The 288,358-nt window shown below is 41.6% G+C and overlaps 6 protein-coding genes and 2 long non-coding RNA genes across 11 annotated transcripts; 3 read left to right on the top strand and 5 right to left on the bottom strand.

Moving 5' to 3' along the window:
- Positions 1 to 8,806: 8,806 nt before the first annotated feature.
- LOC135574007 (uncharacterized) lies at positions 8,807 to 21,417 on the bottom strand. Its single transcript, XR_010465116.1, has 2 exons — positions 18,487 to 21,417; positions 8,807 to 9,236 (listed from the first exon to the last, which is right to left on the bottom strand). It is a non-coding gene; the product is annotated as an uncharacterized LOC135574007 (long non-coding RNA).
- An 8,679-nt stretch (positions 21,418 to 30,096) lies between these two features.
- On the bottom strand, positions 30,097 to 38,084 carry spcs2 (signal peptidase complex subunit 2). The gene is made up of 5 exons (XM_065024681.1): positions 37,979 to 38,084; positions 33,117 to 33,200; positions 32,846 to 33,005; positions 32,363 to 32,498; positions 30,097 to 32,215 (listed from the first exon to the last, which is right to left on the bottom strand). The coding sequence occupies exons 1-5, from the start codon at positions 38,015 to 38,017 to the stop codon at positions 32,029 to 32,031; spliced, it is 606 nt and encodes a 201-aa protein (XP_064880753.1). The 5' UTR covers positions 38,018 to 38,084; the 3' UTR covers positions 30,097 to 32,028.
- Positions 38,085 to 49,546: 11,462 nt separating this feature from the next.
- rnf169 (ring finger protein 169) lies at positions 49,547 to 60,487 on the bottom strand. Its single transcript, XM_029673341.2, has 6 exons — positions 60,067 to 60,487; positions 59,266 to 59,333; positions 58,860 to 58,946; positions 58,628 to 58,722; positions 58,308 to 58,410; positions 49,547 to 52,880 (listed from the first exon to the last, which is right to left on the bottom strand). Exons 1-6 carry the CDS (start codon positions 60,452 to 60,454, stop codon positions 51,645 to 51,647), a joined length of 1,977 nt encoding a protein of 658 aa, XP_029529201.1. The 5' UTR covers positions 60,455 to 60,487; the 3' UTR covers positions 49,547 to 51,644.
- A 23,856-nt stretch (positions 60,488 to 84,343) lies between these two features.
- lipt2 (lipoyl(octanoyl) transferase 2) lies at positions 84,344 to 85,508 on the top strand. The gene is made up of 2 exons (XM_029673340.2): positions 84,344 to 85,149; positions 85,258 to 85,508. The coding sequence occupies exons 1-2, from the start codon at positions 84,705 to 84,707 to the stop codon at positions 85,491 to 85,493; spliced, it is 681 nt and encodes a 226-aa protein (XP_029529200.1). The 5' UTR covers positions 84,344 to 84,704; the 3' UTR covers positions 85,494 to 85,508.
- A 418-nt stretch (positions 85,509 to 85,926) lies between these two features.
- On the top strand, positions 85,927 to 99,101 carry LOC115137519 (glucose 1,6-bisphosphate synthase-like). The gene is made up of 5 exons (XM_065024680.1): positions 85,927 to 86,673; positions 87,661 to 87,828; positions 94,841 to 94,924; positions 95,199 to 95,291; positions 95,456 to 99,101. Exons 2-5 carry the CDS (start codon positions 87,742 to 87,744, stop codon positions 95,537 to 95,539), a joined length of 348 nt encoding a protein of 115 aa, XP_064880752.1. The 5' UTR covers positions 85,927 to 86,673; positions 87,661 to 87,741; the 3' UTR covers positions 95,540 to 99,101.
- Positions 99,102 to 108,442: 9,341 nt separating this feature from the next.
- Positions 108,443 to 117,897, bottom strand: LOC115137192 (uncharacterized). Of its 2 annotated transcripts, XR_010465114.1 has the most exons (6): positions 117,812 to 117,897; positions 117,310 to 117,547; positions 116,815 to 116,900; positions 116,552 to 116,575; positions 109,613 to 116,431; positions 108,443 to 108,959 (listed from the first exon to the last, which is right to left on the bottom strand). It is a non-coding gene; the product is annotated as an uncharacterized LOC115137192 (long non-coding RNA). The 2 variants fall into 2 exon arrangements; XR_003864774.2 differs by lacking the exon at positions 117,812 to 117,897 and having other exon boundaries at positions 117,310 to 117,805.
- rhbdd1 (rhomboid domain containing 1) lies at positions 116,226 to 136,557 on the top strand. Of its 2 annotated transcripts, none has more exons than XM_029673339.2 (7): positions 116,226 to 116,315; positions 127,948 to 128,411; positions 128,690 to 128,822; positions 130,620 to 130,708; positions 133,307 to 133,360; positions 134,459 to 134,578; positions 135,613 to 136,557. In XM_029673339.2, exons 2-7 carry the CDS (start codon positions 127,976 to 127,978, stop codon positions 135,720 to 135,722), a joined length of 942 nt encoding a protein of 313 aa, XP_029529199.1. In that variant the 5' UTR covers positions 116,226 to 116,315; positions 127,948 to 127,975; the 3' UTR covers positions 135,723 to 136,557. The 2 variants fall into 2 exon arrangements, with proteins under 2 accessions (XP_029529199.1, XP_029529198.1); XM_029673338.2 differs by lacking the exon at positions 116,226 to 116,315 and adding an exon at positions 124,444 to 124,667.
- A 103-nt stretch (positions 136,558 to 136,660) lies between these two features.
- On the bottom strand, positions 136,661 to 281,829 carry col4a4 (collagen, type IV, alpha 4). 2 transcript variants are annotated; one of them, XM_065024678.1, is made up of 48 exons: positions 281,726 to 281,829; positions 281,193 to 281,283; positions 279,889 to 280,036; positions 268,494 to 268,536; positions 256,358 to 256,432; positions 239,253 to 239,387; positions 238,933 to 238,977; positions 235,846 to 235,962; positions 235,468 to 235,536; positions 235,033 to 235,068; positions 233,424 to 233,486; positions 229,814 to 229,849; positions 229,494 to 229,535; positions 226,736 to 226,816; positions 222,713 to 222,757; positions 214,278 to 214,340; positions 211,739 to 211,783; positions 211,596 to 211,649; positions 211,238 to 211,298; positions 209,134 to 209,238; positions 208,816 to 208,971; positions 206,566 to 206,655; positions 199,086 to 199,246; positions 197,044 to 197,113; positions 193,936 to 194,042; positions 192,057 to 192,240; positions 191,687 to 191,755; positions 190,339 to 190,446; positions 178,682 to 178,900; positions 178,266 to 178,427; positions 177,980 to 178,147; positions 177,627 to 177,770; positions 177,252 to 177,359; positions 166,806 to 166,987; positions 166,643 to 166,706; positions 166,388 to 166,462; positions 165,545 to 165,652; positions 165,216 to 165,323; positions 165,030 to 165,101; positions 164,756 to 164,884; positions 164,110 to 164,217; positions 154,500 to 154,655; positions 147,141 to 147,248; positions 146,720 to 146,857; positions 146,022 to 146,138; positions 143,788 to 143,976; positions 143,391 to 143,674; positions 136,661 to 139,604 (listed from the first exon to the last, which is right to left on the bottom strand). In XM_065024678.1, the coding sequence occupies exons 3-48, from the start codon at positions 279,933 to 279,935 to the stop codon at positions 139,344 to 139,346; spliced, it is 5,007 nt and encodes a 1,668-aa protein (XP_064880750.1). In that variant the 5' UTR covers positions 279,936 to 280,036; positions 281,193 to 281,283; positions 281,726 to 281,829; the 3' UTR covers positions 136,661 to 139,343. The 2 variants fall into 2 exon arrangements, with proteins under 2 accessions (XP_064880750.1, XP_064880751.1); XM_065024679.1 differs by lacking the exon at positions 281,193 to 281,283 and having other exon boundaries at positions 281,726 to 281,821.
- Positions 281,830 to 288,358: the final 6,529 nt, after the last annotated feature.

Raw genomic sequence — 288,358 nt, 5'->3', positions numbered from 1 at the left:
TGAATCCTACTACACCGGCTCTGACACTTGTCCGATAAGGCATGGCTTGCAAACTATTACGGACTACAAAGGTAAACCCAGCCGTGAGATGCCCAGTGACGCAAGCCTACCAGACGAGCTAAATGCCTTTTATGCTCGCTTCAAGGCAAGCAACATTCACAAGGCTGAGGGCCAGAAAGATTACCAGGACCAACTGGCAAGTGTTTTCACTGACATGTTCAACCTCTACCTGATCGAGTCTGTAATACCTACATGTTTCAAGCAGTTCACCATAGTCTGTGTGCCCAAGAAAGCAAGGTAACCTGCCTAAATGACTACCGCCCTGTAGCACTCAAGTCGGCAGCCGTGAAGTGCTTTGAAAGGCTCACATCAACACCATCATCCCGGAAACCCTAGACCCACAATTCGCATACCACCCCAAAAGATCCACAGATGATGCAACCTCAATCGCACTCCACACTTTACCACCTGGACAAAAATAACACTTATGTGAGAATGCGGTTCATTGACTACAGCTCAGCGTTCAACACCATAGTGCCCAAAAAGCTCATCAATAAGTTAAGGACCCTGGGATTAAACACCTCCCTCTGCAACTGGATCGTGGACTTCCTGATGGTCCGCCCCCATGTGGTAAGGGTAGGCAACAACACGTCTGTCACACTGATCCTCAACACGGGGGAACCTCAGGGGAACCTTTGCTGATGACACAATAGTGGTAGGCTTACTCACCAACAACGATGAGACAGCCTATAGGGAGGAGGTCAGAGACCTGGCAGTGTGGTGCCAGGACACCAACCTCTCCCTCAACGTGAGCAAGACAAAGGAGGTGATCGTTAGCCCCCTCCTGTACTCCTTGTTCACATACGACTGCGTGGCCAAGCACGACTTCAACACCCTCATTAAGTTTGGTGATGACACAATAGTGGTAGGCATAATCACCAACAACGATGAGACAGCCTATAGGGAGGAGGTCAGAGACCTGGCTGTGTGGTTTGAGGACAACAACCTCTCCCTCAATGTGAGCAAGACAAAGGAGGTGATCATGGACATCAGGAAAAGTAGGGCCGAACACGCCCCCATTCACATTGAAGGGCCGTAGTGCAGCTGGTCAAAACTTTCAAGTTCCTTGGTGTCCATATCACCAATGAACTATCATGGTCTAAACACACAAAGACAGTCGTGAAGAGACCGAAAAGATTTGGCATGGGTCCCCAGATCCTCAAAAAGTTCTACAACTGCACCATCGAGAGCATCTTGACCAGTTGCATCACCGCCTGGCATGGCAACTGCTCAGCATCCAACCTTTAGGGTAGTGCGTACGGCCCAGTACATCACTGGGGCTAAGCTTCCTGCCATCCAGGACCAACAGTACCAGTCAAAAGTTTGGACACACCTACTCATTCAAGGTTTTTTTTTTTTTTAAACCATCATAGGGTTTGGACCTCATGGACCTCTGTGTGGGGATATTCCAGAGATGTTATTGTGGGCTGTGTTTGAAAGCTTTACTAGCTGTCAAATCCTTGCTTCCTCCATACTCATCTCCTCAATTCCTCTCACAGTGCATTGGAGGACAGGAACCGACGTTCCTCCCTTGGAACGCCTCCTCCAATGAGCTTTGAGAGGAATTGAGAAAACAAGGATGGAGGAAGCAAGGATTTGACCGCTAGTAATGTTTTCAGACACAGCTGTGATGTCAGAGACAAAGCCCATGCAAACAGATTTGTGAGGGTTTACTCCATTGTTGTAGTGTCACGCTGTGCTGACTGAATAGCAGAGGTATGGAGAGATAACCCAGACAATGCAGCAGGCAGCTATATTTACAAATGGCAATCCACGAATGCCTTTAACCTCTCCCATACCAGAATGCATTGTGTTTTTCATTCAGGCCATGTAGAACAGGAGCAAATTATGTTCACCAGACCTGGGGTCAAATACTATTCAAAATATTTCAAATACTTTGAGTGTTTGCTTTGACCTGCACTTTTGGGACATCTCCATTGGGTCCATTGCGGCAGGGTAGCCTAGTGGTTAGAGTGTTGGACTACACCTGTTAAATTAAATGCATTCCATGAAGCTGGTTGAGAGAATGTCAAGAGTGTGCAATGCTGTCATCAAGAAAAAGGGTGGCTACTTTGAAGAATCTCAAATAGAAAATCATTTTTTTTGGTAACTACATGACTATGTGTAACTGTGTTATTTCATAGTTTTGATGTCTTCACTATTATTCTACAATGTAGAAAATAGTAAAAATGAAGAAAAACCCTTGAATGAGTAGGTGTGTCCAAACTTTTGACCGGTACTGTATATACTATTTTGTTTTATATTTTTCATTTATTTATAACCTTCATTTAACTAGGCAAGTCAGTTAAGAACAAATTCTTATTCATAATGACGGCCTACAACGGCCAAACCGGGACGACACTGGGCAAATTGTGCGCCACCCTATGGGACCCCCGGCCAGTTGTGATACTAGGCGGTGTCAGAAACTCCAGTCACCCAAGTCGTAGATTTTTTTCTCTGCTACCGCACAGCAAGCGGTAACAGAGCACCAAGTCTAGGTCCAAACGGCTCCTTAACAGCTTCGACCCCCAAGCCATTATACTGTTGAACAATTAATCAAATGGCCACATTGATTAATACGTTGACACCCCCCCTGATTAATACATTGACACCCCCCCATTTTGTTTTTACACTTCTGCTACTCGCTGTTTATTATCTATGCGTTGTCACTTTACCCCTACCTACATGTACAAATTACCTCTACTAACCTGTACCCTCTGTATGTAGCCTATATGTAGCCTCGTTATTGTTAATTTATTGTGTTTGTATTTTATTTAGTAAATATTTTCTATTTCTTGAACTGCATTGTTGGTTAAGGGCTTGTAAGTAAGCATTTCACGGTATTCGACACATGTGATTTGATTATCTTGGCAAATGAGATTTGCTCACTAACCGGAATGTCAACAAATTTGATAGAAATCAGCTTTTTGTGCATATAGAACATCTCTGGGATCTTTCATTTCAGCTTATGAAAAATGGGACCAACACTTTACATGTTGCGTTTTACATTTGTGTTCAGGGCTGGAACAAAGACTGTTCATAATGTCAAATCAAATATTAGGAGAAACCACAATGTCAGGCATGTGTAGGTTGTAAAAGGCAACGCAGTAGCCTATTTTGTAGTGCTCTACCCCTCACTGGGCGGGCTGTGCATGTGGAAGAGGGAGCCAGTCATGTGCCTCTCCTGCTGATGCTGTTGCTACTGCTGCCTGGGAGGGGTTGTGAATACTACATTTCTGCTGACAAGGCTGTGCATAGTTCTCCACAGATATGTTTATCATAATGTTGAAATCTGAAATCCGGTATTTTGGCTCAAATGTTTAACAGAAAAAGAGGTGTGGTAATCATCAGCAAACATGGGATCTACAAAAGACAAAACTAACCCTGTATAATTTTCCCCTATTTGGTATAGTGATTTAATTTTCTCAGGGAAAACAAAAATGCTTAATCACAAAATAGCATGCAGTACAAGTTAGATTGATCACAGCAGTCTTGATCAAATTGATAACACAGTATTTAGCTCCTCCTCTTCACAGCCATAGTAGCCTGTGTCTTTTGTCAGGTCTAGAGTCTCATTCAAGATGATGAAGAAAATGAAGAATGAAAAAAAGGATGGATTTCTGATATTGATCACAAGAGCAGCTGCTCATTGATTTCACCACTCCAACACAGTTCCGACACCGCCAAAACATCCACTATGCGTGTGTCTGCTATCACCGGTTAACACTTGTTCTGATTGAATTCAGGCCCTAGACAGATAATTAAAACGGTGTTTATTGCTTTCATTTTAATGTTTGCACTAACATAATGATTCACAGCACCAGATACCAGTAACGGTCTATCATTCTGTCATACAGTACACGCTTGTATTTTTCATACAGCCTTCTACATCTAGCTACTGTACATATTGAACATCCTCTCAGGCTAGGGGCACAACAATGTATGAATTAATGATTGGATCAGAATCTCCATTATAATCATTGGCCAGTACAGAGAATTAAGTAAAACCAAGTCCAAATCCCTATCTCCATCCGTGGCTAATTTAAGAAAAGGGACCGTTTTAGCTAGCTAGCTAGCCACCGGAGGACAACAACACAACTACAGTCGTGGCCAAAAGTTTTGAGAATGACACAAATATTTAATTTTCACAAAGGCTGCTGCCTCAGTTTGTATGATGGCAATTTGCATATACTCCAGAATGTTATGAAGAGTGATCAAATGAATTGCAATTAATTGCAACGTCCCTCTTTGCCATGCAAATGAACTGAATCCACAAAAAACATTTCCTCTGCATTTCAGCCTTACCACAAAAGGACCAGCTGACATCATGTCAGCGATTCTCTTGTTAACACAGGAGTGAGTGTTGACGAGGACAAGGCTGGAGATCACTCTGTCATGCTGATTGAGTTCGAATAACAGACTGGAAGCTTCAAAAGGAGGGTGGTGCTTGGAATCATTGTTCTTCCTCTGTCAACCATGGTTACCTGCAGGGAAATACGTGCCGTCATCATTGCTTTGCACAAAAAGGGCTTAACAGGCAACGATATTGCTGCCAGGAAGATTGCACCTAAATCAACCATTTATCAGATCATCAAGAACTTCAAGGAGAGCGGTTCAATTGTTGTGAAGAAGGCTTCAGGGCGCCCAATAAAGTCCAGCAAGCTCCAGGACCGTCTCCTAAAGTTGATTAATTTGCGGGATCGGGGCACCACCAGTACAGAGCTTGCTCAGGAACGGCAGCAGACAGGTGTGAGTTCATCTGCACTCACAGTGAGGCGAAGACTTTTGGAGGATTGCCTGGTGTCAAGAGGGGCAGCAAAGAAGCCACTTCTCTCCAGGAAAAACATCGGGGACAGATTGATATTCTGCAAAAGGTACAGGGATTGAACTGCTGAGGACTGGGGTAAAGTCATTTTCACTGATGAATCACCTTTCTGATTGTTTGGAGCATCCGGAACAAAGCTTGCCCGGAGAAGACGTGGTGAGTGCTACCATCAGTCCTGTGTCATGCCAACAGTAAAGCATCCTGAGACCATTCATGTGTGGGGTTGCTTCTCAGCCAAGGGGGTGGGCTCACTCACAAGAACACAGCCATGAATAAAGAATGGTACCAACACATCCTCCGAGAGCAACTTCTCCCAACCATCCAGGAACAGTTTGGTGACGAAAAATGACTTTTCCAGCATGATGGAGCACCTTGCCATAAGGCAAAAGTGATAACTTATCGGCTCGAGGAACAAAACATTGATATTTTGGGTCCATGGCCAGGAAACTCCCCAGACCTGAATCCCATTGAGAGCTTGTGGTCAATCCTCAAGAGGCGGGTGGACAAACAAAAACACACAAATTCTGACAAACTCCAAGCATTGATTAAGCAAGAATGGGCTGCCATCAGTTAGGATGTGGCACAGAAGTTAATTGACAGCATGCCAGGGTGTATTGCAGAGGTCTTGAAAAAGAAGGGTCAACACTGCAAATATGGACTCTTTGCATCAACTTCATGTAATTATCAATAAAAGCCTTTGACACTTGAAATGCTGAAATGCTTGTAATTATACTTCAGTATTACATAGTAACATCTGACAACAATATTTAAAGACACTGAAGCAGCAAACTTTGTGGAAATTAATATTTGTGTCATTCTCAACTTTTGGCCATGACTGTAGATGCAACAATTCAAGTTGTTTCTGTTGATGAGGTATGCTCTCAAAGCGATTTGATAGGTGACACGTGAAATCCAAGCTGGATTCCCTTGACACTTTTTTTCCCGCCAGGACCATTCACAGTTGAGCTCGCTCAGTTTAGCTAAAAACGCTGATTGGCAATTTTTTATACTTTTTTTGTCAAGAGAGGCCAAATGCTCGCTGGCTTCCCTTGCACTCAATGCTACGGGAGGCAACAATGTCATACTCATTTCAGACCTGACAGTATCAGATAGATGGCCTACACGTAGAGAGACAGAGGGGTGATGTTTTGCTCGCTCAGATGCTTTCTCCTGTGAGATACATTCAGCCTTTTGCGAATTGAAGGAAAATTATGAAACAGAGACAATTGTTACTTTAAAAAAATATACATATATATTTTGGGGTACATTTCTGGGGGAAACCTGGCTTGCCTTGGTGTCCATGAATACACGCCACTGCCGGATACCAGACCGTCAATGACAATTAAGTTAAAACCTTTTACTGTAGAGTGTTTCATGGCAGTCTAAAACAAATCTATGGGCTTGAAAAAAAGACACCTGTACCAAGTCAGATATACAGTTGAAATTCATTCAATTTTGAGTTTGCATCCCAATATTAAACTTTTTTTATAAGCATCACATTAGTCTGAATATAACAAAACCGTTTGACATATACTGAACAAAAATAGAAATGCAACATGTAAAGTGTTGGTCCCATGTTTCATGAGCTGAAATAAAAAAAACAATAAATGTTGCGCACACATTTATTTACATCCCTGTTGGTGAGCATTTCATCCAACCAGCCTCAACTGCAGACCACGGGTAGCCATGCAAGCCCAGGACCTCCACATCTGGCTTCTTCACCTGTCGGGATCGTCTGAGACCAGCCACCCGGACAACTGATAAAACTGAGGAGTATTTCTATCTGTAATAAAGCCCTTTTGGGGGAAAACTCATTCTGATTTTCAGGGCCTGGCTCCCCAGTGGGTGGGCCTATGCCCTTCCAGGCCCACCCATGGTTGTTCCCCTGCAAACTCATGTGAAATCCATAGATTAGGGACTCATTTATTTTTTTCAATTCACTGGTTTCCTATGAACTGTAACTCAGTAAAATGGTTGAAATTGTTGCATGTTGCGTTTATGTTTGGTCAGTATAGAAACACTGGATTTTCAGTGTAAAATAAAGAAAGAAAAAAATCATTAACTGTGAAATAATGAAAACTATTAATAACATTCCACCCATGAGGCCACTAGGTCATTTGACTGCAGGAAATGGCTACTGGATGCCCTTGAAACTATTTTCCCCAGCTCCACTGCTCAGAGTACATGCAACAGTAGGTCACCCCCCCAGATGTCAGTGGGCCTGGCTCTCTCTCTCGCTGAGTGTTATTGGTGATTATTGTTGATTCCGTAAACTCCCACAACTCCTCCCCCTTGGGGGGTGGAATTTGGTATATAACAGCCTCAACAGAGGCAGGCACAGTGCCTGGTGAGTCAGGGGTTTATTGAAGAAACAAAATGAGGAGACTGGGTTTGGTCATGCTAGTTCTGCTGCTGACAGCAGTGCAAGGTACACTTCAAGATTAACAGAGTGGCATTAGTCACAAGACAAGAACTCAACATGTTGGTCATGAAGGGGTACTTTCATTCATCCCAGTCAAGTTTTGTTCTATTTTTCTTCCAGCTGATGACACAAAGGTTCAGGGCTGGACCTGTGGCTACAGAGGGGCTTGCCGCAAGTACTGCTATGCCCAGGAGTACATGGTTGGCTACCATGGCTGCCCACGCAGATTAAGGTACTATTAGTGTGTGTCATGATGCAGACTTATATCAAGCATATTTCTAAAATACTTTCTAAAACTTGGTGTGTTTGATTTAGGAGTTTGCACCTTTGGGACTACTCCATTGGTTCCATTGTACCAGTTGAGCCAAATCAAGCACACCAAGTATTTCATATATATTTTTAGCCCAGGTCTGGAATAATGCAATAAAATGGATAAAGCATCACATTAAAGGATTGAAAATTCAAGTATAACATGTGACTCGAACCACTCATTATTCCTATACAGATGCTGTGCTTTGCGTTTCTAACCTGGCATGATGCATGACTGCAGGAGATCAACACAAACAATCTGGAGCCAAATTCTGTGACCTTTTTTTCTATCAGAATGCATTTGGGAACTAGAAATATTAACCTATACTATAACTGCTATGAGGATCCCGTTTCATATCAAAATAGTGCATTAGTGCTTCCTAACAAGGGACTAGTCTCTGAGGCAAGCACACATTCAGTATGAACATGTAATGCATCTCTGCTTAGTATTGGCTTTAATTGGATTAGAGAAGTCAAAGCAGCTCTAGTTTTATGCTTGTCACGCCATGCCCGGCATTGTGAAGTTCCAGGACAATAACAATTCACTTACCCAAATTCTGTCTGTTAGCACTATGCATACCATTAAAATAATTTTAAAGTTTGTTGTTCATAGATATTACTAGTGTGAAGAAAATGTTGGAAGCGTTTTCCTTGTGAACTCTTATATTTGTGACAAGACATCTGATTCATTGTATTCCATTCATTATCTAACTGTATTAGTTAAAATACAATAAAATACTTTTTACTGTTCATACAGTTTGTTTCATAGTGTGATTGTAATATAATTTCATTGTAACAGAAAACTTCAGGTTGTTGTGGTGTGGAAATACAAATGCATGATGCAGCTGCTGAGCAAGAATTGTCACAAGGACAAATGAAAACACTGATGCAACAATTGTTGGGCTCTATATTCTTTTCAACTTGGTAGTGTAGTAACACAATTATTTTAGTCAAAAGAATGAGCACTACTGTATATTGAGTAGCTTTCCTCAAATAAATATAAACACAGAATATATTGGTTTTTCTATCTTCAGTGCAAAAAATATGCAGCTGGGGGTTATGCTGAGGATAAGACAACTATTCCTGCACTTGCAGCAAAGCCAGGCAGTTATAAATCAGAATGAAACAGGGATCTGGTCAGACTTGGGTTCAAATACTATTTGAAATAATTTCACGTACAGTATCCTTCAAAAGTTTGAACACACCTACTTTATTTTGACTATTTTCTACATTGTAGAATAATAGTGAAGACATCAAAACTATGAACATATAACGCATATGGTATCATGTAGTAACCCAAAAAGTGTTCAACAAATCAAAATAGATTTTAGATTCTTCAAAGTAGCCACCCTTTGCCTTGATGACAGTTTTGCACACTCTTGGCATTCTCTCAACCAGGTTCATGAGAAATGCTTTTCCAACAGTTTTGAAGGAGTTCCCACATATGCTGAGCACTTGTTGGCTGATTTTACTTCACTCTGCGCTCCAACTCATCCCAAACCATCTCAATTGGGTTGAGGTTGGGTGATTGTGGAGGCCAGGTAATCTGATGCAGCACTCCATCGCGCTCCTTGGTCAAATAATCTTACACAGCCTGAAGGTATGTTTTGGGTCATTGTCCTGTTGAAAAAAACAAATGATAGTCAGGGAATTACATAGAAAAATAAGTTTCAGTTCTTAGGGGTGATAAATTACTGTAGATAAGGTATTCCACACTTTGCAACTTATATTAAATTCATGTTATTGTCAGATAGAATACTGAGGGTCCCTGAAGGAAAGAGCTTGTTAGTGTAGGAAGGATTTTGATATGATTAGCTTTTGTTTTGAATTTGTTTGACTATTAGGAGTTTTTTAAAATAGTATTACATTTAACAGGAATATAGGACATCTGTGATGATTTAGGATTATTGTTAGGATTAAGATAGATTGATTAAGGAAATGTAAGGACTTTAGAGATTGCCACTCATAGACAGACATGCTTTTTCTAAAATCAATGATTTTAGATAAAGTCAAACAGTTAGCAGCTTAGTGGTATTTGAGAGATATGAGAGAAAAGGGTTATCGGTAAATATATATATTTAAGAAAATATATAAGTAGCACAGATAGTTCTTAAAGTAAATAAGAAACTTAACAGAGTATTGGTACAGGATTGACATGAATGGACGCCCAAGGGAGAATTGGACATGTGGAAAATTAAAAGGGGATCCTACATGAGGATGTCAGACATAAGGATAATTTACTAATCTTACCTAAGTCATTGTTTAAGAGTAGGCAAGGGCAGAGCCAGGTAACACAGGGGGGATGGGTAAATTGTGTTCTAGGATAGGATGTGACCTACGGGATAATTAACTGATAAAAAAATGATTAGCTAATAATAGAACAAATGAGAAACTGTTTGTTAACCAAACCTGTATGTCCAAGATTGTATGCACTACAGGTGAATTAGAGGTGAAGTCACTCAATCCAGTCCCCGAGGCCTGTTGGGGGGACCATACCAAGGACTCCTGGTGACAGCTAGCAGAAAGAACTACCCGGATTCATATCACACTGCGGGAGGGTAAGACACACTAGCACTGTCCAACAATAACAGAGTTCGAGAGGAGAACTGGAATTAACAGAATTCTGGGGACAATCTCTCGAATTAAAAATACCTTACCTGTCCTTTCCTCACTGTTCTTGTTCATAGAAGTGAAAATGTGTCTGACTCTTGCTAATGATGTGTTTTCTGGAAGAGGGTGGGGCTTTATAGGTGAGCTGTCCATCCAAAGCTGTATGGTTGGAGATCTTATTCCTACAACATGAACCTGAGAAGGCCAGAGGGTAATATTGACATAGTTAAACAAGGATAAATTAGTATTAACCCAGCATGGAAGGAGATGGAGTGTAGTGAAAGTAAGGGTTTCAGTTGATAACCTAGTGCATTCCAGGTAGAAAAAGTTAGAGCAGCTGGTTGCTCTATAGGCAGCAGAATACAAGCATAGTCCCTGACAAAGTAGATACTGACTGTGGAGTTGTCCAGAGCCAAGAGCCGGTGTGGATAGTTCAGAAATGGAATTATTCACCTAAGGGAACAGCCTGTATGGTAAAGCTATTCATGGAAGCAGGAAAGCCAGATAATAAGTTGTATGGATTTGCACTATTTATATCCACATGTTCCTCTGAAATCTGAGCTTCCTCCTTTCACAGAGGCAACGGGATACTGTTTATTGTTTGATTCAGTATAGTACTTCTGAGAAATATGTGAGGTAAAATCAGTACTGCAATAGGACAGATAATGTTACTTCTGATGCGACCAATGAGTGATTTGGCAGACTGGTTGAGATCTGGGGATTTCAGTAAGATAAGGAGGCTCAGGGCTCACATCTGTTGAATGTGTGGGAGAATGACATGATGGCTGAGTATAACTGGCTAATTGAATAGAGGTATGTGTACTGGTACATTTTGAGAATGCCTTTTACGCTCATTCAACACATGACATGGTGTTGACTAAACGGGAGAAAAGAAGTACTCCGACTGGGTCTTTTGATGATAGGGTTTGTATTAATAACATTGTGGATCCAAGGGTGGCAGATGAGATCAAAGCTATAAATTAGATCCTGGCAGGATTAGAGTCAAGTATTTTTTGGTGGTCCACTCTCAATGAGAATGTGGATTGGATCGATTATATCTATTAAAAATCCACAGCGCTTCACCAATTATTTTAGAAGTGTAATGAATGACTTGGCAGAATAGAATAGTCTTGGATGTTTGCTGGCTGAAGAGGGTGGGGGTGTATAGGTAATTTGACTCCGGGATATACAGTTAGGATGGATCAGTGACCAAGGCCTTGTCTGGTTTACACACCCTAGTTCACGAGTTGAAAATAAACTCAGGGGTGGATACTTCTTTGGCTAATTGGGTTGACAGTGTGTTTGGAAGATGGAAAAATGTTATGATTACTGTGTTATGGGCTACCTGTGTGACTGTGTTAGTTTTGTACGGACGTGGTTGATTGCGTGTATGTATGAAAGTTATCATTTCCAGGACTCTGGAGAAATCGATGACACTTCAGATGGAGATATATGGACAAATCCTAAACTCTGACCAGTGGAATACAAAATACATGGCTTGGACGTAATAGAAGAATCCGGATCCTTTCACTCACGAGGAGACCATATTTGATGTTTAGGAAATTTAGATGTTTTCTTATTTCAATGTATAGACTGTTTTTTCATGAAGATTAACAGAAAATCCTGATAAGTAGAATTAAGATTCTGATGTAGGATAGAACAGTCATGTATGTACATAATCAACTTAGGTATATCATTGATATTTCCAAATATTGCCAAATCACTCATTGGTCGCATCAGAAGTAACATTATCTGTCCTATTGCAGTACTGATTTTACCTCACATATTTCTCAGAAGTACTATACTGAATCAAACAATAAACAGTATCCCGTTGCCTCTGTGAAAGGAGGAAGCTCAGATTTCAGAGGAACATGTGGATATAAATAGTGCAAATCCATACAACTTATTATCTGGCTTTCCTGCTTCCATGAATAGCTTTACCATACAGGCTGTTCCCTTAGGTGAATAATTCCATTTCTGAACTATCCACACCGGCTCTTGGCTCTGGACAACTCCACAGTCAGTATCTACTTTGTCAGGGACTATGCTTGTATTCTGCTGCCTATAGAGCAACCAGCTGCTCTAACTTTTTCTACCTGGAATGCACTAGGTTATCAACTGAAACCCTTACTTTCACTACACTCCATCTCCTTCCATGCTGGGTTAATACTAATTTATCCTTGTTTAACTATGTCAATATTACCCTCTGGCCTTCTCAGGTTCATGTTGTAGGAATAAGATCTCCAACCATACAGCTTTGGATGGACAGCTCACCTATAAAGCCCCACCCTCTTCCAGAAAACACATCATTAGCAAGAGTCAGACACATTTTCACTTCTATGAACAAGAACAGTGAGGAAAGGACAGGTAAGGTATTTTTAATTCGAGAGATTGTCCCCAGAATTCTGTTAATTCCAGTTCTCCTCTCGAACTCTGTTATTGTTGGACAGTGCTAGTGTGTCTTACCCTCCCGCAGTGTGATATGAATCCGGGTAGTTCTTTCTGCTAGCTGTCACCAGGAGTCCTTGGTATGGTCCCCCCAACAGGCCTCGGGGACTGGATTGAGTGACTTCACCTCTAATTCACCTGTAGTGCATACAATCTTGGACATACAGGTTTGGTTAACAAACAGTTTCTCATTTGTTCTATTATTAGCTAATCATTTTTTTTATCAGTTAATTATCCCGTAGGTCACATCCTATCCTAGAACACAATTTACCCATCCCCCCTGTGTTACCTGGCTCTGCCCTTGCCTACTCTTAAACAATGACTTAGGTAAGATTAGTAAATTATCCTTATGTCTGACATCCTCATGTAGGATCCCCTTTTAATTTTCCACATGTCCAATTCTCCCTTGGGCGTCCATTCATGTCAATCCTGTACCAATACTCTGTTAAGTTTCTTATTTACTTTAAGAACTATCTGTGCTACTTATATATTTTCTTAAATATATATATTTACCGATAACCCTTTTCTCTCATATCTCTCAAATACCACTAAGCTGCTAACTGTTTGACTTTATCTAAAATCATTGATTTTAGAAAAAGCATGTCTGTCTATGAGTGGCAATCTCTAAAGTCCTTACATTTCCTTAATCAATCTATCTTAATCCTAACAATAATCCTAAATCATCACAGATGTCCTATATTCCTGTTAAATGTAATACTATTTTAAAAAACTCCTAATAGTCAAACAAATTCAAAACAAAAGCTAATCATATCAAAATCCTTCCTACACTAACAAGCTCTTTCCTTCAGGGACCCTCAGTATTCTATCTGACAATAACATGAATTTAATATAAGTTGCAAAGTGTGGAATACCTTATCTACAGTAATTTATCACCCCTAAGAACTGAAACTTATTTTTCTATGTAATTCCCTGCCATATTGGCTTAATATATCTCCTATCCAAACCTCAATGTATCTTATCTTCCCCTATTTATTCTCAATGATAAATAGGATTTTTTTTTCTCTGTTACAATACCAAATCATTAATAGCCCATTCAACAACTTCACAGCTAATGTTGTAAAACATAATCCTGAACCACTTTCTCTTCAGTGATTCAAACAATAATTCCAAACCCCTAACCAAAACTCCATTATAATGAATTTACCTTAAAACTAGTAACTCAATATGACCACATTCATTATACCAATGACTCTCCCCTGAGGCTGATCAGACCTCAGAAGACAGTCATGATAAGGTCAATAAGTCAACCCACCCTTTTATAGTCAAGTTCTATACTACATTAGACATATTAAAGAACCCTTTATCCTTAAAATCAAAATTCACTTGTGTAATTTAAAACTCGTAAAATAAAAACTCATAAAGTTCCATATTTGAGCGTGCCTCTTTAAAATACCTTTGCACCAAAACAAATAGTCCTAACAAATGTTTTATGTGTATATATTTGCAAACCTTAATGATTAATCAAAACTTCCAGGCCTTTTTCAATTTGGTCGTTTATGGCCTCATTCTCCCCAAGATCATAATCCCAGATATTTAATAAAAATGTAACGTATTTTCCCTTGGCTCCTTCAACTCACATATTTTAGATAACTTCCATCCGTCCCAGTATGAAGAATTCTACTTAAACACACCAGAACAAATGCTTAATTAAGTTAAATCAACTCCTAGAATAACCAATCTTCAGTACTCAAATAAACCACTTTTATCAGCAAAAAACAAACTGTACAAAAACTCACTACTATAACGCTTCAGATGACAAAATTACTCAAACTCACGTTTACATCTCAATAAAACAAAACACCATCTGCGTGTTCCTCCAGAAAAACAACTTGCCCCTGTTACATATGTCTACGTATCAAGGGAAAAGCTCAAATAACCAAATTCAACCTAGCTAGTTTCCCGAAACATATACAATTGTGTTTTACTATAGAGGTTGCTTTTCAACATTAATACCCTAACATTGTTTCACATAATGGAAACAGTGCTCAAATTCACTGGTGTTACATAAATAATCAAACCAGGAATCAATAACCATCAGAATCCATTATCACGATGTTTTACGATTCAGACATTCAATCTCCCTTTCTCATGGCCTAATTACAGTCCAGATAAACGACACAAATCAATGATACCCACCTAGCGAATCAGCTGCTAGTTTTTAGCATCTTTCCTGACGACTTACATACTCCTTTTAAAAATGTATTTCGACATTTATATCAACTTCTGAAAAGTGACTCAACAATAATGCACGCATTTTCCTTCTAAAAGACACAAACCATTTTCTCCGTTACCCCCAGACACAACATAATTTCCTTGGCGACGAAAGCCTCGCGAGTGATGTCATCAACAAGCGCTCAACCTCGACTCATTTCGCAACGTTTTTCAACTAATTGTAAATAATGGTTGGCTGTCTGCAACAACAGTATTTCGGGTTCGATAAACCAAACCTAATTTATCACATCTGTTGAATCCTGATTTAGAGTTTACAACATCAATCAACATCTCTCAATTCGCTAATTTAATAAAAACATTTCGATGGGCACAAATCTATCGTAATTGTTTCCCCGTTATTATTCAGAATTCATTTGATTTAAGTTACTGTCTCGTCTTTGATTTAGCATTTTAATTACGACTCTATTCCCAATTTATTATTCCCAACAGATCATTTAGTGAACAGACATCGTCTTGCATCAAAATTCGCTTCGTTCTTATTTTAAGTTGAATGAATTGGTCTTTCAATTTGAACCAAACAAACTATTTAAAACGTTCAGTTTATATCTTATACCAATACTAGTGACTTTAACTTTCTCTGCAAAACAATTAGTTTAATTACAACCAAAAACTCAGATATATATATTATAATTTTTTACGCCTCAGCTGGGAACCGAACCCTGGACTGCAGGTTGTGAGACTGCTACGCTCACCACTATACCACCATTGCTATGGAACTGAGATTCTCTGCAAATAGACCCAATTTACAGTTATCTGTATTTGTTACTCCGGCATCTGAACAACAGAAAATAGCACTAATTTAAACGCCCAAAGTTTTCCCTCAGTTAGGATTCTCATTAATCTCGCTCCCTTTGTATCTGACCCTTTTTCTTTTTCTTTACCCGATTGCCGCCTCTGACCTTTCCCTCAGTTAAACTACAATATTGGTGTAGTCTTTTGCAGGGAGTGTTACACTCCCGGGCGAAATGTCCAATTTCGTTACAATTAAAACATTCTCTTTTTCTCGACTTTATTCCTTTTTCTACCTCTATTATACCTCCCTCGGCTTCAGCAGCATTCACATATATGGGTGATAGTCCCGCAGCTCCTGCAGCCGTATTCTCACCACCACTATTTCATCGACTAGATTACCTCTGCATTTTTGGCTTATTCGAGAAGGACATAGTTTGATACCCTCACCTACACCCAATTTGTTAACCTTTTTTTTAAATCTGCGGGAGCGGAGAGCAGCCCATATTTGCTCCTTTTAGGCTCAGTCATATAACGCTCGTCTCCCGTTAGTTCCGGCACCTTCTTTGAGGAATTTATACCCATCTTTAATCCTTACCGTTATGTAGCTATGGTATTTAATCACTTACCTATGTGCGTGTTTTCTATGAATCTGCTATTTAACGTTACTTAGTTACTTTTGTTGCTTTTCTGTCTGACTATGTGTGTGACTTTAATGATAATCAGTATGTATTCTCCTTCCTGGAAACCTCATCTATAGATGACTTTTGATTTGGACATTACATTTCACCCATATACAATTATAAGCTCATTATAAACTATTGTTCCTTGGGACTTTCAACGTTAATATCTCATATCTCACTACTCTAGAATTAGCTTCCCTCTCCTCCCTGGATATTAATCTCTTTCAGTATTGAATGGGTTCAGTGATTATGTTCGCCTAGAATTGCCCTGCCTCCTCACCATGCCTAATTTATCCTCACCTGTTTTAATATATCTATCTGCTACTTTTCATAGTCAGACTACTTCCCATATACAGATAGACTATTAGGTAAAAACTTAATTTAGGTATGTTTATTGAATTAATGGCTATCCTATTTGTACAGAATGACCGTCCCATCTAACAATACTTACTATATCCCATCCTTAACAAATATTTTGGTTTGCAAGGCCAAGATTGATTAAGTCCTAGTTTACTTTCGGGAGTGCACCTTACCACGAGTCATTTCAGACTCGCTTCCTTCCTATCAATTTTGGTTACCCACAAAGTAGAAACCCATTGCATTTGTTCAAAAATATTCAAGCAACTATCATTGATTAAATCCAAACTCCTTTAGCACCTTCAAGCAAAAATATCTTAAATAATTCCTCCCAAATTCGAGAATAAAGACTATTTACCTTCGTCCTGTAGACTGGGAAAAGCAATGCCGGTTCGATTCCGTCACGTTCTCTGTCGACCTAAGATATATATACCGGCCTGTTATTAAAACCTCTGCTGGAGGCCAGGACTTTTAAATTACGAGTCCAGCCTCGTCCGTGCGCACGGTTTTCGGCTTTTCCCTTCGGACGACAGAGAAGTTTGTGGAATCCACTCGAAGGACCAATTGTTAGTATAATTTAATTATGCCGATGTGCTTTCATCAATTGAAAGCCCTTCATCTATTTTATGAGAATTTGTAAGATTTCTTGTTTGCATAAAATAGACGCAGACCAGTCTTTAAATAATAGGTAATAGAATTTATTCTCGGAGCGCGCTACCACTCAAACACATGCATCAGTTTATATACAGATCATGACTTCATTTCACTGCCTTAACCGAACCCCCTTTTCTCAACCGGGACAAAGTAAGGTGAAAAGTTCATTCTAACTTACTAACACACTCCCAGATAACTTTTGACCCCTCAACATTATCGATCACCACTGAACTGACAGTTTTAATTAACAGAAACCCTAGGAATGCACTCACTGCCTTATCTAAAAACCCCAGAGCTAAGTTTCAGTTGGGTCAACCATAGGCTAACGACCTTATGTGTTTACACAGTCCACAACCCATTTGTTCCTGCCCAGTTGGAATGGTGTTCTTTAACATTTTATTACTCCTTGTCCTGTCACACAATTTCTTCTTATGAACTCATATTGTTAATCAGATATAATATAACAGAGTATAAGTTTACTTACAGTTCCATTTAAAATGATTTGTTCAGTCATAGTAATCATAATTTCCTAACACCTCCTATTCAGTCAGCACAGCGTGACACTACTACAATGGAGTAAACCCTCACAAATCTGTTTGCATGGGTTTTGTCTCCGACATCACAGCTGTGTCTGAAAACATTACTAGCGGTCAAATGCTTGCTTCCTCCGTCCTTGTTTTCTCAATTCCTCTCAAAGCTCATCAAAAAGAAAGGAGGACCAATGCACTCTTCATATAATTGATTAAAATGCCTTTATTAGTATGGCATGTTCAATAGAAACAACGTTTGTTTTTAACCGACGCGTTTCGTCTGCATGGCCTTCGTCAGGGAGTACAAAACAAACAAAAAAATAAAAAAAGAGGAATACAAGGTCCTATTTTAAACAGCTTATCAATTAGCCTAATTGGAAGAGGGAGTGGTTACACAATTGATTGGACACACCTAGTAAGCAATACTATACACATTGAAATACTGTAGCTATGTTATCCTAAAAATACAACTCCAAACTAGAAGTATCAGAACACTAAAAGGTAGTTCTAACCTGAAATATGACTGGGAGAAGTGTCAAGAATAAGAAAGCTAAATTTACCATAGTACACGAGAACACAGCAAAACATGAGCAACAACAGTCTTACCATAGCTGAGGGCAATAAAGCAAAATGTCCACTAGATGACAGCAAATGGACCCATCACGACCCCAGATGGTATTCCCATCTGTAGGCTTCCTAAAGATAGATGTGTGCAAACAACCTTTGTCATTTTTACTCATGTCGAGGTCCAAAAAATGAATGTTATCTTTGCTGTACTTGTTGGAGCGAACCATTGAGGAAAGCTCAGCATTGCATGTAGATAGGTTTGGCTGCTAGGCTGAAGTAGCGAGGACATGCACATTAAGAGAAGATGATATCCAGGCCATATGACACCCAGACCATACTCTATTTTTGAAAGAATACATTAACCAAGACCATACGTGCATTCATGACAGCTGAACGTGCTATGGTCAGCAGGATACAGGAAGAAAGATGTAGGCAAGATAGCTGATGACTAACACGTAAAACATAAGCATGCAATACATACATTATTTTTAGAACATGGAAAGAGTTCTGCCATCGTTGTAACCAAAAGAAGATACTAAGGGGGAGTAACTTTATTTACATATGTGATGTACAAAAATACTATGTATGTATAAAAGCAGAGCCCGTGCTAAGAAGGGGCTATTCCGCGGACCAGCACGGCTCTTAATAACTTGTATTAAAGTCTACATTGAATTCACAAAGTTCTTCTGAGAGTATTATATTTCTGAAACAATTCTCCACAACATACTCCATAGTTAGTTTGATGTTAGGGTTAATGTTGTTAAGGTATTGGTGGAAGGAAATAAGTTCATCTTCTGAGCCAGACCAAAACAGGCAAACAAAGAAATGGTTATTAGAAGGATCCAAAATGAAGTCATTTTCCCATTTACCCAAGTACAAACCAGCATAGGAAGGGCTGTATAGCAAGCTCCCATGGCATACCCTTTGACTTGTTTAGAAATACGGTCCTGAAAGATAAAGATGTTGTGATTAAGAGTCCATTCAGTCAGTGAGTCAATGAATTCTGTAGGAGGCATCTCAGTTTCAGGTCGGGTACTCAAGAAATGGTGCATAGCTGCCAAAACTTGTTCATGCTCAATGGTGGTGTATAGAGACTCCACACCCATGTTGACTAAAAAGGAAGCTGTACCTATATTGTTCAATTCCTTAATTTTGTTCAACACATCTGTGTTATCTTGAAGATAGGCTGGGAGTGACGTCAGAAAAGGCTTAATAAAGTAATCAATGTACTTAGAGATGGGTTCTGTCAGACTTTCATTACCACTGGTCTGCCTGGGGGGATTTTCAAGATTTTTGTAGACCTTTGGAAGAAGGTAAAAAGAAGACATACTGCCATTGAAAAGAACGTTGAACTCCTTGTCTGAAATGTAGCCAAGGAGATTAGCTTCTGTGAGGATCCCTTTCAATTCAGTTTTATCCAGATGTTGTCTTTAGGAAATAGACATATGAGTGCTGCCAGCATTGCTGCAGAGGTTGAAGGGGTGGGGGGTCAGCCTGTCAGTGCTCAGACCATACGCCGTACACTGCATCAAATTGGTCTGCATGGCTGTCGTCCCAGAAGGAAGCCTCTTCTAAAGATGATGCACAAGAAAGCCCGCAAACAGTTTGCTGAAGACAAGCAGACTAAGGACATGGATTACTGGAACCATGTCCTGTGGTCTGTTAAGACCAAGAAACTTATTTGGTTCAGATGGTGTCAAGCGTGTGTGGCGGCAACCAGGTGAGGAGTACAAAGACAAGTGTGTCATGCCTACAGTCAAGCATGGTGGTGGGAGTGTCATGGTCTGGGGCTTCATGAGTGCTGCCGGCACTGGGGAGCTACAGTTCATTGAGGGAACCATGAATGCCAACATGTACTGTGACATACTGAAGCAGAGCATGATCCCCTCCCTTCGGAGACTGGGCCGCAGGGCAGTATTCCAACATGATAATGACCCCAAACACACCTCCAAGACGACCACTGCCTTGCTAAAGAAGCTGAGGGTAAAGGTGATGGACTGGCCAAGCATGTCTCCAGACCTAAACCCTATTGAGCATCTGTGGGGCATCCTCAAATGGAAGGTGGAGGAGTGCAAGGCCTCTAACATCCACCAGCTCCGTGATGTCGTCATGGAGGAGTGGAAGAGGACTCCAGTGGCAACCTGTGAAGCTCTGGTGAACTCCATGCCCAAGAGGGTTAAGGCAGTGCTGGAAAATGATGGTGGCCACACAAAATATTGACACTTTGGGCCCAATTTGGACATTTTCAGTTAGGGGTGTACTTACTTTTGTTGCCAGCGGTTTAGACATTAATTGCTGTGTGTTGAGTTATTTTGAGGGGACAGCAAATTTACACTGTTATACAAGCTGTACACTCACTACTTTACATTGTAGCAAAGTGTCATTTCTTCAGTGTTGTCACATGAAAAGATATACTCAAATATTTACAAAAATGTGAGGGGTGTACTCACTTTTGTGATATACTGTACATCAATGATGTCGCTCTTGCTGCTGGTGAGTCTCTGATCCACGTCTACGCAGACGACACAATTCTGTATAGTTCTGGCCCTTCTTTGGACATTGTGTTAACAACCCTCCAGGCGAGCTTCACAACTCTCCTTCCGTGGCCTCCAATTGCTCTTAAATACAAGTTCGAGTTTGGGATGCTCTTCAACCGATCGCTGCCTGCACCTGCCCGCCTGTCCAACATCACTACTCTGGACGGTTCTGACTTAGAATATATGGACAACTTCAAACACCTAGGTGTCTGGTTAGACTGTAAACATCACTATTGGGTCTTTTTTTTTCTCGATTAAATCGGTCCATATATACCCAAAATATCCATCTCTGAAAACTGTGATCCAGAAAAAAACACTGTTTCAAAACGCAACGTCATTTTTAAAAATAATAATAATCTATCAAATTGATCACGGGGCGATGTGTATTCAATAGCTCCACGTCTTCAAATCATGGTCGGAAATCTCTCTTCCAAAACATCCTGTCGGAGACCGGATGGAATGGGGTCTCTCTTCTTCGTTTGACCAAGGAACAACTCCCAGGCAATTGCCAAGACTGGCGACATCGTGTGGAAGCTGTAGGACTTGCAATCTCTGCGCCATCTAATTTGCTGTGCCATAGACAATACATGCAAGTGGCGCATAAACTCTCCTTCCAGACTCACATCAAACATCTCCAATCCAAAGTTAAATCTAGAATTTGCTTCCTATTTCGCATCAAAGCATCCTTCACTCATGCTGCCAAACATACCCTTGTAAAAATGACCATCCTACCGATCCTCGACTTCGGCGATGTCATTTACAAAATAGCTTCCAATACCCTACTCAATAAATTGGATGCAGTCTATCACAATGCCATCCATTTTGTCGCCAAAGCCCCATATACTACCCACCACTGCAACCTGTACGCTCTCGTTGGCTGGCCCTCGCTTCATACTCGTCGCCAAACCCACTGGCTCCAGGTCATCTACAAGACCCTGCTAGGTAAAGTCCCCCCTTATCTCAGCTCGCTGGTCACCATAGCAGCACCCACCTGTAGCACGCGCTCCAGCAGGTATATCTCTCTGGTCACCCCCAAAACCAATTCTTCCTTTGGCCGCCTCTCCTTCCTCTCCGCCTCTGCTGCCAATGACGGGAATGAACTACAAAAATCTCTGAAACTGGAAACACTTATCTCCCTCACTAGATTTAAGCACCAGCTGTCAGAGCAGCTCACAGATTACTGCACCTGTACATAGCCCATCTATAATTTAGGCCAAACAACTACCTCTTCCCCTACTGTATTTATGTATTTTGCTCCTTTGCACCCCATTATTTCAATCTCTACCTTGCACATTCTTCCACTGCAAATCTACCATTCCAGTGTTTTACTTGCCCTTTAAAAAAAAAAAATTAAATGTCCAACACGCAGGTACAAGTAAGACTTAAATTGAAGATGCTATTTTAACCCTTGCTACTTCACTCACGCCTGCTCTACAAATTGAATCTGCCACTGAATGTGCTGCTAAAATAGGTGAAATACAAGCTTAACCCACAACAAGTGCTAGCATTGGGGAGCAATCAGTGCAGTAGCTACATACTAGTTATTAAGTGTGTGACACAGACTCAATCATCGCAATACAGCTAGCACTGCCTCACCGGTTCCAGCAGAAGCGCTGTGGAAATGGTGGATCTACCCGTCATGTTTCAAGGGCTCCAGATTACCCAGCCAAGGACCAGACATGCAGACATTGTCAAAAGTTTAACCATTTTGCAAAGTAGTGCCGTTCCACACCCGCCAACGCATCAGTATAACCACGTGCCTACGACAGTCAAAACACACAGGCAGTGATTCATACAGTGGGGCCCCAATCAGTGAACTTTACTACTCTCCTTGACACCAGTTTCATGGTGTCTTTGCTAAATGTCATAACATACAACCAGTTCTTCCAGCACGTACCGCTGCAGCCTCCGTCCACCACACTCGTGCTACGGTCAGAGCGAGGTAGATATCGTCGGCCTTCTCCAACTCCCAGTACGTTATGGTTCGAGGGGCTTAGACTCTTTCCCGTTTCACATCACATGCCAGGGTGCAAACATCATGGGCCTGGACCTTTTTGTCAGTCATGGATTCTCTCTACAGCACAACAGTGGGGCCAAGATAATTCATGTGTCTTCTCCATGGTATCAACAGTATCCAGAGCTGTTCAGTGGTTTGGGATGTCTGACTGCATTCACACACAAACCGCTCTTTGACCCCAAGGTTCCTCCTGTAATTCAACAGCTGCATCGGATTCCCCTGGCCTTCTGCTAAGGCGTCAAGGGGGATCTCCAATGTCTCGTGGCTGAGGATCTAATCGAACCCATCTATGCCTCTCCCTGGGTGTCAAACCTGGTGATCGTTCAGAAGAAATCAGGGGGCATCAGAACCTGCGTTTACATGTGAGCAGCCAACAAAGCAGTGGTGCCTGACAAATATCTACTACCCACAATGGAGGAGCTCACAACACACTTCCATGGCTCCCATATCTTTTCCAAGCTCGACCTCATCCAGAGAGCAGGAACTTAACGGCCTTCATCACTCACACTGGACGGTATTGTTTGTGGTGCATGGGTCAGACGTTGCCACTCATGATGAGCGCCTACAACAGGTGTTCACCAGCCTCAACTGCCATCACCTCAACCACCATCAGCTATAGACTTTGTGGGGTCCCGGGTGTCATCCCAGGGCATCTCTCCGCTGCAGTCAAATGTGGATGCCATCCTCAAAGTGTCGCACCCACATCAGCTTCACAGTTGGCATCCTTCCTAGGTATGACCGCCTACTACATGTGATTTCTACCAGAATACTTGTTCATCACGTCACTGCTCTGACAGCTTCTTAAGCAGGATACTCCTTGGAATTGGACTCAGGCAGCGCTCAAGGAGCTAAAATGTCTGCTCACCACGTCTACAACCCTGGCTCATTTCCACTTGAACCGCCCCACGCTGGTGACTTGCGACGCCTCAGCAGTGGTTATGGGGCCTGTCCTGTCTCAGCTGCATGATGTTCTCTCGCACTATCAGTCTGACAGAGCACAAGTACACAGTAGGGGAACACGAGGCTCTCGCTTGCATCTGGGCTTGCATCTGGGCTTGCATCTCTACCTTTATGGTCGCTTCTTCACCCTCAGAACAGACCATCAAGCCCTGAAAGCCCTGATGTCCACCACTGACAGGAGACACAGGTCTCTCCGTCTCCATAGGTGGTCAGATTGGTTACAACAGTACGATTTCCAAGTACAGCTCCCTCCAGAACTGACAGTGTTGTAGCAGACTTCCTGTCCCGCCCCATCAACACACAAAGCTCATCTACTCAGATGGTGACAGATGGTGAAGAGGTTTTGGTGCATCTTGTCTACTCTCCTCTACAGAACACTGTGTCCCTGCATGAACTCGAGGACACGTTGACTGCAGAACCAACATTTGGCACAACTCATTCTTCAGGAAAGGATGGCCTTCCCATGTCCCATCAGAACTGGAGTCATTCTCACAAGTGAAAAACAAACTGAGCTGGGGTGATGCCTGCATTGCACGCGGCCAGTGATCCCTTCGGCTATCAGGAGTCGTGTAATAGCGATGGCGCACAAAGGTCATCTCGGCATCATCAAACTGAAACAGAGGTATCGTGACATGGTGTGGTGGCCTGGCATAGATTGTGAACTTGAAGAGCTTGTCAGGTCCTCACCTGCTCCTCCCCCTCTTCATCCCCTGGACTGGCCATTTGGGCCTTGAGTGCACCTACAGCTCGACGTTTGTGGGGAGATACACAACGTACCACACTATCAAAAGTTCCTCATTGTGCTGTATGATCTTCACTCTAAATGGCCCAAAGTCATTTCGATGGGCACAGGCACAGCGGAGACCATATTCAACTTTCTGGATCAGGTCTTCGCTCGCTGGGGCCTGCCTTGGCCATTAACATGGACAATGGACCCCAGTTCCTATCAAACCACTTCACCTCTTACCTCGCAGCCAAAGGTGTCACCCACACTGCTTTCTATCACCCGCTGGCTAACTGTGGGGGGTAGAAAAGATTTAATCAGTCCTTAGAAAATGACTGCGCATGCACATGGTCGAAGGTTGCTCTCTGGGGATTTCACTCTCCCAGCACCTTCTCCACTGTCTACACAGGTTTCTGCTCCTGTGAACATACCGAACGTGGCCACTGCTCCAGTGGTCAGGCAGGACTTTTCTGTTGCCATGCCACCTGCCCAGCCTCCTGAACAACAGTCAGCTCTGGCCCCATACTTATTTCCCTCACTAAAATGCAAATAAATGTATAACATTTTTTACATCAGTTTTTCTGGATTTTTCGTTGTTGTTATTCTGTCTCTCATTGTTCAAATGAACCTACCATTAAATTATAGACTGATAATTTCTTTGTCAGTGGGCAAACGTACAAAATCAGCAGGGGATCAAATACTTTTTTCCCTCACTGTATGTGTTCCAAGGCTGCCATTTACACTGCTGGCTGGTGGCAATAATGTAATAACTTGTTCAGTAATTAAAGTTGGAAATTCAAACATTGCAGATTGCAAAATACATTTTTGATACAACAGCATACTAATCAGCATCAAATGGATAAAAAAATACAACTGTCCTGTACAACTGTCCTGTCCTACTTAAGGAAAGACCTACTGGGCACAGACATCAATGCATGGCCGGCTCCAGGCAAAAGTGATATAAGCATTTTTACTATTTCCTACATTGTAGAATAATAGTGAAGACATAACTATGAAACAACACATAGGGAATCATGTAGTAACTAAAAAAGTGCTAAACAAATGAAAATATATTTTAGATTTTAGTTTCTGAAAGGAGCCAACCATTGCCTTGGTAACAGCTTTGCACGCTGTTGGCACTCTCTCAACAAGCAGGTAATCACCTGGAATGCATTTCAATTAACAGGTGTGCCTTGTTAAGTTCATTTGTGGAATTTCTTTCCCTCTTAATGCGTTTCAGCCAATCAGTTGTGTTGTGACAAGGTAGGGGTGGTATACAGAAGATAGCCCTATTTGGTAAAAGACCAAGTCCATATTATGGCAAGAAATGCTCAAATAAGCAAAGAGAAATAACAGTCCATCACTACTTTAAGACATGAAGGTCAGTCAATACGGAAAATGTCAAGAACTTTGAACGTTTTTTCAAGTGCAGTTGCAAAAACCATCAACAGCTATGATGAAACTGGCTCTCATGAGGACCGCCACAGGAAAGGAAAAGCCAGAGTTACCTCTGCTGCAGAGGATAAGTTCATTAGAGTTAACAGCATTAGATTGTAGCCCAAATAAATGCTTCACAGAGTTCAAGTAACATACACATCTTAACATCAACTTTTCAGAGGAGACTGCGTGAATCAGGCCTTCATGGTCGAATTGCTGCAAAGAAACCACTACTAAAGGACACTAGTAAGAAGAAGAGACTTGATTGGGCCAAGAAACACAAGCAATAAACAATAGACCGGTGGAAATCTGTCCTTTGGTCTAATGAGTCCAAATTTTAGATTTTTGGTTCCAACCGCCGTGTCTTTGTGAGACGCAGAGTAGATGAACGGATGATCTCCGCATGTGTGGTTCCCAATGTGAAGCATGGAGGAGGAGGTGTGATGGTGCTTTCTGGTGACACTGTCAGTGATTTATTTAGAATTCAATGCACACTTAACCAGCATGGCTACCACAGCATTCTGCAGCGATACACCATCCAATCTGGCATGCGTTTAATGGGACTATCATTTGTCATCAACTTCCGGGGCCGACAGAGATGGCCGCCTCGCATCGCGTTCCTAGGAAACTATGCAGTTTTTTGTTTGTTTTACGTGTTATTTCTTACATTAGTACCCCAGGTCATCTTAGGTTTCATTACATACAGTCGAGAAGAACTACTGAATATAAGACATGTATCACTAGCCACTTTGTTTACATACTCATCTCATATGTATATACTGTACTCAATACCATCTACTGTATCTTGCCTATGCTGCTCTGTACCATCACTCATTCATATATCTTATGTACATATTCTTTATCCCCTTACACTGTGTATAAGACAGTAGTTTTGGAATTGTTAGTTAGATTACTTGTTGGTTATTACTGCATTGTCGGAACTAGAAGCACAAGCATTTCGCTACACTCGCATTAACATCTGCTAACCATGTGTATGTGACAAATAAATTTTGATTTGATTTGATTTGGAAAAGCATTCCTCATGAAGCTGGATGAGAGAATGCCAAGAGTACAAAGCTGTCATCAAAGCAAAGGGTGAATACTTTGAATTATCTAAAATCTAAAATATATTTTGATTTGTTTAAAACTTCTTATGCTGCCAGCAGGACACATGTCGACAACTTCTGGTGAAATTGGAGGGCGAGCAATTAAAATAAATAATCATAATTATGGACATTAAACATTTAGGCATGTACAAGTGTTTTATATTGGTTAAAAACGTAAAGTCTTGTTCATCTAACTGCATTGTCCGATTTACAATAGGCTTTACAGTGAAGCATGTCATGTGATTGTTTGAGGGCGGCGCCCCACATCAAAATATTTTTCAACCAGCATAGACTTCAAAAAATCACAAATTGCGATTAAATATTGACTTACTTTTTGAAAATCTTCCTCTGATTTGCAATTCAAAGGGTCCCAGCTACAACATGCATGGTCGTTTTGTTAGATAAAATCCTTCTTTATATCCCAAAAAGTCTGTTTAGTTAGAGCCATCAATTTGAGTAATCCACTCGTTCAACATGCAGAGAAAGGAATCCAAAAAGCTACCACTAAACTTTGTTAAAACAAGTCAAAATATACGTTTCTATTTAATCCTCAGGTGCCCTAAAATGTAATTAGACTATAATATTTCATACAGAAAGAAGTATGTTCAATAGGAAAGCAAAGTTAACATGTGCGTGTCCTTTTCTTTGCGAGTGATTTCCATCTCTGACTCCCAGTACTAAAACTCAAAATTCTTCCTCGTTTGGGAAGAAACAAGCCTGAAACCTTGAACAAAGACGGTTGACATCTAGTGGAAACCAAAGGAATTTCAATCTGGAAGCTGGATTTGGATATGACCCTATACGTTCCATTGGAAGAGCATGGGCTCTCAAAAAACCCCAATTCCGGTTAGTTTTTCTTTGGTTTTTCTCCTACCATATCTATTGTGTTATAGACATTTCTACAAACTTCGAAGTTTTCTATCCAATGGTACCGATTATATGCATATTCTGGCTTCTGGGCCTGAGTAACAGGCAGTTTACTTTGGGCACGTCAGTCAGACAGGAAGTGGAGAAAAATAGACCCTAGCCTGAAAAAAGTTTAAACACTTTTTGAGCTACTACATGATTCCATATGTGTTATTTCATAGTTGTCATGTCTTCACTATTATTGTACAATGTAGAAAATACTTAAAAAAGAAAAACCCTTCAATGAGTAGGTGTGTCCAAACTTTTGACTGGTACTGTATATATTTTATTTTTAGGAATTCAGTCGGGGTTTCAACTATTGAAAGCACGATTCATAAAATAAACCAGGTGCAATTTCAAAATGTGGTTGTGCATCAGCAGTTTTTCTCTTGTTATGTCAGTCATGGGCCTTGACCTCTAGGGGGCCCCAATTGATTTTGTTATTCTCACTCAAATATCATATTAACATGGCATATGACATGGCAAAATGTGTAGAATTGTAGGAATTTAGCTTAAAATGCCACCCCCAGAGGGCAATGCAGCCCCTATTTCAATATAATTGTGGAAATTCTCATTTAGGTTCCACTTCCAAAGAATGACGCAGGCTGCTAATACCTATTCAGAAATTGGGGTTGGGAACGTTGTGGCGATTTCTACGGGAAGTGGAGAAATAACAACAAGTAGAGTACTGACAAATGTCATTGTAGCTATCAAGCATGCTAACCTTATCTACATAGCTAGCTAATGTTATCTGTTGTTGCTACACCGTATTCAAAAGATTAGCCAGCTGGCTAGGCTATCCTGGTTCTGGAGCTGGATTTTCCAGAAGCATTTATGGAAAACTTTGCCACGGATTGATAGGGGAAAACCAGCATCTTTGACTTTGCCATCTATTGTTATCTCCAAAGTTTTGGCACGTTCCATAAATTGCGGCCACGAATCCACCATAGACAGAAAGAATAAGATGAAGCTCCTATTGAATGGTTTGGAGACACATTTTTCTACATTGTAATGGACATGGTGCAACATTTGAAAGGCTGCTGGAAGGCTATGCGGCTGTGCTACAGCAATACAAGGTCAGCCCATGCTCATGTCATGGTTCTCAAAGCTAGGGGAAGTAAAATAATAGGCTACAATGACTTTGCTCCAGTGGCATGGATGCCAAGGGAAAAAAGGCTTCCCCAAATATTTGACCAATATTTTTATTTATTTATTATAAAATCATTTCTCTTTCATCTCTCTGTGTTTTCATAATTATCTTTCAATTTGCAAGTGGCTGAAACTCACCAGAGAAATCATCAGAGCGAGGGAGGAAAACCGCACCCCTCTGTCTCAGTATCTGTAGCTCATAAGTTCAATATGTAGCCTAGATGTAGTCTACTAGACTCACGTTAACTATACTGAAAAAATATATAAACGCCACATGAAACAATTTCAAAGATTTTACTGAGTTACATTTCATATAAGGAAATCAGTCAATTGAAATAAATTCATAAGGCACTAATCTATGGATTTCACATTTATTACAGACATAAATACTCCTCAGCAGCCCCTCTGATGATCCCAAAGGTGAAGAAGCCAGATGTGGAGGTCCTGGCTGGCATGTTTACACGTGGTCTGCGGTTGTTGAGGCCTGTTGGACATACTGACAAATTCTCTAAAATGACATTAAGTTTTCTGGAATCAGCTCTGGTGGACTTTCCTGCAATCAGCATGCCATTTGCACGCTCCCTCAAAAATTGAGACATTTGTGGCATTGCGTTGCGTGACAAAACTGCACATTTTAGAGTGGCCTTTTATTGTCCACAGCACAAGATAAACCTGTGTAATGATCATGCTGTTTAAACAGCTTCTTGATATGCCACACCTGTCAGGTGGCTGGATTATCTTGACAAAGGATACAATTCTCACTAAACAAATTTGTGCACAACATTTTAGAGAAATAAGTTTCTTGTGCATATGGAACATTTCTGGAATCTTTTATTTCAGCTCATGAAACATTGGACCAGCACTTTACATGTTGCGTTTATATTTTGGTTCAGTGTAGCTAGCAAACTTAGCTGGTCCATTGTTGCCCAAGCAAGGATGTTTTTCTAGCTAGCAAGCATTTTAGCTGGGTAGATTATGACAACACAAACTAAAAACGTACTGTATGACAGAGCAATAGACCATTTTGGCAACATAAAAAAGTTGCAGGATGTCACAACTGCTCAGTGTTTATCAGTAATAACTTAATTTTGCAATACGTTTTGAAAAAACGTGCAATTTTTGGGGCAATATTTAGATTGGTCTTAATAGATATACCAATGCTGAGAAATCTACACTTAAGCGAAAAGTGTGACATGTCCCGGTCTCTCCTAAATTAGGCCTCAGGTGAAATCATTGTCAAAAGCATACTGTTGCATGTGGGTCAAGATGGGTTGATCATACAGAAATATCAAAACATTATTTCAACAACACCAAAGCAATTGCCTTTCTGTGCATTTTTCTATATCAAGACACCAGCTGGTAACTCTTAACTGTTTATGACAGCTCATGAGGTCTCATATATATCTGTCGACAAGGTGGGACTCGATTTATGAGGCTTCATGCATACACATAAGAGAAGGAGTAAAATATCTCTATTTCCAGCATTTAGGACAACTTTTCTACTCTGAGACACTGTGTGGACACAGGCCCAGATCAGCACTTCTATTCATTGAGACACATACCAAATAAGTAGACAATGTAAAAATGATTTCTAACTTCATTTTAAACTTATATGAAGAACAGGAACGTACAATAAGGTTGCTAAAGCCAAAAATCTACGGACAAAAACGGCAATGTCTCTGTACCACTCACTTTTAAAGTCATACTACAGAGAAATAAACTGAATCCAGGACTTTACCAATATAAGTCCAAAAAAAATGTGCTTGTGTATTCAATATTCTGTGAGACTGGAAATTGAAAACCAATGGTCATGCACTCCTACGTGAGGACAACTAATCACTACTATTTAATTTCCAAATCGTTGACAAAACATGTACATCAAAACAATTACCACTGCTTTAAAGCTGAGAGCCGCGAAAGGTGAAACAGCGCCACCGATCATATATATACCAGTGGCGCTGTTATATACAAATAAAATCGCAGTACATACTCTGCGGTTCTTCTCTGCGTGCAATGATGTTCAATATCTGGAGGGGGAAAACATTTTTTCAAAGTAACATATTTGTTGCTGTAATATCGCAGAAGGACTTGGCAGTTTCACCAAAACTTGAAAGAAACACTTCCAACAAACCATGTACTGAAGAGAGGAATGGTGCTGACACTACTTTTGCCCTTTAAAGCCTTATGGTAACTACATACTGTAGTAACAAAATCCATAAACAGAAAAATACATGTAGAATTGCAAAGCTTTTAAAATACACTAGTTACATTGAATAAGGCTTTCAGGACAAAAACTATACGTATTTTACATCATTTCCAACAATGATCTGGTCATTCACTGCACACATTATGTAAGGCAGCATAAAATGTGGGGAAGAGAAGTTAAACAATAAAATAAAAGGACTAATCTCTTCATTTTTAGAACGACCATTCAATGGTGAAGATAACTTGAGTGGTGCAAGAAATATTTTATTAATCTTTGTTTTGAGTTGTCTTAGGGGTTCTTAAAATCAATGTCTAGATGAGACTTGTATCAAGGTAAACATAGGAAGAAAAAAAATGTATGCACAACAGTCAAAATTTATTGGACAAATTAAATAATGGACAACAAATGCTGGCGTGCAGACTTTTATAACAACCAATAACTAATTCAAATGCACCCAGGACCGTACAATACCAGTGTGCTCTACTGCAGTTTCTGCCAGTGTGGTGCAGCATTGTAAAGAAGGCTATGTCTGATCATTATTATTTTGTCTTCTTTTCAGTGGCCAAGGTATCATGGAGTTTTGACACACACTTTTCAAACTGGTCCATGACCAGTGTTCCGTTCCCGTCAAAGAAAGCCCCCACAGACTTCGTGATCTCTTGCACCCGCGTGTGTTTCGACTTCCCATCTGAGAAGGACACTCTTAGTGTGTACTGGTCATCAAACCTGCAGAGAGTAGAAGTCACAATTTGCTAGGCAGGACTTTTCAAGATAGATGTCCAGATAAATTAAAAACATTACCAGGCATTACTCAGAAAATGTGGTAGTACCAAAAAAACTGCACAAAAAGTAAACCATAAAAAAAAAAAAAACCTTTTCAGACTAGATGAAAGCTGCCAAGTGTGGTCAGGGTCCATGCCAGCGGGGTCCTTCTGGACAGAAACAAGGAAGATGTTCTTTTCTTGGTAGGAGGTATATAAGGTTAGAATGCCCATCATTATGAAATAAGTAAGGATCAGTTAGGGAAAACTTGAATATATAAATTCCAGAATCCAATAATTAACATTTTTGGAAGGACAATGAAGTTACTAAGCCGTGAGTCTCAATTTGGGCAGTAAAAGACTTTGGGTGAGTAATAATAGCCAAAAACATGTTATCAGCATCAGTCTGTTAATCTAAAAAAAGAAATACAACTGTAGAGGACATTAAAGCAATATCCCCAGTTGGAATTGTTTTTATAAAAGCAATAAGGCATGTTAGGTTGTAGTACTAAATTACCTCAAACTGTAGGCCACCTTCATACATGTATATTGTGACAAAGCAGTAATTTAATTATTTTTCCATTAAAAGGATATGATATGACACAGATTGCCAGGACTGGCTTGGACTCGGGGAATGGATAAAGGAAGTCCCAAATTAAAGCTACGATGGCGAAGAGGCAGGAGATTGTGCAAATAAGGAGACGTCCATCTACGAGATTGAAGTTCTCTGCATAACCATACTTCTCCAAGAGGACCTGATGAATGTTGGAAAAATATGATCAAAACATATGTAAAATATCAAAACCATACACCTTTTTAACATACAAGAGAATGTTGAAACTCCCCTCAATGTACTGTATGCAAACCTTCTTTGCTGCATCATCAAGAGAATTCTTGACAGCTGCACCATCCCATTTGTCAATCTTCACAGGTTTCTCATCAATCCTCCACTGAAAGCAAATGACAATGGTCAATAGAATGAGCAACACAGTTCTTGACAGAGTTTCCTCCTGTACCAAACTCCTATTACAGATTACAATTAAGCCTTGTTCACACTGCAGGCCTTTAATGCTCAAATTCATTTTGGACTGCTGACTGTCCAAACAGCAAGTTATAAGTGACCATATCGGATGTGTGTGTGTGTGTTCAGACAGCAGTCATCTGCTGACAAGGCTATGCTAGTTGTCATAGCAACGAGGGGTGTGTGTGCAGTTGTGTAGGCTGATTTGTGGTGGTGCTCGTGCTTTCTATCCCTCAGAAGTTATGTAGCAAGCTAAGGTGACAATGCCTGCCATGGATGTTTCCTAGTTGCTTTGAATGTTCAAAATCACAAGGTAAGAACACTTAAAGCCACAAAGGATATAAGATGATCCAACTTTCAAAACATCCTAGCACATTCACTAATTTGTTTGTAAACAATTTACAAGCTAGTTAGCTACCACAAGTTCCTGAAGAACTGTCAACAGAGTAGCTAGAAAGCAATAAGATATGACAATAACAGTCTAAAATACACTTGAGCAAAGAATGTGATGTATGTATGCATGTATGTTTTGGCAAAATGGCTAAAGGACAACAAAGTCAAGGTATTGGAGTGGCCATCACAAAGCCCTGACCTCAATCCTATAGAAAATGTGTGGGCAGAACTAAAAAAGCGTGTGCAAGCAAGGAGGCCAACAAACCTGACTCAGTTACACCAGCTCTGTCAGGAGGAATGGGCCAAAATTCACCCAACTTATTGTGGGAAGATTGTGGAAGGCTACCCGAAACGTTTGACCCAAGTTAAACTATTTAAAGGCAATGCTACCAAATATTAATTGAGTGCATGTAAACTTCTGACCCACTGGGAATGTGATGAAAGAAAGAAAAGCTGAAATAAATCATTCTCTCTACTATTATTCTGACATTTCACATTCTTAAAATAATGTGGTGATCCTAACTGACCTAAAACAGGGAATTCTTACTTGGATTAAACGTTCAGGAATTGTGAAAAACTGAGTTTAAATGTAAACTTCCGACTTCAACTGTATCTACACACACATTACCGCTCTAAAGTTTGGGGTCACTTAGAAATGTCCTTGTTTTTGAAAGAAAAGCACATTTTGTCCATTAAAATAACATCAAATTGATCAGAAATATAGTGTAGACAATGTTGTAAATGACTAATGTAGCTGTAAACGGCTGATTTTTTAATGGAATATCTACAGAGGCCCATTATCAGCAACCATGACTCCTGTGTTCCAATGGCACGTTGTGTTAGCTATTTTAAATGGACAAAACATTTGCTTTTCTTTCAAAAACAAGAAATTTTCTAAGTCACCCCAAACTTTTGAACGGTAGTATGTGTGTGTACATCAGTGGTGGAAAAAGATCCAAAATGTCATAGAGTAAAAGTATATATATATATATATATATTAATAGAAAGTTACTCAAGTAAATCACCCAGTAAGATACTAGTTGAGTAAAAGTCTAAAAAGTATTTGATTCCAAATATACTGCAGTACCAAAAGTGTAATTGCTAAAATATACATAAGTATTAAAAGTAAAAGTATAAATTAATGATGCACCGATATTACTTTTTTGGCCGATACCGATATCCAATATTTTCCTTGACAAAAAAACTATACAGATAACCGATATTTAACATTTTAGCGGCCTTTTTAAGCATTCTAGTACAGTTAAACAATTAACACACAAATGGACGCAGTGGTCTAAGGCACTACAGTCCCTGGTTCGAATCCAAGCTGTATCACATCTGGCCACGATTGGGAGTCCCATAGGGCGGCGCACAATTGGCCCAGTGTCGTCCAGGCCGTCATTGTAAATAAGAATTTGTTCTTAACTGACTTGCCTAGTTAAATAAAGGTTACACACACACACCACACAGAGCAAAAAGTTATTTTGTTGGCATCTACTTTAGTCCCCATTACCAGTAAAACATAATCAAACCCTATTTCCTTCACTTACTTGCTGTGCAGTTTCGTTGTTCAGCCATTTCATTCTCAACCAGGATTTCTATGGAACGCCGTTTGGGCAAGGAGCGTTCTATGGAACGCTGTTTGCGTGTCAAAAAAGAGACGTCAAATAACACTATTTGTTGTGTCAAATAACACAACATAATCTGTTTCAGTAGCTATTAGTTAGCTAGCTAACAATATAGCTAGGTAACATCTAAAATAACCCTAATTTATAAAACAGTTCATACCCGTCTTATAAAGTGGACTTTGCGGTTAGCCTTCATGGCATAATTCTACTATTTGTATTAATTTGCATCATTGTCAATGGCACTTATTTTAAAGGCAAACCGCAAATTCCACTATTGTGCCTAATCGTTATTGTGGCTAGCTTCACAACACAACCCGGTCGAGCCTCACTAGCCAGATGAAGCTAGCTGGCTGCTTATAACATTAGCTTTGGGCAACAGGGTTAAGAAGCTGGCTAGCAATTTTTTTTCATGAATTGAAGTTACATTTCAATAGGCGAACCGAACCACAAGTGACAAACTAGCTAATACTTACAAGGATTCCTAAATCATTGCTAACAATAATGAAAATGACTGCAGATTCTACTGGTCATTGTTTTCAGGCTGGTTGCATTGGTGCTAGCTAGGTACCAAGCTAAAGCTACGCCAGAAGTTGCGATCAAACAAATTATTCTTTATTACCAACTGTGTATTGTAAACACATAATTTGTGGCCGGTGTTTGTTTGCAGACCTTTCTGTACTGCTTTGACAGTGCTACTGTATCTTTTTTGACACGCAAAAGACCCAAACTGCATTCCATTGTATGCATGTCGTGAAGCTACAGTAATAGCAGTGATGCTATTACTGTGTAACTCCGGTAGGGCAACGTCTGAAAAATAGCGTAGTGTGTACCAGTGCTCGACCAGCCGGCGAAAGCCAACATCACCCACGACGGAGAACGGTTGAATATCAAGGGCAATGAATCCATTATCTTGGCTTTAATGGTTTCGCCTTTATGATCTTGCTAAAATGGTCTTACTCTTTCAAATGACTGCTCGACCGGGCTAGGTTAGGAATGCTTTGTTGCACGTGTAGTAGCGCCAAATTTTATATGCCGTTATTACGTCATGTACCTACATAATATAGGTATGCACGGTAGCTTTGAAATCGGTTTTTAACATCGGTGTTAAACTAGACATCGGGCCAATAACGATGTTGACATTCTTAGCTAATATCAACCGATTCCGATATGTTCACCGATATATCATGCACCCCTAGTATAAATCATTTCAAATTCCTTATTTTAAGCAAAGCAGAAGGCACCATTTTCTTGTTTTTAAAATGTATGGATAGCCATGGGCACACAAAAACCCTCAGACATCATTTACAAAATATGATTTGTCTTTAGTGAGTCCGTCAAATCAGAGGCAGAAGGGATGACCATGTCTTGAGAAGTGCGTGAATTGGACCATTTCCTGTCCTGCTAAGCATTCAAAATGTAACGAGTACTTTTGGGTGTCAGGTAAAATGCATGTAGTAAAAAGTATATGATTTGATTTAGGAATGTAGTGAAGTAAAAGTAAAAGTGTCAAAAATATTAATAGAAAAGTACAGATACCCACAAAAAACTACTTAAGTAGTACTTTAAAGTATTTTTACTTGTCTGTCGGACTGCCAGATGGTGAAGATTCTTGCCACTCCAGCCGTCTTTTGACATTGTGCACGGTGATCTTAGGCTTGTGTGCGACTACTCAGCCAAGGAAACTAATTTCATGAAGCTTCCGATAAACAGTTCTTGTGCTGACATTGCTTCCAGAGGCCGTTTGGAACTCGGTAGTGAGTGTTGCAACCAAGACAGACGATTTTTTACGCGCAACAGCACCCGGCAGTCCATTTCTGTGAGCTAGTGTGGCCTACCACTTCACAGCTGAGCCGTTGTTGCTCTTAGACTGTTCCAGTTCACAATAACAGCACTTACAGTTGTTCGGGACAACTCTAGCAGGGCAGAAATGTTATGAATGGACTTGTTGGAAAAGTGGTATCCTATGACGGTGCCACGTTGAAAGGCCAAGCCCCTCCAATTCGTTCATGATGACCGTATCAAGCTAATATTTTTTTATGTTCAGAGCTTTCTCTGTGCACTACTGTATCAGTTCTGCCCCACATTTGGATGTAATTAAGACACACTGAGTTCTTCAGTAAGGTCATTTTTCTGCCTATTTTTGTCTATGGAGATTGCATGGCTGTGTGCTCGAATTTATACACCTGTCGGTAACGGGTGTGACTGAAATAGCCGAATCCACTAATTTGAAGGGATGTCTCCATACTTTTGGATATATAACGTTAGTGTATCTAGCGCGTCGTGTTAACATCGGACTAGCCAACATCAACCAGGAAGAATATTAGCTAGCATGGCTAGCAATAACTTAGCCAAGTTAGCTAGCTGGTCAAACAGCTTCCCTCACTTCAAATGAGATCTGCGTTCCTCTTGAAATTACAACATACAAATAACGTTACCACTAAAAGCCACGTTATTTGCATGGCCAATTCCTTTATTTCCTTCCAGCCTTATAAAATTACAGTAGCTTGCTAAAAACTAGTGTTTAACGTTAGCTTATGCTCAAAATGAACGGTCTGTCTGATAGACATGCTTGCCGTGGAGTAATACAATATCGGCTAGGCGGCCAACTATTGAAAAAGACCCAAGCACGACAGGTTTAATTACCGATCCCTGTGTCTCATAAATGATGGTGTAAAATAATTCTTACTTTCTCAAGTAGACCATTTTTCCCATTTCTGGCTGCCATCTTTCCTTCCTGTACATTTGCTGTGTGTGACCTGGGACAATGTGATTGGCTAAAATCGTAATTTTTAGCAGCCAACCAAATTAACTAGGAACGATGTACGTTTACGGAAGTCGTCCGGACGCTTTCATTTATTTTTTTATTAAAAAATACCAACAAACAAAAGAGGAATAGTCATATGCAAACAAGCATACATACAAACTATTTACATTGCCAGATATCCTAAACAAACAAATCATATTAATTAATAATACAACAGGTTTGAATTGCCTTTTTGTTTTTCATTTTAGTTAAAGCAGTGCCGTATTGTTTAAATTCATTTATAAAGTGAAAAAAGTTAGGTTTTGAATTAGACCATTTGCATTTGTGAATATGAAATGTACTTAATATCATTAGCAGTTGATGGATGCTTAAAACAAACGGTTAAAACAAATAATTACGATTCACAATGGGCCAAATCGATTATGCTGAACCGCAGGGAACCTGAACATGGCCCGCGCTGCTCGGTCATGTTGTCAACCAGAAACATACAATATCTTTCCATAAAATATACGTCAACATTTTCTTATCAAAAGCACTCACGTTTGCATGTGAAACACAGAATTCAAGTCATAACTCCACGTGCTTAATTACGTCACTTTTGTTTGACCCTACTTCGCCGTGGGCTTTGAACGGGGGGCCTGGCTCGCGCCCGGGAGGCCAAACAAATACAGCCACTGTCAACCAATGCAAAACTCGCATTACCAGGCGCCCGGGCCAGACTAATCGAATCCCCTTATTTTAGCTCACACTGCCTATAGGGTCGTCAACTAACAGGCATAAACCCCGCCCATTTCTACAATTGATCTTAATATCTGATTTGAAACATAACCCTAACCACACTGATAAACGTATGCCTAACCCTAACCTTAAATTAAGACCAAAAAGCTCATTTTAGTTTTCATTATGTAATCGAGGGGGACTATGGATCTTTCTCTGTCCTAGTATGTATGTATGTATGTATGTAGGTAGGTAGGTAGGTAGGTATGTATGTATCACAGGAGGTTGGTGGCAACTTAATTGGGGAGAACGGGCTTGTGGTAATGGCTGGAGCAGATGAGTGGAATGGTTGGCCCAAGGGGATTGAAGTGTACCTATGATGAAGGTTACAGGCCTCTCCCATATTTCTGGGTGTGAGAACTTGCACGGTTGGTGGCTGACTAAATGCTTTTTTTGCCCCACTGTAAGTGAGGGGAACACACACCCTTTTTTTTCCAGAGGGCTATTTTGTCACCCCCCCCATCATTTTCAATCAACCTAATGAGCCACTTAGTTCATAGAACCGCGATTACGATAGCTAAATGTGGTTGTGTCAAAATGTTTTCTTCCAACAAATTCGCATCTAATTTTTTAAAGATTGGAGCTATCAGCTATTCCCTTACAGTCACGACTCTCAGGAACACGTGCATATCTTCTCTTTCCCTCTATGACGCTCGCATGCCGCGCAGGACACGTTAGAAGGGACTGTGACAAAATCACATTTGATAGCAATACAGGGGCTGCATCCACAAAGAGTCTCCCAGTAGAAAATTGCTGGTAAGTGCTGAGTGTAGAGACATTTCACTCATACTCTCATATGTAAAAAATAAAAGCTATGCATGAAGCCTCTTAGTTGTAAGAGTTTCACCTAGTCGATCAATATTTAGGAGATCACATTTTGGACTCTTAGAGATCTCTTAGAGATCAAGTGCCCAAATGTACCAAGTTATGTTGACTGCCCTTACCTGAGGATACAGAATGGAGAGCTGATGTCCTTACCTGAAGATACAGAATGGAGAGCTGATGTCCTTACCTGAAGATACAGAATGGAGAGCTGATGTCCTTACCTGAAGATACAGAATGGAGAGCTGATGTCCTTACCTGAAGATACAGAATGGAGAGCTGATGTCCTTACCTGTAGATACAGAATGGAGAGCTGATGCCCTTACCTGAGGATACAGAATGGAGAGCTGATGTCCTTACCTGAAGATACAGAATGGAGAGCTGATGTCCTTACCTGAAGATACAGAATGGAGAGCTGATGTCCTTACCTGAAGATACAGAATGGAGAGCTGATGCCCTTACCTGAGGATACAGAATGGAGAGCTGATGTCCTTACCTGAAGATACAGAATGGAGAGCTGATGTCCTTACCTGAAGATACAGAATGGAGAGCTGATGTCCTTACCTGAAGATACAGAATGGAGAGCTGATGTCCTTACCTGAAGATACAGAATGGAGAGCTGATGTCCTTACCTGTAGATACAGAATGGAGAGCTGATGCCCTTACCTGAGGATACAGAATGGAGAGCTGATGTCCTTACCTGAAGATACAGAATGGAGAGCTGATGTTGAAGAGATCTCAGGTTTACTACTGGCAGGTGAAAGGTCAAATCCTTCTCACAGGTTGTAATCTCCCGTCTGGATTACTGCAACTCGCTGTTGGCTGGGCTCCCTGCCTGTGCCATTAAACCCCTACAACTCATCCAGAACGCCGCAGTCCGTCTGGTGTTCAACCTTCCCAAGTTCTCTCACGTCACCCCGCTCCTCCGCTCTCTCCACTGGCTTCCAGTTGAAGCTCGCATCCGCTACAAGACCATGGTGCTTGCCTACGGAGCTGTGAGGGGAACGGCACCTCAGTACCTCCAGGCTCTGATCAGGCCCTACACCCAAACAAGGGCACTGCGTTCATCCACCTCTGGCCTGCTCGCCTCCCTACCACTGAGGAAGTACAGTTCCCGCTCAGCCCAGTCAAAACTGTTCGCTGCTCTGGCCCCCCAATGGTGGAACAAACTCCCTCACGACGCCAGGACAGCGGAGTCAATCACCACCTTCCGGAGACACCTGAAACCCCACCTCTTTAAGGAATACCTAGGATAGGTTAAAGTAATCACCCCCCTTAAAAGATTTAGATGCACTACTGTTCCACTGGATGTCATAAGGTGAATGCACCAATTTGTAAGTCGCTCTGGATAAGAGCGTCTGCTAAATGACTTAAATGTAAATGTAAAATGGGGGCGATATAGTAATCAACTGAAATTCTAAACTTTGAGCAAGCATATCTCCTGTACCTTTTGAGCTACAGTCATATGTTTTTACATATATGCATCTCCTCATGAGCAACACGTTTCCCATAAGGACCTATAAGATCGGCCCATTATATACAGCGAGGGGGAAAACAATTGTAATATTCGCTGCATCATTTGTGGGGGACGTCATGTTTATTGTTGCCTTGTTTTAACTTTGGCGCTTGCCCATCTAATGGGAACCAGAACCGGGTGGGCTGAGTTTGCACTGGTTTAAAAGTGATTGCATTTGTTTTGTAACCAGGCTGCCTCCCGGCCATGAACCATATAGCATAAATAAAATAAAATGTTATTGGTCACATACACATGGTTAGCAGATGTTAATGCGAGTGTAGCGAAATGCTTGTGCTTCTGGTTCTGACAGTGCAGTAATATCTAACAAGTAATCTAACAATTCCAGTACAACTACCTAATGCACATAAATCTAAAGGGATGGAATAAGAATATGTACATATGAATATATGGATGAGCAATGACTAAGAGGCATAGGCAAGATGCAATAGATGGTATAAGATACAGTATATACATATGAGATGAGTAATGTAAGATATGTAAACATTACTAAAGTGGAATTATATAACCTCTTGAAGCTAGGGGGCACTATTTTTATGTTTGGAAAAATAACGTTCCCAAAGTAAACCACCTATTTCTCAGGACCAGATGCTAGAATATGCATATAATTGACAGATTAGGATAGAAAACACTCTAAAATTTTGTCTGTGAGTTAAACAGAACTGATATTGCAGGCTAAAACCTGAGGAAAATCCAATCAGGAAGTGCCCCTGTTTTTGAAACCTCTTTGTTGTTATGCATCCCTATTGCCCATTTAAAGGGATATCAACCAGATTCCTTTTTCTATGGCTTCCCTAAGGTGTCAACAGCCTGTAGACATAGTTTCAGGCTTTTATTTTGAAGAATGAGCGTGAGTGACCATATTGCGTAAGTGGATAGGTGGCTGGCTCTCAGAGTGAGTTGTGCGCAAAAGAGAAAGGCGGCCATTGTTACTCCCGGTCCTAGTGAAAAGCCAACTGTCCCGGTTGATATATTATCGAATAGATATTTGAAAAACACCCTGAGGATTGATTATAAAAAACATTTGACATTTTTCTGTGGACATTATGGATATAATTTGGAATTTTTGTCTGCGTTGTCGTGACCGCTCTTTCCGGTGGATTCCTTGACGCACCTGTACTGACCTCGTCTTCTGGATGGTAGCGGGGTGAACAGGCAGTGGCTCGGGTGGTTGTTGTCCTTGATTATATCTTTTGGCCTTCCTGTGACATCGGGTGCTGTAGGTGTCCTGGAGGGCATGTAGTTTGCCCCTGGTGATGTGTTGTGCAGACCGCACCACCCTCTGGAGTACCAGGCAGTGATACAGTCTGTCAGGATGCTCTCAATTGTGCATCTGTGAGGGTTTTAGGTGACAAGCCACATTTCTTCAGCCTCCTGAGGTTGAAGAGGCACTGTTGTGCCTTTTTCACCACAGGGAGTACAGGAGAGGGCTGAGCACACACCCTTGTGGGGTCCCAGTGTTGACGATGTGAAGATGTTGTTTCCTACCTTCACCACCTGGGGGCAGCCCATCAGAAAGTCCAGGACCCATTTGCACAAGGCGGTGTTGAGACCCAGGGCCTCAAGCGTAATGATGAGCTTGGAAGGTACTATGGTGTTAAATGCTGAGCTGTAGTCAATGAACAGCAGTCTCACATAGGTATTCCTCCTGTCCAGATGGGATAGGGCAGTGTGCAGGCGATTGCATTGTCTGTGGACCTGTTGGGGCAGTATGCAAACTGAAGTGGGTCTAGAGTGGCAGGTAAGGTGGAGGTGATATGATCCTTGACAAGTCTCTCAAAGCACTTCATGATGACAGAAGTGAGTGCTATGGGGCGATGGTCATTTAGTTCAGTTATCTTTGCCTTCTTGGATACATTGGTGGTCATCTTGAAGCATGTGGGGACAGTAGACTGGGATAGGGATTGGTTGAATATGTCCGTAAACACACCAGCCAGCTGGTCTGCGCATGTTCTGAGGATGAGGCTAGGGATGCCGTCTGGGCCTGCAGCCCTGCAAGGGTTAACACGTTTAAATGTCTTACTCACGTCGGCCACGGAGAAGGAGAGGGGGGCCCACAGTCCTTGGTAACGGGCCGCATCGGTGGCACTGTATTATCCTCAAAGCGGGCAAAGAAGGTATTTAGTTTGTCTGGAAGCAAGATGTAGGTGTCCGTGATGTGGCTGGTTGTCTTTTTGTAGTCCGTAATTGCCACTCCCTATACCGATATTTCGCTTGTTTGATTGCCTTGCTGAAGGAATAACTACACTGTTTATACTCTGCCATATTCCCTGTAATCTTTCCATGGTTAAATGTGGTGGTTCACGCTTTCAGTTTTGCGTGAATGCCACCATCTATCCACGGTTTCTGGTTAGGGTAGGTTTTAATAGTTACAATGGGTACAACATCTCCAATGCACCTTATAAACTCATTCACAGAGTCAGCTGAATTCTCTTGGGAGATAACATGATCGGCATTTGGTTGCAAGGAATTCTAGGTCAGGTGAACAGAAGGATTTGAGTTCCTGCATGTTGTTATCAAATCAAATCAAATGTATTTATATAGCCCTTCTTACATCAGCTGATATCTCAAAGTGCTGTACAGAAACCCAGCCTAAAACCCCAAACAGCAAGCAATGCAGGTGTAGAAGCACGGTGGCTAGGAACAACTCCCTAGAAAGGCCAAAACCTAGGAAGAAACCGAGAGAGGATTACACCATGAGTCGTTAATCATGAAGCATACACACAGAGATGCTTATTTCTGTCGGCGCAAAGCATGAAGAAACCCGGTGGCTGTACCGACTCCGACAACATATCCCGAGACAGCCATGTTTCTGTGAAACAGAGAATGTTACAATCTCTGATGTCTCTCTGGAAGGCAACCCTTGCCCTAATTTCATCCACCTTGTTGTCTAGAGACTGGACATTGGAGAGCAATATACTCGGAAGCAGCGGGTGGTGTGCACGTCTTCGAATTCTGACCAGGAGGACTCTTGTCTACTCTTCTGCGGCGATGTTGTTTTGGGCTCTGGGATTAGATTCAATGTCCTGGGTGGTGGTCCGAACAAAGAATCCACTTTGGGAAAGTCGCATTTATGGTCGTAATGTTGGTAAGATGACGTCGATTTTATATCCAATAGTTCTTCCCAGCTGTATGTAATAACACTTAAGATTTTCTGCGATAACAATGTAAGAAATCATACATTTAAAAAAAACTAAATACTGCATAGTTTCCTAAGGACTCGAAGCGAGGCGACCATCTCTGTCGGCACCATCTTTGTTCTCAAACCCTGTGCACCCAAGTTCATTCTAATTGTACATGCATTTTGAAACCTGCGACCGCACAACTTTTGCCTGGGTGGGCGCAGTGTTGCCAGATGGGCATTGGTGGGGAAAACATTTAATCCTAGTAAAAATTCCCTGTTTTAGGTCAATTAGGATTGCCACTTTATTTTAAGAATGTGAAATGTCAGAATAAAAGTAGAATGATATATTTCAGCTTTTATTTCTTTCATCACATTCCCAGTGGGTCATAAGTTTACATACAGTACACACATTTAGTATTTGGTAGCATTGCCTTTAAATTGTTTAACTTGGGTCAAACGTGTCGGGTAGCCTTCCACAATCTTCCCACAATAAGTTGGTTGAATTTTGACCCATTTCTCCTGACAGAGCTGGTGTAACTGGGTCAGGTTTGTAGGCCTCCTTGCTCGCACACGCTTTTTCAGTTCTGCCCACAAATTTTCTATAGAATTTAGGTTTTAGTCGGGACACTCCAGTACCTTGACTTTGTTGTCCTTAAGCCATTTTGCCACAACTTTGGAAGTATGCTTAGGGTCATTGTCCATTTGGAAGACCCATTTGCGACCAAGCTTTAACTTCCTGACTGATGTCTTGAGATGTTGCTTCAATATATCCACATAATTTTCCTGTCTCATAATGCCATCTATTTTGTGACGTGCACCAGTCCCTCCTGCAGCAAAGCACCCCCACAACATGATGCTGCCACCGCCATGCTTCACGGTTGAGATGGTGTTCTTCAGCTTGCAAGCCTCCCCTTTTTTCCTCTGAACATAACAATGGTCATTATGGCCAAACAGTTCTATTTTTGTTTCATCAGACCAGATGACATTTCTTCTAAAAGTACAATCTTTGTCCCCATGTGCAGTTGCAAACCGTAGTCTGTTGTTTTTATGGCGGTTTTGGAGCAGTGGCTTCTTCCGTGCAGAGCGCCCTTTCAGGTTATGACGATATAGGACTCATTTTTACTGTGGATATAGATACTTTCGTACCTGTTTCCTCCAGCATCTTCACAAGGTCCTTTGCTGTTGTTCTTGGATTGATTTGCACTTTTCGCACCAAAGTACATTTATCTCTAGGAGACAGAATGTGTCTCCTTCCAGAGCAGTATGGCGGCTGCGTGGTCCGATGGTGTTTATACTTGTGTACTATTGTTTGTACAGATGAACGTGGTACCTTCAGGCTTTTGGAAATTGCTCCCAAGGATGAACCTGACTTGTGGAGGTCTACAATTATTTTTCTGGGGTCTTGGCTGATTTCTTTTGATTTTACCATGTCAAGCAAAGAGGCATTGAGTTTGAAGGTAGGCCTTGAAATACATCCACAGGGACACCTTCAATTGACTCAAATGATGTCAATTAGCCTACCAGAAGCTTCTAAAGCCATGACATCATTTTCTGGAATTTTCCAAGCTGTTTAAAGGCACAGTCAACTTAGTGTATATAAACTTCTGTCCCACTGGAATTGTGATACAGTGAAATAATCTGTCTGTAAACAATTGTTGGAAAAATTACTTGTGTCATGCACAAAGTAGATGTCCTAACCGACTTCGCAAAACTATAGTTTGTTAACAAGAAATTTGTGGAGTGGTTGAAAAATGAGTTTTAATGACTCCAACCTAAGTGTATGTAAACTTCCGACTGCAACTGTACTTAAGTATCAAAGGTAAATGTAATTGCTAAAATATACTTAACTATTAAAAGTAAAAATTATAAAAAATTCCTTATATTACATAATTTACAAATGAAGCATTTGTGTTTCGTGAATCCGCCAGATCAGGGGCAGCACGGATGACCAGGGATATTATCTTGATAAGTGCGTGAATTTGACCATTTTCCTGTCCTGCTAAGCATAAAAAATGCAACAAGTACTTTTGGGTCTTAGGGAGAATGTATGGAGTAAAAAGTACATTGTTTTCTTCTGGAATATAGTGAAGTAAAAGTAGTCCAAAATATAAATTGTAAAGTACAGATATCCCCAAAAACAATTTAAGTAGTACTTTAAAGTATTTTTATCTCAGTACTTTACACCACTGCATCCATAACCCAACGTTCCCTTTAGTTTTCGCAATTCGTCGACAAATGACGTATGGGAGAGGCTGTACCAAAGAGGTTGTTCGGACAACAGAGTGGGATAACTCACCATTTAACTTAGTCCAGATGAGTCCCTGGGACGTCTTTCTATCCACCAAAGGATGCAACAGAATATAAATACCCAAATGGTAACACAGAATTCAACAAGCTGAAAACTAGAAATTTAACATGAGGTTTTAATTGGGGGCAACAGCACCAAGAGTAAAAGGCCTCTGTATAGAACATCCATCTCACTGATGATTGATAAGTATGTACAAGGTTCACAGTATGTTCACTTATCTGGGTTTAGAGAGCGTGCCGTGTCCAGAACCACAGGCCCCACTGATGATGTGGGCATAATATTGAGTCTGTACTACCTCATGAAAATCATGGGGGCTACCCAACTTGCAGCAGCACAGAGAGAGTCCAGGAAGGTCCCTCTGAACAGGGCCCATGAAGTGGCCATACCCCTGGTGGAGTGTGCTACCACACCGTCTGGAGAAGGTCTTCATGCTGCAGCGTATGATTTTGATACCGCATTGGTAATCCAATGTGATAGTCTCTAGTTATGCTAGTTATGATTAAGGGCTGGTTAGCATGTGATGATGAAAGCAATTTAGGTAAGAATGCAGGATTTAGCCAAAGCACTGCCTTAGATCCATCTTCTGCTAAAGTGAGACGTGAAGGATGGTTAGAAAGCACATGTAATTCTCCAACACGCTTGGCTGAAACAATAGCCAATAGAAAGGCAGTCTTTACTGAGAGCTCACATAGCTCAAGTAAAAATTGTCTCAAATGGTGAACTCATAGTTGATCGTAAGAAAACATCTTAACTCCCATGAGGGTATTGAAGGAGCCTTGGGGGACCATAGCCTACAGGCACCTTTCATTAATTACTAGACAAGAGGGTCTGCCCCTGGTGATGCACCTGCAATCTGGTCATTTACATTTTTACATTTAAGTCATTTAGCAGACGCTCTTATCCAGAGCGACTTACAAATTGGTGCGTTCACCTTAAGACATCCAGTGGAACAGCCACTTTACAATAGTGCATCTAAATCTTTTAAGGGGGTGAGAAGGATTACTTTATCCTATCCTAGGTATTCCTGAAAGAGGTGGGGTTTCAGGTGTCTCCGGAAGGTGGTGATTGACTCCGCTGTCCTGGCGTCGTGAGGGAGTTTGTTTCACCATTGGGGGGCCAGAGCAGCGAACAGTTTTGACTGGGCTGCGCGGGAACTGTACTTCCTCAGTGGTAGGGAGGCGAGCAGGCCAGAGGTGGATGAACGCAGTGCCCTTGTTTGGGTGTAGGGCCTGATCAGAGCCTGGAGGTACTGAGGTGTCGTTCCCCTCACAGCTCCGTAGGCAAGCACCATGGTCTTGTAGCGGATGCGAGCTTCAACTGGAAGCCAGTGGAGAGAGCGGAGGAGCGGGGTGACGTGAGAGAACTTGGGAAGGTTGAACACCAGACGGGCTGCGGCGTTCTGGATGAGTTGTAGGGGTTTAATGGCACAGGCAGGGAGCCCAGCCAACAGCGAGTTGCAGTAATCCAGACGGGAGATGACAAGTGCCTGGATTAGGACCTGCGCTGCTTCCTGTGTGAGGCAGGGTCGTACTCTGCGGATGTTGTAGAGCATGAACCTACAAGAACGGGCCACCGCCTTGATGTTAGTTGAGAACGACAGGGTGTTGTCCAGGATCACGCCAAGGTTCTTAGCGCTCTGGGAGGAGGACACAATGGAGTTGTCAACCGTGATGGCGAGATCATGGAACGGGCAGTCCTTCCCGGGAGGAAGAGCAGCTCCGTCTTGCCGAGGTTCAGCTTGAGGTGGTGATCCGTCATCCACACTGATATGTCTGCCAGACATGCAGAGATGCGATTCGCCACCTGGTCATCAGAAGGGGGAAAGGAGAAGATTAATTGTGTTTCGTCTGCATAGCAATGATAGGAGAGACCATGTGAGGTTATGACAGAGCCAAGTGACTTGGTGTATAGCGAGAATAGGAGAGGGCCTAGAACAGAGCCCTGGGGGACGCCAGTGGTGAGAGCGCGTGGTGAGGAGACAGATTCTCGCCACGCCACCTGGTAGGAGCGACCTGTCAGGTAGGACGCAATCCAAGCGTGGGCCGCGCCGGAGATGCCCAACTGGTCATGACCCATAGAGATGTCTTCCATATACATTTTCAATGTACTGTAGATGCGGACTTCCCTGCAGCCATACATTTCTGGAGGAATGTCAAAATGTCAGAAATTGGGCAGGAAAATGACGAATCTGCATGGTCAACACACCACTTCCTGAACATTTTAGTTGTAGGAATACAAGGTTTGCTTAGCGCAGGGCTTTCCAACCCTGTTCCTGGAGAACTACCGTCCTGTAGTTTTTCACTCCAACCCTAATCTAGCGCACCTGATTCCATTAAAATGAAATGTTATTGGTTACATTCGCCGAATACAACAGGTAGACCTTACTGTGAAATGCTTACTTACAAGCCCTTAACCAACAATGCAGTTCAAGAAACAGAGTTAATAAAATATTTACTAAATAAACATAGTAAAAAATTAATAAAATCAATCAACGGTACCGAGGCAATGTGCAGGGGTACAGGTTAGTCAAGGTAATTTGTAAAGTGACTATGCATATATAATAAACAGTGGGGGGGTATCTGGGTGGCCATTTGAATAGTTTAGTTGTAGAGCAGTCTTATGGTTTTGGGGTAGAAGCTGTTAAGGAGACTTTTGGTCCTAGACTTGGCGCTCCAGTACCTCTTGCCGTGCGGTAGCAGAGAGAACAGTCTATGACGTGGGTGACTGGAGTCTGACAATTTTTTGCGCCTTCCTCTGACACCACCTAGTATATAGGTCCTGGATGTCAGGAAGCTTGGCCCCAGTGATGTACTACTTCCCAACTTCAACTGTAGCTACACAAGGAAATTAGCTTGAGGAAGAAAAATTGAAGCTTAAAGACTGTAAGATTTGTGGAATTTTGCTAAAAACTCAAGTTCAAATGAATTATTTGAAGCGATAGTAACTGATGTTTATTTAAAGCATTTGTTTTGTTTCATGTATGACCTCCAATGAGTTGAAATATAACTGCAAACCAATGATTTTAATATTATGTGAGGGAGATTACAAGTCTTTGCTGTCATTGTGTTGAGTGGTCAAATCAATGTCTTGGAAAGCCATTCAGCATTCAAACGTTTCAATACCAGATACCGGAAAAAAACAGATACAGAATAACATAAATGCCAACTTCTTTACATACTTAAAGTGAAAGATAAAACAAGACAAGCACTTGAATGAAAAATAAAAAGTAATTCACCTCTAATTTGCATTTGAATGTGTTATTGTGTTTCACAGTTCCTTCAGAATTTGGATGTATATGATCAGAACAAGTTGTTTCCTTCAAAGTACAGTTCTGTCAATGAATCATGTAGGCTATACAAGTGGTACATTCTGATTACTATAAAGAATCAATAACCTAATCTTTAAAATCAGGAAAGTAAACAAAAAACTTCAGATGTATGAACAGTCGACAGAAATCTGCCATTTGGCACTAACCCATTTCTCCCCTCCAATACTAAAATATGCATCTGAGTATTTATACTGTATGTACAAAGGTAAGTATACAAGTATTTGTGTACATAATTATGTGCAAAATAAAATTGAAATATCTTATTCTTTAAAAATGTTAAGTAGTAATGGACATTAAAGCTCATATTTCTGGCATATGCCATTGGAAAAATATACATTTTTAGGAAAACAAGAAATCAAATAGAATATGAAAGACATTTATCAAATAAAATATAATAGCCCTTTGAATAAGCGTCTCAAACAATATAGTAACTACAACTCAAAGATGAGAAAAATAACAATGCTGATTAAATATATTAATGTGGAATCTCCAATAGACATATTGCATTAAACAATTATTCTAATTAATACCATACTATAGCAGTCAACCCATGATTAATATACATCAAAACTATAACGCTTAGGCAGTGCTAAAACTTTATAAAGCAGTGCCATACACATGCATAGAGGCATTTTGGTTTGTGGTTGTGAAAAAGAGGGCATAAATCATTGAAAAAAGCAACAATGCAACAGTGAGTGTAGAGGTAGAAGTGTGGGCATAAGATTGACAGAAAATACATACTGGAATTGAATTTGATCAGAAAATCACCATCCAAAAAGCATGGTAATATTGTGCCCCTTTCCAATATTACTGTAATAGTTTACAGCAAAGAGTTTACACATATTGCATATATTTAACCTGGCAACACTGATCCTTTAACTCAACAATATGACGTGACCAGAAGCTGCGTTGTAACTGAAGATTTTAGTGTGAGTGGCTAAAGACCTCAACACCCACACGTTTCAGGCTGCCTGCATTGTAGGTGTTCTGTGCAGATTTTCAGATCGTTAAATCTTATTGATGGGGTTTAATTATAACCATTTACTCTGGCAAAACCTGTCTAACATTGACAGAACCCAATCAATATGACTTGTGGATCATGAAATAATCAATAGGATGGCAGTGCAGCTCTGGGATCACCTTTAACTATTCAAATGTTCACAACACTAACACTGGATCAGCTTCTGAGGTCTGAGTTCAATTTGATGATAGGAATTAATGGTGATTTGCCCCATGGGAAACAGAATACGACCCAGGTGTTACTCCACCGGGTTAATGGGAATCTGAATAGAGGGTCTGACAAAGTAATAGTGCTATATCTTGTGTCCAGATCCTTGGCTGAGCTAGAATCAGAATCATACAGGAGCCTGAACACGGATTTTGAAGTGTCTGCACAGAATCTCAACACCTCATACTGTGAATCATTTTTGCTTTTTCTCACAGTGCATTAACTGCACGATGATTTAGTGTCTATTTTACAATTCTATGAGTAACTACAAACGAGAAGAAAATAAATAACGATAGTACCTAACGTTTCAGCAAAATGAAGATGAACAATTTATGACATAGGCTAGCTTGGGTTTAGTTTCTGTTTAAAAGCAATGGATTTGGAACCTGGGCAACAAAAGCAGTATAGTTCTTGTATGCAAGAAGTTGTCTGATTGAAATATAAATTTAAAAAACAAGAATAACCATTTAATAATAGCAATTAAAGTGCTCATTCTTTTTGGAAATTCTTCCTGATCTGCGTGGATTGCATTTGATTCTGTTTTCACTGGACATGCAGGACCGGAGAAAGTACTTGTCAGGACTGGTCTTTTGCTTGTCTTCTTGTTGCTGTTCCCTGTCAAACTGTCTTTGAAGATTAAACGCTAGCTCTCTGTCCTCTCTCTCTTGCTGAACCTGTTGAATGTACAGTTCAGCCTGCGCACACTCTATATTGCAACCATCTTGGCTCTGGGATCTTGGCCTCTTGAGTCCAGACTCTGTCTCTTCCAGGTGTTTGGTCTTCTGGCTCCTCTTCTTGCCCCTCCTTGAGGTAGGTTGGTTCTGGGCACAGTTTCTATTGTCAAACTCTTTTCTCTGATCCTGTGAGTCTTTTGATTTAAGTTTGCAACTCCTAACACTGGCATTTATATCATGTGGTACTACGGTTGGATTTTGATGAATTGAAGTTGGTCCACAATGTAATTCAGGTACCACCACAGACTTAAAAGAAACCCCACATTCTTTTACAGTCTCCTCACTGGTTAAGGCTACAAATGGAGTTTGAAACGTTGTGAATTGTTTTTGATGGAAGCCTGTCTCTCCAATGGCCTGATCAAATATCAGTCTTCGTTTATTATGTATACAAGTTCTTTCATTCTCTTGCCCAGAGAAATCAGTCTTGGCACACATAACCAAGTGTTCTTTTCCCTTATTTGCTGCTGGAGCGCAGCTACAGGGCTTGCCGTCCTTCTCCTCTATGGGGCTTGGTTTGAAGACAAGGTCCTCGTTCATGGGGTTGGTCAAGGTACCCTTCGAGGTCACTTTGACAGACTGACGGTCCACCTCTATCTGCTTCCATTTCTGGAGGATAGTAGGGCTCGCTTCATAGCTGGTGGGCCTTTCCAGGCTGCGGAATAAGTTCCGGGGGGTGGACTTCACAATTGTGGGTTCCATCACTCGCCCGTCAGGTAGTCGCTTTGGTGGGGTGCACGGCGAACACACTATTGGCTTGAAGTGATTCAGCTCCTCAGAAATACTGTCATTGCTCTCAGGGCTAATGGACCTCTCTTGTTTCGACTGGGGGACCATAAAAGGTGTTGATGATGCCATGATGACGCCTCGCCAGCTATGCCTCTTGTCTTGGACAATGATGGGTGCCGAAAGAGATCGGCTGTTCTCAGAGGACAGAAGGATTCCTGCATTGTAGCTGTGAGCAATACTTGCCTGTACAGAGACAACAGATCAACAAAAAAAGGAAGATCAATGTTTTAAAGGTCATGAACAGTCAGAATCATATTTTTCTTGAAATTTGAATGAAACCAGATGAAAGTATTACGACCAAAGCATGAAAAATTACTGTTGCTTCTACATTGATCAAGTTTGATCTTAAAGTTACTTGTCCCCTCCCCCATCTCAAACACTTAGATTCAAGAGGGGGGATTATTAAAGGGATATGGTGACATCACTAATGTTCCCTTAAATTCTAGGTCTTGTGAGCGTAAACTTGAACGTTGTGAGAATTTTGTGCATCTTCCAGCTTGCGTTTACAGTGAACACTAAGGCTGTACAACCTTACAGTTTTAGACAGTAGCCAAAAGGCTATTTGAGCATAATGTAGACCTACCAACAAAATCAATGGAGCAAATTCCATAACATTTTCACATGGAAATAGCTTTTATTTCTATGATATAGCCTACACAGTATGTGGTGTTCAATGCAGGCCTACATTGCATGAGACTTTAAAAAACGTTTTTACATTATGAAAGTCTTGACATTAATTACTTTTTACTTAGTCTGTAACACCATGGGCCAAATAGGTGACTGTAAATTGCATTGTATGATGCAAGAAACCACAGAAAATTAGACAATGTAGACTACGCCACTGCCTGTTGGCTGATTTGCATATTCAAGCCGGTCTCAAAATACAACACTGCCCATTTAATTAAGACATAAGCTATTTACCTGACTCGCTTTTCAAAGACAGCTTGAAATGTAGCCAACAGGTTTTATGCTCTTGTAGGAAGCAGTAACTCCCCATTGCTGACCTATCCTTATCTATAACTGGGCTAATAACTCGCTAACTGGCATAGAATATCAACACATGTTTACATGCATAACTTTGATCTGAAAAGCCCATTACCCTCTTGATTGTAGGGGGCAGTATTTTGATGTTTGGATGAAAAACATACCCAAATGAAACCGCCTATTTCTCAGGGCCAGAATTTAGAATATGCATATAATTGTCAGATTATGATAGAAAACACTTTAAAGTTTCCAAAAACTGTCAAAATATTGTCTGTGAGTATAACAGAACTGATATTGCAGGCGAAAACCTGAGGAAAATCCAACCCGGGAAGTGTTGTTTTCCTGAAAGCTCTCTGTTCCATAGCCTGCCTTCGCTCCATTTAATTCATTTGCAGGTGATTTAAAGACCCCTCATGGGCTACCCGCCTGAATTCTACTCCTTTGCGCTCTGGCTATCACTACAACAAAATCACAGACTCAATCTTGCAAAGTTAGATTTGTTTTGGTTTGTTGCATTGAAAAGGAACTGATATAATGTTGATTCGATCCCAGAAAAAACATTAATTTATATTGTGCAAACTAATGGGGTGAACTCAGTTAAATTCAATCTCTTGTGCCTCTGCGCGGCCTGGCATTTCTTCGCAAGCCAGTCAAGATCTTCCACACAGATCTCGACAAACCATTTCTGTATGGACCTCGCTTTGTGCAATGGGAAATTGTCATGCTGAAACAGGAAATGGCCTTCCCCAAACTGTTCCCACAAAGTTGGAAGCACAGAATCATCTAGAATGTCATTGTATGCTGTAATGTTAAGATTTCCCTTCACTGGAACTAAGGGGCCTAACCCGAACCATGAAAAACAGCCCCATACCATTATTCCTCCCCCACCAAACTTTACAGTAGGCACTATGCACTGGGGCAGGTAGCGTTCTCCTGGCATCCGCCAAACCCAGATTCGTCAGTCGGACTGCCAGAGGGTGAAGGGTGATTCATCACGCCAGAGAATGCGTTTCCACTGATCCAGAGTTCAATGGCGGCAAGTTTTACACCACATGGTTATCTTAGGTTTGTGTGCGGCTGCTAGGCCATGGAAACCTGTTTCATGAAGCTCCCAATGAACAGTTCTTGTGCTGACGTTGCGTCCAGAGGCAGTTTGGAACTCAGTAGTGAGTGTTGCAACCGAGGAAAGACGATTTCTACCCACTATGAGCTTCAGTACTCAGCGGTCCCGTTCAGTCAGCTTGTGTGGCCTACCACTTCACTGTTGTTGCTCCTAGACATTTACACTTCAAAATAACCACACTAACGGTTGACTGGGGCAGCACTAGCAGGGCAGAAATTTGACAAATTGACTTGTTGGAAAGATGGCATCCTATGCCATGTTGAAAGTCACTGAGCTCTTCAGTAAGGCCATTCTGCTGCCAATGTTTGTCTATGGAGATTGCATGGCTGTGTGCTTGATTTGAAACACCTGTCAGCAATGGGTGTGGCTGAAATAGCTGAATACACTCATTTGAAGGGGTGTCCACATACCAGAAGTCGGAAGTTTACATACACCTTAGCCAAATACATTTAAACTTAGTTTTTCACAATTCCTCACATTTAATCCTAGGTCAGTTAGGATCCCCACTTTATTTTAAGAATGTGAAATGTCAGAATAATAGTTGAGAAATTGATTTATTTCAGCTTGTATTTCTTTCATCACATTCCCAGTGGGTCAGAAGTTTACATACACTCAATTAGTATTTGGTAGCATTGCCTTTAAATTGTTTAACTTGGGTCAAATGTTTCAGATAGTCTTCCACAATAAGCTTCCTACAATACAATAAGATGGGTGAATTTTGGCTCATTCCTCCTGACAGAGCTGGTGTAACTGGGTCAGGTTTGTAGGCCTCCTTGCTCGCACACACCTTTTCAGTTCTGCCCACACATTTTCTATAGGATCGAGGTCAGGGTTTTGTGATGGACACTCCAGTACGTTGACTTTGTTGTCCTTAAGCCATTTTGCCACAACTTTGGAAGTATGCTTGGGGTCATTGTTCATTTGGAAGACCCATTTGCGACTAGCTTTAACTTCCTGACTGATGTCTTGAGATGTTGCTTCAATATATCCACATAATTTTCCTGGCTCATGATGCCATCTATTTTGTGAAGTGCAGTCCCTCCTGCAGCAAAGGACCTCCACAACACGATGCTGCCACCCCCGTGCTTCATAGATGCCCTATCCGACTTGCAAAAACTATATTTTGTTAACAAGACATTTGTGGAGTGGTTGAAAAACAAGTTTTAATGACTCGAACCTAAGTGTATGCAAACTTCCGACTTCAACTGTATATACAAAAGTATCTAATTTACAGTATTAAGTATTCATACCCCTGAGTCAATGCATGTTAGAATCACCGTCAGCAGCTATTATAGTTGTGAGTCTTTCTAGGTAAGTCTCTAAGAGCTTTGCAACACCTGGATTGTACAATATTTGCACATTATTATTTTTCAATTCTTCAAAATCTGTCAAGTTGGTTGTTGATCATTGCTAGACAGCCATTTTCAAGTCTTGCCACAGATTTTCAAGCTGATTTAAGTCAAAAAATGTAACTAATCTCATCAGGAACATTCAATGTCATCTTGTTAAGCAATTCCAGTGTATATTTGGCCTTGTATTTTAGGTTATTGTCCTGATGAAAGGTGAATTTGTCTCCCAGTGTCTGTTGGAAAGCAGACTGAACAAGGTTTTCCTCTAGGATTTTGTCTGTGCTTAGCTCTATTCCGTTTCCCTTTATCCTAAAAAAAACTACCTATTCTTTGCCGATGACAAGCATACTGATAACATGATGCAGCTACCACCATGTTTAAAAATATGAAGAGTGGCACTAAGTGATGTGTTGTTTTGGATTTGCCCCAAACATAACACTTTGTATTCAGGACAAAAAGTTAATTTCTTTGTCACATTTTTTAAAAACTTTAGTGCCTTATTGCAAACAGGAGGTATGTTTTGGAATATTTTTATTCTGCACAGGCTTCCTTCTTTACACTCTGTCATCCATCCTCAGTTTTCTCCTATCACAGCCATTAAACTCTCATTGTTTTAAAGTCACCATTGGCCTCATGGTGAAATCCCTGAGAGGTTTCCTTCCTCTCCGGCAACTGAATTAGGAAGGACGCCTGTATCTTTGTAGTGACTGAGTGTATAAATACACCATCCAAATTGTAAATAATAACGTCACCATGCTCAAAGGGATATTCAATGTCTGCTTTTATTTTTTATACCCATCTACCAATAGGAGCCCTTCGTTGCAAGGCATTGGAAAACCTCCCTTGTCTTTGTGATTGAATATGTGTTTGAAATTCACTGCTCGACTAAGGGACCAGTCACTGCTCGACTGTGGGGGTACAGAGAAGAGGTAGCCATTCAAAACTGGACAGAGTCCATTGCAACTTATGTAACTTGTTAAGCAAATGTTTACTCCTGAACTTATTTAGGCTTGCCATAACAAATACTTATTGACTCATTTTAAAGGAAAGAGATTGGAGAACCATCCAGAAGGACAACCATCTCCACAGAGCAACTCTGGCGCTCGGTCAGAGTGACCATCGGGTTCTTGGTCACCTCACTGACCAAGGCCCTTCTCCCCCGATTGCTAAGTTTGGCCGGACGGCCAGCTCTAGGAAGGGTCTTGGTGGTCCCAAATTTCTTCCATTTAAGAATGATGGAGGCCACTGTGTTCTTGGGGACCTTCAATGCTGCAGAAATGTTTTGGTACCCTTCTCCAGATCTGTGCCTCGACACAATTCTGTCTCGGAGCTCTACGGACAATTCCTTTGGCCTCATGGCTTGGTTTTTGCTCTGACATGCACTGTCAACTGTGGGACCTTATAATAGACGTATGTGCCTTTCCAAATCATGTCCAATCAATTGCATTTTCCACAGGTGGACTCCAATCAAGTTGTAGAAACATCTGAAGGATGATCAATGGAAACAGGAGGCACCTGAGCTCAATGTCGAGGCTCATAGCAAAGGGTCTGAATACTTATGTAAATAAGGTATTTCTGTTTTTGTATTTTTAATAAATGTGCAAAAACAATCTAAAAACTTGCTTTTGTTTTGTCATTATGGGGTGTAGTGTGTAGATAGAATAAGGCTGTAATGTAACAAAATGCACTCTATGTCTCCCCTTTCATCTGTGTCTGGTGTTAGCTAGTTACTGGCTAGCTAGGTCTTTAGCAAGCATGAAACAGAACGGGGAGGGGGTCGTTCAAAACTATGATGCCGTTGTCATGTAAACACATCCGTTAGTGAGGCTGCGAACCGATTCAAGAGCGACATGCCAATTCGAATGATGTTTGAGTTCCTTTGTGTAACACCAAATTTGTTTGAGAAGATTTTACTGCATCCAAGTTTCTTGACCTCTGTGTTTCAAAGAGCTATCAGTCAAGGGGAGCTTGTGAATATAAGCTCCCCGCCCACTCAGCCTCTTTTCAAACTTCCTGGTTGTTAGCCATGAGAGAAAAATAACTCTACAATTTTGAGCATTTCTATCCCCAAAATATATTAAGGGGTCTACAGTATCTTATTCACTCAAAAGGCTACTTTACATGGGAATCATAATTAAAAGCACAGCATCATACCTTGTCCAGTCCAGGAAGATGAGTAGATACCCTCATTTTTCGCCTTCCCTCTTCTGGATCAGTACAGCTCTGGCTTCTCTGCACCACATTGGTATGTAGACCACTGAGGGAAAAGGGGACTGAGTAAATAACTGAATTAAAAGCACAAAAAACATTCAAGGTAACATCAATTGTTCAATGGCTTTGAAAATGTATGTGTGCAAAAAATCTATATACGGCAGCATTAAGTTTTAAAAAATTGCAACATTATTATTCATTACTATTATATGAGGACATTATCACAGTTACAAGCAGCCCAAAATGTCAAATATAACACAAACGCTGAGATCTTTGTTCTTCTAACAAATGCAGACACATTTCTGGTTCTCTTCCCAATGGGTTCTTCATTCTCCGAGTCTGACAGCAACCCATAGAACTGGAAGAGAGGGTTGTAATATCTCAGCATCATATTTACACTTATTCATCAATGTGTTGGCATAGCATTCTGAGCAACAATCCATTCACAATCTATTCAACAATCTAGTCATAAGAGAGTTACAAGATAAAACTTACAGGATCTTGAAAGTGCTTGAGAGTTCCACATCCCTCTCTGTGGTGGACTTTCCTCCTCCCCTCTTCTTTCTCTTCATTGATTGGGACCTGAAAAAGAAAATCACTTCTTACTGATAGTAACTGAACCCAAGGGATCATTCACATAACCCGTGGTTGTTTAAAATCAATGTGTTGTGTGCCCATCTACAACAGTGGAATTTCTGATAGGAATAAGATGATGATATCAGTATATTTTTTCTCTAATCCAAGTCTCAAACACATAGGTCTTTCCTTTTGAGGGGTTTATGGGTATTGTACAATGTAAAAAAAATAATTTTAAAAGCACTACGGGACACAAAACCTCTACTAATTGTATTTAAATAATCAACAATTGTTGTAATAACCAATATTACAAGGTTGCCATTACTTTTTGCTTTCCATACTCCAGTCGGATCTCTCCAGATTTGGATACCTGAGCAGGCGAGCGGAAAATGTCTGAGGAAAAAAATGAAAATTATCAAAATCACTCAAAAAGATTCTGAAAACAAGAGCTGGGTCAAAAAAGTTTGGGAACCACTGTATGGAACATATATACACACACACACTATATATATATATATATATATATATATATATATAATATATATTACAGTTAAAAACACCCCAGACAGTACAGATGGTGTCAATAGAGTAGTACCTCCCACAAAAAGCGCCACAAGTCTGGGCAAGTCACAGTGAAACTTTCTATGCCTAGACAAGTCGGGTATATCAAAACTGACTGGTCTGGTTATTCAGTCTTGTACAAGAGCCTATTGGTTATATAGAATGGCCATCATTCCATATAATGAGAGACCGCACCGCGCCGAGTCGAATAGCATTTGTTACAATGTAACAGAACCGTTCTAATTCCAAATAATATCGTTGTAACAACAAAGTAACACACTATTGTAAATGTGAAGAAAAAAACAACATGAAACTGTATGCACTGCAGTGGTGTTGCCAACATGGAATGACCGCACCACTGTCAGTTACAATGTTTGCCGCGAATAAAAACAATAAGCCTATGTTTTCCTACTTTGTGTTCGTGGTCATAACCTATACTTGGAAACAAATTAAGAGGACTGAACAAAAACCTTACGACATACACAAATGTATGTACCCTAACCCAATACAACCCCAAACAGCCTAAAACTGAATTGTAATAACTGTTGTTATCAAAAAAGCATACCTTCTCCACCCGTCTCACAGTCTCTCTGCTCCATTCTCATCTTGCATCGTTGTGGGTAACTCTGTCGAACCATTTCCCAGAGTTCGATGTTAACTAGGCTTTTCTCCCGGGACTGTTTACGGGCCCAGCTGGATACTCGCAGCCGGCAGAGGGGACAGCACAAACTGGTGAATTCAACTGTCCGCTTGAAACAGTGCAGACACACCGAGTGGCTACATGGCATAGTTACGGGCTCTAATAAAATTTCCGAACAAACCGGACACATTGCCTCCTCCAAGGTTAGCAGCTGTGAATGTGTCCGAGTTTTCAGCATATCGGCGGGCCTGGCTTTGCATTTGTGCCCCAATCTACTGGTGGATCTGACAGACTCTGTCGCCGCCATTTTCATTGGTCTCTCCCTACCAAAGATGGTGGATAAATTAAGAGAGGTTACTCAGGCCGTTTACCATTGAAAACAATGAACAGTTCTGGTCTGCTTAAGGGGGTGGTTCCATAGACAACAGTGCGATAGCAGATGGTTCTGATCTAATTAGTTCATTGAGCCATGCACAGACCTTTTGGGGAGAATGTGCTCGATCTATAAAAAGGGCACCCAAATTCGCCCTACCCGCGATCACGGACTTGTTGAGAAATTATTACAAGAGAAAGCAGCACAAAATGATGAGTAAAGTATTTAGCAAAACTATGTTGAACTGTAATAAATGCTGCACTTATTAACAATGATCAACACAATTACAGTCAAAATATAAGCGTGTAAGAAATACTGTAGCCTATCATTACTATATCTAACCCAACATGTGTTGCCACTATCCTGTACTCAAACATTTAGACCAGCGACCACCAAAAGCAAGTCGTAAAAAAAATTGTGAGGAGCACAATCGCTGTCCAAATGTATAGCCTGGATGGAAAACATGTTATCTGCACCATGCCATCACTTTGGAGGGCAACCTGTCTGCATAGTGCAAGTTCGGCGTGCCAACCGTTAAACCCTGTTCTTTCTCACAAATAATGTAATAAAGTCGCCAGAATATGTTACATCTTCATCCCAAAATATTACAATTTTACAGCTGTTTATCGTTAGTTATATAGCCAGTAGCATTTACATTTACATTACATTTAAGTCATTTAGCAGACGCTCTTATCCAGAGCGACTTACAAATTGGTGCGTTCACCTTAAGACATCCAGTGGAACAGCCACTTTACAATAGTGCATCTAAATATTTTAAGGTGGGGGGGGTGAGAAGGATTACTTTATCCTATCCTAGGTATTCCTGAAAAAGGTGGGGTTTCAGGTGTCTCCGGAAGGTGGTGATTGACTCCGCTGTCCTGGCGTCGTGAGGGAGTTTGTTCCACCATTGGGGGGCCAGAGCAGCGAACAGTTTTGACTGGGCTGCGCAGGAACTGTACTTCCTCAGTGGTAGGGAGGCGAGCAGGCCAGAGGTGGATGAACGCAGTGCCCTTGTTTGGGTGTAGGGCCTGATCAGAGCCTGGAGGTACTGAGGTGCCGTTCCCCTCACAGCTCCGTAGGCAAGCACCATGGTCTTGTAGCGGATGCGAGCTTCAACTGGAAGCCAGTGGAGAGAGCGGAGGAGCGGGGTGACGTGAGAGAACTTGGGAAAGTTGAACACCAGACGGGCTGCGGCGTTCTGGATGAGTTGTAGGGGTTTAATGGCACAGGCAGGGAGCCCAGCCAACAGCGAGTTGCAGTAATCCAGACGGGAGATGACAAGTGCCTGGATTAGGACCTGCGGCTGCTTCCTGTGTGAGGCAGGGTCGTACTCTGCGGATGTTGTAGAGCATGAACCTACAAGAACGGGCCACCGCCTTGATGTTAGTTGAGAACGACAGGGTGTTGTCCAGGATCACGCCAAGGTTCATAGCGCTCTTGGGTAGCCACCCAAGCTATGTATATCTGAATATAAAAAAGTATCTATCAAATTGTCAGGTAGCCTATTGTTCTGGCTATGAGTGAGTAGTAGATTTCTCAAATGTATTTTATATTTATGATGAAGTAGGCCTACTCTGTTTTTGCCAGGAAAAACGGGAGGAAATAAAACAAGTTATTTTTGGTCGCTAATCTGGATACGAAAACCCGTTTTTGCGCGCCAATGATGAATAATCAAGATGTGCGTTTTGGTTCTCAAGTGTAGATGATAATTTAACGATGACTTGCTGCAGTGGGTTAAGAACAATAAGGACACAAAAATGTATAGCATTTGTTTTATACCACTACCGAAAAGGGCACTGGAAGGACAAAGGGGCATTTGCTTTGCACAGGTAGAGCCCTATCTATGGACGTGCCTGATGACTGTAATTTAACCAGAAAAATTAGGGAGTGGGTTGTCTCGCTTCCTCTTCAGTCTTTGTCCCATCTCTAGGTTTGAAAACAATCCCCGCCCAGTCACTCAATGCATCAACGGCAGCAAAGGCATACAAATTGGGTGTGCTTGATTTAGCTTGCCGGATCAGCGGAGTTCGCACCTTGGAATAGCCTATACGTGCCGAGCCCAAGTGCAGAGTTTCCCAAACTCACTCCAAGGGGTGCACGTTTTGGTTGTTGGCTTAGCGCTAACAGCTGATTCAAATAATCAACTAATCATGAAGCTTCGATCATTTGAACTAGCTGTGTAGTATTAGGACAGAAAAACAAAACATGCACCCCTTTAAGTTCCCAGGACCGAGCTTTGGAAATTCTGCCCATGTGCAAACTCCACCTACCGAGCAAGCTACAGGTAGGCTACTAAAAAAGCATATAGAGTACCACAGTATGAGTCACAGTACACAGAAAACCTAGCGGTCAAACAAGGAAATGGTTCCAATCGTTTCTCCACCATTAATTTTTCCCATTGGGATTGTAGTAACACTTAAAATAAGCACAGTGTTTTGTGTAGGTTTACCCTGGTGTGACATTTTGATACCGTGTAAATCTCTCTAGGACAACTTGACTTTTATCAATATATTCGCTGGTACCACACCCCCCCAAAAACAAATGGAAATGCTAATTATCTGCTAAAGTGACTATCATAAAGAACTACAAAAGCCATGATGATCTGGATGAGACTGCCAAATCGAGGCAATTGTAAGAATGTCTGGATGAACTATCTGTTACCTACATTTAGTAATGAATTGGAAAAAATATATAATCAATTAACAATTCTGTGAACTGTCTTGTGCAAGTTTTAAATCGGCACAATACCTGTTAGCAAAGGTGTCAGCTAGAGATGACTTGCAGGCAGTGGTGGAAAAAGAACACAATTGTCATACTTTGGTATAAGTAAAGATCCCTTAATAGAAAATGACCCAGGAAAAGTCACACAGTAAAATACTACTTGAGTAAAATTCTCAAAGTATTTGGTTTTAAATATACTCAAAAATAAAATGATTGCATAAATCGTGCATGCATTGGATTGCAATGCTGATGCGGTAAAATAATCCAGTCCAGTTTAATGAATTACAGTCTAGGCTAACCCAAGTGTAGGTTATGACACAATGTACATGAAGAAGAACGTGTCCAGCAGAGTTTAAAAATAGTGGCACGAAGTCTCCGGGTGACTGGAGAAGTTGTCCACAGTGCTGTCATTTAAGTTGCTTTTATATTTATTTTTATATGCAAATACAATAATTCTCAAAGTTTGTACAGACAGATGTAGCCTATTGAATAGCCTCTCATGGCTCCTCAGCCCTGTTCCTGGAGTTTTACCGTCATGTAGGGTTTCAGTCCAACCCCAGTTGTAACTAACCTGATTTATTTTATAAACCAACTAATTATTAGAATCAAGTGCGCTAGATTATGTTTTGGATGAAAACCTACATCATGGTAGTTCTCCAGGAACAGGGTTGGAGAGCCCTGTTATAAAATATGCATAAAAAGCATCCTACAATTGCAACATTTGCCTATGCCTACACATATTATCTCAAGAAAATGTTATATCTTTAATACCCTCAATTACCAAGTTAGGCATACCTAATTTCAAAATAGGCCATCACTCACTGTTAATCCTGAATGATAATTATTTACGTTTTACCGGTGGCATGCACATGTAGTTTCTGTCAGTTGATTGATCTCAATCAGTTTCATGGGAATAGCTTATGCATTTCAATCTTCTTGATTTATTGCCTCGTGAGTGAATTAGAGCAGATGATGTTAAAGCTATTAGCCTTTCTTGTATTTTGTTTCAATCAAAGCATATACTGTATCCTGCATAGTGGCTCAGAGTTTTGGTGTATGATATATATTTTTTGACTATTCAGCTTCAGTTAACCATCCTAAAATAGCATTATAAATTGGTTGTTTTTGGTGTAACAGTAATGTTATAGGCCTGCTATATTATTCAGTTTGGTTATATAAAATACTAATTAATCATAATGTGATCTCTCCAGACATTGATTCAGCTTTGATGTAACTTTACTAAACGAGCACCATTGTGAGAATCTTCTATTTGTAATAATAATGATCAGTGATGAGTTGGACTATTAGGCATAGGCAACAGATCTTGATGAGTTATCGATTGGAGCGCCCTTCCTGGTTCTAAAAGGACAGCGCTAAATAAACTTTGATTTGATTAGCTTGAACACATGGTTACAATATACCTATTACAGAATAAAAAGAGGGATGAACTAACAAATCATGTAATTTATTTGCATAGATTTAATCATCAAATCAATTGACCGAGTAGTGAACATAAATCATTACTACAAAGAATTGCAGGAAAACAAGCTTTTTGTGGGGTGTATTCATGCAGCTCAATAAACTATAACCTAAATGCAATTTACTGAAAAATAGGGGTTGTTTATGATTTCGAAGGACCAATAAAAAGGGATAAACAACTTAGGTGCTGAATTTTAGTCCGGTAGCAACCACCACAGGGTGTCCGTTCAGAATACGAGGAAGCAGTAGTTCAAGGGTTTAATGAGGATCCGCACAAGCATACAACATCACTCTCTCTGGTACTAATTGTAGTTCTGTAATGAAAAGAGAACTTAGGCTATAGCACAGTTTGGGGAAAAATATGTCAACATGACAACAACTAAACAGGCTATGTGGACCCAAACACATGCTAGATGCACAAAGAACAATAGAGCAATGTAGAAATATCTACACATTATAAAACATAATAAGCATGAGTGATCTACAACTGAATAGCCTAGCACCACAGACAAATGCTAATCGCTAAATAGTAATGTATTCCGGATGACAATGCTAATGCTAGCGGGAGTACGAAAGCTAGTTTAACACAAATGGAACATATTTACAACAGACACTATTTAGCTCCAAACAACAAGACATCAGGATTTTGGCACTTAGATTTTGCTGCACGCACAAACATATCAGAAAGAAAAGCCATTTCCTCTAACGAAGTAGGATAAGCAGGAGAGAAAAACATGTTGGACATCAGAATGGAAACTACAGACTGACTAAGGCCCTGCCTGGTCGGGTATTAACCTACTTAATCCCATCAGTCACAATAGTGACCGTAAAAAAATGTTTCCTTATAAGGCTCTAAAAGTTTTACTGAATGATATATCAATGCATTTCCAGCAAATATTGGAATAATAAAGGGTCTCAATGAAATATGTGCAGTCACATGTTTAGTGTAAATTGTCACATGATTAGAGCTGTTTACTTCCTGGTTGCACCATGAGAAGACTATGGCTGCATTATTAAAGCTCTCATACAAAAGTTTAGTAAAGTATGTTAACATTCAGATAGGACAAATATTTTTGGTACATGTCAACTTTTAAGGTGTCTAGTATTGATATATGCATTTGCAATTACTCAACTTTGTTCAGTGTGGTCATAGAATGAGTAAACATGTTGATGGCAACTATAGTGACCGGCGGGATAACACAGTGCATCTAGGTATACAAATACTTATACTAACACATACTGTAGTTCTTGTTCTACCTGACTTTCTACTCTGTTCTTTCTTTTAGTTACACTTTGAGTCAAGTTCTGGATATGTTGGATCTCGGTGACTGCTCAGACAAGGCGTGCAACATTGCAGTTATCCCTCAGAGATTGCGAGAGAGATGGGTCAGATATGGACTATGAGGGGGAGACAGGCCATTTGCCAGCCAGGCTGTTGAATGTATATGCTGAACTTATGCAAACTGATCATGACAGGAACAGTGTTATCAGTGATGATGACCTACCCCTCACCACCCCACACCCTCCTCCCTGAGACTGGGTTGGGTCATGGACCCAGTGTCGTTCTTGGTGTTGCAGAGCAATCTCAGGTGCCTCAAGGTTGCAAGTTCCTTCATGACAACCTCTTCACTTCGCTTGCACTCCTCGATGAAATGACAAAAAGAGGATATGGGAGCTCTAGAACGATGAGGCAATATCGTCTGTTTGATGTCCCATTCAAGCCACAGAAGAACTTCATGAAGTTACCCCGTGGAACCTCTGAGGTTCTGACCCAAGGAGACAAGTTGCCGGTCCATTAGAAAGACAATAACATTGTCACAGTGGCAAGAAACATGAAGGAGAAATACAGTGAGACCTCTGTCAAGAGATGGAACAAGGAGTGACGTGCCTTTGACAAAGTCCCACAACCAAAATGCATCAACCGATACAATGAGTACATGGGTGGAGTTGAACTTCACAACCTACAGGTTTCAAGATACCATATCTCCACCAGGTCTAAGAAGTGGTGGTGGCACATCTTTGCATGGTCTCGCAACAGTGCACTCGTAAACAGCCATTTATTTTACAGAGATGTTATGGGAGGGACCATCAATCTGCTCACCTTCTCATGGATCGTGGGCCAGTCTCTTATGCAAAAGTTTGTCACGAAACCTCCGAGCCACGGAAGGAAATCTCTACTGGCTGCTACTATTGAAGATCAGGCAAGATATGACAAACGCTTCTCACTGGCCATTCAACACGATGCACCGGTTCCATAGATGTCGTCATTGTGACAAACGCACTACATATGCATGTGAGAAATGCAAAGCGCCACTGCAGATTGAGTGCTTCAAGATATACCATGGACAGTAGAAAAGCAGATAAGAGCGAATGGGGAAAAAGGGCTGAAAAAGCCAATATAAGAAAAATAGAAAAGTCAATAAAGGGTAGAAGCAGTACAACGGACTCTAGAAAGAAAAGTCGGAAGAAAAATGGAAAAAGACAATCAAAATGACTGAAATGTTTTTGGAAAAGAGGATCAATTGATTCAAGACATACTGTATTACAGTATTTGACTGATCGTAGTTCAAAATAGTGATGCACAAACTAATCGTGCACTTGGTTCTGAAGCCTACTGTAATGCAAACATTTAAAAATATATATTGTACACATACATATATACACACATGTATGTGTATAATATATATATTTAATTTTTTATGTTATTTTGTTCAGTGTAGGCCTCTACTTGAATGCATGTTCTACAGGCTACCTCTATCCTAAATGTTATCTTTATGTTCAATGTGAATGAATGACACGACTGCTATACAGTTGTTAGTGGATGTTGCACTAAAATGTCACAATGACAATGTTACAATGAATATTGCACTAAAGTACAAGTTCAAATGTTACAATATTAATGTTTCAATACATGTTGCACTAAAGTAACAATGTTGATGGTTGTTGATTTTTGCTTTTGCTCTCAGTATTCATATCGGTGTCATAAAAGGGTTTTCGATATGTAAAATAGTCACACTAGAATGTGATGGGACATTCTAGTAGCAATGTTGGGGACTGCCAGTGACAGAGTTTTAAATGTGTTAATAAATTGGCTGGGATATATAAGCATTTTCATGACTGCATAGGAGAAATATGTTAATTCAGTATACATCACATTATCCCTCCGGTCACAATTGTGACCGACCATAAAACACACTTTTTTTTACCTACTTTTCCATCAAAACTATTTTAAAAAATGATGATTGATTCAAAGGCATACTCAAAGGCATACTAATGACACAAGATTTGGATATTGTCATGTCTGGGAAGAATTCGGGATTAAACGGGATTAAATGGGTTAAACTAAATCCCTGGAAAAAGGCTGCTAATCAGCCTAATAAAATAGTGATGATTGGCATGACTTTATTCCAGTAGGAAAACCAAAAGAAACTTGGGGCCTTGGAAAGGAAATGAGCTGGCTGTTTTTACAGCTGCATGGATTGTACATATTTGCTTCAACTGACAAGCCAGCTAAGGGTAAGTACCTTCTTGAGGAAGGGTGGGCAGCTGGATGAGTCGAGCAACAGGCTTGACAAAGGTTCTGTCCTAAGCTTGGATCTCTGCTGTCATTCACTTTCGCTTCTGCTCCAGGGATAACTGACTTGACATATCCAACTTGCCAGAGTGCCCTAGGATACTGATCATCACAACGGTCCCAACTACAAGGTCTTCCTTATCCTCAAATCAAATATATTTATAAAGCCCTTCATACATCAGCTGATGTCTCAAAGTGCTGTACAGAAACCCAGCCTAAAAATCAAATTTATTTGTTACATACACATGGTTAGCAGATGTTAATGCAAGTGTAGCGAAATGCTTACGCTTCTAGTTCCGACCATGCAGTAATATCTATATAAGTAATATAACCTAACAATTTCACAACAACTACCTTATACACACAAGTGTAAATGAATGACTATGAATGTGTACATAAAAATATATAAATGAGTGATGGCCGAATGGCATAGGCAAGATGCAGTAGATGTTATAGAGTACAGTTTATATATATGAGATGAGTAATGTAGGGTATGAAAACATTATATGAAGTGACATTGTTTAAAGTGGCTAGTGATACATTACAACAAGAGGCAAGATGCAGTAGATGGTATAGCGTACAGTATATACAGTGCCTTGCGAAAGTATTCGGCCCCCTTGAACTTTGCGACCTTTTGCCACATTTCAGGCTTCAAACATAAAGATATAAAACTGTATTTTTTTGTGAAGAATCAACAACAAGTGGGACACAATCATGAAGTGGAACGACATTTATTGGATATTTCAAACTTTTTTAACAAATCAAAAACTGAAAAATTGGCCGTGCAAAATTATTCAGCCCCCTTAAGTTAATACTTTGTAGTGCCACCTTTTGCTGCGATTACAGCTGTAAATCGCTTGGGGTATGTCTCTATCAGTTTTGCACTGACATTTTTTCCCATTCCTCCTTGCAAAACAGCTCGAGCTCAGTGAGGTTGGATGGAGAGCATTTGTGAACAGCAGTTTTCAGTTCTTTCCACAGATTCTCGATTGGATTCAGGTCTGGACTTTGACTTGGCCATTCTAACACCTGGATATGTTTATTTTTGAACCATTCCATTGTAGATTTTGCTTTATGTTTTGGATCATTGTCTTGTTGGAAGACAAATCTCCGTCCCAGTCTCAGGTCTTTTGCAGACTCCATCAGGTTTTCTTCCAGAATGGTCCTGTATTTGGCTCCATCCATCTTCCCATCAATTTTAACCATCTTCCCTGTCCCTGCTGAAGAAAAGCAGGCCCAAACCATGATGCTGCCACCACCATGTTTGACAGTGGGGATGGTGTGTTCAGGGTGATGAGCTGTGTTGCTTTTACGCCAAACATAACGTTTTGCATTGTTGCCAAAAAGTTCAATTTTGGTTTCATCTGACCAGAGCACCTTCTTCCACATGTTTGGTGTGTCTCCCAGGGGGCTTGTGGCAAACTTTAAACAACACTTTTTATGGATATCTTTAAGAAATGGCTTTCTTCTTGCCACTCTTCCATAAAGGCCAGATTTGTGCAATATATGACTGATTGTTGTCCTATGGACAGAGTCTCCCGCCTCAGCTGTAGATTTATGCAGTTCATCCAGAGTGATCATGGGCCTCTTGGCTGCATCTCTGATCAGTCTTCTCCTTGTATGAGCTGAAAGTTTAAAGGGACGGCCAGGTCTTGGTAGATTTGCAGTGGTCTGATACTCCTTCCATTTCAATATTATCGCTTGCACAGTGCTCCTTGGGATGTTTAAAGCTTGGGAAATCTTTTTGTATCCAAATCCGGCTTTAAACTTCTTCACAACAGTATCTCGGACCTGCCTGGTGTGTTCCTTGATCTTCATGATGCTCTCTGCGCTTTTAACGGACCTCTGAGACTATCACAGTGCAGGTGCATTTATACGGAGACTTGATTACACACAGGTGGATTGTATTTATCATCATTAGTCATTTAGGTCAACATTGGATCATTCAGAGATCTTCACTGAACTTCTGGAGAGAGTTTGCTGCACTGAAAGTAAAGGGGCTGAATAATTTTGCACGCCCAATTTTTTTGTTTTTGATTTGTTAAAAAAGTTTGAAATATCCAATAAATGTCGTTGCACTTCATGATTGTGTCCCACTTGTTGTTGATTCTTCACAAAAAAATACAGTTTTATATCTTTATGTTTGAAGCCTGAAATGTGGCAAAAGGTCGCAAAGTTCGAAGGGGCCGAATACTTTCGCAAGGCACTGTACATATGAGATGAGTAATGTAGGGTATGTAAACATATAAAGTGGCTAGTGATAAATTGATTACATACATTTTTCCATTATTAAAGTGGCTGGAGTTGAGTCAGTATGTTGGCAGCAGCCACTCAATGTTAGTGATGGCTGTTTAACAGTCTGATGGCCTTGAGATAGAAGCTGTTTTTCAGTCTCGTTCCCCGCTTTGATGCACCTGTACTGACCTCGCCTTCTGGATGATAGCAGGGTGTACAGGCAGTGGCTCGGGTGGTTGTTGTCCTTGATGATCTTTTTGGCCTTCCTGTGACATCGGGTGGTGTAGGTGTCCTGGAGGGCAGGTAGTTTGCACCCGGTGATGCGTTGTGCAGACCTCACTACCCTCTGGAGAGCCTTCCGGTTATGGGCGGCTCCCTCTGCTGTTTCCTGAAGTCCATGATCATCTCCTTTGTTTTGTTGACATTGAGTGTGAGGTTATCTTCCTGACACCACACTCCGAGGGCCCTTACCACCTCCCTGTAGGCCATCTCGTTGTTGTTTATGTGTAGCTCCGGTGCCGCCCCAAACAGCAAGCAATGCAGGTTTAGAAGACATTATGGCGGGCTTGAAGTGTGGGTAAGTATTTCCGTGTGAAGCAGTGCCAGAAATGGTTGGCTAGAACCTGGCTGTGTCTCCATCTTTCGTGACTAAGCAGTTCAGACTGGTTTCAGACTGGGTAGACCACCTGTGGTAGTGACTAGTCTGGCCGCCCCATGAGAAGAGTTAGGAGTGATTGGATCTGGATCTGCGATGTCTGACGACACATATCCCAAGGGCTTGGAGTTTAAGATCCCTTCTATATCAATTAGGACAGTCCTCAGCACCTCTTCGGAGATTGTCTGCGCACCAAAGGTAGTTTGCAGGGCAGTCTTGATGGATCTGATCTCCCTCTTCCAGCATCCTCCAAAGTGTGGTGCACTTTGTGGGTTGAAGGCGAAGTGAATCTTCTGACTGGCTAACTGCTCCTGAAGCTGTGGGTGGAGAGTCATGAAGGCCCCTTGTAGCTCTCTCCCCTCCCTTGAGATATGTTCCTTGATCAGACAGGATCTCAAAGGGTTTTCCTCTTCAAGCGATGAAGCGTCTCAATGCCATTAGCAACGAATCGGAATCCATGTTTGTCAGTAGATCCACGTGTACAGCGTGGGTGGTCATGCACTTAAAGATGATACCCAATCTCTTTTCATTACTTCCAAAGCAGTTCACGCCTGTAGAATAAAATGTGGGCTTGTGGAGCTGCAGTCGGGCTGTAGGCAGGTCAGTCATCCTAGGCACATCTGGCTGACCACTTCCTGCATTCGGTCCAGCCAAGCTGAAAACGGTGAATGGCTGCCCTCCCTCTCAGAAAACCAGAACATTCGACTTAACTCCTCAAACACCCTCTCTGGGCCCGGGTGCCTCAGCTGCTCATCATATTTCTTGATCAGCAACCTGTTGAGCGGATGACCTGGGTCCAGAACCACTGGGTGAAGATTGTCAGGGCCCAGCTGGTCACACCTCCAAAGCCGACCTCCAACACGAATCAGTCTGGTGTCGTTATCATACTCCGGGCCCAGCGTCACCAGATCAATCAATCAAATGTATTTATAAAGCCCTTCTTAAATCAGCTGATGATGTCACAAAGCGCTGTACAGGAACACAGCCTAAAACCCCAAACAGCAAGCAATACTAGAAGCATGGTGGCTCGGAAAAAGTCTCTAGAAAGGACAGAACCTAGGAAGAAACCTAGAGAGGAACCAGGCTATGAGACGTGGCCAGTCCTCTTCTGGCTGTGCCGGATGGAGATTATAACAGAACATGGCAAAGATGTTCAAATGTTCATAGATGACCAGCAGGGTCAAATAATAATAATCACGGTGGTTGTCGAGGGTGCAATAGGTCAGCACCTCAGGAGTAAATGTCAGTTGGCTTTTCATAGCTGATCATTCAGAGTATCTCTACCGCTCCTACTGTCTCTAGAGAGTTGAAAACAGCAGGTCTGGGACAGGTAGCATGTCCGGTGAACAGGTCAGGGTTCCATAGCCGCAGGCAGAACAGTTGAAACTGGAGCAGCAGCATGGCCAGGTGGACTGGGGACAGCAAGGAGTCATCAGGCCAGGTGGTCCTGGGGCATAGGGCTCAAGTCCTCCGAGAAAGAAAGAATAGCATACTTACATTCACACGGGTCACCGGATAAGACAGGAGAAATACTCCAGATATAACAGACTGACCCTAGCCCCCAACACATAAACTACTGCGGCATAAATACTGGAGGCTGAGACAGGAGGAGTCGGGAGACCCTGTAGCCCCATCTGACGATACCCCCGGACAGGGCCAAACAGGCTGGATATAACCCCACCCACTTTGCCAAATCACAGCCCCCCACACCACTAGAGGGATATCTTCAAACACCAACTTACCATCCTGAGACAAGGCCGAGTATAGCCCACAAAGATCTCCGCCACTGGACAACCCAAGGGGGGGTGCCAACCCGGACATAAAGATCACGTTAGTGACTCAACCCACTCAAGTGACGCAACCCTCCTAGGGACGGCATGGAAGAGCACCAGTAAGCCAGTGACCCAGCCCCTGTTATAGGGTTAGGCAGAGAATCCCAGTGGAGAGAGGGGAACCGGCCAGGCAGAGACAGCAAGGGCGGTTCCAGCCATTTATTATGTTCAACATAGGAGGGCCTAGCACAGGAAGCAGCTCTTTCAGTAGTTTAGTTGGAATAGGGTCCAGTATGCAGCTTGAAGGTTTAGAGACCATGATTATTTTCATCATTGTGTCAAGAGATGTAGTACTAAAATACATGAGTGTCTCCCTTGGTCCTAGGTCCTGGCAGAGTTGTGCAGACTCAGGACAACTGAGCTTTGGAGGAATACGCAGATTTAAAGAGGAGTCCGTAATTTGCTTTCAAATAATTATGATCTTTTCCTCAAAGAAGTTCATGAATTTATCACTGCTGAAGTGAAAGCCATCCTCTCTTGGGGAATGCTGCTTTTTAGTTAGCTTTGCGACAGTATCAAAAATACATTTGGGATTGTTCTTATTTTCCTCAATTAAGTTGGAAAAATAGGATGATCAAGCAGCAGTGAGGGCTCTTCGATACTGCACGGTACTGGCTTTCCAAGCTAGTCGGAAGACTTCCAGTTTGGTGTGGCGCCATTTCCGTTCCAATTTTCTGGAAGCTTGCCTCAGAGCTCGGGTATTTTGTTTTATACCAGGGAGCTAGTTTCTTATGATAAATGTTTTTGGTTTTTAGGGGTGCGACTGCAACTAGGATATTGCGCAAGGTTAAATTGAGTTCCTCAGTTAGGTGGTGAACTGATTTTTGTACTCTGATGTCCTTGGGTAGGCGGAGGGAGTCTGGAGGGGCATCTAGGAATCTTTGGGTTGGCCGAGAAGTTATAGCACGACTTTTGATAATCCTTAGTTGGGGTCTGATAAGATTATTTGTTGCGATTGTAAACGTAATAAAATGGTGGTCCGATAGTCCAGGATTATGAGGAAAAACATTAAGATCCACAACATTTATTCCACGGAACAAAACTAGGTCCAGAGAATGACTGTGGTAGTGAGTAGGTCCGGAGACATGTTGGACAAAACCCACTGAGTCGATGAGGGCTCTGAAAGCCTTTTGGAGTGGGTCTGTAAACTTTTTCATGTGAAAATATTAAAGTCACCAAAAATTATCTAATATTATCTGCCATGACTACAAGGTTGTCACGCCCTGACCATAGTTTGCTTTGTATGTTTATATGTTTTGTTTGGTCAGGGTGTGATCTGAGTGGGCATTCTATGTTGGATGTCTAGTTTGTCTGTTTCTGTGTTTGGCCTGATATGGTTCTCAATCAGAGGCAGGTGTTAGTCGTTGTCTCTGATTGGGAACCATATTTAGGTAGCCTGTTTTGTCGTGGTGGGTCTATGTTAGTTGCTTCTGTCAGCACAGTTCTTATTATAGCGTCACGGTCGTTTATTGTTTTGTATTCAGTGTTCAGCGCTTTCTTTAATTAAAGTATCATCATGAACATATACCACGCTACATTTTGGTCCGCTTCTTACGACGATCGTGTCAAAGGTCCGATAGGAATTCAGGGAACTCCGTGAGGAATGCTGTATATGGCCCAGGAGGCCTGTAAACAGTAGCTATACAAAGTGATTGAGTAGGCTACATAGATGCGGGGGATATGGTCACCAGTGTAACCAGGAGGTGAGGCCTCATTTAACACAGTAAATTCATCAGGCTTAAGCCTTGTTTCAGTCAGGCCAATCACATCAAGATTATGATCAGTGATTAGTTCATTGACTATAACTGCCTTGGAAGTGAGGGATCTAACATTAAGTAGCCCTATTTTGAGATGTGAGGTATCACAATCTCTTTCAATAATGTCAGGAATGGATGAGGTCTTCATTCCAGTGAGATTGCTAAGGCGGACACCGCCATGTTTAGTTTTGCCCAACTTAGGTCGAGGCACAGACACGATAGCTGAGCTCACTACACTGACTGTGCTAGTGGCAGACTTCACTAAGCTGGCAGACTGGCTAACATCCTGCTGCCTGGCCTGCATCCTATCTCATTGTGAAGCTAGGGAAGTTCGAGCCCTGTCAATGTTGGTAGATCGGATATTGTCAGCTGGATTTTTGGGCCTGTGGTCTGTGAGCTCCTGTGTTTCTGCAACTCTTGTGCCTACAAATACTTTGTACCTGCAGGAGTCTGACTGGAGCCAGGTTAAGGCTGTTGTAGAATCCGACCAGTACGTGACCTCATGGATTCCCAGGGTGAGTTATTTTCGGAGGATCACTGCCAGCTGGGCACCGGTGAGTGCAGCGCAGAGCTCAAGTCTTGGCATCGAATGTTGTCATTTCGGGTCCACTCTTCATCTTGATGCATGGAATGCCACTTAGATCCGTCCATTGGTGTCTTCAGTACGGAGGTACGCAACGGCACCATATGCACGTTCTGAGGCATCACTGAAGACGTGAACACTTGTTGTGCTGGTTGGAAGATCCATGTCAGGCTGACGTAACACCTTGTCAGTGTGTCCTGAGACAGCTGTGGAAGTTTGTTCTCCCAAATATGCCACACTTAGAGAAGATCTTCAGGTAGGTCAGGGTAATCCCACCCACTTTTCCAGAGCCTCGGGACCACAACCTTGGCCCGTGTGGTGTATGGGACGATGAAGCCGAGTGGATCCTACTGGCTGGCAAGGATCCGATTTATATGGTGGGTACAACTTTCTCCATGTGACCTTGCTTGTAGCCAATAGTGTCGGACAGACATTGCCATTGTAATCCAAGGGTGTGCTCTTGGGGTTCCACGCCATCCTGGATGAACCACAGCTCACTGCTCTCAGCCCTGGACTCTTGAGGTAGGTGTTCGATGGCTGCTGGAGATTGTTGGCTCACTGGCGTAGATCGAATCCTCCCCAGCAAGAAGGTGCTTCTGCTTGTCCACCAGTTCATTGGCTGCACCTGCAGAGGGGAGGCTTTGTAGACAGTTGTCTACATAGAAATAGCGTTCTACAGAAAAGCACAAATCTTCTTCAGGCTCACTGTGGTCGAACATATGCTTCTGGAAGGAAGCAGAGGATACATGTCGTCCCAAAGGGAAGAACCTGCCACTCATAGACATCAGGGCAATCATCATGGTTTAGGTCTCGCCACACAAACCGGAGAAGAGGCTGGTCTTCGGGTAGCAGGTGGACTTGATGTAAAATCCCCTTTGTCACTGCTGATTTCCAGTGTTCCCTGGAAACGGAGAAGGACTCCAAACAGAGTAGCTCCCAAGTTGGGTCCGGGAAAGAGTGGAATGGACCAACCCTGGTACTCTTCGACTGCTACTGGGGATACCTTCTTAACGTGGCTGGACTCCCCCAATTTGTGAACCTCTGCGTTGTATACTGCTGCTTTCTCTGGATCCTTGGACAGACGCTTCTCTGTCCCTCGCAGATGAGCCAGTACTTCTTCCACAAAAGGGGAGTGGCATACCTTTTTGAAACACATCCACTTCAACCCTGACTGTCTTCTCCAGTAGATGCATGGCTTCTACATCTTGTCTGGACTGTATGATGAGCTTGTCACTCCTGTACGGTAGCGTATCCAACTGCCAGAGCTTCTCTACGTGGCTTAAGAGGTCTGCAGATGGACAGAAAGGGGATGTTTGAAGGCACTGTTGTGGAGTAATAAAATGATTGGCGTGACCTTATTCCAATAGAAAAACCAAAAGAAAGTTGGGGTCTTGGAAAGGAGATGAGCTTGCCATTTCTACAATTACCTTCAATCTGTACCAATGCACATTTCCAATTTCCAACCCTGACATAGACTACACTAACGGGCCATGCGTCTCAACCAATATTCAATATAGGCTAAAGATCCCAAGCAAGGCTACAGCAACTTCCAGAGAGGGTCAGGCTCTCGGTCTTTATGGTGGCCACTCTGGTTTGGTTGTGCGCGGCAGAATTTTTGCTGTAACAAGTGGTCACATTATTGTTCTGGGTTCCAAGAGCAGGTCGGTGGAGTTTTCTGAACATCAAGGCAGACCGGTGACTTTCTTTTTTTAACGTTCTAAAGTTGTCAAGCCTCCAATGGGCCTCTGCAGTGCACACATGTAGCCTACAGATCTTCATTATTTGCCAGAGAGAAGACAGGGATAACACCATTTGCCTACCTCTAGGCTGCTGTAGCCTACATATTTATTTGGTTGGTCATTCTCTTGTTTTTCCATGGAACCTTTGTTGTAATTAAATATAATTTTATTTAGAATTGATCAGAATAAATTTCCCTTGTAATCTCAAATTGAAAAAAGTGAGGGATCACTGCTCCCTTGCACTCCCCCAGCACTACACACCTGATTACTTGAGAAGCTAAGGCAGCTGCACTGCGCTATAAAAAAATTGGTTTAAAACATTTGGGGTGGGATCATTCCCCCAGCTATGCTGTTAGGGAAGATAAGCAACGCAGATACGATCCTACTCTCAATCTCACAGGCATAAACATGACCACGGTAACCTCTTGGCCTTAAAGGGGCAGGTGAAAATATGTCTAATCTGTGACATTTTGGTTAAATGACTCAGGTCACAAAAAAATGAAATGAAACAATATACCACATCACTTCTTACTAGTAATATATTTATTGTTTTAGAAACATTACAGAGCATGCTCATCTGTTTTGTGTGTGTAATTTCAGCAAAAATTATATTTTGGCAGGTAAATCTGATTGGCTTGCAGATTTTTTTTTTTTTATGTTCCAAAAAGAGAAACTTTGGCCCTGGCCGTTAGCAAGTTGTGGTGCTCAAAAAGGTCAAGGCGACCATTCTTCAGTGACTGAAAAGGGAGGGTGAAGCAGAGACTGTGAAGGCTGGGGAACACACACACACGTTCTTTATTGTATATTGTTGTGTTATGTTTCATGGGGGTGCTGGACTGTAAATGTCTAACTAATGTTTATTCAGTAACCAATTTGAAATACCATTGTTCTCTCTTAGATATATTGTATACATGGGATTAACATGTTAAATTAATAAATTATTTTTAATAATGTCTGTTTTCATTAAGATGCTATTTTTTTTTAAACTAACTAATTAAGTGTATGCAATAGAGACTGTATCTGTCTCAGAAATACACCACTTACTTTAAAAGCACTGCGAATTACCTAGACCCACGTTGGCATATCAAAACATTTTTTTTTAAGTATTTTAATTTTGGGATGGTTCAGTTTTGGAAAGTTGAAATTACACTTCGGAACAGTACCGGGAGTGGAAAAGTGGAAAAAGTCGAGAGCCCTGGCCACAGCGGTCAACTAGCTAGCTAGGCAGCTGTTTAGCTTTCTAGCACATTCATTCATTTGTTTGTAAACAATTAACAAGCTAGTTAGCTACCACATGTTCTTGTCAAACTTCCAACAGCGTAGCTAGCAACAACAAGATACGCTGAATAACAGTCTAAAAACCACTTGAGGGCAAATAAATCAGATTTGACCATTCAGACACAAGTCACATGGCCAGGAATCAGATTTGTATCGGACTTCAAACCACCTTCAAAGGTGGTTTGAAATGTGGCTTGAAATATCTGATTCCATGTGCTTTTTGGCTGTTCAGACTGCACGAAAAAGAAAAGATTCAAATCAGATATGCAAATAAATAGGATTTGAGTCACTTCAAACTGCCAATGTGAACAAGGCTTTAGAGATCGGATTGCATTGTTGCCTCCGCTTCAGGCTTAGCTCAAGTTGCTCTCTAAACTGCACAACTACATCATAGCCAGTATTACTCAACAGCAATGTTATATTTTCCATTCTCATTTTATTCTGAAGTAGTGTTTTAAAATATCAAACCATTTAATTTCAAAACATGTGTGTGATAATCATGTCAGAGTAGTTGGTATTGAAGAAAAGTTGGAGGAACATCATTGCAGACCAAGGTAGTATCTGTGAATGCATGTCTTATAATCATTGTCTTCAATTGCAAGAGGATAAATGCCAAAGTGCATAGAAAAGTAACTGTTGCATTGATTTAGCTGGAAGTTTAGGCGCAGGACAAAAACTGAAGAGATTTAGAAGACGTGGGCGACACAGCATCTGAAAGAGAGACAGATGTTTTAATAGTAGTACTTTACACTGGCAGCCACTAAATCAATATTCAACACATTACAGCATTTTGAAAAGTACACAACGTAACGCTCAAACAGAGCCTATGCATCACATTTTATGTACACACTACTACAGTAATTTTATAACATTAATCAAGGTAACAATAAACATACACAAATCCTTTAGCACATCCAAAAGGTCCAAATGGTAGTTCTGCTGACAGACAGACAGCACGGCAGACCCCGCTGTAGTTTGAGCATCCCCATGGAATTGGAAATGCAGCTGCTTCATTTACATCACCTGTCATTTAAAAAACAGGATGTTTTATTTGCCTTTGTATAATTTTAAGTATCTTCATTTGATTAAATTACCTTTCACACGTTCATGAAATGCAGGTACAGTATTATAAATAGTTTCTTAGATGTTTATAGCAATTACGCATTTATCACCAGAGAAAATGTATCTGCTGAGCAGCAATTTTACAGTATGGTAACAGTTTAAAGACTTGCAAATTATGGTCTGTGGTAAAACTAAATAGCAAAATATCACTCAAACAGCTAGATGAGTCAATAATAATGTTAGTAATTCTGACCTTGTCTGTTTCACAAGAGGGTAGTTTAAGACTTACATGCAATGGCCAAGAAAGCGAGGAGCACCAAGAGCATCGTGCAGTGATATTTCATGATGATTTGCTGATGTTGACTGTTCTTTAGAAGAGTTGCAATGTGACAGTTTCTCTCATGATTTGTCTATTCTTTGCAATCAGTCCCAGTTAACTTAATAAGACTAGTAGTCATGAGTCAGAGCTTGTGCTTCAAATAAGGAGGGGGAAAAACTGACCTGGAACATGGGGACCAGTGGGAAGTACACCATTGAAATTGAATCAAATCATGTGTAATTACATTAGCCTACTCTTAGATCAGCCCTTCTTGCTCGTCTGAATAATGTTAGAGCTACTAGTGAAAGAAAAAATAGATTCCGCCCGATGTAAGACTTATGCCTCCCCACTTAATTTAAACACTCAAGGAACCAATCAGGGATGCATGACAATCATCTAAATTTACTCCCTCATTCCATTCCTTTCATCTGCACTGATTTAAAAATATTGGATAGGTGAAAGCAATGTGGTGTGGGCCCCTATCCTACCTGGCATATGCTTTTACCAGTCCTGTTTTTTCAGGTCAATGTAGAAGGAGGGAAATTGAAAAGAAGGTACAGTAGATACCTCTACCCCCAACACTCAGTCCTGGTTCAGGTACGGATGAAATCAATTACATTTACATTTACATTTAAGTCATTTAGCAGACGCTCTTATCCAGAGCGACTTACAAATTGGTGCGTTCACCTTAAGACATCCAGTGGAACAGCCACTTTACAATAGTGCATCTAAATCTTTTAAGGGGGGGTGAGAAGGATTACTTTATCCTATCCTAGGTATTCCTGAAAGAGGTGGGGTTTCAGGTGTCTCCGGAAGGTGGTGATTGACTCCGCTGTCCTGGCGTTGTGAGGGAGTTTGTTCCACCATTGGGGGGCCAGAGCAGCGAACAGTTTTGACTGGGCTGCGCGGGAACTGTACTTCCTCAGTGGTAGGGAGGCGAGCAGGCCAGAGGTGGATGAACGCAGTGCCCTTGTTTGGGTGTAGGGCCTGATCAGAGCCTGGAGGTACTGAGGTGCCGTTCCCTCACAGCTCCGTAGGCAAGCACCATGGTCTTGTAGCGGATGCGAGCTTCAACTGGAAGCCAGTGGAGAGAGCGGAGGAGCGGGGTGACGTGAGAGAACTTGGGAAGGTTGAACACCAGACGGGCAGCGGCGTTCTGGATGAGTTGTAGGGGTTTAATGGCACAGGCAGGGAGCCCAGCCAACAGCGAGTTGCAGTAATCCAGACGGGAGATGACAAGTGCCTGGATTAGGACCTGCGCTGCTTCCTGTGTGAGGCAGGGTCGTACTCTGCGGATGTTGTAGAGCATGAACCTACAAGAACGGGCCACCGCCTTGATGTTAGTTGAGAACGACAGGGTGTTGTCCAGGATCACGCCAAGGTTCTTAGCGCTCTGGGAGGAGGACACAATGGAGTTGTCAACCGTGATGGCGAGATCATGGAATGGGCAGTCCTTCCCGGGAGGAAGAGCAGCTCCGTCTTGCCGAGGTTCAGCTTGAGGTGGTGATCCGTCATCCACACTGATATGTCTGCCAGACATGCAGAGATGCGATTCGCCACCTGGTCATCAGAAGGGGAAAGGAGAAGATTAATTGTGTGTCGTCTGCATAGCAATGATAGGAGAGACCATGTGAGGTTATGACAGAGCCAAGTGACTTGGTGTATAGCGAGAATAGGAGAGGGCCTAGAACAGAGCCCTGGGGGACGCCAGTGGTGAGAGCGCGTGGTGAGGAGACAGATTCTCGCCACGCCACCTGGTAGGAGCGACCTGTCAGGTAGGACGCAATCCAAGCGTGGGCCGCGCCGGAGATGCCCAACTCGGAGAGGGTGGAGAGGAGGATCTGATGGTTCACAGTATCGAAGGCAGCCGATAGGTCTAGAAGGATGAGAGCAGAGGAGAGAGAGTTAGCTTTAGCAGTGCGGAGGGCCTCCGTGATACAGAGAAGAGCAGTCTCAGTTGAATGACTAGTCTTGAAACCTGACTGATTTGGATCAAGAAGGTCATTCTGAGAGAGATAGCGGGAGAGCTGGCCAAGGACGGCACGTTCAAGAGTTTTGGAGAGAAAAGAAAGAAGGGATACTGGTCTGTAGTTGTTGACATCGGAGGGATCGAGTGTAGGTTTTTTCAGAAGGGGTGCAACTCTCGCTCTCTTGAAGACAGAAGGGACGTAGCCAGCGGTCAGGGATGAGTTGATGAGCGAGGTGAGGTAAGGGAGAAGGTCTCCGGAAATGGTCTGGAGAAGAGAGGAGGGAATAGGGTCAAGCGGGCAGGTTGTTGGGCGGCCGGCCGTCACAAGACGCGAGATTTCATCTGGAGAGAGAGGGGAGAAAGAGGTCAGAGCACAGGGTAGGGCAGTGTGAGCAGAACCAGCGGTGTCGTTTGACTTAGCAAACGAGGATCGGATGTCGTCGACCTTCTTTTCAAAATGGTTGACGAAGTCATCTGCAGAGAGGGAGGGGGGAGGAGGATTCAGGAGGGAGGAGAAGGTGGCAAAGAGCTTCCTAGGGTTAGAGGCAGATGCTTGGAATTTAGAGTGGTAGAAAGTGGCTTTAGCAGCAGAGACAGAAGAGGAAAATGTAGAGAGGAGGGAGTGAAAGGATGCCAGGTCCGCAGGGAGGCGGAGTTTTCCTCCATTTCCGCTCGGCTGCCCGGAGCCCTGTTCTGTGAGCTCGCAATGAGTCGTCGAGCCACGGAGCAGGAGGGAGGACCGAGCCGGCCTGGAGGATAGGGGACATAGAGAATCAAGGGATGCAGAAAGGGAGGAGAGGAGGGTTGAGGAGGCAGAATCAGGAGATAGGTTGGAGAAGGTTTGAGCAGAGGGAAGAGATGATAGGATGGAAGAGGAGAGAGTAGCGGGGGAGAGAGAGCGAAGATTGGGACGGCGCGATACCATCCGAGTAGGGGCAGTGTGGGAAGTGTTGGATGAGAGCAAGAGGGAAAAGGATACAAGGTAGTGGTCGGAGACTTGGAGGGGAGTTGCAGTGAGGTTAGTGGAAGAACAGCATCTAGTAAAGATGAGGTCGGCGTATTGCCTGCCTTGTGAGTAGAGGGGAAGGTGAGAGGGTGAGGTCAAAAGAGGAGAGGAGTGGAAAGAAGGAGGCAGAGAGGAATGAGTCAAAGGTAGACGTGGGGAGGTTAAAGTCGCCCAGAACTGTGAGAGGTGAGCCGTCCTCAGGAAAGGAGCTTATCAAGGCATCAAGCTCATTGATGAACTCTCCGAGGGAACCTGGAGGGCGATAAATGATAAAGATGTTAAGCTTGAAAGGGCTGGTAACTGTGACAGCATGGAATTCAAAGGAGGCGATAGACAGATGGGTAAGGGGAGAAAGAGAGAATGACCACTTGGGAGAGATGAGGATCCCGGTGCCACCACCCCGCTGACCAGAAGCTCTCGGGGTGTGCGAGAACACGTGGGTGGACGAAGAGAGAGCAGTAGGAGTAGCAGTGTTATCTGTGGTGATCCATGTTTCCGTCAGTGCCAAGAAGTCGAGGGACTGGAGGAGGCATAGGCTGAGATGAATTCTGCCTTGTTGGCCGCAGATCGGCAGTTCCAGAGGCTACCGGAGACCTGGAACTCCACGTGGGTCGTGCGCGCTGGGACCACCAGATTAGAGTGGCCGCGGCCACGCGGTGTGGAGCGTTTGTATGGTCTGTGCAGAGAGGAGAGAACAGGGATAGACAGACACATAGTTGACAGGCTACAGAAGAGGCTACGCTAATGCAAAGGAGATTGGAATGACAAGTGGACTACACGTCTCGAATGTTCAGAAAGTTAAGCTTACGTAGCAGGAATCTTATTGACTAAAATAATTCAAATGATACAGTACTGCTGAAGTAGGCTAGCTGGCAGTGGCTGCGTTGTTGTTGTTCTATCTCTCTATAGTGCTGTTTCTTGTATTATGGTCTCTTGTTTCTTTAGAGGTTTCACTTTGTTGTCCTTTTTCTTTTCCTTTTTCTTCTGTCCTTATTTTGTCTTCCTTTCTTCTGTTAACTAGATATTTTTTTGTTGTTATTATTTGTAAGCTAGCTAGCTTCTTCCAGGAGAGTCCCTAGCAACTGCTTAGCAACAAGTAAACAATTCAGCTAGCAATTCAGCTAGCTAAGATAACTGTACAATTTTATGAAAAATAGTTACTTCTTCAAAAGCCTGTCTTTTTGGTTTGTTCCTTGTTTTGTCTTCTATTGAGTCTTGCAGTTTTCTCTTGATTTTTTCGATGTACTTCACTCTAAAAAAACATTTAAATCTCAATATATACAGGAGCTCATTTTTCAGCAGCTGCTCAATTTATCAATGTATCATTGTCTCCATATCCTGGATCTAACAGGACAGATGGGTGAAAGCAAGGGGTTGCATTAACTTTCACAAATCCACTATAAGCCTACCAGATTTTACCTTAGGGAAAGGAGCAAGGAAGTATGCATTTTCAAAGTATTCAGAGGGGGCCACATAAATATTTTGTCTCTGATGTTGTTCGAACACTAAAACGCTAGAGGGCGGTAAACGTAACACTCTGTGCCTCATATCAGAAAGCCTTGCGGTTACAACCCCGTCCAGTTGGTGGCGATAACGCACCACTCAGCTGGTTGAACCACTATTAAAGAATAAATAACGAATCTAATATGGCTGCGCCCATGGCATGGATGTCAAGTATGCACACTGTTGATTATGTCGCCATTGTTCAGTCATTTCAAACAGACTGCAAATGATGTAAATTTAACAATAGTCGACCAGCGACGTTCAACGTCTCTGCCCCCATCTACAAGTTCTCGACACTGGATAATCTGCATCATGGATCCAGGCATTATCAGACACAGTCAAATGATGCAACGTTCGTTGTGAGTGGCGAGCTGCATGGTCAACGTTACTGTACGTTATGTCCTTCACAATAGAAACTTGGGATTGTCTGTCTTCTGAAAACCTCGAATAAGGAGTTTACACTCAATTATCATCCAAAATGTACCCTTCAAAAGCAGCAGTTGAAGTGATCCAGTTGGGTCGTATTTCCTATGGGCGTGCATTACAGGTTCAGCAACTCTATGTTAGGAGACATCTGGATTCTAAAGACAAATTGCACAATGCTCTGCTACTATGTGAACACCCGCCAGTCTACACCATAGGAATCAGACAGGCACCATACCCATTCGAAGAGGAGCAAAGACTCAAACTCCTTGGTGCTGAATTCTTTCGTAGCAACCGTGGCGGACTCATAACTTTCCATGGTCCAGGGCAGTTGGTGTGCTACCCAATACTCAACTTGGGCTGCTTCAAGAAAAGCGTGCGATGGTACGTGTGTGAGCTGGAGGGGACTGTCATCAACCTTTGCAGAAAGTATGGGATAAAAGCATCCACCTCCCCAAACACTGGGGTCTGGGTTGGATCCAACAAGATATGTGCCATAGGTAGGTTAACCTTCTAAATTAAAGATGACCCAATTTTTGCAATGTTTACAACAACAAAGCTACAATATGTCATTATTGATATTATAGTAAAAATGTTTCCTCTTTCAGGAATCCATTGTGGGAGATACATAACATCTCATGGCTTGGCACTGAACTGCAACACAGATATGGGCTGGTTTGAAAACATTGTGCCTTGTGGGATTGTAGGGAAAGGTGTCACATCCCTTAGTCAAGAACTGGGAAGAGATGTCTCTATTGAAGAATCCATCCCACTACTGCTGGAAACTTTCAGTGATCAGTTTGACTGCACACTGCATGATGGAGAATATTCTAATAATGAATAAACACTGCTTGGTAAATTTAACATGTATATTTTCACAATCATTTAACATTTAACATTTAAGTCATTTAGCAGACGCTCTTATCCAGAGCGACTTACAAATTAATCATAACATTTTGTTCTCTCTCTGTCTCACCTGTCAGCTAAGAAACTGTTTCCCAGATTGTGCTATGAGGGCGTACGTCTGCTGTTCATGTTATGGTGGGGTAAATGTGGCTCCCGAGTGGCGCAGCAGTCTAAGGCACTGCGTCTCCGTGCTAGAGGCGTCACTACCGGCCGTGATTGGGAGCCCTATAGGGCTGCGCTCAGTTAGCCCAGCGTCGTCCGGGTTTGGCCGGTGTAGGCGTCATTGTAAATACGAATTTGTGAACTGACTTGCCTAGTTTAGTAAAGGTTAAAAATAATAATAATGTAGCTGCGCGACTGAATGCTACTAGTTGGTCGTCACTAGTTACCACAGTCACGCTGATGGCTAAACCCCGACTATTTCTCAAATGTAATAGATTTTAAAACGAACCTTAATCACACTGCTAACCTCATTCCTAACCTTAATTTAAGACCAAAAAGCTAAGTTTGATTTCACTAATTTTTTACGATATAGCCAATGTTGAATTTGTGGCTGTGGTAACCGAACCCCAGTCTACTAAACAAGGACTAAGTAAGGTAGCGAACTAACTAGTTTAACATGAATAAAGACAACTTGAGTGCCAATATAGGACAAGTGGGCCATTATGTTGCTACGCTGGGTAACTAATTATAACTACCTAGTTTACTGTTTTTTTAAGGGTGATTACCACAGCCAGATGACCACTGCAGATAAGATGGCATGGGGTCATCAACAACACCATCACTCTAGCGAGTCAAGCTTAGGTAGCGTCCTAACGGTTTGTTAGATAATACATTTCTTATCTTGGCTGATGAATATATTTTAGATAGGTAGCTAGCTCTATCTGTTTCGGTAGCCAAAGCAAACAGACGTCAAGACCGATAACTAGGGACGTTCTGCCCTGCCTGGCCTATTGCTAGCCTGCTAGTTTTGTAAACTAACTTTGGTTAACGTTATCTACGTAGCTAGCTAGCTTGATGTTTTGCTGCACAATATCCTGCTATGGAGAACTGGACCTAAATTGCCAATCAACTGGGGACGTGCGACTTGCCTTGAAGGCTATTTACCAGTGGATAAGGTCAGTGAGTCACCGGTCAGTGTCATTATCATAGCTAACACTTTTTATGGAAAGTGCACTGACTTGAGTTGTCAGGTGCAAAATCCTTATGTTCTTCTGCTCGGAGATCTTCTGAAATCCCTGCAGTGTGTGTTTCTTGCATATTCATGGCAGGTAGCCTAGCGGTTAAGAGCGTTAGAGCAGTAACCTTAAGGTTGCTGGTTCGAATCCCAAGCTGACTTGTTAAGAACATCTGCCAAACCCATATTGCTCTGCATAAATGACTAATATGTAAAAAAAGTTTTTAAAAAGTAAATGAGGGCAGGATCTGTTTGCTAACATTCCACTCCTTGTCATAATGCCAAACAGTTTGGCATATGATAAGGGGTGGAATATTGGCACAAACAAGTCTGGTACCCAGGCTACAATTGTACCTATTTTTCTTATTACTAACGAAAAAGTACAGAGCCTGGCTCATGCAGCCTCTACTCCACCCCAAACACTTGCACTGCTTCCCTAGTTGAGAAAGGGTGTAAAAGCAATGGATCTGTCTGACCCCTTAACTTGACTCGGACTGCCAGATGCAGCATGGAACTGTGAGAGCCCAGATCTACAGCACCAGTCAAAAGTTTGGTTACTACATGATTCCATGTGTGTTATTTGATAGTTTTGATGTCTTCACTATTATTCTACAATATAGAAAATAGTAAAATAAAGAAAAAAAAATGGGAGGAGGTGTTTCCAAACTTATGACTGGTACTGTATGTCTAGATTTAATAGAATATTTTGTATCAACAAATGCTTATTTATCAAACAAGATTATATTTTTGTTCAGTTCCAGTGTAGCTCAACCATAATGCTGAAGCAGTGGGTATTGTATATTTGACTCAATCAGCAAGCAAGTTAGTCTTAAATTCAGTTGTGTGTAACTGTGTTGACATGACGTTAACGAAGTCATTAAGAGAGTGCTGAATGTGTTGCTAATTTGTTTTGTTTTTTCCCATTCAGAATCGATGGACCAGAGCTCAGATAGAGGCCCTATTGCAGGATAGGCAAGTGGAGGAGCTGAGGCTTAGGCTGTGCTGCAGGATGGCATTTGGGACGGCAGGGCTGAGGGCAGCCATGGGCGTAGGCTTTGCCCTCATTAAGGATATGACAATCATCCAGTCCAAACAGGTTAATAATAGTTTCCTTCTCTGAGCAAGTTATGTTAAAGGTATAGACTCACTCAGCTATATGACATTGTGTACAGCGGAGCGACTTCCTGGTTACAGATCAACAACAACAAAATTGGAAGAGCTGAGGTCCTCTGTGGCAGTAAATCATCAACCTTGGGTTTATACAGTGCATTCGGAAAGTTTTCAGACCCCTTGACTTTTTCAACATTTTGTTAGTTTACAGCCTTATTCTAACATTGATTAAATTGCTTTTTCCCCCTCAATCTACACAATACCCTGTAATGAAAAGGAAAAAAATGAAATTTTAGCAAAAGTATAAAAATTAAATATCACATTTTTAATAAGTGTTCAGACCCTGTACTCAGTACTTTGTTGAAGCGCCTTTGGCAATGATTACAGCCTCAAATCTTCTTGGGTATGACGCTACAAGCTTGGCACACCTGTATTTGGGGAGTTTCTCTCATTCTCTGCAGATCCTCTCAAGCTCTGTCTGGTTGGATAGGGAGCGTCGGTGCACAGCTATTTTCACGTCTCTCCAGAGATGTTAAAGTCTGGGCTCTAGTTGGCCACCCAAGGACATTCAGAGACTTGTCCCGAAGCCACTCCTGCGTTGTCTTGACTGTGTGCTTAGGGTCGTTGTCTGACGGGTGTTGCAACTCAAAATTAACAAGGTGTTCCTAATGTTTGGTATACTCAGTGTGTATATGTTTTGAGTGTACAAAACATTAGGAACACCGTGTTAATATTGAGTTGCATCCCCTTTTGCCCTCAGAACAGCCTTAATTTCTTGGGGCATGGACTCTACAAGGTGTTGAAAGCGTTCCACGTGGATGTTGGCCAATGCTTCCCACAGTTGTCAAGTTGGCTGGATGTCCTTTGGGTGGTGGATCATTCTTGATACCTACGAGAGACTTGAGTGTGAAAATCCCAGCAGTGTTGCAGTTCTTGACACAAATCGGTGTGCCTGGCACCTACTACCATACCCCGTTTAAAGGTGCTTACAGTTGAAGTATGACATTTACATACACCTTAGCCAAAAACATTTAAACTCAGTTTTTCACATTTTCTGACATTTAATCCTAGTGAAAATTACCTGTTTTAGGTCGGTTAGGATCACCACTTTATTTTAAGAATGTGAAATGTCAGAATAATAGTAGAGAGAGAGATTTCTTTCAGGCTTTATTTCTTTCATCACATTCCCAGTGGGTCAGAAGTTTACATGCACTCAATTAGTATTTGGTAGCATTGCCTTTAAATTGTTTAACTTGGGACAAATGTTTCGGGTAGCCTTCCACAAGCTTCCCACAATAAGGTGGGTGAATTTTGGCCCATTCCTCCTGACAGAGCTGGTGTAACTGAGTCAGGTTTGTAAGCCCTCCTTGCTCGCACACGCTTTTTCAGTTCTGCCCACAAATATTCTATAGGATTGAGGTCGGGGCTTTGTGATGGCCACTCCAATTCCTTGACTTTGTTGTCCTTAAGCCATTTTGCCACAACTTTGGAAGTATGCTTGGGGTCATTGTCCATTTGGAAGACTCATTTGCGACCAAGCTTTAACTTCCTGACTGATGTTTTGAGATGTGGCTTCAATATATCCACATAATTTTCCTGCCTCATGACGCCATCTATTTTGTGTCGTGCACCAGTCCTTCCTGCAGCAGGGCACCCCCACAACATGATGCTGCTACCCCCGTACTTCACTGTTGGAATGGTGTTCTCCAGCTTGCAAGCCTCCCCTTTTTTCCCTTTATTATGGCCAAACAGTTCTATTTTTGTTTCATCAGACCAGCGGACATTTCTCCAAAAAGTACGATCTTTGTCCCCATGTGCAGTTGCAAACCGTAGTCTGGCTTTTTATGGCGGTTTTGGAGCAGCGGCTTCTTCCTTGTTGAGTGGCCTTTCAGGTTATGTCGATGTAGGGCTTGTTTTACTATAGATATAGATACTTTTGTACCTGTTTCCTCCAGCATATTCACACGGTCCTTTGCTGTTGTTCTGGGATTGATTTTCACTTTTCGCACCAAAGTACGTTCATCTCTAGGAGACAGAACGCGTCTCTTTCCTGAGCGGTATGACAGCTGCGTGGTCCCACTGTGTTTATACTTGAGTACTATTGTTTGTACAGATGAACGTGGTACCTTCAGGTGTTTGGAAATTGCGCCCAAGGATGAACCAGGCTTGTGGAGGTCTACAATTTGTTTTCTGGGGTCTTGGCTGATTTCTTTTGATTTTCCCATGATGTCAAGCAAAGAGGCACTGAGCTTGAAGGTAGGCCTTGAAATACATCCACAGGTACACCTCCAATTGACTCAAATGATGTCAATTAGCCTACCAGAAGCTTCTAAAGCCATGACATCATTTTCTGGAATTTTCCAAGCTGTTTAAAGGCACACTAAGTTGACTGAATGTAAACTTCTGACCCACTGGAATTGTGATACAGTGAAATAATCTGTCTGTAAACAATTGTTGAAAAAATTACTTGTCATGCACAAAGTAGATGTCCTAACCAACTTGCCAAAACTATAGTTTGTTAACAAGAAGTTTGTGGAGTGGTTGAAAAACAAGTTTTAATGACTCCAACCTAAGTGTATGTAAACATCTGACTTCAACTGTAAATATGTCTTGCCCATTCACCCTCTTAATGGCACACATGCACAATCATTGTCTCATGGCTTAACAATTCTTCTTTAACCTGTCTCCTCCCCTTCATCTACACTGACTGAAGTGGATTTAACAGGTGACATCAATAACGGATCATACAGGCTAGACCACTTTACAATGCAATACATTTCTTGTAGCTTCCAGCTTTGTAGGCTAACTTCCCTTGCTAGTTTACAGCTGAAGCTAACATCGATTCACTAGTACTTTGTTTGTGATTATATGCCGTAACGCAAAATAGGCTGATTGCCACTAAAAACATTTAATTCACTTAATGGGTCTCGTCACGTCGCGCCATCAGCCAATCTATTGCCTGAGCGAACTGAATGTCTGTGTGTGAAAAGGGTCGCCCCTCTCTTGCTTTCTGAATGACGTCATTACTGGTTCTATGCAAATGTTGTTGATCAGTACAATAAAATAAGGCCTAAATGGAAGGGAAACAGATATATTTTAAAAATTCCTGGAACTTTCAATAAATTCCTCGGTTTTCCAGAAATCCTGGTTGGAGGTATATGGATTTTTTGCTTATTCCCTCCTGGTTCTGGGAATCCTCCAACCGGGATTTAGGTAAAACTAGGGAATTTATTAAAAATTCCAGGAATTTTGCAACCCTATCTGTAGCCCCATGAAATTAGCCTAAACAAGCTCAAGAACTCAATGTATGCACACACACTCCTATTGAATATGCATTCACCAGTATTGTGAATAGGCCTAAGCCACATCTTGATTTACCCAGTTTATCAATAGAGATTTACATTAAGATAAAATATTACTCTTTTGTAATGTAGTTCGATTGGTAAAAACAAAGTCATTGATTGTATAATTGATTGATTAATGCATACATGGCTGTGTCTGAAAAATGTACGTACAAATGTAATTAAATAAATAGTATGAAATGATACCCAACGTTTGAACAGAGCAGTAGCTGAGTTTCTGTCTGGGTTGTCGGATTTGACATTTTGAACATCGAGATATTAAAGACATGATAGTTCAGATTCATAGTATATCAAGGAGTGAGATCTGTAGATCGACAGAGTGGCTGTGGAATGTGCTGGGTGGACGGGAGGAGCTCAAAGGATTGCTATAGGGAGACAGATGGACATCTGTGGACTAGGCGAAGGAGGGGTTGAGGCCAGGAGGTGAGGTCACATCCCCTGAAGGGAGTAATAAAAGGGTTTAGTATCCTGTTACTCTTTTCCTGTAGAACCATACGATGTACGGATTGGAGAGAAGGAGTGTCTTAAGTGTGATATATCTGTGATGGGAGAAATGTTGGGTTGTCTGAATTACAGCTGTACAGACCCTGTGGGCAGAATTAAACTTGGTTAAAGCTTCTCTAGAGTCTGCCTTATTTACTCTGAACAATAAGAACCTAACAGGATCAAGTGCCATTCTGTGACTTTGGCTAATATCGTTTTGGTATCGACTCGTGATCGTATCGAGTACAGTGATACAAAACCTGGTATCGAATGAAAACTTCTGGTATTGTGACAAGGGGAAGAGCACCCACAGTTTAACAACCCACCCACCTACCAGTCTTCCTTACCTCCTATACAAAGTGAAAACATGAAGGTTAATGGGAAAACATAATTTAAAAAAGCTATAGACATGGCATCATCATCCTTCCATTCCTCCTCACTGCAGGGTATGTACAAATACCTGGCCAGGTCTTTCCCAGACTTTGGTAGCCGTGGCATAGTGGTTGGATATGACACGTGAGCGCAGGAAGCAATTGGTTGCTACAGTGAACGGTACTTTACCTTTTTCTTCTTTCTCCTCCGCAGATCATACCACAACTTGCGAACACGTATAACTGGCTACATATTAGAAAGTCTGATTCATATAAATTAATAAAAAAATTGGCTGTAAATATCAGTGGGCCTTTAAGTTATCTAATAAATAACTCCTCACGTATTGCTGATAGTGGCTTTGGCTTACTCTGTGATAAAGTGTATAAAGAGGTCACATTCCTGCCTAAAGTTGTGTGATGGCAAAATAGTTGTGAATACAAATGGGCTGAGTGAGGACATTGATTAGATTCTTGGCCTACTTTTAACTACACACATTTCGAGAGCCAAAATAAAAACAGGACATTTATTTTTTTTTGGACGTGTATAGGCTGTTTATCAGTTGACAAGCAGGGAACCAAATGCTAGAGATTTAGAATACAAGAAATTTGAGTTTGGAGCGGCAGGTAGCCTAGAGGTTAGAGAGCTAGGAACAATAGAATAGGCTAACATGTTTCAATGCCCATAGCATTATGAAGGAAATGGAACAATAGTACAGCCGCTTTACAAAATTATGACTGCTCTAGAATGAGTGGCCTAAAGTAACTTTAACTCTGGCTTTTTTCACACACATTAGATCAGTGACCACAATGCTAGTACAGTACTCAACAACCCCCCCCCCCCCCCTTTAAATTCCATGTCCTGTTTGAATGGGAAACCCCCCTCACAATTTATTTTTATCTGGATTGAAAATTTGTAAATTCTCTATGAAAAATATTATTCCCGACCAATCCCTGTGAAGGGTATACTACAATGTGATGCTAGATCTACTCGGGATTTTCCGTTCACTTCAAATTCCAGCTCAGGCTTCATCCTTACTACAATGGTAGATATTGTTCGTCCACCTGCCGCTAACTCTAGCAGGCTTGTAACTGCATGCATGTGGCTAGTGGAACACCAAACTTTTCATTGGAACAATGCTGAAACATCAATCCATGGGCGAGTCAGTGCCACATTTTTCATTTGTGCCAAAATCAGTTATCTTGCAAATTCAGCAGGCTATGCTGTGAAATAGGCATGTTGAAGTGCCGTCTTTATTTTATTACTTATCATAATGCCATCTTTGGTGTGCTTATCAATGCATGAGTACCTTTTCCCCACTATCAATACAATCATTTGATTAAGGAACACATATTTTATTGTGCATGACGTTTCAAATGCATTCTGTCGTACATAAATGTGATAGGTATTTGAACATTTTTTTTTAACACACAACATTTGATTGATTAAATAGCAGGTTCGTTCTGAAGGATTCATTGCCATAGAAATTGACCTGGCTAAAAGGTCCAACAAAAGAAGAAGAGCCACTTTCGTGGTACCGTTTATACCGAGTTGAACTCAGTTGACCTAAGTTACCTCGCTAACGCCTCAAGCCACATACTGTACATAGTATAGGGCTCTGGTGTGTATCTCAAGCTGAACCTCGGCAAGACGGAGCTGCTCTTCCTCCCGGGGAAGGACTGCCCATTCCATGATCTCGCCATCACGGTTGACAACTCCATTGTGTCCTCCTCCCAGAGCGCTAAGAACCTTGGCGTGATCCTGGACAACACCCTGTCGTTCTCAACTAACATCAAGGCGGTGGCCCGTTCTTGTAGGTTCATGCTCTACAACATCCGCAGAGTACGACCCTGTCTCACACAGGAAGCAGCGCAGGTCCTAATCCAGGCACTTGTCATCTCCCGTCTGGATTACTGCAACTCGCTGTTGGCTGGGCTCCCTGCCTGTGCCATTAAACCCCTACAACTCATCCAGAACGCCGCAGCCCGTCTGGTGTTCAACCTTCCCAAGTTCTCTCACGTCACCCCGCTCCTCCGCTCTCTCCACTGGCTTCCAGTTGAAGCTCGCATCCGCTACAAGACCATGGTGCTTGCCTACGGAGCTGTGAGGGGAACGGCACCTCAGTACCTCCAGGCTCTGATCAGGCCCTACACCCAAACAAGGGCACTGCGTTCATCCACCTCTGGCCTGCTCGCCTCCCTACCACTGAGGAAGTACAGTTCCCGCTCAGCCCAGTCAAAACTGTTCGCTGCTCTGGCCCCCCAATGGTGGAACAAACTCCCTCACGACGCCAGGACAGCGGAGTCAATCACCACCTTCCGGAGACACCTGAAACCCCACCTCTTTCAGGAATACCTAGGATAGGATAAAGTAATCCTTCTCACCCCCTTAAAAGATTTAGATGCACTATTGTAAAGTGGCTGTTCCACTGGATGTCTTAAGGTGAACGCACCAATTTGTAAGTCTCTCTGGATAAGAGCATCTGCTAAATGACTTAAATGTAAATGTAAATGTATCTGTTTCTTGGGGGTGGCGGTTAAAGTAAAAAAAAATATTAATTTACAGACTTTCCCGATTGACTGCAGCTGGGATGCTTTGTAAAGATATTCCTGTGTCCCCACAGAGTTTTTTTTTAATGGTCAGATTGTGTCGTCAGGAAAAACCTCTGGACGTACTTGTATGGCTATACAGCTGGTAAAGTCATAGTCTTTAGAGCTTTCAGATTAGGCTTAGAATTACACAAATTCAGTTCCCAAATCCTTACTGTTTTGTGATTTATCCTAGCCATATGCTGTGAAGAGGCTGGGTGTTGCAGCGGATGTGATGGTCACTGCCTCTCACAACCCTAAAGAGGACAACGGATGCAAGGTATCAGACTTCTGCTTTTCATTTTACCAGGGTCACTTGAGTCAAGGCATGGAGCATACAGCATCTAGAATTCTTGTTGTACTAAAAGCTTTTAACACTGCATTTTGTAGGAGACAGTATGCTATTTAGAGAATGTTTTGGTGAGGAAATGTTACTATGGAAGCATAACATCTCTGAAGCATAAAATCTTTTTTTCTACAAATTGGTGTGCATCTCACTCCTGTGAATATAAAGTGGCCTCCGTGATTGTTGTTTGGATATTTTGGTTTTGCAGGAGCTCTCCCTTCGCCTTGCTAAGAGAGAGAGTGCCAAGATTGTCATGGCAACTGATCCTGATGCAGATGGTTTGGGTTTTGCAGAGCAAAAGGTGGTAGTATACCTGATACAAATGTAGCCTACTTGCTTAGAATATATAACTGCTATTACTGAAATGCGCAGATACATTTTTAAAATTGTATTTTTATTTATTGATCATTCGAAACATACAATATACTTGCAGTGAAGCCGCTCAACAACTAAATCATCCAACAGATTCCAATTCAGAGCGACACACAGAAGCATCCAGGGTCAATGCCCTGCTCAATGACCGATCTACCATCAGGCCAAAAAACATGAACCCAAACCCTCCAAGATCCCCCCCCACAGTTCCCCAATAGCTGTCCTTCAACCATTCGAGACACAGTCCCCCTCAAGAATAAAAAATACAATGAATTCCATTCCCCACCCGCAAGAACCCCCCAATGCACCAACAACCAAGAGAATGAACTAAAGAGAAAAAAATAAAATATAGAAGAAAACAGCAAACAACAATGCAAGAAAATAATCAAACAAAATAATACATTTAAAACAAAGGACATCAAGGACAACTAAAATCATAACAGCAATCCAACTGAATATCTTTGTGTGCATGTCTGGCACTATTACATGTATGTGTGTGTACATGCATGTGTTTATTTGAATGAGAGTGTGTGTATATGCATGTGCACAAACACCTGCACGGCATCAGCCTCAGGCAAACCGGCATTAGTGTCATTCAAATGTTATTTTTATTATGTTTTATTTTTACTTTTATCTTTGAACATCATTCTATCTCCCACACAGCAACTCCACTCACACTTGTCTCTATTTTCTCTATTTCTAGGGTCAATTTTAGATCAATGATATGCATTCCTTAACCTGAGACCAGAAACAGGCTACCTGAGGGCAATACCAAAATAAATGGTCTATTGATTCTGTATCCTCACAACAAAATCTGCAGAGCTTCGATGATTTTATGCCCCAAATATTCAACATTGTTGGTGGCAAGAATTCTATATTTTAGCTGAAAAGTACGAAGTCTTGAATCTTGCGTTGTTTTATACATCACCTCAAACACCCTGTACCATGGAATCGGTACATCCAAAATCTCTTCCCAACTATTTTGCAATCTGTATGGCACAGTTGTCAACATCCTGGTCCTCAAATGAAACTGGTATACTTTCCTATTTATGCTAATTTTATTCCTCCTCCAGTTTTGATTCTTTAAATAGGGCAGACAGTTCAGTTCCCTACCTCCTCCCGCTGTCACCTGCCTCCTCCATTTTTGGGGTAATGCTATAATCAATTGGTTGTACTCTTGGATTGAGCAGACCTTCCCATACAATTCTGATAACTCCATGAAGGACATAACTCTACCATTCCAATTTACAATATAATTTAAGAACAAAATACCCCTTTCAAACATATTTTCCATAAATACAGGTATTTTATCAAACAGCACATTTGAGTTCAGCCATAATATTTTTTGTAATATTTGTTCTATCTTTTCAGGGGGATGAAATTGAAATTGTAGCCAGCTCTGCAATGCTTGTTTGAAAAAGAGAGATACTTTGAAAAAAGTCTCATTTTCAATTAATCTGCACAAAGGCAAAAAGGTCATTTTTAAACAATGGATGAGCTTTTCTTAGTAATCTACTTGAGAACCATTTAGGGTTCAAATAAAACTTTTCAATGAGTGAACCTTTTAGAGAGAGGTTTAGTAGTGCTTTTATATTTAATCATCTCAACCCACCCAATTCATATTCATTATATAGATAGGCACGTTTTATTTTGTCTGGTTTAGCGTCCCAGATAAAGTTATTATTTTTTTTGCTCATATGATTTGAAAAACGAATCATCAGGAGTAGGCAGCTTTATCAAATGCCTTTTCAAAACCCGCTATAAATACCATTCCTGGCTTCTTATGTTTCATGATCTATTATTTCTAGTAGTTGTATATTATCTCCAATGTATCATCCATGTAAAAAAAAACTGTCTGATCAGGATGAACAATACCTGGTAAAAAAACCTTTTAATTCTAAGTGCTATGCATTTCGCTAGTATTTTTGCATCACAACATTGAAGTGTAAGGGGCCTCCAGTTTTTTAGATAGACCGGGTGTTTATATTTGCCATCTGGGTCTTGTTTTAATAATAGAGACATCAGACCTTCCTGCTCAGTACCTGACAGACTACCATTTCCATAGGAGTAGTTATACTAAAAGCTCCATTGTTAGATTGTTTCATCAAAAAATACTTGATATACCTCTACTGGTATGCCATCAAGCCCTGGGGATTTTCCAGACTGAAAGGATTTAATGGCCTCAAAGTTCTTCCTCTGTAATTTGGCCTTTCCATTTTTATATTATTTGGAAATAATTCCTTACCATATTCTTCATTCAGTGGGAGAGGATGAGACAGAAAAGAGAACAACAAATAATTAGCTTCCTCTTTTAAAATAACATTCGGAGAATCATTGATGACTCCGTCTTCAGTAACGAGTTTCTACAAATAATTTTTGTTAGCGTTCCTGTTTTTAAGATTCAGGAAGAAATTTGTGCATTTTTCTCCATATTCCATCCAGTTTGCTTTATTTTTGTAATAGATTACATTAGATCATTCTTGAATAAGTTCCTCAAGTTCTTTTTGTCTTTCCTCTAATTTATTTTGTATCTCTGTAGTATTGTTTTTATTGCTATCTACCTGTACTATTAGTTCATGGATTTCCCTTGTCAGTCTTGTCTCTTGCCAGAAATGGCTTTTTAATTATTGAATTGAATTGAATGAACCCTGGATGTACATTTAAAGGTATCCCAAACAATAAGGGGATTTGCTGAACCTATATTTTACTGTAAAAATTCAGTTATAAATTATTTTGTCATATTTTTAACTAAGTTGTCCTCCAGTAAACTTTGATAAAATTTCCATTATCCCCGTCCACATGGAAAATATATGAGTTATGTGAATATGCCAATTAGATGATGCTCCAATCACATTCTGTCTCCTATTAAAACTTTTTAAACCTTTGATGAAAGAGATAAAGTAGTCAAGACGACTAGCTTGATTAAGTCTCCTCCATGTATATCTCACCAAGTCAGGGTTTTTTAGTCTCCAAATATCCACTATTTCTAATGTACTTAACACTGTGTTATAGTCTCCTACCATAATGATTAGATCATTTGTTGCCTGTAAGTTCAATAAATTGGTATAAATATTTTTGAAGAAGTATGGATCATCCTGATTTGGACCATATAGATTAATGAGCCAAATCTCTTTTTCGTCCACTTTCATATTCAAAAGGATCCACCTTCTTTGTGAATCATTCCTGACTATTTGCACATTCAAATCGACATTTTTTGTTAATTAATATCATCACACCCTTTGTCCATGACAGAAAATTATTTCACCACCCCATTCCCTTTTCCACGCAACTTAATCTAAGGATGTAGAGTGAGTTTCCTGTAAACAGTGTTATATTCCTTTTATTTTAGCCATGTAAAGACTGATCTTTTTTTAATAATCTGCTGTACTTATTATTTCACCCCTTATTATAGCTAGATACTATTCTCAGTCTAAATTGACCATAATTAGAGCTTGTAAAGTTACTGCCATCAGAGATATTATGACGGTCAAAACTAGAGCTTTAAAATGTCTGATATTTAGATTTTAAAAAATAGGTTCTAGCAATATTTGCTTTATTCCCTTGCCTGTTTGCCTGTGAGCCAATGCCACAGATGTTAGAAAATTGAGACAAGATATGTGTGTAGTAAATCTGAGTAGGTTGATGTGTATGATTTTGGATGTGATATAGTGAGTGTGTACGATGTCTGTATAAGAGTAGGACTATAATGTGTGATGTCCAAATAAATAATAACTGCCAATTTGCATGGTTGAGTGTCTGTGTGTAGCATGCAGAGCCTATTCCCTTAATATTCATGATGATAATTGTAATCCATATCGTATCACCATCATAGTTGCATCATACTTACTTTTAACATAATTGAAAAACACATCCCAGCATTTCCATAGCGATTGACTTTTCACATGATCATGAAAGAGACCTTGCATTATTCTAGAGACGGCTTCACTACAGTAAATGTAAATGTACAGTACAAATGTATTCAGTACAATATGTTTTATTCCCCGAAGCCCCTATTCTGATATTGTCCCCTTGCTTGTTGTAAACATATATAAACTTGTAGACAAATACATGAAGATAGACAGACAAACAATAAATTATAAAACAACAATATTGGGTTAGAGCCTGTAAGTAAGCATTTCACGGTAAGGTCTACACCAGTTGTATTTGGCGCAAGTGACAAACAAACGTTGATTTGATTTGAACAGTTCTCGACAATAGAGAGAGGAAAGAGAGAGAGAGAAGAAAGCGAGATCAGGTGTATGTATAAGTCAGTATGTGTAAGCAAGCATGTAATTAAGTACGTGTGTGTTCATATCCACTTCATAATGTTCAGATATTTTTACAGTTCCCATACCTTATTTTATTTCGTAACCCGAAGTCCCTGTAGAATTCAGTACAGCCATGGTGTTATGGAGCTGTCTCGGAATAGCTGTCCATCTATAAAGAGTTTGTCCACAATGATAAAGGCATGCTTACCCTTCTCCCTTTGTTGTCTTTGTACCGGATATAGCCTCTTACGACGTTCATTTATCTCCCTTAGAAATTGGCAATTGAGGCTGAATTTGGTCCCTTTAAGTTCCCTTCCCCTGCTTTTGATCAGCTCCTTTTGTTGGTAGTGTTCAAATTTTGCGATGATTGGTCGGGGACCCTTGGTCTTGTCGCTCCAAGTCTGTGTACTCGGTGGAAAGCCACCTTGTTTACAGTCTCTATAGGAAGTTTCAAGGCGGATTGCATGAATGCTCTGATCGCGCCCTCTGGATTATTGGATGCTGCGTCCCCAGGAATCCCAGAAAAAAATTGATTTTCACGCGTGCTACGACTTTGTATGTCTAGTAGCGACTCTTTCATCACCCTGTTTTCCCTGAGTAGACAATCCATGTTGGAATCGTGGAATTTTACCTTGGCTGTGAGTGTCTTGTTTTCTCTTTGGAGCGTGAGATTTTCACTCTGGCTGAACTCTAAACTCTCCCTCAGCCCTGCTACCTCCTCACACAACTTTTCCAGTGTTGCATGGATTCCAGCCAGAGCACTAGCCTCTACTTCAATGGTAAGTAAATCGTCCATGTATGTAGATTAATCTATTTTTTTTTGTCAGGTTAAAGTTTTTTGTGAGGTAGTCGGATCTTTCCATGATGGAGTATGTTGTTCCTCCATAGCGTAAAGCTGTTGGTACTCGTCGATTTCCCTCAGGATCTCCTTTTTACTGCAACCAGTAAAAAGATAACAATGAAGTCTTTCCCATGACGATGACAGGTGTCTGTAGTACAGCCAGCTAGCACTCGCGGAATCCACGCAACAACAAAAAAGGAACATTTAAAATCGATTTCATGATTTTAAAAAATAAACAACAAACCGAGTGTAGACAGTACAATGTTCTGTTGCACGCTCTGATGATGTAGCTGGGGCCTGTAGATGACGTCTAGGAATATACAGATCGATTGTTAGCTACTCTTGACCTTGGCTTTGTCATCCTGTCCTGTCAAGGTGGGAAGTCTTCACTGGTAATGAGCTTGCAGCTCTGCTGGGCTGGTGGATGCTGTTCAATTGGAAGGAGACTCACTCAGACCTGGCTGCTACGGAGAGGGTGTACATGCTGGCCACCACCGCTTCCTCCAAGATCCTCAAGGCCTTTGCATGGATAGAGGGCTTCCATTTTGAAGTACGTAAAGTTGACCTCCTCCAGGTAAATGAAGGATGGTTGAAGGTCAAGCAATATACACCCTTAGCTGTATTCACTAGGAACCAAATGGAAGCAGAGAGAAAGAGACGAAGCGAGAGGGATAACTGGTCCCAATGTCTCCTCCAGCAGGTGCCGTTTTTTTTGTCTTTCTTCAGTCACCAAGCGAGGAGTTTAAATTTGTATAACAAAAAATGTAATGGCTTATTTGCTACGTGAGCATTATTTGATTGAATATAAGTTTCGTAATGCTTAGGTTAAGTGTACTGATATAAGTAAGGACACGTCAACTTTGAGAAAAAGCACTTTATATCGGCGTTGTGCCTGTTCTCACGTATCTGCCCTCTTTTTGACTTGAATAGTCCCACCTGATCTTGCCTCCTGATCTTGCCTCATTTAAAAAAAACATTATTTTCATTGTTAGAGCGACCACTTGAGCATCTGGTCAATATAATGGAGAATATGTGACGGATGGAAATGGGAACAGACCACCTGAATTTGTCTAATAAACACCGTGTGCACTAATGAATGCACCCCTGTTCACTCTGTTTCAGGAACCATTGCCTGGTTTCAAATGGATCGGAAACAAAATACACGAGTTGGCAAAAACTGGAAATTAAGTGATCTTTGCCTTTTGAGTGGTCTTTGTTCTTACAACATTTGATTTGTCCTTTATGGTGAAAGCAGTTTGAGGCGTAATATAAAGTCATAGTTGTGGTATGCACTAATGCAAACAATTAATGATCAATCCTGAACATAAGGTTTTATCAAATTATTTTGAGTTGATCCTCCTTTGGATCAACCTATTTGCATATGTTACATATTATAGAAAACATTTTAATTTAATTGAGAATATGATGTGAAATTGTTTAAATTTGCAGTTGTACCAAATGGGTTGATCAGTACACTGTTTACCTGGGGTACAGGCAGGAGGGAGAGTTGCAGTGACCATTGGACTAATATTTGATAAATATTCCCTGATATGTGTGTTTCAGGGTTCCTGTGTGGCAGCATGGTCCAAGATAAGGATGGAGTGAATGCAGCTGTGGTTGTGGCTGAGATGGCCTCTTATCTCTACAACAAGAATCTGACCCTCCATCAGCAGCTGGAAAACATCTTTGAAACGTAGGTGTCATTGCAGGTTCCTCCTATACCCCATGTTCTGGTTTACTGTTTATTTGGTGTCACTTTACATTAAGTGGCCTAAAATCCCTGTATCTACATGGTAGTTAGACAAGTACAGAGGAATAACTAGGGAGTAGGTACACATTGTTCCATAGCACTTACAACTGTGATACCATACCTGACTATTTAAATTAATGTTACACGGTATACCAAGACTGTCAATTGTAACTGGTAGGCCTACATTATAGCCACTGTTTATGCAATTTTTTGAGGGACATTAAAAAGTAATCATTATGTTTAGAGTTTGGGATCTAGCTAATGATTAGCCCAATGTGGTATGCATATGGGAACCCCATGCTTCAGCCTATTTATCATCAGTCTGTTCAGCATCAGTTGGGCAACAGATGATCATGCTTATTGCTAATAGCACAGCTGCCTGATAATATGGCCATGTATAGGCTATGGTAAAAGTGTCAGCCCTGATTTCTTTTTTTTTATTTTCTTTTTTTTAATCAATATGTTATTGTGTTTAGTTCTGTGGAAATGAGAACCGACCTCAGTCCTACAAAAAAAATCTCCCTGCTTACTACTTTTGCTGTGGTATTGTTTTGATAGCTAGTATCATGATACTTAACCTGGTATCAAAGTAAAAAATCTGGTATCGTGACAACATTAATTTAACTACCATAGAAATACAAATAGTTTCTGATAAATGAAAGTTTGTGGTGTACTGTATTTGCACCATAAAATTGGGCCGTTTTATTTCAGCTTCACTTTAATGATCTGCCATAAGTCTACATTGACTCCTCTCCAGTCAAATGCTAATATCCTTTATGGTTGTTGAGCTTCAGTTACTGTTATCACATTTCCAATACATCCTATGTCATCTGCCACGACCCCCCTATGGTCAATAAAATATTAACACGTCTCCGGAACTTAGAGGGAGAGAACACTTACTCCAAATTGGGTGGACATAGCATTGTAGAAGTGAGAGATGTAACTACAGGAAATGATAGTAGTCAACCTGACAAACTTTGCGTAAGTGTAATGTTGTGGTTAAATGTTTTATTTTATACATTAGTGTGCTTCAAATGGTTTGGTTCATAATGAGAGGTGTAGGTAAAATCTCCTCATCTTTCTCTGGTGCTACCTGTGACAAAGAGCAGCCAAATGATCACCTTCACTCTGCAGAATGGGATCGTGGCCACACTAAGGACCAGTGGAATAGAGCCAAACATTAAGTTCTACACAGAATTCTGTACACCGACCGGGAAAAGGTTTGTGTTGAGTGTAACGACGCCCCCTTCTACTATTAATGACACACACTGGAGGACCAGCCAGAGCTAGCTACAGTGTTAAGGAATAGCACCAGTATAATGTCTCAGTATTGTAGTGGCAGAGATGGTAGGAAACAGTACGTCGGACCTTGTTTAAACTATAGTGTAAGATGAATGGCTGTGCATTTGGGGCAATTAAGATAAAGCCATAGACCAGCTAGCATCGTAAAAATGTCTTGCATTTTAAAATGGTTTTTATTTTGGCTTTCAGTGACATCTCAAGTCTTGAGGAGGAGCTTAAGAAAGTAACAGATACTCTTGTCAAGGAGTTTCTGGAACCTGATAAAAACAACTTGATTTGCCAATCATTCTAGTTGGGCTTTTCATCTTAGTCTATACAGATGCATCGGATAGTATTGTTGTATTATCCTGCTTGTGTTCTGTGAATGTTTTTCCTAACTGTGAAACCAAAATGTATTTCAGACTATTTCTTGTCTGGGTTTTTTAATTTGTGTGCAAGGTGGGTTACGTGGATTAATATACAGGAGTAGAATTTGTAAACCCAGAATTTGCATATCTGTTTTTGTCATGAGGATTTTCCATATCTAAAATAAGTAGCCTAAGGTATACACCAGGACGGTCTGTGCCGTTCTATGAGAAGAAATCACAATGAGGTGAGATGACATGTCCCCAGCCAAGGTTTACTCATGAAAAGGCGTCTTCTCCATTGTAGTGCACATACTGATACCACTAGTGCTGTTGTTCCTAGTAGGCTGTGTGCTAATAGGTGTGTATGCTGTGTATGAACAGTACCTCTCACTTGTTGCATGCTGCTTCTAATCTATGTACAGTTGATAAACTGTACCCAAAGGCTGGTTGTTGTAAGGTATGACATTGCACATGTACGTAACGCAGATGGTACTCCTGCCTACCCATCTGTTACGTTGCATCAGTGAGCGTTACAGCTTCACTCATTTCATAGTCTTAACACCTGTACTCTGTAAGGACCCATACCAAAATGAAAATCCAGAAAGGAAGAAGTACACTACATGCCCAAAAGTAAGTGGACACCCCTTCAAATGAGTCGATTCGTCTATTTCCATCATACCCGTTACTGACGGGTGTATAAAATCGCACACAACCATGCAATCTCCATAGACAAACATTGCCAGTAGAATGGCCCATACTGAAGAGCTCAGTGACTTTCAACGTGACACTGTCATAGGAAATGTGTTCTCGGCAATGATGAATCATGCTTCACCATCTGGTAGTCCAACAGACAAATCTGGGTTTGGAAGATGGCGGGAGAATGCTACCTGCCTGAATGCATAGTGCCAACTGTAAAGTTTGGTGGAAGAGGAATAATGGTCTGGGGCTGTTTTTAATGGTTTCAAGGCCCTTCGTTCCAGTGAAGGGAAATCTTAACGCTACAGCATACAAGACGATTCTGTGCTTCCAACTTTGTGGCAACAGTTTGGGGAAGGCCCTTCCCTGTTTCAGCATGACAATGACCCCATGTTCAAAGAGAGGTCCATAGAGAAATGGTTTGTTGAGATTGGTGTGGAAGAACTTTACTGGCCAGCACAGAGCCCTGACCTCAACCCCATCGAACACCTTTGGGATAAATTGGAACGCCGACTACCCGACCTCACTAATGCTGTTGTGGCTGAATGGAAACAAGTCCCCGCAGTAATGTTCCAACATCTAGTGGAAAGCCTTCCCAGAAGAGTGGAGGCTGTTTTGGCAGCAAATGGGGGACCAACTCCATATTAATGCCCATGATTTTGGAATGAGATGTTTGACAAGCAGGTATCCACATACTTTTGGTCATGTGGTGTATCAATATTGTCCCATATACTCACTATATTAACTAGGCCTAGTATACCTATTTAAATTAGTGTTCTACAATTCATTGGATTACACAAAAAAAAACATGTGAGATATCTTTAGAGCTTTCTATTTGTTGCTTTCTATCACCTGTTTTGCACCTTTTTGTAAGTTCAGTTTTATGACTGTTTTCCTCATTTAGGAGGCTTTGTAGTCACAGCAATATGTTCTAACTTATAAAGTTTCATATTAGACCAAAAATTGTATCCTTGAAATGTAATAAATTAAGTTGCATGGAATTCCAAAGTGTTACTGCAACTGTCATTTTGAGGTTCAGGTTAAAAAAAATTATACATTGTAACGAAGTGTTACTGTGTGGACAATTTTAGCGCAGATGAGTAGGTGACTTCCTTGAATTTGAGTAGGTGACTTCCTTGAATTTGAGTAGGTGACTTCCTTGAATTTGAGTAGGTGACTTCCTTGAAGTATTAGCTTGTATGTATTGTCAACCTAAAAATTACTTAAAAGGAAAAATCCACCCCAAAACAATCTTTTGGTGTTTTTCATTAGTCCATTGTTGATATAGTCCAAAATATGTTTAGCATGTTTTATTTTTTATTTCACCAGGTAGGCCAGTTGGGATCAAGTTCTGATCAAAGATAAAGCAAAGCAGTGCGACACAAACAACAGAGTTACACATGGGATAAACAAACGAACAGTCAATAACACAATAGAATAATCTATATACAGTGTGTGCAAATGTAGTAAGATTAGAGAGGTAAGGCAATAAATAGGCCATAGTGGCAAAATAATTACAATTTACTGTTAACACTGGAGTGATAGATGTGTAGAAGATGATGTGCAAGTAGAGATATTGGTGTGCAAAAGAGCAAAAAAATATAACAATATGGGGATGAGGTAGTTGGGTGGGCTATTTACAGATGGGCTGTGTACAGGTGCAATGATCAGTAAGCTGATCTGACCGCTGATGCTTAAAGTTAGTGAGGGAGAAAAAGACTCCAGCTTCAGTGATTTTTGCAATTCGTTCCAGTCAGTGGCAGCAGAGAACTGGAAGGAAAGGCAGCCAATAATTTTAGAAAGAGAGGGTCCAGATTGTCTAGCCCAGCTGATTTGTAGGGGTCCAGATTTTGCAGCTCTTTCAGAACATCAGCTATCTGGATTTTGGTGAAGGAGAAGTGGGGGAGACTTGGGCAAGTTGCTGTGGGGGGTGCAGGGCTGTTGACTGGGGTAGGTGTAGCCAGGTGGAAAGCATGGCCAGCCGTAGGAAAATGCTTATTGTCAGAAGATACCAAAGATAATTTGAGTGGATTTTCCCTTTAAGCAAATGTGTGCAGTGGATTTTCCCTTTAAACAATTTGTGCAGTTTTTATTTATTTTTATGTAACTGTTTACTCTGTTCTCCATACACACCTAAACTTAAATTATTTAATTTGAGCACATATTTTTATGCAAAACATTTAGTCAATGCCTATAGTTAATATCAATAGTTCAATACCATACCCTGTAAGAATGAGTATTGTACATATTTAAGATATCGGATGGCAATCCCAAAGTAAAGACATTCTATTGAATTGTCAGATTGAATATAGAGCATATATTTTCAATTGTATCTAGGAGAAGAAAAATAGGACGTTTTTGAGATAAAATGTTTGTTCAATGTATGACTTCTGTTCATTATTTGTTTTTATGCAATTATATTAGTATACCAATCCAAATGTGTACATTCAACCACATATTCATATTGTACCAATAAACTCTGGTTTGCCTAAAAAACGTGGTTGTGATCAATTTATTCTGAGGAACACTAAAGAACCTTCTTGCTAACACTAAAAAAAGGGGCATAATGATGAGCACAAAGGGGAATGACTTACAGCTGTGTTTGTCACCGCTCAATAATCTTCAAAGCAATTTCCCCAGTACTATAACCACAATGTATTGATGAACACAATCAATTGTATTTTTCAAGCAGCTTTCATTTACAGAAAGAAATCACTGAAATTACTAATTGTAACTCACACACTAATCAAAAGAATGTACCTGGTCATCCCTACTACCTCTGATCTGGCGAACTCAGTAAACACGTGATTTGTTAGCCCCTGGCAATCCATATTTTGTTTTACAAGAAAATCGGGCTGTCTGGTGTGCTTGATATAAGGAATGTGAAGTGACATACTTTTGATACTTAAAACCAAACTTTACTCTATTTTACTGTGTGACTTTCACTTGAGTCATTCTCTATTAACACATCTTTACTTTTACTCAGGTATGACAATTGGGTACTTTTTCCACCACTGTGTATAACACTGGTGGATTAACACCACTACCAGCAACTACCTTAATTTTTCTGATACCACAAGGTAGAATCCCTTAGGAGGTTTATGAAGAAATCCTCTGAATTTTTGAAGCCTCCATGCCTGGGGCCTCATCAATAGCGTAGAAGCTATTCTAAAACACTGGTCAAAAAAGTATTGTGAATGGTTGAGACACGCTCTAAGCCAGTTTATTACAGAGGCCTATGGAACAGAAAACACAGTACCCATTTTTGCTTCATCTGAGAAATCACTGCACAGCCACTGTCTTATCAGCCCAGCCAGCCAATTCATTAACTTGATCTCCACTGTAAAAAGCACCTGGACCTTATGTCACCTTGCTTCTAGCATAAAATTTTGTTTTGCAACAGGGGTTTGTACAAACATTTGTCTGCCTTAACTTTTATAACATTGTTTCAAATTAGAATAGCCATCTCCACCTGTCCCATTTATGAAAACTATCATTGTGCAATACATTCAACGCTGCCCATATAAATCTATATTGAAGTATTGTCTATATACACTATGGTATTTTCTGTGGTGTTTTGCAGACATGGCAATGCAGTATTTTTGTTGGAAAAATACTGTAGTATACTGCAGTGTTTGTTGGGACATGACTAGAATATTGTAACACCTGCTGACCAGGCACAACTACAAGACTACCAGTACCCCAGGGGAACTCCTTACCCAGAACATGGACACAGGTTTGTGACCGATCACCTATTGAGTTGTGAAATATGCAACAGACCAAAAAAAATATATATATATATATAAATGTTATTACAATTGTAACATCTAAACGTTACATGTTCTAGGACCATTAAAGGGAAACCGTACAGAAGCAGACAAAGAACAAGAAAAGTTTATTAAAGCTTAGAGGATTAGGTTTGTGTGTGACAGAAATACACATCACATGATGACCAAAAACAGTGACAAACAATACTGTCAGTGGTGGGAAAAGTACACAATTGTCATACTTGAGTAAAAGTAAAGATACTTGGGCCTCCCTCGCAGTGGTCTAAGGCACTGTATCTCAGCTAGCTGTACCACTAGAGAGTCTGGGATCGAGTTAGAGTGCACAATTGGCCCAGCGTCATCTGGGTTAGGGGAGGGTTTGGCCGGCAGGGATGTCCTTGTCCCATCACGCACTAGCAACTCCTGTGGTGGGCCGGGCACAGTGCACGCTGACACGGTAGCCAGGTGTACGGCGTTTCCTTCGACACACTGGCTTCCGGGTTAAGTGGGCATTGTGTCAAGAAGCAGTGTGTCTTGGTTGGGTTGTGTTTCGGAGGACGCATGGCTCTCGACCTTCGCCTCTCCCGGGTCCGTGAGGGAGATGCAGCGATGAGACAAGATAGTAACTACCAATTGGATACCACAAAATTGGGGAGAAAAAGTGGTGTAAAAAAAAGTCAAATTGAAAGTCACACCATAAAATACTGCTTGAGTTAGGTTTTAAATGTACTTAGAATCAAACTTAAAATGTAATTGCTCAAATATACTTAAGTATCAATTGTAAAAGTATAAATAATTTAAAATTCCTTATATTAAGCAAACCACTTTCTTAAATATTTTTTAAATTTACGGATAGCCAGGGGCACACTCCAACGCTCAAGACTTTATAATTTATAAACTAAGCATGTGTTTAGTGAGTCCGCAAGATCAGAGACAGTAGGGATGACCAGGGATGTTCTCTTGATATGTGTATATGAATTGGACCATTTTTCTGTCCTGCTAAGTATTCAAAATGTAACGAATACTTTTGGGTGTATGAAAAAAGTATACTTTTGGAAAATGTATGGAGTAAAAAAGTTATTTTCTTTAGAAATGCAGTGAAGTAAAAGTTGTCAAAAATATAAATAGTAAAGTACAGATACCCCAAAACACTACTTAAGTAGTACTTTAAAGTATTTGAATGCCACTGAAATCTGTATTTCTGATGGTAGAAAAGAACAGTGCATTTACATAAACAGATATTTTAGAAATACAAATTACTTTACTTAAAGACAGTCACCTTATTGGAGGGCACTGCCAATAAACTGCCTGGATCTCAAACCAGCAAAGCATCTCCAAAGAAACAAACTGAAAAAAAACGGACATTATTGTGGTGGCTTTACATAATGAACATATTGAATGTCACATACTGTATGAATACACTCACTGAAAGTCAAACTGAATAACATTCAGAACAATCGGCCACACCGCAAACATTTCTTCAAGACAGCGTGGTTACAAAATTGTTTTTCACAGAACTAAACCAGTGACAGGACCTTCCAGGTGCAAAGCTCTTACCTGAACTACTACTTCAATGAGGTTTAACGGTGGTTGGCATCCAATAAATGTTGCATTGCCGCCACCTACTAAACTGTAGTACAACTCCCTTACACTATACTTGAAAACATTTATAAATAAACAAATACTATGCAATCTAACACTACACTCACAATAAAAAAATGAACACCACCCTACTCCATATTTAAATCTATTTAGTCCTACCTCAGGCCAACAACCTGAAAGGATAGGACACCACTTAACACACCCTGTTACTCTTCTGATGTAAAGTCTCGCACACCCAAATGCCTCTCTGCAGCTGCCACCACAACCTCAATTTTCTGCGACTTACGTTCCATCCCTGCAGTACAGTTTATAATAATTGCTATAAATCCAATATTACTGAAACATATCACTGGTTGGCCTATCCCTCTGTCCTCGTACAGATCTACTACTCTCAACACTCCTCTCAGGATCCCTCCCCCTTGACCCTTCTTCCTCTACTTTCTTCACTGCCTCAGCAAATGACAACTTCTGCGCTACTCTAACCCTGGAAACCTCAACCTGCCTCTCTCGCACGGGACATTTCTGATCCCCAGCCCCATGGCACCCCTACAATTAACACATACCACTACTTTCCCCAATGCTACACATTTCTTTGTGTCATGCCCTTCTGCACACATCACACCTAGGAACCTCCCTCCTGCTGCCACATGCCCATAATCCTGATACCTGTAACAACGTAATGTATTTGGCACAAAAGCTTGTACAGGATAACTTATATATCCTAACATCAAAGACTCAACATCAAAACTCAAAAGAACAAAATGACTCTTCTGTTTCACCACTCACACCACCTTGTCTGCGTCGCACCAAATGACGAGTATCACAAACACCAGGAATCTTCCCTCAGTTGGTCAACTTTTACATTTACTGCTACCCCAGTAACCACTCCTTTCAATGGCATCCTTTTCTCGATAGCAAAACAATTCACATTTCTTGCCCCCATTCGTTTAATGTGGAGCGCCTTCTCCCTCTGACCAGCAGAAATACAAACAATTATCACAAGACCACTTCTAATTACCCTCACCGATTCCACAGTACCCAACTCTGTTTTCACCCACACTGAAACCACAAATGGATCAGCCAAAAGGCAAGGGACACTTTTTCCAAAAACGTCACTCCTACTGTCAGACTCAGACTACTGTCCTGACCCTCGGTGCAAACCTCGGGCTCCTTCACCACACCACCTCTGATACTTCAACCTCATTCACTTCAATTTCTCCTCCTGTCTTCAGCTCACTCTGCTTACACTTTCTACCATTCTTCTAAAACAAACCATCTCCCCTTTTTCCGCCATTTTGAACCGACTCAAGCTCCCAATCTTCGTACAATCAGCACGAACCCCTCGGTACGTAGCGCTCAACAGTGCATCCCACTTATAAAGCAGCTGCTTCATCTTTGTTCTTCTTTATCAAAAGCTACCACAACGCTTTTCCATTTCAAACAAGCATGCTCTCACAACCGTCCTAAATTGTTCTTCCGCTCTGCTCTTACCTGAGCAGAGAGGAAGACCAAAGGCTGCTTTTATACATCCTACATACCTTTCACATTTCCACAAACTTCAGTGTTTCCTTTCAAATGGTACCAAGAATATGCATAAGGGCCTGAGCTACAGGCAGTTAGATTTGGGTATGTAATTTTAGGCAAAAAAACATTTTTAAAGGGGCGGATCCTTAAGAGGTAAAAAGTTGTGAGCTTACGCCGCGGGACTTAGAGGTACACGGCTTCATTGCTACAGACCACTACAACGGGGAGTTAGCACACTAATTATGCATTTGGGTCCCAAGGTTTTTATATGACCAATCATATCGAGTGGTTCCAATGTCGAATTTGACACGAGCCACCCATCGCTGGGGACTTTCTTCAGCAAAGATGGATGACACAACATTACGGTGGAAGCAAATGTAAGTAATTATAACTTCATAACGAGTCAAGCAAAAAAAAAAGTGCAATTGAGAGGAATATGTTAGATATTGTAGAGAAACGATTGTGCATAATTTAAGTTACAAAAATCATTATTTAACAAGTTAGCCAACTAGCTAGTGTTATGACATTAGTATGAAATTGTCATTCGTGTTTAATGTTTTAGGTACTGTCGTCTGTGAAACAGTGGATGTAAAGAATCTAGCTAGCTAAAGCATTTACTGCAAATGTAATGTACAATTGTGTAAGCTTGCCTTGGTTATTTTTCATGCAATGCAGCTGAAGTAACATAGCAAGCTAACTTAACTATTTGCTTGCTTATTGTGTAGTGGAGGATAAAAATAACTGTATGCCTATGGATGTGTAGCTAGCTACAGTATGTAGGCAATCTGTGTATGGACCCTAAAACGTTTGGTATGAATATTACTTCAGAACCTATGAACCACTGTTATCATAGTTGTATCAACTTCAAGTCTGAATGACATTAATGAAGCCTATGGATTCAGTAGAATGTAGTAACTTTGTGCCAAGGATGCAAGTCCTATATACATGTAGTTATTACCACGCATTAGATCCCCACATAGTAGCCTTGGCAAATAAAGGTGCGATGATTACACATTGTAACTATGCAATAGACTAGAAACATGATTTAAGTAAAGGCTGATTAGTAATTCATATATACAGAAGAAAAAACAGTACACTACACTTCCTATGCATATCTAACTCCCTTCATCTGCATTAATCTGAGGACACAAGGTAGGTGTAGTATTTCAATGAGATACTTAATTTCAACCAGTGGAGAAAGTTAAACGCTTTATTGAAAGAAGTTCATTATCCAGGTGTTATAAATAGATAATACATGCATTATAAATATTATAATTGTAATATTATAAATACAAGTTCAATCTGTACTTCAATGCACATATGGTGTGTATTATTAAAAAGAGGTGGGGTGAGAGATGTAGAAGACCGAAAGGGAAAGGAGGTAAGAACAGAGAATCAGGAAAGACCGCATATGATTAATGAATCACAGTGCTACCCTAATATTCTCTCAGTTCATCACAATCAGTGTCTCTAGCGGTGTCTCCTAACCAGCTGTTACGAATCCCATTGGCTCTGCAGTCTAGGGGGGTGGCAACGAGACCCGTAACATAACTCATGCAAATTATAACAGTGAGAACAAATAACTACAGACAACTAAATTTACCATCAAACTCTCATGGTTTATTTCTAAACACACGGTAAAGGGGGGGGGCAAATCTATCACTAATATCCAAAAACACCCCTAAGCTAGACTAGCCTACTTCAATACAGGTAACTAACTAACCAAAAATACAGCAGGTGGTCCGCCCAGTTCTAACTAGGGTATTTAGACAAAGTTTTCCTACGGGTAATGTATGCCCATGGGCGACTTGGCTTGGTACCCCCTTTTCCCACCATCAAACAAATAGTCAAAAACCATAATCAAAACAATACTCACAGGTGAGGACAAAGTGACATGTAGTTGCAAAAACAAAAGACGGCTCAATCCAAAGAGAGATAGATATAGCGAGAGATTGAGAGAGACACAGAGATATTGAACCACAGTGGGGTCGAGACAGAGATTGAGCTCCAGAGGAAACTGAATGGGAAGGGAAAGGGGATGTGATTGGGTAATGGAAACAGGAGGTATGTCTTCTGATTGATGACTGCATGGTGACTGATTGGGGAATGATGATTGCCACCTGTGAGGAGGGGGGAGAAGGAGAGAAAAGAAATACACACACACACACAGGATACACACACACAGGATACCTGTATCCGTAACACTCCCACCCTTAAAAGAGCAACCCATGGTGATTGCGACCACAGTATTTACAAAACATACCAAAAATCATCACATTTACACACGAGACAAAGCATCTGCTAATATATTTTCAGAACTTTTTTATGGCGGATCTCCAAATTATAATTTTGCACAATAAGTGCCCAACGCATAAGTCGCTGGTTCTGGTTGTACATCCGGTGGAGAAACACTACGGGGTTATGGTCAGTATATATGATTACTGGTAGGGCACTGGAACCAATATATACCGTAATTGCTGGACTATTAAGCGCACCTGAATATAAACCGCACCCACTGAATTATAAAAAAATATGTATTTTGTACATAAATACGCCGCACATGTCTATAAGCCGCAGGTGCCTACCGGTACATTGAAACAAATGAACTTGGTCACTATCTTCCTCCTCCTGTGCACTGAAACCACTGAAGTCATCTCCTTCGGTGTAGGAGATGAATAGCCTCAGAATTGCTTCATCCGATGTTGGATCGTTTTCATTGTCGCTCTCGTCACTTTCATCCGGAGGCAAATACCCCGCTGAGCTCATGCTGCCCCTTCAACACACAGCAGTCCAGCCTTTCGAAACCCGTTGATGATAGTGGATTTTTTGACAATGCTCCACGCTGTCAGGACCCACTGGCAGACCTGACCATAAGTTGCTCTTCGCATGCAGCCCATTTTAGTGAAGGATTTCTCCCCACTTGTCATCCAAGACTCCCACTGAACAAGGAGCGCCACCTTAAATGCACGATTTACACTGATGTCGAGTGGCTGCAAATACTTTGGGCCATCTGCTTTTCTTCCCTCTGAAAGCCTTTGTTGTCTTTTTGCACTGAGTCAGTTCCTCACGCTGCTGTTTCCAACATCTTATCATCGACTCATTAAGGCCAAGCTCCCGTGCAGCAGCTCTCCTTCCTTTTCCAACAGCCAGATCGATCGCCTTCAACTTGAAAGCTGCATCATATGCATTTCTCCGTGTCTTTGCCATGATGAGGGTGACAAAATTACTACCGTAATCAGAATGATGGGAAGTTTGAGCGTGCTCGATTTTACGTCACATTATGTGCTCAGTTTTTTGGCGGCATGAATCTTGTGAAAGCGGGAAAAATCCATAAATTAGCGTCATTGTATAAACCGCGAGGTTCAAAGCGTGGGAATAAACTAGCGGCTTATAGTCCAGCAATTACGGTACTTCAAAGTGTTGCAGAGATAACAACAAAGCAAGAGCTTCTTGTTCAACAGTTAGATAATTTGTCTGACATTTGTTACTTACGAGAAAAATAACAAACGGGATGATCCACTCCACTCTTGTCCTGCTGCAGTAGAACAGCACCAGCACCTCTGGCACTAGCATCTACCTCAAGTTTAAATGGTTGTTCAAAATCCGGAGCAGCAAGTACAGGGGTATTACATAAGAGTGTTTTAGCAGATTCAAAGCTACCTGACAATCAGGGGACCACTCAAACGATCTTGCCGGACTGAGCAAATCAGTCAATGGAGCAACTACTGCAGAGAAGTTCTTACAGAAAATACGGTAGTATCCAATCATCCCTAAAAAGCTCTCGTCTGGTGGTAGGTGTGGGAAATGCAGTTATAGCCAAAACCTTGGTATCAACAGGGCGCACCTGTCCATGGCCGACCTCTTTACCGAGATAGGTAACAGTAGCCTTCCCAAACTCGCACTTTGCCAAGTTCAGGGTTAGAGAAGCAGCTGCCAACCGTTCACATACTACCCTTAGAGAGTCAACATGATTTGACCACTCAGACAAATAAATCACTAGATCATCAAGATATGCACTACAATTGGGAACACCAGCTAATACAGGGTTAACCAGTCGTTGGAAAGTGGCTGGTGCATTCCGCATCCCAAAAGCCATGACTGAGTACTGTTGGAGGAAATTATAGTTGAAATGATTAATTATGTATACATTTTTAATTAGAACCATTTATTCTAATACTATTATAACAAATTAATTGTCTGTACCTTGCGGGTTTAAGGGAGAAGGATGATGTATCTTTTCAGACAGATAAGAATGTTTGTTTTGTGTTCCATTAGTGGAGAAAAGTATATCTTTTAGACAGATTGGAATGTTGTTTTATGAGGGGAGTAGAAGAAGATTTCCAGACCTGAAGACACTGCGCTATTGTGGGGATCGGAAAGAGTGTGTGAAACTGATGACGTCATTTTATGTTCTCTCTTTAAAATGTAATGTTCTTTGTATTTTGGGTCAGTACCCAAAAGAATCAAGAATCAAGAATAAACTGCGGTCGGGGACTGGGTCTTTCAAACAACAGTTACCCTGAGGCACCTGTTTCGTTTCAGACCTCACAACCGTACGAATTAGACCAACACCTGTTGGCGGCTTGGCACGAATAGGCATCCCTTGTTTGCGTTTAGCAGGAAGCAATCATTAATCATATGTCCCACCTTATGGCAATAGAAACAGAGACGCTCATTTTTCTGGCGTGCTTGATATACTGCTGGCCGACTAGGGCTAAAAGTAGCAACTCAGTGGCTCTACTCTCAGTTTGAGCCGAAAACACGCTCGTGCGTCAACACAAACTCATCTGCCAACACAGATGCTTCTGACAGGGAGGATACTTTCTGTTATTTTAGGTAAACTACAATGCGTTTGGGTAAGTAGTCTTTAAACTTGTTTACCCGACCAAGTGACATCTCACCTATGATCAGGCTGTGCCCGCTGTCTGCCAGTTCAGATGCGGGAGGGGTTCACCAACACAGCTGATATAACCTAGAGGATTTAGGAAGAAGGGGGAGAGGGATTAAAAGTGAAGGAGAGAGACTGTTACTGAGGAAATAATGTAGTTAAAGAGACTTTGTTCAACAGGAATCTGTGTGTGTGTAGTCTCACCTGGTGGCTACAGAGTACTTTGTGCTGAAAAACAGACATGAGGACAAACAATAGAAGATAATACCATTATTAGACTTTTACATGACCAGATAATTGTGAATTACTAAAGTATAATATCCCGTATAACAAATCATGTGTAGCATGTGACAATATCAGGATCAAATCAAGGACAGCGTCACAAATTGAATACATAAATACCACTTGAAGCTTGATGATTACTTGACCATTTGAATCAGCTATGTAGGCAAAAACAAAATGTGCACCTCTTTGAGTCCCCAGGACCAGGGCTGAGAACCGCTGCTCTTCATTGGGACCTCATCTGCAGACAGGCTTTCACAGCTCTCTGTATCTGATGACAGAAAAGCAAGAAATAGACTTCATTATACTCAAATTAGACAGCACTGAATATGATGTTCTCCGTCCTCACTTCTAAGGACTGGAGCTACACAAAAGTACTTGCTCTATCCAGAAAAGCCTACTCTCACTTAAGACAACTGGGCCTGCTATCCTTTCACACTCCTCCGTGGCTGTTAGCTAGCTACCTACACATGTATTTTACAGTGTTAAATATATCAACATAGCTATCTAATATGAAGTTAAGTAACTGGTCAAATGTAATTAACTTAGCTAGCTATCTATACAGTATGTAAACTAGCTAGATACGTTAGCAGCTCATTTGAGTTAAAATGCACTGTAGCAAGTTGCTGTAGCTAATAATACATCGTATTTTTACATTTTGTTGAAATGTATTTACTTACTTGAATAGGTTCTCCCAGCCATGTGGACGATTGAAAACAGGGCAGCAAAGTTTGTTTGCCACCAGAGTGGTTTAGAGCACATTACTATTTGCTTGTGAATAACCAGACCTTCAAACAAACTTGCTTTGCTGAATTCTTGATGCACAACGAATAGGCTGCCATATCCACAAGCGAGACACTCAGGCGGAGCACGACATTTTGAAGAGGGCGAGGAACGAGATGGGCGTAAAAATCCAGGCTATTTAACAAGTGGAAAAAGGAAAAAGTATTACTATTATTAACCCTGCATTTTAATAAATAAAAGCCTCTCAGATATTCTGTGTTTCGACAGCTGGAGACATTTTGTTTTTCACAAGTGTACTGTAGCAGGCTGTGTATTCTGCAAACGTTTCTAGGGTGGGCTATTAGCTGAACAATTCAACGTTTACTAAAGAATTGTCTAATAGCTGAGCTAGGAGTGAAAAAAAAACTCCCCAACTAACAACAAATAATTTGTTTAGACCTTTCTAAGGCGCTGCATCTCAGTCGAATACAGTCTGTATCACATCCGACCATTGGGCGGCGCACAATTTGCCCAGCGTCATCGGGATTTGGCCGGGGTAGGCCGTCATTGTAAATAAGAATTTGTTTTTTTTAAACAAAATAATCGCAACAATATCGTTATAAATAGCCTTCTGTATGTAGCCTTATGTGGACGTCTATTTCAGCACCGCTGCTCTGAGACAAGCATGGAGAAACTAAAATGTTCAATTATATTCCATTAAATTCTTAAGATTATTGTGTTGATTGAATATAAGCAAATTATGTCTGCTAAATAATCAAGTCAGGTTTCTGCAGAAATAAATCATTCAAAACAACAAACTGTCTTTATTTAAAAATTAGTGAGAATGTCTCACCCCATGTTCAAGAATGGCCTTTTTCTCTCTCACTCCAGACTAAATGAAAACGAAATCTCCAAAATATCATTACTTTTTAAACAAAGCCATTATTATTATTAATTCATTTCCAATTATATAAAAGCCCCTTAGATATTCTCAGGTATTCTCACATAATCCTAATGGAAAATGGCCCTTAGATATGAATTTAGAATAATTATTGGCAGAGAGTGATGTCATTGAAAAAAATATTTGTAGATATACTGTAGGCCTACGAATTTTTGCACCAACTTTGAGAGAAACTTTTTGTGCATATGGAACAGTGTTTTATTTCAGCTCATGAAACATGGGACCAACACTTTACTGTTGCATTTATATTTTAAAAATTGAAAAAAAATTGAAAATAATAAATATCCGAACAAGCAAGGTCAGAGTCTGGAATATAAATATATTGTGTGTGTATTGCTAGAAATTACTGCACTGTTGGACCTATAACATACAAGCATTTCGCTGCATCTGCGATATCTGTGTACGCAACCAATACACTTTGTGATTTGATTGAACTGCTTCAATGTACTTTGAAGATGGCCAATGTGCTGAGTTGTGTGTGTGTGTGTGTGTCCTATCCTAGCACAGTAAGGATGTGGTTGAGATTTTACTGTCCGTGTTTTGTATACTTATATAAGTCAATGGTGTGTACTGTAAAGTGAGAGTCCGTGTCATTACACATTGTGTCAGTTGTCTGGGTCAGTGGTGTCATGACGTTGGCCTCTTTGGGTATAGCAAGCCCCATCCCCCTCTCCCTGCCTCCCCCTTGCCTCCTTCAACTAGGTTGCTGTGGTCAGAGAGACGTCGTAAATTCCTGAGGATCTCCTCATGGACACACAGTATAGAGAGAGTAGATTTTCATGGAGAACAAAGGAATTCCTTCCACCTCACAGAACTTGAGGTATGAACAAATTTCATGTTCCGGAGAAAGTATAAAAGATCGGTGAAGAATCCAGCTACGAACTGGTCTGTTTGTCACAACTTGGGGAAGCTCATGGGAGACGGTGTGGCCACATTACCATAACACTGTTTATATAATAGCCTCAGATATGAGGTTTTACATCTAATTGTTGTATAAGATGAATGAGTGAGTATGATACTGTTTGTATAATTGTGTAATATGATTTTGGACTGTTTAATGAAGAAAAATACAATTCCCTTTTGATTTGAACTAAATCAGAGGACCGCCCCTGGGCCCAGTTTGGGTCAGACATCCTGGGACGGCCCTTTTCGGCCCTTACGAATAAAACCCCCACTCGGGTTTTCGATCAGCAGACCGAGCTTACCTCAATTACGAGATGGCTAAAGGTTGCAGACCATGTTCTTCTCCATTAGGAGGGACAAAGGTTGTAGACCATTGCTGAATCTTTTAACCATACCACGTGGTTAAACTCTTAGACTATCGATACCGACAGAATAAGAACAAGTCTTTGATATTAATTACTAGTCTGCAGCTAGGAATTCGGTATCATTGAACGCTAAGAACGACAACCGCCGAAACATCCATTCTATAATGAAACGAATGAATGTCACTCTGAACTATTCCCTCTAACCACAACCGAGAGAGAGAGGGAGAGAGATAGACAATTCTACAAAAGAAACAAACTTTTCACCAGCGATCAAGACGACACACTGAGCGTAAATATATATTGATTGCAATTGTTCCCGAATGAGTGAGCGTTCATGTATCAAGGATTAGCATTTCAATTGTTATAATTATCACTCTGTAGTGACTTCTTAGTCGACCCCTGAAGACATAGTTTTTATCAAAGATTCTCTGTAATTAGTATTACACGATCAACTGATTAATCACGTAACTAATTAACTAGGAAGTCGGGGCACCAAGGAAAAATATTCCGATTACAAAGTTATCATTTCCTAAAATAAATGTTCAGATATTTTATCTGATCAATTAATCTTCGAATTAATGAATTATTTACTTTACCTCACGTTAGTCTCATTCCAAACGTCGTAAATTGTTGGTTATCTGCACGAACCCAGTCTTCACTATGAGTCATCCATACATCAATTGTCTTAAATCATTTATTTATTACTAACTAAGTAATTCACAGAAATGCATAAACAAACAGTAAATATGGTTACATGAAATGATAGTTGAATGTGCCCTAGTGGGCTAAACCGGCATGGCGGCTCGCCTTTTGTCTAACGAGCCGCCATGCCGGTTTAGCCCACTAGGGCACATTCTCCTATCATTTTTCCTTGGTGCCCCGACTTCCTAGTTAATTAGTTACGTGATTAATCAGTTGATCGCGTAATACTAATTACAGAGAATCTTTGATAAAAACTATGTCTTCAGTTTAATGATAGTAAAGACACGACAGTGGTGTGTGTGTGCATTCACATGAGTGTGCTGGTGTGTGTGTGTGCATTAAATGTTATTGGTCGCATACACATATTTAGCAGACATTATTCATTCCCTTGCATGCATGCGTGTGCCAGTCTGTTTGTCCGTGTCCGTGCACATGAGTGTATGTGGTTGGGGACAGGGGAAGTGCTCACACATTGGCCATTGAGCGGTGATCTCATTGTTCCGGAATGATTATCCCTGGGCCTAAGGGGAGGGGTCTTGTCAGGACAGGTTCTGAATGAAGATTTTCACGTGTCGTAGTCCATCGCTATCCTCTCTGCTTTGAAAACAGTCTGACAGACAGCAAGACGGATGGACAGACATACACTGTTGGAACGAGGCCTACTGCCTCCTGTGCCAAATGGTCGTACTCACACACACACACATGCACACTCTTGTACATGCACACTCATGCTCTTTCTTTCAAATGCATGCAGGCATGTATACACACACATCATGAGAGTCAATAAAGAACATGTAGGTAGAAGGGGTTATGGTGATGTTTTTGTACACAATAGCTACGATGCATTCGAAAAGTATTCAGACCCCTTGTCTTTTTCCACATATTATGTCAGTCTTATTTTAAAATTTATTAAATATTGTTTCTCTCATCAATCTACACACAATACCTCAATGGCCAAGCAAAATCGGGTTTTTAGAAATTTTAGCAAATTTATAGAATGAAAAAATAAAAGTATTCAGACCCTTTACTCAGTACTTTGTTGAAGCACCTTTGTTTGCGATTACATCCTCAAAACGTCTTGGGTATGACGCTACAAGCTTGGCACACCTGTATTTGGGGAGTTTCTCCTCTTATTCTGTGCAGATCCTCTCAAGTTCTGTCAGATTAGTTGGGACGTGTCTGCTATTTTCAGGTCTCTCCAGAGATGTTCGATCAGGTTCAAGTCAGGGCTCTGGCTGGGCCACTCAAGGACCTTCAGAGACTTGTCCCAAAGCCACTCCTGCGTTGTCTTGAGTGTGTGCTTTGGGTCATTGTCCTGTTTGGAAGGTGAATCTTCGCCCCAGTCTGAGGTCCTGACCGCACTGGAGCAGGATTTCATCAAGGATCTCTTTCTGCACTTTGCTCTTTTCATCTTTCCCTCGATCCTGACTAGTCTCCCAGTCCCTGCCGCCAAAAAATATCCCCACATCATGATGCTGCCAACACCATGTTTCACCGTAGGGATGGGGTCAGGTTTCCTCCAGACATTACGCTTGGCATTCTGGCCAAAGTGTTCAATCTTGGTTTCATCAGACCAGAGAATCTTGTTTCTCATGGTCTGAGAGTCTTTTAGGTGCATTTTGGCAAACTCCAAGCAGGCTGTCATGTGCTTTTCAAATCAAATCAAATTGTATTTGTCACATACACATGGTTAGCAGATGTTAATGCGAGTGTAGTGAAATGCTTGTGCTTCTAGTTCCGACAATGCAGTAATAACCAATGAGTAATCTAACTAACAATTCCCAAACTACTACCTTATACACACAAGTGTAAAGGGATAAAGAATATGTACATAAAGATATATGAATGAGTGATGGTACAGAGCGGCATAGGCAAGATGCAGTAGATGGTATCGAGTACAGTATATATATATGAGATGAGTATGTAAACAAAGTGGCATAGTTTAAAGTGGCTAGTGATACATGTATTACATAAAGATGCAGTAGATGATATAGAGTACAGTATATACGTATACATATGAGATGAATAATCTAGGGTATGTAAACATTATATTAAGTAGCATTGTTTAAAGTGGCTAGTGATATATTTTACATCAATTCCCATCAATTCCCATTATTAAAGTGGCTGGAGTTGAGTCAGTGTGTTGGCAGCAGCCACTCAATATTAGTGGTGGTTGTTTAACAGTCTGATGGCCTTGAGATAGAAGTTGTTTTTCAGTCTCTCGGTCCCAGCTTTGATGCACCTGTACTGACCTCGCCTTCTGGATGATAGCGGGGTGAACAGGCAGTGGCTCGGTTGGTTGTTGTCCTTGATGATCTTTATGGCCTTCCTGTGACATCGGGTGGTGTAGGTGTCCTGGAGGGCAGGTAGTTTGCCCCCGGTGATGCATTGTGTAGACCTCACTACCCTCTGGAGAGCCTTACGGTTGTGGGCGGAGCAGTTGCCGTACCAGGCGGTGATACAGACAGGATGCTCTCGATTGTGCATCTGTAGAAGTTTGTGAGTGCTTTTGGTGACAAGCCGAATTTCTTCAGCCTCCTGAGGTTGAAGAGGCGCTGCTGCGCCTTCTTCACGATGCTGTCTGTGTGGGTGGACCAATTCAGTTTGTCTGTGATGTGTACGCCGAGGAACTTAAAACTTACTACCCTCTCCACTACTGTTCCATCGATGTGGATAGGGGGGTGTTCCCTCTGCTGTTTCCTGAAGTCCACAATCATCTCCTTAGTTTTGTTGATGTTGAGTGTGAGGTTATTTTCCTGACACCACACTCTGAGGGCCCTCACCTCCTCCCTGTAGGCCGTCTCGTCGTTGTTGGTCATCAAGCCTACCACTGTTGTGTCATCCGCAAATTTGATGATTGAGTTGGAGGCGTGCGTTGCCACGCAGTCGTGGGTGAACAGGGAGTACAGGAGAGGGCTCAGAACGCACCCTTGTGGGGCCCCAGTGTTGAGGATCAGCGGGGCGGAGATGTTGTTACCTACCCTCACCACCTGGGGGCGGCCCGTCAGGAAGTCCAGTACCCAGTTGCACAAGGCGGGGTCGAGACCCAGGGTCTCGAACTTGATGACGAGTTTGGAGGGTACTATGGTGTTAAATGCTGGGTACTATGGTGTTAAATGCTGAGCTGTAGTCGATGAACAGCATTCTCACATAGGTTTTCCTTTTTACTGAGGAGTGGCTTCCTTCTGGCCACTCTACCATAAAGGCCTGATTGGTGGAGTGCTGCAGAGTTGGAAGAACCTTCCAGAAGGACAACCATCTTCACAGAGGAACTCTGGAGCTCAGTCAGGGTGACCATCAGGTTCTTGTTCACCTCCCTGACCAAGGCCCTTCTCCCCGTTTGGCCGGGCGGCCAGCTCTAGGAAGAGTCTTGGTGGTTCCAAACTTCTTCCATTTAAGAATGATGGAGGCCACTGTGTTCTTGGGGACCTTCAATGCTGCAGAAATGTTTTGGTACCCTTCCCCAGATCTGTGCCTCGACACAATTCTACGGACAATTCCTTTGACCACATGGCCTGTTTTTTGCTCTGACATGCACTGTCAACTTTTATATAGACAGGTGTGACATGTCCAGTCAATTGAAATTACCACAGGTGGACTCCATATGCACATCTCAAGGATGATCAATGGAAACAGGATATACCTGAGCTCAATTTAGAGATGTCTCAATGTCTCATAGTCGAAGGGTCTGAATACTTATGTGAATAAGGTATTTCTGTATTTTTTTTTTATTTTTTATAAATGAACAAAAATGTCTAAAATATATTTAATAAATTTTAGAATAAGGCTATAACTATCAAAATGTGGAAAAATCAAGGGGTCTAAATACTTTGAACAACGAACACAAGATGATACAAAAAGCTATGCAAACACAACTTACTAATATATATATATATATATATATATATATTGTTTAAACATTTTCATCAGTACATAATTTTGTTTAACCTTTACTTTGACAGGGAAGTGAAACGCATAGAGATACAAAATAATGGGGGAAAAGTGAGTGCATATGTGGCGTGCTAATACACTGTGGTCATATGCTGCTGTTGTGGTGCGATATGGTAATGCAACTGAACTTTCACACACTGGAAACCAAACGGAAGAAAACGGGGAGGGACTAACGTCAACTTGTCCAATAAGAAACGGTCGTTTTCGTTACAAAAGGTTTATTATGATCTGTACAGTGTGCACCAAACGAATCTGTTATGATCACTTGGTCTATTCACCTGACATTTCATGAAAAGTTTACCGTGTATGATTAAGTGTAGGTAAACCCCAATATCCCTTAATCGTCTTTATAATAAGTGTTTTGTCGGCCAGAAGACAGAGAGACCAACAATACCAGCAATATATTCAAATACTGTCTGCGCGGTACCAGGAAGTAAGTTACAATTTTGGGGCAAAATCAACCAGCTATAAACCTAAACGTTATGTGTCTGTCATTTGAGATTGAATATCAAGGTCTGTTTTTTGTTGGCTCCAGTATGAAAGCTAGCGAACTATATTCTTTACATTTTGACATTTGTTTTGTGTTTATTGCTCTGCTTTCTGACAGTTTTAAGGCCTAATCTTAGCCTAGGAAGCCGATAGTGCAGATCTAGACCCCATCGTCTAAACTCGATGTGCATTCCAGGTAATAAATAGACTCATGTCCCCAGTGGACCGGCTCCTACATAAAGCATCCCCCATTCAGGCTGCAAAGGCATCGTTTTCCTCCTTAAACATGCACGTTGCAGAAATCGCGCTGCCATTTCCTGGTTGCTAAAATTCAAATAGTTTACATTTACTATATTTGCTTGTTTTGTCACATACTGAAATTAGTCAGAATCCTTGTGCCGTGTAAACCGCTGTGAAATATATTTAACCAAAACTATTGTATTTGAAGCTGGTGTACCAACCCGAAAGTAAGACGCAAAAAATAAACCTAAAAACGGAAGCATAAAAATAGCCCACATACAGTAGTAGGAAAATGTATGCACTCACTACTGTAAGTCGTTCTGGATAAGAGATTCTGCTAAATGTAAAATACAACAGGACTATCGTTTCTTAGACTTTGTTTCAATAAGATTGGCAAATCTATAACATGTGAATGTTGTCAGGTCAACCAAAAAGTTACATATTATAGCTTTAGTGGAGAAGGTGGGAAAATATTCCTCTCACTTTCAGATGTTGTGTAACTATCATTCCTAGGCATTACCAACTCTAGCATCATGGTACAAATTGTGATTTACAAAGAATGTACGCATATTTTACTCATTTTTTTTCTTTCTGCCTTCTCACCATTAAAGTTAAGGAGGAATTGCTACTTTTGCTGAGGAGTATTTTTGTAATAATGTATTCTTTTTTTTTTTCTCAATCTGATTTGGTGGGCCTGGCAGTATTTAGTTTGCATTTATAACCTGCCCATTCCAGTCCCTCTTAACCTAATATGTTCCACCCAGAGGTGAGAAGTCTATATGCCAAGTACAGACGATATAGTGTGTTCCCTACAGGTTACAGAAAGAGCAGCACTGAGCTATCTGTTCAGATACCTACCTACCTACAGGTTATAGAAAATGTGCTCTTTGAGTATTTTGTAGAGTAGGTTTCCTCAAGGAGAAATCCCACATTGCTATATCAAAGGTAATCAAACAATTGCACTATTGTAAATACTACAGTAATGTATACAAAAATACTAGTCTGCAGAAACACTACAGCAATACAACTGTATACTACAGACTGCAGGGAACTACAGTAACTACTATAGTATATAATAAAAACATTTACTACAGTATTTATACTACAGTAAACTATAAATACCACAGTATGCTACAGTCATGTCCGCAATACTACAGTATTCACTGTAGTGTTTTTGCAGACTTTGGTCCTGTTAATACTACAGTAAAGTCCCCTCAAAAACCGACAGTGAATATTATAGTATTTATACCATCGACAGGTTGGTTGTTTAGCAACAAAACAGACGCATGTGCAACTATGGGGCAAAACAGACTGAGTTGTCTTACATGTAAACTATATTTCATCTCCAATGTTTATTGAAAACATAAATACATTTGCACAATGAACAGTTGTTTTTTCTCAAATACATCGTTGCAGTTTTTGGTTAGCTAGTGAATTTTTACATATTAGAATAGACATGACATTAGTCAAAACACATCAAAACAAGACATGGTACAATACATGACTAAAAGTATGTGGACACCTGCTTGTCGAACATTCCAAAATCATGGGCATTAATATGGAGTTGCCCCCCTTTGCTGCTATAACAGCTTCAACTCTACTGGGAAGGCTTTCCACTAGATGTTGGAACATTGCTGCGGGGACTGGCTTCCATTCAGTCACAAGAGCATTAATGAGGTCGGGCACTGATGTTTGGCGATTAGGCATGGCTTGCAGTTGGTGTTCCAATTCATCCCAAAGATGTTGGATGGGGTTGAGGTCAGGGCTCTGTGCAGGCCAGTCAAGTTCTCCCACACCGATCACGACAAACCATTTCTGTACGGACCTCACTTTGTCCACAGGGGCATTGTTATACTGAAACAGGAAAGGGCCTTCCCCAAACTGTTGCCACAAAGTTGGAAGCGCAGTATCGCCTAGAATGTAGCGTTAAGATTTCCCTTGAAGGGGCCTAGCCCGAACCATGAAATACAGCCATAGACCATTGTTCCTGCTCCACCAAACTTTACAGTTGCCACTGCATTCAGGCAGGTAGTGTTCTCCTGGTATCCGCCAAACCCAGATTTGTCCGTCGGACTGCCAGACGGTGAACCGTGATTCATCACTCTAGAGAACATGTTTCCACTGCTCCAGAGTTCAATTGTGGCGAGCTTAACACCACTCCAGCCGAGCCGATGCTTAGCATTGTGCATGGTGAGCTTAGGCTTGTGTGCGGCTGCTCGGCCATGGAAACCCATTTCATGAAACTCCCGACAAACAGTTCTTGTGCTTTTGCATCCAGAGGCAGTTTGGAACTCTGTAGTGAGTGTTGCAACCGAGGACAGACAATTTTCACACGCTAAGCGCTTCAGTGCTCGGCGGTCCCATTCTGTGAGCATGTGTGGTCTACCACTTTGAGGCTGAGCCGTTGTTCCTCCTAGACAAAATTTGACAGAACTGACTTGTAAAGGTGGCATCCTATAACAGTGCCACATTAAAAGTCATTCAGTAAGGCCATTCTACTGCCAATGTTTGTCTATGGAGATTGCATGGCTGTGTGCTCGATTTTTGTACACCTGTCAGCAACGGGTGTAGCTGAAATAGCCGAATCCACTAATTTGAAGGGGTGTCTACATACTTTTGTGTATATATTGTGTATCAATAACAAGATAGTTTTATCTGAAAGGAGTCCCTTACGATTCCCCAGATGGCAGCTTTCTTGTCATTGTTTCCACCCAGAATCACAACAATTACAGACTTTTGTCCCGTTGAAGCATGCACATTTATTCCGTGATGTCAGCTAACCCATCTATAATATATATTTTTTATGTGGGTGCCCTTGTCTTGCTCTCTGTGTGTGGGTGTTTGTGGTATTGTCTGTGTGTGTGGAAACTGGGGGTGTTTAAAAATCCCCATAAGAATGCAAAAAATGACACATCTCTGTTTCAAAGGACAAAGAAAGTTGTATGATTTTGTATTTAATTGTACATGTTTGTGTGTCACTCCAGGCTGAGCTACCGCGGTTGAGTGAGGAGGATGAGTTACCGACAGAGGGGGGGAGGTCAGCTGGGTCTGATCCTCCTGGCCTCCCAGCTCTTCCATGTGGGGGTGGAGAACATTCCCCCTGTGACGCTGGCTGTATTGGGCCTTAACGTCTACCTCTTTCTGGTACCCAGCTTACCCCTCCTCCAGGCCTGCATCAGCGTCCAGCAGGCCTACTGGCGTGGTGACTGGCGCCGCCTCGTGCTGTCGCCGCTGCACCACCTAGACGACTGGCACCTGTACTTCAACATGGCATCCTTCCTGTGGAAGGGCGTCAAGTTGGAGCCCCGGCTTGGCAGCAGCTTCTACGCCTGGCTTCTGACTGTTTTCTCCCTGCTGACGGGCGTGATTTATCTGCTGCTGGAAATGGTGCTCTCGGAGATCACCCAGGACCCCTCTTACAGCTTAGAGTGTGCAGTCGGCTTCTCAGGTACTAGCTACAGTGTCAGTGTGTTTGCTGTTATGCTGCTGCGGAAGGTTTCTATCTATCCTCACAATAGTTTGGGTCATGGTAGTTTTTTTTTTACCAGGAAAACCCCCAGGTCCTAGTTATAAGCCTAAACATGAATGGGCCTTTGTTGGTCAGTAAAAAGGTCCACTCTGTTTTTCAACTCTGAATTTGCTTCCTGAATTGAAAACTGAATTGACCTCAATCATGCTGTGCTGTGAGTGGCATGGTGAGACTGAACTGTCTGTCCTGTGTTGTAGGAGTGCTTTTCGCCCTGAAAGTGCTGAGTAACCACTACCACCCGGGAGGTGTCTCCTACGTGATGGGCGTCCCAGTGGCCAATCGCTACGCCAGCTGGGTTGAGCTGGTGCTGATTCATGTAACGTCACCGGGGTGAGTTATTCTTTGTTGCAGGAGTAGTCAGATGCACAGTAAACACATGTTCTACACCTACAGACTTTTCCCCCAGCCCAGGTGTCACAAGTTTCCAATAAGAAATGCACATTTTAGTTAGATATTTTTATACTGTTGTGTGCCCGAATGAACATGACCCAAGGTTCATCGTAAGTTCACTAGACAGTCTCTTATCATCCACAATGTGTTAAATAGTTCTAAATGAAAGCTTACAGACATAACTAGGTTTGATAATAGGGGAGATTGGGGTAAGTTGAGCCTCCCTTGTTTCTAGAAAACTATACACAAAATGTGTAGTTTGACCAAATATTTACGAAGAGGTCATCGTTTCATGGAGTCTGTGAAGGAAGAAGTCACATGGAGAAAGTGATAAGCAAGTTAGGTCCAACAAATGTATTGTGTTAGAGGTTTCAGGATTCTTGTATATAACCCAAAGTACATAATTTAAAGACTGTTCTACACATCAGCTGGGGTCTCAAAAAGCTTCAATATGAGGTCTTAAACCTAGCATGAAAGTGCATCTGTGTAGCTGTGTGAGCTAATATAGTCAAAATGTTTGCCATGGGGCAAGTTGTGCCAATGGCAAGTTAATATTTTTTTCTTACCAGGCTTATCGCTGGAAATTGAGAACAACAATCCCTGTTAAGACTGTGTTAAAAGATGCTTAAAATGATTAAAATACCAAAAAGTGATTGTGTTGAATTGTGTTTGGAAAATAAAGATGGTTTTAAAAAGGTATTGGCAATATTTCATTCAGTGCAGAAATGTGTAGGCTGCATAATTTACCTTGTCCCGCTGCTCAACTTACTCCATACCTGGTAAATTGAGAACACTTGTTTTGAACAAGTTAAGTAATGTTTACATTAATTCAGATTATTTCTAGGGAATCCACATCATCTTGAAATACAGTGCATTTGGAAAGTATTCAGACCCCTTGACTTTTACCACATTTTGTTACATTACAGCCTTATTCTAAAATTGAGAAAAATCGTTATTTCCCCATTCATCGATCTACACACTATACCCCATAATGACAAATCAAAAACAGGTTTTTAGACATTTTTGGAAATAAAAACAAAAAAAATGACCGGAAAAATTACATTACATAAGTATTCAGACCCTTTACTCAGTTGAAGCACCTTTGGTAGTGATTACAGTCTTGAGTCTTTTTGGATATAATGCTACAAGCTGGGCACAATTGTATTTGGGGAGTTTCTCCCTTGTATTTGGGAGTTTTTCCCATTCTTCTCTGTAGACCCTCTCAAGCTCTGTCAGATTGGATGGGGAGCGTCGCTGCACAGCTATTTTCAGGTCCCTCCAGAGATGTTCAATCGGGTTCAAGTATGGGCTCTGGCTGAGCCACTCAAGGACATTCAGAGACTTGTCCCAAAGCCACACCTGTGTTCTCTTGGCTGTGTGCTTAGGATTGTTGTCCTGTTGGAAGGTGAACCTTCGCCCCAGTCTGAGGTCCTGAGCGTTCTGGAGCAGGTTTTCATCAAGAATCTCTCTGTACTTTGCTCCATTCATCTTTCCCTCGATCCTGACTAGTCTACCAGTCTCTCCCGCTGAAAAACATCCCCACAGCATGATGCTGCTGCCACCGTAGGGATGGTGCCAGGTTTCTTCCAGACGTGTTGCTTGACATTCAGGCCAAAGAGTTCAAGCTTGGTTTCATCAGACCAGAGAATCTTGTTTCTCATGGTATGAGAGTCATTTAATTACGGAGTCGTGTGCGTTGTAGCCAGGCGGTAACTCATAACACGCTTCTCTGTGCAGGACCTCCTTTGTGGGACACCTGGCAGGCATCCTGGTGGGGCTTCTCTACACCGCTGGTCCTTTGAAGATCATCATGAGAACAATTGCAGGTTTGTGTGTGTCGTGGGCAATGTTTTCCTCACTAAAACATGCGCAACAAGCTAAAAAACCTGTGCAATGACGAATTTGGTATTTTGGTCTCACCCGCATTTGTGTCTGCATGGATCCTGTAAAACTTTGGACCTCTGTAGGTGGAGCATAAAACGGGAGTGTCAAGCTGAGGTGTGGAGGAGAGTATGCTTATTAGCATTTCCACAAAGTATATACTACTTTTCATGACTTTATCAAGAGGCTTCGAGACTAGAATAAAATGGGGACAAATGTGACCTACCAGCACATTTTGGTCTTATGTTGCAAAATTTGAAATGGTATTTTTTTACAATGAATAAAAGTAGAGAGAGCTAGAAAATGTTATATCATACACTACAGTTGAGGAACAGTGGGAAAGTAATTCTGCTTGGAAAGTTTATAAATGTACCGGAGAGCTCTTTGTCCACACCCATTCAGCATCGTTCACACCCTCTTAAGCCTTAGCCCCACCCATCTCTTTACGGATACACATGTGAGGCCATGTGCTAAAGACTAAAGGCTTGTTTATACTACATCTATCAATATGTCTGTATAAGTGTGTCATTCATTATTACAGGAAAATAAACTCACAACAAGATCATTATTGGGCTCCTGAGGAGCGCAGCAGTCTAAGGCACTGCATCTCAGTGCAAGAGGTGTCACTACAGTCCCTGGTTCGAATCCAGGTTGTATCACATCCGGCTGTGATTGAGAGTCCCATAGGGCGGCGCACAATTGGCCCAGCGTCGTCTGGGTTTGGCTGTCATTGTAATTACGAATTTGTTCTTAACTGACTTGCCGAGTTAAATAAAAATATTTACAAGTTAATGGTGAGCTAATAACACTAAATAGATTACGGTTGTGAGTAAAGAATTAATAGCAGGATATTCTACCGGATAATTTTGGAACTTGGACACTAGCTAACAGTATGCTTTAACTTGCAATTAAAACGACATTCTGACAAACATTGAAACATATAAATACTTACTCGTATACATGGATGAACACTTCTCCCTCTCTGTCACGGATGCCATCGTTGCCCTTAGTTTTAAGATGTAATCCGGAGACAGTTGTTTTATACAACAGCCTTCTGTGTTCTCTTTTTGACTCACTGTATTTGCAATCCTACTCTGCTTCCACCGGGCATTCCAATGATTTCAAAACTCGGTCCTCCAGAAAGTGGAGAGCTGTCTTTAAAAAAAATCTGCGTTAGAAAGAATTACCTACACATATTGAGCAGCTCATTATAGACAGAAGCGGCTACATGGCAGACCAATCCGAACTCAGATCTCGCCATGTTCATCCCATCCATTATGTCAGCCAATCATGGCTAGCGGGAAGTTCCTGTCTTTTTCCGTGGCTAAACCAACTATGCTCGTAATTTTTTTGATTTATTTACAGATGGCATACAAGTTTGTTATTAAGGCACATGTTTCTGAAGGCATTTCTGCCCCCCAAAATGTCTAAAATGTTGATAAAATAAAAATTAAATGTTTACGGTCAAATGCCTCTCCTGTGAAGTAGTGACGCGCGACATATGCCTAGTTTTCTAAAACAACTCACAATTATCAGCGACACTCCATATGACTATGAATGAGGATGTTGTTGTTGCTTAAAGGCCAACTTTTATATTTACCTAAAATAGTCTATATGTTGTAATGTATTCTTGTCTTTTTAGCTTTCGCAAGTAAGAATAAATATGAACGTCAATATACTTGAATTTGAACATCAGATTGAAATAAACAGGTGTGTTCAACATTAACACATTTAAAGTAATTTTCAGACCTACATTAATCTATTGAGATGATTTATTCACATATTCTACTCATTTACCCAGTAGTTATTGCTGTTTAGGTATTTGGTAGACATTGGAATGCAGGTGTGCTTATACCTGTTCAGGTTACATGGAGGGGAACCCTATAGCATCTGCCTGAGGGGAGGAGCTGATACTCAGAGTGGAGTACATGGGAGTGGTCTGAAATAGTCTGGGCTTGCCTGATAATGGGCTGCAGGGACGAATGCTGCCTCACACCCATGACCTTCATGGCAGTTTGTGTCAAGCGGGCAATTTGAGATTTTAGTCAGACTGATTTCCAAATCAGACTATGATGCCATGTCTTAGGATACTCTCTAAAGCATTGTAACAGTGTTGCTTCTATGCCTCTCCTTTCCCCAACCTGAGCTCCAACCAGGGACCCTTGGAACATTGACAACTGTCACCCACAAAGCATTGTTACTCTTCACAGCTGCGGCCCTTACCAAGCAAGTTTCAGAGCGGGTGACGTCAACGCCATCTAACTAGCCATTTCACATTGGCTACAAAGCATGGTTGAAAAAGTCACCCTTAGTCTGTGTGTATGTTTTTCCGTGTAGATTTTTTTTGCCTTTCCAAACAACAGTGGTTTTTGTCCTTTAAACAAGACGACGTGTATGTGGTGTTGGTTCCAAGCTGCACTGTTTTTCATAGAAATTTCAGGTTAAATGCATTTTTAAACAAAACAAATCATGTTGTGTCCAACCACAGTATAACATTACATGATTAGACAAATTAAATGATCAGGTGTCTCCTCTCCCAACAGGATTTGTGATGAATGGATACCATGCCAGACAAAATCCATATTATAACTCTTCAGGTATGTAGCTACATATGTCTAATCATTTTTCACCTTGATTTATTGATGTCTCGCTTCCACAATGGGCAGAGTCTAGATTATTTTTGTTTGTGTCTGCAATATACACTGAACAAAAATATAAATGCAACATGTATGTCCCATGTTTAATGAGCGGAAATAAAAGATACCAGAACATTTTCATAAGCACAAAAAGTGTATTTCTCTCAGATCTTGTGTACAAATTTGTTTACATTCCTGTTAGTGAGCATTTCTCCTTTACCAAGATAATCCATCCACCTGACAGGTGTGGCATATCAAACCTCATGATCATTACACAGGTGCGCCTTGTGTTGGGGACAATAAAAGGCCAATCTAAAACCGCTGTCACATAAATCAAATCACATTTTAAGCAGAAGTTATTGCGGGTGTAGCGAAATGCTTGTAAAAATGTATGACACACAGCAAAAACAAAATACTGAAAAGTTGCTTAGGAGCTAGATGCAGAACTGCCATGTCTGTTGGCGCCATCTTGCACATCAACACAATGCCACAGATGTCTCAAGTTTTGAGATGCGTGCAATTGTCATGCTGACTGCAGGAATGTCCACCAGAGCTTTTGCCAGAGTGAATTTTCCATTACCACAATGAAAGTCATTTTAGAGAATTTGGACATACTTCCAACCGACCTCATAACCGCAGACTACATGTAATGGCATCGTGTGGGCGAGTGGTTTGCTGATGTCAACATTGTGAACAGAGTGCCCCATGGTGGAGGTGGGGTGATGGTATGGGCAGAAATAAGCTACGGACAACAAACACAATAGCATTTTATCCATGGCAATTTGAATGCAAAAAAATACACGGACGAGATCCTGATGCCCTTTTATTTTTATGGTATCTGTGACCAACTTTATTCCCAGTCATGTGAAATCCATCAATTATGGCCTAATTTATTTCAATTGACTGATTTCCTCATATGAACTGTTAACGCAGTAAAATCTATGAAATTGTTGCATGTTGCGTTTATATTTTTGTTCAGTGTAGTACCAAGCATACTTGCCAAGAGCCTGATATATTTGGTAATCCTAGTATGTGTGTGGGTGGGGGGGGGTTCTGTAGGATACAGTGGCAGTAGTGGAGGACACCGTGCGCACCCCCAGAATGTTCACCCTTACACTGGAGGTCTATCAGAGGATGAGCAGTACGAGGCAGCCATCAGAGCCAGTCTCAATGGCAGAGGTGAGACCACACAGACCTGGGTTCTGTTCATTAAGCAGTAGGCAACAAATGGAAGAAGTGTTTCTTATTTGACAAGGCCAGGTAGTCCCTGTCTACCTGGCCTTGTCGAATAAGAAACACATTTTCATTCACCGTTGCAAACCATAAAAAATTAAAAAATTCAGTTGCATACCCTAATCCGGATTCACAGAGGCCTTAAAATTTAACCTTTTGAGTCCCGCTGTCACACCCTTTTAAACATTGTGGTTTGAGCTACAAACTTCTGGGTTGGATTCGTCCATTTAATTAATCTATTTCTTCTGATACCATTAGTCTGTGTGAGTAATGGGGGCTGAGTTAGAGATGTTTGTGAGATAAGGGCGGATCATGAAGGAGTCCGGGGGGAGCGGTTCTTCTCACAAACGCCTGTAGAGTCCGAATGGTTTGTTATGCTCTGACGCTCAGCCACACAAGAGTTGTTAAATGGTTAGGGTTTCTTCTACATAGAAGATCATAGGAAATCCCCGGACATATTGTCGATAATACTGTAATAAGCTCACATAGTTGCTGTCAAAAACTCAACACAGTTGTCACTGACTAGTTGGATATTCATTTCTCATTGAGCAAACAATGTCTGTACTTACAGCATTCTTATAAATACTTTTTTTTTCAATCAGGTTTCTGCATGGTAGAACTTATTTTTTGATTGACATTTGCAATTGTTTATGTCAAGTGGGTTTGTGTTGTACTTGTTGTCCTGAAAATATGTTTATACACTTCAATGTGAGGCTAAATATGAGGAAAGAGCAAGTGGATTAATGAAAGTAGTTAATTTCAACTTGTTTTGATGTGGGAAGCCTGGGTACAGTGGATTGTGCTGGAAAATAGAGTTAATTGGAAGTGCTTAAATCAAAACAGATTCAAGACTTTTGAAGTCCTCCATTTAATCTAAATGTTGGGTCAAATAACTAATCTATAGGAGTGCCCAATCCAAGCCTACAGCCTCAGTCACAACACCTGCATGTGTCAATCATTATAATTGTTATGTCCCTTAGGGGGCTCCACTCAGAGAAGACCAACCTCGCATGGTTTCAACATTCCAGGAGAACTGACAGCAGAGGAGATCAGGAGGCGGCGGCTCCAGAGGATTGACCACTTTGACTGACCAAGCTGGACTATTGGTTCATTGGAGGATAAAAATATCTTTCCTCAAGGAATACTACACTGAAAAACTATAGTATTTTGTCCATCAGTCCACTGTTAAAGGTAGAATCAGTGAAATGTTGCACAAGCAGTACCTCAGATATTGCGATGAGCAAGATGCAAGATTTCGCTCTCACCCAGTCACACACAGTATCTGCGCATGTGCACGGGTTCGCTTAACGCTCTTACAAAGTGGTAGCCAAGGGACCAGAACAGGAGAAGTTTAGCCTCGCGCTCCAACTCTCATAGTTGTTGGGGTGCATTTTAATTTGCCATTTTATAATTAAAAAATATTTTAAATGAATATTTGAAAACTTATAAATATTATGCAGTGAAAACAGCCAAATGTATCCAAATCACATTTTAGTAACTACATTGATTTGACATGTTCACTTTGTAGTGTCAACTTTATTGAATGGGTGCCAATGACTTGTGCTATCGATCCCCCACGGTTGGCGTGCCATTGAGCTCTTACCGTATGTATTGGGCTACTATTGAATTATTTTCAACTATCAATTAAGATTTTTAGTCCTGTAGTATTTGAATGTAATAATAGGATGACCAAATATACTGTTTCTGTCTCTTGGCAAATATGAAACAGCAATTTTAGAGATCTGGGAACTAAGTCTTCTATTTTGATACATTTTGCTCTAGAGGGAATCTGAGAATGAACTCGTAATTTAACATGAGAGTAATATGATGTATTTCTTAAAATAATCTTGTTTGTTAAACAATGTATTTTTGGAACATTTATATTAAATATGTGCATTGTGTTAAACACTGCATTTCCCCCCTTAGTTCAGTACATTGAAGACTACACTTGATCTAGTATGAAGCTTCTAATACTCCAATAACCATTTACAATTGACATTAGGTCAGACAATCACACAGACATGACACTTGGAAATTAGATGCATTTATTTTTTACCTTTTAAACAGTCCACATAATGCTTTTAAGACTACTGGTTGCTTAGAGGAGTGTGTGTGTTAGTGAAAGGCTTATCCTATAAGGATCAAGTGTGCTGACAGAAATCGTACCAAATGTTTTAAGAAGAGGATTGTCTTCGGGGTGGCTCAGCCTCTGTGTTTGCGTGTGTTGGTGTCAGTGATGTTGAGTTACTATGTTTAACCTCTGATATGCCTCTAACGTTACAGGAGAAGCCACACATTGAGAAAGGGGAGGGGTTTGGAGAAGAACGATCCCTCCCTTTCCAGAACCGAAGTCAGTCAGTCAGTCAACAACTCAGAGCCACTTCTGTCAGTGTTTTCCCATCTACATATTTACACCCACAGCGCTCTCATTGGGACAGAGGGTCTCATTATGTTAATCACATGGAATGACTCAGGGGAAGCGGGTATATTCAGTAATGTAAAATGTTGCAGATAGAAATAGAATGGAGTTAAAACAACTCTATTCAATCTGGCAGACAATCACTTTTCTGTGACGTTACATCCTCCTGAGAGTGGCTTCCACTGCGAAGCTCTCTAGTCCAACAGTACAGAAAATGTGAATTCAGCCCTGTTTATATGGGGCCTTTAACAATAGTTATGTTCTGTTGCCCTATGACTTTGGTCATCTTTGGAGACATTACATTTAAAAGAAGACACTCGGGTGACCACAATATTCTCATTGACCTAAAAATTACCTTAGGGTCCAAATTTTACCAGACAGCAAGGGTATGTTTGCACTGAGAAATTGAGAATGTTGATGTATGGTAGGATAAAAAAACTATCCCAAGACATGTTACCCTTTTTCATCACCATAACGATCATGAGATTAAAGAATCTCGCACTGCGAGAGTCAGATGGGGTGGTGGTACAGGTTTTTGTTCCAGCCCAGCAGCATCACATCTGATTCAACTTGTCAATGTCTTGATTGAAGTCTTGATATGATTACTTGAATCAGGTGTGTTACTGCTTGACTGGAGCATAAATCCCCACACGGGGCCTCGCAGGGTAAGACTGTCAAATCTGCGAGCACTTCTTAACACAGTTATGCGACACCATGCTTCTCGGTTTTCCAACTTTTTTCCTCTTGTCCACCACCTACAAATACTTCCAGACATTGTGGCCTGAGTCCTAACATTTGACAACATAATATTCTTATTTTGAGAAATACCATGCATTCACCATTTTTTCAAAAATAGCACCACAATGATTCCTACCTAAATAAATACTCTTGACATTTACAGTACAAATATAAAGCAATCCTGTTCTTTCGACAGTGCAAACATATTTACATACAACAAACAATAATGCCAAGACGTACAGGGAAACATTTAAAGACTGAAATTTGCAACAGTCTTACACTTATACACACTCATTTGAAGTGTAATGACTACTGAGTTTGCTTTTCTGCGTGTGTTAGCGAGGCTTAATTCCTTGTGTTAGTTTGGGTAGCGTGTTGAAGTCGAGACCAAAGAGGCTGAATGTTCAGACATGACGTAGTAGATCGGTGTAAGGCATCCTGTAGCGTGCAAGAAAAGACAAGTTTTTCAAAATGGTGAAGTCATTTTAACGACTGGTGCCATTACCTCGACAACCAATGTTTGGGTCTTAAGTTATTTTACAGAATTAATTTTAAAGACCAAAGTGAAAGGAAGCCCAATTAAATGACAAGGAGGCCCAATAATGAGAGGACTGTAATGAACTGAAGGAACAGACACCTTGTTTCTCTAAACGTGTACAATCTAAACTAAAGCATTGTTCAACATGTTATACAGTTTACAGATAATGAAGTAGATACTATACTGCTTTTAGCACTATACAGTTCTAAACAGAAAATTAAATAAAACAATTAATTGGATAAAAAACTTGATCTGATTGAATCAAAGCCTAATCAAAACATAAGAAAACGGAACAGGGAGGGACGACATGGACATCTCCAATCAAAAATGCTTATTTTGGCATTCTACTTTAAAAAGTTATTTGTTGCGTGACCTAATAAACACAACTGTGGCTTTGGTGGATGACGAGAAAACATCACAGGCTTTGGGAGAGTCCCAGCTTCCAAGAGTGAGTGTACGTAAAAACATAGTAACAATTGAAATGTCTGTATATATTGTGATTGCTGCAAAATTAATTGCCTAATTGAGGACATTCAAGTTTTCTGAATCTGAGTGTGGATGGGCCACATTGATGCTTGAAGCCACTCTGTTTGTTGTTGACTTGGGAGTCTTGAGCGAAGGACAATCTGACACGTAATATTAGGTACTCAAACCTGGAAACATAATACACATATTAAGAGCTTACAGCCAAGTTACATATTTCAGGAGGAGAAAAAAAGTTACTAATCTAAAAAAATTATTCAAAGGATAGTTGATCAAGTACTGTATGTTCATTGGTATGAACTTGCATAAAACAAGTTAAGAGAGAGCATGTGTCAATGTAAATATTATTCAGACTTTCAGGTAAACAACCAGTGTAGTCACAGCCTCTCTGGTGACTAATGAGGTGTATCATTACTGCCTCTCAGGTAACCAATGAGTGTGCATGTTCAAAGCACTCTGGGATGTGGTGGGTCCGAGATTTTGGGGCCGGTGCTTGTGGGATGTGGCCGGGCCCAGAAGGAGTGTGGGTGGGGTCACTCCTTCATACACACGTTGCACCGGCCCACGTTGAGGCGCTGTTGCCACTCCTCTTTGAGCGTGCCCTGTGAAGTAGAGGAGCTCAGCGGTCCATCTGCGCCCACCCGGGTCAACCAGAAGCTGTAGATGTTGGCGAAGTAGTGGCACGTACCCCGCGGGCCCTGGCATTCCACGAACGGCTGGGCACGGAAGTCCCTCAGGCAGCTTCCTGATGATGTCAGAGACTGGCCACCACCCTCATCGCCGGCCCCTGTGTGCTACAATACACAAACACGTTACAAATGTTATAACAAAACACACACGCAGACACAAACATGCAGGCACACTGTTACGGATACAGTTATCCTGTGTGTGTGTGTGTATCCTGTGTGTGTGTTTCTTTTCTCTCCTTCTCCCCTCACAGGTGAAAATCATCACTCCCCAATCAGTCAACAATCAATCATCAATCAGAAGACACACCTCCTATTTCCTACCCTATCACAGTTCCTTCCCCATGGTTTAAAAACCCCATCATTTGTTTGTTCTAGAGCAATCTCTCGCTCAATCTCTAGCTCAATCTCTAGCAATCTCTGTAAAAGCCATGTCTGTAGGTCTCTGTGTTTCACTCTCGCTTTGTGTCTTAACCTCTCTTTTGTTTAAACACCTCCATAGCACTTTGTCATCACCTGTGAGTATTGTTTTTGGTTATGGTGTTTGTTTGTTGCTGGTGGGAAAAGGGAGAAACCAAGACAAGTCGCCCATGGGCATACACTACCCGTAGGTGAACTTTGTTAAATACACTAGTTAGAACTGGGCGGACCACCCACTGTATTTTTGGTTAGTTAGTTAGCTGTTGTTAAAGTAGGCTAGTCTAGCTTAGGGGTGTTTTTGAATACTTATTGTTTCTTTTCTTGGGTCCAGCTCAGCCCCTTTTCCTGCTCCCCCCATTACCGTGTGTTTATAAATAAACCTAGAGTTTGACGGTAGATTTCTGTTGTCGTGGTTATTTCGTGCACACTTTTACTTTGTCACAATAATAATTTGCATGAGTTATGTTACGGGTCTCATTACCATCCCCCCTAGACTGTCGGGCCAAAAGGGATTCGTAACACACACACATACATTACTAGTCAAAAGTTTGGAAACACCTACTCATTCCAGGGTTTTTTAATTTATATTTTTTTTACTATTTCTACTTCGTAAAATAATAGTGAACATATCAAAACTATGAAATAACACATTAAATAATGTAGTAACCCAAATTGTTTTAATCATTTAGATTCTTCAAAGTAGCCACCCTTTGCCTTGATAAAAGCTTTGGCATTCTCAACCAGCTTCATGAGGTAGTCACCTGGAATGCATTTCAATGAACAGGTGTGCCTTGTTAAAAGTTCATTTGTGGAATTTCTTTCCTTCTTAATATGTTTGAGCCAATCAGTTGTGTTGTGACAAGGTAGGGGTGGTATACAGAAGCTAGCCCTATTTGGTAAAAGACCAAATCAAATGTATTTGTCACATACACATGTTTAGCAGATGTTAATGCGAGTGTAGCGAAATGCTTGTGCTTCTAGTTCCGACAATGCAGTAATAACCAACGAGTAATCTAACTAACAATTCCAAAACTACTACCTTATACACACAAGTGTAAGGGATAAAGAATATGTACATAAAGATATATGAATGAGTGATGGTACAGAGCGTAGCATAGGCAAGATGTAAGTAGATGGTATTAAGTAGCATTGTTTACAGTTTATACATATGAGATGAGTAATGTAGGGTATGTAAACATATTAAGTAGCATTGTTTAAAGTGGCTAGTGATACATGTATTACATAAAGATGCAGTAGATGATATAGAGTACAGTATATACGTATACATATGAGATGAATAATGTAGGGTATGTAAACATATTAAGTAGCATTGTTTAAAGTGGCTAGTGATATATAAAGTGGCTAGTGATATATTTTATCAGTATTCCCATCAATTCCCATTATTAAAGTGGCTGGAGTTGAGTCAGTGTGTTGGCAGCAGCCACTCAATGTTAGTGGTGGCTGTTTAACAGTCTGATGGCCTTGAGATAGAAGCTGTTTTTCAGTCTCGGTCCCCAATTTGATGCACCTGTACTGACCTCGCCTTCTGGATGATAGCGCGGTGAACAGGCAGTGGCTCGGGTGGTAGTTGTCCTTGATAATCTTTATGGCCTTCCTGTGACATCGGGTGGTGTAGGTGTCCTGGAGGGCAGGTAGTCTGCCCCCGGTGATGCGTTGTGCAGACCTCACTACCCTCTGGAGAGCCTTACGGTTGTGGGCGGAGCAGTTGCCGTACCAGGCGGTGATACAGCCCGACAGGATGCTCTCGATTGTGCATCTGTAGAAGTTTATGAGTGCTTTTGGTGACAAGCTGAATTTCTTCAGCCTCCTGAGGTTGAAGAGGCGCTGTTGCGCCTTCTTCACGATGCTGTCTGTGTGGGTGGACCAATTCAGTTTGTCTGTGATGTGTACGCCGAGGAACTTAAAACTTACTACCATCTCCACTACTGTCCCACCGATGTGGATAGGGGCTGTTTCCTGAAGTCTGAATAATTTTGCACGCCCAATTTTTCAGTTTTTGATTTGTTAAAAAAGTTTGAAATATCCAATAAATGTTGTTCCACTTCATGATTGTGTCCCACTTGTTGTTGATTCTTCACAAAAAAATACAGTTTTATATCTTTGTTTGAAGCCTGAAATGTGGCAAAAGGTCGCAAAGTTCAAGGGGGCCGAATACTTTCGCAAGGCACTGTAGAAACTTACCTTGGCTTCTTTACTGCATTCGCGTAACAGGCAGTCTCCTCGTGGAGTGCAATGAGAGGCAGGTGGTTAGAGCGTTGGACTAGTTAACTGTAAGGTTGAATCCACGAGCTGACAAGTTAAAAATCTGTCGTTCTGCCCCTGAACAAGGCAGTTAACCCACCGTTCCTAGGCTGTCATTGAAAATAAGAACATGTTCTTAACTGACTTGCCTAATTAACTAAAGGTGTAAAAACAAAAATGTATTTAAAAAAATATATATAACATATATATATATATATATATATATATAAAAATCCAACATATCGGTGTCCAAAAATACCGATTTCCGATTGTTATGAAAACTTGAAATCGGCCCTAATTAAAATCGGCCATTCCGATTAATCGGTCGACCTCTAATCTCAACATCAACTGTTCAGAGGAGACTGCGTGAATCAGGCCTTCATAGTCGAATTGCTGCAAAGAAACCATGACTAAAGGACACCAGAAAGAAGAGACTCGCTTGGGCCAAGAAACAGGACAAACGGACATTAGACCGGTGGAAATCTGTCCTTTGGTCTGATGAGTCCAAATGTGACATTTTTGGTTCCAAACTCTGTGTCTTTGTGAGAGGCAGAGTAAGTGAACGGATGATCTCCGCATGTGTGGTTCCCACTGTGAAGCATGGAGGAGGAAGTGTGATGGTGCAGGGGTGCTTTGCTGGTGACAGTGTCTGTGATTTATTTAGAATTTAAGGCACACTTAACCAGCATGGCTATCACAGCATTCTGCAGCAATACGCCCTCCCATCTGGTTTGCACTTAGTGGGACTATCATTTGTTTTTCAACAGAACAATGATCCAACACCCTTCCAGGCTGTGTAAGAGCTATTTGACCAAGAAGGAGAGTGATGGAATGCTGCACCAGATGACCTGGTCTCCACAATCACCCAACTTCAACCCATTTGAGATGGTTTGGGATGAGTTGGAACGCACAGTGAAGGAAAATCAGTGAACAAGTGCTCAGCATACGTGGGAACTCCTTCAAGACTGTTGGAAAAGCATTCCAGGCGTAGCTGGTTGAAGGCAAAGGGTGGCTACTCTGAAGAATATAGAATATATTCTGATTTGTTTAACACTTTTTTGGTTACTATATGATTCCATGTGTTATTTCATAGTTTTAATGTCTTCACTATTATTCTACAATGTAGAAAATAGTCAAAATAAAGAAAAACCCTTGAATGAGTAGGTGTGTCCAAACTTTTGACTGGTACTGTACACACATAAAATCACTCACCATGAGGAAGGAGTATCCCACCCAAAGACTCCTCCAGTTGGGGGGACAGAAGGGATTGCTGTTGTCCTGGCTGTGAACTGCCACAGCAGGGGAGGGGGCCTCACACACCACGCAGCGGCTGATGTGTTGTTGGATGTCCTGGTCTGCCACGGGCATCATGGGCACTGACGCTGTGGTGGACAACCAGTAGGACTTGTCATTGCGGCTGGCGTAGTCACACGTGCCCATGTTGCAAAAGGAGAACGGCATGGTGCTGAAGAGACGCATACATGACCCAGCCTGACCTAGTAGTAGGAAAAGACATGCTAGGTTACTGGTTATAATCATTCAAACACACACCCACCCACACAGGTGTACATATGAGCACACACACAAACAGTACTGTAGACCAACGTACCGAGGTCCTGTGTGTGGGCTTTCTCTTGGCCCTCCAGGTACAGCAAACTGTAGCCAGTCCACAGTTGTGTCATGTCTGCTGGACAGGAAGGGAGCATGTCTGATTGGCTGTGCATCACCAACAGGAAGCCAGAGTTAAAGGTGGTGGTGGGGCCTGGGCTGCCGGCATCTCCCAAAGGACCTGGGGCGCCTACGATGACAGACAGTCAGAGACAAAGAGAAACAATATATTTAGCTACTCTTGAAGGGAGCATAATAGTAAATACCTTTTTAGAAAAATGTGATTCAATCTATCAATTAAATTAATTTACAAACAATTCAATAAAACAGCCGTAATCCATGTTAACCGACAAATGCATAGTTTATCATTGCTTTTGTTTAGGTGGTATCAGAGGTGTAACTGCTGTCAAATCGGTGAGTAGAGCTTTTGTGGCCATGGTCCCACCCGCATTAAAAGTTCAGAACGCGAAAGTGTAGGCTGAAAATCAAACAAAATAATAAGGATTTATATCAGCAAAAACGAGGTGTAGATTACATTACACATTCCAGTGTTCGAATGGGATTTCTACTAATGCGACTTGGTGCATCCAATGGCAATGACCACGATAGGTAATGTATAACTCAGGGAGGCGCTTATGGATTTGACAGTTGAATCAATCAGATCAGTGGCAACCCAAGTAGCTGAAAAAAAACAGCTTTTCCTTGCTTTTGTTTAGGTGGTGCCGGAGGTGTAACTGCTGTCAAATCACGGGCATTGCCATTGTATGCATAGTCGCATTAGTAGAAATCCAATTCAACGGGGCAGCAGTGGAGCGGGTCGAGAGCTTCAAGTTCCTTGGATCCAAGGAATAAACGTATAAATATATTTTTAAAAAACTAAGCTAGTCTTGCCTGCTTCAAGAACAGCTAGCTAACTAACCAATAAAATACAGTGGGTGGTCTGCCCGGTTGTCACGTCCTGGTCAGGGCGTGAGTTGGGGTGGGCATTCTATGTTTTTGTTCTAGGTTTTGTACTTCTATGTTTGGCCTAGTATGGTTCCCAATCAGAGGCAGCTGTCGATCGTTGTCTCTGATTGAGAACCATACTTAGGTAGCCTGTTTTCCCACTATGTTTTGTGGGTAGTTGTTTTCTGTGTCTACCATACAGAACTGTTTCGTGTCGTTCACGCTCTTTGTTGTTTTTGGTCATTTAGTGTTCTGTTTATTTCATTAAACATCATGAACACTTACCACGCTTGCACCTTGGTCCTCACCTTCTTCCACCAACGGCGATCGTTACACCGGTTCTAACTAGGGTATTTAGACAAAGTTTTCCTACGGGTAATGTATGCCCGAGGGCGACTTGGCTTGGTATCCCCTTTTCCCACCAACAAACAAACAGCCATATACCACAGCAGTACAAACTCACATGATAACGGACAATGTGAGATGTAGGCGCAAAAACAGAAGAGAGATAGCTCAAGAGACAACTGATTGGGATTATTTTAAACCAAGGGAAAGGGGATGTGATTGGGTAAGGGAAAAAGAGCAGGTGTGTCTTCAGTTTGGCGACTGATGACTGTCACCTGTGACTAGGGCAGAAGGAGAGAAAACAAATACACACAGGATACCTATATCCGTAACAGTGACAATGACCACAAGAGCAGCCGCTCATCGATTTGACAGAGCTAACACAGTTACACCGCCTAAACAAAATTAAATGAAAAGCTATGTCGGCTAACGCAGGTTACCTGAGTGGTGCAGCGGTCTAAGGCACTGCATCTCAGTGCTTGAAGCGTCACTACAGACACCCTGGTTCGAATCCAGGCTATATCACAACCGGCCGTAATTGGGACTCCCATAGGGCGACGTAAAAAAAAAAGAAAATGCAGATCTGATTGAATACTGGCCTTATATTTTGGGTTCTGATGGGGTACGACAGTTGAACTAAGCTCATGAGGGATTTATAAGTTATATTTGGGTATTTATCAGCGCTCTCCAACCCTGTTCCATGGACAACTACCATTCTGTAGGTTTTCACTCGAACCACAAAATCTAGTATAGATTAATAATTTAAAAAGATGGATGTACCAATTGCAGATTGCCACTTTAAGGTCAAAACAGGGTCCGAGTCTAAAATGACATGAAGATGATGTCATTTAGGACAGGGAGGGTTGATGTTTAGTTGGACACAGGTTCATGAGCAGTGTGGGTGTGTGAAGTGTCCATCCACACGCCATAGTTCATTTGACTCACCCTGTGGTCCCAATGCCCCCCTCTCCCCCTGTACCCCACTGTCCCCTGGGGCCCCGTCTGCTCCTGGGGGGCCCACGGGCCCCGGGAATCCTGGTGAACCCAACTGGCCACTTCTCCCTGCAACAGCAGACATATACAGTTTCAAGTAGTGTCTTATCTTTAAGTTGTATTCACTGTATGAATGCTATATGTAAGCAATAAGGCACGAGGGGGTGTGGTATATGGCTAATATACCACGGCTAAGGGCTGTTCTTACGCACGACCCAACGCAGAGTGCCTGGATACAGCCCTTAGCCGTGGTATATTGGCCATATACCACAAACCCCCGAGGTGCCTTATTGCTATTATAAACCAACGTAATTAGAGCAATAAAAATACATGTTTTGTTATACCTGTGGTATACGGTCTGATATACCACGGCTGTCAGCCAATTAGATTTCAGGGGTCGAATTACTCAGTTTATAATATACAACAAATAACTAATCCTCTTATTGAAAATTCTACTTTCACAAAGACCTCGAGAGGTCTGTCTGAGAAACTACAACCACCCTCTCTGAATGATAGTTCTTGTATTTATAAATGCAATTTAGGAGAAAACAAAATAACAAACATTTTCATTGTAGGAGGACACAGAGCACTATACACAGGAAGATATCAAGAGATTTCAGGGGCTTCCGTTGACCCACATCAGGCCCTACCTTTCTGTCCCTCAAAACCGTTGGATCCCGGGCCGCCAGTGAAGCCAGGAAGGCCGGGTTGACCGGGTGCGCCTACGGGTCCAGGAGGAGGTGGGATTATCAATGGAGTGATCACATTCCCCTTTTCTCCTTTTGGACCTGTGGATGAAAGAACAAATGTCCAGAGAGACAGAGAGAGGAGGGTATGTGGGTTAAGCTGCTGTGTCAATAGAAATACAATTACAAGAAGGGAGAAAGCCTCCCAGATCAAGGCAATAGGAATGTCCTTACTAGTAATTATATTTGTACGACTGTTTCAATGACATCGTCCCTACTGATGCTGGATCTACTGCTTTATAATTATTTTCATTCTGCATCAATCTGTATCACTCATGATTAATGTTAATTATGCTGGTGATGGTCACTTTCATGAGGAGCTGACCTTCATCTCCTTGCAGTCCCTCGGTTCCTTTGGGTCCTGGGGGCCCACATGTTCCTGTGGAACCGGGGTGTCCTGGGACCCCCATCATCCCCGAAGCTCCTCTCTCACCTGGGCGACAACAGCAGGTTTGGGGTCAATTTGAATTGATGTCAGACAATTCGGTAAGTAAAGTGAAATTCCAATTCATTGAATGCCATCCCTTTAAATACAGTGTACCTTGAATTAGAATTTTCTCATCAGACTCATAATACAGGTATATTGAGAGAACGGGTTCAGAATATTAGGGATCAATGTCAGAAAGCCATAAAAATATATGCATATTGTATATTTTTCAGCACCAATTGGTAGATTACCTACCTATTTCCCACTGAACACAACTCGTCATTTCAACGTGGAGAATTGGGTAATATTTGGTTGAGACGATAATCAATGAGGTTACAAACCTATATTCTTCCTCTCAAAAAGACAGCCAATAGTTCCAATGTGTTATCACTATGCTTTCAACCATCGAAAAGCAACACCAAATTCCAATGGAAAAACGTCTGATTATAGGATTAGTTGTCACCCAAATGTCTATCACTGCACTTTTAACCATTTTAAAGCATAGCAAAGATCAAATGGGAATACAAAGTCAGATATTTTGTTTAGCTATTTTATACAACAGATTCATGTTATCACTGTGCTTAATCTAATAGCAAAACCAAATGACCTAGATTGCAGTTGAGATTACATTGAAAGTACATGGCGCAAGTGATCAATGCCGTTCGACATTCTGCACAGATTATTACAGCAATTGTGAAGATGTCCACAGACCTGCAATGAACTATGCATGCTAACTTGAAAATGCACGCTTTATATGATTTCAGAAGGAGAAATTTAAAGTTACAGTAACCACAAAATGTGGCCATGGATATGTTACATTTGTTTGTAAGACATCCTTAACATTAGGTTATCAAGCACGCCTCCATCCACATCGACGGGGCAGCAGTGGAGCGGGTCGAGAGCTTCAAGTTCCTCGGTGTCCAAATCACTAAGGACTTAAAATGTTCCACACGCAAACAGTCGTGAAGAAGGCGTAACAGTGCCTCATCCCCCTCGGGAGGTTGAACAGATTTGTCATGGGCCCTCAAATCATCAAAAAGTTGTACAGCTGCACCATTGAGAGCACCTTGACTGGTTGCATCACTGCTTGTTATGGCAACTGCACAGCCCTCGCTCGCATTGGCGCTACAGAGGGTGGTGAGAGCAGCCCAGTACATCACTGGGGTTGAGCTCCCTGCCATCCAGGACCTTTATATCAGGCGATGTGAGAGGAAGGCCTGGAAAATTATTAAAGACTCCAGCCACCTAAGCCATAGACTGTTCACTTTGCTTCCACACAGCAAGCTGTACCGAAGCAACAAGTCTGACACCAACAGACTCCTCTGAACAGCTTTTATCCCCAAGTCATAAGACTGATAAATAGCCAACAAAATGACTATATGCATTGACCCTTCTATTTGATTTTGGATTTTTGCACTGTTAGCTAAGACCTCGCAAACTCCACACATTCACACTCCAACACACACGCTCACTTACTTTGCTCACCCACACACAAACTCAAATACAATCATCATATACGCTGCTGCTACTCAGTTTATCATATATCCTGATGACTAGTCACGTTACCCCTATACATATCTAACCTTACCACTCCAGTATCCCTGCACATTGTAAATATAGTTGGCACTGACTTAATATATAGCTTACTTTTTTATTTATTTCACCTTTATTTAACCAGGTAGGCTAGTTGAGAACAAGTTCTCATTTACAATTGCGACCTGGCCAAGATAAAGCAAAGCAGTTCGACACATACAACAACAGAGTTACACATGGAGTAAAGCAAACATACAGTCAATAATACAGTAGAAAAATAAGTCTATATACAATGTGAGCAAATGAGGTGAGATAAGGGAGGCAAAGGCAAAAAAAGGCCATGGTGGCGAAGTAAATACAATATAGCAAGTAAAACACTGGAATGGTAGATTTGCAGTGGAAGAAAGTGCAAAGTAGAGATAGAAATAATGGGGTGCAAAGGAGCAAAATAAATAAATAAATACAGTAGGGGGAGAGGTAGTTGTTTGGGTTAAATTATAGATGGGCTATGTACAGGTGCAGTAACCTGTGAGCTGCTCTGACAGCTGGTGCTTAAAGCTAGTGAGGGATATAAGTGTTTCCAGTTTCAGAGATTTTTGTAGTTTGTTCCAGTCATTGGCAGCAGAGAACTGGAAGGAGAGGCGGCCAAAGGAAGAATTGGTTTTGGGGGTGACCAGAGAGATATACACCTGCTGGAGCGCGTGCTACAGGTGGGTGCTGCTATGGTGACCAGCGAGCTGAGATAAGAGGGGACTTTACCTAGCAGGGTCTTGTAGATGACCTGGAGCCAGTGGGTTTGGCGACGAGTATGAAGCGAGGGCCTGTCAACGAGAGCGTACATGTCACAGTGATGGGTAGTATATGGGGCGTTGGTGACAAAACGGATGGCATTGTGATCGACTGCATCCAATTTATTGAGTAGGGTATTGGAGGCTATTTTGTAAATGACATCGCCGAAGTCGAGGATCGGTAGGATAGTCAGTTTTACAAGGGTATGTTTGGCAGCATGAGTGAAGGATGCTTTGATGCGAAATAGGAAGCCAATTCTAGATTTAACTTTGGATTGGAGATGTTTGATATGAGTCTGGAAGGAGAGTTTACAGTCTAACCAGACACCTAGATATTTGTAGTTGTCCACATATTCTAAGAACCGTCCTGAGTAGTGATGTTGGGCGGGCGGGCAGGTGCAGGCAGCAATCGGTTGAAGAGCATGATTTTAGTTTTACTTGCATTTAAGAGGAATTGTAGGCCACGGAAGGAGAGTTGTAATGGCATTGAAGCTCGTCTGGAGGGTTGTTAACATAGTGTCCAAAGAAGGTCCAGAAGTATACAGAATGGTGTCATCTGCGTAGAGGTGGCTCAGAGAATCACCAGCAGCAAGAGCGACATCATCGATGTATACAGAGTCGGTCCAATAATTGAAACTGTGGCACACCCATAGAGACTGCCAGAGACCCGGACAACACTTGAACTCTGTCTGAGAAGTAGTTGGTGAACCAGGCGAGGCAGTCATTTGAAAAACCAAGGCTGTTGAGTCTTTCCCGATAAGAATGTGGTGATTGACAGAGTCGAAAGCCTTGGCCAGGTCGATGAATACAGCTGCACAGTATTGTCTCTTATCGATGGCGGTTATGATATCGTTTAGGACCTTGAGTTTGGCTGAGGTGCACACGTGACCAGCTCGGAAACCAAATTGCATAGCGGAGAAGGTACGGTGGGATTCAAAATGGTCGGTGATCTGTTTGTTAACTTGGCTTTCAAAGACCTTAGAAAGACAGGGTAGGATAGATCTAGGTCTGTAGCAGTTTGGGTCTAGAGTGTCTCCCCCTTTGAAGAGGGGGATGACCGCGGCAGCTTTCCAAACTTCGGGGATCTCAGACGATATGAAAGAGAGGTTAAACAGGCTAGTAATCGGGGTTGCAACAATTGCGGTGGATAATTTTAGAAAGAGAGGGTCCAGATTGTCTAGCCCGGCTGATTTGTAGGGGTCCAGATTTTGCCGCTCTTTCAGAACATCGGCTATCTGGATTTGGGTGAAGGAGAAATGGGGAAGGCTTGGGCAAGTTGCTGAGGGGGGTGCAGGGCTGTTGACTGGGGTAGGTGTAGCCAGGTGGAAAGCATGGCCAGCCGTTGAAAAATGCTTATTGAAATTCTCAATTATCGTGGATTTATTGGTGTTTCCTAGCTAGTGTTTCCTAGCCTCAGTGGAGTGGGCAGCTGGGAGGAGGTGCTCTTATTCACCATGGTCTTTACAGTGTCCCAGAACTTTTTGTAGTTTGTGCTAGAGGATGCAAATTTCTGTTTGAAAAAGCTAGCCTTTGCTTTCCTAACTGTCTGTGTATATTGGTTCCTAACTTCCCTGAAAAGTTGCATATCGCGAGGGCTATTCAATGCTAACGCAGTACGCCACAGGATGTTTTAAAAATTTGAATGGCGCATGCTTTTTTAAGATGGTAAGGAAAGCACTTTTAAAGAATAACCAGGCATCCTCTGACGGAATGAGGTCAATATCCTCCCAGAATATCCGGGCAAGGTCGATTAGAAAGGCCTGCTTGCTGAAGTGTTTTAGGGAGCGTTTGACAGCAATGAGGGGCAGACCTATTATGGATGTAGGCAATGAGGCAGTGATCGCTGAGATCCTGGTTGAAGACAGCAGAGGTGTATTTGGAGGGCAGGTTGGTCAGGATGATATCTATGAGGATGCCCGTGTTTATGGATTTGGGGTTGTACCTAGTAGGTTCATTGGTAATTTGTGTGAGATTGAGGTCATCTAGTTTAGATTGTAGGACGGCTGTTAAGCATGTCCCAGTTTAGGTCACCTAACAGTACGACCTATGACGATAGTACGACCTCACATATGGTGTCCAGGGCGCAGCTGGGGGCAGAAGGTGGTCTTGTAGCAAGCGGACTTGTTTCTGGAAAGGTGGATTTTTAAAAGTAGAAGCTCAAATTGTTTGCGCACAGAACTGAATAGTATGACAGAACTCTGGAGGCTAACTCCACCTCCTTTTGCAGTTCTATCTTGTCAGAAAATGTTACAGTTAGGGATGGAAATGTCAGGGTTTTCGGTGGCCTTCCTAAGACAGGAATCAGACATGGCTAGGACATCCGGGTAGGCAGAGTGTGCTAAAGCAGTGAATAAAACAAATTTAGGGAGGAGGCTTCTAATGTTAACATGCATGAAACCAAGACTTTTACAGTTACAGAAGTCAACAAATGAGAGCGCCTGGGGAATGGGAGTGGAGCTAAACACTGCAGGGCCTGGATTAACCTCTACATCACCAGAGGAACAGAGGAGTAGGATAAGGGTACGGCTAAAGGCTATAAGAACTGGTTGTCTAGTGCGTTCGGAACAGAGAGTAAAAGGAGCAGGTTTCTGGGCACGGAAGAATAGATTCAAGGCATAATGTACAGACAAGGGTATGGTAGGATGTGAATACAGTGGAGGTAAACCTAGGCATTGAGTGACGACGAGAGGTATCGTCTCTAGAGACACCATTTAAACCAGGTGAGGTCACCGCATGTGTGGAGGTGGAACAAAAGGGTTAGCTAAGGCATATTGAGCAGGGCTGGAAGCTCTACAGTGAAATAAGACAATAAACACTAACCAAAACAGCAATGGACAAGGCATATTGACATTATGGAGAGGCATACGTTGCCGAGTGATCATGGGGTCTAGTGAGTAGCTAGGCGTGCTGGAGACATGGCAATTCAGCCGGGGCTAGCAAGCTAGCAGAAGGGCCTAAGGGGGACATCGCAACGGAAGATTCAGTTGTAGCCCCCTCGGGCGGTTACGTTGGCAGACCAGTCGTGATGGATCGGCAGGGCTCCGTGTAGTAAAAGGGTCCAGGCCAATCGGCAAAATAGGTATTGTAGCCCAAGAAAATTGGCTGATGGACCTCTTCAGCGACCAGTCCGATATGCTCTAGACAGCTAGCGAGCAGCTGCCAGCAGGCTAGCAGATGGGCAATCAGGGGACGTAAAAACAACAGGGGTGGCCATCCTGATAGTTGTCATATTTAGTTGTTCAATCCATGAAATATTAGAAGTGGACAAAAGTTTACAATAAGGGTTGAACAATAGTCCTATAAATCTACCTCACTGATCATGGAACTGTAATGACAATGATCTAGTCATAGTAAACCGTGCGCCAGGCTCCGGGTTTAAACTGAATTCCATGATGATTTAAGTAGGCAACAAAAACAATGTAGGTTACAAATGGAAAGAAACTAACACAGAAGTTGTAATACATTCGGTGCAACTGCGCACAGCTTTCCATAGGCTACAGAAGTCTATTTAGCTTGTGTCTCCAAATTCCATCCCCACAAACTATGAGGCCATACAATTAAATTAATGATCTGAATAATGGCACAGCTATTTATAGCCTAGACTACGTCACTATGGTTGGAAAAGGGGCCGAATAACTGTCATGTTGATTTTCTGCCCTATGACTGATTTCACATAATTCTCCAGTGATCATAAGGATAAAGAATCCAAAGCAATCGCTATGCTTTCTCAATATTTGCATTTATCATCCCCTTCTCCAAACATATTAAGCCTACTCATTTACCTATAATAGCTCTTATTAATGTATACATTAGGTGGCCTGGCAGACATCTCAGATTGGATGTCGGCCCACTACCTCAAACTCAACCTCAACAAAACAGAGCTGCTCTTCCTCTTAAGAAAGGCCTGCTCCAAGACCTCTCCATCACGGTTGACAACTTCACGGTGTCCCCCTCCCGGAGTGCAAAGAACGTTGGAGTGACCCTGGACAATACCCTGTTGTTCTCTGCAAACATCAAAGCAGTGACTCGCTCCTGCAGGTTCACGCTCTACAAAATCCATAGAGCATGACCTTTCCTCACACTGGAAGCAGCTCAGGTCCTAATCCAGGCACTTATCATTTCCCGTCTATACTACTGCAACTCTGTTGGCTGGGCTCCCCGCTTGTGCCATCAAACCCCTGCAATTTATCCAGAATGCCGCAGTCTGCCTGGTGTTCAACCTTCCTAAGTTCTCCCATGCCACCCGGCTGCCAGATGCCAGGAGAACGCTACCTGGTTTGTCGAGATCGGTAGGGAAGAACTTGACTGGCCCGCACAGAGCCCTGACATCAACCCCATCGAACACCTTTGAGATAAATTGGAACGCCTACTGTGAGCAGGCCTAAATCACCCAACATCAGTGCCCGACCTCATTAATGCTCTTGTGGCTGAATGGATGCAACTCCCTGCAGCAATGTTCCAACATCTAGTGGGAAGCCTTCCCAGAAGAGTGGAGGCTGTGATAGCAGCAAAGGGGGGGACCAACTCCATATTAATCCCCATGATTTTGGATTTAGATGTTTGACAAGCAGGTGTCCACATACGCACGTATTGTACATTTCTGTGATCTCCACCCCAAACATGTACCTGGTCGGCACTGGCACATGCTTAAGTGGATCTTCCACTTAGATCAATGCGTTATCAAACAATGAAAGCATTGGAGTATCTGAGAGGGCGGACTCTACGTTACTTTACTATGTTACCAAGGGTAGCATCTGGCTGTATGAGGAGGCCTTTATTATACAGTCCAGGTCATGTTTGTTAGAGCACACAACAAAAAGTTACTTAACGTTTCGCAACAGAACGACAAAATGAGCGTCCAGCTAGTCCCTCCCAGTTTCAATACACTTTCCTCCATTTAGTGTCTTATGAACACAACCCAGGTCTGTCCTGTTACCTTTAGGCCCAGGTAACCCTGCAATGCCAGGCAGCCCGGGGGGGCCTGAAGTCCCCCTGTCCCCTTTGAGCCCTGGTAAGCCGGGCACACCGTTGTCCCCCTCTTCACTGGTCATGGGCAGAGCAGGGCCGGAGCAGCCAATGTCACCTGGTGAACCTGAAACATCACCACACACACAACTAAAGTGTTAATTGTGACTGTGTTAGTAACAATTGTTTTTGCAGCAACATAAAATACTAATAAAAAAATAAATGTTCTTCTCACAATGACACTTGTGAACAAAATAAACATTTGGTTTAAATTGATTGGAGCTTCAAATACTGAACCTTGCAATTGCCCTGCATCTTAGAATTTTACTCTCACATTGCGTGTCATTGCAAAATAAAAATGTTGCTATATTAGTAGTCTGCTATATTTAAGCAATAAGGCCCAAGGGGGTGTCTTATATGGCCCATTACCAAGGCTAAGGGCTGTTCTTAGGCTTTTTTTGCTTTTAATAACCGGTTGCCAACATATAAAAACATTTGATTAACATATTTATCAAAAACGTTTGATATATTTTTTAAATAATATATATGTCTAAACAATGAACCTTTATTTTAACATGCGTCCTGTATTATACAATGTAAATATACCCATATACACACATTAAAATAAAATAAAACTTGTCAAGGGAAACACAAATAAAACATCCCCAGAAAAAGTTACATTCCTCCACCAATAAGTCTCCAATCAATACTTTAGTTTGCCAGAACAGCAACAGATCATCAAGAACATCAAGATGAAATGTATTTCGAATTTTGTTTGAGCAATACGGTGCATTAGAACTAAAAGCAAATTTACCTAGCTCGGTAGAGCCCCCTAGGAACATCAAGCATTAACCAATCCTCTGAATGGGTTAGGCAACTTAGGTGTCTATACTTCAACAGCAAAGTTAGATAAGACAGAAGTTTTTGAAGTAGGGCCTTGTAAACAGACAGGCAAGTAAGCAGAGATCTATGGATCTTTAGCATAGTCCAGATAACCTTTTGACCTGTAACAAGACGAAGGGCACTATAGTAGATGGTATCCAAAGGTTTAAGAGAAGTAGCAGCTGCACTTTGCTAAATAATATCACCATAATCAAGAACAGATCAAAAGGTTGACTGTATAATCTGCTTCCTACTACTTAGAGAAAGGCATGATCTATTTCTGTAGAAAAATGCCACTATAAATCTTAGTTTCTTAACCAGCTCATCTTTATGTTTTTTTAAAAGTGTAAAATTCACATCAATCCTGATGCTTAACTATTTATATGCGGGAACATGTTCGATTGGAGAACCATCTAATGAGTGAATATTCTTACAAACATGTATTTTGTTTTGCCCGTATTAAGCACAAGTTTTAAATCAGCAAGGGATCACGGTCTTTCATCTATCCAAAAGGAGGGTATAGTCCGGACACAAATCTGGTTGCTAATTATATTTCCATTGTTGCCATTCAAACAACGATTGGTTGCAATGCAGGCTGGCAAACGTTCTTCTCCCTTGCTAGCTAGCCAACTACACAGATATACAATGCGTGTCTTTCTTTTTCCCAATGCAGTTAAGCCAAAACCACGGCTCGTTATTCAGAAGGGTGTTCTACAACCCTTTGAGTGCTCTCTAAGTCTCCAAGATCGGAAGTGAATATCACAAAGCACGAAATTACAGATCACTGATCATTAGCGTTTGCCCTTGTATTTCAACATTGAAAAATATAATAACAATGTTGTGGACCAAGCTAGCCATTATAACGTCCTTTAACGCTCAAAGACAGATTCAATGGCTGTAGCATAGCGTATTAGACTGAATGATTACCTAATATATATTTGAGAAAGGATGAATGATAAGCATGATTCTACCTGATAATAGACTCCTAATGATAATATAACAACTTAAACTACCAAGCTGGTAACGTTAAGTAGCCTAGGTTAACTAAGCTGACCCTCAATTGAGGGAATTCAGAGTTCTGAGACATTTTTACAACTCTGAAAATAAATACATGGGCAAATGTTCCCAACCATGATAATAATAGGCCTGCATTACAGTTGGCAGCTAATTGTTAAATTACACTTTCCATCCTTACATTGGAAGGTCACTGTCTCTGCACTGATCACTTGTGAGTGAGACAAAGCTAGCTAGCCAATGGGAGCGTTGTAGAACACCCCTCTGAATAACGGGGCGTGGTTTTGGCTTAACTGCGTTTGGAAAAAGAAAGACGTATACAATACCAGTACGTCAAACTCCGCAGCTGGACTGACAGCAAACGTACTGCATGTCTGTTTTAACCGTTTTCAATTTACATTTATTTGGATATATCGATAATTATGTTATGATGTTGATGCATGATTTCGCCTGGCTCAGTTGCTGTCTCGTCAGGACAAGGTTTACTCTCTATGGTACAGGGGAGATAACATTTCTAAAATTGCAACATTGTTGCCGAGGTCGCAGTGGTTGACAGCAAGGTTCATATAAACACCCACTGTTGTAAACCAAATATTAATCCCAAATCACACCGCAGTTAAAAATGTATTTTATTTTTCGCACGTGAACCAGCGTGCTCACCCAGGAAATAGAATGCAGTGTAGCAATGCATGAATCCAACAACATTCTATCTACAGTTGTCGGAAGTCAGAAGTTTACATACACCTTAGCCAAATGCATTAAAACTCAGTTTATCGCAATTCCTGACATTTAATCCTTGTAAAAAATCCCTGTTTTATGTCAGTTAGGATCACCACTTTCCTTTAAGAATGTTAAATGTCAGAATAGTAGTAGAGAGAATGATTTACTTCAGATTTGATTTATTTCATCACATTCCCAGTGGGTCATAAATGTATTTACACTCAACTAGTATTTGGTAGCATAGCCTTCCAAAAGCTTCCCATAATAAGTTCCCCCTGACAGAGCAGGTGTAACTGAGTCAGGTTTGTAGGCCTCCTTGCTCGCGCACACTTTTACAGTTCAGCTCACATATTTTCTATAGGATTGAGATCAGGGCATTGTGATGGCCACTCCAATAACTCGACGTTGTTGTCCTTAAGCCATTTTGTCACAACTTTGGAAGTATGCTTGGGGTCATTGTCCATTTGGAGGACCCATTTGCGAACAAGCTTTAACTGACTGACTGATGTCTTGAGATGTTGCTTCAATATATCCACATAATTTTACTCCCTCATAATGCCATCTATTTTGTGAAGTGCAGCAGTCCCTCCTGCAGCGAAGCACCCCCACGACATAATGCTGCCACCCCCTGTACTTCACGTTTGGGATGGTGTTCTTCAGCTTGCAAGCCTCCCCCTTCTTCCTCCAAACATAACGAAAGTCATTATGGCCAAACAGTTCTATTTTTGTTTCATCAGACCAGTGGACATTTCTAAAAAATGTACGATCTTTGTCCCCATGTGCAGTTTCAAACCATAGTCTGGCTTTTTTTATGGCGGTTTTGGAGCAGTGGCTTCTTCCTTGCTGAGCGGCTTTTCAGGTTATGTTGATTTAGGACTCGTTTTACTGTGGATATAGATACTTTTGTACCCGTTTCCTCCAGCATCTTCACAAGGTTCTTTGCTGTTGTTCTGGGATTGATTTGCACTTTTCGCACCATAGTACGTTCATCTCTAGGAGACAGAGAGTGTCTCCTTCCTGAGCGGTATGACGGCTGTGTGGTCCCATGGTGTTTAAACTTGCCTACTATTGTGTGTACAGATGAATGTGGTATCTTCAGGCATTTGGAAATTGCTCCCAAGGATGAACCAGACTTGTGGAGGCATACAAAAAAAAATTATGCGGTCTTGGCTGACTTCTTTTGATTTACCTACGATGTCAAGCAAAGAGGCACTGAGTTTGAAGGTAGGCCTTGAAATACATCCACAGGTACACCTCCAATTGACTGAAATGATGTCAATTAGCCTATCAGAAGCTTCTAAAGCCATGATTGACTTTTCTGGAATTTTCCAACCTGTTTAAAAGCACAGTCACCTTAGTGTATGTAAACTTCTGACCCACTGGAATTGTGATACAGTGAATTATAAATCAACTAATCTGTCTGTAAACAATTGTTGGAAAAATTACGTGGTGTCATGCACAAAGTAGATGTCCTAACCGACTTGCCAAACTATACTTTGTTAACAAGAAAATTGTGGAGTGGTTGAAAAACTAGTTTTAATGATTCCAACCTAAGTGTATGTAAACTTCCAACATGTGCATGCTTAGTCAATGCCGGTTAAAATGAATAAAATCTGTTCTAGAGATTGAGTGGGTCATTTGTATTAGACAATTTTTATGATCTTCCCTACTTTATAAGTAGGCTAGAATTGTAGTTAACAAATGTATTGGGCTGTAGGCTAGAATTGAATTGACAAGTATAACTCCTCTAGCTCCACAATGAGATAGGGTGCAGGTCATGGTGCAGGCCAGGGTGCAGGTCAGGCAGCAGGCCAGGCTGCAGGCCAGGCTGCAGGCTGTTAGCGAGCCTGCCAGCTTAGTGGAGTCTGCCACTAGCACAGTCAGTGTAGTCAGCTCAGCTACACCCATTGAGACCGTGTCTGTGCCTCAATCTAGGTTGGGCAAAACTAAACATGGCGGTGTTTACCTTAGCACTGGAATAAAGACCTCCTCCATTCCTGCCATTATTGAAAGAGATTGTGATATCTCAAAACAGCGCTACTTAAATGTTAGATCCCTCACTTATAGTCAATGAACTGATGGTGACTGATCATAATCTTTACTTAACTAGGCAAGTCAGTAAAGAACAAATTCTTATTTACAATGACGGCCTACCCCGGACGACGCTGGGCCAATTGCACGCCGCCCTATGGGACTCCCAATCACTGCCAGATGTGATGCAGCCTGGATGTGATTGGCCTGACTGAAGCATGGCTTAAGCTTGATGAATTTACTTGATGAATTTCCTCATCGTTACACTAGTGACCATATCCCCCATGCATCCCGCAAAAGCAGAGGTGTTGCTAACATTTACGAAATTTACGCAAATTTCTATTTACCCTCCCCCCAAAAAATATACTGCGTTTTTGTTTTTTGAGCTTCTAGTCATGAAATCTATTCAGCCTACACAATCACTTTTTATAGCTGCAGTTCACTGGCCTCCTGGGCCGTACACGGCATTCCTCACTGAATTCCTATCAGACCTTGTAGTCGTGGTAGATAATATTCAGATTTTTGGTGACTAACATTCACATGGAAAAGTCCACAGACCCACTCCAAAAGGCTTTGGGAGCCATCATCGACTCAGCGGGTTTTGTCCAACATGTCTCTGGACCTACTCACTGCCAGTCACACTCTGGACCTAGTTTTGTCCTGTGGAATATCTTTATTTTTTCCCTCATAATCCTAGACTATCGGACGACCATTTTATTACATTTGCAATCGCAACAAATAATCTGATAAAATCCTAACCAAGTATCATCAAAAGCCGTGCTATAAATGCTAGGACATCCCACAGATTCCTAGATGCCCTTCCAGACTCCATCCACCTACCCAAAGACATCAGAGTACAAAAGTCGGTTAACCACCTAAATGAGGAACTAAAATGTAACCTTGCGTAATACCCTAGATGCAGTTGCACCCCTAAAAACAAAAAACATTTGTCAAAAGAAACTAGCCCCCTGGAATACAGAAAATACTCGAGCCCTGAAGCAAGCTTCCAGAAAATTGGAAAGGAAATGGCGCTCCACTAAACTGGAAGTCTTACGACTAGCTTGGAAAGAGAGTACCGTAAAAAAATGGCAGAACCCCCACTGCTGCTCGATCATCCTATTTTTCCAATTGAGGAGAATAAATAAAATCCCAAATGTATTTTTGACACTGTCGCAAAGCTAACTAAACATAATGTTAACTTTCACTGCTCTGCTGGTGATACACAGCTGTACATTTCGATGAAACATGGTGAAGCACCAAAATTGCCCTCCCTGGAAGCCTGTGTTTCTGACATAAGGAAGTGGATGTCTGCACACTTTTAACTTTTAAACTCGTACAAAACAGAGATGCTAGTTCTAGGTCCCGAGAAACAAAGAGATCTCCTGTTGGATCTGGCAATTAATCTTGTTACGCTCGTCGATGGAAGTATCGGACCAAGGTGCAGCATGGTAGGCGTACATCTTACTTTATTCAATGAACACCGAAAAAACAACAAATACAAATGAAACGTAAAGTTTAGTAGGGCTAAACAGCACAGTACCAAAACAAGATCCCACAAACTACAGGTGGGAAAAAGCTGCCCAAGTATGATCCCCAATCAGAGACAACGATAGACAGCTGCCTCTGATTGGGACCCATACCCAGGACAACAAAGAAATAGAAAACATAGATTTCCCACCCTAGTCACACCCTGACCTAACCAAATAGATAATTAAAATGATCTCTAAAGTCAGGGCGTGACAAAGCTTGATGGTTGTACAGTCGTCACAAATAAAACTGAAGGACATCGGTGTTACTCTGGACCCCGATCTCTCTTTTGACGAACATATAAAGACTATTTCAAGGACAGCTTTTTTCCATCTACGTGACATTGCAAAAATCTGAAACTTTCTGTCCAAAAATGTATAAAAGTGAATTCATGCTTTTGTCACTTCTAGATTAAACTACTGTAATGCTCTACTTTCTGGCTACCTGGATAAAGCACTAAATAAACTTCAGTTAGTGCTAATCATGGCTGCTAGAATTTTGACTAGAATCCAGAAATTTGATCCTATTACTCCAGTGCTAGCTTCTACACTGGCTTCCTCTTAAGGCGAGGGCTGATTTCAAGGTTTTACTGTTAACCTACAAAGTATTACATGACTTGCTCCTACCCATTTCTCTGATTTGGTCCCGCCGTACATACCTACACGTACGCTACAGTCACAAGACGCAGGCCTCCTTATTGTCCCTAGAATTTCTAAGCAAACAGCTGGAGGCATGGCTTTCTCCTATATTTTTATTTAACTAGGCAAGTCACTTAAGAACAAATTATTATTTACAATGACGGTCTACAACATAAAAACCCGTATGACGCTGGGCCAGTTGTGCACCACCCAATGGGACTCCCAATCATGGCCGGTAGTAATACAGCCTGGAATCGAACCAGGGTATCTGTAGTGAAACCTCAAGCATTGAGTCCGCTGCGCCACTCGGGAGCCTATATAGCTCAATTTTTATGGAGTGGTCTGCCTATCCATGTGAGAGACGCAGACTCGATCTCGACCTTTAAGTCTTTATTGAAGACTCATCTCTTCAGTAGGTCCTTACTAAAATTTACTCCTGAGGTGCTGGCCTGTTGCACCCTGCGATTATTATTATTTGACCTTGCTGGTCATCTATGAACATCTTGGCCATGTACTGTTATAATCTCAAACCGGCACAGTCAGAAGTGGACTGGCCACCCCTCAGAGCCTGGTTCCTCTCTAGGTTTCTTCCTAGGTTCCTGCCTTTCTAGGGACTTTTTCCTAGCCACCGTGCTTCTACATCTGCATCGCTTGCTGTTTGGGGTTTTAGGCTGGGTTTCTGTATAGCACTTTGTGACATTGGCTGATGTAAAAAGGGCTTTATAAATACATTTGATTGATTGAAATAGGCTATGCATTTGAAAACAAGAGTCGAACTGTGTTGATTTCAATCATATGCATATACAGAGCCTTCAGAAAGTATTCATACCCCTTGACTTATTCCACATTTTGTTGTGTTATAGCCTGAATTCAAAATGGATGAAATTGTTGTTTTTTATGTGTTTTAATTTGTTTAAAAGCTGAAACAGACGCATGTCAATTAAGGCAGCCCCCCCGTCGCTGTGGGATTTCAGCTTTAGGCTAGAAGCAAGGAAAAATAATATGTGAATAAAAGCCTTATTGCTTTTCTTTTGGAATTTCCCGTGGTATATCAAGAACAGCTTAGCAATACTCCAAAAAGAACAATCATATCCGTGGTGTGATATACACACGGCTGGAATGCTGTTTCAGCCAATCAGCATCCAGAATCAAAAGTACCCTCTAAAAAAAAAAGTATTATAACCCGGGTAATTTGGATAAAACACGTATATGAGACTATATACCACAGGAGTGACGCAAAAATACCTGTTTACTGCTCTGAAGTATCACTACACTGGTCTTGATATACCACAGCAAAGGACAAGAGAAAAGCAATAAGGTGTTTATTATTATACTAAACAAAAATATGAATGCATCATGCCACAAGTTCAAAGGTTTTACTGAGTTACGGTTCACAGAAGGAAATCAGTCAATTTAAATAAATTCATTAGGCCCTGATTTATGGACTGGGCAATGGGAACAGCCATGGGTGGGCTTGGGAAGGCGTAGGCCCACCCACTTGGGAGTTAGGCCCACCCACCGAGGAGCAAGGCCCAGCCAATCAGAATGAGTTTTTCACCACAAAAGGGCTTTATTACAGAGAAAAATACCCCCTCAGTATATTTCCCCTTGCTTCTAGCCTAGCATTAAGGTTTGCAACAACAGGTGTTTGTTACAAACCTTGCTGTCTGCCTCTCCGACCTCCACAAACATTTTGCAAATGTAATTTACACATTTTGTCGAGGTCGTAGAGGCCGATAGCAAGGTTTGTACAAACCCCTGTTGCAATTATGCTAACGCATTAGCTTGCCTGGCTGGCTCAGGACAGCTGCTGTCTCATCAGGACACCATTCACTCTCTATGCGGGGAGATCACATGAATTATTATGGATAAAGTATATCCAAATAAATGTCAATAGAAAACAGCTAAAACTAATGTAAATGCAACTTATTTTCTTTAATTTCTGCAGCAGAATTTGATTTGATTTTGCTCTGTCGATAGCTAGCTGGCAAGATTATTTGATTTCATAGCAAGGATGGACATAGAATTAGCAGCTAGATTTTTCCTCTGGTGAAAGGATGAAATAGTATAAATTGAATTGAACTCGTCTTCGTGTTGTGCCTAAGAACAGCCCTTAGCCGTGGTATATTGGCCATATACCACACCCCTGTCGGGCCTTATTCCTATGGGCACAAAAAGGCACCAGAGTGAAGTTTCCCCTAGGTACAGATCTAGGATCAGCTTCCCCACCCCTAATCCTGAACTTAAAACATTGGTGGGGAAAATGTAAAACTGACCGAAGATCAGCGCCGAGGGGCAACTTCACCTAGCCGCTGACATGATTCACGTGGTACACCGCCGAGGGAGAGCTGTGACACACTGGTCTGGACAGGAGTCTATTTTAAATGCAGTATTCACGCAGATATGGGCTGTGCGAATACTGCATTTAAAATGGACTCCTGTCCAGACCAGTGTGTCACAGCTCTTAGTTCTCTCAAAAGTTGAGACCTCACGTTGTTTGGATTTGAAAATCCAACAGTTGTATTGGAAGTGGGCTGCACTCGGGGCTGTGTGTGGTTGTCCATGTGGGTGTTTGAGTGAGAACGACACAGAGGAGAACCAATCAGTAAAAAAGCACAGCCCCCTTCATTATCAACGCATCGTGCCGACAACATCAAAAGAGCCTTTCCAGACTCTGTAGTCAGGAGGAGTTAGGTGTTAGCCAGACTAAACTTCACCCTACTCCCATACAGACTGGTCATTAAAGGCGTTGACAACTGGGATTCTGACCTGGTGGTCCGTCGCGTCCAGGGAAGCCTGACTCCCCACAGTGGCCGGGCATGGACTCCTTACAGTCCATGCCTGGTAGACCGGAGGCACCTGTGTCTCCTGGGCTTCCTATAAAGAGAGGACATTCCTGGTCACAGCATTTTACTGAACCCTACTCCTTTTTGAAAAGCACAACTTACAGTATATAACGAGTACAGTACACTAATATCATGTGTAATGTAACAGCAAGACCTGTCATTATGCACTGCTTGTATGTCAACTGCTCCATGGGAGGGTTTTATTCAAGCTTTCTGAGACACTGTTTTTGCATTAAAAGTTAATGGGCCTCATTCGTAAGATTTGCCTCGTTTTAGACCAAATGTCTAAAACAAGGCACGAGTTCCCAAAATGTGATGAAAAAACATTTGTCAAATATCTATAAACATTATAGTCATGTAAATATCACATGAGCATGTTTCATTTATAAATCATGCATTTTCATGCAACATATAAATAAATAAGTCCTAAATCACAACAATACTGTGGATTTCCACGTATGCACAATGTACGAGCAAAGTTGCACGTAAGAAAAAACATTTAAATGTGGCCAGTGGTTTGATACAGTGTCCATATCTCTGGGGTTGGTATCACTGAGGTTATACAGTACCCGTTAGTCCAGACTGGCCCTTGGGGCCCAGAGGTCCTGGCTGAGAGGGCCCCTGAGGCCCTTGACACCCTCTGGAACCCTTCTCTCCTTTATAGCCTGGAGCACCGGAGGGACCGGGCACACCTGGGCCTGGGAAACACATTCACACAAACAAAATGTCTGACTCTCCATGACTCACCTCCTCAACATTCACAAATGTTATATTGAGAACTATATATTTTCCAGAATTTCAGAGAGATTATCTTGATATTGCTGCATTGTGCCTTTTACTAACCTCTGGCCCCAACCTCTCCCTTCACACCCTTTAGTCCGTCCAGTCCATGCAAACCCAGTGGTCCAGGTGGACCTGGGAGGCGAAATAAGTAAATGAAAGTACGTCAATGCTAGAATCTCATATTGATAGAAACATTTGATGTAAAATAATCTCCTTAGTTTCTAGTCTGGTTGAGCATGTCCCCACCTTTGAGTCCAAGTGGTCCTTGGTCTCCCTTGGGCCCAGTTTGTCCAGAGGTCCCTGGGAGACCATCAGCCCCAGGTTTACCACTCAGGCCTGGGGGTCCGATCACACCTTCCCAGCAGAGAGAGGAGAGAGGGGTAAGGAGGAGAGCAGAGTATGAGCTAGGAGCTCAAACCAATCAAGGCACTGGTGAGATCATCAACAACACTAACAAACAAAGGTGAGCAAAGCCCACAAACCCTACAATGTTGGGTGTTAAGAGTTCATTGGTGTTAATTAAGCATTGTTTTGGGTAGTGTGCAATTAAGCGTCTTGAAGGTTAAAGTCCTCACCAGCAGGCCCTGGAGGTCCGATGGATCCTTGAGGACCAGTTAACCCTTTAGGTCCTGGAGCTCCTGAAACTCCTGGTTCACCTACATCACCTTGGTCACCCGGTGCGGCTGAGGGAGGGAGAGGGGGCAAGTTTTACTGTACAGGTTGTTCAGACATCATACACCGTCACTAGCGCATCTATAGCTTCCCTATTTCCCCTAGCTTGATCAGGGCACACATCTGCTATTGTGTGGTAAGTTGATAACAGGCCTGCACTCAAATAGTATTTTTCTTTAAAAAAAGTTTGAGCATTTGATTTGAGTTAGCCTGAATTTACCAGATTAGAGGGTTAGCAATTTTGGGACTTTTCCATTAGTTCCATAGTGCGAAACAAGTTAAATCAATCACAGCCAAAGTATTTGAAAGATACTATTTTAACTCAGTTCTTTACACATCTTCTGTGCAGTAGTTATATTGAGAACGAACACTTGGAGGAGGGACGTGGACAATTACCTTCAAGTATCATCATTGGTGAAGAGCCCGTGTTGGAGTTATCAGCTGTCTCCAGGAGATGGTTACTGGTTACTAAGACCCATCTGATCTATTGTGGCAAACCCCTTAATAGCTTCAAGGGATGCCCCTTGCTCTTTTTGTCTGCATGCCCTTATCACAGCCATAGATTTTTGGCTAGTGGTGGCAAAACTTATCAGAAGTTTGTAGTGACTGTTAAGAGAACTGAACCATGGTTTACAGTTTCTCCTGGCCCATAGACTATTTTCATGGTGAGGAACCAATTAACATTAAGTTGTCAAATCCGGAACTTCTCTTTTAAATGTGTGCTGTATCATCTCCTATCCTCTTACCAAATGCTCCAGTGTCTCCTGTAGCTCCTCTATCACCACCCGGTCCAGGGATGCCAATGGAGTCGCCCCGTTCACCTGTAAACCAATCAACTCTCAGATCTCATCACCGCAAAGCATGAATTACACAAAACAATAATGACCTCTGCCTAACAAATCAGTCATAGTCCCTGCAGCTTTTCCCTGGTGATATGCACAACATCACAATGAGAAGAGAAAATACTGTAGAAGTTGTGACTATATGTCTATTGGAAGTACCTTTAAGACCACTGTACCCTGGGAAGCCAGGTGTGCCAGGAGATCCAGTACACCCAGATTCACCCTAATGAGACACCAATAAAACCAGTGTTTAGTATTTGGCATGTATTTGACCCATGTCTATAATCAGACCAAGTACAGTCGGTACTCTTAACATCCATACCTGATCACCAATCTCTCCAGGGAAGCCTATGATACCCCTTTGGCCAGGCAGGCCAGGTAGTCCAGGTTCACCTGAGCGTCCACATGTACCAGGTGGTCCTTGAGGCCCAGCCTCTATGCCAGGAACCCCCAATAGCCCTGGGTACCCTGGTAGACCCCTGCCTCCCGCAGGACCCTTGTCACCTGAAATGGGGTTTACAATAAGCAAGACTGCAGTCAAACTTGCAATTATGCTTGCTGCCAGACAAATACAAAAATGTAAGAAAAATTAACCAGCATATCTGTATGCAACACACTTATTTTATTCAAAACATTAGCCAGCGCAAATACCTAATGTTTCAACCTATATGGCTTGTGTAACAGAGTAGATCCCTTCTCTGTCCTGCCTGGGAGTGAACCCCTGACCTTCTTTACAACACTCACAAACACTCCAATTGCTCTACCAAAACCATGGTCTTGATTGAGCAAGGGGCGACACTACTTCCAGTCACAGGCAGGGTGATGTCACCACTCAACGCTTGCTCTGGATACTACATCTGCTGCTCTTGACACTCAGTTAAATGTAAATTCAGAAAGAATAACTACAGTGCCTTCAGAAAGTATCCATACATCCCTTTGACTTATTCTCCATTTTGTTAAGTAACAGGCTGAATTCAAAATGGATTAAATAGATGTTTTTCTCTCACCCATCTACAGACAATACCCCATAATGACAAAGAGAAAAAATGTTTTTAGAAATGTATGCAAATGCAGAGAACACAAAATACAGAAATATCTAATTTATTTCAGTATTCAGTATTCACACCGCTTTGCTATGACACTCCAAATTGAGCTCAGGTGCATCCAATTTCCTTTGATCATCCTTGAGATGTCAGTCAGTACCACTTGATTGGAGTCCACCTGTGGCCAATTTAATCGTTTGGACATGATTTAGAAATAAACACATCTGTCTACTGAAACTATACTATGAATTCCAAGGAACTGTCTGTAGATCTCTGAGATAGAATTGGGACAGCGACACATTTTTGGTTGTTTTGGCTCTTTACTCCAGCACTTTTTGAAATGAAAGGTTACAATGACTATGCGGTTAAAGTGCATACGGTAAGCTTTAATTTATGGGTATTTTCATCCCTATCAGATGAGCCATTTAGAAATTACAGCACTTTTTGTACATAGTCCCCCCACTTTAGGGGACCAAAGGTATTGGGAAAAATGCACATTAAAAAGTTTGGACACACCTACTCATTCAAGGGTGTTTCTTTATTTTTATTGTTTCTACATTGTATAATAATAGTGAAGAGATCAAAACTATGAAATGACACATGGAATCATGTAGTAACTAAAAAAAGGTTAAACAAAACAAAATATATTTTATATTTGAGATTCTTCAAAGTAGCCACCCTTTGCCTTGACAGCTTTGCACACTCTTTGCATTCGCTCAACCAGTTTCACCTGGAATGCTTTTCCAACAGTCTTGAAGGAGATCCCACATATGCTGAGCACTTGTTGGCTGCTTTTCCGTCACTGTGTGGTCCAACTCATCCCAAACCATCTCAATTGGTCATCTAATGCAGCATTCCATCACTCTCCTTCTTAGTCAAATAGCCTTTACACAGCCTGGAGGTGTGTTGGGTCATTGTCCCGTTGAAAAACAAATGATAGTCCCACCAAGTGGGCGGCAGGTGGTTAGAGCGTTGGACTAGTAACCGAAAGGTTACAAGATCGAATCCCTGAGCTGAAGGTAAAAATCTGTCATTCTGCCCCTGAACAAGGCAGTTAACCCACTGTTCCTAGGCCATCAATGACAATAAGAATTGGTTCTTAACTGACTTGCCTAGTTAAATAAAGGTACAAATATTTAAAAAAAAGTGTAAACCAGTTGGGATGGCGTATCGCTGTGGTAGCCATGCTGGTTAAGTGTGCCTTATATTCTAAATAAATCACAGACAGTTTCACCAGCAAAGCACCTCCTCCTCCATGCTTCACATTGGGAACCGCACATGCGGAGATCCTCTGTTCACCTATTCTGTGTCTCACAAAGACACAGCGATTGGAACCAAAAATGTCATATTTGACCACTGGTTCCAAACTGTTTATAGTCGTATGGGACTTCAAATATTCAAATATTCAACCTCCAGCTGCGTACCCCCTCTAGGACCAGGGTCAGCGCACTCTGAAATGTTTTTTATGTTGTTTTGCCATCATTGCCACACACAGTATGCAATACATTTATTAAACATAAGAATGAGTGTGAGTTTTTGTCACAACCTGGCTCGTGGGAAGTGACAGAGCTCTTACAGGACCAGGGCACAAATAATAATACAAATAACAAATAACAAATAACTCACCACAGGTTAATGAGAAGGGTGTGCTTGAAAGGATGCACATATCTCTGCAATGTTGGCTTGTATTGGAGAGAGTCTCAGTCTTCAATCATTTTCCACACAGTCACACTGTGAATGTATTTAGTTTTCATGCTAGTGAGGGCCGAGAATCCACTCTCACATAGGTATGTGGTTGCATATGGCATCAGTGTCTTAACAGCACGATTTGCCAAAGCAGGATACTCTGAGCGCAGCCCTATGCAGAAATCTGGCAGTGGCTTCTGATTAAATACAATTTTCAAAGAAACACTTGTTGCAATTTCGATGAGGCTCTCTTGTTCAGATATCGGACTGGAGGCAGGGTATGAAATGGATAATGAATCCAGTTGTTTGTGTCATCCGTTTCGGGAAGGTATTTGCGTAATTGCGCACCCAACTCACTCAGGTGCCTCACTATATCACTTTTGACATTTGACATTGTCCGTAAGCTTGAGTTCAATTGCATACAACAAATCATACAATGATGGAAAGACCTGTGGCCTACCTGGCCCACCCAGGCCAGTCGCGTGAGAAACTCGTCATCATGCAAGCGGTCAGACAAGTGAAAATTATGGTCAGTAAAGAAAACTTTAAGCTCGTCTCTCAATTCCAAAAAACGTGTCAATACTTTGCCCCTTGATAACCAGCACACTTCTGTATTTTGTAAAAGCGTTACATGGTCACTGCCCATATCACTGCATAGTGCAGAAAATACACAAGAGTTCAGGGGCCTTGCTTTAACAAAGTTAACCATTTTTACTGTAGTGTCCAAAACGTATTTCAAGCTGTCAGGCATTCCCTTGGCAGCAAGAGCCTCTCATTGGATGCTGCAGTGTACCCAAGTGGCATCGGGAGCAACTGCTTGCATGCGCATTACCATTCCACTATGTCTCCCTGTCATGGATTTTGCACCATCAGTACAGATACCAACACATCTGGACCACCAAAGTCCATTAGGTGTCACAAAGCTGTAAGGTACTTTAAAAATATCCTCTCCTGTTGTCCAGAATAGGATGTCTTCCTTAATTGACCCCCCATACACGCAACAGACATATACCAGGAGCTGTGCCAGACTAGCCACGTCTGTTGACTCATTTATCTGTAGAGCATAGAATTCACTGGATTTTATGCGAAGCAGTAATTGTTTCAAAACATCTCCTGCCGTGTCACTGATGCGTCGTGAAATAATGTTGTTTGATGAACTCTTTGTCTGTATAGATTTTTTGGCCTACCTTGTCACAACACAAATGACTGGCACAAATGCATCAAGAAGGAAAGAAATTCCACAAATTAACTTTAAACAAGGCACACCTGTTAATTGAAATGCTTTCCAGGTGACTACCTCATGAAGCTGGTTGAGAGAATGCCAAGAGTGTGTAAAGCTGTCATCAAGGAAAAGTGTGGCTACTAGAAGAAAATAGAAAATATATTTTGATTTGTTTAACACTTTTTTGGCTACTACAGTATTCTATATGTGTTATTTCATAGTGTTGATGTTTTCACTATTAAATAGTAAAAATAAAGAAAAACCCTGGAATGAGTAGGTGTGTACTAGAAGAAAACACAACACGGTGATCAGGCCTACCACCATCGTGTTGTCAGCAAACTTGATAATGGTGTTGGAGTCGTGCATGGACACAGTCGTGGGTGAACAGGGAGTACAGGAGGGGACAAAGCACAACACTATGTGGGGCCTCTGTGTTAAGGGTCAGCGTGGTAGAGGTGATATTGCCATCCTCACCACCTTGGGTCGGCCCATCAGGAAGTCCAGGATCAAGTTGCAGAGGGAGGTGTTCAGACCCAGAGTCCTAAGCTTGGTGACGAGCTTGGAAGGGATAATTGTGTTGAACGCTGATCTGTAGTCAATGAACAGCATTCTCACAAAGGTATTCCTCCTATCTACATGGGTGAGGGCAGTGTGAAGAGCAATTGAGATTACGTCATCTATGGATCTGTTGGGGCGGTATGCAAATTGGACTGGGTTTAGGGTGGCTGGGTTAGTGGAATTAATGTGTGCCATAACCAGCCTCTCAAAGCACTTCATGATTACAAAAAAGTGAGTGCTAAAGGGCGGTAATCATTGTGGCATTAAGCCACTCAACGTCAACAAAACAAAGGAGATGATCGTGGAATTCAGGACACAGCAGAGAGAGCACCCCCCTATCCACATCGACGGGACAGCAGTGGAGAAAGTGGAAAGTTTTAAGTTCCTCGGTGTACACATCACGGATAAACTGAAATGGTCCACCCACACAGAAAGTGTGATGAAGAAGGCGCAACAGCGCCTCTTCATCCTCAGGAGGCTGAAGAAATGTGGCTTGTCACCTAAAACCCTCACAAACCTTTACAGATGCATAATTGAGAGCATCCTGTCGGGCTGTATCCCCGCCTCGTATGGCAACTGCACCGCCCTCAACCGTATGGGTGGTGCGGTCTGCACAACGCATCACCGGGGCAAACTACCTGCCCTCCAGGACACCTACAGCACCCGATGTCACAGGAAGGCCAAAAAGATCATCAAGGACAACAACCACCCAAGCCACTGCCTGTTCACCCCACTACCAATCAGAAGGCAAGGTCAGTACAGGTGCATCAAAGCTGGGACCGAGAGACTGAAAAACAGCTTCTATCTAACAGGCCATCAGACTGTTAACAGAAATCACTATCCACATCGATGGAACAGTAGTGGAGAGGGTAGTACGTTTTAAGTTCCTCGGCATACACATCACAGACAAACTGAATTGGTCCATACACTGCGTAAAAACTACAGTCAGATTTTATAGCAGGAATCCCTTGTTGATTTAAAACTTGTGCTTAATATGGGCAAAACTAAATACAGGTTGTTTTTAAACATTTGTAAGAATGTTTCTGATGAACTACATGTTCACTCATTAGGTGGCTCTCCAATCGAATGTGTTCCCGCATATAAATACTTAGGCATTTGGATTGATATGGATTTGATGTTTAAAAAAAACATACAGATGAGCTGGTTAAGAAGCTAAGATTTAAAGTTGGCTTTTTCCAACAGAAACAGATAGTGCCTTTTTCTAAGCAGTATGAAGCAGATTATTCAGCTTTTTTTGAAGTATAGAGACCTGAGTTGCATAACCAGTTCCCAGGATTGGTTAACTCTTGAGGTTCCTAGGGTTTCCACCCAGCTAGGTGAATCTGCTTTTAGTTTTAATGCACCGTATTGCTGGAACAACATTTTTAAAATATTTAATCTTGATGTTCTGGTGCCGTTCGGGCAATTTAAAGTATTGAGTGGGGACTTATTTGTGGAGGAATGTAACTGTTTTCTGGGTGATTTGTGATATGTGTGTGCTTCCCATGACTGTTTTTGTATTTTAATGTATATACAGTATACAGTACCAGTCAAAAGTTTGGACACACCTACTCACTTCAGGGTTTTTCTTAATTTTTTTATATTTTCTACATTGTAGAATAATATTGAAGACATCAAAACTACGAAATAACACATATGGAATCATGCAGTAAACAAAAAAGTGTAAAATAAATCAAAATATATTTTATATTTGAGGATCTTCAAAGTAGCCACCCTTTGCCTTTATGACAGCTTTGCACATTCTTGGCATTCTCTCAACCAGCTTAATGAGGTAGTCACCTGGAATGTTTAATTTAAATTAAAAGGTGTGCCTTGTTAAAAGTTCATTTGTGGAATTTCTTTCACTCTTAATGCAATCAGTTGTGTTGTGACAAGGTAGGTGTGGTATACAGAAGATAGCCCTATTTGGCAAAAGTCCATATTATGACAAGAACAACTCAAATAAGCAAAGAGAAATTGTTAGAGGAAATTATAGTTGAAATTATTAATTATGTATACATTATTGATTAGAACCATTTATTCTAATACTATTATGTTATGATATGAAAAGTATGAGTTTTTGGTTAAGCTGTTACTGAAAATGTAAGCAGAACGAATTAATTGTCTGTGCCTCTTGGGGGGTTTAACCTCTTCAGTCGACCCTCTACTTTTTTGAACATTTTGTTAAAAATCGCGCAACATTTCAGCGCCCTGCTACTCATGCCAGGAATATAGTACGTTCATATGGTTAGAATGTGTGGATAGGAAACCCTCGGACGTTTTTAAAACTGGTTAAATCACGACTGTGGCTATTACATAACGTGCGTTACATCGGAAAGCGCAGGAAAACCTGATCACAGAAAATGGAAATAAATATCCTTGCGCCACTTCCAGCAATTGTTAACAGTGAGCCGAATTAGATAAGACCGAGCATTCAACTCCCACAGCATCCCCATGTTGTCTAGAGTCTTGTGAATTGAATCCTCTTTGATTCTTGGTTGAACCGAAAGAGGGGCACGACTTACCTCCGGTCTCCGCCCAGATCATTCCGGAAGAGCTCTCTCCTGAAATTTTTCCAAGACGACAGCTAATGATTTCTACATCGCCTATGGATGATTTTTATCGCTTATTAACGTTTACTAATACCTAAAGTAGCATTACAAACGTATTTCGAAGTGATTTGTGAAAGTTTATCGTCTACTTTTTGAATTTTAAAAATGACGTTACGTTGTGAAATCGCTGTTTTTTTCGTTTATCACACAGTCTACATATAACGATATCTTGGCTTTATATGGCCCGATTTAATCGAAATAAAGACCCAATAGTGTTTATGGGACATCTAGGAGTGCCAACAAAGAAGATGGTGAAAGGTAATGACTGTTTTCTATTTTATTGTGCGGTTTGTGTAACGCCGAAATGCTAATTATTTTGTTTACGTCCCCTGCTGTGCTTTTCTGTTGTAGTGTATTGGTGCATGCTATCAGATAATAGCTTCTCATGCTGTCGCCGAAAAGCATTTTTAAAAATCTGACTTGTTGCCTGGATTCACAACGAGTGTAGCTTTAATTTGATACCCTGCATGTGTATTTTAATGAACTTTTGAGTTTTAACTAATACTATTAGCATTTAGCGTAGCGCATTTGCATTTCCAGAGCTCTAGTTGGGACGCAAGCGTCCCAACTAGAGGCAAGAGGTTTTAAGGGGGAGGGATGAGATAGCTTTTCAGACAGATAAGAATGTTTTGGTTGGATTCTATTAGTGGAGAGATGCTAGTGGTTGGAATGTAGTTTTATGGGAGGAGCAGGAAGATAGTACCAGACCTAATAAACAATGGGCTCTTGTGAGAATCGGAGAGAGGGTGGGAAACTGATGATGTCATGTTCAGTTTATAACCTGTGGAAAAATGTGTATGCGTTTAGTACTCTCTGGAATAAAACGCTCTTACCTGGCTTTTAAGACTGGTCTCGATCTACTTCATGCATAATTAATGAACTAACACCTCATTAATGAATTAGAAACGAGTGCGAAATTGGTTTTGGCAATAAAACATAAAGGAATTTAGAATTCCTCTATCAGAAATTAATATGTAAAACTTCAAGAACTTCTTCAAGTGCAGTCGCAAAAACCCCTCAAGCGACATGATGAAATTGGCTCTCATGAGGACCGCCACAGGAAAGGAAGACACACCTCAGCTGCAGAGGACAAGTTCATTAGAGTTACAAGAATCAGAAATTGCAGCCCAAATAAATACTCTACAGAGCTCAAGTAACAAACACATCTCAACATCAACTGTTCAGAGGAGACTGCGTGAATCAGGTATTAATTTTAATTTTAAAAATGTATTTAAGTAGGCAAGTCAGTTAAGAACAAATTCTTATTTACAAGGATGGCCTACCCCGGCCAAACCCTAACCTGGACGACACTGGGCCAATTATGCACTGCCCTATGGGACTCCCAATCAAAGTGTGATACAGCCTGGAATCGATCCAGGGTCTGTAGTGTCACCTCTAGCACTGAGATGCATTGCCTTAGATCGCTACGCCACTCAAAAGCCCAAAGAAAACACTACTAAAGGACAGCAATGGACATTAGACCGGTGGACATTTGTCCTTTGGTCTGATGAGTCCAAATATGAGAGTTCTGGTTCGACCGCCATGTCTTTGTGAGACGCAGAGTAGGTGAACGGATGATCTCCACATGTGTAGTTCCCACCGTGAAGCATGGAGGAGGTGGTGCTTTGCTAGTGACATTGTCAGTGATTTATTTAGAATTCAAGGCACTCTGCAGCGATACGCCATACCATCTGGTTTGCGCCTAGAGGTATTATCATTTGTTTTTCAACAGGATAATGACCCAACACACCTCCAGGCTGTGTAAGGGCTATTTGACCAAGAAGGAGGGTGATTCACTGATGTGGTCATCCTGTCTGGGTTGGCGCCCCCCTTTGGGTTGTGCCATGGCGGAGATCTTTGTGGGCTATACTCAGCCTTGTCTCAGGATGGTAAGTTGGTGGTTGAAGATGTCCCTCTAGTGGTGTGGGGGCTGTGCTTTGGCAAAGTGGGTGGGGTTATATCCTTCCTGTTTGGCCCTGTCCGGGGGTGTCCTCGGATGGGGCCACAGTGTCTCCTGACCCCTCCTGTCTCAGCCTCCAGTATTTATGCTGCAGTAGTTTATGTGTTGGGGGGCTAGGGTCAGTTTGTTATATCTGGAGTACTTCTCCTGTCCTATTCGGTGTCCCGTGTGAATCTAAGTGTGCGTTCTCTAATTCTCTCCTTCTCTCTTTCTTTCTCTCTCTCTGAGGACCTGAGCCCTAGGACCATGCCCCAGGACTACCTGACATGATGACTCCTTGCTGTCCCCAGTCCACCTGGCCGTGCTGCTGCTCCAGTTTCAACTGACCTGAGCCCTAGGACCATGCTCCAGGACTACCTGACATTATGACTCCTTGCTGTCCCCAGTCCACCTGACCATGCTGCTACTCCAGTTTCAACTGTTCTGCCTGTGATTATTATTATTTGACCATGCTGGTCATTTATGAACATTTGAACATCTTGGCCATGTTCTGTTATAATCTCCACCCGGCACAGCCAGCAGAGGACTGGCCACCCCACATAGCCTGGTTCCTCTCTAGGTTTCTTCCTAGGTTTTGGCCTTTCTAGGGAGTTTTTCCTAGCCACCGTGCTTCTACACCTGCATTGCTTGCTGTTTGGGGTTTTAGGCTGGGTTTCTGTACAGCACTTTGAGATATCAGCTGATGTACGAAGGGCTATATAAATAAATTTGATTTGATTTGATGGAGTGCTGCATCAGATGATCTGTTATCCACAATCACCCGACCTCAACCCAATTAAGATGGTTTGGGATGAGTTGGACCACAGACTGAAGGAAAAGTAGCCAACAAGTGCTCAGCATATGTGGGAACTCCTTCAAGACTGTTGGAAAACCATTCCAGGTGAAGCTGGTTGAGAGAATACCAAGAGTGTACAAAGCTGTAATCAAGGAAAAGGTGGCTACTTTGAATTATCTAAAAAATAAAATACATTTTGATTTGTTTAACACTTTTTAGGTTAAGGTGCACTTCAGATAATAGATGGCATGAGGGAGTAAAATTACGTGGATATATTGAAGCAACATCTCAAGACATCAGTCAGGAAGTTAAAGCTTGGTCGTAAATGGGTCTTCCAAATGGACAATGAACCCAAGCATACTTCCAAAGTGACAAAATGGCTTAAGGACAACAATGTCAAGGTATTGGAGTGGCCATCACAAAGCCCTGACCACAATCCTATTGGAAATTTGTGGGTAGAAATTAAAAAGCATGTGCGAGCAAGGAGGCCTACAAACCTGACTCAGTTACACCAGCTCTGTCAGGAGGAATGGGTGAAAATTCTACCAATGTTTTGTGGAAAGCTTGTGGAAGGCTACCCGAAAAGTTTGACCCGTTATACAATTTAAAGGCAATGCTACCAAATACTAGTTGAGTGTATGTAAATTCCGACTTCAACTCTATGTAAATGAGATATTTCTGTATTTCATTTTCAAATGAATTTGCAAACATTTCTAAAAACATGTTTTCACTTTGTCAATATAGAGTATTCTGTGTAGTAGATGGGTGAGAGAAAAACATACATTTAATCCATTTTGAATTCAGGCTGTAAAACAACAAAATGTGGAATAAGTCAAGGGGTATGAATAATTTCTAAAGGAACTGTATATTAACACTAGTGAGATTACATGTTGATTGTAGCTTTTCTCTCACCTCTTGGACCAGTGAAGCCATCCAGACCTGGGGGTTCGGGAGCTCCTGGTAGTCCTTTGATCGGAATGAAGTTGGTGTCTCCTGTGTCTCCGGGGGCACCTGTTCTACCTGGAACAGATGGAAAAGTTAGACCATCTCTCTTACAATCACATATCTACAAATAGTGCACAGTAGAATGATAAACGTATGCTATTTGAATGTATTTTTGACAACTTGCTGCAACGCAACTAGGGGGATATTGAAGATTCTCAACTGCACTCCAATGTTATACAAAAATGGTGCGTCTACAAACTCTTGATCAGAGACATTGTTTTAACGAGCACTGCATTGAATAATGTTATGAGTGTGATTTCTATGTTGACTTTATTCACATACCCTTTTCTCCTTTGAGGCCCTCATCTCCTGGTAAGCCTCGTTGACCGTCAAAGCCCCTCTCTCCTTTCCTTCCCGGGGATCCTAGTGCTCCACTCCTCCCTGGACCACCCACTGACCCATCCCTACCAGGTACCCCTATTATACCTGAACACAGGACGCCATATTGGATATCAGCTCAGCTCTGGCTGCACACATAGGACATCATGGATGCTAATGCTAATGTTTGTTGCATTGAGTGGGACCCCAGATGTCCCCATAGATTACGTTCCAATGTCCATACTTGCAAACCACTTAGAACGTTCATTCGTACTACTTTTCATAGACTATGTAGAGTGATTTGGTGTCCCTCTCACCTTTCTGCCCTTGAGCCCCGGGTATGCCAGGGTCTCCTAATGGCCCCACGGGGCCCTGGGCTCCAAGGTACCCAGGAAACCCTGGAGAGCCCGGTTTCCCTGCAGCTCCTTTAGGACCCGTGCCGGACAGACCCTCCTCTCCGTTATCACCCTTCTCGCCTGCGTAACCTGACACACACACACAGAATTATGATATTACCCAAAAATAAAAATAAATTCCCTACCACGCACACAAGTTTTTATTTTCTTTCTGATTTGAAAAGCTGCTATTGTCAGTAGGACCTACCTGGAGGGCCTATGTCCCCTATTAGTCCCATGATTCCTTGAAGGCCTGGGGCCCCCTCTTCACACTGTTCAGGGGTGGGCCCTGGGGCCCCATATCTGCCTGTGGCACCACTCTCTCCCTGCTCCCCCTTCCTTCCCGGTGTACCAGGAAGCCCCGCAGCACCTAGAGAAGACAAGTCAATCCTCTCTGAGATCACACATAATGAACTAAAACTTCTCAATTTTTGTGGATAGCTCCTGGTGTTTTTGGTAGTTTCAAGAAAGTTTCTGGTAGTTTCTGGTTTCTCTGACCAGTTGAGAGGCATGTGACTGTACACATTATAAGACTGTCAGCTGTAATATGCAACACACTACATCATACCTAAAGCAGACATTTCAAAATCTTGAATCAATTTCAATGTTGCTTATTGGTGGTACCTGTTAATCCGATTGGACCGGGTGGACCTGGCACTCCTTTGGGCCCCGACAGACCCAGTACGCCCTTGAGGCCTATAGGTCCTGGAGCACCAGGGACAGAGTCCCCAAATGGGCCCTTCAGTCCTGGAGACCCTCGGAAGCCAGGAGAGCCGGCAGCTCCGTCGTAGCTCAGACCCTCAGCACCAGCCTCTCCAGAGTCTCCAACACACCCCGACGAGCCTGTGGTAGGGAAAGAGAGAACATGATCTAGTGTAAGCTTTAATTCAATTAAATGAACTTAAATTGTTGTGTGGAATGTTACAAGCAATAAAGCACAGTGTCTTAAGGTACGAACACACCACCAAGATTGTTGGTCTGCACGGTAGAGGGCCGTTCCTTCACTTGCTAGAACAACAGGTTTCAATGTAGAATCAGCCTGGTTGTTAACTTGACTTTGAGCTAATCAGAAAGCATGAAAGGAGCAACAACGAGAAGGAGAAAATAGGGTACTTTTCCCGGTGACATCCACACCCTTTCATCTGCAAAACAGCTAGACTTGATCTTAACTAAAACAATAAATCTGCATAAAACCTCTGGAAAAAATATATACAGTATAATAATCTAGAGCAAGTCTTAGTTATACCTTGGTTGCATATTTTACATCTAGCTAAGGACTTTTGTGCTTGACAGAACATTATATTACATTGATACGTTCACAAAAATCCCCATTAGCTATCTAGCTTACGTTAGCTTGCTAGCTGAGCCAGTCACACTTCATATTAAATTAATGGGATGGTAAGTGCATCAAGTGCACACAATGATGAACACTAAATGTTTCCTCCATAAGCTAGCTAGTAACATTAATATTAAACCAGTATCTTTAGTTAACTAGCTAGCTGGATATATATGTTGTGCAAGCTAGCAAATTACAACTAGTAATTTTACTCAAGACACTGACACATCAAGACTTGTGTCAAAATTGCAGAGCAGTCTGATCCAAACAAAGACCTGAAGCTTATATAACGTTTCATAAAATCATGTGTTTCATATGCGATATCCCACTGATTCCGCCATGGTCTCAGTGCTTTCATCAATATCAAGTTGCTTTCAAAACACAGATCTCTGCTGGACAAATTACTAACAAATTAACGTTGGATGTTTTTTCCTGATCAAAGCACTCGAATGGTAACACTTGAACAAGAGCATCGTGCCGAGTTCGCCAAAAGGCATGGAGCCGAATCCTGCCTTGGTACTGTTTTTTTTTTTAAACCAACACTAGTAGCTGCACATTGGTGTTCAAATCATTTGTTTTATATAGTATATAATAAGATTAGCCTAAATAATGCCATAGACCATGAAATGTGAACCTGGTTTTTCGATCTGAGTTTAGCTTGACCTAGCCAATGACTAAACACTGTGCCACTGTGCCTGTGTTATATCATCATCAATAGCTGCTGTGTATAACTGACCAGTAGGTGTCGCTAATGAGCATTGTGTAAAGGCTCAGTAATTAACAGCTTTTCAGCTAAATTTGGCCTCAGAAAGCATGGTTTGCCCATGACTAATGCTAATCGTTTAGCTAACATTAGCTAGCAAGCTAGACATTTGGCTAGCTGACACTGGCAGCATGGGATAATTGAGAGTGACTTAATCATCTTGATAGTTATCTAGTTGTGACCATCTAGCTAGTATCATCAAGGGGTTTCTACAGATTATTAGCACAGCTGGTTAGGTAACATTGGCTATATAGTAGCATGGACATGCCAAAAAAAGCTTAAAGGCATATTGCGAGATGTTGTCAATTGAACCCTTTTTGTATTTACCCACAGCCAGTCATGGATGAAAATGTTATGGGTCTGCATGCAGTTTGAAAGAAGTTGCTAACTAGCATTAGCGCAATTGATGACTAGCATTAGCACAATGACTGGAAGTCTACAGGTACAGCAGCAATGGCTCGTGAAACTACCTTCAACTTCCTTCAAACTGCAATATCTCGCACTATCCCTTTAAAGGCCCAGTGCAGTCCAAAACTATATTTTCCCTGTGTTTTATATATATTTCTACACCATGACGTTGGAATAATACTTTGCAATTGTGAAAATTATGATAATTAACTTTTAGTGTAAGTTAGAAAAGACCACCGGAAATGTTTTGCCTGTTTTGGTGGGATGGAGTTTTGGCATGCCTGGTGACTTCAACAGGCGGTCATTTAGGTAATAGACCAATAAGAAAGAGAGTTCCAAACCTCTCTGCCAATAACAGCTAGTTTTCAGTCCTAGAAAGACAGTCCAAGCAAGATTCTTGAGAAATTGCTCTTTGCTAAGAAGCACATTTTCTTTTTGACCATTTTAATTGAAAACAATCAGAGTAAGGTACTTAGTTGTTTCCCAGAATTTATATGGTATTGACATAAAAAACAGCTGCACTGTTCCTTTAAGAAAGAAACACTATTCCCACCTTTTGGTCTGGAGTATTTTTACTAGGCTGACGACCAAATTCTGGGTGAACACAAAAAAAGATTGACTGCCAACAATCTGGGCAGAGGTACTCCAACAATCTTGACCAGTGGGGGTTAGGGTTATAAGATAAGATGAAACACTCTCTGTCTAACATAGTGCATAGAATTTAAAAGATATTGTTGGATATTACTCATCCTAATCAGACAGCTTTCTTACAAGGACAATACATTGGCGATAACATAAGACAAGTACCGGAAACAATAGAACACTATGAAAAATCTGGGAAACCAGGCCTGGTATTCATCGCTAGTACGACTGGAATTTATATATATATATATATATGGAATATTTCAATTTCGGAAAATCTCTTACACAATGGGTTAAAGGTATGTACAGTAACCCTAGGTGTAAAATAGTAAATAATGGCTGCTTCTCAGAAAGAACTAAACTGTAAAACATGAGTAAAACAAGGTTGTCCCCTATCGGCATATGTATTTTTATGGCCATCGAAATATTAGCTATTCATATCAAGGGGATAGAAATCCAGGGCTTAAAAACAAAGGTGTCATTATACGTTGATGATTCATGTTTTCTTTTAAATCCACAATTTCGATCCCTCCACAGCCTCATAGAGGATTTAAATAATTTTTCTAACCTCTCTGGATTACAACCAAAGTATCATGTGTATTATATTACGTATTGGATCACAAAAAACATTAAACATTTACATTACTGTGTAGATTACCAATAAAATGGTCTGATGGTGTAGTGGACATACTCGGTATTCATATCCCGAAAATAAATAAATAATCTCACTACAATAGATTTTAATAGAAATAAGATCTTGCTACCAAGGATAGGAAAATGCCTGTCCATTTGTGCAAAAAAGTCACCATCATTAAATCTTTAGTCATTTCCTAGTTTACTTATTTGCTTATGGCCTTGCCTAGACCTAGCGACTTGTTTTTTAAATTATATTAGCAAACAATTTATTTGGAACGGCAAGGCAGACAGAATTAGATGCACCTATTTACAATGCATTCGGAAGGTGTTCAGACCTCTTGACTTTATCCACATTTTGTTACATTACAGCCTTATTATAAAATTGATTAAATTGTTATTTTCCCTAATCAATGTACACACAATACCCCATAATGAACAAAGCAAAAACAGTATTTTTTTTTTTTGCAAATGTATTTAAAAAAAGAAAGAAAACATTTACATAAGTATTCAGACCCTTTACTCAGTACGTTATTGAAGCACTTTTGACAGCGATTACAGCCTTGAGTCTTCTTGGGTATGATGCTACAAGTTTGGTACACCTGCATTTGGGGAGTTTCTCCCATTCTTTTGTTTCAAATATTTTTATTGAACACACACAAGAATGGTGTATAGGTATAATAGACAGGTGTACAATTCTTATCTAAACATAAAAGAGCAGACAGGAACAACAAGACCCAGGGTACAAAAAAAATATTACAAAACAAGACATACAGAAAGAAAGAGGGTAGATGACCCTCCCCCCCAACTGCTCGGGTGGCGGGGACAGCAAAGCCCAAAGGTAGATTAAAATATTACAATTGAGAGAGTGTTAAAAAGTACAAATTCACAGCGCCGACTCGTAAGAGAGGAAAGGCTGCCAGATTTTATCAAATGTTGATAATTTATTGTTCAGAATACATCTAATTCTTTCTAAGTGTACAGTGTTTGCCAATTCACTGAGTCATAATTTGGTAGAGGGCGCTTACCTCCTTTTCCAAAACAACAAGATTAGTTTTTTTTTGCCGAAATGAGACTGTAAGAGATTAGTTGTTTTTGGGGGTTGGTTAATCCGTTTAGGGAATCAGACACTCCCAGGATTATCAGAAGCGGGTCTGGGTCTATTGAAGTCTCCAAAACTTCAGAGAGGATCCTAAAAGTTCCACACCAATAACCATACAAGCTAGAGCATTAGGGCAAAGCAGTGGAGTAGTGTACCCTGCACAGCCTGACATTTATCACACATAGGAGATGTATCAGGAAATATCCTATGCAGTTTAGTTTTGGAATAGTGTAATCTGTGTAATACCTTGAATTGTATGAGACAATGTCTGGAGTTTATGGAGCATGTGTGTATATACTTCAAGCTCTCTTCCCAGTCTGCCACCGAAATGTCAGTCCCTAGTTCTTCCTCCCATTTTGCCTTAATGGCATCTGTAAAAGGTGTGCTAACAGATTGAAAAGCGTCATTTAGACGCTATATCAGTTTGTCTGAGGTTTGTCTTTTTATGCATCCGTCAAACACGGAAGGTTTAGCATTCCCAAATGTTGGTAGGTGTTTTCTAACATAGTCTCTAAATTGTAGGTATCTGAAAAAGTTACTTCTGGGAAGATTATAAGTTTCCCTCAACAACTCAAAGGAAACAAACGTCCCTTTTATATATAACTCCCCTATGGTACTCGCTCAAAGGTGTTATCAAGGTTAGAGGGGGCAAAGGAGGGATTCCTGGCGACAGGGAGCAATGAATGACATTGGACTAAACTCAAAGTGGTCTTTAATTTGCTTCCAGATTCGAACTATGCTATGTATAATAGGATTGTTACGATAAAGTGACATCTCCAGATTGACAGGTGACAAAATCACAGCCCCAATACAGAAGGGGTGACACTCCTCACGCTCCATACAAAGCCAGCTGGATGGCTGAAGTGCGTCATCCAGCAAAAACGTAACAGCGCGAAGGTTAGCAGCCCAGTAATAAAATATAACATTTGGGAGAGACAATCCTCCTTTCATCTTGGATTTACAGAGGTGTTTTTTTTTAACCTATCCTGTGTGTTTTATAATCCCAGATGAAAGGATTGATCATTTAGTCCAGTTGTTTATGAAAGGATTTAGGTATGAATACTGGGATGTTCTGGTATAGGTAGAGCAGTTGTGGGAGAAAGACCATTTTAATGGCATTAATTCTTCCGAGCAGAGAAATTGGGAGAGTTCTCCAAAATGTTATGTTTGCCTTGAGTTTTTGCATCAGAGGGGAAATAGTAAGGAGTAACTTTGGTAACTACAATTCCTAGGTAGATACATTTTTTCTGAAGATAACTTAACTGGGAGATGTTCTAGCCAGGAGGTGTTTTGCAACCGTATGGGCATTAATTCACTCTTGTTCCAATTTATTCTGCATCCTGAGAAGGTACCAAACAAATGAATCACATCAAGAATAGCTGGAATACTAGCCTGGTGTTCCCTTACATAGAGGAGAATGTCATCTGCGTATAGGGAAATCTTATTTATCTTTAGTATTATAGCCGTGTATTGCTGCATGAGATCTAATCGCCTGAGGGAGAGGTTCAATAATTAGGGCGAAGAGCATAGGCGACAGCGCACAACCCTGCCTTGTCCCTCAGTAAAGGTCAAATCGGGTCGACAATGATTGGTTAGTGAGTATTCTCGCACAGGTGTTCCTATATAAAAGCTGGATCCAATTTATGAACCCATCTCCAATATTACATTTCTGTAGGACCTTGAATAGATAGGGCCGCTCAACTTGGTCAAAGGCCTTTTCGGCGTCAAGAGATATAAGGGCAAGGTCCACGTTGGGTACCTCTGAGAATACATAATGTTGAAGATGCGCCTTAGATTGAAGAAATAGTTTATGTTATGGATAAAGCCGGTCTGGTCCGAATGGACCAATTTGCCAATTAAAGTGCTAAGCCTGTTAGCCAGAGTTTTTGCTAAAATCTTTTGGTCTGTATTAAGGAGAGATATTGGTCTGTATCACCCTACCTTTTCCGGATCTTTACCCGTCTATGTATAACTGTAATGAACACTTGTCCAAAGTAGATGGGAGAACTCCATCCTCATTGGCCTGAACCAACATTTTGTGCAGGTAGGGAGAGAGCATGTTGCTGAATGTTTTATAGAATTCACCAGGGTATCTATCTGGGCCTGGGGTCTTGCCACTCTTTAGAGATTTAATTGTTTCTCGAATTTCTTCAAGAGATATTTCCTTATTCAGGAAGTTAGAATCTTCCTGGTTCAGGGCATGAAGATTACAATCCTCCAAAAAGTATTGCAATAATTAAGGGGTTAGGATCCGCTTTAGATGTATATAGAGTCTCATAAAACTGACGGAATCTGTCATTGATGTCTTTGGGGGAAGAGAGTAATTCCCCAGATGCAGATTTAACTTTGTGTATCATTCGGTCACTCACATTTTTCCAAAGTTGTCTGGCGAGTAATTTGTGTGGTTTGTCACCAAACTCAAAATATTTTTGCTTGGCATAGAGAAAATATTTAGAAATATTAGCTGAGAGAATCTGATTATATTCAAATTTTAAAGAGGTATTTTTAAAATGTTTTTCCATAGATGGATGGCTAGCATTCTCCCTATCCAGTAAGTGAATTTGTCCCTCCAGTTCTTCCAGTTTTCCTCTGTTTTGCCTACTCCTGGTAGTCTGAAAGGAGATGATACAGCCTCTCAAATAAGCCTTCAGTGTTTCCGACAATAATGCTGGGGAAGTCTCTGTGTTGTCGTTGGTATCAAAGAAAAATGTAATTTGGTCTTTAAGATGTTCACAGAATGTTGGTTCTGTTAGGAGCTGTGGATTCAACCTCCAGACCCTCTCGTTTGGTACAATGTCACCCAATCTCGGGGAGAAGGTGAGTGGACTGTGGTCTGAGATTATAAAATCATGATACATTTTGAAAAGAAGGTCGACGACATCCGATCCTCGTTTGCTAAGTCAAACGACACCGCTGGTTCTGCTCACACTGCCCTAACCCTGTGCTCTGACCTCTTTCTCCCCTCTCTCTCCAGATGAAATCTCGCGTCTTGTGACGGCCGGCCGCCCAACAACCTGCCCGCTTGACCCTATTCCCTCCTCTCTTCTCCAGACCATTTCCGGAGACCTTCTCCCTTACCTCACCTCGCTCATCAACTCAAGAGAGCGAGAGTTGCACCCCTTCTCAAAAAACCTACACTCGATCCCTTCGATGTCAACAACTACAGACCAGTATCCCTTCTTTCTTTTCTCTCCAAAACTCTTGAACGTGCCGTCCTTGGCCAGCTCTCCCGCTATCTCTCTCAGAATGACCTTCTTGATCCAAATCAGTCAGGTTTCAAGACTAGTCATTCAACTGAGACTGCTCTTCTCTGTATCACGGAGGCCCTCCGCACTGCTAAAGCTAACTCTCTCTCCTCTGCTCTCATCCTTCTAGACCTATCGGCTGCCTTCGATACTGTGAACCATCAGATCCTCCTCTCCACCCTCTCCGAGTTGGGCATCTCCGGCGCGGCCCACGCTTGGATTGCGTCCTACCTGACAGGTCGCTCCTACCAGGTGGCGTGGCGAGAATCTGTCTCCTCACCACGCGCTCTCACCACTGGCGTCCCCCAGGGCTCTGTTCTAGGCCCTCTCCTATTCTCGCTATACACCAAGTCACTTGGCTCTGTCATAACCTCACATGGTCTCTAGTATCATTGCTATGCAGACGACACACAATTAATCTTCTCCTTTCCCCATTCTGATGACCAGGTGGCGAATCGCATCTCTGCATGTCTGGCAGACATATCAGTGTGGATGACGGATCACCACCTCAAGCTGAACCTCGGCAAGACGGAGCTGCTCTTCCTCCCGGGGAAGGACTGCCCGTTCCATGATCTCGCCATCACGGTTGACAACTCCATTGTGTCCTCCTCCCAGAGCGCTAAGAACCTTGGCGTGATCCTGGACAACACCCTGTCGTTCTCAACTAACATCAAGGCGGTGGCCCGTTCTTGTAGGTTCATGCTCTACAACATCCGCAGAGTACGACCCTGCCTCACACAGGAAGCGGCGCAGGTCCTAATCCAGGCACTTGCCATCTCCCTTCTGGATTACTGCAACTCGCTGTTGGCTGGGCTCCCTGCCTGTGCCATTAAACCCCTACAACTCATCCAGAACGCCGCAGCCCGTCTGGTGTTCAACCTTCCCAAGTTCTCTCACGTCACCCCGCTCCTCCGCTCTCTCCACTGGCTTCCAGTTGAAGCTCGCATCCGCTACAAGACCATGGTGCTTGCCTACGGAGCTGTGAGGGGAACGGCACCTCAGTACCTCCAGGCTCTGATCAGGCCCTACACCCAAACAAGGGCACTGCGTTCATCCACCTCTGGCCTGCTCGCCTCCCTACCACTGAGGAAGTACAGTTCCCGCGCAGCCCAGTCAAAACTGTTCGCTGCTTTGGCCCCCCAATGGCGGAACAAACTCCCTCACGACGCCAGGACAGCGGAGTCAATCACCACCTCCCGGAGACACCTGAAACCCCACCTCTTTCAGGAATACCTAGGATAGGATAAAGTAATCCTTCTCACCCCCCCCCCCCTTGAAAGATTTAGATGCACTATTGTAAAGTGGCTGTTCCACTGGATGTCTTAAGGTGAACGCACCAATTTGTAAGTCGCTCTGGATAAGAGCGTCTGCTAAATGACTTAAATGTAAATGTAAATGATACCTCACATTACAGGTATAGGGGTGTAGTTTAGCATCAACCAAAAAGTAGTCAATTTGAGTGTAAACATTGTAAACATGAGAGTAAAAGGAGTATTCCCTACCCGTAGGGTTAGCGATCCTCCATATATCAAATCAATTATAATTTTTTATGTAGGTATTCAAGAATTCGCTTGAATAGGAGGTAGGGTTTGGCCGGGTAGAGGATCTATCCAAATATTGGTCTAGCACCCCTCCAATGACCAGGTTAGTATGGGAGATATCTGGAATCAGGGCAAGGACTCTTTTGAAAAAAGGTTGCCCCTCATTCGAGCTTCGCGCAGGATAAGATCCTTGGTCTTGAAACTGTGACAACAGATGATTACTGGGCAAGGACGTTGGCCCGGTCCAGGCACTGGGACAAGGGCGCGATGTGCATGGTCCAGCTGGGGATCCGAAGCCAAAATATCCGATCCCATTGCATCCTTCAATAGCTTGGCGAAGAAGTCGGTGAGACGAGAGCCCGCCTCCACCCCCTCTGCCAGACCAACAACGCGAAGGATATTACGTCTGAATCGGCCCTTCAGGTCAACCACTTTCACAGAAAGCCTCTATCCTGCAATGACGTGCATAGATTCTCTAACTAGTCAATCTCAAGGCCTTCTCAAGGTCCACAATACTCTGGCCCTGCGAAGTGACCGTTTGAATGATGCTCTCGATTTTGGTGTCCAGTTCAGCAATAGTAGCCTTAAGATCCTCAGCTAAAGCAACACGTAGTTCTCCAAAACCCCGGGTAAGTTCTGTAAGTGTTACGTTGTTGCCTGTGCCTTCCGCCATGTCTGTCTCGTTGTTTAGTGGGGAGTAGCCCTCCAATGTGGATTTATTGTCCTTTGGTCGCTTATTAGCGTCTGCTAAATGCATTTTCACATAGAAATGTACAATCTTGTATTAGAAAGAAATGTTTGTTGTAAAAAGTGCCATAAAGTAGGTTAAGTTAGATTATTTCGCAAGAAAGTTGCAGGAGCCTCTCAAACACAGCCGTTCACTCCAACATATTAGCTCTGCTCCGAGTTTCTCCCATTCTTCTCTGCAGATCCTCTCATGCTCTGTCAGATTGGATTGGGAGCATCGCTATACAGCTATTTTCAGGTCTCGCCAGAGATGTTCAATCGGGTTCAAGTGTGGGCTCTGAGTGGGACACTCAAGGACATTCAGAGACTTGTCTAGAAGCCACTCCTGCATTCTCTTGGCTGTGTGCTGTTGGAAGGTGGACCTTCGCCCGAGTCTGAGTGCTCTGGAGCCGGTTTTCATCAAGGATCTCTCTGTACTTTGCTCCTTTCATATTTCCCTCGGTCCTAAATAGTCTCCCAGTCCCTGCAGCTGAAAAACATCCCCACAGCATGATGCTGCCACCACCATGCTTCACCGTAGGGATGGTGCCAGGTTTTCTTCAGACGTATCACTTGGCATTCAGGCCAAATAGTTCAATATTGGTTTCATCAGACCAGAGAATCTTGTTTCTTATGGTCTGAGAGTCCTTTAGTTGCCTTTTGGCAAACTCCAAGCAGGCTGTCATGTACCTTTTAATGAGGAGTTGCTTCCGTCTGGCCACTCTACCATAAATGCCTGATTGGTGGAGTACTGCAGAAATGGTTGTCCTTCTGGAAGGTACTCCCATCTCCACAGAGGAACTCTGGAGCTCTGTCAGAGTGACCATCGGGTTCTTGGTCACCTCCCTGACCAAGACCATTTCCCCACGATTGCTCAGTTTGGCTGGGCGGCCAACTCTAGGAAGAGTCTTCTTCCATTTAAGAATGATGGAGGCCACTGTGTTCTTGGGGACATTCAATGCTGCAGACAATTTTTGGTACACTTCCCTAGATCGGTGCCTCGACACAATCCTGTTTCAGAGCTCTACGGAAAATTCCTTCGACAGCAGTGCTTGGTTTTTGCTCTGACATGTGCTGTCAACTGTGGAACTTTATATAGACAGGTGTGTGCCTTTCCAAATCATGTCCAATCAATTGAATTTACCACAGGTGGACTCCAATCAAGTTGTAGAAACATCTCATCTCATCAATCAAAACAGGATGTACCCGAGCTCAATTTCGAGTCTCATAGCAAAGGGCATGAATACTTATGTAAATAAGGTATTTCTGATTTTACAATTCTAAAAACCTATTTTCGCTTCGTCATTATGGGGTATTGTGTATAGATTGATGACATTTGTTTTTATTTAATCCATTTTAGAATAAGGCTGTAAAGTAACAAAATGTGAAAAAAGGGAAAGGGTCTGAATACTTTCCGAATGCACTGTAAAGGGGGGATTGGAAATGATGCAGACAATGACATTGATGGAAGCCACATATTATCTGAATTTTAAAGCCGATCTACCCCCTATAAAAAAAATAGTATGACAGGTAACCTAGTGGTTGGGCCAGTAGCCGAAAAGATCGCTAGTTCGAATCCCTGAGCCAACTATGTGAAGAATCTGCCGCCCTGCCCTTGAGCAAGGCACTTAACCCTGATTGCTCCAGGTTCGCTGTCAATAATGTCTCATCCCTAGCCGAGACCCCATCCTCTAAGGGTGTCTCAGGGATATACAAAAACACTTGTACATGCAGTGAAACGAGAAAAATATAAGTACCCCCTATTTGTGATATGTTTGAGGCTTTACAATGGGGACAATATCTAGTGAGTAAAGCAGAATGGAGAGAAGGCACTTAATCAGGCAGTAATATTCTCTAATGGTAAAAACGTTTATCATATTTCTACCTATGGGTCCAGGTGGGCCAGACAGCCCAAAGTCTCCTTTCTCTCCCTTCACCCCGTCTGGGCCCAAAGCTCCAAGATACCCTGGGGGTCCTGACTCTCCGTTCAGCCCTAGACAAAAAAGGAGAAATGTGTCACACCATGTTCAGTGCCAACCTGTTTTGAGAGTTAGTGTCTGTTATTATAAATGAAGTGTATATTCAACTGGCATACTCAACCCATACCATTCAACCTGTACCATTCAATCTGGCACATTTCTCCTTGCTCACTATTAGAACACGTGACAAGATTATCACAATGAAATAAGTCTGATGAATTATTTTTGCCCAACCCCTGCTAGTTTGAGAAACAGACGCCTGCCTCACAAGTCCTCATCTGGCAGCTTCATTAAATAGTTTCTCAAACTAGACACTCTAATGTACTTGTCCTCTTGCTCAGTTGTGCACCGGGGCCTCCCACTCCTTTTCCTATTCTGGTTAGGGACAGTTTGTGCTGTTCTGTGAAGGGAGTAGTACATAGCGTTGTACTAGATCTTCAGTTTCTTGGCAATTTCTCACATGGAATAGCCTTCATTTCTCAGAACAAGAATAGACAGACGAGTTTCAGAAAAAGTTATTTGTTTCTGGCCATTTTGAGCCTGTAATCGAACCCACAAATGATCATGCTCCAGATACTCAACTAGTCTAAAGAAAGACAGTTTTATTTCTTCTTTAATCAGGACAACAGTTTTCAGCTGTGCTAACATAATTGCAAAAGGGTTTTCTAATGATCAATTAGCCTTTAAAAAATGATCAACTTGGATTAGCTAACACAACGTGCTATTGGAACACAGGAGTGATGGTTGCTGATAATGGGCCTCTGTACACCTATGTAGATATTCTATAAAATAAATCTGCCGTTTCCAGCTACAATAGTCATTTACAACATTAACAATGTCGACACTGTATTTCTGATCAATTTGATGTTATTTTAGTGGAAAAAAATGTGATTTTCTTTTAAAAACAGGGACATTTCTAAGTGACCCCAATCTTTTGAACGGTAGTGTATGTATAGAGTAATTGTTCTTTATTAACGTGTTCATGCTGGGCTCATCTTCAAAATACACTGTGGTCTCATCATGACTCCCTGCTTAAATAAAGATGAAATAAAAATGGTGTTTATCCATGATAATTCTTTATGTGTGTATTGTTATGTTCACATGGCTGAGGCAACTTTGTGCATTTTTTTATTGTCATATACTACTCATTCATTTATAAGACAGTAGGCCTGTAAGCATGCCGAAATGCTGAAACATTAGCATAATAACAAAGTGATACTTTTCACAATGTGCTGGAGTTTCTATAAGTTATACCTGGGCTTCCGGAATCGCCTTTCTGTCCTGGGGCACCAGGGTTACTGGGTATGCAGGGTAGGGTGTCACCTGCACAAGAGAAAGGCGGCATGGGGTAGGGTGAGGAGGACAAACAGGATGTCTTGCATAATGTTTTAAAAGCGCTTCTTAAATAATGTTATTTTTTGTCATGAAGGGGTGTTTCAGTTTACTCCAAAGTTATAATTGAGTGTGCATACATGTATTTTGTTCATCTACCACTCTTCATCCAGTGTAATAATACATACACAAAAATAACTCATAAATAGGTAATTTATGACCAACAGTAATGAATGCTGATTTCCAACCCTGATCTGTCTTTGTGTTTCACACAGACTGACAAGCTCCTTACCCCTGACTCCTTTGAGCCCAGGAGATCCCCTGAATCCTGGAGGTCCCTGGTCGCCTGGGAGTCCCCGTTCCCCCACGGCCCCAATCACATCAGGTCCTGGGGGGCCGACGGGTCCAGCAAGCCCTTTTGGCCCGTCATTACCTGGATACCCTCTCTCACCCGGGAAACCTGAGTAACTGTCACCCTGAGTGGAACCAATCAAACTTAGGCTGCATTCCAAATACAGAAAAGACACCCTCTCCCCTTAGCCCTCAAATTAAGTGGACACTTCTGATGACGTATCATGACGTATGATGAGTTGACACTTGCAGGGCGAGGGAAGAATCAATACATTTTAAATGGACAGCTCTTGCCAGGATATTCGTGACTCGTTCGTCCCACGGTTGTGTTTTCATCATGGAACTACTGGTGTGTGCTTTATATACGCTACAGTCAATTATGATTGCATTTCGTATCTTGGTTAGAAGACAACGCATCCACATCATCGAATACTAGCCACCTGACGATGTCAGGTAAATCGAACTATCATTAGTTTTATGATATTTACATTCGACTTCTCCATATTGATGTTGGTTTTATGTTTTGGATGATTTTTCTTAGTGGATGTACAATCATCGCAAATTGAATTATGGGATATTTCAGGCTTGTACAGAGTTGTACACTTGCATTGCTAATTGTTTGGACCGACGGCACAGATGGCCGCGGGGATTCCCCCAAGGGCATAAGGCGAGGGTAAGTGGAGGAGGGAGTGTCTTTTATGTGTTTGAAACGCAGCCTTTGACTAGATGAGTCCATACTCACAAACTTTTGCTTAGACAGGAGGTTTAGACCTTTGGTCTAAATCGGCTAGCTGCTAGATTTTCTCATAGGCAAACCTGGCACAATTAGCCACTATGCTAAGTACGACCAGCTGATCAGAATGATTGTGTCCGGTAACAGATTCCGTATCGGCCAATTTAAATCGTCTACGTTGAACACTTTTTCATTAAAGCATCCTTAAAAGAAGTCCAATGGCACATTCTGTTAATCAAAAGTGTTAGTTTTAACCCATTTGAATTGTAGAATTACATTTATTGTTTTAGTGTGTTGAGAAGGGAAGCGCAGCCAACAGATTGAAAATGTAGATTAAGAATGAATTTAATTAGTCTTTCTTCAACTTTGTAGACAAACACACTGCCAAGGCCTAATAATCATATTGAATAGACTATATTACATGGAAGTGTACACCTAAATGTACAACGTTTTTTATATGTATTTTAACAATCATCTACTTTGTCACATATGCATTTCTTGACTCGAGGACCAGCAGTGAAGCGTTCTTTCCTCAAAGAAACACCTTGCACGAGTCAATTTCAAACTCACAGTCATCGTATTTTGCCATCTCCGGGGTTACCGCCACCAGTTAGTTATAGCAGTAAGGGGTACATTACAGTTATTTGACAAGACCACGAGCATCATCCACTTTTTTTTTTATAACAATGTACGAATACAAACTTACACGTTGTATAATTCTCCTACATCTTTATTCCTGTGAAATCACATGGATGTTTGTGAAACAAACAGGCAAAAACGTGTAATTTGGTCATACGTGTATATGTGAAATCGTGTCTTTTGAATTTTGTGTAATGTTAGTAGGCTAGCCGAGTCAAGGATGCATCAAGCAATACATATTGGCACACTCCAATTCTTGTTGCAGACCAAGAGTAACAAAGTAAACCTTGAAGTTGGAGGTTTTAGGATCTCATTATGATGAGGATTTGGGCATCTTAAAGAAACATTAGATCCATGCTTAGGGCCAGACTCCTAATTCCAGTTCCTTCTAAGTCACTAACAGTTTGAATATGGCTTTTGGTGTCCTTAATGACCTTGGTAGACTCACCTCTGGGCCAGCGTCACCAGGCACACCCGGATTCCCTTCGTCTCCTCTCCTCCCAGTGAAGCCTGGACGACCAGCCAGCCCTGGGAGGCCAATGTCTCCCTTCACACCTAGAAACCAACCAGACTTTACACGCTTACATTGTAACTCACATCCAGTGGTCAAAATAAATCAGGGTGCACAAAAATATTCATAACTCAACAGAGATAGAAGAAAATAGTGTTACAAGGACCTTCCCAGCAGACAGGGGACATTCAAAGGACATTTGGTGACCTTCATAGTAGGTCTGTTTTAGGGTTATGGCGAGATGTTATTCCAGCACGCCATTCTCTAGATCTAGGAGTCTTTTGCCTAGAGTTCCCTCTGTCATTGCGGACCAGGCCAGGATGTTTTTAGGGCGTTCTCAGGACATTCAGTGTATCAGTTGGCAGGATGTCTCCCGGTGGTCTCAAAGGAATATTCACCCCCCCCTCAAAGAAATTCTACACACCTACCTGGGCATCTGCACCCTCATTTCATTATATCTCCTTCGAAAGTATTCAGAGCCCTTGACTTTTTCCACATTTTGTTACGTTGCAGCCTTATTCTAAAATTGATTAAAATGTTTTTTTCCTTCAACAATCTTCACACAATACCCCATAATGATAAAGCAAAAATTACGCTACAAGTTTGGCACACCTGTATTTGGGAAGTTTCTCCCATTCCTCTCTGCAGATCCTCTCAAGCTCTGTCAGGTTGGATGGGGAGCATTGCTGCACAGCTTTTTTCAGGTCTCTCCAGAGATATTCGATCGGGTTCAAGTCCGGGGTCTGGCTGGGCCACTCAAGGACATTCAGAGACTTGTCCCAAAGCCACACCTGCGTTGTCTTGGCTGTGCTTAGGGTCGTTGTCCTGTTGGAAGGTGGACCTTCACCCCAGTCTGAAGTCCTGAGCACTCTGGAGCAGGTTTTCATCAAGGATCTCTCTGTACTATAATCCATTCATCTTTGCCTCAATCCTGACTAATCTCCCAGTCCCTACAGCTGAAAAACATCCCCACAGCATGATGCTGCCACCACCATGCTTCACCGTAAGTATGGTGGCAGGTTTCCTCCACATGTGACGCTTGGCATTCAGGCCAAAGAGTTCAATATTGGTTTCATCAGACCAGAGAATCTTGTTTCTTATGGACTGAGAGTCTTTAAGGTACCTTTTGGCAATATCCAAGCGGGCTGTCATGTGCCTTTTACTGAGGAGTGGCTTCCGTCTGGCCATAAAGGCCTGATTGGTGGAGTGCTGTAGAGATGGTTGTCCTTCTGGAAGGTTCTCCCATCTTCACAGAGGAACTCTAGAGCTCTGTCAGAGTGACCATTGGGTTCTTGGTCCCCTCCCTGAGCAAGGCCCTTCTCCCCCGATTGCTCAGTTTGGCCTGGCGGCCAGCTCTAGGAGGAGTCTTGGTGGTTCCAAACTTCTTCCATTTAAGCATGATGGAGGCCACTGTGTTCTTAGGGACCTTCAATGCTGCAGACCTTTTCATGGCACCTACCCCAGATCCGTGCCTTGACACATTCCTGTTTCAGAGCTCTACGGACAATTCATTTGACCTAATAGCTTGGTTTTTGCTCTGACATACACTGTCCAAGCAATTGAATTGAACCCATGTGGACTCCAATCAAGTTGTAGAAACATCTCAAGGATGAGCAATGGAAACAGGAGGAGCTCAATTTCGAGTCTCATAGCAAAGGCTCTGAATACTGAATAAGGTATTTCTGTTTTTTACATTTAAGAAATGAGCAAACATTTCTAAAAACCTGTTAAGCTGTGTCATTATGGGATATTGTGTGTAGATTGCTGAGGATTTTTTATTTATTTAATCATTTTTAGAATAAGGCTGTAACATATCAAAATGTTGAAAAAGTCAAGGGGTCTGTTACTGTTTCCCAGCCCATCAAGCCCTGATTGGTGAACTACTGATCCATTCACAGAGATTTGTCTGTTGGAAAGGTTAGGAACACCCAACTACAAGAACAGTGCTTAACATACAATATTTCCAATGTACATATTGACACACTTTGACATACATGATTTCATTGTGAATGTTCATTTATACAGTAATTACTCTTCAACATGTCCTCATCTGGGATTTGAACTCACAACCTTTGAACTCACAACCATTACAATATTCCAGCTACACCACCATTAGTGTTAATCAATTAGTACGATTTGCCCCCCCCCCAAATAATAATAATAATAATAAAAAAAAAAATAATAAAAAAAATATATATATATATATATATATATGTATAATCACGGTTTAATTTTTTTTATTTTATTTTTAGAAATACATTATGTGGGTTGAATGCTGTAACAACACAGAATAAAACAATTGATGGTATTTAGTATTTATACTGAAAATAAATATAAACGCAATATGCAACAATTTCAAAGATTTGACTGAGTTACAGTTCATATAAGGAAATCAGTCAATTGAAATAAATTAATTAGGCCCTAATCTATGGATTTCCATGACTGGCCAGGGGTACAGCCATGGGTGGGCCTGAGAGGTCATAGGCCCACCCACTTGGCAGCCAGGCCCAGCCAATCAGAATAAGTTTTTCCCCACAAAAGAGCTTTATTACAGACATAAATATTCCTCAGCACCCCCCACCCCTCCTCAAATTATTCCACAGGTGAGGAAGCCGGATGTAGAGTTCCTGGGCTTCCTACTGCCAAATTCTCTAACACGATGTTGGAGGCAGCTTATGGTAAAGAAATGAACATAAAATTCTCGGAGCATTCATTTCTGTGGTATTGTGGCCTATTTACTGCCCCCAGCACAAGGTGCACCTGTGTAATGAGCATGCTGTTAAATCAGCTTCTTGATTTGCCACACCTGTCAGATGGATGGATAATCTTGGCAAAGGAGAAATGCTCACTAACAGGGACGGTAACAAATTCCTCCACAAAATGTTAGAGAAATAAGCTTGTTGGGTGTATGGAAAACTTAAGGGATCTTTAATTTCAGTTCACGGGACCAACACTTTACATTTTACGTTTATATTTTTGTTCAGTATAAATACATCCAATGGCAAGATAGAATGTTCACATCGACCAATGAAAAGTCGCTCTTACCTTTAATGCATAGATAGACGTCACCTTTCTGACCTTTTGGACCCCGGACACCTGCAAATCCTGGGAAGCCCTATGAAATGGAAAAAAAATGTTTTAATCAACTCAACATTAACCAGGTTCTATTTGTTGTGTATAGCCTTGGCTAAGCATTGCAACTATAGGATCAGTTATGGTTGGGTAGGAGTTGTTCTAGAGGTTCCAATCGGCCTATAGGCAGGCTACATGCTGCACGTAGGGCCCTGCAAATTGCAGGACCCAAACGTTTGACCTCTGTCATTGCCAACAAAGGGTATATAACAAAGTATTGAGATAAACGTTTGTTATTGACCAAATACTTATTTTCCACCATAATTTGCAAATAAATTCATTAAAAATCCTACAATGTGATTTTCTGGATTTTTTTTCTCATTTTGTCTGAAGTGTACCTATGATGAAAATTACAGGCCTCTCATTTTATTTATTTATTTATTTCACCTTTATTTAACCAGGTAAGCAAGTTGAGAACAAGTTCTCATTTACAATTGCGACCTGGCCAAGATAAAGCAAAGCAGTTCGACACATACAACGACACAGAGTTACACATGGAGTAAAACAAACATACAGTCAATAATACAGTAAAAAAAAAAACAAGTCTATATACAATGTGAGCAAATTAGGTGAGAAGGGAGGTAAAGGCAAAAAAGGCCATGGTGGCAAAGTAAATACAATATACCTTTTTAAGTGGGAGAACTTGCACAATTGGTGGCTGACTAAATACTTTTTTGCCCCACTGTATGTGAAATCGACTCGTTCTCTAAGTGTCACTATCCCCCAAAAGTTTGTGTGTTTGGTTATAGCTGTGGCCTCACACCAAAATACGCATTTGTTTGTAGTAGGGATCGCCCCCTTGCTGAACTGATAGAAGCGGTTGATACTATTCTGAATATTTTAAACATTTTCTGTCATCTGAATTAGTTATTTTATGAGATTTTTACTTGAATTGGCGTACACCGGCCTCTGATCATTTGAAGAATATTTATTTTGACTTTAACCTGACTTTAGCCCCCACAAGTACCTATTGAGTGGTGTATTTGCTAATGACATCAGTGATCACTTTCCTATTAGAGATAACAAACATAAAAACATTGATCCTCGTATAATTATGAAGATAAAACCTTGCACCATCCCTACGGTGAAGCATGGTGGTAGCAGCATCATGCTGTGGGGATGTTTTTCAGTGGCAGGGACTGGGAGACTAGTCAGGATCGAGGCAAAGATGAATGGAGCAAAGTACAGAGATCCTTGATGAAAACCTGCTCCAGAGCGCTCAGGACCTGGTGGGGCGATGGTTTTACCTTCCAACAGGACAACAACCCTAACACACGGCCAAGACAATGCAGGAGTGGCTTTGGGACAAAGCAGGAGTGGCCTAACCAGAGCCCGGACTTGAACCTGATTAAACATCTCTGGAGACACCTGAAAATAGCTGTGCAGCGATGCTCTCCATCCAACCTGACAGAGCTTGAGAGGATCTGCAGAGAAGACTGGGAGAAACTCCCCAAATAAAAGTGTGCCAAGCTTGTAGCGTCATACTCAAGACGAGTCGATGCTGTAATTGCTGTGAAAGGTGCTTCAGCAAAGTACTGAATAAAGGTTCTGAATACTTATGTAAAGGTGATATATATATATTTTTTTTATAGATTTGCAAACATTTCTGAAAACCTGTTTTTGCTTTGTCATTATGGGGTATTGTGTATAGATTGATGAGGGAAAAAACGATGTAATATATTTTATAATAAGGCTGTAACATAACAAAATGTGGATAAAGTCAAGGGCTCTGAATTCTTTCTTAATGCACTGTATATTGATGTGTATAATGTATATTGATGTCCATTGAGTGTATACAGGGCTCATCTGTAAAATAGATCTTGGTCTCAGCATGACACTGTCAAAATAAAGGTTAAATAAAAATATAGCTTTTCCTGATCCGTACACAGGGTCAGGAAAAACTCTTGGTCTTAGTCATGGTCCGTCAATAAAGGAACACTGACAATGATACTCACGTCTGCCCCACTTCTTCCTATGTCTCCGGGAAAACCAATGTCACCCCTCGGGCCTGGTGCCCCACAAAGTCCTCGTAACCCTGGCAATCCCGGAATCCCCATAAAGCCAGGGTCTCCCTTTGAAGGCTGGAGGAGCTCACAATCACAATCACCATCAATTCCTAAAAACAATGAGACAAAGTGAATAAGTAAGATACAAGATTAGGGTTTCACTCATTTGTCAAAGGGGCCAATTACAGATATTGACATGATTCAAGGGGCCAGAAAATGGTGCACCATTCTTAATTATTTAATGTATGGTGGGCCACATTAAATTGGCTTGCAGGCCACATTTGGCCGGTGGGACGGACATATGTTGTGTTCTGAAACCCATGGAATACAAAAAGGCATAGAATACAGATGCAGGATCTTAATTTGATACGTTTTTTTGTGGATAAGAATATTTCTGCTTAGCAGGACATGCAAACTTGTCGTGTATTTGATTTTTAAAAAGGGTTCTAAAGTTTGTAATTTCCACATTGAAATTTCAGACTTGATTTGGGTTTGCCCTAACAAAAAATGTATCAACTCCTGTAAAAATGTACATTCATTATAATCCACATAACAATTCACATTTTCTGTTGCTGCAGGACTGTTTTCCTGCTGTAGCAAACTGGCTTGAATTAAGATCCTACACCTGTATGAGAAAGGTACAGGATAGCAGTGTACAATAGCAGCCTACACACTGAGTGTAACAAACATTAGGAACACCTGCTCTTTCCATGCCATAGACTGACCAGGTTAATCCATCTATGATCCCTTATTGATGTCACCTATTAAATCCACATATTTATTTTAGTCAGGTCTAAAGGAACATTATGATGTTAAGAAAATGTATTTCAAAGGAACAGAATAGGAGTTGGTCTACTGTATGTTATCTGGCTATGTTCCATGCCATAGGCTGTAGTCTTATTTATTTAGCTGCCATGAAGTCCTGTGCCATTATTTTATTTTATATGATTTTATAGTAAGAAATTCTTACACTGAATACACGGAACAAATATATAAACTCATCAAAGCAACAATTTCAAAGATTTTACTGAGTTATAGTTCATATAAGGTAATCAGTCAAATGAAATGCATTAATTAAAATCTTAAGCTATGGATTTCACATGACTAGGAATACAGATTTGCATCTGTTGGTCACAGATACCTTTAAAAAAAACAAGGTGCGTGGATCAGAAAACCAGTCGTCAGTATCTGCTGTGATCACCATTTACCTCATGCAGCGCGACACATCTCCTTCGCATTGAGTTGATCAGGCGGTTGATTGTGGCCAGCGGAATGTTGTCCCACTCTTAAAAAACTCTAGAGCACCTTTACTGCACACACAGAGGCACGTACAAAGCTCTCCCTCACCCTCCATTTGGTAAATTTGACCATAATTCTATCCTCCTGATTCCCTCTTACAAGCAAAACTAAAGCAGGAAGCACCAGTGACTTGGTCAATAAAGAAGTGGTCAGATGACACAGATACTAAGCTACATTACAGTTTTGCTAGCACAGACTGAAATATGTTCCGTGATTCTTCCGATGGCATTGAGGAATACACCACATCAGTCACTGGCTTCATCAATAAATGCATTGATGATGTCGTCCCCACAGTGACCGTACCTACATACCGCAACCAGAAGCCGTGGATTACAGGCAACATACGCACTGAGCTAAAGGGTAGAGTTGCCGATTTCAAGGAGCGAGGCTCTAACCAGGACCCTTATAAGAAATGTAAGTAAGACCTTTAAACAGGTCAACATTCACCAAGCCGCAGGGCCAGACATTTACAAGGATGTGTTCTCCAAGCAAGCGCTGGCCAACTGGCAAGTGTCTTCACGGACATTTTCAACCTGTCCCTGACTGAGTCTGTAATATCAACATGTTTGAAGCAGACCACCATAGTGCCTGTGCCCAAGAACACTAAAAGGCCTTAGGGGCGGCAGGTAGCATAGTGTTTAGAGCATTGGGCCAGTAACCAAAAGGTTGCTAGATCGAATCGCTGACAAGGTAAAAATCTGTTATTCTGCCCCTGAACCAGGCAGTTAACCCATTGTTTCTAGGCTGTCATTGTAAATAAGAATTAGTTCTTTACTCACTTGCCTAGTTAAATAAAGGTAAAAAAAAAAAAACTTCCTAAATGACTGCCGTCTGTAGCCATGATGTGCTTTGAAAGGCTGGTCATGGCTCACATCAACACTATTATCCCAGAAACCCTAGACCCACTCTGATTTACATGCCACCCCAACAGATCCACAGATGATGCAATCCCTATTGCACTCCACACTGCCCTTTCCCACCTGGACAAAAGGAACACCAACATGAGAATGCTATTCATTGACTATAGCTCAGTGTTTAACACCATAGTGCCCTCAAAGCTCATCACTAAGCTAAGGACCCTGGGACTAAAACCACCCTCTGCAACTGGATCCTGGACTTCCTGATGACCGTCCCCAGGTGGTAAGGGTAGGTAACAACACATATGCCACGCTGATCCTTAACACGGGGGCCCCTCAGGGGTGCGTGCTCAGTCCCTTCCTTTACTCCATGTTCACCCATGACTGCATGGCCAGGCACGACTTCAACACCATCATTAAGTTTGCAGACGACACAACAGTGGTAGGCCTGATCACAGACAACGTTGAGACAGTTTATAGGGAGGAGGTTAGAGAACTAGCCGTGTGGTGCCATGATAACAACCTCTCCCTCAACGTGATCAAGACAAAAAAGATGATTGTGGACTACAGGAAAAGGAGGACCGAGCACACCCCCATTCTCATTGACGGGGCTGTAGTGGAGCAGGTTGAGGGCTTCAAGTTCCTTGGTGTGCACATCACCAACTAACTATCATGGTCCAAACACCTCAAGACAGTCATGAAGAGGGCACAGCAAAGCCTTTCCTCCCCAGGAGACTGAAAAGACTTGGCATGGGTCCTCAGATCCTCAAAACGTTCTACAGCTGCACCAAAGAGAGCACCACTGCCTGGTATGGCAACTGCTCGGCCCGCCGACCCCAAGGCTCTACATAGGGTAGTGTGTACGGCCCAGTACGTAACTGGGGCCAAGCTTCCTGCCCTCCAGTACCTCTATACCAGGCAGTGTCAGAGGAAGGCCCTAAAGATGGTCAAAAACTCCAGCCACCCAAGTTCTCTCTACTAACGCACAGCAAGCAGTACCGGAGCAACAGGTCTAGATCTTCTTAACAACTTCTACCTTCTACCTTCTAGCCATAAGACTCCTGAACAGCTAATCAAATGGCTACGCAGACTATTTGCATTGTCCCCCCCTCCTCTTTTGCACTGCTGCTACTCTCTGTTTAATGCATAGTCACTTTAACTTTATCAATGCATAGTCACTTTAACTCTACCTACATGTACATATTACCTCAATTACCTCGACTAACATTGTGCACCCGCAAATTGACTCTGTACCGGTACCCCTAGCCTCCCTACTGTTATTCTACTGCTGCTCTTAATTATTTGTTATTTTTATTTATTTTTAATTTTTATTAAAACTGCATTGCTGGTTAACTTCTTGGTGACAGGGGGCAGTATTTTCACGTCCGGATGAAATGCATGCCCAAATTCAACTGCCTGCTACTCATCCCCATAAGATAAGATATGCATATTATTAGTATTTGGAATTGGAAAGAAAACACTCTGAAGTTTATATATTAGTATTAGGATTTGGATTTATATATTAGTATATTAGTTTTAGAAAACACTCTTAAGTTTCTAAAACGGTTTGAATCATGTCTGTGAGTATAACATAACTTATTTAGCAGGTGAAACCCCGAGGACAAGCCATTCAGACATTTTTTTTTTGAGGTCACTCTCTTTTCAATGGATTTTCATTGGGAATCCAGATTTCTAAGGGACCTTCTTGCAGTTCCTATTGCTTCCACTGGATGTCAACAGTCTTTAGAAATTGGTTGAGGTGTCACGACTCCTACCGAGGGTGGCTCCCCTTCCTGTTCAGGGGGTGCTCGGCAGTCGTCGTCACCGGCCTACTAGCTGCCACGGATCCTTTTTCCCCTTTCTGTTTATTTGTTTCACCTGTTTGTGTTTTAGGCTGATTAGTTGGGCTTTATTTACCAGTAGGCCCGCCTGCTCTTTGTGCGGGATTGTTTTGTGTAACTTGTGTGCACGTCTGTGGGTTACATGTTTCCTATTTCGTGGGTTTTACTGGACAGTTTCAGTCCCCGTGTTTGGGGCATTTGTTTTGTTGTGCGCCCTGTGTTTTCGTGGGGGTGGTTTATGTTCGCCGTTTTGTGCATTAAATATAGCACTACCCTGAACTCTCGGCTTCCTGCGCCTGACTTCTCACCCACTATACCCAGTACGTTACATGAGGTTATTCCTTTGTGTAATGAAGAAGTACGGCCATCTTGAACGAGGGTCACTTAAAGTGTACGGTTAGATAGAGGAGCATGACCAGAAAGCATGCCTGAGTTTGTTTTCTTCCTGTATTGAACACAGATCATCCCGTCTTCAATTTTATCGATTACTTACGTTAAAAAATACCTAAAGTTCTATTACAAAAGTAGTTTGAAATGTTTTGGCAAAGTTTACATTTAACTTTTGAGATATTTTGCAGTCACGTTGAGCAAGTTGGAACCGGTGTTTTTCTGGATCAAACGTGCCAAATAAATGTATTTTTTTGATATATATCCACGGAATTAATCGAACAAAAGGACCATTTGTGATGTTTATGGGACATATTGGAGTGCCAACAAAAGAAGCTCATCAAAGGTAAGGCATGAATTATATTTTTATTTCTGCGTTTTGTGTCGCGCCTGCAGGGTTGAAATATGGTTTCTCCCTTTGTTGACGGAGGTGCTATCCTCAGATAATAGCACCGTTTGCTTTCGCCAATTTTTTTTTTTGAAATCTGACATGTTGGCTGGATTCACAACAAGTGTAGCTTTAATTTGCTATCTTACATGTGTGATTTAATGAAAGTTTGATTTTTATAGTAATTTATTTTAATTTGGCGCACTGCATTTTCCCTGGCTTTTGACCAGGTGGTACGCTAGCGTCCCACATATCCCAGAGAGGTTAAGGGCTTGTAAGTAAGCATTCCACTGTAAGGTCTACTACACCTGTTGTATTCGGCGCATGTGACAAATATAATTTGATTCGATTTCTTATTTAATTTGCTGTGCGAAGTTGATGGATATTGGCGGGAACTGGAACACGCTGTCTACACGTCAATCCAGAGCATCCCAAACATGCTCAATGGGTGACATGTCTGGTGAGTATGCAGGCCATGGAAGAACAGTAAAATTTTCAGATTCCAGGAATTGCGTACAGATCCTTGCAACATGGGGCTGTGCATTATCATGCTGAAACATGAGGTGATGGCGGCGGATGAATGGCACGACAATGGGCCTCAGGATCTCATGCCCAGACAGGTGATATTCTGTCCAAACTCTCTATGCCATGGGTTCTCCAACCCTGTTGCAGCTACCCAGTGCTTCATTTGGCAAACCAAGTGAAATCTGTTTGGGAACATCGATAGTAACATGTTTTCGGCAAACAAAACATATTTCACTAAACTGTTGACAGCCCCTCTGCACACTCGAGAAATGAATAAAGGAAAGAGAGGAGGAAATGGAAACACATGGTGGTGAGACATTCTGTATAGCTGAAGGTAATGTGTCACCCAATGAATTATAAAAATATAAAACATTCTCTATTACAAGGCTATTCAAAATCAAATACAAATTCACTATAAGTGTAGGCAAACTGTAAGCCATCCTCACTTTTCAACGAACCAACAGCATTGCCTAGGGCAGCGTTTCCCAAACTCGGTCCTCGGGACCCCAAGGGGTGCATTCCGGTGATCAAAGCTTGATGATTAGTTGATTATTTGAATCGGCTGTGTATTGCTATGGCAAAAAAACAAATCGTGCATCCCTTGGGGCCCAGAGGACCGAGTTTGGGAAACCCTGGCCTAGGGCTATACGTTGTCTCCCAGACTCGTGTATAGACATTTTGGAGCATAGCATAAGGTAACCAGTCCATCCAGTATGCATAATAATACAGTCCACACTCGAAGGCGATAACTCAAATGTATTTAATTTTGGATTATGAAACCAAGACATCGTAAATCAGTTTTGTTATTCTGCCATTCGCAATATGTATTGGCTATGTATTGTATAACGGCACAATCATACATTTCATTCCAGGTTTTTTGGGACTTGGGCTCATAAGTACAAAATACAACTAACATCAAGGCGGTGGCCCGTTCTTGTAGGTTCATGCTCTACAACATCCGCAGAGTACGACCCTGCCTCACACAGGAAGCAGCGCAGGTCCTAATCCAGGCACTTGTCATCTCCCGTCTGGATTACTGCAACTCGCTGTTGGCTGGGCTCCCTGCCTGTGCCATTAAACCCCTACAACTCATCCAGAACGCCGCAGCCCGTCTGGTGTTCAACCTTCCCAAGTTCTCTCACGTCACCCCGCTCCTCCGCTCTCTCCACTGGCTTCCAGTTGAAGCTCGCATCCGCTACAAGACCATGGTGCTTGCCTACGGAGCTGTGAGGGGAACGGCACCTCAGTACCTCCAGGCTCTGATCAGGCCCTACACCCATACAAGGGCACTGCGTTCATCCACCTCTGGCCTGCTCGCCTCCCTACCACTGAGGAAGTACAGTTCCCGCGCAGCCCAGTCAAAACTGTTCGCTGCTCTGGCCCCCCAATGGTGGAACAAACTCCCTCACGACGCCAGGACAGCGGAGTCAATCACCACCTTCCGGAGACACCTGAAACCCCACCTCTTTCAGGAATACCTAGGATAGGATAAAGTAATCCTTCTCACCCCCCCTTAAAAGATTTAGATGCACTATTGTAAAGTGGCTGTTCCACTGGATGTCTTAAGGTGAACGCACCAATTTGTAAGTCGCTCTGGATAAGAGCATCTGCTAAATGACTTAAATGTAAATGTAATGTAAATAAGCCTATGCACATGCATAAGCTCTAATATGCTTATGGGTGTTTTGAATGAATCATCACCTTAGAAAGCGCTGTCCATTTCATTGTGTTAGGCTTTGAAAACAACATCCACAGCAACCGTCTTTTACACAGTTTCAACCTGCTGTTGAATTTCTTTCTTCAAATTGATCCTCACAGTGAGTTTTAAAAGCAAAACACTGTTTTGATGATAAGTGTTTGACGTAATTTGTTATTGTATTTACATTGATGTCAGTGGTTAGAGGGACAATAGAGCCCTGAGTACCAGACCATTAGGACCTGATGGTAGTTAGCACGTTGGGTACTACCAAAGCATGTCCAGAGTGCATGAAAGGAGATCACATGGCATGTGGAATTTTACCGCAGTCATGACTCATGACTGCCGGTGTGGCGGTAATACAGTCACCGCAACAGCCCTAGACACATGTTCTAATAATTCCACATGAATAAATCCATGTTACATAACAACTCACCTTTGCTACCAGGGAACCCTGCAGATCCAGGAGGACCTTGATCTCCAGCTGCTCCAGGCTCTCCTGGTGAACCAGGGGTGCAGTACGTACCTGCAGCACAACCATGATTACACACCTTAATCGAATATCCCAAAGGCTGAATGAAGACGTACACAAATATTTTGAGAGATCAATTCAATAGAATCCACAGTGCACTATTCATACAGTATGTTTTTATCCTATGGTCAAATTAAATCATTGTTTTGGGTACTGTAAAAATGACTGCTACTACAATGCAGACTCCCCTCAAAGGAATTCCAGGATCTAATAAAGTGCATGTCTAAATGATGGTGTTTATGTTGAGAATATCTTGAGAATTAATTCAAACCAGTGAAGCAGGAGTGCTCACCTCCACAACCTATGTGGTGCCCACCCAACACACATCACAAGACACACGATGATGTCATACGAGGAGCACACACAGAATGATGACATCATCCAGGGTGGGACACAATGATGACATCATTGCAGGAGACACAAAGGCATGCAGATCAGACATAGGCTTAGCAAAACAAACACAAGTGGAATATTAGCTGACAAGATGATGAAAAATGGAAGCAAACTACACTCATAGAATTAGTGGTGACTCGAGGAATCCTGGAGATCCTCAAGGAACCCCTGGAGTTCCTCAAGGAACCATTGGTATATTTGCACCTTTGGTTAGTTGAGGGGTTCTTGGAGGAACCTTTAATGTTTCAATGTAGCAAAGGGTTCCTAGAATAACCATGGACTACAGGCATGGCTTAGTAGGGGCATGGCTTTCAAATGTCACTTTTAATGTCATTCCTGTTCATCTGTTCTGTTGTATTGGTTGAACAGTGACAGGTTTGTATCTTCAATGAGGCATACTGAGGTGTAGGAGTTCCTCAAGAGCATATGCAAATCCTATAGTTGGAATAGTTACCACTTTATTACTAATCAGTAATGTTAATAATATGAATATTATATTAGAATTTGTAATATGCCTAAATATTCAAGGAACATTTTAATTTGCAGTGTACAAACTTAACATGATGAACAGGAATAGAGACCCACAGTGGAGGTGTCATAATACTCATAAAACCTAGCGGTCAAACAGGGAAATGGTTTTAACCATTTTTCCACCATGCATTTTTTCTATTGGGGATATTATAAAAACTTAAAATAAGGGCTGTGTTTGTGTATGCTTACCCTGACGTGACATTTTGATAACCATGTAAATCTTTCCGGGACAAGGTGACTTTTATCAATATATTCGGCTTAATTTACTCTCAGATTCAAAAATGCTAATTAGCATCAAAGTAGACAAAGTAAGACTACAAATCCCTGCAAGCTCCTGCACAACATCTCTAGCTGGCACCTTTGCTAACAGGTACATTTAAGGAATGTAGCCAATTTATTCATTACTATATTTAGCTAGCAATAGATAGTTAATCCAGAGATTCTTACCTCTGCCTCTATTTGGCAGTCTCGTCTAGACCATCATGGCATTTGTAGTTCTTTCTGATAGTCACATTAACAACTAATTAGCATTTCATTGGTTGGGGTTAAATACAGGCGAATATATTGATAAAAGTCACCTTGTCTGAGAGAGATTTACATGGTTATCAAAACGTCATGTTAGCGTAAGCCTACACAAAACACAGACCTTATTTTAAGTGTTTCTAAAATCCCCTATGGGAAAAATTAATGGTAGAAAAACGATTGGAACCATTTCCCTGTTTGACCGCTAGGTTTTATGGGTATTATGACTCATACTGTGGTACTCTATGACATAAATGTCATAGAGTACCACAGTGGGGTGGCCAAAAATAACTACCTGAAAGCCATGCCTTCAATAAGCAATGCCTCCAATCTTCCGATAGGTTGCCACGTCTACAATATATTTTTTTAAAGGTTCAAAATCGAACCCCTCCCATTACAAAAAGGTTCCTGTTTCAACCATTACAGACGGGTTCCTCGAAGACCCTTTCCACCCCCACAGGCTCCTTTACTTCTAAGAGTGTACACACAAAAACATTGCAATACAAGCTGTAAATAACTTAATAACATTATCTACAGTACCAACATGAGTTCCACATTCACAAGCCAGAACCGAGTCTACAGTAGGTGTTGAGTGTTTAAATGCTATGACAATGAATGCATCGAATATCAAGAGATTAGTAGAAGACAGGCTATGTTCTATGAGAGAAGTGCAGGAGATGGGGACAAAATGCACTTGAGGTTACAAACCTGGGGGGCCGCGCTCTCCTTTCAGACCACTGAGGCCTGCTGTGCCCGGTTTACCAGGCTCTCCGGGTGTAGGCCCGTTCTGGTAGTGCATCCCTGGCTCTCCTTTAACCCCCTTGGTGCCAGTCATCCCTATTGGGCCAGGCTCACCATTGGTACCTGAGGAGAGGCAGCATGGCATGGTAAGGTAGAGTTACAGTACAAAGACCTTATTAGACACACACGCACATGTATATAAACAAGCACGCTCACACTGGGGCTGAACTGTATTTTGAGATGGGGGGGTATTAGTACTGGCCAGGGGACTTTTGGGTCACTGACCAGGTATTGATACCCCAGGCAGTCCTTGGCGGCCGTGCATCCCCATCTCCCCAACATCTCCAGGTGGTCCTGGTCTTCCAGGCAGCCCCGACTCCCCTGGCATCCCTGAAACAACAGGTTACCATGGGAGTCAAAATTACTGCATTAAATGGGTTATAGTTGTAACTCTTCACTAGCTATATAGGTTTCCAACCAATTGGCAATAGACAGCAAATATTCTCAAATCTGCATAAAGAATATGCACATTTTCCAACCAGCTGTGTGTTTCCACCAAACTGACTTGTTGCAGATAAAATCAGTGCGTGATCTACTTTTTTCCTTACGTTTTCATGTACCAAATAAAAATTTGAAGTTCAATGTGTTTCTATCGCACTTTCAACTCTACTGATAGTTTTGACACAAAAACTGTTAAATAGCAAATGTGCCTATTCTGGTCTTGCACATGCCCTCTAGCCAACAGCCCACAGATACAGTGCAGGTAACTTCCTCTGAGTTTATGTGCATGGGTTATTTTTGGTTGATTGTTCTAGCTCCTTAAGTGAGGAGTGTCAGCATGTATATAAAGACACTAGACACCAGACCTCCATAGTCCATTATTTAAAGATTATAATGCTGAATCACATGTCTTGGAGGCATATCTCACTTTGATACAACCAGTGGAAGAAACGTCTAGAAACATTTTCTCAAATGTTTTCTTCAAGTTTCATTATGGATGAGCCATACTACTAAATGTAAATAGTAATCAAACCATGGAGTTCTAGTGTGGTTCTAGATATAACCTGCTATTGGTTCTACCTGGAATCCAGTGTAGAAAGTTCTTCATGAGAGGGTTCTGCAAAGCACCAGACATGGTTCCCTTACAGGGACAAATCAAATAACCCTTTTTTAATGTATGGGTTCTAAGTAGCACCAAAAAGGGTTCCTACTTAGAACACTGGTGCTACTTAAACCCCTCTCATGATGGTTCTACATAGAACCATTATAAACAGGTTCTCCAAGGCCTCAAAAAGAGTTACCCTACAGGAACAATGAGAATTAAATGAAAAAAAAACAGTTTTTGGTACTAACTGGAACCTTTTTTCTAAGTGCATGAAAAACATGATCAGTTGATTTGATATCTGGGATAGTGTGAATGGATGTTACAACCTGCACAGGTATTTGATTTATTTCTAAGAACGACACATCCATAAAGACTAACTGACGAGAGTGACATATCTTTATAAAGTCTTATCACAGTTGTTTTATGAAAATCAGTTTTATCAAGGTGTTTTAGTGATACAGTGAATTTTCTTAATAGACAATGTGCTCACCTCTACAAGCTGTACGGCGGTCATGTAACACACACCCCGACCCACAAGACACACGATGATGATGTCATGCCAGGGGGAAAAACAATGATGACATCATGCCAGGACACACACACAATATGCCCACAAAGTCCCATTCTCCTTTATCGTTTAGTCAATCAGTCTTTCCCGTCAGTTTCCTTACGAGTGAGTCTCAGTAGAGATCCGGCAAGTGTTACAGAAATCATGTCTTTCATCAGCTTCTACTCTGAAATGTAATTTGACTAGATTGCCTATTTATTTCGGAGGGTTAAAACATTGTACTACATTTAAACAGTACAAAGCCCCGAGGATAACACATGAAAGCACTATACAAAACTTATTTCCAATGTAGTCAGTGAGCTAAATAAAATGCCATTATCATGTTTGTCACCATTCTTGGAGTGGAACTGAACCGATGGAGAGAGGGAGCAACTAAATGGAAGAGGAGAATGGTAAACGGGCTATTGACCATGCCAGCATGCAGTGCATTTTTTTTTTTAACATAACGTAGGTTCTTAGAGGACCATGGAGTTAAGTATGCTATGTGGTTTTTATTTTTTGCCTTGGAAAATCCAGGTTTGTGTGAGAACATTTGTTTTTAGATCACTCATATCACTATGTTAGGTCCCATGCTTGAGAAAACACATTCTCGGAGTCTAATGTAAAGCTAAGACACAGCAACATCCATGGGTTAGTGAGAGTATTAATCTACTACGATGTCACTAAAGGGTCAATGGTGTCCAGAGGACTGTATATGTTGAAAACAAAGCACTTACCTGTATAATTAACCTGCCTGAACTCTGTCAGTCCTTTGGGACCAAGATCTCCTTGGAACCCCTTGGGGACATTTACAAAGATATCACATTAACGTCACGTCACATAAGATACTAAATAACACCACATTAATGAAAATCAAATGGGTGATCTCAGTGAGATTGGATGGGGAATAGTTAAGAGTTAAGCGTTGCTTTCTGAAATATATTTTCAAGTATTTTCTGACTTTATTGAACAGATAAAGAGAGAGAATGACAGTGGGGAAAGGTAGAGAGGTTGTGTCAAAGGGCAGTAGGCCAGATTCAAACCTATGCCGACACCGCACAGAGAGCGCTGTTTTCTACAGTGAGACCGGCTAACCTTGGGTCCCTCCGTTCCTATCAGACCAGGTAGGCCAGGGCTCCCGAGGATCCCCTGAACATATGAGAAATCATGGTAATTAGAGCACAATCAACACACACACAGACAGTTGTATTTAATATGGTGACGAAACTGCTGCATACCTTTACACCAGGTTGCCCAGGGAAGCCAGGATATCCAGGAAGACCCTAATAACACAATAACATACTATTGTTATCCACTATACGTGCAGTGCTGTAAAATAACTCAGTAAAAATACTTTGAAGTACTACTTAACTCGTTTTTTGGGGGTATCTGCACTTTACTACTAATATTTTTGACAACTTTTACTCCACTACATTCCTAATGAAAATATATACTTTTTACCTCCATACATTTTCCCTGACACCCAAAAGGACTGGAAAATGGACAGGAAAATGACATTTACTTTTGATACTTAAGTATATTCTAGCATTTAATATTGCTTTTGACACTTAAGTCAAATTAAAACTAGACTTTTATTCAAGTAGTACTTTACTGGGTGACTTTCACTTTCTATTAACATGTCTTTACTTTTACTCAAGTATGACAATTGGATACTTTTTCCACCACTGCCTATGTGTTACAGTAAAGAGATGAGTAGCTTGAGTAAGGCGGTCTTTTTGAGTGTAGGCCTGTGATGTTGTGTATGCACCACAAGATGGTGATCCCCTGCAGGCATTTTGTTTCAAAACATGTGGCCCTGAAATGCAAAGAAGTAGGAGCAGGGCAGGAAAGCTCTGCACAAAGTAAAAGCTTCTTAGAAGTGAGAGGAAACCCATAAGAGTGACCACGTCCGATAGGGAAAGTACAGGTTAGGCATTAGGGTCCTTTTCCAATACACACTCAGCTTAAAACATCACCATACAGTAGTTTGAATGGAAAACTAAAGATTCCTTGGGTGAAATATATATTCCAAATCTAATGTAATATGAAACTAATGAATGATCTATGAGGGGGAGGGGGGGGGGGTAAATTGAGCCATAGCGGTAAGTTGAGCCACCATTGCTTCTAGGAAACTATACAAGAAAATATATAATTTGACCAGATATAAAAAGTAATCATTCCATGGACTCTGTGAAAGTGGTAAGCAAGTTAGGTCCCCAAGAAATATTTTCACCAAGTCAAATGATTTTTTGTGTTAGAGGTTTCATGATGCTCGTATATAAACCAGCTGGATAATTTTTAGGATTGTTCTATACGTCAATAGGAGGTCTCTATAAGCTTAAATATGAGGTCCTAAACATAGCATGAAAGTGCTTTCTTATGGCTGTGGCTAACACAGTCCAAATCATTGCCTTGAGGTAAGTTGAACCAATAGTTGAGCCAATGGCAAGTTGAGCAAATGTAAATGTTTTCTTCCCAGGCGTAATGCAAGGCATTATCACTCTGGTATGAGATAACAACAAGGCCTGGCCTATGTTTAATGTGTTTTTAAAAAAGTACAAAGTGTTTGTTAGGTGTTAAGCCTGTGTTAAAAGAGGCTTAAATATTTAAAGGACAAAAAAGTTATAGTGATTGTGTTGAAGTGTGTGCGGGAAATAAAGATAGACATGATCTTAAAAAGGTAGTGGTAATATTTCATTCAGAAAAAGTTGTAGGTCGGCTTCACTTACTCTGTCCCGTGACTCAACCCCCCCATGCCCTGGTTAAGTGTGCCAAGAGACCACTTTTTTGGACAAGCTATGTTTTCAAAACTGTAGTGGTTACATGAATTTAGATTATTTCCAGTGTTAAACAACATTCTGAAATATATGTAGATATCTTTGTTAGAGAGAATACTATACACTGAGTACACAAAACATTCAAAACACCTGCTCTTTCCGTGACTGACCAGGTGAATCCAGGTGAATGCTATGATCATTTATTGATGTCACTTCTTAAATCCACTTCAATCAGTGTATATGAAGGGGAGGAGACAGGTTAAAGAAGGATTTTTACGCCTTGATACAATTGAGACATGGATTGTGTATGTGTGCCATTCAGAGACTGAATGGACAAGACAACATATTTAAGTGCCTTTCACGCTCAACAGTTTCCTGTGTGTATCAAGAATGTTCCACCGCCCTCAAGGACATCCAGCCAACTTGACACACTGGAGTCAACATGGGCCATCATCCCTGTGGAACGCTTTTGACACCTTTTAGAGTCCATGCCCTGACAAATTGAGGCTGTTCTGAGGACAAAAGGGGGGTTCAACTAAATATTAGGAAGGTGTTCCGAATGTTTGGTTTACTCTGCGTATTTCCCTTGACGGAGTGATGCTGAATGTAAAAATTGGCTCAACTTACCCCATTCTTCACTATTACTCTGCAATATTGACTATGACTTGAGGTTTTTCCTGACAATGTTCCGTGTGGCTCAGTTGGTAGAGCATGGTGCTTGCAATGCCAAGGTTGTGGGTTTGATTCCCATGGGGTGCCAGTATGAAAATGTATGCACTCACTACTGTAAGATGCTTTGGATAAAAGCTTCTGCTAAATTACCAAAATGTAACCTGATCAGGAAAAACTCCAGACCTTGGGTAAAGGTTGTCTAGGCTCAAGGGTTTTTCCAGGTCAGGTCACAAGGTGAGGAAAAACTCTTATCCCTAACCATAACATCCCTCAGGAGCATACTCAAAGAGGAGAATCAAATCATTAGCATCTCAATAGCATCTCTTACCCTGACTCCAGGAAATCCGATGATTCCCTTTTCTCCTTTTATCCCTGTCAACGAGTCGAAGCCCTGAAAAATCAATCACTTACAGATTACTAACACACAATTAGACATTATGGTACAGGGTAAGGCAACCTATTTGTGTTTAACACTACATGAGATTCACCTAGTCCAATGGTATGACCAACAGACATCATATACTACTCAATGATCACAATCTACAATTAACATAATTTGTACTGAATGAAGAAATGAATGTATTGAATGAAGAAATGAATGAAGAAACACGAGAGCTGTGTGTATGAGGGTATGGCTACACTCTTAGAAAAAAAGGTGCTAATTAGAACCATATAGCTGAGGTGGCACCACAAACCTTCTTTTTTTTACTCTGCTTTCACCCCTGGTATCATATAAACACACATATGACATGGAAGAATGCGTAGAATTACGGGACATTTTATTTAAAACTGCACATTTTATTTACATAAGTATTCAGACCCTTTGCTATGAGACTTCAAATTGAGCTCAGGTGCATCCTGTTTCCATTGATCATCCTTGAGTTGTTTGTCCAACTTGATTGGAGTCCACCTATGGTAAATTCAATTGATTGGACATGATTTGGAAAGTCACACACCTGTCAATATAAGGTCCCACAGTTGACAGTGCATGTCAGAGCAAAAACCAAGCCATGAGATTGAAGAAATTGTCCGTAGAGCTAGGAAACAGAATTGTGTTGAGGAACAGATCTGGGGAAGGGTACCAAAACATTTCTGCAGCATTGAAGCTCCCCAAGAACACAATGGCCTCCATCATTCTTAAATGGAAGAAGTTTCAAAACTGAGCAATTGGCCAAACTGAGCAATCGGGGGAGAAGGGACATGGTTAGAGAGGTGACCAAGAACCTGATGGTCACTGTGACAGAGCTCCAGAGTTCCTCTGTGGAGATGGGAGAACATTCCAGAAGGACAACCATATCTGCAGCACTCCACCAATCAGGCCTTTATGGTAGAGTAGCCAGACGGAAGCCACTCCTCAGTAAAAGGCACATAACAGCCCGCTTGGAGTTTGTCAATAGGCACCTAAAGGACTCTCAGACAATGATTCTCTGGTCTGATGAAAGCAAGATTGGACTTTTTGGCCTGAATGCCAAGTGTCACATCTGGACAAAACATGGCACCATCCCTACGGTGAAGCATGGTGATTGCTGTATCATGCTGCAGGGATGTTTTTAAGCTGCAGGGACAGGAGACTAGTCAGGATCGAGGGAAAGATGAATGGAGCAAAGTACAGAGATCCTTGATGAAAACCGTCTACAGAGCACTCAGGACCTCAGACTGGGGCAAAGGTTCACCTTCGAACAGGACAACAACCCTGAGGGCTTGTAGGCCTGATGTAAGGCAGGTCCTCACCAGACATCACCGGCAACAAAGTCGCCTATGGGCACAAACCCACCATCGCTGGACCAGACAGGATTGGCAAAAAGTGATCTTCCCTGACGAGTCGTGGTTTTGTCTCACCAGGGGTGATGGTCGGATTTGCGTTTATCGTCGAAGGAATGAGCGTTACACCGAGGCCTGTACTCTGGAGTGGGATCGATTTGGAGGTGGAGGGTCCATCATAGTCTTGGGGGGGGGGTGTCACAGCCTCATCGGACTGAGCTTGTTGTCATTGCAGGCAATCTCAACGCTACAAGTTACAGGGAAGACATCCTCCTCCCTCATGTGGCACCCTTCCTGCAATGCCACCAGCCATAGTGCTCGTTCTGTGCGTGATTTCCTGCAAGACAGGAATGTCAGTGTTCTGCCATGGCCAGCGAAGAGCCCGGATCTCAATCCCATTGAGCACGCCTGGGATCTGTTGGATTGGAGAGTGAGGGCTAGGGCCATTCACCCCAGAAACGTCCGGGAACTTGCAGGTGCCTTGGTGGACGAGTGGGGTAACATTTCACTGCAAGAACTGGCAAATCTGAAAAGTCCATGAGGAGGAGATGCACTGCAGTACTTCATGCAGCTGGTGGCTACACCACATACTGACTGTTACTTTTGATCTTGAACCCTTCTTTGTTCAGGGACACATTATTCTATTTCTGTTAGTCACATGTCTGTGGAACTTGTTCAGTTCATGTCTCAGTTGTTGAATCTTATGTTCATACAAATATTTACAATAAACGCAGTTGACAGTGAGAGGACTTTTAGTAACCAAAAAAGTGTTAAACAAATCAAAATATATTTTACATTGGAGATTCTTCAAAGTAGCCACCCTTTGTTTTGATGACAGCTTTACACACTTGGTATTCTCTCAACCAGCTTAACCTGGAATACATTTCCAACAGTTTTGAAGGAGTTTCCACATATGCTGAGCACTTGTTGGCTATTTGTCCTTAACTCTGCGGTCCAACATCCCAAACCAACTCCAATGGGTTGAGGTCAGGTGATTGTGGATACCAGGTCATCTGGTTGGCTGCTTTGAGATTCTTCAAAGTAGCCACCCTTTGCCTTGATGACAGCTTTGCACACTCTAGGCATTCTCTCAAGCAGCTTCATGAGGTTGCATTTCAATTAACAGGTGTGCCAATCAGGGTTACAAGCCTCAGAAATTGCAGCCCAAATGAATGCTTCACAGAGTTAAAGTAACAGACACATCTCAACATCAACTTTTCAGAGGAGACTGGGTGAATAAGGCCTTCATGGTCGAAATGCTGCAAAGAAAACACCCCAAAAGGACACCAATAAGAAAATGTGTGGTTCCCACCGTGAGGCAAGGAGGAGGAGGTGTGATGGTATGGGGGAGCTTTGCTGGTGACACTGTCTGTAATTTATTTAGAATTCAAGGCACACTCAACCAGCACGGCTACCAAAGCATTCTGCAGTGATACACCATCCCATTCAGTTTGCGCTTCGTGGGACTATAATTTGTTCTTCAACAGGAAAATTACCCAAAACACCTCCAGGCTGTGTTTTTGACCAAGAAGGAGAGTGATGGAGTGCTGCATCAGTTGACCTCGCCTCCACAATCACCCGACCTCAAACCAATTGAGAATTTTTACAAGGATTAAATGTTAGGATTTGCGAAAAACTGAGTTTAAATGTATTTGGCTAAGGTGTATGTAAACTTCTGACTTTATATACAGTTGAAGTCGGAAGTTTACATACACCTTAGCCAAATACATTTAAACTCAGTTTTTCACAATCACTGACATTTAATCCTAGTAAAAATTCCCTGTCTTAGGTCAGTTAGGACCACCACTATTTTAAGAATGTGAAATGTCAGAATAATAGTAGAGAGAATTATTTATTTCAAATTTGATTTATTTTATCACATTCTCAGTGGGACAGAAGTTTACAAACAATCAATTGGTATTTGGTAGCACTGTTGTTTAACTTGGGTCAAATGTTTCGGGTAGCCTTCCACAAGCTTCCCACAATAAATTGAGTGAATATTGGCCCATTCCTCCTGACAGAGCTGGTGTAACTGATTCAGGTTTGTAGGCCTCCTTGCTCGCGCACGCTTTTTCAGTTCTGCCCACAAGATTTCTATAGGATTGAAGTTAGGGCTTTGTGATGGCCACATCAATACCTTGACTTTGTTTTCCTTAAGCCATGCTTAAGTATGCTTGGGGTTATTGTTCATTTGGAAGACCCATTTGCGACCAAGATTTCACTTCCTGACTGATGTCTTGAGATGTTGCTTCAATATATCCACATAATGTTAGTCCCTCATGATGCCATCTATTTTGTGAAGTGCAGCTGTCCCTCTTGCAGCAAAGCACTCCCACAACATGATGCTGCCACCACCGTGCTTCACGGTTGGGATGGTGTTCTTCAGCTTGCAAGCCTCCCCCTTTTTCCTCCGAACATAATGAGGGTCATTATGGCCAAACATTTCTCCAAAGTACAGTCTTTGTCCCCATGTGCAGTTGCAAACCGTAGAGTGGATGTTTTATGGCGGTTTTGGAGCAGTGGACTCTTCCTTGCTGAGCTGACTTTCAGGTTATATCAATATATGTCTCATTTTACTGTGGATATCGATACTTTTGAACCTGTTTCCTCCAGCATTTTCACAAGGTCCTTTACCATTGTTCTGGGATTGATTTGCACTTTTCGCATCAAAGGGCATTCATCTCTATGAGACAGAATGCGTCTTCTTCCTGAGCGGTATGACGGCTGCCTGTGTTTCTACTTGCGTACGATTGTTAGTACAGATGAACGTGGTACCTTCAGGCGTTTGTAAATTGCTCCCAAGGATGAACCAGACTTGTGGAGGTCTACAAGGTAGGCCTTGAAATACATCCACAGGTACACCTCCAACTGACTCAAATTATGTAAATTAGCCTATCAGAAGCTTCTAAAGGCATGACATAATTTTCTGGAATTTTCCAAGCTGTTTAAAGGCACAGTCAACTTCGTGTATGTAAACTTCTGACCCACTGAAATTGTGATACAGTGAATTATAAGTGAAATAATCTGTCTGTAAACCATTTTTGGAAAATGCACAAAGTAGATGTCCTAACCGACTTGCCAAATCTATAGTTTGTTAAACAAGAAATGTATGGAGTGGTTGAAAAACGAGTTCTAATGACCCCAACCTAAGTGTATGTACATTTCTGACTTCAACTGTATATATCTATAGAATTATTATTATAAAAAGAAAATCAAGAAAATGAACCATGTGTGTTCTCTTGTTTTGTACTGTTCTGTAGTTTTCAACCCAATGATGATGTCTGACAAACAAAGAACTTTGCGTACTGCAGGCCCAGGCATGTAATCAAAGCTGGCGAGATATTCAATGACATCATCAAGAGATACTGTATGTTGGACCCTATGTCAGAGAGCTGTTTTTGGGACCACATCGTGTCTATTGTCCTGCTAATAGACCTTGTGAAAAAGGGTTTGAAAACATGTTTTTAAAAGGCCTCCATGGCCAACAGAGAAGTTCCTAACTTGTTCCCCCTTCCATTTATTCCCACTGTAATTTGTTATGGTTTGTATTGCAAATGAGGGCATAAACTGGGGGCATAAACTGGGTCAAGACGCCAGCAGGGTAAGTAGACCTTTATGTAGTAAAATAAAGGTTAAATAAAAATAAATCAATAAAATACCTACAACACTTTTAACTGCACATTACTCAACACTAGTGAGACTCATGTCGCCTGTGGTAGGCCTAAAGAATATTAAAAAAAATGTTTTTCATCTCTACATGTAGGTCTCCTGATTTAAACCCGATCGAACTTGTTGCAACTAAAATGTATTTGAAATAAACATCTGCATGTTTGCTTGGCATGGATTGTGACATCTCGTTCCTCTTCCTCTTCAACTCCACCAATGCCGCCTGAATCTCCGCCAATGACGTGACTTTCGATCAATAATTACACTTTGAGGATTGGAGGATTTTAAATTAATATCTAAGGGGCATTTTTCGTTAGGGCAAATCTGGTCTGTGAGAATATCTAAGGGGCTTTTATATCATTATAATGCAGGGTTAATAATAATAGTCATCACTTTGTAATTAAGGATGCATTATTAAAAGAAAATGACATGCGCAAGGGACGGTGGTATATATTTTTTATTTATCACAATTTTCTTTAACCAATTTTGGTCTTTAATGCAGGGCCGAGAGACAACTTCCTTCCTTTTCTATGGCTTGTTTAAAACATAATGATATTTTGGAGATGATTTAGTTTCAAATAAACGAAAGTGAGCGATTGTAATCTGAATAAAGGGAAAAAGGCCATTCTTGAATATTGTGTGAGACATTCTTACTAATTTGCAAATAAAGCCAGTTTATTATTTAGAATGATTTATTTCTGTTTTTAGAGGGAGAGAAACCAAAAGCTCACAGTGCCTATTTTTCAAAATTTGTCAGTGAAATTCCCCTATGGTATTTACCCAAGTTCTTTCTTAACTCCAGGAACACAGCTTTTTGTTGTTGTTGCCTGATGCAGGACTATAGTGCCAGAGGAGAGACTCTCAGACTGAAAACACCTACATTAATTGCCACAGTTTAGACTTCTGATAGATCAGTGTTCTAACTCACCCTTGTGATAGTGTGGTGCAATGACAGAATGCCACCATCTACCACAAACGGTTGCTGCATAAGCTCGTAACTTTTAAAGGAAGAACCACTCTATGTTCACTATTGAATGTTTACTTTTCGTAATTCACAAAAATAAATAAGCTCAGTGAGTAGATTCAGTGGGTACAGATGTCAATTCAACATCTATTCCACGTTGGTTCAATGTAATTTCATTGCAACGACGTGGACACAACGTTGATTCAACCAGTGTGTGCCCAGTGGGGATTGATGGGCGCTTCTTTTTACTCAGGACGGCTCGCGTGTGCTGTACTGCTTGAGTGCTCAAGAAACTTACTCGTGGGAGCATAGTATGAATGAACGGCCAATCATATTGCTCAAATACAAAGACCACAACTTTTCTGCGTATAGTCTTTAATGGTTTCAGTTGTAGACAGAGAAGGTCAAAGTTGAACTGGAACGCAAAAATGTGCTGCGACGTTACTGACTCGGTCGGTGCTGCTGCTTTGATAGTGGAGTGACGGGTCCACACCAGATTGAAAAGTACTGGGGGAAATGCTGTCTCGCCACACGTTTTACGGAAGCTCTGCCATATATATGGCTCTTCGGTTTGTCTCCATAGGGGAACCCTTTATGGTGCTAGGTAGAACCCTTTGCAGAGGGTTCTACCTATAACCCTCTATGTACTTAGGGTTATTCATAGAACTACCTAGAACCCTCTATGAAGAACCTTCTTTGAACCGTCCATGAACAGTTCTAGTAAGAACCTTTTAATCTTTGAAGGTTTCTTTCCAGAACCCTTTATAATTAAACTCTTTATGACAAAACATTACATATATCATAAGGCCTTTCTTTGACGGCCTAGTTATACCATAACACAGTGGTTTTTCCTAGTCACCATTCTTCTACACCTGCATTGCTTGCTGTTTTGGGTTTTAGGCAGGGTTTCTGTACAGCACTTTGTGACATCAGCTGATGTAAGAATAGCTTTATAAATACATTTGATTGATTGGTTTTAGAAAACACCTGGTTTACAGGTCATATCAGGCCTTCAAGTCACATTATGCTGGCACGCAAAGTGGAACCATGCAAACTGGAACAACTATCTAAGTAGCCACTTACAGATTCTCTAACAACTAGAAACATGTATGTTATTTATCTTTGTGTAGCATCAGATCAATCAGTCAATGTACATGCTAAAAACATAGATATTGAAACAAACAATACAAAATATATTCTTCTTATAGAGCATTCTGGGAAATATGATCATGATGAGCATGGTTTTGAGTGTTTCACTCTACAGAGTCAAAATGACACAATCACACTCACCTCTGGTTCACCAGCACAGGGGGTTCTTTTTACACCACTGAGTGTTAATTTAGCTTTTTGTTACACTGAAATATTACACTGAAATATCTACACTGCTAACACTGGACGATTTGCTGGGTACAAATATTCTCATATACTGTAGGTACAGTTGAAACATTGTCTCACCTATCTTTTTAAACTCTAGAGCAGGGGTTCCCAAACTTTTCCACTCATGCCCCCCTTCCAGCACAGGGGAACATTCCATGCCTCCCGTCTATTTCTATGGGCACAAGCACTGTTCATGACAGAAACTGTTCACACCCCTCTTGTTGGTGGAGATAAAATGTTGCAGGTTTAAAGCTTATTTTCTTGCAATTCCATACATTTTGCCATGTCTAATGTGTATTCATGCGATATTTGAGTGACTTAAACACTAAATCAAAATCTATGGGCAAAATATCATTAGCTGAAATGATCTAGTTGATCTGGACATTTCTGACATGTTATTAACAGCTCTCCAGGATATGCAATGACTGACATTACAAGAGAGAAAACTGATGATGCACTACCCAATTTCGAAATGGCACCTTGTGCATTCTACCATTATAACTTTCAAGAGTAAATTGAAAGCCGGACTGAGTTCCTTTAAATTGTATTTTTGCATCATCAGTTTGGGAACCACTGCTCTAGAGACTTAACGTTTAAACACTGAGGTAATCACTAATGCTCAAGGCACTTTTTAAAATAAAGATTAAAAAAGCTTTCCAAAGAATCATTCCTGCCTTCCAAAGAATCATCAAAGAACCTTTTCTTCCAAAAACGGTTCTTAGGATGAAAAAAGTTATAGGCAGAACCCTTTGTCTTACAAAGAACCCCCGTCTTCCAAAAATAGTTCTTCAGATGAAAATGGTTCTTGGTCAAACCATCCCTCTGCAGAGAACCCTTTTGGAACCCATTTTTCTAAGAGTGTAGACTACTAAGACTTTAGTGGAAAGAAGAGCAGCCTCAGTGAATCCACAGACACACCTACACTCATAAGCACATACGTACGAATGCACAAAGTAATGATGATAAACAACATTCAGCTGGCTCTGTGTACTCACATCACTTCCCCTGGGTCCACACTCTCCCTTCACACCACTCCTCCCCTGCAATAAAACACAGGCAATCAATAAGAATCAAGAAAGAATATATAGAATAGATACTTTGATGTATATTTTTTAGAACAGAAATTGGTATTCTGGCTTTCCCAAAAACCCATACAAACATTGAGAGGCACTGGGTCAGCCACGGTGTAGTCCCCCTGGATGGAGCTAATAATGGGGGGTTAAGTTCCTTTGTCAAGTGCACAAAGGCAGGAGATGGTACCTGGGATCAGAGACCAACAGCCTTCCAACTGCCATTTGAGTTCCAAATAAAATAAAATCACATTTTATTGGTCACATACACATGGTTAGCAGATGTTAATGCGAGTGTAGTGAAATGCTTGTGCTTCTAATTCCGACCATGCAGTAATAACTATCAAGTAATCTAACAATTTCACAACAACTACCTTATACACACAAGTGTAAAGGAATGAATAAGAATAAGTACATATGAATATATGGATGAGCGATGGCCGAACGGCATAGGCAAGATGCAGTAGATAGTAGGAGGGGAAAAAGAGGTGTTCTCTTGTTCATCAGCTCAGTGTTCAGGCTCTTTGTTCGGCCTGCAAATGATGCCAAAGTACTCTAATCAACTGGGCTAACTGTCAAGTTGAATCATCGCTATTATTAAGAGTCCGATCAAATAAAGTAAAAATGTACTACACAGTTTAGCAGATGGTATGGCGGGTGCAGAAAAATGCACATGTTCCTATCAATCAATGCAGTAAATGTCCAACAAGCACACAATAATGAAACATTATTAAATGTTAAAAATGTTGTACAGCAGTAGATATGTAAATAGTAAGTAATCATTATTAAAGTGACCGGTGTTCAATGACTATGTACGTAAGGCAACCGTCCCTGAGTAGCTGGCTAGTGACAGTGACTAAGGGACAGAGTTGAGTCCCCAGGTCACCTGGCCGTGCTGCTACTCCAGTTTCAACTGTTCTGCCTGTGATTATTATTATTTGACCATGCTGGTCATTTATGAACATTTGAACATCTTGGCCATGTTCTGTTATAATCTCCACCCGGCACAGCCAGAAGAGGACTGGCCACCCCTCATAGCCTGGTTCCTCTCTAGGTTTCTTCCTAGGTTTTGGCCTTTCTAGGGAGTTTTTCCTAGCCACCGTGCTTCTACACCTGCATTGCTTGCTGTTTGGGGTTTTAGGCTGGGTTTCTGTACAGCACTTTGAGATATCAGCTGATGTACGAAGGGCTATATAAATACATTTGATTTGGATTTGGTATAGAGTAATGTATATACATACGAGATGAGTAATGTCGGGTATGTAAACATTATATAAAGTGGCATTGTTTAAAGTGACTAGTGATATATTTATTACATCCAATTTTAATTATTAAAGTGGCTACAGATTTGAGTCAGTATGTTGGCAGCAGCCACTCAATGTTAATGATGGCTGTTTAACAGTCTGATGGCCTTGAGATAGAAGCTGTTTTTCAGTCTCTCGGTCCCAACTTTGATGCACCTGTACTGACCTCGCCTTCTGGATGTTAGCGGGGTGAACAGGCAGTGGCTCGGGTGGTTGTTGTTCTTGATGATCTTTATGGCCTTCCTGTGACATCGGATGGTGTAGGTGTCCTGGAGGGCAGGTAGTTTGCACCCGGTGATGCGTCGTGCAGACCTCACTACCCTCTGAAGATCCTTACGGTTGTGGGCGGAGCAGTTGCTGTAACAGGCTGTGATACAGCCCGACAGGATGCTCTCGATTGTGCATCTGTAAAAGTTTGTGAGTGTTTTTGGTGACAAGCCAAATTTCTTCAGCCTCCTGAGGTTGAAGAGGTGCTGTTGCGCCTTCTTCACCACGATGTCAGTGTGGGTTGACCATTTCAGTTTGCCCGTGATGTGTATGCCGAGGAACTTAAAACTTTCCACCTTCTCCACAACTGTCCTGTCAATGTGGATAGGGTGGTGCTCCCTCTGCTGTTTCCTGAAGTCCACGATAATCTCCGTTGTTTTGTTTTGTTGACATTGAGTGTGAGGTTATTTTCCTGACAGCACACTCCTAGGGCCCTCACCTCCTCCCTGTAGGCCGTCTCGTTGTTGTTGGTAATCAAGCCTACCACTTTAGTGTCGTCTGCGAACTTGATGATTGAGTTGGAGGCATGCATGGCCACGCAGTCATGGGTGAACAGGGTGTACAGGAGAGGGCTGAGAACGCACCCTTGTGGGGCCCCAGTGTTGCGGATCAGCGGGGTGGAGATGGTTTCCTACCCTCACCACCTGGGGGGCGGCCCGTCAGAAAGTCCAGGACCCAGTTGCACAGGGCAGGGTCGAGACCCAGGCTCTCGAGCTTAATGACGAGTTTGGAGGGTACTTTGGTGTTAAATGCTGAGCTGTAGTCGATTAACAGCATTCTTACATAGGTATTCCTCTTGTCTAGATGGGTTAGGGCAGTGTGCAGTGTGATTGCGATTGCGTCGTTTGTGGACCTATTGGGGCGGTAAGCAAATTGGAGTGGGTCTAGGGTATCAGGTAGGGAGGAAGTGATATGATCCTTGACTAGTCTCTCAAAGCACTTCATGATGACGGAAGTGAGTGCTTCGGGGCGATAGTCGTTTAGCTCAGTTACCTTAGCTTTCTTGGGAACAGGAACAATGGTAGCCCTCTTGAAGCATGTGGGAACAGCAGACTGGGATAGGGATTGATTGAATATGTCCGTAACCACACCAGCAAGCTGGTCTGTGCATGCTCTGAGGACGCGGCTAGGGATGTGAGCAAAGAAGTTGTTTAGTTTGTCTGGGAGCAAGACATTGGGGTCCGCGACGCGGCTGGTTTTCCTTTTGTAGTCCATGATTTACTGTAGACCCTGCCACATACCTCTCATGTCTGAGCCGTTGAATTGCAACTCAACTTTGTCTCTATACTGACGCTTAGCTTGTTTGATTGCCTTGCGCAGGGAATAGCTACACTGCTTGTATTCAGTCATGTTTCTGGTCGCCTTGCCCTGATATAAAGCAGTGTAGCTAAAGCAGCATTAATACATGGTTTCTGGTTGGGGAAGGTTTTGTCGCCGTGGGTACAACGGCGACAATTGTGGGTGGGTACAACGAATCAGCGTATACATTAATGTTGTTGTTCAACGCAATCCGGAACATATCCCAGTCCACGTGATCGAAGCAATCTTGAAGCGTGGTCGGACCAGCGTTGAACAGACCTGAGCACGGGCGTTCCCTGTTTTAGTTTCAGTCTATAGGCTGGGATCAACAAAATGGAGCCGTGGTCAGATTTGCCGAAAAGGAGGGCGAGGGAGGGCTTTGTATGCGTCGCGGAAGTTAGAGTAACAATGATCCAGAATTTTTCTAGCCCGGGTCGAGCATTCAATATGCTGATAATATTTAGGGAGCCTTGTTTTCAGATTAGCCTTGTTAAAATCCCCACCTACAATAAATGCACCCTCAGGGTATGTGGTTTCCAGTTTACATAGTCCAATGAAGTTCTTTCAGGGCCGCCGAGGTGTCTGCTTGGGGGTGGGGGATGTACACGATGATTATAATCCCAGAGAATTCTCTTGGTAGATAATGTGGTCGGCATTTGTTTGTAAGGAATTCTAGGTCAGGTGAACAAAATGACTTGAGTTCCTGTATGTTGTTATGATCACACCGCAACTTGTTAATCATAAGGCATACACCCCCGCCCTTTTTCTTACCATAGAGATGTTTGTTTCTGTCGGCGCGACGCGTGAAGAAACCAGGTGGCTGTACCGACTCTGATAACGTATCCCGAGTGAGCCATGTTTCCATGAAACAGAGAATGTTACAATCTCTGATGTCTCTCTGGAAGGCAACCCTTGCTCGGATTTCATCTACCTTGTTTTTAAGAGACTTGACATTGGCTAGTAGTATACTTGGGAGCGAGTAACTTTCGAGCTGCTGGTAAGCCTCTCTAACCTCTAGAGTACCTGCCACCCCACAGACAACCAATGATAATCATGTTATAGAAGACATCCTGATCACCTTGCTTCCTTTGATGTAGAAGTCTTCTGGGGGGTCCACAAACTCAAAGGGTCCTGGGGGCCCTTGGGTACCCTGGTCTCCCTATGACACACACAGGTGAGGTTGTCAGCACATTCTTTACACACAAACTGTATCTATATATACAGTACCAGTCAAAAGATTGGATACACCTACTCATTCAAGGGTTTTTCTTTATTTCTACATTGTAGAATAATAGTGAAGACATCAAAACTATGAAATAACACATATGGAATCATGTAATAACCAAAGAGGTGTTAAACAAATCAAATGATATTGTACATTTGAGATTCTTCAAAGTAGCTACCCTTTTCCTTGATGACAGCTATTCACATGCTTGGCATTCTCTCAACCAGCTTCATGAGGTAGTCACCTGGAATGCATTTCAATTAACAGGTGTGCCTTTTTAAAAGTTAATTTATGGAATTTATTTCCTTCTTAATGTGTTCGAGCCAATCAGTTGTGTTGTGACAAGGTACAGGTGGTATACAGAAGATAGCCCTATTTGGTAAAAGACTAAGTCCATATAATGGCAAGAACAGCTCAAATAAGCAAAGAGAAACTAAAGTCCATCATTACTTTAAGACATGAATGTCAGTCAATCACGAAAATTTCAAGAACATAGAAAGTTTCTTCAAGTGCAGTCGCAAAAACCATCAAGCGATATGACTAAACTGTCTCTCATGAGGACCGCAACAGGAAAGGAAGACCCAGAGTTACCCGTAAGTTAATTAGAGTTAACTGCACCTCAAATTGCAGTTCAAATAAAGTAACAGACACATCTCAACATCAACTGTTCAGAGGAGACTGTGTGAATCAGGCCTTCATGGTCAAATTGCTGCAAAGAAACCACTACTAAAGGACACCAATAAGAAGAAGAGACTTGCTTGGGCCAAGAAACAGAAGCAATGGACATTAAGACAGGTGGAAATCTGTCCTTTGGTCTGATGACATTTTTGGTTCCAACCGCTTTGTCTTTGTGAGACACAGTGTAGGGGAACGGATTATCGTGGCACATGTGGTTCTCACCGTGAAGCATGGAGGAGGAGGTGTGATGGTGCTTTGCTGGTGACATTGTCTGTGATTTATTTATCATTCAAGGCACACTTAACCAGAATGGCTAACACAGCGTTCTGCATCGATACGCATCCCATCTGGTTTGTGCTTACTCAGAAAAAGTAAGAAAAATCCTGGAATGAGTAAGTGTGTCCAAACTTCTGACTGGTACTATATATATATATATATATATATATATATATATATATATATTAAAATACAAAAAAACTGTCATGGGTAGCACAAATAAAACATTACAAAATCGACCAGAAAAATAGTTACATTTCTCCACAAATCAGTCCCCAATCAATGCTTTAAATTACCCGAACAGCACCAGAACATCAAGATGAAATGTATTTTGAATTTTGTTCCAGCAATACGGTGCATTAAAACTAAAATCAGATTCACCAAGCTCGGTGGAGACCCTAGAAACCTCAAAAGTAAACCAATCCTGTGAACGGGTTAGGCAAGGTGTCTATACTTCAACAGCAAAGGTAGATTAGTCAGACGTTTATGAAGTAGGGCCTTGTCAACAAAAAGGGAGTAATGTAGAGATCTACAGGTCTTTAGCGAAGTCCAGCCAACCTTTTGATATAGGATACAGTGGTGAGTATCAAAACTGTCACCTGTAACAAAATGAAGGGCACTATGGGAGATGGCATCCAAAGGTTTATGAGTATTTACACTTTGATAAATAATATCACCATAATCAAGAACAGATCAAATGATTGACTGTATAATCTACTTCCTAATGCTTAGAGAAAAGTCTGTTTTTATAGAAAAAGGACACTTTAAATATTATCTTCTTAACCAGCTCATCTTTATGTTTTTTAAACGTATTATCCATATCAATCCTAATGCTTAAGTATTTATTTGCAGGAACATGTTCGATTGGAGAACCATCTAATGAGTGAACATTCTTACAAGAGTTTAAAGGGCTTAGGTTAAATGTGGAAGACACATTTCAGTTGAAGGCATTCAGTTGTACAACTGACTAGGTTTCCCCCTTTCCCTTTCCCTAAAAACATGTATTTTGTTTTGCCCGTATTAAGCACAGCTATAAAATCCGACTGTAGTTTTTACGCAGTCACATGAACAGTCGGGGCAATAGCACACATAATAGTATCATCTACATAATCATCTACATATCATCTACATAAAGATATACAATATTTTACAGTTTGACCAATGTGTTTATCTAAATAGTGACGAGAACAGGTCCCGAAATCAACCCCCGTGATACACCTTATGTACCTCAAGAAATGTAGACTTAACCCCATCAATCACTATGGCCTGAGCTCTGTCACTAAGATAATCATTAAACCATTAACAGGCGTCATAGCTCAGGCCTATTGACGACAACTTTTGACAGGTTTACAAACAAAGCAGCACATTTCATTTTAGTGACTAAAGCATTGACAAGATCATTAATAACTAAAGTGGTTGCTGTAATAGTGCTATGCCCAGGCCTAAACCATAATTGGTTAACATTAAAAATACATTTGCAAAAGTGTAGAAAACATTTTCTAAGGATTCAAGAATCTTAGCTAGACAAGAAAGCCTTGAAATGGGGCGATAAGTATTAAGATCACTACTATCGTTGCCCTTATGGATTGGAAGCACAAGAGCTGATTTCCATACTTGATCTGCAGGGGTGTTATGGACACACTTGTGGGTTACTCACTTCATCTCCTTTCTGTCCTGGCAATGATCTTCCTTTCTCTCCCTGGTGAAATGACAGGGAGAGAGGGAGAGGTAGAGGGAGATAGAGAATTAATGAAAGAGAGAGAGTGATTGTGACAGATAAATACAACTAAAGCTAGCCTATGGAGAGGGCCGTGTACTAGTGTTTCATATGATTTAGAATGCTTTCAACATAGGGGAGGTTACTGAATATGCAATTGTGGCATGAAATAATATTAGATTATCCCATTTTCATAGTCTGTGGAGTAAAATGTGTGAAAGTGTAATCGAGCAGGTAGTTAGGTAAAGGTAGGAACATACAGGCGGACCTCTCAGGCCAGGTGAACCAGTTAAACCCTGCGGAAAAACACACAGACATCCTTATGAATAAACATGGTTTTAAACTAATTCAAGGTGATTGTTTGGATGACACTAGAACACACAATACACAAAGAAACAAACTGCAGGCTACGTACGATATGTACCACAAATACATTATACATTGAACACACACATTCGAGTGAGAAAACACAATGTGTCCCAAATGGCACCCTATTCCTTATATAGTGCACTACAGTGTTTACACAGCCACACTCAGAACCCAAATCTGATTTTCCATCTATATCCAATGTTTTTTCTGACTGTCCACACTCTGTTTTACATGTGACCCATATCAGATTTGCACATTCAGTTGTAGCACACAGGTGCAATGTTCATTTCCTGTCACTGTTCCTTAACATTTTGGGGTGGTTGTTATTATAACAGAGGGTCATGTGCAAAAAAACTTCAGAGCACATCTTTTTTTATCTGAGTGTCCAGACAGAAGTTGCATATGGAGGATAGGGTTTGTACCAGGATTCAGATTCACCTATGCAGGAGTGAAGATATCAGATTCCATTTGTGTTTTTTGTTGTTTACACATTATGGAAAATATCATATTGGTATAAGATATGAAAATAATTGAAAAATTATCTGAATTAGGCTGTGTAAACGCAATGTCAAACGATTTTGCCACTCCTATTTTCCATATTTTCATTCTAAGCCTGCAAGAAAGTGTGTGCCCTCAGGCCTGGAGGAAAGCAAAAGTAATTTTGCTACCCAATAATAGTAAAGCCCCCTTTGCTGGCTCAAATAGCCGACGAATCAGCCTGTTACCAACCTTTAGTAAACTTTAGGAAAAAAATGTGTTTGACCAGATAAAATGCTATTTTACAGCAAACAAATTGACAACAGATTTCCAGCACACTTATAGGGAAGGGCATTCAACATGCAGAGCACTTACACAAATTACTGATGATACTGCATTTGACATTATCAATCATAGTCTGCTACTGGAAAAACATGTGATATGACTTTACACCCCCTGCTATATTGTGGATAAAAAGTTACGTCACAATGTGAAAAAAACTGTCTGCATGTTCTTCACAAAGAGGGAAACTGATGCTACTGAGCCGGATGTCTATTCGTCAGAGGAGAGGCTCCAGGTGGTATCTGATTTTAAGTACCTTGGCATCAAACTTCATTCCAACCTCTCTTTTAAAAAGAAGGGGAAAAAGGTAATTCAAATAACCAAATTCAACCTATCTTATTTCCGATTAATACAAAATTGTTTGACTACAGAGGTAGCTAAACTGTACTTGAAATCTATGATACTCCCCCACTTAACATACTGCTTGACTAGTTGGGCCCAAGCTTGCTGTACAACATTAAAACCCATTCAGACTGTCTACAAACAGGCTCTCAAAGTGCTTGATAAGAAGTCCAATAGCCATCATCACTGTTACATCCTCAGAAAGCATGAGATCCTGAGTTGGAAAAATCTTGTACAATACACTGATGCATGTCTTGTATTCAAGATCCTAAATGGCCTGGCTCCCCCTCCACTCAGTACTTTTGTTAAACAGAAAACCCAAACATATGGCAGCAGATCCACAAGGTCTGCCATGAGAGGTGACTGTATAGTTCCCTTAAGGAAAAGCATCTTTTGTCAATCTGCATTCTCTGTGAGAGCTTCCCATGTTTGGAATACACTGACACCAGACACACATAACTGTACCACCTATCACACTTTCACAAAAAACATGAAGACATGGCTAAAGGCCAATCAGATTTGTGAACATAATCCCTAGTTGTGTTTTGTCGCTTTCCATGTTGTCTGCAGCTTGTGAGGTGTGGAAACACTTTGTTGCTTTTATGTATTTTGTCTTGCGTTTTTTTTTTTTGCTATGTTGCTCTGTCTGCATGTTACATCTTGCTTGTCCTATGTTGCTCTGCGTGTGCTAACTGCTCAATGATTGTCTGTATTGTTATTTTAATTGTTTTTAATAACCTGCCCAGGGACTGTGGTTGAAAATTAGTTGGCTGGCTAAAACTGGCACTATTACTGAAACGTTGATTAATGTGCACTGTCCCTGTAAAAATACAAATAAACTCAACTCAATGGAAGCCTCTCCAATGTAATCCAGGTGGAATCGGGCATTCCCCAGGGCAGCTATCTGGGCCTCTTACTTTTTTCAATCTTCACTAATGAGCAGCCAAGGGCTTTTTAGGTAAAGTCAGTGTGTCTATGTATGTGGATGACTCAACACTATCAGCTACTACAGCGAGTGAATGGCCTGAGGGAACACACTTAAAGTGTTATGAAATGAAATGCCATGTAATATTTAAATTAGTATATAACTGCCTTAAAGTAGCTGGACCCCAGGAAGAGTAGCTGCTACCTTGGCAGCAGCTAATGGGGATCCTTAATAAATACAAATACAAAACTAAATCCTGTAATGAATAATGTGGAAATTCAGCAAGTTGAGGTGACTAAACTGTTTGGAGTAACCCTAGATTGTAAACTGTCGTGGTCAAAACATGTTGATGCAACAGTAGCTAAGATGGGGAGAAGTCTGTTCATAATAAAGATCTGATCTGCCTTCTTAACAACACCATCAACAAGGTAGGTCCTAGAGCCCCTAGTTTTGTCACTCCTGCTCTACTGTCTGGTCGTGTGGTCTCGTGGTCTCATGCCACAAAGAGGGAACAAATTATAATTGGCTCAGAACAGAGCAGCACGGCTGGCTGCCATGCTGCCAGTATGTACACAGAGAACGAACATTAATAACATGCATGTCAATCTCTTATGGTTCAAAGTGGAGGAGAGATTGACTTCATCACTACTTGTTTTTGTAAGAAGTATTGACATGTTGAATGTACTGGGCTGTCTGTTTAAACTACTAGCACACAGCTCGGACACCCATGCATACCTCATAAGACATGCCACCAGAGGTCTCTTCACAATCCCCAAGTCTTGAACAGACTATGGGATGCGCACAGTATAACATAGAGCCATGGCTACATGGAACTCTATTCTACATCAGGTAACTGATGCAAGCAGTAGAACCAGATTTAAAAAACTGATAAAAATACACCTTATGGAACAACAGGGACTGTGAAGAGACACAAACACAGATACAGACACACGCATACGCATACACATGCTAACACACACACACTCTACACACACGTGCACATGCATTTTGTATTATAGATATGAGGTATTAGAGTAGTGGCCTGAGGGCACACACTTAATGTGTTGTCAAACATAATGTAACATTTTAAAATGTACATAAACAGAGTTGGGTAGTTCCTTTCTAAATGTAATCCATTAGAAATATAAATAATACACAGACGCTGAGACGCGATTGTCCGGTGTCCCATTGTGACATAGCTGAAACCACCCTCCCGGAGGACGCACAGCCCAAATTCTCAACCAAAGAGGATCCGGTACGTGTCCTCTATTCATTTGAATATGTTGACAGTTGGAAAAATAGCTTGAGCTGCGCTGAGAATTACAAATGTATGAAAGGCCAATGGTCCAATATTCTAGAACACTGCTGTGCGTACGTATACACGTTTTGGACTATGATAGATGCTTTATACTCACATCTGATCCATCCAAACCAACTGGTCCAGTAGGTCCCCTAGGGCCGCTAATGCCTTGGAAGCCCTGTAAAACAAAGAACCCTGCGTCAAACCCTAAAAAACAACCTGGATACATCCACAACCCACAAAGCATCTGAATGAACACATGGGTAGGGTAAGATTCCATGCTTGAAGTGGAATGAAAAAGGTGGTGTTACTAATTTTCATTTTAGTAACAGCGTTCATACTTTAGTGCAAATATTCTATAAGAGGTGCAGGTACTCAAGCAGGAAGGCAAGGCAAACTCGTTCTCACGATTTCTGGTATATCATCAAATAAATCAATCACAGCGCGTTTTTGGACTCATTCAGAAGTTTTGACTTGACTTAGAAAAATACTCTTGGAAATACTCTTTAATATTGAAAGTACCATTTATATTCATAAACATAAGTTTAAAAGTATGCTGTTGCTGCTTCCTGTTCACAATAACTTTTGATTAAAAGCCCAATGTCAAAACACCATTTTGAGGTGTACAAATCAATGTTCAGAATAGCAGGCGTGACATACACAGCTATAGGGAGGAGTTGAGAGACCTGGCAGTGTAGTGTCAGGACAACAACCTCACCCTCAATGTTAGCAAGAAGAAGGAGCTGATCGTGGACTATAGGAAAAGGAGGGTCGAGCACGTTCCCATTCACATCAACAGTGCTGTAGTGGAGCGGGTCGAGAGTTTAAAGTTCCTTGGTGTCCACATCATTAACAAACCATGGTCCAAACACACCAAGACAGTCGTGAAGAGGGCACGACAATGCCTATTCCCCTTTAGGAGATTGAACAGATTTGGCATGGGTCCTCAAAACGCTCTACAGTTGCACCATCGAGAGCGTCCTGACTGATTGCATCACCACTTTGTATAGCAACTGCTCGGCATGCGACTGCAAGGTGCCACAGAGGGCAGTGCCCTCTGCATATGGCCAGTACTTCACTAGGGCCAAGCTTCCTGCCATACAGGACCTCTATACCAGGCAATGTCAATGGAAGGCCCTAAACATTGTCAAAGACTCCAGTCACCCAAATCATAGACTGTTTTAACTGCTACTGCATGGCAAATGGTACCGGAGCGTCAAGACTAGGTCCAAAAGGCTCCTTAACAGCTTCTACCCCCAAGCCAAAAGACTGCTAAACAGTTAATCACATGGCTACCCGGACTATTTACATTGACCCCCATTTTCACACTGCTACTACTTGCTGTTTATTATCAATGCATAGTCACTTTATCGCGGATGGCTGTTATTTGAGTGATAGTTTGACTCTCAAATCCATGTATTGGTGTGTGGTCGTGGTCAGTATTTTTATAGTATTTTTATATGCCCCGAATTCTCCATGGTCAAAAAGTGAGCTTTTGTAATGGAGTAACACATACTGTCCACATCAAGGAAAGTAGCATAATATAAATTAATTAAATATGGAAAAATAATTAATTATTTTAATTGAGGATGATAGTAAATGAAGCCAACAGCAGCAGAGGCAGGCACATGCTGGTAAGGGGGCCATTTTGAAGTAGTGTATGTTGTGATTTGACAGGCTGTAGGGAACCCATCCAACAACCGTCCAACAACCATCTTACTCACAGGCAGTCCAGTAACCCCAGCACGGCCGACATCACCCTGTCAGAGAAGAAGAGAAGAGAAAAGAAAAAGAGAAGAAGTCTTAACAACAGAACATACATGGCAATGTGAGGAGGCATTGGAGTGGGTGAGGATGGGCAAACGGGTGTACAAAGCTAAGAGGGTATAGGAGTGAGAGTCAGGTCCACAGACAATGACCGTAGGATGATTGATTGTGTGGAAGCATGGTTTTGTTTTGTATGCAGACATGGGTTGGGCACCTAAAAGGTTTATGACAATCAATCCATCCATCCACCCATCATCAATCAATAAATAATAAAATAAGATTAATATTTTGCGTAAGAGATGCAAGCATGTACAGGTGGGAAAGCATGTACAGGTGGACACACAAATGAAAGACACTGTATGGAGGGGTGATGGTTGTGAAAGCCCACTTACAGGTATACCAGGGTACTGGATGAACTGAACGGTAGGGTCCCCTGGCACTCCTTTGATCCCTGAGAAACCCTGCAGTCATCAATAGAAATGTTAACAACACAATACAGTATATTTGAACATGAATGTATTTGTTACTGAGTGGAAACTCACAACCCTACGCAAAATACACAAGAAGCACCACAAATAACACTGATCTAGAGACGTTCTGTACCTTTTGGACTCTGATCTGGATGACTGACCTCTGCTTGCCCTTGAGCTGTTGTTTTTCCTGCCCCCTGTTCCTTCATGTTCTGGGATCTCAAGGAATGCAGAGTGATATAGCCCCTCTCTGTGTCCCCTACACCAGCCACATACCGTACAGTTCTGTGCTGTACTCACCGCTCTCCCATCAGGCCCATCCAGACCATGGATTCCAGGGAAACCAGAGTCCCCTCTGGTCCCGTTACAGCCATCAAGCCCTGGTAGACCAGGAACACCCCCTGGCCCTGGGTGACCCTGGACACACACACACACACACGCACGCACGCACGCACGCACGCACGCACGCACGCACGCACGCACGCACGCACACACACACACACACACACACACACACACACACACACACACACACACACACACACACACACATTAGGCTATTTATGCACTATTGGTCATTCCCACTATCCAGTCCCTTTTCTTTCCGCAGGAAATATAACTTCTTATACCATGGCATTGTTGAATAATAGTTTCTAATGGGCTTGAAGGGCATTCTAGAGCGTGCATTATTTCCCTATAACACACTGTTATATTTGCATGGTAGAATTCAATGGCTATAGTTCTATGCTTGAACTGCTTTTGAAAGCAAAAGTCGAATTGAAAACGTCATTGGCACTGTTGAATTAGATTTTTATAATAGCAAGTTAGGACTGATGGTTAGCTAAACTAGCAAGTCTGTTTGCTTGGTTACCAAGGCAACGACTGTTGCTATAACTTGCTAGCTACTTCAGTGGATGTTAAACACATTTCTACCTGCAAATGAACACATTTCTAGCTGTACATTTGTTAAATTATAGCCATGGTATAAAATATATAATCAACTCGGGGCTCTATGCGTTCTCTGGAAAATAATGCAACTCTGTGGCACGATAGTTTCACTTTGCTAGCGTGTCGTGGAACACACATTCTACATCGTTCATTATTTTCTAGAGAACGCATAGCCCCTCGTTGACTATCCCTTACTTATTTAGTGTAAAATGTGGATTTCAAAAGGCTTTAAATATAAGATTAGGTGTAATTTACCATAAAAACACAAAGATATGGATCAATATGCATTTGGTTTTCAGTGCATGTTGGCATTTTTGCCATGTTCCCTGGTGCTATTCGTCAACTACTATAATAAATATAAACTATAAGACAATAAAATATTTCTTCATTATTTTAAATATATCTCATCAATATTTTATTTCTCATGATTATTATATTTATTATTATTGTATTTATGATGTTCTGTGTGTCCCTGATATCACTTTCCACCCTGTTAGTTTGTAGTAATTCTCCTTTAAGAAAGCAACCCCTTGACATCATGTTCAGGTAGTGTCATCACATTGTTGGTGGGAAAACGGTCATGATGGGATGCTAATGTAAAAGTGAAGTCAAAACTTGCATATTTGAGTCCCATCTGGGATCATTTTAGCATTTCATGACGTTAGTCTGTTTGTCTCACTCATACACTTCCACCCTGTTAGGATAAATTACAGAGAACATTTAGGAAATGTCAAAATGTTAAGATACTTGTCACACCCTGATCTGTTTCACCTGTCACAGGATGAACATTTGGAGGTTTCACACTGTTAGAATTATGCAACTAACATAATAACATTTTTCTGAAAGTCAAACTTGTCCTTTTTATGATATACTTAAGAAATTAAACATAAACAGTACCAGTCAAAAGTTTGGACACATAATCATTCAAGTTTTTTTTTTTTTTTTTTTTACTATTGTATACATTGTAGAATAATAGTGAAGACATCAACACTATGAAATAACATATATGGAATCATGTAGTAACCAAAAAAGTGTTAAACAAATCAAAATATATTTTATTTTTGAGATTCTTCAAAGTAGCCACCCTTTGCCTTGATGTAAGTCGCTCTGGATAAGAGCGTCTGCTAAATGACTTAAATGTAAATGTAAATGACAGCTTTGCACACTCTTGGCATTCTCTCAACCAGCTTCATGAGGTAGTCACCTGGAATGCACTTCAAATAACAGGTGTGCCTTGTTAAAAGATAATTTGTGGAATGTCTTTCCTTCTTAATGCATTTGAGCCAATCAGTTGTGTTGTGAACAGGGGGCGGTGTTATACAGAATATAGTCCTATTTGGTAAAAGACCAAGTCCATATTATGGCAAGAACAGCTCAAATAAGGAAAGAGTAATGACAGTCTATTACTTTAAGACATGAAGGTCAGTCAATTCGAAAATTTCAAGAACTTTTCAAGTGCAGTCGCAAAAACCATCAACGCTATGATGAAACTGTCTCTCATGAGGACCGCCACAGGAAAGGAAGACCCAGAGTTACCTCCGCTGCAGAGGATAAGTTCCTTAGAGTTTCCAGTCTCAGAAATTGCAGCCCAAATAAATGCTTCACAGAGTTCAAGCAACAGACAAATCTCAACATCAACTGTTCAGAGGAGACTGTGTGAATCAGGCCTTCATGGCCGATTTGCTGAAAAAAGGACACCAATAAGAAGATACTTCCTTGGGACAAGAAACACGAGCAATGGACATTAGACCAATCTGTCATTTCGAGGGTTGGGTTCCAACCGTCGTGTCTTTGTGAGACGCAGAGTAGGTGAACGGATGATCTCCGCATGTGTGGTTCCCACCGTGAAGCATAGGTGAGGAGGTGTGATGGTGTGGGGGTGCTTTGCTGGTGACACTGTCTGTGATTTATTTAGAATTCAAGGCAATCTTAACCAGCATGGCTACCACAGCATTCTGCAGCGATACGCCATCCCATCTGGTTTGCGCTTTGTGGGAGTATCATTGAGAGAATGCCAAAAGTGTGCAAAGCTGTCATCAAGGCAAAGGGTGGCTACATTGAAGACTCTAAAATATAAAATATATATTTGATTTGTTTAACACTTTTTTTGCTTACTACATGATTCCATATGTGTTATTTACTTGTTTTGATGTCCTCAATATTATTCTACCATGAAGAAAATAGTAAAAAATAAAGAAAAATCCTTGAATGAGTAGGTGTGTTCAAACTTTTGACTGGTACTGTATACTTTTCCCCAAAAGACATATGAGGTCCAAAAGGCATAGGAATGACATATGAACTGTACTGTGCAGTATTGAGCAGAAAGTAGTTTGCAGTTCTTTAGCTAACCATGGTATTACAATATGTCATGGCAAGGAATTGGTCAACAGGTATACACATACACATGTGCATACATGCTTGCATTCCCCACACACTCACCGGGACACCATCTAGTCCAGGATATCCTGGTACGCCAGCAATACCCTGAAAAAGCAGAAACAGATCAGGAGTCAGAACACACACAGACACACAAGATCTAATATTTATTTCTCTTTAACCACGTCATGATCTCTCTTTTTCTCCTTGTCCCTCTCCATGTCATTATGACACTTAAAACCAGTTGAGAGTTTGTGATTGACAGGGATTCTTTTGGGTACATGATTACAGTACACGTAAGTACAGTACAGCACAAGTGGGACCTGATCAGGTGAAGTGGTCAGGTTAAACTCAGAATCCTAAATATGAGGTATTTAATTTACCACGTCTCCCTTCGGTCCAGATACGCCAGGGAAGCCCTCCTCTCCTCGATATCCCTTCTCTCCAAGAGGCCCCTGGGGGCCCGGGAACCCAGGTGGCCCCTGAGGCCCCTGTCGTCCTAAAACTCCTGGAACACCCTGGACATCACAGTGACACGTTACAAACACTGGGGATCACATGTACAAGGCTACAACATACTGAAAATAACAAATAAATATAAATATCATGAATTAAGCGGGCATATCAGAAAGGTATGCCTGTTCTTCAACATATACACTACATGCCCAAAAGTATGTGGACACTTGCTTGTCGAACATCTCATTCCAAAATCATGGGCATTAATATAGATTTGGTCCCCCCCCTTTGCTGCTATAACAGCCTCCACTCTTCTGGGAAGGCATTACAGTAGATGTTGGAACATTGCTGTGGGGACTTGCTTCCATTCAGCCACAATAGCATCAGTGAGGTCGGGCACTGATGTTGGGGATTTAGGACTGGCTCACAGTCGGAGTTCAATTCATCCCAAAGGTGTTCGAAGGAGTTGAGGTCATGGCTCTATGCAGGCCAATCCAGTTCTTCCACACCGATCTTGACAAAACATTTCTGTATGAACCTCGCTTTGTGCACAGGGGCATTGTCATGCTGAAACAGGAAAGGGCCTTCCCCAAACTGTTGCCACAAAGTTGGAAGCACAGAATTGTCTAGAATGTCATTGAATGCTAAGATTTCCCTTCACTGGAACTAAGAGGCCTAGCCCAAACCATGAAAAACAGCCCTAGATCATTATTCCTCCTCCACCAAACTTTGAAGTTGGCACTATGCATTGGGGCAGGTAGCATTCTCCTGGCACCCACCAAACCCAAATTCGTCCATTGGACTGCCAGGCAGGGAAACATGATTCCTCACTCCAGAAATTTGACAAACTGACTTGTTGGAAAGGTGCCACATTGAAAGTCTCTGAGCTGTTCAGTAATGCCATTCTACTGCCAATGTTTGTCTATGGAGATTGCATTGCTGTGTGCTCGATTTTATACACCTGTCAGTAACGGGTGTGACTGAAATAGCCAAATCTACTAATTTGAAGGGGTGTCCACATACTTTTGTATATATAGTGTATATATATCTGAACTGAATATTCCACAACATTGTGCCCTGTGTCACGTTTAGTAGGCACCAAACAGAAGAAAACTGACTGAAACAGGGAGTGATTGCCTGGACTTGTCCAATAAGAATCACTCATTTTAGTTTTCAGCTGCAAAACATATAACAAACTTTTTCTGCTGTCTGCCCTGACGAACATTGTCCAACTGAACGTGGTCAAAATGAACATGTGTAGATGAGAACTTGGTACTTTTGGTTTAGTAGATAGAATGTCTTTATCAGCCCCTACTGAGTAAATGATATACACTGAATATAAATATAAACGCAACATGTAAAGGGTCGGTCCCATGTTTCATGAGCTGAAATAAAAGTTCCCAGTAATCTTCCATACGCAGAAAAAGCTTATTTCTCTCAAATTTTGCCAAGATATTCCATCCACCTGACAGTTGTGGCATATCAAGAAGCTGATTAAACAGCATGATCATTACACAGGTGCACTTTGTGCTTGAGACAATAAAAGGTGCCGTTTTGTCACACAACACAATGCCACAGATGTCTCAAGTTTTGAGGGAACGTGCAATTGGCATGCAGATTGCAGAAATGTCTCCCAGAGCTGTTGACAGAGAATTTAATGTTAGTCTATCTACCATAAACTGCCTCCAACATTGTTTTAGAGAATTTGGCAGTACGTCCAACTGGCCTCACAACAGAAGACCACGTGTATGGCATCATGTGGGCGAGCTGTTTACTGATGTCAACGTTGTGAAGAGCCCCCAATGATGGCAGTTAGGTTATGGTATGGGCAGGCATAAGCAACGGACAACAAACACAACTGCATTTTATCGATAGCAATTTGAATGCACAGAGATACCGTGACGAGATCCTGAGGCCCATTGACATGCTATTTATCATAATTGAAAGGCCGCATGTCGCAAATGTTCTGTACACAATTCCTGGAAGCTGAACATTTCCAAGTTCTTCCATGGTTTACATACTCACCAGACATGTCACCCATTGAGCATGTTTGGAATGCTCTGAATCGACGTCTACGACAGCGTGTTCCAGTTGCTGCCAATATCCATCAACTTCACACATCCATTGAAGAGGAGTGGGACATCATTCCACATAGCCGCAATCAACAGACTAATCAACTCCAAGTAAAGGAGATGTGTTGCGCTGCATGAGGCAAATGGTGGTCACACCAGATACTGACTGGTTTTCTGATCCACGCCCCTACCTTTTTTTTAATGGTATCTGTGACCAACAGATGCATATCTGTATTCCAAGTCATATGAAATCCATAGATTAGGGCCTAATGAATTTATTTAAATTGACTGATTTCCTTATATGAACTGTAACTCAGTAAAATCTTTGAAATTGTTGCATGTTGCGTTTATATTTTTGTTCAGTACATAGAAGAGTACTAAGAGGTAGTCTAGGAATATTTGCTTTCTTCTCTTTGCTAATCTCTTGTGGACAGACAACATAAACAGAAGCATCTGACCAAATTACACAAGATTTTAGTTCTGGGAAAACCGAGATTATCTCTTTGCAGATAACCAAACCTGGTAAAATCCGACTGCCACAACATACAGTATGGGTTATTTCTGTGTCCATTTCATTGACTGATTGGTGGTGGCAGTAATCTCTTTAAGTGATAATGTCCGAGAAGCCGGTGTTTGGAGGATACATTTACACGGGTGTTGTTAGGCCCGAGACGAAGTCGGGTTACCAACAAATTAAAATAATGACTGACATATTTTCATTAAAAACGTTTTTATTTTGATGAATTTATTCATACTATTTCATCCTTTCACAAGATATAGTCCCTACACAAATCTAGGGTTGCTAAACAAGCCGGCTGGTTGTTTGTTCTATCGATTCGGCTCCTAAAGACGCAACCCAGTTGTTCAATATTTTTGTTCTGTATCTATGGACCTGATCCAGTCGTTCATTCTAAATGTCCCATTGCTATACTGGCAACTTTCTTATCCCTGGCTTGCTAGATAGACAACTACGGATAACTTACAGTCACGTCAAAAAGTGCAGCAAGAATAACAGCAAAGTAGATGCATTTGCATTTGTTCAAGCTGTTTTCTAGTGAAATTTATTTGGACATATCCGTAACAATGAGCTAATGAGGCGGGATTTCGCCTGGCACAGAAATTGTGCTCTCTCGTTAGGCCACTGTTGTTCAGAGGAGCTAGCCAACAACACAGCCAACAACAACACTTCAAACTGAAGCTGGAAAGACCGGAAGCCAGACGGAAGCCAGACGGAAGCCACCCCTCAGTAAAAGGAACATAACAACCCGCTTGGAGTTTGCCAAAAGGCACCTAAATGACTCACAGACCATGAGAAACAAGATTCTCAGGTCTAATACAACCAAGATTGAACTCTTTGGCCTGAATGCCAGGTGCCACATCTGGAGCAGTTGCGTAAAGTACTCAAGTAAAAATACTTCAAACACCGAAAAGCACTCATTACATTTTGAATGCTTTGCAGGACAGGAAAATTGCCAAATTCATGCAATTATCAAGAGAACATCCATGGTCATCCCTATTGCCTCTGATCTGGCGGACTCACTAAACACAAATGCTTTGTTTGTAAATTATGTAAGAGTGTGCCCCTGGCGATCTGTAAATAAAAAAACATGAAAATGGTGTCGTCTGGTTTGCTTAATATAAGGAATTTGAAATGATTTACACTTTTACACTTTTTCAATACTTAAGTATATTTTAGCAGTTACATTTACTTTTGATACTTAAGTATATATAAAACCACATACTTTTAGACTTCTACTCAAGTAGTATTTTACTGGGTGACTTTCACTTTTACTTGAGTAATTTTCTATTAAGGTATCTTTACTTTTACTCAAGTATGACAATTGGGTACTTTTTCCACCACTGGTCTGGAGGAAACATGCACCATTCCTACGGTGAAGCATGGTGGGGGCAGAATCATGCTGTGGGGATATTTTTCAGCAGCAGGGACTGGGAGACTAGTCAGGAATGAGGGAAATATGAATGGGGCAAAGTACAGATATCCTTGATGTAAACCTGCTCCAGAGAGCTCAGGACCGAAGGTTCACCTTCCAACAGGACAACGACCCTAAGCACACAGCCAAGATAATGCAGGAGTGGCTTTGGGACAAGTCTCTGAATGTCCTTGATCGGCCCAGCCAGAGACCGGACTTGAACCCAATCAAACATCTCTAGAGAGCCCTGAAAATAACTGTGCAGCAACGCTCCCCATCCAACCTGACAGAGCTTGAGAGGATCTGCAGAGAAGAATGTGAGAAACTCCAAAAATACAGGTGTGCCAAACTTGCAGCATCAAAAAGAGTCTGAATACTGATGTAAATGTGATATTTCATTTTTTAAATTAAAAATAAATAAATTAGCAAACATTTCTATAAACAAGTTTTTTCTTCGTCATTATGGGTTATTGTGTGTAGATTGATGAGGAAAAAGACCATTTGATCTATTTTAGAATAAGGCTGTACCGGAACGAATTGTGAAAAGAGGTCTGAATACTTTCCGAAGGCACTGTATGTATATCCATAAAAATGATGGAAAAATGATAAAAACCGATTCATGATTTCGACTAGCTGAGAAACGCTGCCTACCTGTCTCTCTCGTCCCGTCTCGAATTTCAATATTGGAAGAATGTTGCAAATGTTGGAGAGACAGACAGCAGGACGTTGTTCTATTTTTATGGGTCTAGGTCTATACCAGGGAGGCACAGCTCTGACTTAGTTTATACTGTAGCAGGCTGTTCCCACACACACAATCTAGCCAGTGTCAACCAATACCCCAGTGGATAGAGTCACACAGTGTGAGTGTAAAAGTGTGTGTTTTGCTTGAATAGAACTGTAACGTTTATGCTAGTGAGTTAATGTGTCTGTATTCTAAAGTGTATGCCGGGGAACATGTACTCTATGCGTATGTGTGGGTGTCTACTTATGTGTGCGTCTTTGTCTTAGTGTAAGTGTGTGCAGCACTAGGGAATAGAGCCGGTGTTGACTGGCGTGTTCAGAGTGGATGTGACAGAAGCTCAGTGCTGAACACTCTACGTGCCCCTGTCTTTCTCCCAGCTCGCAAGCCTGTGAAAATCACTAAGACCCCTGATTCCCATTGAGTTTGTGTCACAGCAGCCATTGTGTGAGCCCGGCCATGGACGGCCTAGTACAGCAAATTAGAGTCGCGCCCAGCTGTCTAAATACAACTCAGCTAGTCGCTCCTACAGCCTCTCACCAGGCCTCCGCAAGCAAGGCCTGGACCAGGCCAGTACACTCACCACCAGTACAAGTAACGGTTCCAACTCCAACATTTAACCAACTCAGATACAACAAGTTTGTAGCTCCTACAGCCTGTTACCAGGCCTTGACCAGTACACCCATCAGCAGAACATGTAGTGGTTCCAACTCCAACGTTTAACCAACTCGTACATAATTTCAAAGAAGCGTTTACCTGCATTTACCACACAAATCATACATAAAATACAGGTGTGTTAGCTAGAGTGTGTTTTGTCGCAATTGTAAGATTTTTTTGAGGTGTCGAGAGGTCAGACATGTAGTTATTGTGGAAATCGAGGAGAGAGGTCAAAGTCAGTATGTGTGTGTGTGTGAGGACTGATCACCCTTTCTGGACTTTTTTAAATATCAACATTTCTGGTTGGAGTGTCAGCACACCACTACTCACACTTTTCATGATGCCAACAGGGTCATGTTCATTTGGCACCAAATGGGGAAAAAACACACTGAAAGAGGGAGGGGCTACCTGGACTTAACAAACGGTAATTTTCATTGTTTGTTGGGTGGGTATCTATAAGGGTAGTGGAGGGAGGGGAGCAGGAGAGCAGGTATCTGACTAGTGGCTATTCAGGGTCTGAATACTTGTGTAAATGTGATATTTCAGTTTATTTATTATTATATATTTGCAAACATTTCTTAAAAACCTGTTTTTGCTATGTCATTATGGGGTATTGTGTATAGATTGATGAGGATTTTTTTTGTCCAATCCATTTTAGAATAAGGCTGTAAGATAACAAAAAATGTGGAAAAAGTTAATGGTTCTGAATACTTTCCAAATGCACTGTATATTCTGTATTCATTAGTAGCTGTGTGCTAGCGCCAGGGGCTATGCTGTAATGTAAGTCTGTAATCATTACTAATTTATGACTGAGCTCTTCATCCTTCCACATTCTAGGGATGTCTCCAGTCCCCTCTCACCAGTCGCTCCCCCTGCCACTATAGACTGATTAAAGAGGAGGCCTTCTGAATGGGCACTTCATCAATGAACAGGTGTGTGTGTGTATGTGTGAGTACATGTGTATGCATTTGTGTGTATTCTCTTTACATGTCTGTGCATGCATGCATGTGTGCGTGTGTGTCTTGTCTATCTTGGCTCACAAAGCATATTTGAGCACCTGTGCACACTCACTTTACTGCACGGCTCACTGTTATTGTGCTCTTCTGCTTTACAAGGAAGCAGTAAATGTGTCACTTTTCTGTTAAAGGATATCATTGGGAATCTGGCTGCCTTTGTGGCATCTGTGCCCTTACACTGACACATTCCAGAATACACAAAACAGCCTGGCCATCTAGCTAAACCTCTCTGACTCTCATTGACAAGCATGACTTACATTTTGTGAGCAGATGTGAAGATGGAATATTGCTGTAATGTGTTGTGGCGGGATAAACAGTATTTACAACATAGGCCTGCGATGGCAACACACCTGAATGGGAGAGAGCGTAATAAGGCTCATCAAGCTGGCACACAATTAGGTCAGTGTGTCGACATCTCAGCAGGGTGGGTATAGGGTGGGGTGTGTATGGGTTTGTATGTGTGTGCATCTGTACTGAGTACATGCATGTGCACGCACACACACGTGTTTCTCTAATTTAATTTCACCTTTATTTAAACAGGTAGGCCAGATGAGAAAAAGTTCTCATTTACTGTAACCTGGTCAAGATAGAGCAAAGCAGTGCGACACAAATAACACAGAGTTACACAAGGGATAAACAAACGTACAGTCAATAACACAATAGAAAAGTCTATATACAGTGTGTGCAAATGTAGTAAGATTAAGGAGGTAAGGCAATAAATAGGCCATTGTGGTGAAATAATTACAATTTAGCAATTAAACACTGGAGTAATAGATGTACAGAAGATGAATGTGCAACTAGAGATACTGGGGTGCAAAGGAGCAAAAAAAATAATAACAGTATGGGCATGAGGTAGTTGAGTGGGCTACTTACAGATGGGCTATGTACAGGTGCAATGATCGGAAAGCTGCACAGATAGCTGATGCTTAGATTTTTGCAATTCGTTCCAGTCATTGGCAGCAGAGAACTGGAAAGAAAGGCGGCCAACGGAAGTGTTGGCTTTGGGGATGACCAGTGAAATATACCTGCTGGAGCGCATGCTACGGGTGGGTGTTGCTATGGGGACCAGTGAGCTGAGATAAGGCGAGGCTTTACCTAGCAAAGACTTATAGATGACCTGGAGCCAGTGGGTTTGGCAATGAAAATGAAGTGAGGGCCAGCCAAAGAGAGCACACAGGTCCCAGAGGTGGGTAGTATATGGGGCTTTGGTGACAAAACGGATGGCACTGTGATAGACTACATCCAATTTGCTGAGTAGAGTGTTGGAGGCTATTTTGTAAATGATATCGTCGAAGTCAAGGATCGTTAGGATAGTCAGTTTTACAAGGGTGTGTTTAGCAGCATGAGTGAAGGAGGCTTTGTTGCGAAATAGGAAGCCAATTCTAGATTTAATTTTGGATTGGAGATGCTTAATGTGAGTCTGGAAGGAGAGTTTGCAGTCTAACCAGACACCTAGGAATTTGTAGTTGTCCACATATTCTAAGTCAGAACCGTCCAGAGGAGTTATGCTAGTCGGGTGGGCGGGAGCGGGCAACAATTGGTTGAAGAGCATGCATTTAGTTTTACTTGCATTTAAGAGCAGTTGGAGGCCATGGAAGGAGTGTTGTATGGCATTGAAACTCGTCTGGGGGTTTGTTAACACAGTGTCTAAAGATGGGCCAGAAGAATACAGAATGGTGTTGTCTGCGTAGAGATGAATCAGAGAATCACCAGCAGCAAGAGCGACATCCATTGATGTATACTGAGAAAAAAGTGGAGAATTGAACCCTGTGGCACCCCCACAGAGACTGCCAGAGGTCCGGACAACGTGCCCTCCTATTTGAAACACTGAACTCTATCTGAGAAGTAGTTGGTGAACCAAGCGAGGCAGTCATTTGGGAAACCAAGACTGTTGAGTCTGCCGATGAGAATGTGGTGACTGACAGTTGAAAGCCTTGGCCAGGTAGATGAATACGGCTACACAGTATTGTCTTTTATCAATGGCGGTTATGATATCGTTTAGGACCCCGAGTGTGGCTGACGTGCACCCATGACCAGCTCGGAAACAAGATTGCATAGCGGAGAAGGCACGGTGGGATTCGAAATGTTTGGCGATCTGTTTGTTAACTTGGCTTTCGAAGACTTTAGAAAGGCAGGGTAGGATAGATATAGGTCTGTAACAGTTTGGGTCTAGAGTTTCTCCCCCTTTGAAGAGGGGGATGACCGCGGTAGCTTTCCAATCTTTAAGTATCTCAGATAATATGAAAAGTTGAACAGGCTAGTAATAGCAGTTGCAACAATTGCGGCGGATCATTTTAGAAAGAGAGGGTCCATATTGTCTAGCCAAGCTGATTTGTAGTGGTCCATATCATGCAGCTCTTTCAGAACATCCTGATTTGGGTGAAGGAGATTTGGGGAGGTTGGGCAAGTTGCTGAGGGGGGTGCAGAGCTGTTGACCGGGGTAGAGGTAGCCAGGTGGAAAGCATGGCTAGCCGCAGAAAAATGCTTATTGAAATTCTCGATTATCGTGGATTTATCGGTGGTGACAGTGTTTCCTAGCCTCAGTGCAGTGGGGAGCTGGGAGGAGGTGCTCTTATTCTCCATGGACTTTACAGTGTCCCAGAACTATTTGGAGTTTGTGCTAGAGGATGCAAATTTCTGTTTGAAAAAGCTAGCCTTTGCTTTCCTAACTGCCTGTGTATATTGGTTCCTAACTCCCCTTAAAAGTTGAATATCTAATGCATCAGGTCTGATGCTAATGCATCAGGTCTGGAGTCAACCAAGTGCTATATTTGTTCTTAGTTCTACATTTTTTGAATGGGGCATGCTTATTTAAGATGGCAAGGAAAGCACTTTTAAAGAATAACCAGACATCCTCTACTGACGGAATGAGGTCAATATCCTTCCAGGATACCCGGGCCAGGTCAATTAGAAAGGCCTGCTTGCTAAAGTGTTTTAGGGAGCGTTTGACAGTGATGAGGGGTGGTTGTTTGACCGCAAACCCATTATGGACGCAGGTAATGAGGCTGTGATCGCTGAGATCCTGGTTGAAGACAGCAGAGGTGTATTTAAAGGGCAGGTTGGTCAGGATGATATATATGAGGGTGCCAGTGTTTACAGATTTAGGGTTGTACCTGGTAAGTTCCATGATAATTTGTGTGAGATTAAGGGCATCAAGCTAAGATTGTAGGATGGCCAGGGTGTTAAGCATATCCCAGTTTTGGTCATCTAACAGTACAAACTCTGAAGATAAATGGGGGGAAATGAATTCACATATGGTGTCCAGGGCACAGCTGGGGGCTGAGGGGGGTCTATAACAAGCGGCAACAGTGAGAGACTTATTTCTGGAAAGGTGGATTTTTAAAAGTAGAAGCTCGAACTGTTTGGGCACAGACCTGGATAACATGACAGAACTCTGCAGGCTATTCCTACAGTAGTTTGAAACTACACCCCCTTTGGCAGTTCTATCTTGGCGGAAAACGTTGAAGTTGGGCATGGAAATTTCTGAATTTTTGGTGACCTTCCTAAGCCAGGATTCAGACACGGCAAGGACATCAGGGTTGGCGGAGTGTGCTAAAGCAGTGAACAAAACAAACTTAGGGAGGAGGCTTCTGATGTTAACATGCATGAAACCAAGGCTTTTACGGTTACAGAAGTCAACAAATGATAGCGCTTGGGGACTGGGAGTGGAACTGGGGGCTACAGTGCTTGGGTTAACCTCTACATCACCAGAGGAATAGAGAAGGAGTAGGATAAGGGTACGGCTAAAGGCTATAAGAACTGGTTGTCTAGTGCTTTGGGGACAGAGAATAAAAGGAGCATATTTCTGGGCATGGTAGAATAGATTCAAGGCATAATGTACAGACAAGGGTATGGTAGGATGTGAGTACAGTGGAGGTAAACCTAGGCGATGAGATACGATGAGAGAGGTTTCGTCTCCGGAGGCACAATTAAGCCAGGTGAGGTCTCCGCATGTGTGTGGGGTGGGAAGAAAGAGCTGTCTAAGGCATTTTGAGCGGGACTGAAGGCTCTACAGTGAAAATAAAACAGTAAAAACTAGCCAAGACAGCAGTAGACAAGGCTTATTGACATTAGAAAGAGGCATGAAGCAATCAACAACGGGTAAATGGCGATGAATGGGCAGAGCGGGTCAGTTAGGTGCATACAGGACCTGAGTTCAAGGCTGGGGCTAACAGGTAAACAAAATGAGGTACCGTGATATTGAAACAGTCCAGTGGGGCATTAGCTGTGCAGCCAAGTGATCATAGGGTCAAAAGAGCAGCAATAGGTGAGTCAGGGTTCTGTTCGGTAGTCACAGCGTTCAGAAAAGCTAGTGGGCCGGGGCTAGTAGATCGTTCTTCGGTGACATCGTAACAGAATAGCCTGTTGAGACCACAACGGGCGATAACGTCAGCTGTCCAGTCGTGATGGATCAGCTGGGCTCCATGTCGACGATAAAGGGTCCAGGCCAATGTGTGTGTGTGTGCAGTGAGGAATATCCCCTCATGATATGGAACACCACTAATCCCATTAGCTGTGTCTCACTATAAGCCTCTTTCCTCCATTAACACACTCACTGGGCAGCGTTTTACCACTCTCTACCCCAGAAACACACTGGGACCAGTTGTGAAACGTTTCAGGAAACTAGGCATATTAGGTTTTATTAGCTCATGTTTTACAAGTGTTTTTCCCTGGACTCTGTCTGTGTGGGGTTTTCGTGGCTATTGCTGTAGTCCGGTGTCCTGTTGTTTTTTGAGCTAGTTAAAATAAACACCCTTTGCTTTGGAACTTGTTTCTCCTGCACCTGACTCCACACCCACATCTCATTTGGGGAGATCTGGCACTCTCCACTTTCTGTAGGACCGATTTCAGTGGAATTCGAATATGAGAGCTAAGGAGATGGAGAAAACACCTGTCTCCGGATTACATCTTCAAACTAAGGGCAACCACAGGAGATGTGTCCATCTATGATGTATACGGGTAAGAAAGTCGTTTCATTTCAAGTTAAAGTGTACTGTTAGCTAGCTAACGTTAGATGGCTGGCTCGCTAGCTAACGTTATGTGATCTTATTATTCGTATCTCAGAGCCATATGCTTAGCTAGCTAACATTGAACCTGGTTGGTTAGCTAACTGCAGATTCATGCAGGGTAGTAAACGTCATGAATTGAGATTATGGTTGATTGTCTAGCTAGCTAGCTACATGTCTGAACAAAAGACTCCCCTATGCAAGTAATCATTTTGGGTGCGTTTGTAAATTCAGTCTGGCCATAAACTCTGATTTAAGAGCACTCTCATGTGTGCGAGAGCGCAGAATAACTGATGAATTTACGAACGCTCAACACCAGTTGAATATGGCTGTTGTCAGTAAACTTTGCAAAAAAGAGTAATTAAAATTGTTGCCAGCAGCACAATTACAGTCACCAAAGCACTGGATAACATGAAAACAGCCTAACCAGCTCTGCTATGGCGAGTAAAATGGTCAGAGTGGAGTGTTCTCTCATTATGTGTCTGGAAGTAGCTAGCTAGCAAGCTAGCCAATGTTAGCTTGGGCCCTTGACTGCCGTTGTGAGGTCAGAATGTTCGGATCAAGCCTACTCATCGGCCAGAGCGTCCAGTGTGCGCTCTGAACGCTGTTCTGAGAGCGAATCGCTCTGAATTTACGAACTGACAATCTGACAGCACAGTTGCAGTCACCAACGCTCTGGATAACATAACAGCCTAACCAGCTCTGCTAGGGCAAGTAATGTTCAGTGAGATGTTCTCTCATTTGTGTCTGGAAGTAGATAGCTTGGGTGCTTGACTGATATTTTCTTTTACAAAAATGTATTATTATTATTATGAACAAAACAAATACAAAAACAGAAATATACAAACAAGAGTACATAAAGCTAACAGACAGGGGTATATCGAGACATCGAGATACATTTTCAATTTGTCAATTATTTTTATGGTATGTAATTCCTTTTTTTATTTTTACACTTACTGATCATTTAAATGTTTTATTTAAATTCTCTTTTATTTTATTTGAACCTTTATTTAACTAGGCAAGTCAGTTAAGAACAAATTCTTATGGTCAAGAGTCTCTGGGTCACAACCACACAGTGGCGACCCGTCATCCCCACATTTTTTAATTGTATTTCATTTGGAATACAAATTTTAAAAATGGGGTGGGGCTGGCCTTTTTTCCATGTTATTTCAGATTTAATACGTGTCACATATCAGTTTGCAAAACAATATATATCATTGAGTTAATAAAGCAGCATACAGACATGGTCTCTTTTTTTGTTTTCTTGAGTAAGGCATCTCCAAAATGCAGGTGTTTCAGCCTAGTGCTTTCTGTGTTGGTGGGGCAAGCCAGCAGAAATACAGTGTTGCGCTGTGATTGGGTCAGTGTCACTCATGGGGACACAGTGGCTAATGGGCGAGCTAGAAAATTCTAGTCAATTGGGTGCTGCCATAGAGTTACATTAGAAGTGCCCATCCAAGAAGGCCCAAGGTCATTGGCCACAGAAAAAAATGTATAGTAGCTTTGACTGGACTGATCATGTCAAACTCATACTTTCAAGTCTTAGCTAGCAGTCATCATCATGAATCAAGTCGACAATCTACTGGAAAATCCTTTTTAATCCTTGTCATATGAAGAGAAATAATGAAAATAAATTATAGATAAAACGTATCGGTGCTCATCAGCCATTGGACATAAATATTACACAACAAGTTGGCTATAGCAAATTAAACAATGAGTGGTTTGGAAGGAATCAGTGACAGTGGTTAATGTTAACTGCATGCATTGCAAAGAAATCACTAGCCTGCTATTCAGTGGAGTGGCTGTGTGGTCCCAAATCTGGGATTAAGGGGCTCTTTTCCAAGTTTAAAATGATAAACATTCAACATTGGCCATGCTGTCAATGAAGCATGATTTGTGCCGCGCACAAAACAACTGTTAACTCGGAACTGCGAAAACTTGACTTCAGTGAGTTCAAGACAATTGGAAATTAGGGAATAAACAACCTCTGACTGGGAAAATACTTTTTGAACCGCCATTAAACAAGGAATTGTAAATCCGGCCTCTTTCTAGAGCTACGACCTGAAGATCAATGACGTCATCATGATTCAACCTTGTTTTTTCCGAGTTCACAGCTATTTTGAAAGCACCATAAATCCAGAGAATGACAGAATTTGATGACAACATTTGCCCACGAAGGAATGCCGCGTCACCTTCCTGTACAAGTGAGCACAGCACAACAAGGTGAATCCAAAAATGTATTGTATGCTGCTGCATAAATTATGTAATATGCCAGGGAGATATGTATACTGTAGCTAAGAAAGTGTGTTAAGATGTTAGTAGCTCATGTGCCTCACCCTATTAATTTGGTCTATTTACCCCTCTTAATTTTGCCTACTGTTCTGACTTGGTGGTGCACATGTAGCTTATAACCTGTTTTTAGAGAAATGTAATCATAAAATATTGTAAGAGCGTTCATTGTCTGTTTATATGCCCACTTTATTTATCCTACGGTTCTGACTTGGTGTACAGGGAGAGCACTGTAAGAACGGCCCATGTTCTGAATTCTGTCGCTGTACCTTTCAAAAGTGCTAAAACAAATACTTATATTGACTATGTCCGTCCTAGCTCGCACAATGTCTTAATCGAAATTACATATTGCCTCTTATCCGCTAGTCATCTCCTTATGCCATAGTTTGTACATCTCAATTGTCATTAGAAACCACATTTGTTTAAGCAAGTCAGCCATATCAGCTATGTTTTTTTAAAGGCAGTAAATGAGGCTGAATGAACTGTTTCGCTGCCAGACAAGGCTCCGCTGATAGCCAGGTGTAGCAGTGGTAAGATGTTGGGAAGCTTTATGTTTGTGGTCACCGTTTGCCACAGTTATAGTACAATTAATGTATTGTTTAGTGTTGTGTTGTGTAGTGGCTTTGCTGGTATGCATCCCACTTATTTTTTTTTGCCCCACCAAGATTTACATGCTAAAATCGCCACTGCACCCACAAAATACACATTTGTTATCAATAGCTATTTTGAATCTGTGTATAATAAAGGTCTTTACAGGGGTACTTGACTGCTGTTGCTAGTACAAAACTCTCAGATCAACCTTTAAAGAGATGAGTGGGGCTAAAGCTTAAGAGGCTGTGAACAATGATGAATGGGTGTAGACAAAGAAAAGCTCTCCAGTGGTAGTACCAAAACATTCAAAGACCATTTTCTCATAAGTGAGTATAGAAGTTTATCAACTTTCAAAGCAAAATTACTTTCCCATTGTTCCTCAAATGCAGTGTATGATATACCATTTCGTAGCTCTGAGTCTCTACTTTTTAAAAAACCTTTATCCAATGTAAAAAACACAATTTCAAATTTTGCTATTTTGACCCGGTCTGTCACTTTTTAACACCCCACTTTGTTCTCTATCCCCCTCCCCCAAACCCAAGCCTCATACATAGCCCTGTTGGTCAGTGCCCAAAGCCCTCAGCCCAGACAATCTCAACATCTCGTAAATACTTCTCAATGTTCATATTATCATAGTCTGCCCAATCTCTAGAGAGTGAAAGTCATTTTTAGGGAGGCTGAAGGTTACCATGTTTCCTTTATGAAGGCACATCCCTACCAGCTTCAGCTCAAAATCTATGCTGAGATTCTCCAACCTTAGAAATCTACACTCTAAAACCATGAAACGTGAAACATATATTTAACCTACACGTCTGTGTTTAAAATCTCCTAAGTGTTCAGATTTCAAACACTAGTGTTTACTTTCCCATCGTCTCTCATAGGCTGACCCCCTGCTCGCGTTGCAAAATATATTTAGAAATCTATGTTATTCAACAAGCGTCTGCGTTGCCAAGGGCTAAAATAGAAATCAGTTCTATTTCTGACGCAGATCACGCTGCAAGTCCTGCCTCTCCCATCTCCTCATTGGTTTATAGAAGCAGGTACCCACGTGCCATTTCCTCATTGGTTATACCCACGTGGGTGACTGAAAGACAAACAAGGCCAGTGGCGGTAATGCACCTAATTTATGAAAGTTGCCAATCGCAAAAGTCAAGAGAAGAAAAAGCCTAGGAGGAGAGATGACTAGAAACGATTCTGTTGACCGTTTTACGTGTGGATTTAATTGGTAGAGTAGAGGACCTTGTGTATTTCAGGTAAAATAACAACTCAATGTTTAAATCTCAGGACAAAATGGCTAGCAACAGCAAGCTAGCTAAATAGGACAAATTAGCTAGCAGGTGCAAGCTAACTAGCTAAATTGGCATAAATGTTTAATGCTTTTCGACCTGTCCCCAAATTAATATAATTGGTTCAGAGTTTGTTTTGATATTTTAACCTGCGTGTCGTGATCGCGTTTGGTGTGGGGGGACAAAATACATGTATGCACGATGGCACAGCGTGCAGCCGGTTTGGGTTCCATGTCAGAGTGAAAAACAATTGTGTAGGGGGCTCATTATCATATTTCCTAGCATGCTGTGTTGCAGGTTGATTTTTAGAATAGATTGTTTTAATATTTGTTTCCTCATACAAATTGATTAATTGACCTTACACTAAACAAAAATCAATAACTTACATTTTTATCATAAACTAATCCAATCTGTCAGGTGTTGGACTTATTGCACCCATTACTGAGATGGTTATTCCAGTCTAGTTGGTTTAGGTAGTCTTGTTTATTACCTTTTTCTCCTTTAGCAGTCATTCCGAGGGCAAGTTGTGGGGGATAAAATATTCCAATTGTTGGATATCATCCTTCTGGCTGGATTACAATTTTAAATTTGCCTTTATTTAACCAGGCAAGTCAGTTAAGAACACATTCTTATTTTCAATGACGGCCTGGGAACAGTGGGTTAACTGCCTGTTCAGGAATTACTAACCAGAGCATTGTGATTTGCAGGTCTGATGTGGCACATGAGCCAGGATTTTCAGACCAAAATCTTGATGATAAATAGACCATAACTAAAGTATTTTTGAAGTGTATAGTATGTGGTCATAAAGCAAAATAGGAGTTGCGACAACCTTGTCTCTCACATTCACTCGAAAGGCATGCTGGGAAATATGAAAAACGGCTTTACACCCTTTAAAACCTAAACGCCTTGTGCTGAATAAATGTGTTCCTGTGTTTAAAAAGTGTTACAGTGAATAAACATGTTCTTGTGTTAGCAATCTAAACACGGAGACCCATTTTCATTTTAGTTATGTGTTCAGATCCCTAAACACTTGTGTATGACCCTAATGGGTACTAAACATAATAGCCCCATATTATGTCAATTCATTCATTCAGGTCAGCTGCAGTAGAAAGCTTTTGTTTTATTATAATTATTTTGATAAGGTTGTGACACTTGGCTAATGGGACTATAAACACTCCAGCTGTTTCATTCACATAAACCATACATCCAAACTGGTTACATACTCTGACGGTTAGGGCTGGCATGACGGTTATGACGTCGAAGTTTGCTCTGAAAACACGTTGGCATTTCAATTGTGTGGACATTTCTGCCTCATCACTTCATTTACATACTTCAAGGATTGAGCACCCCTTCTGTGGTTTATGGCAATTCCTGGTTAGAATGTGTGGTGTGGGATGTCTATGTTGTGATTGGACGGTGTGTACTGTATGTGTAAGGAGTCTTACCTGGGCTCCTTTAGCAGGGAAACACTGGCAGGTGGAGCAGTCCCGCCCCCCACAGAGTCCCTCCGGTTGGTCCCCCTGCAAGACACAAACACACAGTAACTGTCATGCAACACACAAACACACAGCCACTGTCATTCACATTGCATTGGTCCCCCTAAAAGACACAAACACACAGTTACTATCTGTCTTCTCTCCACTGGCCTATCGGTTCAATAAAATCACACACAAAAAGTAACTCCTTACCAGACAAAAATGACCTAGGCCTTTTCAGGGCTATCCATGAACTAACACATGGGGCTCTATTTCTGGCGTTAAGGCAGAGCAAATGTCAAATGCACACGTTGGCAATTTCGACTTGTAAAAATGGGCACTCTGCTATTTTCAATCCCTTGTGCCAGTGTTGGTAATTTACCTGTCTAACATCTGCTTGCTTGCACTGAGGTGCGAGGGTTGGAAATATCTAAGGTGTGTCCTTACATGCGCCAAACACATGCACATGCGCCAAAGTGCCAATTTCAGGCAGTGCAACTGTGGATATTTAAGACCAAATAAAAGCTGATCTTAGCAGTAAGACAGTCGGTTATGGCACAGTAACCTTATCAGTAGCCTATCATCTGTTTTTTTAAATACCACCTTTACAAAACAGAACAGTCAACAGATATTCTCCTTTTTTCTTTAAACTGGATATTATGTTAATGTGAAAAGCTGAATACATGTTAATATCTAGGGGTTAGGTAACTGTAGGCTACTGTATTTAATAAACGACACCCCTGCTGAATTGGAGTTTATGAGAATGAAACATCAAACACCGTAAATAGACAACTTTAAGCAACCACATGAAAAGCTTTGGAGCAGGTTTTCTTTGGCCAATGAGTGATCAAGCACTCTTCACACCTACAATCTATTAAATCATAGAAGGCCTGCCTCTTTGCACTTATGACAGGTGTTGCGCCAATAATTCCCACTGTCAAAAAATATCCAAAATATTTCTGACATACGTTAGTGTGCAAAAGTCTTATGCAGGTGTGAAAAAATGCTGTAAAGTAAGAATGCTTTCAAAAATAGACATGTTAATAGATTATTTTTATTAATGAACTAAATGCAAAGTGCGTGAACAGAAGAAAAATCTAAATCAAATCCATATTTGGTGTGACCACCCTTTGCCTTCAAAAAAGCATACATTCTTGTAGGTACACTTACACAAAGTCGGGGATTTTTTAGGCATATAGGCAGGTGCATGATTAAACAACTATACCAAACAGGTGCTAATGATCATCAATTCAATATGTAGGTTGAAACACAATCATTAACTGAAACAGAAACAGCTGTGTAGGAGGAATAACCTGGGTGAGGAACAGCCAAACTCAGCTAACAAGGTGAGGTTGCTGAAGACAGTTTACTGTCAAAAGTCATACACCATGGCAAGACTGAGCACAGCAACAAGACACAAGGTAGTTGTACTGCATCAGCAAGGTCTCTCCCAGGCAGACATTTCAAGGCAGACAGGGGTTTCCAGATGTGCTGTCCAAGCTCTTTTTGAAGAAGCACAAAGAAACGGGCAACGTTGAGGGCCGTAGACGCAGTGGTCGGCCAAGGAAACTTACTGCAGCAGATGAAAGACACATCATGCTTACTTCCCTTTGCAATCGGAAGATGTCCAGCAGTGCCATCTTCTCAGAATTGGCAGAAAACAGTGGGACCCTGGTACACCCATCTACTGTACTGTCTGGAGAAGTCTGGTCAGAAGTGGCCTTCATGGAAGAATTGCGGCCAAAAAGCTATGACTCCGACGTGAAAACAAGGCCAAGCGACTCAACTATGTAACTGTAAAAAGGCAGTTTGTTCGCCGAAGGGCTGGAGAGCAGTACACAAATGAGTGTCTGCAGGCAACAGTGAAGCATGGTGGAATTTCCTTGCAAGTTTGGGGCTGCATTTCTGCAAATGGAGTTGGGGATTTGGTCATTTGGTCTCCTCAATGCTGAGAAGTACAGTCAGATACTTATGCATCATGCAATACCATTAGGGGGGCATCTGTTTGGCCCCAAATTTATTCTGCAGCATGAAGACCCCAAACATACAGAGAAAGTCATTAAGAACTATATTCAGCGTAAAGAAGAACAAGGAGTCCTGGAAGTGAACATCATCGAGTCTGTCTGGGATTACAGGAAGAGAGAGAAAGAAGCACCTGAGGCTGCCTAAATCCACAGAAGAACTGTGGTTAGTTCTCCAAGATGTTTGGGCCAACCTACCTGCCGAGTTCCTTCAAAAACTCTGTGCAAGTGTACCTAGAAGAATTTATGCTGTTTTGAGGGCAAAGGGGTCACACCAAATATTGATTTGTTGTAGATTTTTCTTCTGTTCACTCACTTTGCATTTTGTTAATTGATAAATATAATCTATTAAAATGTCTATTTTTGAAAGCATTCTTACTTTACAGCATTTTTTAACACCCACTTAAAACTTTTGCACAGTACTGTACCAACAACGCAACAGCAAGTGCGCTGAGATTTATGTTTGCGTTAGGTTTGTTAAAACAGAGCCCAGAGTGGATATAGACAGAGTGAGCAGATGGCACAGCAGCTCCTAACAACCCAAACCACTGTTCAACACCGTAATATGTACCACAAACAACCCAGTGATGCATGACACTGCAATCACAGTATAGTCAACAGAAGAGTTGGCATAGAAATGAAAGAATTAGAACATAAACACACAGTATTATTGAATAGATGGGTCATATACACATCTATTTTGTTGCACAGAGCAGTCCAGTACAGTCATGGGATTGAAGAAAACAGACTGAAAAGGGAGGGACTAACTGGACATCCTGTTTCAATAAGAAAAGTTTTTCATTGCAAACTTCTTTTAGAATTCCCATCGGGTTTCCTAATGACATGACTCAGGTAAGTCCTTTAAATCGACAGTCTGGGGAAGGGTTGCAGGACAAAGGAGAGGGGGAGGCGATGAGCTCCTTGTTGACAACAGGATGGAGCAGAACAGCTCCATGCACAGTCCTTTGATTACTACTGCAATTACTGCCATCAGTCTCCTGGAGGGAGAGACTCATATAGCACTGCCAACAACAACTATCAACACAGGGAGGAGAAGGCAGATGATGAGAGGGAGAGAATCCGGGTGGCTCCATCACTGATCCTCTGGCACAAATGTTTGTATATAATCATACACTATTGTACATGCACACGTGGGCCTGCACGCACACGCACGCACGCACGCACGCACGCACGCACAGTAGCTGTGCATTTAGACACACGTTTCAATGCATCTGGCAGAGGTTTCAAAGAGTGAGGTGTTTATAGAGAATCTAATGGTTTAAGTGGCCTTGATGACATCACCTGTGTGGGTTTAGAGATGTGGAGGCTGATTGTCTCGCTCCCTGATCAAAGTGTCCGCATGCCTCGCTCTCAAACCCAGTTACAAGAGACAGATAAGAGTTCTGGGGTACGAGGGTGGACGCATGAGTGACAGCCATGCGTAGCCTATTATACACACTAGGCCTGTCTGAATACCTGTACCTGAATACCTTGCATTTTAAATAGTACTGATGCGTATGCACAAATAGGAAATCAACGTTTTATAGTAAACTTCGACAATTGAGTATGCTTTAAATTCCAGAATGTTACACTAATTTCGGCTTTTTAACAAGTATGGAATTGTGCATCAGGCAAGGGCATATGGAGACGGGCTGTACTAAAATCAACGAATGGCGGGAAACAACGCAATTGCGCATTAGATGAGGCATTCTCAGTATGGAGGAGGCTAGTAATGTTAATATTTGTTGCTTCCAGCACGTTTTCTACTACAGAGTATGTTCTAATTAGTATGTAGTACAATTAGTACACAGTATGTTGCTTTAGTAAGTAGTAGGGAAGACAGATTTCAGACACAGCAACATACAGACAGCATAGACCGGATTATTTAAATAAAGTACAGCCACAAACCAGGATCAGTTCTTCATTCATTGAAGTAATTCATTAAAGTTCAATCATGATGAATTAATGCAAAATGACAAGTGATTAGTCTTGACCCATATATCTTATCTGAATCAAGTGGTATGTTGACACCTGAACCCACACAAAAAAAACATGGGGAAAGAGTTTCAAGCAGTATCAGGCAGTCAGCTGAGGACACTTGTACCGTTAAGCCACTTTTACCTTTGCCCTGCAAGGCCTTTGAAAAAACTGTGTGTGATTAACCTTAAGACTTGGAATGACACACAACCCATCCAGCACCAAAACAGGAGCTCAGGCATACAGACACAATGTGGCAGTAAAGACTCTGGAAGATTCATACAATGCTCAATGATACAATATGGGTAAAATATGGGTCTTATTAAAAATTCCCAATTGACTAAGCAATATTTAAAATGTAAAATGTGAACATGCTTAAACTTCACATATAAACATCCCTTTTTCAAGACCCAGTCTTTCAAGGATAATTCGTAAAAATCCAAATAACTTCACAGATCAGAAGGGTTTAAACATAATGAACCATAAACAATTAATGAACATGCACCTGTAGAACTGTCGTTAAAGACACTAAAACAGCTTACAGATAATTAAGGTCACACTTATGAAAACTTAGGACACTAAAGAGAACTTTCTACTGACTCTAAAAAACACCCAAAGAAAGATGCCCAGGGTGCCTGCTCATCTGCGTGAACGTGCCTTAGGCCTGCTGCAAGGAGGCATTAAGACTGCAGATGTGGCCAGGGCAATAAATGGCCATGTCTGTACCATGAGACGCCTAAGACAGCGCTACAGGGAGACAGGACGGACAGCTCATCGTCCTTGCAGTGGCAAACCACGTGTAACAACACCTGCACAGGATCGGTACATCCGAACATCACACCTGCGGGACAGGTAGATGATGGCAACAACAGCTGCCCGAGTTACACCTGGAATGCACAATCCCTCCATCAGAGCTGAGACTGTCTGCAATAGGCTGAGAGAGGTTGGACTGAGGGCTTGTAGGCCATGTTGTAAGGCAGGTCCTCACCAGACATCACCGACAACAATGTCGCCTATGATCACAAACCCACCATCGCTGAACCAGACAGGACTGGCAAAAAGTGCTCTTCACTGACGAGTCGCGGTTTGGTCTCAACAGGGGTAATGGTCGGATTCGCGTTTATCGTCGAAGGAATGAGCGTTACACAGAGGCCTGTACTCTGTAGCGGGATCGATTTGGAGGTCGCGGTCCGGACTGAGCTTGTTGTCATGACAGGCAATCTCAACGCTGTGCGTTACAGGGAAGAGATCCTCCTCTCTCATGTGGTACATTACCTGCAGGATCATCCTGACATGACCCTCCAGCATAACAATGCCACCAGCCATACTGCTCGTTCTGTGCGTGATTTCCTGCAAGACAGGAATGTCAGTGTTCTGCCATGGCTAGCAAAGAGCCCAGATCTCAATCCCATTGAGCACGTCTGGGACCTGTTGGATCAGAGGGTGAGGGCTAGGGCCATTCCCCCCAGAAATGTCCAGGAACTTGCAGGTGCCTTGGTGGAAGAGTGGGGTAATCTCACAACAAGAACTGGCAAATTTGGTGCAATCATCGAGGAGGAGAAGTGCTGCAGTACTTAATGCAGCTGGTGGCTACACCAGATACTGACTGTTACTTTGGATTTTGACCCCCCCTTTGTTCAGGGACACATTACTCCATTTCTGTTAGTCACATGTCTTATAAACTTGTTCAGTTTATGTCTCAGTTGTTGAATCTTGTTATGTTCAAACTAATATTTACACATGTTAATTAAGTTAGCTGAAAATAAACACCGTTGACAGTGAGAGAATGTTTCTTTTTTTGCTGAGTTTACAAATGCAGTCAGTGGGAATAGGGGCCAGGTGTGCGCAATGGAAGTTCCAGAGGGATCCATGACAGTGACCATTGAGACCTTTCACAATGGATCCCTGCATATACAATGAATAAGACAAAATCAAAATCAGATACAGTTGAAGTCGGAAGTTACACCTTAGCCAAATACTTTTAAACTCAGTTTTTCACAATTCCTGACATTTAATCTTAGTAAAAATTCCCTGTCAGTTAGGATCACTGCTTTATTTTAAGAATGTGAAATGTCCGAATAATAGTAGAGAGAATGGTTTATTTCAGCTTCTATTTCTTTCATCACATTCCCAGTGGGTCAGACGTTTACATACACTCAATTAGTATTTGGTAGCAGTAAAATGCCTTTAAATTGGTTGACTTGGGTCAAACATTTCGGTAGCCTTCCACAAGCTTCCCACAATAAGTTGGGTGAATTTTGGCCCATTCCTCCTGACAGAGCTGGTGTAACTGAGTCAGGTTTGTAGGCCTCCTTGCTCGCACACGCCTCCTTGCTAGCACACACAGTTCTGCCCACAATTTATTTTACAGGATTGAGGTCAGGGCTTGTGATGGCCACTCCAATACCTTGACATTGTTGTCCTTAAACCATTTTGCCACAACTTTGGAAGTACGCTTGGGGTCATTGTCCATTTGGAAGACCCATTTGTGACCAAGCATTAATTTCCTGACAGATGTCTTGAGATGTTGCTTCAACATATCCACGTAGTTTTCCTCCCTCATGAAGCCATCTATTTTGTGAAGTGCACCAGGCCCTCCTGCAGCAAAGCACCCCCACAACATGATGCTGCCACCCCCATGCTTCACGTTTGGGATGGTGTTCTTTGGCTTGCAAGCCTCCCCCTTTTCCTCCAAACATAACAATGGTCATTATGGCCAAACAGTTCTATTTTTGTTTCATCAGACCAGAGGACATTTCTCCAAAAAGTACGAACTTTGTCCCCATGTGCAGTTGCAATCCGTAGTCTGGCTTTTTATTGGCGGTTTTGGAACAGTGGCTTCTTCCTTGCTGAGCGGCCTTTCAGGTTATGTCGATATACGACTCATTTTACTGTGGATATAGATACTTTTGTACCCGTTTCCTCCAGCTTCACAAGGTCCTTTGCTGTTGTTCTGGGATTGATTTGACCTTTTCACACCAAAGTATGTTAATCTCGAGGAGAAAGAACGCGTCTCCTTCCTAAGCAGTATGCGGCTGCGTAGTCCCATGGTGTTTATTCTTGCATACTATTGTTTGTACAGATGAACGTGGTACCTTCAGGCGTTTGGAAATTGCTCCCAAGGATGAACCAGACTTGTGGAGGTCTAAAAAAAAAAGGTCTTGGCTGATTTCTTTTGATTTTCCCATGATGTCAAGCAAAGAGGCACTGAGTTTGAAGGTAGGCCTTGAAATACATCCACAGGCACACCTCCTATTGACTCAAATGATGTCAGTTAGCCTATCAGAAGCTTCTAAAGCCATGACATCATTTTCTGGAATTTCCCAAGCTGTTTAAAGGCAGTCAACCTAGTGTATGTAAACTTCTGACACACTGGAATTGTGATACAGTGAATGATAAGTGAAATAATCTGTCTGTAAACAATTGTTGGAAAAATTACTTGTGTTATGCACAAAGTAGATGCCTTAATCGACTTGCCAAAACTATAGTTTGTTAACAAGAAATTTGTGGAGTGGTTGAAAACAAGTTTTAAGACTCCAACCTAAGTGTATGTAAACTTCCGACTTCAACTGTACAATTTAAAACAAACTGTAATAGCGCTCAACACAAATATTTAAGAATAGAAAAAGGACAGGGCCATATAATTCTGGCTTTCTTTTTTAGTAATGCTGGTTTTCTTATCCACCAGATAGTTGGCCATAGCCTCGTATGAAACATCCTGTAAGCTTGTGAGGCTATCAAACATCTCCAATCCAAAGTTAAATCTAGAATTGGCTTCCTATTTCAACAACAAAGCATCCTTCACTCATGCTGCCAAACATACCCTCGTAAAACTGACTAACCTACCGATCCTCGACTTCGGCGATGTAATTTACAAAATAGCCTCCAATACCATACTCAATAAAGTGGATGCAGTCTATCACAGTGCCATCCGTTTTGTCACCAAAGCCCCATATACTACCCACCACTGCAACCTGTATGCTCTCGTTGGCTGGCCCTCGCTTCATACTCGTCGCCAAACCCACTGACTCCAGGTCATCTACAAGACCCTGCTAGGTAAAGTCCCCCCTTATCTCAGCTCGCTGGTCACCATAACAGCACCCACCTGTAGCACGCGCTTCAGCAGGTATATCTCTCTGGTCACCCCCAAAGCCAATTCTTCCTTTGGCCGTCTCTCCTTCCAGTTCTATGCTGCCAATGACTAGCTGCCAATGACTAGAATGAACTACAAAAATCTCTGAAACTGGAAACACTTATCTCACTCACTAGCTTTAAGCACCAGCTGTCAGAGCAGCTCACAGATTACTACACCTGTACATAGCCCATCTATAATTTAGCCCAAACAACTACCTCTCCCCCTACTGTATTTCTTTATGTATTTTGCTCCTTTACACCCCATTATTATCTACTTTGCACATTCTTCCACTGCAAATCTACCATTCCAGTGTTTTACTTGCTATATTGTATTTACTTCGCCACCATAGCCTGTTTTTGCCTTTACCTCCCTTATCTCACCTCATTTGCTCACATTGTATTTTGACTTATTTTTCTACTGTATTATTGACTGTATGTTTGTTTTACTCCATGTGTAACTCTGTGTTGTTGTATGTGTTGAACTGCTTAGCTTTATCTTGGCCAGTTCGCAATTGTAAATGAGAACTTGTTCTCAACTTGCCTACCTGGTTAAATAAAGGTGAAATAAATAAATATCCAAGATGCTTCAAAAGATTTGCAAGTATGTGTGTGTGCGTGTTAGATGGATACAGAAGATTACTTCTGATCCAAGATAGAATGATTCATGGATATGCATGCACATTCTTTTTTTGCATATGAAAACCAAGCAATGAGAGTTGGAGGTTAATCTTAAATCAAAAGGAGAGATAACTGCGCCTCTGTCTGCATGCCTGGCCGGCGCTGGGTTTACATAACCCCACCGGAATGTGGTAACACCATCAACACAAACAAGACCGGGGGAAAATATCAATCCATCACACAGTATTCCCTCTAGGCATAACAGAAAAGTGCTTATAGCCTTCTCATTCCATATGAAGTGCCTGCATTGAGTGTGTGTATGTGTGCATGCGTCCGTGCATATGACATGACCTGTGTCTATGCACAGGTCTGAGATTTTTAGCAGGTCGGTATTTCATGCTGGTTGTGTCTAGAGTGCATCCTGTTTCATCCTGTCCATTGTATTCTGATCAGAATGGGGGAATGAGAGTGAGAAAAAGAGAGAGAGACTAAGAGAGATAGATAGGGGTGAAAGACTAGGGAGAGGCCATACCGCCTGGTATGGCAACTGCTCGGCATCTGACCGTATGACGCTACAGAGGGTAGTGTGTACGGCCCAGTACATCACTGGGGCCAAGCTTCCTGCCATCCAGGACCTACAGTGCCTTGCGAAAGTATTCGGCCCCCTTGAACTTTTCTACCTTTTGCCACATTTCAGGCTTCAAACATAAAGATATAAAACTGTATTTTTTTGTGAAGAATCAACAACAAGTGGGACACAATCATGAAGTGGAACGACATTTATTGGATATTTCAAACTTTTTTAACAAATCAAAAACTGAAAAATTGGGCGTGCAAAATTATTCAGCCCCCTTAAGTTAATACTTTGTAGCGCCACCTTTTGCTGCGATTACAGCTGTAAGTCGCTTGGGGTATGTCTCTATCAGTTTTGCACATCGAGAGACTGAATTTTTTTCCCATTCCTCCTTGCAAAACAGCTCGAGCTCATTGAGGTTGGATGGAGAGCATTTGTGAACAGCAGTTTTCAGTTCTTTCCACAGATTCTCGATTGGATTCAGGTCTGGACTTTGACTTGGCCATTCTAACACCAGGATATGTTTATTTTTGAACCATTCCATTGTAGATTTTGCTTTATGTTTTGGATCATTGTCTTGTTGGAAGACAAATCTCCGTCCCAGTCTCAGGTCTTTTGCAGACTCCATCAGGTTTTCTTCCAGAATGGTCCTGTATTTGGCTCCATCCATCTTCCCATCAATTTTAACCATCTTCCCTGTCCCTGCTGAAGAAAAGCAGGCCCAAACCATGATGCTGCCACCACCATGTTTGACAGTGGGGATGGTGTGTTCAGGGTGATGAGCTGTGTTGCTTTTACGCCAAACATAACGTTTTGCATTGTTGCCAAAAAGTAAAATTTTGGTTTCATCTGACCAGTGCACCTTCTTCCACATGTTTGGTGTGTCTCCCAGGTGGCTTGTGGCAAACTTTAAACGACACTTTTTATGGATATCTTTAAGAAATGGCTTTCTTCTTGCCACTCTTCCATAAAGGCCAGATTTGTGCAATATACGACTGATTGTTGTCCTATGGACAGAGTCTCCCACCTCAGCTGTAGATCTCTGCAGTTCATCCAGAGTGATCATGGGCCTCTTGGCTGCATCTCTGATCAGTCTTCTCCTTGTATGAGCTGAAAGTTTAGAGGGACGGCCAGGTCTTGGTAGATTTGCAGTGGTCTGATACTCCTTCCATTTCAATATTATCGCTTGCACGGTCCTCCTTGGGATGTTTAAAGCTTGGGAAATCTTTTTGTATCCAAATCCGGCTTTAAACTTCTTCACAACAGTATCTCGGACCTGCCTGGTGTGTTCCTTGTTCTTTTGAACCTTCCCGCTTAGCATGATTGGCTGAGATAATGGCTGGGCTGGATGAGTTCGGATTGGTCTGCATGTGGCAAGCTTCTGTCTATAACATGAGTTGGTCAATATTTGTAGGTAATCCTTTCTTCTAACGTGGCCTTTTTTGGAAGATATCAAAGTGTTGCTCTCCACTTTCTAGAGGACTGAGTTTTGAAATCAGTAGAAGGCCAGGTGGAATTAGAGTTGGACAGCTAAGGAGATGGAGAAAATTCTGCCTTTTGATTGCAAATATACAGAGGGAGTCAAAAAGAGAACACACAGAAAGCTGTATAAAACACCTGCATTACATCTTCAAACTAAAGGCAACCATGACATCCGTGACAGAGAGGTGAAGCGTCCATCCATGTACATGGGTAAGATAGTCTAGCTAGCTACATTTTCAGATATTACACCTTTCTAATTTTGTCAGAAAGTTATTTTCATTTCAAGTTAAAGCGTACTGTTAGGTAGGTAGCTAGCTAACGTTACCTAGCTGGCTCGCCAGCTGACGTTACGTGTATGATCTGACTCCACTATGCACGTAACCATTTCCATAGAATGTGCATGATGTCACTGCGACAACTGTCGATAGCTGGTAAATTTTCTCTGGGTATCTACTCCAATGCCAGAGTGCAGAATAACTGACAAATTTACGAATGTTCAAAACCAGTTGAATATGGCCGGTGTCAGTAAACGTTGGCAAACAAAGCGTAATTGAATTGCTGCCAGCAGCACAGTTAGTCACCAACACTACGGATAACATGAAAACAGCCTAACCAGCTCTGCTAAGGCGAGTAAAATGGTCAGTGTGAGCTGTTCTCTCATGTGTCTGGAAGTAGCTAGCAAAAGCTAGCCAACATTACCAGTTAGCTTGGGAGCTTGACTGGTGTTATTAGGTCAGAACGCTCTGATCTACCCTACTCCTTGGCCAGAGCATCTAGTGTGTGTGCTCTGAAATTTTACAAATGGACAACCTGACAACGGTCTGAGTTTACGAACGCCCAGGGCGCAATCTGGCACTCCAGATTGAATTTACGAATACACCTGTAGTATAAACCAGCCTTTAGTCTTGAAATGTTGGTTGTTAAGTACATTGGTTGTTGGTGGTTGTTAAGTACATTGCCTCACATGTGAATCCTTAAAGAGATGGGCTAAGGCTTAAGAGGGTGTGAATGAAGCTGAATGGGTGTAGACAAAGAAGAGCTCTCCAGTAAGTTTACCAAAACATTCAAGAGCCATTTTCTCAAAAGTGAAGTTACAATTTTATCAACTTTCAAAGCATAATTACTTTCCCATTGTTCCACAGCTGTATTGTATGATATACCATTTTCTAGCTCAGTCTCTACTTTTATTCAAAGTATTGAGACCGAATCAAGCCGGTCAGTCACATTTTATCACTCAGGCCGAAATTAATGTAAACCTATGAGATATTTCAAAGAATGTTGGTAGAAACCACTCACTTACCCCCATTACGGCCTGTCCAGCAACGACCATTATCACAAGCCACCTATAGAAGAGAAGACATTAAAGTTAGGGCCCATGTTTGCACCAGTTGGTTTCAGAAGTGGAGAAGAGCAGACCTGCGTTCAATACCATTTGAAATCTTTTTGTGTTTTCTCTTGTCTACTTGGAGTGCCATATGGGAAGGGTTTTCACCTTTTTGACTATTCTATAGGTTACATTGTACCAGGCAGGCTCAATCAAGCCCAGAGTATTAGAAAATATTTGTATTTGAATTCAGGTCTTAATAAAAGCTCCTAAAAAGCTAGATCCTTTCTTCTACAATAAACACACAATTTCCTATTAATTAAAGTTATTTACAGGTGCAAGCTGACTGTGTCAAAATTACTGAGTAGGGCGAGGTGTGAGGGCCCTAGGTTAAGTTTTTTGTAATAAATTGATTGTCAGTTTTCTCATAAATAAGATGTTTGTGAACCACTGCTGTAAGGAATTCTTTCCAAATAATAATAAAAAATAACAAATGTACAGAAAAGGTCAGTGCGAAGGCCAAATTACAGAGGAAAACCTTTTTGAGGCTAATTAAATTCCTTCAATCTGGAAAAAACCCAAGGTTTGCTGGCATACCAGTAGAGGTCTATCAAGCCTTTTTTTGATATACTCAAAGCTCCATTGTTAGGTTGTTTTTAACTACTCCTATGAAATGTTAGTCTGTCAGGTACTTAGCTGGAAGGTCTGATTTCACTATTATTATAACAAGACCCAGATGGCAAATGTATAGATCCAGTCTTAAAAATAGGAGGCCTCTTACACTTCAATGTTGTAATGTAAAAAATGCATAGCACTCAGAATTGAAAAGGTTTACCAGATATTGTTCATCCTGATCAGACAGGTTTTTTACATGGACGTTACATTGGAGATAAATATACGACAGCTTCTAGAAGTAATACACCATCATGAAACATCTAAGAAGCCAGGCCTGGTATTTATAGTGGATTTTGAAAAGGCCTTTGATAAAGTAAGAATGGATTTTATTCATAAATGCCTGGATTTTTTTCAATTTTGGTGACTCTCTTATAAAATGGGCAAAAGTAATGTATAGCAACCCCAGGTGTAAAATAGTAAATAGTGGTTACTTCTCAGAGAGTATTGAATTGTCAAGAGGAGTTAAACAAGGGTGTCAGCTGTCACCATAACTATTCGTTATGGCGATCGAAATGCTAGCTATTCAAATTAGACCAAATAACAACATTAGAGGATTAGAAATTCAAAGCTTAAAAACAAAGGTGTCCTTGTATGCCAAAATCTCACGTTTTATATTAAGTCTGCAAGCTACATCCATGCAATATCTCATTGAAGATCTAGATAACTTTTCTGGACTCTCTGGACTAAAACCTAATTATGATAAGTGTACAATATTACGTATTGAATATTTTAAAAATTCTACTTTTACATTACCCTGCAGTTTACCTATAACATGGCCTGACTGTGAAGTAGACATACGTGGTATTCAAATCACAAGATATATAAATGAGCTCTCCACAATGCATTTTAATAGAAAACTTGTAAAAATAGACAAGATCCTGCAACCACGGAGAGGTAAATACCCGTCTATTCAAGGAAAAATTGCCCTGATTAACTCCTTAGTCATATCTCAGTTTAGTCACTTACTTATGGTGCTGCCTACTCCTGATGATTATTTTTTTTTTAAATGTGCAATTCTGCCCCTGGACAAGGCAATTAACCCACTGTTTCCTGGTAGGCCGTCTTTGTAAATAAAAATGTGTTCTTAACTGACTTGCCAAGTTAAATGAAAGTACAAAATAAAAATTATTTAAAAATTATGAGCACTTTTTTTTCTCGATTTATCTGCCTATCTATATAATGAATAGGGTGGGTTGAGATTATTAAATATAAAAGCACTAAACATCTCTCTAAAATCTTCACTTATTCAAAAGTTTTACTTGATCCATAAATGGTTCTCAAGTAGATTACTAAGAAAAGCTCAGTAATCTACTGTCTTTTTGACTTTGTGCAGATATCCATATCTCATTTTATATGAATTGAAAATTATACTTTTTTCAAAGTATACAGTGGGGAGAACAAGTATTTGATACACTGTCGATTTTGCAGGTTTTCCTACTTACAAAACATGTAGAGGTCTGTACTTTTTTTAATCATATGAACACATCAACTGTGAGAGACAGACTCTAAAACAAAAATCCAGAAAATCACATTGTATGATTTTTAAGTAATTACTTAGCATTTTATTGCATGACATAAGTATTTGATACATCAGAAAAGCAGAACTTAATATTTGGTACAGAAACCTTTGATTGCAATTACAGAGATCATACGTTTCCTGTAGTTCTTGACCAGGTTTGCACACACTGCAGCAGGAATTTTGTCTCACTCCTCCATACGGATCTTCTCCAGATCCTTCAGGTTTCGGGGCTGTCGCTGGGCAATACGGACTTTCAGCTCCCTCCAAAGATTTTCTATTGGGTTCAAGTCTGGAGACTGGCTAGGCCACTCCAGGACCTTGATATGCTTCTTACGGAGCCACTCCTTAGTTGCCCTGGCTGTGTGTTTCGGGTCGTTGTCATGCTGGAAGACCCAGCCACGACCCATCTTCAATGCTCTTACTGAGGGAAGGAGGTTGTTGGTCAAGATCTCACGATACATGGCCCCATCCATCCTCCCCTCATTACGGTGCAGTCATCCTGTCCCCTTTGCAGAAAAGCATCCCCAAAGAATGATGTTTCCACCTCCATGCTTCACAGTTGGGATGGTGTTCTTGGGGTTGTACTCATCCTTCTTCTTCCTCCAAACACGGCGAGTGGAGTTTAGACCAAAAAGCTCTATTTTTGTCTATCAGACCACATGACCTTCTCCCATTCCTCCTCTGGATCATCCAGATGGTCATTGGCAAACTTCAGATGGGCCTGGACATGCGCTGGCTTGAGCAGGGGGGCCTTGCGTGCGCTGCAGGATTTTAATCCATGACGGCGTAGTGTGTTACTAATGGTTTTCTTTGAGACTGTGGTCCCAGCTCTCTTCAGGTCATTGACCAGGTCCTGCCGTGTAGTTCTGGGCTGATCCCTCACCTTCCTCATGATCATTGATGCCCCACGAGGTGAGATCTTGCATGGAGCCCCAGACCGAGGGTGATTGACCGTCATATTGAACTTCTTCCATTTTCTAATAATTGCGCCAACAGTTGTTGCCTTCTCACCAAGCTGCTTGCCTATTGTCCTGTAGCCCATCCCAGCCTTTTGCAGGTCTACAATTTTTCCCTGATGTCCTTACACAGCTCTCTGGTCTTGGCCATTGTGGAGAGGTTGGAGTCTGTTTGATTGAGTGTGTGGACAGGTGTCTTTTATACAGGTAATGAGTTCAAACAGGTGCAGTTAATACAGGTAATGAGTGGAGAACAGGAGGGCTTCGTAAAGAAAAACTAACAGGTCTGTGAGAGCCGGAATTCTTACTAGTTGGTAGGTGATCAAATACTTAAGTCATGCAATAAAATGCAAATGAATCATACAATGTGATTTTCTGGATTTTTGTTTTAGATTCCGTCTCTCACAGTTGATAAAAAATTACAGACCTCTACATGCTTTGTAAGTAGGAAAACCTGCAAAATCGGCAGTGTATCAAATACTTGTTCTCCCCACTGTAGTTAGGGATGGACATTTCTGGATTTTTGGTGGCCTTCCTAATCCATGGTTCAGACACAGCTAGAACATCAGGATTGGCGGAGTGTGCTAAAGCAGTGGATAATACAAACTTAGGGAGGAGGCTTCTAATGTTAGCATGCATGAAACCAAGGCTTTTAAGCTTACAGAAGTCAACCAATTAGAGCGCCTGGAGAATGGGAGTGGTGCTGGGGGATGCAGGGCCTGGGTTAACCTTTACATCACCAGAGGAACAGAGGAGGAGTAGGATACAGTTTTGACTAAAGGCTATAAGTGCGTTCGGAACAGAGAGTAAAAGGAGCAGATTTCTGGGTGCGGAAGAATAGATTCAAGGCATAATGTACAGACAAGGGTTTGGTAGGATGTGAGTACAGTGGAGGTAAACCTAGGCATTGAGTGACGATGGGAGAGGTTTTGTCTCGAGGCACCAGATAAGCCAGGTGAGGTCACCACGTGTGAGTGTTGGAACAAAAGGACTATCTAAGGCATATTGGGTGGGGCTATTGGCTCTACAGTGAAATAAAACAATCACGAACCAAAACAGCAATAGTTGAGGCATATTGACATTAGGGAGATGCATGTGTAGCCAAGTGATCATGGGGTCCAATGAGTAGCACTAGATGAGTCAGGGAGCCAAATTCCGTTGTCGCTGCTACGCTAGGCGAGCTGGAGACAATGCGATTCAGATAGCTAGCGGACCGGGGCTAGCAGATGGGCATCCGGCGATGTCGCAATGGAAGAGCCTGTTGAGACCACCTTGGACGGCTACGTCAGCAGACCAGTCGTGATGGATCGGCGGGGCTCCGTGTTGGCAGTAAAGGGTCCAGGCCAATTGGCAAAAGAGGTATTGTAGCCCAATAATTGGCTGGTGGACCTCTTTGGCTAGCTGGGAGATGGGCCTAGCTTGAGGCTTGCTCCAGGCTAACTGGTGCTTGCTTCGGGACTGAGACGTTAGCCAGGAGTAGCCACTCGGATAGCAGCTAGCTAGCTGCGATGATCCGGTGTAAAGGTTCAGAGCTTGCGGTAGTAATCCGTAGATGTGGTAGAGAAAAAGCTGTCTGATATGCTCTGGATGTGATGGTGTGTGGGAGCTGTCTGTGATTTAACCAGCATGGCTACCACAGCATTCTGCAGCGTTACGCCATCCTATCTGGTTTGCGCTTAGTGGGACTCTCATTTTGTTTTTCAACAGGACAATGACCCAAAACACAACTCCAGGTTGTGTAAGGGCTATTTGACCAAGAAGGAGAGTGATGGAGTGCTGCATCAGATGACCTGGCCTCCACAATCACCCAACCTCAACCCCATTGAGATGGTTTGGGATGAGTTGGACCACAGAGTTAAGGAAAAGCATCCAACAAGTGTTCAGCATATGTGGGAACAAGTCACTGTCATCAAGGCAAAGGGTGGCTACTTTGAAGAATCTGAAATATATTTGTATTTGTTTAGCGCTTTTTTTGTTACTTCACGATTCCATATGTGTTATTTCATAGTTTTGTCTTTACTATTATTCTGCGATGTAGAAAATAGTAAAAATAAAGAAAAATGAGTAGGTGTTTCCAAACTTTTGAATGGTACTGTAGCTACATTACCTTTGGAAAGTAATTCAGACCCCTGGACTTTTTGCACATTTTGTTACATTACAGCCTTATTCTAAAATGGATAAAAACATTTTAAAACTCAGCAATCTACGCACATTACCCCATAATGACAAGGCGAAAACAGGTTTTAAGAAACGTTTGCAAATGTATTAATATTATTTGTATAAGTATTTAGACCCTTTGCTATGAGACTCTAAATAGAGCTCAGGTGCATCCTTATCCCATTGATCATCTTTCACCTATGGTAAATTCAATTGATTGGACATGATTTGGAAAGGCTCACACCTGTCAATATAAGGTCCCACAGTTGACAGTGCATGTCAGAGCAAAAACCAAACCATGAGTCCAAATTAATTGTCCGTAGAGTGCCGATACAGGATTGTGTTGAGGAACAGATCTGGGGAAGGGTACCAAACATTTCTGCAGTATTGAAGGTCCCCAAGAACACAGTGGCCTCCATCATTCTTAAATGGAAGAAGTTTGGAACCACAAAGAATCATCCTAACCCTAACCCTAGAGCAGTCGGGGGAGAAGGGCCTTGGTTTGGGAGGTGACCAATAACCAGATTATCACTCTGACAGAGCGCCAGAGTTCCTCTGTGGAGATGGGAGAACCTTCCAGAAGGACAACCATCTCAGTAGCATTCCACTAATCAGGCCTTTATGGTTGAGTGGCTAGACGGAAACCACATGATAGTGTCGTGTCTCTCACTATGATTAAATTATGACATGCTATTTTATCAAATCGATTACCTAACGTTTAATTGATTATGTGATTGAATTAAACCATGCAACAATTAAACCATTAATAACCTGGGGCACCACGGAATAATTAATTTATATAGAGCAGTTATCTCCTGAATCCACTCAAAGATCTCAAGATCTTTCATAACAATAGCAGTCAATTATTAATCGTCACCTAGATCGGTCTCATTCTGATTGTTGTGAGTACTTGGTTCTGCACAAACCCTAACTAAAAAGTTGAATCAGCAATACAAAATTGGCTTAATTATTTATTTACTAAATACCTAAATAATCACACAGAATTACATATATGTAATAGGGATACCAGTCCTGACATCATCAGGAACTGAGGTTGACTTCCGTCAACAGGCTTTTGTACTGGGGGAGAGAAGGGTGTGTTTCATCCAATGTCTGTTCACTTGGGCGTGGCCACTGAGTGAGCATACGTTTACTTATGAAAACAATTATCTAATTTAGAAGCTAAAATCACATTTCATCTTCTCACAAATAGTGTCATATTTAAACGTTTAAATTCCTCAACAATTCCATGTGAATCTGATGTGTAGACTTTCCAACATACGATTTTTGTCGTCCTATCATCAGATATAATGTCCCAGACAACAACTGATCTGACATCATATTCTTTAAGTACCAACGGACACTTTCAACAGGTTGAGAAAGGGAAATATTGTACCATATCCCAACCTTTTGATGTTACCATACTTTCTCTGTGGTAACACAGGGCTTTCCAGGAGTCCATTCTATAGAGTGGAGAGAAAAGGGGAAAGGGTATTTATGGGGGGGGTCATAAACCTCACCCAACAGGGAAACGTCATGACGATAGCCTGCTTGGAGATTGCCAAGCAGGAAACAAGAGTCTCTAGTCTGATGAAACCAAGATTAAACTCTTTGGCCTGAATGCCAAGTGTCAAGTCTGGTGGAAACCAGGCACTGCTCATCACCAGGCCAATAACATCGCTATGATGAAGCATGGTGGTGGCAGCATCATCCTTTGGAGATGTTTTTCAGTATCAGGGCCTGGGAGACTAGTCAGGATTGAGGCAAAGGTGAACGGAGCAAAGTACAGAGAGATCCTTAATGAAAACCTGCTCCGGAGTGCTCAGGACCACAGACGGGGGCGAAGTTTCACATTGTATGATTTTTAAGAAATTAATTTGCATTTTATTGCATGACATAAGTATTTGATCACCAACCAACCAGTAAGAATTCCGGCTCTCACAGACCTGTTAGTTTTTCTTTAAGAATCCCTCCTGTTCTCCACTCATTACCTGTATTAACTGCACCTGTTTGTACTCATTACCTGTATAAAAGACACCTGTTCACACACTCAATCAAACAGACTCCAACCTCTCTACAATGGCAAAGACCAGAGAGCTGTGTAAGGACATCAGGTATAAAACTGTAGACCTGCACAAGGCTGGGATGGGCTACAGGACAATAGGCAAGCAGCTTGGTGAGAAGGCAACAACTGTTGGCGCAATTATTAGAAAATGGAAGAAGTTCAATATGACGGTCAATCACCCTCGGTCTGGGGCTCCATGCAAGATCTCACCTCGTGGGGCATCAATGATTATGAGGAAGGTGAGGGATCAGCCCAGAACTACATGGCAGGACCTGGTCAATGACCTGAAGAGAGCTGGGACCACAGTCTCAAAGAAAACCATTAGTAACACACTACGCCGTCATGGGTTAAAATCCTGCAGCGCATGCAAGGTCCCCCTGCTCAAGCCAGCGCATGTCCAGGCCCGTCTGAAGTTTGTAAATGACCATCTGGATGATCCAGAGGAGGAATGGGAGAAGGTCATGTGGTCTGATGAGAAAAAAAATAGAGCTTTTTGGTCTAAACTCCACTCGCTGTGTTTGGAGGAAGAAGAAGGATGAGTACAACCCCAAGAACATGACCCCAACCGTGAAGCATGGAGGTGGAAACATCATTCTTTGGGGATGCTTTTCTGCAAAGGGGACAGGACAACTGGACCATATTGAGGGGAGGATTGGATGGGGCCATGTATTGCGAGATCTTGGCCAACAACCTCCTTCCCTCAGTAAGTGCATTGAAGATGGGTCGTGGCTGGGTCTTCCAGCATGACAACGACCCGAAACAGACAGCCAGGGCAACTAAGGAGTGGCTCCGTAAGAAGCATCTCAAGGTCCTGGAGTGGCCTAGCCAGTCTCCAGATCTGAACCCAATAGAAAATCTTTGGAGGGAGCTGAAAGTCCGTATTGTCCAGCGACAGCCAGAAACCTGAAGGATCTGGAGAAGGTCTGTATGGAGAAGTGGGCCAAAATCCCTGCTGCAGTGTGTGCAAACCTGGTCAAGAACTACAGGAAACGTATGATCTCTGTAATTGCAAACAAAGGTTTCTGTACCAAATATTAAGTTCTGCTTTTCTGATATATCAAATACTTATGTCATGCAATAAAATGCTAAGTAATTACTTAAAAATCATACAATGTGATTTTCTGGATTTTTGTTTTAGATTCTGTCTCGCACAGTTGAAGTGTACCAATGATAAAAATGACAGACCTCTACATGCTTTGTAAGTAGGAAAACCTGCAAAATCGGCAGTGTATCAAATACTTGTTCTCCCCACTGTATAACATCTTCCGACAAGATGGAACTGCCAAAGGGGGCGGAGTTGCAATCTACTGCAGATATAGCCTACAGAGTTCTGTCATACTATCCAGGTCTGTGCCCAAACAATTGAGCTTCTACTTTTAAAAATCCACCTTTCCAGAAACAAGTCTCTCACCGTTGTCGCTTGAAATAGACCCCCCCCCCTCAGCCCCTAGCTGTGCCCTGGACACCATATTTGAATTGATTGAATCTATCTTCAGAGTTTGTACTGTTAGGTTACCTAAACTGGGATATGCTTATTAACACCCTGGCCATCCTACAATCTAAGGTAAATGCCCTCAATCTCACTGAAATGATCATGGAACCTACCAAGTACAATCCTAAATCCGTAATCATGGGCACCCTCTTAGATATCATCCTGACCAACTTGCCCTCTAAATAAACCTCTGCTGTCTTCAACCAGGATCTCAGCGATAAGTGATGGGTCCACGGTCAAACGACCACCCCACATAACTGTCAAACGCTCCCTAAAACACTTCAGCGAGCAGGCGTTTCTAATCGACCTGGCCCGGGTATCCTGGAAGGATATTGACCTCATCCCGTCAGTAGAGGATGCCTGGATGCTCTTTAAAATTGCTTTCCTCGCTAAATTAAATATGCATGCCCCATTCAAAAAATGTAGAAATAAGAACAGATATTGCCCTTGGTTCAACCCAGACTTGACTGCCCTTGACCAGCACAAAAACATCCTGTGGCGTTCTGCATTAGCATCAATTATTAATAGCCCCCGCGATATGCAACTTTTCAGAGAAGTCAGGAAACAACATACTCAGTCAGTTAGAAAAGCTAAGGCTAGCTTTTTCAAACAGAAATTTGCATCCTCTAGCACTAATTCCAAAAAGTTTTGGGACACTGTCAAGTCCATGGAGAATAAGAGCACTTCCTCCCAGCTAACAACTGCACTGAGGCTAGGAAACACTGTCACCACCGATAAATCTATGATAATCGATAATAATAATAATACATTTTTCTACAGCTGGCCATGGTTTCCACCTGGCTACCCCTACCGTGGCCAACAGCTCAGCACCCACTGCAGCAACTTGCCCAAGCCCCCTCCACTTCTCCTTCACCAAATCCAGATAGCTGGTGTTCTGAAATAGCTGAAAAATCTGGATCCCTACCAATCAACTGGGCTACATAATCTGGACCGTCTCTTTCTAAAATGATCAGCCGAAATTGTTGCAACCCCCATTATTAGCCTGTTCAACCTCTCTTTCGTATCATCTGAGATCTCCAAAGATTGGAAAGCTGCCGCGGTCATCCCCCTCTTCAAAGGGGGAGACACTCTAGACCCAAACTGTTATAGACCTATATCCATCCTGCCCTGCCTTTCTAAAATCTTCAAAAGCCAAGTTAACAAACAGATCACTGACCATTTAGAATCCCACCGTACCTTCTCCACTATGCAATCTGGTTTCCGAGCTGATCATGGCTGCACCTGAGCCATTCTCAACGTCCTAAACGTTATCATACCCGCCATCAACAAAAGACAGTACTGTGCAGCCGTCTTCATCGACCTGGCCAAGGTTTTCGACTCTGTCAATCACCGCACTCTTAAGGCAGACTCAACAGCCTTGGTTTCTCTAATAACTGCCCTTGCCTGGTTCACCAACTACTTATCAGATAGTTCAGTTTGTCAAATCGGAAGGCCTGTTGTCCGGACCTCTGGCAGACTCTATGGGGGTGCCACGGGGTTCAAATATCAGACCGACTCTTTTCTCTGTATATATCAATGATGTCGCTCTTGCTGCTGGTGATTCTCTGATCCACCTCTACGCAGACGACACCATTCTGCATACATCTGGCCGTTCCTTGGACACTGTGTTAACAAACCTCCAAACGAGCTTCAATGCCATACAACACTCCTTCCTTGGCCTCCAACTGCTTTTAAATGCTAGTAAAACTAAATGCATGCTGTTTAACTTTGTTGTGTGTTCAAGGCTTATTTTTACAGACTATGGCGTGAGGAAACTGTGCAGACACTGTGATTTGAAGCTATAGAGCAGTGGTCACCAAACTTTCCTGAGTAATGATCACTTTCTCAGTCAAAATGCAATCCAAGATCTACTGCTCAGATTTTTTTTAAACATGACTTAAGCCTATGCAAAATTAACCAATTAAAAACTGTTCTGTAGCAATGAGGTTTGTGCAGTTGGCTATAGGCCCAATACATTGTCACTGCATCTTGTCTATGCTTGAATTGCCCTAGCAATGTTGTTCTTAAACCATTTTAGAGTCGTCACAACAGACCCGGGTTTGTTCCCAGGCTGTGTCACAACCAGCCGTGAGTCCCATAGGGCGGCGCACAATTGGCCCAGCATTATCCGGGTTAGGGGAGGGTTTGGCCGGCAGTACTGTGAAAGGTGGGCTCTAATCTGATGGAAATTAATAGGCATACAACCAAAAGTATGTTTCCTTCACTTAGCCCTCCAAAACCTGTCTGCTTCCTTCAGATCTGCAAACACCAAAAGTGGAAGGCACTAGTTGGGGGAAGGGGCAGAGGAGGATGGTGAGGGCAAGACAGCTCCTAATAATGGCTAGAACTGAGTGAATGGTTTCCATGTGTTTCCATCTGCCACCAGCCACCATGCTGGTAAGGGGCTATGGGTTGTTTTGGCCAAGCAGAAATGGAGAAGATGTGAACGGAAGGAAATTAGAGAAAATTAGACAATGAGATCATGAGAAGTGAGTTGGTAATCTGACCAGAGAGGGAGTTTGGTCCAGGTGGTGCAGCAGATAGAGACCGTCATCTCCGCCACTTAGGGCGTGTCCTGCTTCCAGACAAGCCCTTGACCTCTGCCTTGCCTCTGATTGGTGCAACAGCAACGACGAGACTGCCTCTCGACCTCTCCTATGAGATAGACAAACAACGATAAGAGACAGAATACTCTCAGATAGGAAGGTAGATAGAGTACATTTATGTACAGTAAAAGTGTTGGGTTCAATTCCATTGAAACTTAGTCAATTCATAAATCAAATGTAATTTTAATTCCTGAATTTATAAAATCATCCATTTGTTAAATGGATTCAAATGTATCTCCTTAATTGGCGCAGTTAAAGATGCATTAACGAATAAAACAATTATATAAATAAATGAATGTGTAGAGAGTGGATGAATGGATGGATAGATATGCCCCACACACACACACACACACAACTTTGTCATAACAAATGTCTGTGACCTGATGAACTGTGAACAAGATGTACTTTGCGGATCAGTTCTCATTGCACGAAAAGCTGGTTCGTAGGCAGGCAGCCTGAGATAAAGGGCTTATCATTATAATGTATGAATATTTTCAAACATCAAAATGAAAGCCAGGTTATTAGATCACATGCTGAGGTTTTCAACAACAAAAATATTACTGCTTGTGCCCCATTTTTTCTAAGCTAAACCTCAAAACTCGCAACCAATTATGATGTGATGATGATCACCATCATCATCATTATGACCTCTTATTATTACTGATGTTACACAGCTCTCACTGCAATCGTGCACCACTGTAACTGTATTCAAGATAAGCCTGAGGTAGCTTGTGTACAGTATTGCGGGGACACCGTGCTGATTTTGTGATACATGCATACTGAATTGCTTTGACAAAATAGGCCCTCAAGCCCTACTCTGCGAATAGGCCTCCAATCCAGATACATTTGAAACTATAAGAAATCTATTACCGAATCAAATATGTGTGTAACCTACATTTTTCAAGTAAAAATACTTTGAAATGCATGGTCTGAGTATATTCCCACGAAAATCAAATTGGTTCAAATATGCCTAGGTAATAATCCTGCAAATTCAATTAACCTACAATAAAATTGAGCGAAGATATGGCAACGAATGAAACCGTTGCAAATGACCCCCAAGACATGTATAATAGGAATTTGCGCTATGGAGAAAATGAATGATTAGGTCTACCCGTCATATCCTAGATAGGGTGCGAGAATCGTCCCAATCTAACGCAGAGTTTTATTGTAGACAATAAGTGTGCTATGCAATAAAAAACGCTTACCCCAGTCTTGATACACTGTGTCGGACTCCGTTGACGAAATGTCGTGCAAGTTCAAGTCCCACTGTGACAATACTTTCGCATACACTTGTTCCTTAAATCGAAAAACCATCACCTTTATCCCTAAATAGTGTCGTGCAAAAAGAGCCTAGCTATTTCAGAATCGTTGTGTCATTTGGCTTCATATCAATGAAGAAAATAAAACAACAAAAAGTTTAACGAAGTACAAGTCTTAAAACACAGACCTCAACAACCGCTAGTAAGTATGGATGCTACCTCGTCCACTCCGCACCTCATACCGTAACTAACCTAAAGAGCGCAACTACATTTCACAATACATTTATCCGGTTTATTTTTATACTATCAAATGGATTAATAGACCCACCTTAGAACAATGTATATAATACTATATAAAACATATCACCATGTATCATTATTAATTAAAAACGAAATATAAAAACACAGCGTAATCACAAAGTATTACGGTATTTAAGTGTACACCGCTCATTCTTAAATAAGCACTTGACCGTACTCACTTTTCCAACATATACAATATGTTTCTCGACGATTGTATGTCCCACTCGTTCTTATTATACCTCAGCAGTTACACTTTGTTGCCTATGACTTGGGTGTATTATTTAGCCTTAAAATGCTTAGCTGTCAGGTGTGAATGGGGGCTCGAAGGTAAAAGCACTGTCTTTCTTGAGGGTTATCTTTACCACGTGCTATATCTAAGGATAGTGATCTAACCCACCACCTATCAAAGTCCAGAAACCCGTCGCAGTGACAGCGAGCAGTAGGCAATTTCTTCTTATTTTTAAAACACATGTATTCAAGAGGGCTGCTGCATTGCTTTTACAGTTACAAAGATATCCAACTGAAATGACGGACTTTCTCACTTTTCCCGCACTGCTCTGGAGTGTCCTGTTGCTAGTGCTCAGCGGCATCATCACACCCGCATGCACAGATGATGTAAGTATAAAAATGCAATGATGAATTAGGCTATAAGGGCTCAGCTCAGGGTAATGTCTGCTGCATATCGTGCATACGTGTATTATAACTGACTTGTAAGGGAAATACTTTTTTATTGCGAACACGAATCTGAGTTGACGATATAGCTGAGTTGGCGGGTCATCCATGCCGAAATTACTTCACATGATGTGTCACCTGAATAGCCACCTATAGACGTATTACTGTTACCCTAACTCATACAGGTAGCCTAGATTTACTTGGTGTAGCAGGAGCGCTATGGACATAAGATTGACATAAAATACATTCATTTCAGAGTTGAATTATGTTGATGTAATTTATTGCCTCTACAGGTCTAAGGCTCACGACAGGTGTATTACAAAGCTTTAGGCTACTGGTTAAGATTACATTTAGTTGTAGAGTGGTGACAATTTTAATATGGTAGAATGGAAATGGTCCGATTTTTTTGCATGCCTGTAGATTCAGCCAGCTCCAACAGAGGCGCCATTGCGCACTCGTGCACACACACACACACACATCACATATTCACACGCACACATTCACACACGCACACATTTCCCCAGGCCCATCCTTGAGCTGTGTTCTTAAAACAAGCGCTCAAGTGCTCAAATGTGCTGAAAAACTATTCCCAGACCAAGGTCAATATAGTTGTGTGTTTTTATATTAGATTAGATTTGATTAGTTTATTTTAATCTCTGTTTAGTTTCAGTTCGTTTTAGACCAGATTTGCTCGTTTTTATTTAGTTAGGGACAGAAAGAATTTGCAGATCATTTTTTGTGTGTTTTTTGGGATGCCACTGGGATCTGTCTTGCAACTGGGGGGCAGTAATACATAAATTAGGTTTAAATTATAAAGTCAATCTCAATGTGACTCGGATTTAAAAACAACAATTAACAATTAAACAATTAAAACAAGCAGTGGAACTGGCTTCGTGGTCCAGAGTTGAGTTTGAGGGTTCTATGGATTAGAGCAGAGCTGCCTAAACCACTTCCTGGAGATCCACCATCTACAAGGACAGTAGATCTACAGGAAGAGGGCTGGGCAGCACTGGGTTGTGTATGTGTACACTCACGTTTTCATTGAGTGTGGATAAGATCCTGCAACACAATGTGGTTGAGTTAAGTATACAACTCAATAATACAATTACCTTTGCAAAATGGTTGTCCTGCACAGTTGAGTCGCAAAAACTTGTAAAAATGTGCAGCCCAACATGTGTAATATGACACAACCATGCAGAGATGCATTTGGAAAACCCTGTTTTCCATTGTAAATCTTTACCAAAAATCTGTTGGATGCCTTTAGAACAGGGTTCTCCAACTGCACTCCTTGAGAGCCACTGGGTGCGCTGGCCGTTGATCCAGCCCTGCAGTAACACACAGTTAACAGTTAACAACAAGACCATGATTAATTGGTACTTTTTTTATTATCTGCTCACTCAGTGGCTTTTCAGGAGAGCAATGTCATGTAATCCGTTTGTTTCAATATAAGCTAATATATAAAATACATTGCTACAAAATTAATGCTCAGTATACAGGGCATTGAACAGTCAGCCTTGTGCAGACTCTGCCACGAGGAAACAAAATCAATAGAACATATTTTTTAGTATTGTCCATCGGTGGCTCGCTTTTGGAGTCAAATCCAGGAATGGTTGTTATGTCATAATATCAGGGTTCAAATATCATTATACTTTTGGGTAAAGTATTTATTTTTTAGGGCAATATCGGTAGAAATTGTACATATAGGAAGGTTCAGGACCCTCGTAAGACATCACAGTAAAAGGGAGGGATGTAATTGCAAAAGGAAATGGCAAAATTACGTTATACTGGGGAAAGATGGGTTAATCTGTGGACATCGGAGGGTTGGAGTTAAGAATGAATGGTGGATTGGCAGCTGTGGGTTAAAATCCAGCACTTGAAGAAAGAGGAAATTAGTAATATATGTATAATTATTTAACTACAGGTACCGTTGATGTGAGCAAAATAGCAGTAAGAAGCAGTAGCAGTATTGTTGTCCGTCAGTTTACTCCAATTAGGGTAGGGATGGTAGGGTAGGGGGAAAAAAGTATAGAGAAAAAATATAAAATCAGGGGGATTAGAAATTATGCAAACAATTACATTGATAGTTTGTAAATTCTATCTGCAATTTTGAAGCTGATCTACCCTCTGCCCAAAATAAATAAACATTCCAATGGAGACCCAATTTGGTTCCCAGCTAATTTTAGCATGACAACATCCATGAATGTTGTTAAATGTCCTTGGACAACATGATTTACTAACCTTTTGTAGATGGGCATACCATAACGGTTATAAGAATGTTTGGTGAAAATGTTCCAATAATGTTTGTTTTGCACATTTAATATGTTTTTGTACAGAAAAATACAAAATAAAAACAGAAAACGTTAAAGCTATGTCATGGGAACATCCCTGGGAAACTTTGTCAAAGCTATGTCAAAGGGGACTTTTAGATACATCTTAACCTTCTCAAGATGTCCCTATTAACATTTTGGGAATGCAGTGGTAACCAGAAATTGTTTGCTGTGTAGTGGTTTGATGTCTGTAGTTTATTTTTTATAAACTAGTAGGTATCCTGTGTGGCTCAGTTGGTAAAGCATGGCACTTGCAATGCCAAGGATCATGGGTTTAATTTCTGTTGGGGCCACCCATATGAAGGATGTATGCATGCATATATGGCACTTTCAACATGGTGGCTTTGTTTTCTTAATTTTTAAACAGTCTCTTGCTGTAGAACTGTACTGGGCATCTCTTAAGGGATGGTTTCTAGACACTGAGTAAGCCTAGACCTGGACTTAATAGCAAGTTCAGTGGAGAAGGTATATCTATGACTGCCCTGGAGCGATATCACTCCATCACTGGCTTTACACAATGCTTTGATCACTATAACCATATATGACAAATAAAGGATTGACCTCTATTCAGTTTAAAGATGGATAGCAGACTCATAAAGTACATATTTAGATCTTCAAAAATATAGCCTATATGCGTGACAGACAGGGGATGGGTTGAGGGAGGGGTGTTATGGAGGCAGCCTGGCTGGTGTGTTGGTGTGAGGGTGGCTTGTGTAAGTCTGTGGTACATTTTCTGTGAGAACCATTTGTCGTGTGTATTTGTTTTACAGTGGCTGTTATCTACAGTAGACATCTGGTGGGGCACAGGCTCAGTCTTGTCACTGTGGATCTCAGATCACTCTAGATACAGACAGTCAGTGTGCTGCGTGCTCCACAGCCTCACCTCTTGGGCAGCATCAATTCCATATTACCTGTACTAGTCATGACTACAGGTTCAGTATTGAGACTCTGGACTTGGAACTTGTTACTGCCCCAGATACAATATTTCACCACCTCGGTAGGACTTGTGCTCATTCACTGGCAAAGAGACCCATAAGCACCAGTGGTACTAAGATTATCTGCAGTCCAACTAGGAGGCAGTATTTTCATTTTTGGAAAAATAACGTACCCAATGTAAACAGGATATTTTGTCAGGACAAGATGCTAGAATATGCATATAATTGACAGGTTAGGATAGAAAACACTCTAAAGTTTCCAAAACTGTAAAAATATTGTCTGTGAGTATAACAGAACTGATATTGCAGGCGAAAGCCTGAGAAAAATCCAATCCGGAAGTGACTCAAGTTTTGAAAGCTCTGCGTTCCAATGCGTCCCTATTGAGCAGTGAATGGGCTATCAACCAGATTACTTTTTCTACGTATTCCCCAAGGTGTCTACAGCATTGTGACGTAGTTTTACGCCTTTATGTTGAAGAATACCCGTAAGTGGCTACATTGTGTAAATGGTCATCTGAAGGCTCTCAAGAGTGATTCTCACGTAAAATACAGGAGTAGCCATTTTTCCAATCGGTCCTACTGAAAATCCAATTGTCCCGGTGGATAAATTATTGAATAGATATTTGAAAAACACCTTGAGGATTGATTATAAACAGCGTTTGCCATGTTTCTGTCGATATTATGGAGCTAATTTGGAATATTTTTCGGCGTTGTCGTGACCGCAATTTCCGGTCGATTTCTCAGCCAAACGTGAAGAACAAACTGAGTTATTTCGCCTCCAAAAATAATATTTTTGGAAAAAAGGAACATTGGCTATCTAACTGGGAGTCTCGTGAGTGAAAACATCCGAAGCTCATCAAAGGTAAACGATTCAATTTGATTGCTTTTCTGATTTTCGTGACCAAGTTACCTGCTGTTAGCTGGACATAATGCTATGCTAGGCTATCGATAAACTTACACAAATGCTTGTCTTGCTTTGGCTGTAAAGCATATTTTGAAAATCTGAGATGACAGGGTGATTAACAAAAGGCTAAGCTGTGTCTCAATATGTTCCACTTGTGATTTTCATGAATAGGAATATTTTCTAGTAATATTTATGTCCGTTGAGTTATGCTAATTAGTGTCAGTCGATGATACTCCGGGATGGGGAGTATCAAGATGTTTTAAACTGTATATACATGGTTTATAATAGAGAATACGTTTGTATAGATCCAGCTGTATGTTTAAACCGCATTTTAATGGGAAACCTAAGCACAGCAAATATATGTGGTGCTTATCTTTTGGACTAATTTTGTATTGTGGCATTTACTAAACAGATGGCCTAAGGCATAGACTTATCACAACAGAAGAACACTTTTGAAGAATCAAAACATGACCCTTGTTTAAGACTGCTTTCAGTAGCAGAAATGCAGGAAATATAGAAAAACTATTGGAATGTGAAAGAGGAAATAGTATTCTGCAGAAAGTTATTGAAAGTAACTATCTGCCTCTGGGCGAAAAGGTAAGATGGACAGAGAGAGGGGGAGAGATAATATTATATTTTCCAGGTGTGTGGAGTCACACAGTCTGATGTCACAGTCTAGTGACCGTTAAATGCATAAAAAATACATACATTCTCATTGTAGTACAATAATTGTTTTATAAGAAAAGAGCCATATGGTTTCTGTGCACTACAAGAGTGTGTTAGTGTAACGGCTCTCGTTGGTAGAAGGAAGAGACAAAATAGAGCTTTTTGGTCTAAACTCCACTCGCCGTGTTTCAAGGAAGAAGGAGGATGAGCAAAACCCCAAGAACACCATCCCAACCGTGAAGCATGGAGGTGGAAACATCATTCTTTGGGGATGCTTTTCTGCAAAGGGGACAGGACGACTGCACCGTATTGAGGGGAGGATGGATGGGGCCATGTATTGCGAGATCTTGGCCAACAACCTCCTTCCCTCAGTAAGAGCATTGAAGACGGGTCGTGGCTGGGTCTTCCAGCATGACAACGACCCGAAACACACAGCCAGGGCAACTAAGGAGTGGCTCCGTAAGAAGCATCTCAAGGTCCTGTAGTGGCCTAGCCAGTCTCCAGACCTGAACCCAATAGAACATCTTTGGAGGGAGCAGAAAGTCCGTATTGCCCAGCGACAGCCCTGAAACCTGAAGGATCTGGAGAAGGTCTGTATGGAGGAGAGGGCCAAAATCCCTGCTGCAGTGTGTGCAGACCTGGTCAAGAACTACAGGAAACGTATGATCTCTGTAATTGCAAACAAAGATTTCTGTACCAAATATTAAGTTCTGCTTTTTCTGATGTATCAAATACTTATGTCATGCAATAAAATGAAAATGAATTACTTAAAAATCATACAATGTGATTTTTCAGGATTTTTGTTTTAGATTCCGTCTCTCACGGTTGAAGTGTACCTATGATAAAAATTACAGACCTTTACATGCTTTGTAAGTAGGAAAACCTGCAAAATCGGCAGTGTATCAAATAATTGTTCTCCCCACTGTATGATTCCCAATCAGAGACAACGATAGACAGCTTCCTCTGATTGGGAACCACACTCGGCCAAAAACAAAGAAATAGAAGACATAGACTTTCCCACCCGAGTCACACCCTGACCTAACCATACAGAGAATAATAGGGATTTCTAAGGTCAGGGCGTGACAGTTAGCCTGCGGAACTAAAGTCTGGGAATTGGTTTGTGGAGCTAATACAAGTCTTCAGATCTCAGCAAATACCTTTTAACAGACAGACTTCACGGTATGTTGCAGTGTTTTTTAGAGCTCAATTCAAGCAGTCCGATATTTACCAGATGCTTGCCAGGATAAGCCTTTTATGTCTCCTTTGCACATGCCCGCTGGCAATTTTAGGAGTGGGAGTAGACATGGG

Source organism: Oncorhynchus nerka, linkage group LG11, assembly GCF_034236695.1.
Source record: "Oncorhynchus nerka isolate Pitt River linkage group LG11, Oner_Uvic_2.0, whole genome shotgun sequence".
NCBI lineage: Eukaryota > Metazoa > Chordata > Actinopteri > Salmoniformes > Salmonidae > Oncorhynchus > Oncorhynchus nerka.
The sequence above is the reverse complement of the archived record's forward strand: the minus strand, read 5'-3'. Positions and strand labels throughout refer to the sequence as shown.

Coding starts and splice junctions, on each gene's coding strand:
- spcs2 (XM_065024681.1), bottom strand. CDS start 38,017: ATGGCAGCCAGAAATGGGAAAAATGGTCTACTTGAGAAA. Junction 33,201..37,978: donor AAAATGGTCTACTTGAGAAA/GTAAGAATTATT, acceptor ATTTGCTTTCAG/TGGAGGATTGATGAGAAACC. Junction 32,499..32,845: donor CCTGGCAATCTGTGTCATAT/CATATCCTTTTA, acceptor AACTGATCCTTA/CTTATTTCATAATGATGGGC.
- rnf169 (XM_029673341.2), bottom strand. CDS start 60,454: ATGAAAATGGCGGCGACAGAGTCTGTCAGATCCACCAGTAGATTGGGG. Junction 58,723..58,859: donor TCAAGCACTTTCAAGATCCT/GTAAGTTTTATC, acceptor CCTCTCTTCCAG/TTCTATGGGTTGCTGTCAGA. Junction 58,411..58,627: donor AGAAGAACAAAGATCTCAGC/GTTTGTGTTATA, acceptor CTTTTCCCTCAG/TGGTCTACATACCAATGTGG.
- lipt2 (XM_029673340.2), top strand. CDS start 84,705: ATGTACCCTTCAAAAGCAGCAGTTGAAGTGATCCAGTTGGGTCGTATT. Junction 85,150..85,257: donor CAACAAGATATGTGCCATAG/GTAGGTTAACCT, acceptor TTCCTCTTTCAG/GAATCCATTGTGGGAGATAC.
- LOC115137519 (XM_065024680.1), top strand. CDS start 87,742: ATGGCATTTGGGACGGCAGGGCTGAGGGCAGCCATGGGCGTAGGCTTT. Junction 87,829..94,840: donor CAATCATCCAGTCCAAACAG/GTTAATAATAGT, acceptor GATTTATCCTAG/CCATATGCTGTGAAGAGGCT. Junction 94,925..95,198: donor AAGAGGACAACGGATGCAAG/GTATCAGACTTC, acceptor TTGGTTTTGCAG/GAGCTCTCCCTTCGCCTTGC.
- rhbdd1 (XM_029673339.2), top strand. CDS start 127,976: ATGAGTTACCGACAGAGGGGGGGAGGTCAGCTGGGTCTGATCCTCCTG. Junction 128,823..130,619: donor ATTCATGTAACGTCACCGGG/GTGAGTTATTCT, acceptor TTCTCTGTGCAG/GACCTCCTTTGTGGGACACC. Junction 130,709..133,306: donor CATCATGAGAACAATTGCAG/GTTTGTGTGTGT, acceptor CTCTCCCAACAG/GATTTGTGATGAATGGATAC.
- col4a4 (XM_065024678.1), bottom strand. CDS start 279,935: ATGACGGTCTCTATCTGCTGCACCACCTGGACCAAACTCCCTCTCTG. Junction 178,428..178,681: donor CGGTCCAATCGGATTAACAG/GTACCACCAATA, acceptor TGTCTTCTCTAG/GTGCTGCGGGGCTTCCTGGT. Junction 154,656..164,109: donor TGGACGCGACGGACCACCAG/GTCAGAATCCCA, acceptor GTGATGTTTCAG/GTTCACCAGGTGACATTGGC.